At 40.8% G+C, this 220,031-nt stretch overlaps 15 protein-coding genes, 1 long non-coding RNA gene and 1 pseudogene across 23 annotated transcripts; 9 read left to right on the forward strand and 8 right to left on the reverse strand.

Annotated features, from left to right (window-relative positions):
• Positions 1-40,260: 40,260 nt before the first annotated feature.
• On the reverse strand, positions 40,261-42,313 carry LOC106928379 (rho-related GTP-binding protein RhoG-like). Its single transcript, XM_015004614.2, has 2 exons — positions 42,153-42,313; positions 40,261-41,812 (listed from the first exon to the last, which is right to left on the reverse strand). The coding sequence occupies exons 1-2, from the start codon at positions 42,196-42,198 to the stop codon at positions 41,214-41,216; spliced, it is 645 nt and encodes a 214-aa protein (XP_014860100.1). The 5' UTR covers positions 42,199-42,313; the 3' UTR covers positions 40,261-41,213.
• A 4,270-nt stretch (positions 42,314-46,583) lies between these two features.
• LOC106928391 (rho-related GTP-binding protein RhoG-like) lies at positions 46,584-50,449 on the reverse strand. The gene is made up of 2 exons (XM_015004639.2): positions 50,081-50,449; positions 46,584-49,468 (listed from the first exon to the last, which is right to left on the reverse strand). The coding sequence occupies exon 2, from the start codon at positions 49,437-49,439 to the stop codon at positions 48,864-48,866; it is 576 nt and encodes a 191-aa protein (XP_014860125.1). The 5' UTR covers positions 49,440-49,468; positions 50,081-50,449; the 3' UTR covers positions 46,584-48,863.
• A 1,396-nt stretch (positions 50,450-51,845) lies between these two features.
• fhdc2 (FH2 domain containing 2) lies at positions 51,846-62,186 on the reverse strand. The gene is made up of 12 exons (XM_015004617.2): positions 61,929-62,186; positions 60,312-60,866; positions 60,155-60,216; positions 57,648-57,750; positions 57,337-57,422; positions 57,041-57,141; positions 56,687-56,757; positions 56,428-56,535; positions 55,213-55,283; positions 54,670-54,787; positions 54,416-54,580; positions 51,846-54,323 (listed from the first exon to the last, which is right to left on the reverse strand). Exons 2-12 carry the CDS (start codon positions 60,756-60,758, stop codon positions 52,467-52,469), a joined length of 3,189 nt encoding a protein of 1,062 aa, XP_014860103.2. The 5' UTR covers positions 60,759-60,866; positions 61,929-62,186; the 3' UTR covers positions 51,846-52,466.
• A 21,435-nt stretch (positions 62,187-83,621) lies between these two features.
• Positions 83,622-97,519, forward strand: ogt.1 (O-linked N-acetylglucosamine (GlcNAc) transferase, tandem duplicate 1). Of its 5 annotated transcripts, none has more exons than XM_015004618.2 (22): positions 83,622-83,983; positions 86,432-86,612; positions 87,437-87,680; positions 87,982-88,050; positions 91,273-91,389; positions 91,542-91,621; positions 91,978-92,173; positions 92,264-92,404; positions 92,493-92,593; positions 92,725-92,878; positions 93,022-93,123; positions 93,239-93,436; positions 93,679-93,837; positions 93,966-94,055; positions 94,364-94,489; positions 94,633-94,803; positions 94,886-95,002; positions 95,107-95,280; positions 95,628-95,780; positions 95,878-96,130; positions 96,226-96,349; positions 96,433-97,519. In XM_015004618.2, exons 1-22 carry the CDS (start codon positions 83,947-83,949, stop codon positions 96,611-96,613), a joined length of 3,168 nt encoding a protein of 1,055 aa, XP_014860104.1. In that variant the 5' UTR covers positions 83,622-83,946; the 3' UTR covers positions 96,614-97,519. The 5 variants fall into 5 exon arrangements, with proteins under 5 accessions (XP_014860104.1, XP_014860106.1, XP_014860107.1 ...); XM_015004620.2 differs by having other exon boundaries at positions 93,239-93,418; XM_015004621.2 differs by having other exon boundaries at positions 86,462-86,612.
• Positions 97,520-98,536: 1,017 nt separating this feature from the next.
• gcna (germ cell nuclear acidic peptidase) lies at positions 98,537-103,299 on the forward strand. Its single transcript, XM_015004615.2, has 13 exons — positions 98,537-98,661; positions 98,906-99,006; positions 99,089-99,170; positions 99,256-99,328; positions 99,426-99,475; positions 99,564-99,630; positions 99,716-99,786; positions 100,105-100,512; positions 100,596-100,761; positions 100,852-100,996; positions 101,709-101,844; positions 101,957-102,161; positions 102,567-103,299. Exons 2-13 carry the CDS (start codon positions 98,920-98,922, stop codon positions 102,796-102,798), a joined length of 1,722 nt encoding a protein of 573 aa, XP_014860101.2. The 5' UTR covers positions 98,537-98,661; positions 98,906-98,919; the 3' UTR covers positions 102,799-103,299.
• A 235-nt stretch (positions 103,300-103,534) lies between these two features.
• Positions 103,535-105,789, reverse strand: cetn2 (centrin, EF-hand protein, 2). Its single transcript, XM_015004640.2, has 5 exons — positions 105,524-105,789; positions 105,196-105,360; positions 104,989-105,117; positions 104,413-104,550; positions 103,535-104,337 (listed from the first exon to the last, which is right to left on the reverse strand). Exons 1-5 carry the CDS (start codon positions 105,524-105,526, stop codon positions 104,248-104,250), a joined length of 525 nt encoding a protein of 174 aa, XP_014860126.1. The 5' UTR covers positions 105,527-105,789; the 3' UTR covers positions 103,535-104,247.
• Positions 105,790-106,618: 829 nt separating this feature from the next.
• LOC106928381 (uncharacterized) lies at positions 106,619-110,038 on the forward strand. Its single transcript, XM_088009762.1, has 4 exons — positions 106,619-107,132; positions 107,220-107,467; positions 107,576-108,365; positions 109,977-110,038. The coding sequence occupies exons 1-4, from the start codon at positions 106,619-106,621 to the stop codon at positions 110,036-110,038; spliced, it is 1,614 nt and encodes a 537-aa protein (XP_087865888.1).
• A 765-nt stretch (positions 110,039-110,803) lies between these two features.
• Positions 110,804-116,042, forward strand: nsdhl (NAD(P) dependent 3-beta-hydroxysteroid dehydrogenase NSDHL). The gene is made up of 7 exons (XM_015004641.2): positions 110,804-111,094; positions 111,180-111,341; positions 112,159-112,305; positions 112,392-112,520; positions 112,693-112,835; positions 115,042-115,144; positions 115,294-116,042. The coding sequence occupies exons 1-7, from the start codon at positions 111,074-111,076 to the stop codon at positions 115,624-115,626; spliced, it is 1,038 nt and encodes a 345-aa protein (XP_014860127.2). The 5' UTR covers positions 110,804-111,073; the 3' UTR covers positions 115,627-116,042.
• Positions 116,043-121,127: 5,085 nt separating this feature from the next.
• znf185 (zinc finger protein 185 with LIM domain) lies at positions 121,128-138,493 on the forward strand. 3 transcript variants are annotated; one of them, XM_088009678.1, is made up of 29 exons: positions 121,128-121,279; positions 122,224-122,275; positions 123,895-124,015; positions 124,111-124,218; positions 124,310-124,339; positions 125,032-125,088; positions 125,197-125,244; positions 125,340-125,411; positions 125,507-125,587; positions 125,728-125,790; positions 125,905-126,003; positions 126,634-126,699; positions 126,830-126,901; positions 127,185-127,259; positions 127,474-127,548; positions 128,120-128,185; positions 129,349-129,399; positions 129,508-129,552; positions 129,811-129,867; positions 131,551-131,598; positions 131,894-132,463; positions 133,464-133,523; positions 133,648-133,710; positions 134,001-134,108; positions 135,192-135,248; positions 135,326-135,397; positions 135,494-135,556; positions 136,863-136,968; positions 137,959-138,493. In XM_088009678.1, exons 2-29 carry the CDS (start codon positions 122,266-122,268, stop codon positions 138,055-138,057), a joined length of 2,442 nt encoding a protein of 813 aa, XP_087865804.1. In that variant the 5' UTR covers positions 121,128-121,279; positions 122,224-122,265; the 3' UTR covers positions 138,058-138,493. The 3 variants fall into 3 exon arrangements, with proteins under 3 accessions (XP_087865804.1, XP_087865805.1, XP_014860116.2); XM_088009679.1 differs by lacking the exon at positions 129,508-129,552; XM_015004630.2 differs by lacking the exons at positions 129,349-129,399; positions 129,508-129,552.
• pofut4 (protein O-fucosyltransferase 4) lies at positions 138,381-144,388 on the reverse strand. The gene is made up of 5 exons (XM_015004623.2): positions 144,186-144,388; positions 143,617-143,946; positions 141,871-142,251; positions 139,882-140,504; positions 138,381-139,741 (listed from the first exon to the last, which is right to left on the reverse strand). The coding sequence occupies exons 2-5, from the start codon at positions 143,944-143,946 to the stop codon at positions 139,591-139,593; spliced, it is 1,485 nt and encodes a 494-aa protein (XP_014860109.1). The 5' UTR covers positions 144,186-144,388; the 3' UTR covers positions 138,381-139,590.
• Positions 144,389-145,488: 1,100 nt separating this feature from the next.
• Positions 145,489-150,307, forward strand: rab9b (RAB9B, member RAS oncogene family). The gene is made up of 2 exons (XM_015004627.2): positions 145,489-145,596; positions 146,355-150,307. Exon 2 carries the CDS (start codon positions 146,402-146,404, stop codon positions 147,008-147,010), a length of 609 nt encoding a protein of 202 aa, XP_014860113.1. The 5' UTR covers positions 145,489-145,596; positions 146,355-146,401; the 3' UTR covers positions 147,011-150,307.
• A 261-nt stretch (positions 150,308-150,568) lies between these two features.
• Positions 150,569-158,202, reverse strand: plp1a (proteolipid protein 1a). Of its 2 annotated transcripts, none has more exons than XM_015004625.2 (7): positions 157,749-158,202; positions 155,698-155,884; positions 155,447-155,603; positions 155,099-155,267; positions 153,546-153,619; positions 153,394-153,459; positions 150,569-151,081 (listed from the first exon to the last, which is right to left on the reverse strand). In XM_015004625.2, exons 1-7 carry the CDS (start codon positions 157,750-157,752, stop codon positions 150,917-150,919), a joined length of 822 nt encoding a protein of 273 aa, XP_014860111.1. In that variant the 5' UTR covers positions 157,753-158,202; the 3' UTR covers positions 150,569-150,916. The 2 variants fall into 2 exon arrangements, with proteins under 2 accessions (XP_014860111.1, XP_014860112.1); XM_015004626.2 differs by lacking the exon at positions 150,569-151,081 and adding an exon at positions 151,222-153,043 and having other exon boundaries at positions 157,749-158,140.
• A 2,076-nt stretch (positions 158,203-160,278) lies between these two features.
• Positions 160,279-165,939, reverse strand: pcdh20l (protocadherin 20-like). The gene is made up of 2 exons (XM_014989848.2): positions 164,779-165,939; positions 160,279-164,329 (listed from the first exon to the last, which is right to left on the reverse strand). Exons 1-2 carry the CDS (start codon positions 164,824-164,826, stop codon positions 161,798-161,800), a joined length of 2,580 nt encoding a protein of 859 aa, XP_014845334.2. The 5' UTR covers positions 164,827-165,939; the 3' UTR covers positions 160,279-161,797.
• Positions 165,940-166,089: 150 nt separating this feature from the next.
• On the forward strand, positions 166,090-170,254 carry LOC106919472 (regulator of cell cycle RGCC). Its single transcript, XM_014989849.2, has 5 exons — positions 166,090-166,249; positions 166,922-167,077; positions 167,730-167,804; positions 168,968-169,030; positions 169,624-170,254. The coding sequence occupies exons 1-5, from the start codon at positions 166,228-166,230 to the stop codon at positions 169,629-169,631; spliced, it is 324 nt and encodes a 107-aa protein (XP_014845335.1). The 5' UTR covers positions 166,090-166,227; the 3' UTR covers positions 169,632-170,254.
• A 15,339-nt stretch (positions 170,255-185,593) lies between these two features.
• Positions 185,594-190,320, reverse strand: LOC148157113 (neuroligin-3 pseudogene; annotated as a pseudogene).
• Positions 190,321-197,855: 7,535 nt separating this feature from the next.
• Positions 197,856-204,864, forward strand: LOC148157114 (uncharacterized). Its single transcript, XM_088009763.1, has 15 exons — positions 197,856-197,933; positions 198,032-198,091; positions 198,173-198,208; positions 198,305-198,365; positions 198,449-198,555; positions 198,643-198,915; positions 199,020-199,113; positions 199,463-199,530; positions 199,611-199,856; positions 201,212-201,277; positions 201,365-201,499; positions 201,754-201,891; positions 202,340-204,306; positions 204,427-204,778; positions 204,850-204,864. Exons 1-15 carry the CDS (start codon positions 197,856-197,858, stop codon positions 204,862-204,864), a joined length of 3,696 nt encoding a protein of 1,231 aa, XP_087865889.1.
• A 5,356-nt stretch (positions 204,865-210,220) lies between these two features.
• Positions 210,221-211,034, forward strand: LOC148157115 (uncharacterized). The gene is made up of 3 exons (XR_015764489.1): positions 210,221-210,355; positions 210,472-210,580; positions 210,842-211,034. It is a non-coding gene; the product is annotated as an uncharacterized LOC148157115 (long non-coding RNA).
• Positions 211,035-220,031: the final 8,997 nt, after the last annotated feature.

The raw sequence follows: 220,031 nt of genomic DNA on the forward strand, positions 1-220,031 counted from the left end.
AGGAAACTCGCAGTTCTAACTATTACAGCTCAGTTTATAGAAGGAGGCGGTGGATCCTTGAATCTCCCACGCCTGAAGTTCGGTGGTGCCTTAATCCCTGACAAGATAAGAAACAGAGTGAAAGCGGCTTAATAGAAGCAACAGTTTTACCACCTCCAGCTGATGCAACGAACATGTCCCGATCAATAAATCAGCGGAGGAGAAGATTGTCTCCTGACATCGTTTGCGGCCAAGCATCGGATTACTCTTCTTTTTTTTGGGGGGGTGGGGCGGGAGAGGATGGGGATGCTCATGTTCAGCACTGTAGTTTTTTTTATTTTTTATTTTATTTTGTCTTCAAAAGTCTAATTACCTCTGCAGCTTTCGTCTGGTATGTTTTTCTTTTCATATTATGTTTGGGTTCCTCTTGAATTTAGATGCACCTTTGATGTTTCCCCTCCACGTCTCCGCTATAGCCTCCTCTCTCTCCAGAAATAATCACTGACGCATGAGACCATCCGATTGCTGTTTTTTTTGTTGTTGCTGGGATTCATATAAAAATATCCATGTATTATCTTGGCCTTGTAAGAAAAAAAAAAATCTGGTGAGCAACAAATAGCACACACAGCCTCCGCTACAATTACAACGTTTCCCATCTCGGTAGATTTTTTTTCTTTTTCTTTTTATGTTTCGCTCGTTTCATCCTCCCCCTCTGACTCATTTAAACCTAATAAAGTCAAACTTCTCTTTGTTCGTCATACTCCCATTGGATCTCCGCTGTGTCCCGCTTTAGGTTTAATGATCCTGTCTCGTCTTGGAGTTTCTATCTGCAGTGCGCCTTGTTTCCGATTCCTTTTTAGCCTTAAAATCAGAGTTAAGAAATCATCAGCTGTTTGCTGAGAATGAATTGTTTAGACAAAAAGAACTATTTTATTTCATTTTATTTTATTTTTTTCCAGGTGCACCGCTAACCACTAAAGATGCAACAGCTACACCATCCTGTTCTGAGCAGCGGGGGATTAGCAGTAGATTAGCGTTTGTCACAGCCTTAAAGACTGTATTAACAGCAGGCTACGCTTCTTAGAAGATAAACTGTTTCGACAGTTTACGCCACCGAGTCAGTCTTAACTAAAATATTTTACAACAACCCAAACATTCAGCTCCTCTCCAGCCGGCTGCAGACTAAATCTCTAAGGAGGGATTGGTCTTTTTGCCGTCATTAGAGAGTGTTGCGTTCATTAGCTTCTTCTTTATGGTATTTTCCATCAGCAGCTTGTAGTGCGGCAGATCTGTGGTGTCGTTACGCGCTGCATGTCGAGTCAGGGTCGTTCACATTCAAACGACCCCGTTCACGGTTTCAGATGATGCAATGTTCCTGCAGACAAAACGTGCATCCCAAAAGGAAAGTGTCTGATTTAAATTTGCGTTTTCTCAAATATAAGGCAACCCTTCCCCTCCCCCCCCCAAAAAACAGTTTCCTTTTTCCAATTCTCTTTCATCTTTTGTCTCTTTCTGGAACAACTTTCAGAAGAAGACAACTTATTACGAATGCTCAATGAGAATTTAATCTCTGAAGTCGATATGCTGAGCCCTGCAACAAAGAGAATCCCTTTCCTTTGAAATGAAGAGGTAAAGCAGTCTGGTGGGTTCAAGATGGGCAGGAAAACAGTCTTTGACAGAATATTCTAGCCAGTGAGATCAAACCAGGAATTGTAGCAACAATCATTAGCAACAGACAGAGGCGCTGAACACCAGGTGGGTTTCTCCTGTGACGTCTTGAAGTTGTAAGTGGATTGAAACTTGATGTTCTCTGAGGGCAGGCTTTGATTTTAGGCAAAGACTTTGATTGGTTCAGGATTTCCCTCGGTTAAAATGACGCCGTGTTATACACCAGCCTCGTTTTTGAGGAGATTTATCCAAATAAGGAGCAGGACTGAAAATGATATCCCTCATTTATTAGGGTACAATTTATTTTTCTGTCTCTGCCTCTATAATCTACGGCGCCTTACATTTGCATGAAGCAGCACCTTGCAGATTTCTTTGGAACGGACAGCAATACATTAACATCTCATTTCTTCCGGGCATGAGTTATCTTCAGCGCAGTCTGCTCTCTTGACAATTAAAGCAGAGGCTGACAGGGATCCGTGTAAAAAAAAAAAAAAAAAAAGAGTAATACTCAGAGGGTCGTGAGATATTTTAGTATTTCAGCTGTCAGGAAGAGTTTCACACTCAAAGTTTTTGTGCGATGAAATGTGGTTTCAAGGGAGATAAGAAAAGAGAGGCCTAATTATTGGACTTGAAATGGGGCTGGAAAGGAAAGATGAAGAGGTCCAAGACAGCAAATTGTTTATATTTTTATTCAGCAGGATTTTATTGAAGAGTTGTCCAGATTATTTGCCTGATTTATATACAAGGAGGTGATTTCTTTGACCTAAGAACAACAGGCTCCATGTCAAACGAACGTTGGCCTGGATCAATTGAAGTAATACGAAAAGTTTTTATGGCATTATGTCTAGAGCAGTGTTTCTCAACCCTGGTCCTCACTGCCCCCCTGTCCTGCATGTTTTAGGTGTTTCCCTTCTGCCACACACCTGAATTGTATCTCTGGGTGATTAACTGGCTTCTGCAGCACTTGAAGGTCATGCAATCATTTGAATCAGCTGTTCTGGAATAGAGGCACATCTAAAACATGCAGAGCAGGGGGGCGCTGAGGACCAGGGTTGAGAAACACTGGTCTAGAGCCAACAAACAAGATCAGTGCCAAATCCTGCAGACTCACACAGGATGACAAGCTGCCTCAGACAGAGCAGATTTAGTCTCCCATGAGGAGGTCCTTCAAGAGATAAGTGCTAAAACAGAGTTTTTCAGCCTAAAAGAGGAAATGCAAGGTCAAAAGTGAGCAAAAGTGCACAAATGGTAAAGCAAAATACTTCAGCAGAGAAGTGAATTATGTGCTTTAGCTTGACAAGACTATTGAGCAAAAAAAAGAAAAAAAATGTAAAAGTTAAAAAGAAATTCCTTCACCTGTCTTTGCTCCTCTTGTTTTAAGAGACTCCCCACTAAAGTCGAAAGTCTGCATGAAATCCCAGTTGGCAGCTCTGGGTATCCGAGTCTCCCACGGATCAATGCTGAGTCTCTCGCACGTCACCGAGGGTTTCTCAGGAAGCAGAACTTCAGCTGCTTGAGGTCAGGAATCGCTAATGACAACCCAATGGAGAAAACAAACAAACAAAAAAACAATTTCACTCACATTCACTTGCGTACTCTGCTCTGACCTCGTCCATTGTTTTTGTTTTTTTTTGCTTTCACAGAAAGAGCCATAAATAAGAAAATCATCCAATCATTTCTTTCAGTGACTTGTAAAAGAGTTTATAACCTTGAACTTTGTTTTTGAATTTGTAATGTTACGACAGAAGAGTCACATTTCAGTCCCATCAGGTTTTCTGCGTGGCTTGCAGCAGACTGGACTTTGGACTGCTGATGGTTTCCTTTCAACAAAAGTTTTCATCTTTGCTATTATTTCATAAAGACCAAATTTGTGGAGAGAGCCGCAGCAGCTGATTCTACCCTGTGGTGAGATGTGAAAAAGTTCAGAGAATCTGAATTATTTCGGCAACACGCTGCCAATACGTTTGTATCAAAAGAAAGAAACCCCACAAATTTGTTATTGCTTACTGTGGGGGTTTGTGTGGTGTTTGTCTGTGTGTGTGTGTGTGTGTAAGTATATTCAGGTCTAAGGAAAAAAAATTGAAAATCCAGACCATATTGCTCAGCAAGCGTTGCCGTGCTGTGCTGCTTTGGCAAGCGTGCTTCGGCACACAAATGTTTTTTTAAAACAACCACATGTAATTTATTGGAGAACAGGGATGGCTGGTCATGCAGGCGGCGAGTGGTACATGCTGTGTGTGTGTGTGTGTGTGTGTGTGTTGTGTGTGTGTGTGGGGGGGCAGTGAAGAGAAGAGTGCCAGAGGGAATGTGTCAGACTCCGTTCACAGCTTTTCCATTTCCATCATTAAAACCTGGAGCCTAATCCATGCAGCTCCTTTAATCTCTTAATTCTGTTCCCATTTTCTCTGCAGCCTGTGCTCTCCTGCTCCATTCTCTCTGCCTCGCTCTCGTTCTCTGTCACTAATTCAAAATCACATGTGTTTCTGGATGCGGCGCGCTTGTACTCTTTCGCCTCTCACGTACACAAACTCCACCTGTGGTTTTCACTTTGCTTGCACCTTAAATGCTTTACGTGCCTCTGCGTTATTCATGCTTCTTTTTTTCTTTTTTTTCTTTTTTTTTTTGCCTGTGTCCTTGATTGTTGTCAGCCGCTAAGCATGACTAATGGTATGTAAGAGGATATACAGCAGCCACGCCGCGGAGCTGAGCAGCGACATGATTTGGATGGGAGCATTAGATGACTCGATTACCAAGACTGACATAAAAGAGTGAATTTTTTAGCGAGGTGGCAAGACAGATGGCCTGACAGTCCGATACTGAGCCAGAGAGAGGTTGGCCCGCTACTTTCTCTGTGGAAAACATGACATGGCCTGTCTGAATGTGAGGCATGGTGCCGTGTTGCTGTGTGTGTGTGTGTGTGTGTGTGTGTTTTTATTTTACAGTGACTGCTGTGTGACTGGAACAGCCACCGATGCGCTGCACGGGAATTATAATTTACCAAATATAGAAGCACGTATCAAACAGGCTCAGCCTCCTGCAGGAGTGTAACTTATTCATAAGACATTGCAATAACTGCATAAGCGCACATTAGAGATGTAAAAGCCTACTTAGGACATCGTTTGAATTGATTAAGATTCACCCTGATCATTTCGACAGCTCAGAAGCTCATTAATGCGTTCCGAAGCTCACAGCTCTGCATCGCATCCGCTATAATTTCCTCCATTTTCCAAACCATTGGCTGTCGATTTCAGCTTGCCTTCAAATGCTTAGCTCACACGTCACTCTGAAGGTAGTCTGCACCCAACATGCAGATGGGCGAGGAGGAAGAAATGTTTGGTCTGTACTTTTCTCTAACTGGTTTCTCTTTCTTTCCCTGCTTTTCTGACCTACGGAATATTAATTAGGTGAAATCAGGCTGGAAAATAAAAACCCTAGGCAAATCAGAGCACAGTGTGTGACTCTAGGCAAAATTTTCTGCAAGTGGAGCTGGTTTCCGATGTCTCTTGGAATTAAAATGAAGCAGAGTGAAAAAGTGTACTTTGTACCTTAGTAAGAATATATCCGCCTGGCACGATGGTTCAAAAAAAGAAGGATTTGATAAAGATGTGCGCACAGACCACTCGTAAGATTGTAATGGCAAGTCAAAATGTTTTTCTATTTCAAAATGAACAACATTGATAACCTACATTTAAAGTTTGTCTGCCCATCTGTCCATCCTCTTCTTCATAATCTAGATTGCCGGAGTGCTGAATGTGGGAGTGAAACCCAGATATCGCTCTCCCCAGTGTCACTGCCCCTCTTTTTCCAGGGGTTTTCTAAAGAGTTCAGAAGGGATTTGGTTTTCCTCTAGCGAGTTCTGAGTCTTCCCTGGATCTGTTCCTGGTTGACCACGACAGGGAAACCTCAAAAATAGAAATGCCAAGTAGGACTCTGGATCTGATGTAAATGCCTGAACCTCCACAGTCAACTTCCTTTCAGGCCTGGCTCCATCCCAAGATTCCTCTGGATGATGCAGCTCTTCATCCTATCACTAAGGTGGTGGCTACCACATGGAAGCTAATTTCAGCCACTTTTTTTTTTTTGGCCACAATATTTCTGGACCATAGATGAGGGGCAGAAAACAGACTGATTGGTAGATTGAGAGTTTTGCTTTATGAGTCAGAACGGGACCCAATAATGCGAGCGAGGCCCCAACATGTTCATCCTTGTTAGCAAGACATTAAGACATGTGAACTTCTCCACTGGAGACAGAGGCTGGATCTCAAAGCAGAGGGAGCCAAGCACATTTTCCCAGATGAGAACATGTCAGCCCTGACACTGCCACACCAGACACTCTCCTCTCCATTACAATACCTTGAGATCCAATCCATGAACACCACAAACAGGTGGGAAGCAATGGAGAAGATGAACCTGAGCATACAACAGGCTGTTCTGGGAAATCCAGACACATGTATTGTTTTTGTCATAGAGGGAATAGCTGGTCCTTAAAAGCAGCCCCACATCACCCCTTCACAAAATCGTAAAAAGTCCCCACATCAACGAAATACATTCGCAATGGTTAAACCCAACTCCACTGACCTCCTGAGCAGCTCTGCAAGCATAAAGTTGAGAGCCACCATCCCACAATCAGGACAAAATCTGCTGCTGCTCTTGCATCTGAGATTCGGCGATTAGTCAGCGCCTCTTTTCCGACATCCTAGAGTAGACTTTCCCATGGAGGCTAAGAAGAGGCATCCCCCGGTAGATGGAAAACACTCATCAGTCCTCTTGCTAAAAGTATGACCAATTAATCTCATTGTAAACTGGAAAGCGTACAAGAGGAGGAGACAGTGTTTCTCAAAGATATCTTGCAGATGTGTGAAAATTCCCAAATAGACAATAGAAAACACACAAACAGATAAACCACTTAGAGGAAGTGCAGTAATGAAGGGCATAATTATGAAAGTGGTTTAGTGTTTTACCAGGTACAGGTAGATAGCGTTTCTGTAGCCGCTCTAAAACAAATCCTTGTGACGTTACCTGATCCCCTCACTGTCCTCTCCAGGGCCATTTTGTCTCCATCGTTGCAGTGGTCTTGAGGATGCTGATGGGGTGTTTGTTTCAGCTTCTTCAGAAAGTGCGGCCCGTTCAAGCAGGCCAGGCCATCAGAGATCTGCACTCTGACGAACTTCGTGCTGTTCCCTCTGCTGTGCGGCTGCCGATGCTGAGAACTACGCGTTCAGCTTGTGACGTCAAAGATCGTCGCCTTCATTTTGTCCAGATCGAGCTCGAGGTTTTCCCTGCACCGGATGTCTTGTTGTTTTGATCCCTTCTCATCGTTGACAAATTGTTCTCATGAATGAGCTCTTCCCAGCTCACGGCGACTAGAGAGAACGCTGACATTTAACACCAATTAACCTTTAATCCCACTTTGCCAGATTTCACCTTTCACGACATTTTAAAGACGGTTAAAAGCGCTGCCTTATCGGCAAGATAGACCCAACACAAGCAAACCTGTTATTTGTGAAGATGGTGGCAGACATTTCTGCAATAAGAAATTCAGATAAGTTTGTTCCAGTGTATATTTTTGCAGGGACCCTTGCTGTAGTAGAAACCTGCTTCTTTTCTGTTTCTGGTGTGATGTTCCTACTGTTCCTGTTACCCACTGTAATCGGTCTTACTCCACTTTGTTGCACATGCACTCCTTCAGTTTCCTTGTTGCCATTTAAGGCCACACCAGTCTTGAGTTTTTGCTGTTTCAACATTCAAGCAACTCTGAATGTTTTGATTTTCTTTTATCTCACATAAAACTAAACTTAATGTTATGCTAATCCTGCGCAGCTCCAAAGTAGGAAATATTGACTTCCCCAACAAAAAGCGATAGTCATGCATTTTTTATGCCGTCTTGCAGCGTGAGGCACAACTCTTTTAGAGGCAAACAATAGAATAGTAAAAAAGCGCGTGTCTATGTCTTCAAAAGCCAGAGAGGAAGTTGATTTAATAAGCTCACACTAATAATACTTTATTAAATATTTCACGATTTTTGTGTCTTAAGCTCTTTGACATCCTGCAGGGATTGTTGCTTCAGTCTTCATATTTCAAAGTGAAGGTTTCAGAATAACAAGTCCTTTACTAACTAAATATTTCACCACGCTCATCTGAGCATCCAAATGTCCCTTGTCACGTATTCAGCAAGAAGGAAGAGTCTATTAGGCGCGCGGGCAGTTGAGAAGGAGATCAAACGTAAAGACTGACTTGTTCAACACTCAGGCATTTCAAGTAGCAGATAGAGTCCACTAGTCAACGTCACTGTTAACAACAACTCTATGGAAACCTTTGAAAAGAAAACCCCCACAGAGGCGCGGAACTGCCGTCTTACATGCAGCAGAGGAGTTGTGGCGAACAGGATGCAGATAGTGGATTTCTTGGCTCCGTATACCCGCTGTGTCAGCCTGAGTCACCGCGCTCTGTTGGCATCGCGTACTGCTGAGGAGGCTCCTCAGCACACCGGGGCTGTACATCATCATCAGTCTCTGTTTTCTGTGTGTGCGTGTGTGTGTGTGTGTGTGTGGACGTGCAGGTTCGCTGCAAAATCTCCCAATAGGCCCCACTGACTGGGAGCAACAAACAAACACTGCGGCAACAACAGACCAGCTCAAATTCCCTGCTGTTACCAAATATACCAGGAGGATTGTTTTCTTCCATCTCTCCTATCCGAAGGCGCTGTGTACCACAATATACTGCAAGCAATTACCACTACTAAATAACATATCTTTTTTTAAAAATTATATATACAGTTATTTTTTTCCTTTTAATAATGAGGCTAACTATTTAATTCAGTCATTCCTTTTATTACGAATAGAATCTACCGGTGCCTTTTGTTTCTAATAACATTTTAGACCTTAATTAGCGGTCTGAGTGACTAACATTCTTGAATAACCTAAAAGCCAAACTAAACAATAACTTTAGTTGGATTTAAAACCCCACTTGTAGCGCTTTTCCATTTCTGCACAATCCCTTGATTTGTTTAACTTCCTTTTAGTTTTCATGTGTCCTTGTTGTTTTCTGTGACATAAACCACAACAGTTTGCTGATGAGTGTTAATAAGTATTTCAAGAGAGATCAAAAAAAGGCTTTTACTGAATCAAAGCAAAGCTGTAAGGTGTAATATTAAATATGTAAAGTTTTTTTTTAAGTGATGGAGTGTAAAAAGTGTTTTTTAGGGTTCAGGCGACGACACAGGTCAAAGCAGGTTCAGATACTGAACTTTACATTCATTCGCTTTTAGGTTTCAATTCATCAATTAGCTTAAATAGCTTAATGGTCAGTTTCACTAATAAATGTCTGTGAGCATAAGCTGTTGTTTTCCATGAGATTGGTATCCGGTTCCAAGCTTCCGGCCTGACAGCCGGATGAATGGACGCTACGTACGGTGTCACGTTTTCCACCTGAGATACTGAATGCATTTTCAGCGCGGCCGGAAATAAATGAGCTGTTTCTGAAAAGCCCAGACACCGACAGATGCCTTGTTGACTCAGGTTCAGACCAATTATAATTTGTATTTTGTGGCCTCTGGGCACCGTAACAACCAATCAAATGATTACATTGTTTGTTTGGTTTATTTGAATTTATGCGGAGTGAGTGTGAATCTTTCTGCTTTTCTTTGCTGGGGTTAATTTCATCTGCCCCTTTCGCATAAAACAAATGTCAGTCTGCTGTTACCGTTTGCTGAAGGTTTGCTCTACCTGTAGTTTGGCTCCTGGAAGCCCCTCGGATTTTTGATGCATTAAAACAGGAAAAGTTCTCCAAAATTCAAAGGCGGCACTTTTCTGCAGGATATATCTACGTTATACAGCCCCTGCAGTTAAAGGACTTCTAGTCATAGGATTAAAAGAAAACTAACAGGGCGGCTTTAAGAGCAGCTCGTCTGTTGAGTGTGTGTTTTTTTTTAAGCTTCAGCAGAAGGAGCAGTCGTCCCTCTCAGGTGGCTCGTGTTATTAAAGTGCCCGAGGAATAATTACCTCTAAATTAATTGGGTGGGAGGAACAATGCACTTTAGAGCGGACTCCTTTTGTGTGTTATCCATTATGTATAGGTCCGATGACGGCTTTGAAGTGATCATCACGCCGCTGTATTCCTCCGCCAGAGTCGTGTGAAGTCCTTATTATGGCCTTCGGGTGTATCCGTGTCTGCAGCACATCAAGGTGAGTGGAGGGAACGCTCTCGCCTGCGACCGCCTTCTATGGACAGGATTCAATTATAAAACACCTCCAACGGAACTCGCTGGAATTGCTGAGATTTAATCAGCCTGTCATGCTGACAAACTCTGACTGAATGCAAGCAATTAGCGGAAGAATTAATGAATTAGCGGAGGCCTGAAAGAGTGCAACGCTAATTGTGCTCACACGTTGTTCTCCAAGCTGTGCATTTGTTCTGATGTAAATGTTTTAAGTAAAGCGTATTCATGATCTGGCTTTCCAGCAGCAGAAAGACGTATGTGGATGTTCGTACTAGAGGTTTGACATTTTCATTTTCGTAGAAGAACATGAAGAAAACAAATAAGCAGAGGCAAGAATCCAATAGCTGGTTCTTTTCCTCATTAAAATAAAAAGAAATGAAGTGTGTGATTTAGATGTCTTCCCCTTTCCACCTGATATTTTTCTAAAAAAAAAAAAAAAAGAAGACACATCATCTTCTTCTTAACTCTTACCTGAGCCACGACCAAGGTCAAGAAGATCTTTCAGCTGATTCTTTAAATTCAGTCACTTATTCGGACATTAATCGGGTTTTCACTTAACGCATTAATAGCGTTTTCAATTGTGCAATGAGTCCGAGTTTGTACTCACAAAATAAAACAATTGCTTAAATACCATAAAAAATAAAAAAAAACTGCCATAACTGCTTTTATTTTAATTTGAACTTCTTTCTCTGATATTCCCTTCGCTTGTCGTCATGATCATGCTTGTTGCTTCTTCTTCCAAAACGGCACTTTCCGCACGTCTTGTTGACATCGCCTACATGAACGGAGCTATTCATCACTGCAATAAAAAAACATGTTTGTGTCCTTTTCTCTTAAATCACAAGAATCTACAAGCAAACACTGACATGTTTGTGTTTTTCTTTTTGTGGCAGCTTCGCTGTAAAGCACTTGTGTGGCTTCAGTCGGAGCGCTGCGCTTAGAGGACGGCAGGCAGCGGGATTCTCACTCTGTTCACTGAAGATAAGAAGTTAGATTTGTGCGTGAGTCTGACACCGTGGGACTCCTTCGTTCAGTCGTGATTACAAGATATCTCTGCTCTGTGTCGCTCGCACGATGGCGTCACCATTAATGATGAAACGTGTGTGAAAAAAACAAGGATCCAAATATGAAAATTCCTTCCCAGATAATTCGCAGGGCCTTCGTCCCAGTTACATACGTTATCTGTGCTAAATTTGTACTTTCCCGCTTGTTGATAAATGTCCCCCAGTAGGCCTCCTTCGACCTTAATTATGCAGTCATCATTTCTTTTTGCTTTATCCATTCAGTGTCGGAAAAATGTATTCAAAACGGGACAAACTTTCATCCTGAGATGCAATAGAGCTGCAATATCGCTGCGGCGAGTCTCCGGCTTCTGACGCCGGACGCTCCTCCGAACAAAGTCTTCGGAAGGCGGGCGGAGGACGTAGGCCTCCCCGTACCAGTTTAGCCTATTATGGCATGAATGTGACCTTGCACAAGCTATTGATCTGTATCTCCACTCATTCAAGTTTTCCAAAGACCCGTTGAGTGATGTCAGTCATTTCAATATCACACCTCTCTTGTGGTTTCTTTTTTTTTCTGTGCTGTTTTGGGGTCGAGCCCAGATAATTGGATTTTCCAACCACGGCCTGTGTGCAGAGTCAGAGAGAGAGAGAGGGTGGGTTGGGGGAAATTAAAATCTTCCGCATGGAGTAAATCAATGTTAAAACACTCGCTCTTACTCTCAAAAAAGTGCTACACGTGCACAGAAAAGCAATTAACCCACTGCAGGAATTGATTTAGTCCACTACAGCTTATCTCTTTTGGCATGGTTGAGATTTTTCACACCCACGGGGGGACAGATCAAAAATCTTTTTTTTTTTTGCCTTGTTTCAGAACCCAACGGCATTTTGGGATTAGCACAGATTTTTTTAAATCTTCACCAAGCAATTACCTGCTATGGTAATCAATGCCGGAGTGATGTCTTTAATAGTCTATATAGCATCGCCTCCTCAGCAGGCTGCGCAAATTGCAGCGATTCATCACCAGTGAGAGCCTCGCTGCTCTGCTGGAAATGCTGAATCAATTCTCATATACTGAACACACATACAAACCTTCCTTCCCATGATGCGACTCCAGTGGCAGCGGCTCTCTGTACTCTGGCAGAGGTTGCAAACACCTTGCCGCCTTTTCAAGCGGAGGCATTTCATCAGGGATGTTTGAGTCAGGATTTCGTAAGTTTGAAGCTGGAGTGGCTCTGTCATGAACTTGCCTGGTGAGGAGGTGCTTTACATTTAGAAACCTGTTCATAGCTGCAATCTAATACATGAGTGGGCGTGCAAAGAGCGGAATAAAAGCCTCCCTCTCTCTCTCTCTCTCTCTGATACATTGAAAATAAAGGATTTCTTGCTCCTGCACAGCTGGGCGCTGATAAACTAAGGGAAGACAGCTTCTGCTCCACTGAGCCGCAATGAACACATCTGCAGTTCTCCCTCGTCACTCCCCCACCCCCTCCCCGGCCTCTGTGGCGCGCACACCCTCGGATGGAGGAAATCGATAAGTGTTGTTTCTGTCTTCCGCGTGACACCTGCCAACTCCTGCAAAGCCGATGTCTCACATTCAGACGTTTTTTGACAAACACGCCGCAGCTGAGGACCGTTCAGTTCGGGGGGAGAAGGAGGAGCCGAGACAGGCAAAGTCAAAACAGGAAAGATGGCTGATCATCGACTCCTGACAAGATGGACACACGTGGGGCGCCCAGGCGGTGGTAATAATAGATGGACGCGTGACGCAGTCATCCACTCTGGCAGGCAGGGACGCTTACTCATGTGGTTGGAAAAATATCACCCAAGATGTGATGTCATCTGAGCTGCAGGGTTGGTGTAGTTATTAACAACAGTATTACAGCAGTAGAGTCATTTTGGACGTTTGTTTGTTTTTTGACTTCTTGTACTTGCTTCCGGTGGCGCAGCTTCCTGCCAGAGTTGATTTAATCAATGAAAGCCTGTCTCTTTCCACATGCAACTCTTTGTCAGAGTTGGTGCAGCAGCTAAAAGTTTATAAGTTATCCAGTAAACTCCATCTCTTGTGCAAAACCTAAAGTTAGGAGTAGAGTTGTGGCAAAAAGAACAACGTGTTGTGAATTAATGTAAGCCATGTCATGGTATTACATACTTAAGGTGTCCATATATCTGTCTGGGTTTTTGCCAGATACTGAACCTGTATGAAGCGCCTGCGTCAATGTTTAAGAAAGTTGATCTGCAGTGTTATAAGTCAGCCTCGTAGGAGGCAATAATGCACTTGTTATAGCAGGAGAGTAACTATATATTTAAAGGAGATTAAAAAAAAATGAAACAACTGAGTTAAATAAAGAAAATACTGATTTTTGTTCTAAATATCACCGTCTTTGTGGTCCCTAGATGATGAATTATCCAAAGCAGCGGATTCGTCTCAGCTGTATTTCTTTAAACAAACACGGGTCATCGCTGTTATTCTTCTTCTATTCATCATCTAACTAAAGCAAGAGCAATTTGTCAGAATATATTTTTAAAGGATTCAGCAGTTGTCCTTGATATTTCTATATAATTTGATACATGGAATCTATGAAAAGGATACATTTTTCACACGCCTGGCACTTTAAAAAGGAATCTGTAAGATTTATTTGGCAATTACGTATTTGACACCACAAATCCTCAAGCCATAAAAAGGAGAATATTTTGTCAAAATTACTTTCTGTAAAAAGTAATAAAAAAGTTTAAAAAAATCAGTAGCAGGAGAAAGAATCTGAATACATTGATTTAGTCCCAATGTGCTGAAGTCAGAAAGTCCTGCAAGCAAGCAAGCAGTACCTCAGCATTATTGATGTTTGTGTTATAAAGCCTGGATATTTACAAGTATTTAAATCTTATTTGCATTTAGAATGACCTTAGTTCATCCAAATACATTTCCCCATTTATCCAAAGGGACAGAAAATGTTTAACTGACTACACTTTAACAGACTACATAATGCGATGACGTTATTCACAAAATCTGACAATGAATTTTAATTGTCACATTAGGACAGATTTATTTTCTCACATCTCCATCCCCATTGGCTCCAGTCTGAAAGGGCTAACCTACAGCTCCTGTGATTGGTAGATTACATTTTTGATGTCTTTCTCTACACAGGAAGCTGTGCGATGAGCATCCTAATCTTGACTCTACTTCTTACACAAATGGAAACAATATCATCCTGTTTTTTTTTTAGCAGCACAGACAGATTGGCAGATAAACTCCAAATCCATGAGTAGCGGTGGCGTTTATCCGACATTTTCTTTGGTTCAATCCCCGAGAGTGAGGGATCAGCTGTGTCTGCATGTGCCGTCCAATTTTGTTTTTCTTTTTTTTTTAATAAGACAGATGTTGCTGACAAAAAAAAAAAAAAAAGCACTTACTGGGTGTGATGTCTCTATGTTCCCGTTCAAATTATCGAAATGCAGAAGTAATTACCAAGGGGCTTTTTTTTTTTTTGTGCCAAAACACGTGTTTAGGCATGAAGAGAGTCCTGCAGTTCTGTTCACATGAAAATGAATCTGAAATGATTAAATGCGTCTGCCTGAGAAAACCGTCTCCTCACTTCAGGGAAGCAAAGACGCCAAACAGAGCTCCTCAGGATGAATTTTTTAGAAGTTAAAAAATTACAAAGGCACTAAAGCAGAGCAATCAAAGCCCACTAAAAATACAGCAGCAGAAACAAAGAGCTGAGACTGTAGCAATGATTGCAGGAGGGGGAAAAAAGAACCACTGAAGAGACTTAAAAGAGACTTCGCAAAGACTTCAAGCAATCAAGTAAAATTAAAGTGACTGCTCGGATCAAAATGACTGAAGTGCCAGAGTCGAAGGGGTTTTAGAGTCTAAATGCATGGAGGAGGAAATTATTGACTAAATTACTGGGTCTGGTTTTTATGTGTCCACCTGATAGTGTAGAGATCTGTAATGATGCCCTGTTCTCTGAATGGATCAGCTCTGACACAGTTTATAGGCAGATAGCTATGGAGACGTGGATCATTTGAAAATACTAATGCTTATTGGTATAGAGCTGATTTAACTTGCAAGCTTACCGGAAAAAAAAAAACAAAAAAAAAAAACATTTTCCCCACTGTAAATAGAAAAATGCTGATCCGAACGAGACGGATGTCAATGAGAGCTGCAAGGAGGAAATGCATCCTGAGAAACCGAGCTCAATGGGACAAATCCCAGACACAACACAGAGAGGAGATGAGAATCGAGCGATTGTGGAGGAAGGCAGTAGCCGGACTGCAGAACAACCCAACCAGGTTGTTTTTATTTACTTAAATATCCAGAAAAACTGGAAAATTTTAAATAAAAAAAATGTGCAGAAACATTAAAATTGAATACTGTCTAAATTCAATAAACCAGTGTTGAGAAACCTTTCAGTCATGAGACAATTCACTGTGTCTGGGCAGAGGAAGGAGCATTTAACAATAGAAATGAATATGGCCTTCAGGGATGAACTCAGTCAGGTAAATGTTTTCATTCTTGTCCTGTCTTTCTGAAGGTGGACATCATTTATTTTCTCCTATTTCCACCCCACCCCATCACTCCTGTTTAGTTATGCAGTCAAGATCTTTCACCTTCAATTCTCAGTCAATCAGCCTATTTATTCTTTATAAATTGCAGGCTATTTCAGCTGCTCTGCTCTTTAGGATGTACTTATGCAACCTTTCTCACCCCATCTTCTCTTCTTTTGAATCAATCTCCTAACGTGGCCGACACCGGTCAAGGTTTCTGCTTTAATACTTCAGCTGTAAGATTTCAGAAGTCCTTCAATTCAACTTTTGTCAAGTTCAGTCCTCATTTGAAGCTCAAATCTTGCCATGTTTTCTGTTTTTGAATATGGATACGAGCACATAGACCAACCACGAAACCTTTAGCAGAATTAATATTAGAAGGGGCGGAGGGAGTTGTGTAAAATTATCTCTCTCTTTTTTTTTTTAGCTGTTCCATCAAAAACATACCCGAAGTGTTACTTTGTTGTTTTTCATGTGTGTTTGAGAAACCGCATAGTCGCTCCTGTGGCTTTGCTCCCACAAAGCGGCAAGAGCAATTATCAAACACCTGGTCAGATGAGCTCATCATAGGAACTATTTCTCAGTCCAATGTTCTTGAGAACTGTTGTAAATGACGAAATGAACAAACGCTATTATGGCTGATTCTGATGGCGGAGTGTCAGAGTAGGAAAACGGGCTCAATTTTAAGGCGTCAAACTGCGAAATCGCATTTCTTTTAAGTTATATTTGATATATGCAGTGTTTTTATAACAACTGAAGGTAACAATTATTTGACTGTGCTATAAAATGGCACTATGTGCCTGGGAGGTACACAATGCCTCCCCTTTGAAGAAGTTCACTGAGGAAAATGTGTTGTGGATTATTAACCCTTTCATGCATGAGTTATGATCTTTTGTGTCAGGATTTTTTTTCCAATTGTTTTTATTTTCTTAAGGCATCAAAAAAAGGTAGGAAAAAATATTTTGTAAAAAAATAAAATAAAAATCGGCCCTTCTCCACAATCTTCCTCAGGGTCCGGTCACCTCTTCTCGCTGTGCAGCGTTTTCTGCCACACTTTTTCCTTCCTACTGACTTCCCACTGAGGTGCCTTGATATAACACTCTGCAAACAGCCGATTCGTTCAGAAATTTCTTTCCGTTTCTCACCCTCTTGCTTGAGGATGTCAGTGATGGCCTTCTGGACAGCAGTCAGGTCAGCAATCTGACCCACGATTGCGGTTTTGAGTAATGAACCAGGCTGGGAGTTTTTAAAGGCCTCAGGAATCTTTTTCAGGTGTTTAGAGTTACTTTGTTGATTCAGATGATTATTTTTATTGCTCGTTCAGAGAACCTTTTCATAATATTCTAATTTTTTGAGACAGGGATTTTGGGTTTTCATGAGCTGTTTGCCAAAATCATCAAAATTAAAACAATAAAAGACCTGAAATATTTCAGTTGGTGTGCAATGAATCTAAAATATATGACAATTTAATTTTTATCATGACATTATGGAAAATAATGAACTTTATCACAATATTCTAATTTTATGACCAGCACCTGTATATATATATATTTTTTAGATGATCAATTGTAATTTTCTCCAAATACAAAGTTATTATTTGAAAAATACATCAGTAGTATTGCTCTTTAGGGGTTATCTGAGGTCACAATATTTTTTTTACCTGCAAGAGTCGTCTACAGTAGAAGGAGGGACCGGGTCAGTCGGCATGCTTTTTTGTCTGTCGGCCATATTGGATTTAACAAAAATAATTTCTTGCATTTGCAGCTGATGGCCAGTAGATGATGGTGTATTTTATGATGCATTAGTGTCCACTTGAGTGATCTGTGTGCATTTATAACATAAAAATCCACAAGAAGCACAAGAAAATGGCTTTTAGGCAGCTGTCCCCTGTAGTGACTGCTATGCATGACAGGGTTAAATGAGATTGATTGAGACTCGCCGTGGTTGGGCCAGGTAAGTGGTTGTGGATTTTCCAAAGGAACCATTCTGATTGGGGCCTTCGATCTGCACACGGTGATAAGAACAAGGTCAGACAGGCAGACAAGGTACCTTGAGTGGATTGTTCACAGAGGACCAGGGGAGGTTTGTGATAGACGCTAATAAGTGGGTTTAGGTCCCAAGGAAACAGAGCACAAATTATGAGCCATCCCCTCGAACAAATAGGGTCCATATTACGACACTAGCAGTGCCAGGTAGTTGGACAACCTGGCACTGCTTAGCAGGCCTCTCAGGCTGTTGCTTGATGAATCAGTCATTTACGGGCAGTGAGCAGCGCAGCCTGCTGCGGAGGAGACACAAAGACAAGAGGAGATAAAATGAAACACAAACCAAGTTCACCACAGGATATTCACAACTTTATATTAAATTACTTTGATTTTCATTTATCTTTCCTGCATATTTGTTAAATAAATCCTGTTACCACTGATTCTGGTTCTAATTACAATTCGGACCAGGTGATTCTTATGGGAAATCTTTAGGTTTTTGCCCATTTCTGATGGCTTGGCCTGGGCTTTCTTAGTATTAACAGTATAAGCCATTTTCAAGCTTTCTAAGGGATCCTGTTAACATTCAACCTGTATTTTCTGGGTACAAAAGGCACGTAAAATAGTTATACCAATAAATAAAGTGTACTGTTGTCTTAAGTCGTCGTATGAGGCTATAAATTCTCAATAATGACATTCAGAGGGATAGTACTGGTGCTTAGAAACCCTGGCATGCTACATCATTCTACTGCAAAATTTTATGTTTTTTTTATTCACAAACCTAATCGAAAACAGGCTGAAACAACAAGCAAAACCAGCGCGCCAACATTTGGCTGAACAGTGACTGGAAAGCAAAACACTCACAAATAAAATAAATATGAAATAAAAAATGACCCAGGGAGAATAAAGCTATTGAGTAATTTTTACTCTGGAATAATACCAGAGTTTCTTGGACAGGAGTTTTGCATTCATGTGCCTTCACCACATAGATTTCCATCCCAAAATTGGATTTTTGTTTTCTTTTTCTGTGTTTTCACACCTCGCTTCTTCTTCTCTTGCAAAACAACTCATTTCATGAGGATGAAAACCCAAAGCACAAACTGTCAGGGGAGAGCTGACTGGAAATGTAAATATCCAAGATGACATCAAGGCTCAACATCATTTTGTTCTCCCCAGAAACGTTTTGCAACGCCATACATTACTCCAGCTCCATAGAGTCAGAACATATTAACTTAAACAGAGTTAACGTGCTTGATCTGGATAAAATCGAGCATGTTATTGCTCACATTGATGTCTAAGGCATTCTTGGTGTTGTGTTGCTCCTGGAAGCTGCAGTTTGGCTCTATGTGAGCGTGTCTGTCAGTGCATTCAATGTACAGTCTGCAACTTTGTGGAAGTCTGAACAGTGACTTGCAAGAGTGGAAGAAAATACTAAAATTAGAAGTATTAGCTCTGCATATTTACTGCACATCGTCACAAATAAATAAATAAATGCTCTACACAGATTGTTTTGCGTGGATTCTGTGGAAGAACATTACCAGGTGGGACTATATTATGACCTCGGATCCAGTCCCTTTAAGGGTATCGGAGTAAGGCGCTCTGAAAGCCTTGTCTTGTTACATAAGCCCCAATAAAAGGAACCAGAGTTTGTGGTTGTAAGCTGACAAAATGCATAAAAGCTCAACAGGTATTTTTTACATGGTACCAAATGTCCATGAAGAACATTCAACCCTTATAGCTCTATAAAACTGACGTGAAGAAAACAAAACGTGAGGGCAGACTGTCAGATCGGACATGTACGAAGAGTTAAATTCTTGTTTTAGTTACAGTCCGGAGGCGTTTACACTGCCTGTCGACAATGACGCAAACAAAAAGTGAAAGCAGATATACAGAGCGAATGCACCTTTCCGCTGTTGACAGAGGACAAGGAGGGCCTTTTAGGCTGTTTAGCCTCTACATGAACACGCATACCAGCCTAATTTCTGAGGCGATAACATTTATTTAGCCGGAGCTGAGTGTTAGCAAAACATGTCAGGATGGGAACACGGCGCAATGCATTTTCCTGCAGATGGATGGGAGCATTATTCAGCACTCAGCGCTTCCCTGAGTAACGACATCTCGCATCTTCTGCCCCAGAGAAAATGAAACTTAATGAAACAATTTGCAATCATGTGGCATTCAAGTCGTTGGCAGCTGGCTCTCACAACTTTTGTTTCAGGCACAGCTCAATCTGTGTTCGGCGTAATCTCTTCCTTTGTGCCTGTGGGGATGTGTCGAGTCCTCAGACGTAAACTTGGAGCATGACAGGTCCTGTGCCGGATCAAAGCAGCCTTCACTGTCGTTCAGTAAAAGGAAGACAGAATGCGGACTGTCACATCTGGCTCACCGGCTGCCGCCGTTTCTGCAGAGCCTCACAATCACGCCGACATCTTTGTTATCTCTGTCATCACATTATCCCCCCTCCTTCTGTTCTCCTGCAACTCGTCCTGCCTTGTCTCCTGTCTTCGCTCCTGCACAATGAGCAAGAAGCGAATTGCCGATCGGAGAACATTAACGCCGGTAAATTCCACAGGAAGGCAAGAGGACGACTGTTTACATAGCGGAGCATGTCGGTTTATAATGAAATTGTCTTTGACTTGCCAAACAAAAGAAGGCCAGAGGTGGCCTGAGACTGAAGAGAATTGCTGTGGACTGAGTTATGAAGGTCCCATACAAAAAAAACAAAAAATAAAAAAAACAACAGCTCTGTTTGCTGAATTCAAAGAGAGACGGCACCCTGGAAGCACTGTGATTTGCTCTTCTGCAAAGCAAGTTAGCAGCAAGAAATACTAATGTGATGTGATAGCTCTACGATCTCGCTGGTGGCAGCAGATATTTTCCCTTGATGTCAACTGAAAATAAATCTCCTTCCCATTTTCTATCTACTGGCCTGACTCCGTGCTAGATAACTCCTTTTTAGAATCAGTGAAACATATAACATCACTTTAGGAAGAAGATGTATTGCTCCATTTCCTTGCTTCCACATACATAATGTAGACAAGATACGGGAATAGATGAACGCTATTTATATTCTAACTAAAATGTCTGGAAATGCTTTCTTCCAATGAATGCTGATGCAGGGTTTTCTACAGGTGTTTAGGTATGTGCAGCTCAAACCAGAAATGTACATACACTGTGGAAAAAGTAACTTAACTAGTTGTTTATTTATTATTACTGTTGGAGATTAAATCTAAGCATTTTGTGTTTTAGATAAAGATTACCAACAATTCCTCTTGAATTGTTGGTAAGCAAGAATATGTTCATTTCTTTTTTCAAATTAAGAATTTTATATACACAAAAACTACAATGTTGTTACAACATCTGGGAAAGCCCAGATGATGATGTCAGGATTTATGAAGTTTCTAATAAGATAATTTACAATGTTTATGTTGATTGGAGACGAAATGTTTTAAAGGAATTAGAGGCTGGTTAAACATGTTGGCCTAAATATGATGTAAATTCCCCATTAACCTAAAAGATGTTGCTCATGACATACAAAAACTCACATTTACTTAAAAAATTGTATAACTTTATTAGATTTTTAATTTTTTTTACCTACGGAGGTCGCTATATTTTCACATCCACAATGCAAGCTGGACCAATGACACGGGGATATTATAAAGGACTCAAGCCATAAGAACAAAGCATAAGAAGTCATCGTGGTGGAGGCTGATGTGGGCTGGATTGAGGCAAGCTTCCTTAAAGTGTTCATGTGCCGTTATATACAAGATATCTGCTGAAACAAACAAATCTACTGATCTATTGCTTGCTGAGCTAGAGCTAATACCATTAGGAAGAGTAGCGCTAATACCATTCAAAACAATTTGAATGATGATGATGAAAGATATTCTAATATATTTGAAAAAAAGTTTTGATCCCGTCAAAATTTTTTGACGGGATCAAAACTGTCAAAATGTCTAAATTTGATCCCGTCAAATTTTGATCCTGTTAAATAGCTAACTATTAGCTAACTTAAGAGAAATAGCTATTATGTCAGCTATTTCTACTTTAAGTTTGCTATTTCTAACTTAATTGCTTGAGTTATAAAGTGGAGCTCTTTACAGCATACTGTCGGATCGGCGTTTCCACGCAGCAGCAGCAGAAACAGCAGCTTTTTCAGTCGACTCTGCCCTTCATCCGTTTGGGCCGCCTCATTTTCATTTCACCACACGGAAATTATTCTAAGACTACTAATATTGTAACCCAAACATATCCAAACAATGTCATAAAATCCACTGTCACAGGGAGGAGGGGATGTTTGCAAGCAGTTAAAAAATATATTTCCTATAGCAGGCATCTCTTGACTTTACACTTTGCCGAGCCCAAGAGCTTTGGCTGCAGATGTTTGGTTTGTTTGACGCAGGTAGCCTCTGTTCCCCTGGGAGAATTGCCGGTAATGACTTAGCTGCAATAGAGTGTAGGTGTATGGGTGGGCTGGGATTAAAAGAGAAGGGAATAAAAGCAAGAGCGGGGAGCTAATCACCAAAGCCTAATTAGGCTTTTAAATTTATGCAGAAGTGGCCAGGTTTCTAGTCTTCAAGAGATTGCATTCAACGTGCGTGATTTCAAGGTAACTCCGGCAATGACAGTCTTATTCATTACTGTCAAATTACTGCTGCATCTGAGTTCTCAGAAGCAGGTGATGAATTTTAGCTGCAGAATAGGACTCCAGGCTCGAGGTTGTTTAATTACGGAAATTTGGAGAAATTTGTGCTGTTGCTTTTTGTCATAAAGAGGAAAGATGATGCATCATTTTACAGCGCACATGCTCTGTTGAATAAGAAGTCAAATAGTTTTTCCACAGATTTATGGGTTTTTTCCTGAGCTTCAGAGATGCTAACCGCATTACCTGAGAATAATATTAGAAGAGTAGTATAAAGAGTAGTATATCTCCTATATTTTATTATTTTGTTTTGCCTCATGCCAACATGAAACCATGATGTACTTAATCTGGATCAAATGAGATAGAGCAAGATAAAATAATGCATTGTTCAGTAGAAAACATGATACATGACATTCATAGCATTTATTTTGATTGAAAGTCTAGACTTTGACGAATATGTCATTTTGCTAGATGTTCACTTATGTTCTCTACTAAATCTTTTAGGTCTTGAGAAGACTTGTGCCTTTGTACTCACATGAAATTATATAGATGACTTTTTTTTTTTTTACCTATCATGTTATTTCTTAAGGCAAGTGGATGCACTTTATTTTATTAAGAGGTTTCACAGTAAATGGGAATTGATTACATGTATGCCACACTTCTCAGATATCAATTTGAATACAAAACCATGTATAATTGTCTTTATGTTAATCCATCACAGAAATCCCTCTAAATTACATCATAAATATGAAAAAAAAAAATGAAGGAAAGCTCAGTAACGAAGAATAAGTAGCATTTAAATTGTTAATATGACTGTATAATCCAGGTGCAAAGCAAGTATATTATTTCTAGCTGGCTGGAAGTTTTAGAGATTCTGGTTGGGATAATTTTATTCCATGGTGTCCTGGTTCAGGTATTAAATAGAAGTTATTTAATCAAACAGTACAGTTTTTTTTAAAGAACTTTAAGGTCAATCCAGGTAAAATAAAAAAAAAAAAGGTTTGGGTCACCAATAAATTGCAAACCATCGATTTAAGTCTTGGCTGTCTTTCAGGGAACGGTCACACACGAGAGGAAAGGAGATGTAACTGAGTGTGAGCATCAAAGTCCCTTAATGTCTCTGTTTCTGGTGCAAACTTTTCAGACTGCATGTTGTCTACACCATTTTTTGAAGCAGCTGCATTGGAAGTAATAAAACCCGTGCACACAAGAAGAGCGGGAAAGTTGCTTTCCAGTCATAATAAAATAGCTTAATAGATCCTAAATTGCTTTCTGCTACTTTTGCACATCTGTTATGATAAATAACTCTGCCAAAGGGAAAGTTATTTGCATGCAAAAGGAGCACTAGAACTTTTTCAAAGACCAACTAATGCTCAAATTAAAGGACTTAAATCACAGAGTAGCTGAATAGGAGATGGAAGATGGTGCAGATGTGCAGGAACAGCATAGAAAAGACCAAAAATGAGGAATTTCCTCCATTTATACTTTAATTTCTACTAACTAGTTGTTCAGACCAGGTGTGTCCAAAGTGTGACCTCTGACCACAATTCAAAGATAATACACATTTGACCCACATGTATGGCTATCTGATCCAGTTGGAGAACTTTTATTTTTAAAATAGGGCAAAATTATTATCTAAAAATTAAAATATTCTTACAATGCCAGATGCAACACATAATATTTGCCTTTTAGTAAACATTTCCCTTTCTTTCCTGTTAGCTTCATACTAAATAGGAGCTCATCTGTGCAGTAGCTTTTACTCAAAAACAGAATTTCCACTTAAGAAATTTATTAAACTTAGTTTAATAAATGAAGTTTATTAATAGTGTTTTCAAACTAAACGTTTTAGACTATTTTTAGCAAAAAAAAGTAGCAAAAGTAAAGGAAATGGATTATTCATCTCCTTTCTGCCTCAAAACACTTTTGCAATATTGGGTAAACGCAAAGACGTGGAGTAAAGTGACCCAACACTGCACTAAAAGAGCAAAGGAAGCCGCAACAAGAGTAAGGATGCAAATGGACTTTTTAAAAAAAAAATTTTTTAAATTAAAATAACTCAAATAGAGAAGATGAACATAACCTGAGATTCTTTGGGACAAATCTCAGACTGTCTTTGCAGAAAAGAGTCAGCAGTTGCTGTCATCACATTTGTGTAATCATTTATTTTATTTTTTGTGAAAAAAAAAAATATAACTTTCAGTGGCAACCGTATATTCATCCAGATTCTCTGTGCAGCGGAGGCCAACAGCAGACACGGAGCCAAAAGATGCTAAAGGTCAAAGAGAGTGTGTGTGCAATACAGACGAGAAAGGTAGAAAAGACAAGGCATCAAATCTGTTTCCACACCTCATCCCTGCTGCTACTGTGGTGGAGCCTGGTGCAGGCAGGGAGCGAGTGTAGCCGTGGATTAGCATGAACAATACAGTTGAGCAGAAGAACAAGCAAACAGCTTGAATTTTTTATTTTTTTGGTTCTCTCCGTCTTTTCTCTCCAATCAATGTGCAGGAAAGCATGGCCAACATAGCAGCACAGACGCTGTTCTTAAGCAACTTACGTTACAATAGCCAGGTTGGCTGCATTTAAGAATGCTTTCTTATTTTGTGGCCTTTCAGTGAAAAATTCAGACTTATTTTTGCTTTATAGCTAGTCAAAACTGACAAATGTGTGACTATAACTCTGCTTTATGCAAGCAAGGAGGGAATTGAGCAGATGTAAATAACGTTGTAAAAGGTTTCAGATTCTGCACGATGATGCAAATGACATGCTAATTAGTGCATCAGGTAAAAAAATAAATATTTTCAAGGACAACAAGTTTATAGTGGGACGGTGAATTTAGCTCGGCATGCTTAGATAGTGAACTGAAACACATGAATCGATTCATCTTGAACCAGCTTAAACTGAACTTAGAACTGGTTCCTAGTATCATCTGCATAAAAATCTCAACAAAAAGGTAACAAGGAGATTTCCGATGAATATTTGATCCTTTCTTTGCACACAGTAGAATCATTAAACTCTGCACATTACTGATGTGATTTATTTAGCAATAATCCTGTCCCTGCAAGGATTTTTAAGTTTTAAGATTGGCCTGTTTCACTCTACCCTGCTGGAGCGTGTCCCCACCGGCCACTTTTCCAGACCAGGTTTTTATGTGCCGGGCTTGGAATAGACTAGAGTGTCCCTCATGATGGTTCCCCCCCCAGAGGAACTTCACTGTCCGCCCAGCATCTGGCTGTATTACCTCCATCTGCTCCCTGTGTGCAAGCCTTAGCTGTGGTGAGATAGCAGCAGAGCCTTTTGGAGAAATAACTGTAGCTTATTTAGAAATCACAGCTCTCCCTGCTCTGCTGTCATTTCCACTCGTTGCTGTATCGAGGCACGGTGTGCCGCATTTCACATAAGCCTAATCTACAATGTTTACCATCTCATCTATCAGTTTGTGTTTATTTCTGTCACTCTTATACTATATTGTTCTATATTCGTCTACTGTGCATTGGCAAGTATTCATACCCACTGAAGATTGTAAGAATTTGGTCCCTTGAGAACCACAAAACATTAACCTATAGGTATTGGTAATATATTGGGCTTTTGTGTTATGTAGCAACGCAAAGTGTCACATCTATTCGAGCTGTGCACATGTTGGGAATACAATCTTTGTAAATTTTTTCTTTACATGTTGCTCAAGCTCAGTTGGACTGGATGGATGTAGGGAGAAATTGTCAAGTCTTGCCACAGATGCTCAGTTGACTGTAGATTTGTGATTAGGCCTTTTTGAACATGTGAACATGCTTAAGTCAGTTTATTTATTTATTTAATTATTTATTTATTTAATTATTTATTTATTTATTTATTTATTTAAATTTTTTTTTTTTTTTTACCTAAAAGTTACATTTTGGTCCCTAACCTGACCCCAGCACTTTCTTTGTTCCTTGGTTTCATGGTGCTGCTGTTTGTTCACTAATTGTTCTCTATCACACAGTTGTAATTACAGTGACATTAAATCACATATTTGTTTTATGTGACCTATGGAGATAACTTAAACTGTAGTTATTTAGGAGTATTAGAAAAAACTGAATTAAATACAAACACAAACGACACAATTTGTGTAAATTCAAGCCGAAACCAATTTTTCTTTTCCTTCAATTTTGTCATTAAGCATCACTCAATACAACCCCATTGAAATACATTAAAGTTGGTGGTTTTCATTTGCCGAAATGTAAATGTTTAAGGGGTTTGGCAAAGCACCGGCGTTATCGTCTCGTTCCTGTCGCCACGTCCCATACTCCCTCTCCCATCACCTCTAACGTGTCTCCCTTAAAACGCGTGTCATTTAGGAGGCTCCTCTCCCTTTCTCTGACTCTTGTCTTATTCAACTCTCTCATTTTTGATCATTAAATATCCTCTGAGCTCAGTTGCGCTCAGAAACACAAACCACAAACAGCTGCACACACACACACAGAAGCACATGCGACGGTGGGATCCGAAATCAATCCGCGCGTTCTGCTCCTTATCCTGTTATCAATAATTCAAGCCCAGCCGATGGAGGCCCCCACGCGGGGCGAAATGGTGCCGGCTTTGAACGAAAGGTCAGAGCTCACTGGGGCCTCCTGGGTGGCATTAATTAGCTCCTTCCTGGTGCCCCCTAAACAAACATCTCCACAGTAGAGCTACTCTCATTACCTTTCCCCCCTCACAGCGGGTCCTGAACACCCTGACATATATCCGCACAATAACACCGCTTGCCTGGGAAGCGCCCCTCCCTCCAGCCTGCTCCGTTCCGCCTCCCTTTACTCGAACCATCACCACATAGACACCCACACAACCTGACCTTGATGTCTCACTGAGCCCCCCTATCTACCGGCAATCTCTGCTTCTCTCCAACATGATGGCGTTTATGCCGTTCCTCATCATTGTCTCACTTCTCACGTCTGCCCTCCTGTTTGACCTCTAATGGGCTGATCTTGTTTTATTACTTGTGGAAACCCAACGCATTTCCCTCTAACCCTGGTTTCGGATCCAGCACCTTATTACAAGAGTGATGGCTCACTCACGCTCCCTATCAGGCTGTCCTGGGCGGTCTCCTCCTTCTTTATCTCGGCCATCCATCTCTCCAGCAAGGCAAGGAGGAAAGAAAAGGGCAGTAAAAAGTGGATGTTAAGGAAGACGAATGTATTAAAGGAGTGCTGAGGAGCGGGTTTTCAAACGAGACAAGTTTTGACCAACCTAATCCTGTTGAATGGGTTGCAGAATAGACTGTATCTTTGTTTTTATGTGGTTTGTGTCATAAAGTTGAGAGAGAAGTAACTCAAAGTCCAGGTCTGGATTGGCCAATAATTCACCAAACCATTGTCGGTTTGCTGAATAAGTCCAAAACAGGACTTTGCACGTCTCGCCAAATCTCAAAATACACAAAAAAGCAGATCTGACTTGAAACCAGCTCCACCAGTTAAATGGTGTCTCTGGGTGCATCATTTCTAGATGTGGATCTGCTTCAGTATACTGGTATTAAATACTTTACAACTTGAGGAGGCAGCTTAGCAAACGTATTTAGTCGTGTTGGATCATGGATGTAGCAGCTGCAGGAGTTTGCCAATTTGAGGTTTTGCTAATATTTATGTTTCAAATCTGCTTTGTTGTAATACCAGTACGGATGAAGATAAAGGGGGAAAGGCAACCTGCTGACTTTAACAAACTGATAGCTTCTTTTTTTTAATCTCAGAAATTGTTTTATGCTATTATGAAAATCCTGTTGTTGCTTTTTAATCTTTTAGAAAACAAACTTTATAACTGCAGATTAATTCAACAGAAATGTCACAACAAACAGAAATCAAATAAATTAACAGTATAAAGAAGATCCTTTGTTATTTTCCTACACAGTTTTGATACTCTGAGGAATCTGTGCACCACGACACTAGTTGGAAAAAGGAGTTGGCAAATTAGCACACAGCTCAAATGCAACTCTTTATCATTGCATGATTAAGTTTAAACGGATGAGATCTGTCTTGTGTAATTTGTAGAAGGTAATGTAATATTATTTATATAACAGCAACAAGGTAGTTCAAAGTGTTTAGAAGTGAATTAAAACATCTACATCCCTTCCTGATTTAGAAACACCAATCTGATTGAGATCAGTATCTTTTCGGGAGCTGGAGTGCTTATTTAGGAATCATTTCTTATCATCTCTGATTATTTCCGCACCCAGAGTGTTGTAGACTCAACAACACTCTAACACAGAAGCAGGTGCAAATTGCTCCTATCTGCAGAACTTGATGGAAATGTTTGTGTCTGTGTCTACTAAATGGACATAGAAATATGTGCAAAACAGCTGCAAAAAAAAAAAAATGTGGAAGAAACAAACAAACCAGTGAGGAAAGCCATGTAAAATTATGAGAATGTGTGCGCGCACAGTGTTTTGGGACTAAATGTTTATGTCAATAGGCTAACCCTGATTAGAATGCCGCTACTAATCTACCGACTTTCTCTGGACCCAAGCTAATTGGCTTTTGGGAAAGTCCTCAGTTTTGCTTTCACATAATGGAGGAATTAAGTTTCTGTTTGGTGCACGACCTCTAGATCCGTTACGTGGCGGCTTAATTTCCAGGAGTGCAGCAAATGCACAGTGTGAGCATCCTCACTCTTTTCAGCTCAGCCGTCTCACAAAAGAGCACTCCATCCACAAAACGTTTGCACAGAAGAGAAAGTGAGAACTTTACTCTGAGCAGTGCCCTTTCTAGTGAAAACAATGTAATTATCGGATTGCGACTCTAACAAGAGACGCAGAGAAGCGTTTAAGCAAAAATCACCAACGCCACAACTACTGGTCAGTAAAGTAAATCAAATGTAACTTAAGCATTTTTTTGTATGTTTTTTTTTCTTTTTTCCTTTTTGAAGTTGATAACAGTGTCTAGGATGTTTTAGTAGTAATCCATAACGTCCTGTTCCCAGGGGAGGAAATGTGACAACACCCAGTCCGTGTTGCTCACATATCCAGATGGGAAAAGCTGGAAAAAAATACCAATCCGTCGAGGTAAACGTGTGCTGGTCTTCGTCAAAATGGTTTCATGTCATTTTTGTTCCATATCTAAAGTAGGAGCATTAATTAAAATATCCAGATCAACTGACACTTGGACAAATAAGACTGGATAAGAACCCAAATTCACTTGCCGCCGCACATTTTTCATTTATGTTTTTGCTCTCAAAATAAATGAACTCAAATTACAGGTTGGGTTTTTTTTTTTTTTTTTTTTTTGCCCCCCAAAAAATTAATGTGACGTAATTCTGCAGAACTCTTACTCATGTGCACCCAAGGAAGTTGAGGGAATTTGTTTGATTTTTGATAACTTTGCAGAATGTCTCTTTTAGACTAAATGACTACATTAGACGTACCTGTTCTCCAGAGTTAAAAGGCTTAAGTGAAAAAGAGAGAAGAACAAAAATCTCCCTGTATTTTACGCAGCTCAATGCTAAAATTTGCCCCTGGTTCAAACATTTAGTCCAAATCCAACTAAACACGAAAGTAATAGGCAAATGATACGACACGCTTCTTCAATCATGACATTCCAGTTTATGCCGACATTTTGTCAACATTTCTCACTTGAAAGAGGCTTATGCTCAAGTGAGCATCTGTCACTAGAAAGACTGATATCCCCTACTCTATCCTCCCACTCCCGCCAGTATTAAATTTAACGGAATCACAAAAGAGATGATTCATCCTCCATGCATCACAAATGTCTGCATGAAAATTCCCCACCAACCCTGAAGCTGCACGGCTGGAATGGCAAATAAATGAATTCTGCTGATAAAATGACTATCAGATAGAGATGGGGAGCATTTTCTGCCGTAATGATGACGGTACAATAATTTAAACAATGAGATTACGTGTCAGCAACCGCTTAAAAGTCAGAGGATCCTTGAGAGCGATAACTTTCTTAGACTGTCGTCCTTCAGCCCCATGCGGTTTATCTTTATATCTAACCGCTGTGGCCACAAACACTGGCACGCACATAACTCCGCCGCAGATTACAAACACATAGTTTATCTCCGAGGCAGTCGGGCTGCAGAGTGCAGAGCACACATTTTGCCTTCAGGCATTCCTTCAGCTTGTCTTTGCGGCGAGATAAAGGATGAAGGGGTTGTCTTCCCTCCCTGCATGGTAAGCTTGATTTAACGGGGAAATGGAGAGAAGCCAACATACCCGTCCCTGCTATTGATTGAGAACCAGCAAGAGGACTGAATCGGATAGTTTTTCACTGGGATGTCCTCAAGGGGCCGGAGGCAAAGCTCCAGATTGGAATCTGCCATTTCTCCCACTCTGGAGGCCTCATGCATACTAAAGACCGCTCTCGTCCTCTTATAAAGCGCCGCGGGCAACTTGTGCAAAGCCTTTTTACACTTTTAATTTTGCCCTTCAGCTAGTTTGTGTCATTCCCTCTGACACATCAGACCTGAGCTTTTCAGTTAGTTTTTTTTTCTTTTCTTTTTTCATCCTTTGCCACCAGCTCTCTCCCTGTCGGTGTGCGTGAGTCAGTCCATCACCTCCACGGTGCCCTCGTATCGTTCTAAATCCACTGCCGAAAACAAAGGCCGGCGCTGGCTGAATTGGATATTAATTATGCTCCATCAGATTTGATTACCAGGGAGGTGCGGACGTTGCTGTCAGTGTGTTTGCGAGTGCGTTGCGTGTGTTTGCGCGGACGCCGCGCCGGCTGATGAATCACAAATCTATTTTGGTATCGAGGAGAATCACTGCGGAGAGTATAATTACAGACATCTCTGTTAGCGATGGGGAACACATGGAGATCACGACAGATGCTGCAGGTTAACTGGGACGCACTAATGGGAAAAAAATACAAATGCAGGAAGCACTTGTCTTTATAGCCGTGACATTAAAAAAAAAAAAAAAAAACATTCGGCAAGGCACATTTGGTAGAGGTCATATTACCGGTCCCTTACGGAGTCAAAATTGACTCAAAGAGACTTAATAGATTCTCCTCCTGATCTTCCCTTTGCTTTAGAGGCTGACACCCTGCTCAGCTCTGTAGGCATCACAGAGCTTGCTGGATGTTTTATTCAAAACCAATCTTATTCGTTTACTGCTGTGCTCTGCGCCAACTAGATAAAGTTGTCTTCTTTCTTCAGCTGTGAAATTAAAACTTGTGGGGGGGGGGGAGACAGTAAGCCCAGAGGGCGTCACTGCGATGCTGTGAGGGTGAAAATGTGGCTGACCCTCATGAACACGTGTGTGTGCCTGGTGACAACAGTCCAGGGGTCAGGGTGTATTTTCATGTGTGTGTGTGTGTGTTTTTTTATTTTTACTTTAGGGCTGCTTCTTGTTGACGCTGCGTGTTTGTGCATCTCTGAGTTCTGTTGATTGGCTGCGTGTCTCCACATTGACCTTCAGTAAGGGACTGAAGGTCAGGCGGGGGTCAAACACTCTCCAGAGTAGGCAGTATACTTTATTACTTCAATCATCGCCCACCACCAGAGCTCAAACTCCTGGCCGCTGAGCTGACGAGAGGCACATTAAGAAGAGACATTTTCCTCTTGTTAGCACAACCAGATATCCCATAGTCCAGCAAAGAGGATGAGGAGCTCTGTGAAGGGTGAGCTTTGCAAGCTGTTACATCAGAGGTAATGATATGTCTCGATCCCGTTGAAAAGAAGTCGGACACTGACGCTGAAATGTCAACATGTGAAGAAGCGCTGTCTCACGTCTTCTGTGCTTGTCTCTCCTCTTTCTCCCCCCTGTCAGTTTACGCTCCTCGGGACGCGGGTGGCGGCGTGTCAGCCTGCAGATTATCATGGCCTTTAATTGGGCTAATTTCCTGTTTCCATGGTCACAGAAAAGCTGTCCGTCTCGCTACATCAGATGTTATAAGAGCAAACCATTGATTTAAGCTCTGAGACATGCACGGTGTACACACACACACAGCTCCATGTGTGAGCAGAGAACTAAGAAAGCATTACAAATGCAAACAACTTCAGCTTATCTCAGTCAATTTTGTGCAAAGGAAGCAACGGCGGAAGAGATAAACATCAAGTCTGTGTATCAAATGATGGTAGTTTTTTTTTTTTTTTTTTTGGAAAAATACGGGGCATTTGTTTCCAGTTGAAGTCTTAATAATATGCTTGGATGGAGCTTTCTTTTGTATGGAGTGCTTTACCTGTCTCTACATGCAACACATAGTAATCAGAGGCATAAAAATAAACACGTAAATAGATTTGAGATAAATACAGCTGTTTGTGAATACATAACAAAGAAAAACAACTCTATGTGTCTACTTAGATAGCAGGTGAACCAGAATAACATTTTACCAGCAAATCAGTGGTAATGATTACGCACAAAAGCAAATACACACAACTTATTTCAAATAAAAGCTTTTTGTTCAAATTTGGTTTAACATTTCAACGTCCATACGATTTTGAGTTTCAAAAGGATTTTTACATCGTTATTCTTCTGGCAAAAAGAAGACGGCACTAAACATAATTTTACTCGATCTGAGAGATAAAAATCGGTGTCTTCTGGGTTTCTTTGAATATGAAACTTAGGCTTCAAGATAAGGACCCAGATGTAGTTTAACACTCGGGCAGTTTTATGGTTCGAATGGTTGTGCACAGTTGTAGTTCCTTTACAGTCACAATTACATTGTGCTTTTCAAGGTTTATTTAAACTGTTCTTTTTTTATGTTAATCACAAGACTCGTTGCTACTTTCATGCTCAGTATGAAGAATTGCTGCAAAGTCAGTGGAATAATGCTAGACGCTGGTGCAGGAGGAGTGAAACGCTGAAAGTCTGTGACTCGTTATCTGCTGTTTCTCTTTAGATAGAAAACTTTTCTAACCAATTTGTCTGGAAGAAATAAGGTAGCTGGATTCTGACGGCAATGGCCAAACACGCGAGGCGTGCAGGCCTTCCTTCAAAAGTTTTATGGCTCATCCGTATTCCCAGAAGATCTCAGAATGAAATGCTTGGTTCGGACGTGTCTGGAAAACCGTGCTCAGAGCCAGGCATAAATGCCTTCGTCTCTCTGAGGCTTTCAGAAAAAGAATCGCAGTCTTCTAAAAATATTTCATTACGCCCTTTTTTTTTTCTTGCCAGAATTCTTCCATCCTGAACGGATGTCGGAGTATGAAGTTTATGCTTTGCGGGCCAAGTATAACAGTTTCTGCACGAGTGACGTCGGTTGTTGTCCTAAAGACAAGCTCAGCTGCACATGTTGACCTCTCAGCGGCCCACAAAACAAGTCAAACATGCACTCATGTCTGATCTGCTCCCACTCTTTCTCACGTGGGACAAGGAGACACAGTTTGGACTCGCTGTGGCTCGACTTTGAGCTCCGTCAGAGTTCATCCTCATAAACTACAATAGATGAAAACAAAGAAATTGGACTGTGGATCTGAGGGAGCGCAGTTAAGTAGTAAAAAGAGTCAGCTCCTAACCACAAAAAAATAAAAAAATTGTTCCCCTCTCCTCTTGGGATCATTTTCCACCTGGTTAAGCTTCACAATCTACTTTGATATGAGCAGAACGGTAAAAATCTGCTCCTGGAAGATGAGGTGTCTAAGATCAAAGCAGACCCAGTGCTGCAGGAGAGCAGTAACGTTCTCAGTCAGCACTGGATGTTCTGTCCTGAAATGAAAAAAAAAAACCAAAAAAAAAAAAAACCCACACAATATAATGTAAAAGCCACAGCCAGTTATAGCAGATGTGTCAAAAAGAAGCGCCAGCTCGAGTCCAAACAGGTCCGATGTGTTGCTGAAGTAACCCTCCTGAGGTTTTGCAGTGCTTCAAATCTGTAATGTCTAGGTCAGCAACAAGCTGGACTGACCTTTCGTTCGCTGACAAGCACTGAAAAGGTCCCAGGCTCTTGCCAGCGGATAGTTGACACAGATGCTGACGATGGTGGTGGAAGGAAAATGAGACATAATTGTAAGAGGGGCACTTGTTTAGACCTAAAAGCATTTGGTTTAATGGTCCATTGTTATTCCAGTGTTATGACAGCTCAGACGGAGCATTAAAAGCGGCAGCCTGCTTTAGGCGACCTCAGCTAAAACACACGCTTGTCGATACCGCTCACTGTCATCTTACCGACGGCATGTTTCGCAACACTTATCCTTTCCTCTCACCTCGCCTCCCGTCTCCGTTGCAGTGGCGTGAGCCGCGTTGCCGAGGATTGTCAGGGTCGACTCTCTGCGGCGCCTCCAGCCCTCAAAAACGCGGTGAGAACATCAGACACCAGTGAATGACGGCTTGTGGCTTCAGAAGGACTGCGCATCAACAACGGGCGGCCGCAGAGCACGAGACAATCCGATATCAGCCCGAGTTTTCATTCTGCAGCTTGTTTTTTTTGTGCTCAAGCTGTTAGTTTTGCCATTCAAAGGCCCCAGTTTCCAAACCTCCGAGCTGCAAACCAACATAATTAATACTTCAGCACCAGTGTCTGTTCTTTTCTTCCCTCTGCTCTCAGCCCCTCTTATCTCTCTCAGAATAGCTCAACACTTAAAGGTTCACATTCGGGGCGTGCTTTTTGTTTTCAGGTGTGCGAGTAGCACTGGAGGAAAAATTAAATTAACGAATCTTTGAGTCTGAAGATTATGCAGTGGGAAGTTTATCCTCCGATTCAGATAAAAAACAAACAAAAAAAAAAACTAAAATTATTTAAAGGAAATGTAAGGATTTTTTTTATAATTCAACTCGCAGTGAGTCTGAACAAAGGTGGAGGACATTTGAATGTGAAGGTTACTAAATTGTTAGGGTGCCGTTATTACTGCCTCCATGCACTTCCTCAATATTTAGCCAGTTGGGGATTACAAAACTTAGCCAGAATAGTCCCAACATTTTTATGAGTGTTTTTTTTTGTTTTGTTCTTTCTTGAAATTCAGAAGTTAACACAAATTTCCTTAATATTTGGTAGAATTACCTTTAAAACTGTCAACTAGCCATATTATATGTTATATTGAAGGGATTCCAACTTTTCACCTCTGTTCACAAACTATCTCCAAGACATTGACTTTGTCGTCCTTAATCCCCTCTGCGACTAACTTTACAGTATGCTTAGCATCACTGTGTGGATGGAAACCATTTGTGACGAAGCTCTAGCCTCCTGGCTCACGTCTTTAGAGGTTACTTCAGTACTTACACGTAATGCTTCGTCTTCATGGCACCGTCTTCTCCGATGATGTTCTGAGACCTGCAAGCTTCTCCCTATTTTCTCCACATGTACTTGGATAAACAATTTTAGCTTCATCAGATCACAAGACACGTCTCCGTAACTAAAAGTTGTCGTCCCTGATTGCAATCGCTAACTGCAATCTCGCCTTTTGTGTTGCTCTGGGAATAATTGTCGTGTGAGTGGCGGCAAACGCCCATGTCTTACAGGACTAATTTCAATTTGGGTAATAACACATTCAGCGTTTTCACAAGGTCAAGCAAGCATCTCCACACGCTGTTTATACTTGCGACTGCTTAAACAGAAAAACAGCACATTCAGACTTCAGGACATCTTATTCAGGAGGAGCCAGACTTGTGGAGGTTTAAAATTGTCTTCCCGATTTCGTCCCTGATTTTTTCTATTTTTATTGTTCCTTCTTTTATTAAGATATTAACCAAAAAAAAAGCCAAGCGCAAGCATGCATCCATTCAGAACTGGGTTGCATGTAGGTAGGTAGGAATGAATGAAGGAGAGGAGGTTCAATACTTGGAGAGTGATTACTAGATCGATTAACTAACAGGCTGCAGCTGTGAGGGGAACTAAAAGGCAAGCTGAGGGAGCGAGGATGAGTTAAAACTAGCAGGTGATCAGGAAACATAAACTTAACTGTGACAAAGAATGGCTAAACCCAAGAAACAAACAAACACAGATTAACTGTACAACGATATTGCGGTTCTCATCTGCAAAGCAATAAGGAGGACACAAACCAGTGTCTTCCTTCGGTGAAAGAACAAGCAGTTTTTAGCAGAGGACAACATCTGTCACCTGTCTTCATGCAGAAGAAGCAAAGCAACTTATTTAAGACACGAGAGTCACGTCAGCAAAGTCTGCGTTCAGACTAAATGGTTTCCAACTTCTCCGCTAAGCAAACGGTAACTGCAGTCTCTATTCATTCTATTACCGCTTTGGAAATTCATTCAGAAATGCGCCACAGTATCAGCATGTAGGTATTGCCACTTTATCACCACTGATGGTCTGTCTGCCTCAATGCAGGGAAGTTATTTTGGAGATGTCCAAAAAAAAAAAAAAAAAAAAAAAAAAAAAAAAGCCACATTGGTCTCTTGCCTGTGCACTTCCTGCTGTAAATGACTCATCTTTTCGAAGGGGCGAATATTAGCAAGAAAGCAGTTTGTTACAGTGATTTCAACAGGTCAGCTCCGAGCTGCGCTCGGCTCAGTCGTCTCCTGCCCTCCCCAGTCCCATCATCACATCGCGGCCTTTATTCAATCAGCACAGTGAGCTGGTAGCCTCGAGTCAACTGTTACCTCCCATTCATCGTAAAAGTGTTAGAATTTCCACAAAAACACATAAAACACTCTCCCATCGCAATCACTTTTCCGGGAGCAAGAGAGACGACTGTAAGCTCGTGTGTCAGCTTTTAAGATGGTAGGCTCAGACAATGGAGGCATGATGCCTAACATTACAGTAACTGCAGCATCGTTGTATTGGCGTCTAAAGTTTTGTGTGGCTGCTACAGTCAGACATGTCTTCTGACAAAGAAGACTATCAACTGCAAAAACAAATCTCCTGAAAATGTCTTCTTATTTAAACTGATTGATATGATTTCTCCAACAGACTGATAGTGCACAAATATATACATGCCAAAGTATTTTCTGAGATTCAGTGTTTGTCCTTTAATTGTTTTAACTAACACTGAGTCCTATTCATTAGCTTGTCCAAGTTCTTTTCTTACGCTTTGTCCATTGAAGTATGGAGTAACATCCAAGTCCTTTCAGTTATTTGGGGTAAAGAGGTAAAGGCATCGAGCTGGCGCCTAAAACAAGAAATTATATTTTGTTTTTGACAAATGGCAGAGAATTTAGAGATAGGAGCTTTGATTGGTAATACACCCATCATTTACAACATTTACAGACTGACATAGCGTCTGTCTGTATTAGTCATCACCCATCACTGATCATACACACTTTGTGACATATTATCCCATTTTACAGAGAATATTTAAACAGATACAGCTCATGACTTCAGTATATTCATCAATGGAAAGGAACAGGTTTCATTCTAAGAAATTACCAAAGTAAATAGGACCCGATGTTTTCCTTAAATTTCACAGTAGCATAAATGCAGATTTTGTGGATTGTGGTGGTTTAGGTATTGCAATTGCCTTCGACTGGACTTTGACAATTTGCTCTTACTAACAACCATCTTCCATTGTTTTACCACATGGATAAAGATAGCCCTCCATGTTCTATCTGCAAGAAAGTGTTGCTTCCCAGTGGGGAAAAGGATGACTCCTGGACTCCTTGCAGTTTTTTTTCCCAGAGTCAGACTTTCCGTCCTTCAACCTACTGGTAGAATTTAAATTCAATCCAGGCCCCCCAGGCCTCGACTTCCCAGTCTTTCCTTCATCCTATTTACCGTCTTTCCATCACTGTCCTTGGATAACACTTTCTCCTTCACTTCAAGCCCTGATTTGTTACAAACACAGCCATCAGCCTTCTTTCCCCTCCGTGTTTCTTTACAGTCTTATTTTCCATCTCTCTGAGCTGGAACAGTTTGATTGGGATGCCGAACTTCGGCTTTCTCAGCCAAGCTCTGGCTCCGGGCTGCCTATTAGATTGGAGGTTTTTCATCTCGCAGTCAAGGAGAAGGCGAAGAAGACTCTCCGCAGCTCCTGTGCCGAGCGAGTGATGCCCGGCTCTTCTCGTTTTATCCAGAGCATCATCAAACCCACAGCGAGAGCAACGAGAAGGAGAGGGGAGAAAGAGCTGAGAGCAAGGTCCCAACGGAGGCCATCACTCCCACGCGCTCCAACGCAGATGATTCACAGAAAGGCTATCCAGCCTCCCCTCAGCTGCACATTTCTATGAATTTCACCTCCAGCTCTGGCATTCAAAGGCAGAGGCTGCAGTGCGACTGTGTGTGAAATCATCTAAACTTACATCACTGGAAGCGCACTGTAAACAGAAAACGAATTCTGTTTAGCGTCAGCCAAAAAGACGTGAGCGCGCGAGTGTGGAGTGCCATCTGTGTGGTTTATCAGTTTTGTGCTGGATTTTTCAAGCGGTAGAGTTTGGCAGGATGACTAAACTCTGATAATTTATGTGAAGTTTGTGATTGATTTGGCTTCATTTGTATCATGTCTCTAATTTATTTTGATTTGCGTGGCTGCTAAAACTGCAATGCTTTGCAGTCCTAACGCCTTTTCATCTAAACCAGCAGGAGCCTTTTGAGCAAATGTTGAACTACAGTACTTTGTTTTTTTTATTGTGTTAGAGAATACCTACTAATATTATCTCCCTATCTCCCTATATATATATATATATATATATATACATATATATATATAGTTTATGAAAAACTAAGCATTTACTTTTCATATTTTGGTTGCTGAGTCACCAGCTTATCTATCTTGTTCTGTGTTTGTTTAGTCCGGGGGTCTGCTACCTGCAGCTCTGGAGCCACAAGTAGCTTTTAATAACTTTGGCTGCAGATGAGAACAAAAACAAACCCCCAACTAATACTAGATTAAGAAAAAACAAATCCAGCTTTTATCAAATTTACAGCTCTTTCTTTGAATAATTTAATTGTACCAATCACATTCTTATATCTAATTATCTTGTCATTAGGTTGAAAACAATGTGCTTTTCTTTGCCAATACCAACATCCCATGAAAGGTTGGGTTTATTTCTATTTTTGGGGGGTTTTTACAGAAAAACCCAAAAATAGAAATAAAATGGAGGTTCTTTAAAAAATAAATTTCCTATAGTAAAAAGGAAATTTGACTTTTTTTTTAAATCAAACATTTTAAAAATGTCATTTATCAAAAGGTCATGTAACTCTTGTGGCTCTAAATGAGTTGCATGTAGCTGGACTGGGGGCAGAAATGGCTCTTTGAATGGTAAAGGTTGCAGACTCCTATTTTAGTCCAAATCACTGGTAAATGCATTTTGGTTAATAAGTGAAAAAGAAATAGGATTTGCTCATTTCTGCTGATTTCTTGGCTCCTTGCTACTTACCTGTGGAAGTGCAAACTCTTGGAGCTGTAACTATGTCTTAAAATCACATTAGGGTATAATCACAAGTGCCGCTACATTCTGGCTCCTTTAGCTGCTTTGAAACACCATTTCTGGAGGGAAACTAATGGCTGCAAAGCAAACAGCTCATTTTAATGCCAGCTCACTAAAAACTGGTCACATTGATGGACCTAAGAATGAGTGACCCTCCCTTCTTTAGCCCACTGCAGAGGACTCGGCCTTTCTCATCCTACTTAGTTGAGTCAGGCCAGAGTGGAGGTTTTTACAAAGTAATACTTGGCAGAGTTCGCTAAAACAATTTATTTTCCCACTAACACAGACAAACTCTGCAAGCTGTAAACACGCTGCCAGCGTTATCCTCATTCAGAGAGCGACTGTGGGAGGAAATACGTTCTGAATCTCGCTACAGCAACGTTGTAATGAGCCTTTGGGCTGAGCTCAACTCATCTGTCATTTGTCAAAGCCTCCACCCATAAAGGTCAAAGAAATATTTCTGAGTAAGCAAGGGAATGCTGACTTTTTAAGCGCCTCAAATGGATTCCACTTGTGGGTGTCTGCCTAGCTGAATAATGGCTCTTAGGAGGGTATAGACCATTGACTCGACCATTAAATGTATGGAGGTAGAAAAAAAATGTAAGGGGCTTTGAAAAATGGTTCTTGTGCAGGACAGTACGAGGCTGCGCCAGCAGGATGTTTCCATCTAGTGTTCACACGCTGTAACTGAGAATCACAAAAACACCAGACCGTAAACATTTCCCAAAGAACTTCGGAGCACTTCACTAGGGGGATTTCTTTTTGCCTTACATCAACAATGTGACTCAGTGTCGTCTTTCACCTTCGTATGACTTCATTGTTCCAGTATTTGCAAAGTGGCGTTGTGCAACTGCAGACCCCGGCAAAAGCATTCATATCCATTCAGCTTTTTCACATTTTCTCATCTTTCAAAAAGAAACCTAAATGGAGAGCAATAGTATTTTGGGATAAACTTGCAAAGCAGTGAAGTGAAATGAAAACATACGTTTACACAAATAAAAACATTTATTCTCTTTCTTTTTATCCAGCCCTTGTACTCTGATGCTGCTAAATACAATCCAGCTACCAACTTTACAGTCCAAACGTAGGATTACCGACACTGAATGCCACCATCAAAGATAATGGTGGCATTATCATACTGAAGGGACGCTCCGATTGGGCTTTAACAGAGAAGCTGGTCAGAGTTGACAGGAAAATGGATGATGTTAAATAAACAGAAAACCCAGAAGAAAACCTGTCAGAGACTGGAAAAGAACTGAGAGTACAAAAGATGAACAATGCCTCAAACCACACAGGCAGAGCTACAGTGGAATGGTTTTAGAGCAAAGCATGTTTGGGTGTGGGAATGACCCAGTTAAAGTCCAGACTAACGTTTGACTACAAATCCTGCGCAAGAATTGAAAATCACTGTCCATTCAACCCAACTGAGCTTGAGTTATTTTGCAGTGAAGAATGGGCAAACATTTTAGTCTCTCTTCCAAATCTCTTAGAAATATGCAAAACACTTCCCTGCTATGTTCATACATATGTAGGCTGAACCGTTGGACAAAAAAAAACAAAAACTTGCATCACGTAAAACTTCAATAAAACACTGAGGTCATTTGTTCTCAAAATCTGAACAAATTGAAAAGTATATCTTTGTCTCTTTCTAATTCAAATATATGGTATTGTAATTTGTTTATGAAGTAATACTTTAGTCTAAAATGCATACTGAAAATGTAAAACAACTTAAAAACAAAGCCAAGAGCAAATTAAAACATGACATGTGCTCTGATGCGTTTTTTTTTCTGTCCCTAGCTGCACCGCAAGCGATGAGTAAGGAACACAGGAGAAAGCCAAGTGAGGAAGACGCCAGATAACCTCCTTTGTTCCTCTGCGTGCCTTTGTGTCTGTTGATCTTCATTGCTCCGCTCCATTGTCCAAATCTGGGAACTCTTTACTACAGCAGCACACACTTTATGCAATTCTTTTTAGGGGCTGGAAACAACACCACCCTCGTAGCTTCCTCAAACACCTCCCTCATGTTTTCCTGCTGCAGAGCAGAACACTCCATGTACTTAACGGCCCCGATCTGCTCGGCCAGGACGTCCCCCTGCTGATGGGTGGTGGGCGCCAAACCCTGCTCCTTTAGATTCTTCACAGTTTCTTCATCGCCTCTCAGGTCCGACTTGGTGCCCAGCAGTAGGACTGGCACTTTGGGGCAAAGCTGAGACAGTTCGGGTTTCCACTTGAGCGTGACGTTGGCGTAAGAGGAAGGGCTGCCGATAGAGAAGCAGATTATGAAAACATCTGCCTTAGCATAGACGAGGGGACGCAGCTGCTCATATCCCTCACGGCCTGCCGTGTCCCACAGAGTGAGGGTCACTGCGTGCCCGTCGACGCTTATGTCGCCAGTGTAATTGTCAAACAGTGCAGAAAGGTATTTATTCTTAAAAACACTGGTCGAGTAAGTGACGAGGAGGAAGGTCTTACCCACTCCCCCATCACCCACCATCACACACTTGACGGTCTGCATTCTCCTTACTGGGACTGCAGCACCTAACAGAAAAAAGGTATAATGACAAACAATAAATAGCAGCACTTACCAGTCATAGCTCTACATATTTACTTAAGTTACTAACAAACTAACAGACTTAATATACAATCATTTAAAAGCTGGAATGCTATATGGAACTGTTTTGTGAAGAGTTAATTGACTATAAATCACACTTTCTACTGTTTACTTCTCAATAACACATTTAAAAGCTTATACCTAAAAGTTCCATATCTGACCCAACAACACTTAGACATTAGTGCCAAGCTGCTATCCTTCTCCAAAAAGTCTAAAATACAAACATTGCCATTAACAATAAAATGTAGAAGGACTTCTTTGACTTACCAGCTTTTGACTCTCGACCCTTCTCGCCTGATAATTCCAGCTTCATCAGGAGAGCTGCCCATTATGTGTTAGCAACGAGCAGGAAGTAATGCAAGAAGCTACTTGCAAGCGGTGTGCTAATCCCAGAATGTCCTTCACGACGCAACCGAGATGTGGTGAAATCACTTTTCTCAAAAGCAGTACTGCCCTATCAACGCTAGGGGCGTCAGTGTGCTCCTAAATCTCAAACAGAAAAACTCAAAAGATTTTCTACAAGTTGTTAAATTAAGTGGAAAATAATATTTCTCTTGACAACACACTTGTATATCCACATTAAAATGACTGTTAAATATGATTGTATTTAAATGTTTTTCAATGTAATTATGCTGCTTCTTATAAAACAGACAGATTTTTTCTTTTTTTTTTTTACATTTCTAAAGCTGCCAATATGCTGCTGTGTGTGGGATATTTACACACAAAATTCATCCTGCCTCGTATCAACCATGCGGGCAAGTGACGGTGGAACGGTGTATAGAAAATGTTCTTTCCACATTCTGGGCCCCCAACTAAGCATTGCAAAAACACTACAGCTTGTCTATAGTCACCATTCCTTTGTGACTATCAACCATGCTGTAAACATATTCTGATAGATGCCAAAAGCAGGGTAATGCACAAAGCTTAAATAACAGAAAACTATTTTCTTAAACACGACAATGAGCTCACTGTGCTCCACTGGCCTCCACAGTCATCAGATCCACAGACAATATAGCACCTTGTAGTTGAATGAGCGAGTCACTGCATGGACATGCAGACAACAAATCTGCTGCAGCTGCATGGTGTTGTTGTCATCTAAACATGGACCAAAGCCACGTCTCTGGCACCAGCATATGCCATAAAGGACCAATGCAGCTCTGAAAGCAAAACAGGGTCCAACTTGGCAAGACTTTTTCTCTTCACTGTTTTTAGACAGGCTCCCCAGGATGAACCTGAGTCTGCTACTTGTAAGATTTTTTATTTATTTATTTTTTTTAACAAGTAGGAGACACAGCCTGACTTCTGGCTGTGCAGGGAAGCCCTGGATGTGCTGCTTGACCCTCTTCTCTAGGAACAAAAACTGCAGAACAAAGGACTTTATGTGTTTTGTTCTCCGGCTGACAAAAAGCACATTTTGTCCCCTGGTGCTGGAGAATCTGTGAGAGAGACGCGTCTTCCCCGCAGGCCAATTTTCTTTTAAACCGTAGACAAAAGTATCGTTCGTGCGACGTTTCGCTGGGATAAAAACTTGGAGGACTGAAGAAGAGGACAGAGCAGAACTAAGTTCGGTAGAACCCTAATTCTCCTCTGCTTTAGGTCAAAGAGTAACGCTGTACAAAAGCCGAAACATGAAAAAGGATGTTAGACATGTTATACGTGTCAATATGCGCTCAAAGAAACAGAGCGATTGCTATAGACATGAAGCCATATCGTATATTTACTATTTTCCTGTCAAGTAGATATTACAACTTTAAACAAAAGTCTTATTTGTAAAGAGTTTCCGTTTCTTTGAGTGCATCGAAGGCCACAAGATTCAAAGTTAGAGCTAAGTGGAGGTAAAAACCTTGGCTGAGCAACATTCTCTAAGCTTTACTCTAACGTATAATTATTCACACAGACGCGTTCTGCGCTTATTCACAATCTCCTCCAGGGTTCTGCTGCGAAGCCTTGGATTTTAACACAAACATATTTTAATAATTCATCATAAAACTGAGGAGCTGCTCTACAAAAATGACCTCGCCTCCTGACGCTACACCATTAAAAACATTAGGCCTGCGTGTCGCACGAGAATCTGAAAGCTAATTTAAGATGGAGAGAAGTGAGACAAAAGCCAAGGCCAGAAGTAAGCCGTTGACTCACGCAGACGGCGGCAGTCTGCCCAGCACTGTTATTAAAGCCAATATCAAGTAATTAAAATAAGTTATGCGCACACACGCAGAAATTCTTGCTTATGTGGGACATTTTATGATTTATGTGATCCCAGTTAAGGGGGGGGGCTGATTGATGTCAAGCTGCTGCCAATGACAGCAACGCTCCAAGGTTCTGGGTGAGATGGGAGAGACGAGCGTCACTGTGTGAATCTGCAGAAACCAGAGCTTTTAGGATTAACACTTGAAAGTAAGTTCAAAGAGTGATTCCTTTGCATTATCACAAGTTGATGGGTTTTCGCTCCTTCAGGTCTAGCTCTTTATTTTCCTTTAAAAGCAAGAGGATATTGAATTATAGTGATCACAGGAGCAAACTTTTTTTTTTATTATTATTTCATTCAGACACTCACACAGATCCATCCTTTGGTTGGATATTCTCCCACAATCTGGATTTTAAGTGAATGACCAAAACTACGTTCCATATCTTCAGATAAAAAACAATTGACGTGTGAGCATCATCACAACATCCAAAGAAAGGATTGTTAAAGCATTGCCCTGAAGCACAAATGAAGAGTTCCTTCCCCTAAAGTAGAAACTCAGGGATTCACCGTGTCAATTAAAGTGGCAGAACAGGTTGTTACTCGGCACATTCAATGGGCAGAACAACAGATAGTAAGCGCACACAACTCTCCAGCAGCTGGCTGCTGTTTGACTATCAGTGTTGTGTTAATCCACTTGTACTCAGACGGCTAGTCTGAGTTTAGCTCTCTCAAAGCTACGGTTCTGTTCTTTGTGGTTTCAAGTTTCTGTAGCTCATATGACAGCGGTGCGGTTAGCTGAGTAAGGAAGGGAACTAGCATAAGTCTCATCCTGTATGGGGAAGGGGATGTTATGTTGTGTTCCATTCATGTTAGTATTGCTTTCTTATTTAGCAGATGTAGCGGAACGTCAAGGTTTGGTCTTTAAGTCCTGCTGACGTGACAGGTGGAAATGAACGAGAACTGCTGATCTTTTTAATGCCAGAAGAATTATTCCACTGGGACTCACGTACAATGAGTATGAAGCATAACTTGTTTGACAACTTCACACAGCAGAGAAAGTTGTTTTGTTTTGTGTGTGTTTTTTTTTTTTTAACAAATATTTGCATGGAAGCTTTCAAGCGGAAAACCTTTGACGCCGCCTAAAAATGAAATATTGTAATCTGTCTACCATTGTTTAATTTTTTACCATTTTGAAGAACATAAACCTCAACATAATGTATTGGACTTTGACGCGACTAACCAATACAAAACAGAACTCCTGAATGGAGAGTGTCTGTGAATAGATGTTTTTTTTTTTGTTCTTTTTTCCCATCTTGCCACAGTTTCTCTGTTGGATTTAGGTTTGAAATTTGGCCAGCCACTCTAACACACCAATATATTTTGATCTATTGTGTTTGTAGTTATGACCCTGCTGGGAGTTGAACCTCTGCCCCAATCTGAACCATTCCGTCGTAGCTCTGGCCCTAGCCTGTGACATGTTTGCTTTCAGGATTTCCGTTTTAAGCTCAGTTCATCTTCACATCAACTTTATCCCTGCCGAAGAAGAACATCCCCACAACATGACGCTGCTGCCACCCAGTTTTACTGTTGGAATGGTATTTAGGAGTTTAATGTAAGGGGGGCTGATTGTACAGGCACGCCACACTTTTCAGTTTTTACTCATGAAAGACTTTTGAAAATGTTGCTCTTTCGTCTTCATAATTAAGTGTTACGTGTGTTAATCTACTCCATAAAATCCCAATGAAACACTTTACTGTCTGTGGCTAAAAGGTGGAACTGTTTCAGGTGTTTCAATGGGAACTGCAGCTATGATGCTGCTCGGTAAAGCAGTAGACATTTCCACAATTCGTACTTTACCGACTTCTCTAAACGATGGATTTCCCACTAAAACAAGACGACACATTTTACAAGCCGCAAACATGCTGTCAGCGCTGCCTTCGCTTTGCAGCTTTCAGAGACAGACCGCAAGAGGAAATGCGTTCTGAATATTGCGACGGTGATGTTGTAATGAGTCCTTGACTGAGTTCAACACATCTGTCATCTGTCAGAGCCGCCACCCCCAAAAAGGTCAAAGAAACATTTCCATGTAAGCTGCGACAGGCGGACTCTTTAAGGCCCCTGATTTTTTTTTTCTCTATATGAGTGAATGTGTATAGTAGATAGAAATTTGCTTTAAAATGTGCATAAAAATCACACACACAAAAAATAAATTACTCAGTATTATCTTAACTTTAGCCCGAGACTGTTTCCATCTTATGTTCAGATGTGGTAACTGAAACCGTAAATATAACATGAACATGTATGCGCGCTATAGGAACATAATGTGGTTCAAACAGCTAAAAATATGGATAGCTGTGCGTCATTGTGACTAAGCCTTGCTCTGCGCCTCAGCAGGAGTAGCCTACTCTATTATTTCCTCACTGCTATCAGTCAGAGGAAAGTTAGCTGTTCTTGACAATAGGCAAGGAACAGAGAGAGGAAGGAGGATTCGGAAACAAAGAAAGCTGTGCTGGTTTTAGGCACCATTTTATTAGGCATAATTTAAAATCATCTCACTGTTAGTTCATTTATACAAATATGTTTTTGTTATTTATAAAACAATTACAGATCTCTACAAATCAAGTTCCCAGTGTAAAAGCGTAGTACCACGCACACGGCAGCATATTGCTCCAGGACACAGATACAGACAGCCCACAGGTGTATGTTCCACTTTAACAGCACTATCCGAGTAAATTGGGGACATGATTAAAGAAAAACAAAAACAAAAGGTTTTCCACAGATAGCAGTTTAAAATATTGTGCACACACACACACAGCCCTTGTCAGACGCTTATGGGAAATTTCATGCATCTTTTAGTAGATCTAAAAACGCATCAATGTTGTCGCACAAAACCTCATGCTTTTTATTGCTCTTCATTTATTCTAGACTCTGCACAAGCCACAATCTAGTAAAGTATTGAATACCCCAGATGGCAGTGTAAATAAAAATAAGCATAAGGGTTGCTATTATTGCTGCTAGCTGTAAGCACAAAGAGCTATAAAAAAAATACTTTAGAAAAATATATAAAAATATTCTAATGTGATGCAGCAACACAGACGCAGCTCTCGTTAACTACGAGCGCAAGTTGCACTTGCGCTTTGCCCTCACTGCACCATGCGAGGCAAGGATGTAAACCACAATCTGTTAAGAGTTGAGAACCCCGTTTCACAAATGCACACAAGTCTTGCTGTGCATGAAGACAGCTTAGCACCTGTCTTACCAAACAAAAAAAAAAAATGCTGCAAGGAAAGTCATTACTGGAAGGAACTGAGGCACAAAGATGCGTACAAAAATAAATCTGAGATTTTTGGGTTTGTGCCAAAACGTTTCTGGTAGTACTTTTAGCAGTAAAATGCGAGCCTTTGGGGCTAGACAAAGATTTAATGGTCTTTGGTTGAGATAAGGCACCCGATCAACATTGTACAGTGGGGTTACAAAGCTACAATTTAAGTTAAAAGTTAAACCATAAAATACAGGATAACATGAATATCGCCTGATGTGAACCAGTGAGACTTATTATGGCATTACATGTTGCAATGAGTGGATTACACAGTGGTCGTTCTCCGTTGACCCTAGACAATCGTGGTTGAAAAGGGAAGCATTATGGTGCTCTAGTTTATCATATGTGATTAAAAAAAAAAATAGCGCACAGACAATTTACTGATCAAATAAACATGAGCTATTACAAGAAAAAATATATTCAACTTTGGCAATAACTGCACATGTAAGTTAAAAACATTTCAGGATTAAGAAAAAAAAAATCATTTACAGAGTAAATTCACAACTAATACACTCTCCTGAACCTCACCTCATGAAAGAGGAACTCTTAAGTATGTTTCTAATGGCACTCAAAGTAAGCCTGAGAAATTCAGATGTAAGACAGAAGAAAGCTAAACTGCAGTCTGGCTTCCTGACTACGTTGACTAGAGGAATCCTGCACCAGAATGTAATCGTTTGGTAAAATTACGACATTCGCTCCTCTATTAGGAAAGCGGGCAGCTCTTAATGGGTCCAGCTTATCTGCAAAGAGCCATTAGCTCCGACTCGCAGGGAAGCAAGAGGGCACAGCAAGAGGCGGGAAGTGCAACTTGCTAGACAACTCCGACATACTAGAATGAGCCGAAGAGGAACTGCTGGGATTTGAACCATTAATATGTGCATTTGGCTAAGAGGCGACGGCATTTGTCCAGGAGTCATAACACCTTGTCTGGATTCAAGCCAACTGAAATTAAAAACACTTCAAGATTCAAGATCAGGTTGTTGACCTCAAACTTGGCAGTTCATTATACATCAATTGGCAACTCAAAGGATCTTGATGGCAACTGTGCTTGAGACTCAATGAGATGCAACTTAGGTGAGAATATGAGGTAGTCACTAGTTCTCCACCTGAACAAACACAAATCTGCTTCCTCCAGTCAAACAGGGAATGGTTGGTTGATTAGGAAGTTTTGGCTTGAGGCAACCATGATAATCATTTTTTTCTTTTTTAAACACAGAATCTATGAATCTAGAAGGTGTAAAAATTAAAAGGTGTAAATAAAAAGTTAAAATTATACGGTCTGTTGCCTTCATTTTGAAACAGTCACTTTGGGGATGCAGGCAACTTGGTGAGGTCCTCCAGGAGATGAGTAAGGAAAATTGACAGAGGTGGGTTGGAAGCAACTAGATGGCATCCTTTGTTCTACAGCCTCTCTTTTGCATCCATGGATCTCCATCATCCCTCTCCGTAGTCCAAATCTGGGAACCATTCATTACAACAGAAGGCACTTTTTGTGATTCTTCTTCGTGACTGGGTACAAAACCGCCCTCACGGCTTCCGCAAACACCTCCTTGACATTATCTTGCTGCAGCGCGGAGCACTCCATGTACTTGACCGCTCCGATCTGCTTGGCCAACGCGTTGCCCTGCTGGTTGGTGGTAGGGGCCAGACCCTGCTCCTTTAGCTTCTTCACAGTTTCGTTGTCGCCTCTTAGGTCTTTCTTGGTGCCCACCAGCAAGATGGGAACGTTGGGGCAATGGTGGGACACTTCCGGATGCCACTTGTGCCTGACGTTTGCGTGGGAGGAAGGGCTGCCGATGGAGAAGCAGATTATAAAAACGTTGGTCTGCGGATAGGAGAGAGTGCGCAGACGATCGTACTCCTCCTGGCCCGCCGTGTCCCACAGGTTGAGGCTGACATTGCGGCCATCCACACTCATCTGAGCGCTGTAATTGTCAAACACCGTGGGAATGTATTCTTCTGGGAAGGCATTGGTGGTATAAGAGATAAGTAGGCACGTTTTACCCACTGCCCCGTCACCCACCACCACACATTTAATGGTCTGCATCCTGCCAACGACCACTGGGGCTGCAGCACCTAGCAAAAGAAAAGAAAACACACACCTAAACATTTACAAATAACACTAAAAAGCTGCAATGTTGATAAATTTCTTCGTCAAAACATGATGATCTTACGGTGTCAAAGGAGGAACAAAACGACAAATTTACCAGTTTGAAAACTTGTGACAATACATCCCAGAAATAAGTAGTTTTACACAGAGCTTAGCAGCTGAGCTAACTGCAGCTACCGTTAGCTTTTTGGCGTAGCTTTAATTACCGCTAACCAGACAGATGTGCCTCATTTCTAGTTGTTTAATATCTAATGCAGTCGAGAAAACTGTACTTAATCAGTCGGTAATAAAGGAACCGGCAGCTACACGCACCTTTGTCTACTTCTTAATATTTTCATTTACAACACTAGGCGTTCCCCCTGTGACTAGAATCAAGCTAAGGAACTAGCTCGTTTGTTGCTAACGGACTAGCTAATTAGCAAACAAGCTCAGCATTAATTTCAAAACACTTTATAAAAGGCTGATTTCTGCGAACTTACTTGTCTAACAGTTACCCAAAAATATATTTTATTCTAATCTGTACCTCAAACGTAATCATTTGCTGTGAAAAGTGAAATATGGATAAGTTTGTGACTTACCGCCACTTAGCTTTCGATCTTTTCTTGCCTGGTATAGTCAATCACAGCCGCATCCGGGGAGTTGCCCATTACGTAAAATCGACGTAGGTAGCGTAGGCTGGTAAATGTAGTTTCACTTTCGTGATAGCCGTTTTCTTCCTCCAGATGGCGACGTTAGTCTTTTTTTTTTTTATTTATTTATTTATTTTTATTTATTTATTTGATCGATTTTCAAACTTGTTTTATCCAAGCTTTAGGGATTGTGAAATCCATAGAAATGCTTAAAATATTAAACATATAAATCTGAAACTTCAGTTTCCTGCACATATTCAGAATATTGTTTTTTTTTTATTTATGTAAGAAAATATAATTTATCAGTGAGTAAAATAATATAGAACAACTTTATTTACAAACGTTAAAACTACTCTTTTATGCTTGTTTGTATTTTGTGGGTTAAATTTGGTCAAATTACATCGACAAACTTTAGTCTATTTCATTAAGATTTTACATGATATAGCTACTAGCACAAATGATTGCTTAATTGCAAAAGGAGCATTATATGTGCCTTTTAACGTTCTTTTACAAATTAAAAACTGAAAGTGAAATTATCTCAGTATAAATGCAGTTTGTTTCATGATGGTTTCAGAAGTTTGTTAGAGAATATTAGTGCTCAGAGTTGATGGTAAGCTGGATTGAGTTAAATACATGGCAATATTGGAAGACAACTTGTTAAAGGCTGCAAAAGTATTGAAATGGAATGAAGGTTCATCTCTCAGCAGGATAACATCCCAAAAGATCTGTTTTCTGTTTTAGGTGTTTTGTCCTGGAAATGCTGGTGATGATGTCATCTCAAAGCACCGCAGCAGGTTAAAAGGCCAACTGCTGACCAACAAGTGCAGACTCCAGATCACAAAGAGGCACCGGTTTATTGCCTTTCCCAAGAAGTTTTGGCGTCACTGCAGGCTATAAAAAGAGAATTCCCACTGGGACCCTATGCCCACAGTCACCCTCCACCCCAGGCCTCGCACACCCCTCCAATTCTGCCAGGAGATTCCACAAGACAACTATAGCATTTCCATGGCAACAGTCACTAAAAGAATCGGGGGTGACTGTGTCAAGAGATGCAGCAAGAGGCAGTTTTAAACAAGACGGAGGGGACGGGGGGGAAATGAAGGTCACAAGAGGGGTTGTTATTGTGGATTAATGGAGAGTAAAAGTTTTCAATGCAAGCACAAACATAATGAGGCCTCGACATAGAATTAAACTTTTTCATATTTTGCCATTTTTCAACCAAAAAATATGTGATCAGGACTTTATAAGGAAACCATAAGAAGTCAAGTTTGCAAATCGTCATGAAGAATAAAGAGGATGGAGAAGACATATGGAAAAGGTGCTCCAATCAGATGAAAGCAAACTTGAACTTTTGGACTTAATTAAAATTATCATATTTGTGGGGAAAACTAACACTGGACATCAACTTGAACACACTGCGATCACTGAGAAAACACAGCGGAAATATCTTTTTCTCAGAATGCAACAAAGTCACAAACATTGAAAGACGGAGGGCACTACGCTCAAGACATTACTGGAAGACAATCTGTTAGGAGACTCAAAAAAGTTATCCAAAAACACGTTTGATTGCACCCAAAAGAGGTTCTACAACATTTGGAGTCCTCTATAACTCCATTTGTTAAATACATTGATACATCTGGTTGTATTGGGACAAAATGTGGAAAAAGCACTGTGCATATTATACAAGAGTCTTTCAAAAACTGAAGACACTTCATTTCACAACAATGTCTTTATTATTTCTTTGACTTTTTTTTTTACAAATACATATCTCAGAGTGAATAATTATACTCAATAAAGTTATAGATTTTTATATAAAATAAAAATACAGTAACCATCTCTTTAGGCCTCTTTTCAGTTTTGTAAAGTGCAGCTTTTTCTTGAGGCCAGTTGGCAACAAAATTAACTGTTCAATATAGTACCAGGTTCAAGTTCAAAACACTGATTACTCAGGCATAGGCCACAGTGTGCATAACATTTGGATTACTTTCTTGAAAACTGCTTTTCTACCCCAGAATATCAATTAAAACAACATCCTAAAGTGAAATGTTCCTCTAAGTCTTAAGGCTGTTCTACAGGAAGAGGTCTTCTATTGCTGTCCTATTGCCTGCAAAGGACATAAACAGGTGTCAAAAGAGGTAGATTGTAGAAAATGCACTACCCTGCTAATGTGTAAAAGACAAGATATAAAGTATTTCAAAAGCTCTCGGTGGCAAATCAAACATATAAACCAGACACTCAGACAAAAGATTTTACTTAAGATTAATTCAAATCAACTCAATGTTTAGTTAGAACTGAAAAATACCTAGAAATTCATACAGACATGGAAAATTTCACATCATCTCCACAAGGGCTGAGCTGTAGCAGCCCGGGGCATTTTGAGACCAGGTATCCGGGAAGCAGCTGGGGTTTTAGGGTTAGCAGGTGAGTTGGCGGCACAGGTTGTTGTCTTGGCTGATTTACTGCGGGCAGCTGAAATGACAGCTGTGCGTATGTTCTTGGCAGTGGCCGAGGACGGGCTGCTAGCCGTCCGCGACTGCGATGGCAGTTGACACTCAGAGTTCGGAGCAACACGTTTGGACACACGGGTGGGAGCTCCTCTGATAAAGGTAGACTGAGTGCTGCCACAGACCTTCTCTTGTGGAGTTCTGTCTGAAGACCTCCGAGTCAAAGCGGACTTCTCCGTAATCTGTGACTCGTTTGTGATTCTCTCCCGTGTGCTTGTACTTCGCTTTGCTTCCGCCTGAGCTGTAGTTGGTCGAACAGAAGATGACGAGCGGACTGAAGCGCTGCGGGGAATGGACGGACGTGCAGGAAGCGGTAGGTTAGCGGGTGCTGGAGCTCCGTTGGAAGGCTCGGTTTTGGAGTGCACTCGGGGTAAACCTGAGCTGTTGGAAGGGAGTGTCCTTGACACAAACCCCCTCTTTGTCCCAATACCACTACGCATCAGGGTCTTCACAGTTCTAGCATCTTCTTTTGATGCAATAGACACTGGAGCAATCCCCTCGTGCAAGTTGACATCCCTCTCCTTCCTCCACTTTGAGCAAAGACTTGGTGAAGGTCGTGGAAGTGGAGAGGTTGGGGGAGTTAGTGTCTCATATGACCGCAGACCTTTAACCAGAGTATGGCACTCCAGTGTTTCACCGACACGTGGGAATGACCTGGCAGTCTCTTTAACTGCAGTTGGCAAATCAGAGGCCTCCTCTGGCTGTGAATGACCAAACTCTGGCAGACTGGAGGGCATCCAGTCCTCCTTCACTGCGGTTAAAACCCCTTCAGTTAAACTTGCATCGGGTACAGATGTGGCACTTATTTTAACTGTTGGACTGTACTTTGTCTGTGGCTGGAATGATACTTCCTCTGCGGATGATTGTAATTTGGTCCCAGTCTTTGTATTTCTGTCAGAAAGTGTTCCACAGCCGTTATTGGACTCATGAACTGAAGAGCTTCCAGATTTACTCTGAGTGGAACAATTACTATTGGACGGCCTACGTCTGTAAGCAGAGGTCTGGCTTTTCACACGTTGGGCTGATGTATTGGTACTTACAGCAACAGACTCTATGCTAGAACTGTTCAAAGTCATGTTTTCAGGAGAAAAGTCTGCCTTTTCTTTGTGTCCTGTTGTTTTCAGTTGGTCATGTGGAGAGTAAGTAATGCTCTCAGGCCCATACTGTTTCATAGTGAAGCTTTTTCCATGTTGAGAAGAACTAAATACTGCAACATGAGAGTCTTTTACTGCTTCCATTCTCTGTTTCGACGTTCTGATCCCTCTTTTCAGAACAGACTCTTGGTCAAAGGGGGAACATCCGCCATCGGTCTCTGGTGAACTGCAAAGTATAGCACTGGTTTCGTGGTCCGAGGAACTGTTTGAGTGATAACCAGTGGATGTCGGACTACTGCCCAAGACCGGAAAGCTCTTGAGAATAGACGAACTGCTGAAATGGGTGTCATTTTGCATGTGGTGCATGAATCTACGAGAATCAGCGGTTCTAAGACTACGGCGATTCCAGGTGTAGTTCAGGTTCTTCTCTAAAAGTCTCTCCAGTTCATCCTGGTTTTCTTGACAGTGAGGCTCTCTGGCAAGACTCAGCCCAAGGTCCAGCCCTGTACAAACGGCAAGAGACCGACGCTTCTCCACAATCTCTCGTTGACGTTCTAGACGTTTCTGCTCCTTGAGGTCCCGTTCCTCATTTTCCTGTTTAGAAATGGAAGAAAAATGAATATCGGTCATCATAAGGTGATCAACGGAGCAGTTAGGTTTTTTTGTGACCTTCCAAGGCATCTCACCTGAACGGCTCTTTGGAACCGATGGCAAAACAAATGGAAAACCTTGCACGCCTCCTCTAGCTTGAAAGTGCTGTCATCTTCACAGAAAAACTCCATCAATGCTTGACTCGACATCCTCATACCCTCTACCTCGTCATCGGCCTCTTTCAGTCGCTCGTCAGCCCTCTGAACACAGACGACACACATTTTCAGACACAGATTGTCATTCGTATTGATCTTCATTTCAAACCAGATGTCAAACCAGTGACGTATACCTCCAGAAAGGATTGTGTCTGTTGCTTAATCTCTGTCTCAATCTCTACATTTGTCTTCAGTTCAGCCACTCTGCTTTTTAACTTTGCCAGGTCATCTAGCACAGCTTCTTCACACAACCTGCAGAGATAAACAATAAGCACTGTTGTAACTCTTGTATGTCTAAAAAAAAAGAAAAAAAAAGACTGCATGTCTAAAATGGAAATAAAAGAGATAAAACTGAGTAAAAACAAATGTGTGTGCAAAATCCAAAGTGGAAATGCAGACATGGCTTCAAACCTTTATTAGATAAATACACGGTTTTGAAAAGCTCATTAGCTCAGATGTTGGCTCGGAGTAGCAGATTTGTCTTAACCCACTTTCACTCTAGCAACTAACTGCAGCTGCAGAGCGAGGGAGTGATTAAAGAATGCAGTGGATTGCAATGTTTTAGCAGACTACAAGGAGATATTGTTGTTTCTGAGTGGCCTTTGTTATGTTCCCTCAGAACTAATCACCGCAGAATCCAGGATTCAACAGAATCCAAGGTTTGGGAAGAGACTGACCTGGAGGCAGAGCCAACGTGGCCTAGTTGGCTGGGAAAAGAAAGTAAACTCTGGTCTTTTTTCACAGCTTCCTGTGGAGACGAAAACAATTGATTATCTTCTCCATTGTCTGAAAGGATACAATACGCAAGTTGCAAAAAAGATGACAATGAATGCACTCTGTGGAGCTTTTGGTTTCAAGAGAACAATTTGGCATTGTTTTGTACTTTGCTGCCTGAAATAATTTCTTCTTACAAGAGCTCTTCAACCTTTTTATTATATTTAGTTTTTCAAATGTGAAAAAGTGAAAAGTGTAGGCCCAATGACCTGCAGGAGGCATCAATGTTTCAAGCATGTAGAGTACAAATGATGACAAGTTGTTAGTCTCGACTGTTTCATTGTGATTTTCAACAAACGACAGTCAGATAGAAACTGGCCCTCAACAAACCTATGGAAACATTTTTTTATTTTATTTTATTTTTTAGAATGGAGCAAAAGTCCTGAGGTTGGGATTCAAAACTCACATCATGTCACTGAAAATGTTTCTTCCAGTAAATCCACCCCCCCAAACTGAACGAGCCTAATTTATAAAAGCCAATTCAAACAACAGCTAATGTCAACAGGTTTGAGTAAGGACCACTATCGCTGACCTCTGACCTGCATTTTCGCAGGAATTGTACACATTTGTTTCAGGAAGATCTATAAACACCAGCTGGATACATTAAAAGACCAAAGGATGTTTATAAACAAAGTTGCAAACTGTGTTTACAAATTCAAGTTAAAGCAGTCAGTGACTATCAAAGCAGGTATTATGTGCCATTGTACTCTTATGACTATATTAAAACAAAAAACAAAACAAAAAACAAGATGATGACAGACAAAGACCTCATGGTAATCCGGGAAGATGTACACCCTGTCCAGGTGCACCTTTGACAGGCTATTAGTCCAGCACAGAGCTACTGTCAACACTAAGTCATACAGGACAGGCAACCATGTACAAATGCGCTCACAAGTAAGTGCAACTTAGACTGGTCAGCACACCAGCACGTGCTTTTGTAAGCTTGAATTTTACTGGGAGAAAACCTCTACATATGTTGGGAGAACATGCAAACTCCTCCCTGAAGTACCCTGGTCTGTATTCAAATTGCTGTTTTCAGGCAACAGTGCTACCAACTCTACCTACTGGTGAAACAAGCATCTCCCCTCCCAACTTTATCATACAATTCAGAACATTACCATAGCAACGAAATGCAGCAAATTCATCCCTGGCTTGTTGGCTTTGGTGTCTGCCAATTTGAGAAGTGATGAAATTCGAAAACCAGCCGCATTCCCCGAATATCCACCCTGAAAAGAAACGCAGACAACTTTAAACAATGGATGAAAACCTCGAATGCAAACCGCAATCAATCAACAGCCGAAGCACAAGCCGAAAATAGCTGATATCGCATTTTCAGAACCATTCAATAACTCAACGACTGACTGGCTGGCTACTCACAGCATTCATGTAGTTCCCCGCTTTCAGCACCAGACGGAGGATGGAGTGCAATTCGGGACAGCTCAGCAGTTCTAGGAGTGTAAATAAAATCAATATTGTGCCTCAGGGCTTAAGCAATGACAATTAATGTGTATCCAGCTGACATCAAGGCCATGAAACAAGTCAGCAACTTTTATGCCCCCCAAAAATAGCAGTGCATGCAGATTTCTAGTTAGCCTGAATGCTAAATAGCTTATCTCACTTCCACTGTGGCGCCTGACAACCACTCAAGTCTAAACACAAGAATTTTAGCAGGCCTATACAGTCCCAAGTCTTAATGGTGGTGGAGTACACAACTCCCTGCTGTTACTTTACCTCTTGCCGCCTCCCTCAGACATCTGGCTGCCACACACAGAGAGGTCAGAGCGGGGTCGAACTCTTGTTGTAGGATCATGGCATCCAGACGGAGCCGAAAACTGGTGAAAGAAAGACGAGTAAGACGGATCAATCAGCAAGAAGGGTTGACTGATGAGACAAAAAGGCACTCGAGATCATTCTTCTGTTCAACAAACATGACAGGGTTGAGTAAAGAAGGCTGGGGCAGAGTGAAAAAGCAACAAAAATGTTTTGGGATGGCTGTACATCTGTGTGTTTTGTTGGGGGGGGTGTACCTGGGAACTTCCACTAAAAGCAACATGAAAAGATCAGGCTCTCCGAGACAGCTCTGTTCTCCACAGAACCTCCTAAGGCGACATTCCTGAAAGAAAGAAAGAAAAAAGATATATGCTTGTTAAGATTCAGGTCCAATACATTTCAGCAGGATCCTTGTCTGGAAACAGACCACATCATACAAACTGGTGTAATGGCAAACTTTTGATCATCCTAACTAATGCCAGATGAGTGAAGGGGAGCAGGGTGGGGGACGGTGAAGAGGAAGCAGACTGTCAGTCGTTGTATTTGCACGCTAGATTAAACCCTTTACCTCCTCGCTGTCAGGAAGCAGCTTGGAGAGCTCTGCGAGCTTCTCTGCTCCGTAACGATCTCCAACACCGTGCCTGATATCTTCAATGATCTCCTTAGCCGGCCTGTGAAAAGAAATGCACCAGCTCATTTCGCATTGCCAGCTTAAGACAAACAGAAACCTGGACGTGTGCTGCATATGACGAAAAGTCTGACGCAGCAATAATAAAAGAAAGTGCCAAGAAGACAAACAAAAGGCAGACATGCTCAGGAGACAACCGAGGACTTTGGTGTGTCATGAGGAGGGACTGAAACCGAGACAGCCGTTTAACCTCTGCCTTGCTTTCTCGGAATGAGACCAGGATTTACTATTCCAGTAATTTTTCATTATTTTCCCCGTCCTGCTACATCCCCCCCACCAATGATCACACTACAGAGAGTAATTCTCATCAACCAGTTCATCTTATCCTCATCTAAAACTGTCAAAGAATCAATTTCTGTGGAGGAACGTTCTTTCTGAATTGCTAATCTGCTGGAAACAAAACCCAGAATGCAATGACGTACATAAAACCCAAAAACTAAATGATATTTAAATCTCTATAAGACAAAGAAAACACCAAACCAGATTTTGTTTAAACTGCAATTGGGCTAACAAAACTTTTACTGTGTCACTCTTTGTGACAGGCGCCAAACAAGACAAATACTTGAGTCTTTTCACAAAATAGGGCTTTTTCATGCAAGTCCCAACAAATCTAGTTTAGAAAATAAAGCATCCCCAGTTGAGAATCTCATGGTGGCATGGCAGCATTGAAACTTGGCACTTTCCATGACTCTGTGAGCAAGCATTGCATAATTGTCAACACAATAGTTCAGGGAGCCCTAGAGGTTAGTGTATTTAAGCTCACCTAAATGGTTATGAAACAACTCCTTCCATCATAATAGGTGCAGCTCTAAACCACACAAAGAAGGTTTTAGGGGATAGCTGATGAAGACAACCCACTGGTGGATTCTCAGTCATCATGGGGGGGCAGATTTGAGATGAGCCATTCTTTACGGGCATCAGCAGGTGTCACCTCGGTCTCTTAAAGAGCTACTTACTCATAGGCCTCCTTAAAACTCCAGCTGCTTAGGGTGCTCAATCCCTGGCAATACACCAGACATCCCCTTCACTGATGGGGTTTTACACCTCTAACACCCGTTAACGCCTGACATATGGCTGCTTTCCGCAGTTCAAGTCAAGTACTAATCCCTTGGGTCCATTTGGAAACATTGGTATTCCCTCTTTTTCTGAACCCACTTTTAGTTTAGGTTAATTTGGACAAATGCAGGGGGGAAAGCCTTAGTGTAAAAGCTAAGATGCAAGGCACTTTCTTTACGTATGTTTGTGTAAGCATACGTAAGGTTCACAAAATACTTTTTCTGCATTAGCTTCTTCTGTGCACATATTGAAATATACCAGGTCAAACAAATGTCTAAGTCAGACAAAGATTAGCAGTCAAGTAGTCTGATGGTTCTTTGGTGCCTGAAAACCTGGACAACTTCTTGATATCCAGAGACAAGTTGGTGATCTTAAGCTTGAGTGCAGCGGGGTTATGTCACAGTACATTGATCCAAAGTACACAACGGTTCCACTGCCGAGTGGCACAAAAATAAAAAATAAAAAAATAAAAAAAGCATCCAAAAGACAGGATTTGGAATGGCCTAGTCAAAATCCAGACTTAAACCCAGTTGAGATGCTGCGACATGATTGTAAACAGGCTTGCAAACTGTTTAAATAACACAATTCTGCAAAGAACAGTGGCCCAAAATTTCTTCCCAGCATTGCATAAGGCTCACTGACCGCAACCACAAACACTCGGTAGCCGTCGTTACCGCCAAAGGTGGAACAAGTTTATGAATTATTTTTTCACACTGGTGCAAGTTGGTTTAGGCTTCTTTCAGTTTTTAATAAACACGTATTTCAAAATTTCATTTTACGTTTATTCTGGTTGCCTATCATATTAAAATAGATATTATGAGCTGAAACATTTAAGTCTGACAAAAAAGAAAAAAAAAATTTGTAGTACTGCAAAAACATTTTCCTCAACTTAAAGTCCAGTTCCAGTGATCAATAAGTCAAAACCTGCATAATATATCAGATGCATTAATACTATTACTATATAGAAGTTCCCACAGAACTTTCTGGACTGCAATTAAGATTATAATTTAAGAAACAGCGTCTGTGCCTGTAATATAGTTACAGCGACGCCTGTTTGATTGCAGCATAAAATGTTCATTAAGTTATTAAGAAATCATAGCTACATTGATTTTTTTATGCTGAAGCAGAAGAAGCAAATTTTAACAAAACCTTGTTGCTGAGACGGATGCAATAAATCTCACTATATCAGGTGTATGTTTGCTATCAACCCCATTAACACAACTGTCATGCACCACTGATAAAGTTCCAGTGACATAGAAAGAAAGCAGCAGTAAATCTTCAGCTTTGATCAGTTATAAACTTCAAATCTATAAAGGAGTTACGAATCTTACATTTTGAATTGCCGCAGAAATATTCCTATGTTCATGCTGCGCTTGGAATCCAGTAGGAAAATCTGTAAAGAAGCATAGAACACACATATACCCACTTAAGACCAAGAACACCAAGCAAAAATTGCCAAAAGGTCTGTTGCCATTTAAACGGTCTGACCTCTCCCAGGCTATCCTGTGGGGATCTGCACCGCAGCAGCGCCGAACGTCGCCTCAGCGTCACGGTTCTGTCCCTTGGCGTGCTGTCCTTCTGCCCAAACAACTCGTCCAGAGAATGGAGGTCAATCGGAAACTCGTCCTCGTCGGGGGCCGCGCCACTCCACACGCTCTTCCTGCCTTCCACCTTCTCTTTGGGGATACGCTCCCAGTTCAGCTTCCTCAGCCGACTCTGACGTACAGTATCTGCCCGGCTAAAAGGTGAGGAGGATGCAGACGGTGGTGGGGGAGGAGGTGGTGGAGGAGGAGGAGGAGGAGGAGGAGGTGGTCCTTGAGGGGCAGCCAGCACCTGACGTGACTCCATGGCTGTCGCTACCACGGCATCGGCAGTGGGCTTAGTTCCATGAAGGGCATGAGATTCCTTGACGGCCACAGTCAGGTTGATGTGCATAGAGGCTGTCTGGTAGTTAGAGGATGGGGTTACCACAGGTGAGCAGGCTTTGCGGCCTTGCTCAAGAGAAAGTCGTTTTGCTCTCGGTCCAAGTTCAATCCATAAAGTCTAGGACACAAAAACAGATTCAAAACTGGAATTATAAATCAAGAAATCAAGACCAGCTGAAATGCTGACGACTTGCATGAAATGTGGGTTCATTTATTATTATTTTTTCAACCTGCTTCTCGTGCAAAAGACTCCCCTGGTCTAAAAATCCAGCCGGTGACTCAACTTTCACTGGAAATATCAAAGTATTTTTACAAGAAAGTACAAGGAAGGCAAGATGAGCTCTTCCCATATGTGGGTTGTTTGAACAGCTTGTCTCATCCTGTTCAGATTCACCTCATTGCATGTGCACACACACACACACACACACACACACACACAGATCTTCCTTTCTAATTATAAAACAACGAAACACCAAAGGCAAGCAAAGATGCAAAGCTAATCAAACAAACAAATGAAGGGTCAGCAGCACCACCACAGAGCAACACTTTTCTTACAAACATCTGAAAGACATACACACTCTCGCACATCCAAGTTCTAGACTGGAACAGTGACACGTTTTTGTGTGTGTGTGTGTGTGTGTGCTTCCAGTAAAAATCGGATTAATTATGCATCTTTTGTCTCGGCGTTTGACATACAATCTCTTCATCTCTTGAGATATCTGCCATGAGTCATAGCTTTCAGAAAACTGCAGGCCAATCTGATGGCCAACCTGTTTCATGGAGATCCGCATGAGCACGCTGCAAAAGCCACAGCCAGTAATCTCAGTCATGATCGATTCATGAGATCTGTATCTAGACACCATTTAATGGGACCTGCATCCTCATAGCTGAAGAATATCACGCGAGAAAATTCGTGTATTACTTTACATGTGCTTTTTTTTTTCCTTAATGCGTTGCAGGGGATAGAAAAAGAGTAAAACAGTCTAAAATAGTTTAAAATAAACTTTTTACATGTTGCCATTTGTTGTAAAGTAGTATTCCACGAAATATTGCTTATTCCAGCACAATGTAAGATACCCAACAATATCTCAGCTTAGTTTTAAGTAAAAATAAAAATCACATTGTTTTGCTCATTTTCGTTTCTGCTTCAGAGCCAAGTCAGGTTGTTTGTTTGACTTACCTGATGGCCACAGAAGTGAGTCTAAAAGCCGACATAAAAACCCACGACCACCGATATCGGCTCCATTCACTTACGCTCACTTTGTCTGTAAATTCCTTTATTCCTAAAAAACAAAACAAAAAAAAGCTTATTGCGTCCCGCTCGCTGCAATCTCTCGTCCTCCTCAACTTGTAGGGAAACTTCCACACTGCTCCATCGCGAGCGCGCAGGCGCGCACCCCCACATTCATATGCGCTTTTCTCCCGCATCCTCCCATTTTTCCCATGGGCGGACTGACGGTTGTCAGGTGGTATAAGGTCAGTCTTCAGCGTCTCGATATCCACGGGAATGTGTGGGATATCTATAATGCAACGCGTGACTTTCTAAGTAATATTCAGCCAAGTACTGTGGCTACGACTTCTAAAACAATATACTTTTTTTTTTATATATAGTAATAAGAAAACATTTCCATGTTTTAAAGTCTAATGTAGTTTGCAACGCGTGTCAGTCCAAAAATAAGACTACATGGAAATGATAGTCTTATCATTTCTGCCTTGGGAAAAGATTCATACCCTTAAACCTTTTTTCACATTGTGTCAAGCTGACACCATTTTTTTTAAATCAAAATTTAAATGAAGTTTTAGCTAACAAAAGTAAAAAAAAAAAAAAATGAATTATGAAGTTTGAAATTTTTACAGCAATAAATCTGAAACGTGCTGTGCATTTCTGTTCGGCTTTTACTCTGACAAACTGTGTCAGGAGGAGTCACATAATTTGTATTTATAGTAAATGTATACATAAATTTCAGCTTTTTTTGAAGGCTTGAAAGATTTATCAGAGATTAGTGTGTAGACTAAGAAGTGGAGATGTTTATAGCAGGTTTCCTGCAATAAAGGGCAATGCGTGTTATCTTGTATCCTTTTTGTGTCACCTGTTGCTTTGAGTTTTGAGTTCATATAGTATACTACATAAATAAAGTTATTTGAATTGAATCAAATAAGATCTCAATAAGACTGAGGGTTGTAAAAAGCCTCCATAGGTATGATTTTTTAATTATTTTTTTGCAAGTCACTGTAAAGCATCCCTAATGTCAAGAATTGTACAGACAACATGATATGTCTCTGTTTCAGGTTTATCATCAAATCGGTGAAATGTATTTGGTACAGAGGACCTTGATTGTACCTAGAGGGGTATGCTATTGAGAAACTGAGAGAAGGAGCAGATCGGTATCAGACATGGGAAATGATGTCTGCATCTCCTCCCTGAAGCAAGAATGACATATGCATGAAAGCTAAGAGGCTAGAAGTCCCTTTAGGGTGCTGAAACGTCCCAGTTGATGAGTTACAGACCCACGACACCGACCTTTCATCTAAGGTGATGGAGCGCTCCTGGCCCACGCCACCTAGCTCTCTGCAGCTCCGGCTCAGGTAGCCGCTTTCACAGGCCGCGCTGACAGACCCTCTTCATCACGTGTGGGCCTGCAGTAATTAGCAGGTTATGACCCCAAATATCTGGCTTTTATTGTGCTTGAGCCGAGGGGTATGTTATGGTGCGCCCTGCCAGAATAAACGTCTCTCAGGAAATTTTATTTTCTGTCCAGCCGCTCTCTCCTCAGAGTACGGTACACCTCTTAGAATACGAGGAAATGCCTCTGATGAGAGACAGCAGCTTTATAGTCCACAAAGGGCCTGAACAACCTGACACAATTACACCTATTATGCCAGCATTTATGTAGCGAGGACATTGCAACAGTGATTAATGAACAGCAGGGACTTAACTTGGCTTCCCTCAGTGGTCTCAATAAAATGGGTTGGACTGGAAACACACAAACAGTCTTCCAGCTGGACGAAATAGAGAACATCGGTGCTTGTGTGTCTCTCTTGGCTCATCGTTTTATGAATGAAGGTGCTCATTTGTAACATTTGCAAGTATTTATCCAAGACGGGAACAAGAGCTCTGAGATTCTTCTCTTATGTGCGGCCTTTCTTTGATGTCTAAACCTGCTATACTTCATTTCCTAATGGAGACATAAGGCGTAAACACGAGACCGCAGTGCCAACTACCCTTTAGCTCAGCTCTTAGATCAGTGGGGCTGCTGCAGCCACGGCGGCCAGCTTTAGCCCTTCATCGTCTCCCCTCCTTAATCTCACTTTGAAGTCCTGGAAGAGTTGCTTAAAGGTGAACGCTATTAGCTCCCACATCCCCTACTTTAAGCACATGCTGGAGATATACTGGTTTTTTACAGTACTCTAAAACAATCCCAGAAATCAAAATACACCAAAAAATAACGTGTTTTGCATATTCTGTTTTGACACAGTGATCAGATTCTCTGCAGTGACCTCTGCCGAAATCGGTTTTTACGCCGCACAAATGAATCCGGATGTGGCTAGATCAATGGAATAGATTTATTTTATTATTTTTTTCCAGATGCACCATTCACTGTATAGTTTGTGAAAGAGGCAGTAAAATTGTCCCATGTGGAAGTATTGATGCTATGAGTGAGGGGTTTTAGTGTTGATCTGCCTCTGGTTTGCCTCCTGGGTCTAGGCCACTTCCATGCTTGAGTGAAATAGGTCAGAGTGACTGTTGCTCTGTGGGGGTACTAAACACATTCATGTGTGTAGTTGTGCAAGAGGAAAGCTGTGTCCACACACATACACACACACACACACACACACACACACACACGCACACACACACACACACACACACACACACACACACACACACCTGGATCTTATTCCAGACTGCGGGGACAGCAGGTCTGGAGTGGCATTCCTAATCCAACCCAGCTTTCTCAGATCTTTCTTGGTCTTCCAGCTGCACTCAGATCATGTGCAATTGTCCTGAATGACCCAACAAAGATCTCTGCCTCTGGTTCAGAGGACCCGATAAGTAGTGACAATAAGAGACAGGCAGGATATGTGCACAAGCAACCATATGTGAACACACATTGGTTAGTTTCTGACTTTTTGGGGGGTACCCTATTCTGTACTGTACAGAAAACTATTTAAGGCTGCAGACAAAAAGCCTTATTCAGGTCTGCATCTTGTTCTGTTGTCTTAGACTGAGCCAGGCTGATGCTTTCATGAGTGTGTGTGCACATCATATTATGTTTTAGGTACATTAAATGGCCCCGGGATAGACAGAAAGGATGTATGTGGTTTGTGTTGATGTGGCTTTGCATAATTTGTTGTATTGCTGGGATTAAACTCTGCAGGGAGGAGGAAAGGCTGAGGTGCTTGTGGTCAGTTGTCCGTGGGGGGGAAGGGTTGACCTCACTAGTCTTCGCACATCTGGCCACTGGAGCCATTTCCGACTCCAATTAGGATTTCCTGAGACTCAATAAAGCGGATTATTGGCCCACAAAAACAGCTTGGCGTACTCACCCACCCATCCATTGTCTTCAACAAATTCAGCTGCTGCACTCATCGGACTGAACAGAGCTACAGCTGTGCCGTTTCTTTCATCTAAGATCTAAACATTTTGTGTTGTGCCTTTCTAAAGTTTTCTTAGCTCTTGGACTTGTTTACATCCTGTCACTTTATAACTACAAACTGCCTTAAATTTTGTTGAGATTTTAGGTCATAGACCCACACAAAGTAGAAACGCATTGTAAAGTGGAAGGAAGATCATTTGTGGGTTTTGAAGTATTTTACTGGAAGAAATATGAAATCATCTGCATTTCTATTCAAGTCCTGCCACATAATTTAAATTTGATTTAGGTCAGGACTTTAGGTGGTACAATGTACATGAATATGCTTTAATCTAAACCATCCTGTTGTAGTTCCGGTTGTATGTTTAGCGTCTTTGTCCTGCAGGAAGATGAACCCTTAGCCTAGTCTTACGTATTTTGCATCTACTAAACAGGATGTCTTCTAAGATTTTCCTGTATTAACTCTTTATTCGAGCGACTTCCCTGACAAGTTTCTTCCTCCCCCTCTTCTATGACGGTCAAGCACAACTAAGGATTGTCCTCTCACGTAAGAAGTGGATCCTTACAGCTCCCTCATTATCACTGTGACCCTCTCGGCTTTGTCACCGATTATGCTCTCCCAGCTTTGTCTGTTCAGATGGACAGTCATTTGTCTTTTTGCTATGTGATACATCGTCTATTTCCAGATGGTGGATTGAGCAGTTCTCCATAAAATGTTCAAAGCCTTTGGTATTGTTTCATACCTCAACTTTGCTCTAAACTTTTCCACAACTTTATTACTTATTTGCTTTGTACGTCCCTTGTTCTTTGCCGTGCTGAATGTCCAGTAATTTACTGAAAAACCAGCTGTACTTACAATTACCATTAATAACACTCACATGGACATCGGAGAGCAACATTAAAAGGGGGAGGAATACAGCATATCCCACTTGTCAGATTTTTCTTTGTGAAACCTTCTTTTAAAGATGTGTATAATTTTCTTTCCATTTACCAGTTATGCACAAAACACGTTCAAGTTTGCAGCTCTAATCTAACAAAATGGGAAAAAATTAGAAAGAAATTAATATTTTATACGTAGCACTCTATGATTGATTTTTAAGAGCATTCTCGTGATAATACAAATACATTTCAGGAAACATAAAGTGATTTTCTCCCTTAATCCCTGAAACAGCACAGTCTTTATGACAACATGATGTTGAGCACAAAGCATTAGCACAGAGTTCAGGGAAGCTGGGATGCACTGATAGGGGGTCTGAGCAGCTCCTTGTGTGGCTAGAGGGATCACACAGTTAATATTCAAAGGGCCGAGCTTGTTGTAAAGAAGCAACTAAATAGAGATTGACAAAGCGCATCGGTCAAACAAAGGCTTCTCCCTAGGTAGGCTGTGTGTGTATAGCAAGAAACGTAGTAAACGAATGGACTTCGCTGTGTTGGTCATGTGTAAAGTCTATAGAAAGTTATTAAAGCAGGGGACCCACTGCAACAAACTCAACTACACATTTTGAAACGAGACTTAAATTTATTCTTAAACACTGACCAAAAACTGTTGTAAACGCTTAAAGCATTTCTATTTGACCCAGTTTCCAATGAGACTTTCCAATCATATGACCTGGAGGAACTGTGTTCGCTGGATTCCTCCAGTGGGCTCCATATGAGTTCTGACTACGTGGTCGACGTGTTTTAGGTTGAGTAACGCAGAATCCCTCCTGCATCAACCAAAACTCACCAAGCGCATAAACACACACAGACAGTCACTTCAACCATCCAAACCTAATTATTCCAGGCCTGCTTCCCTGTGCCAGTGAGTGATGTCACCCACCGAGAGACAGTGGGATTGTTGGCTCGGCGCCTGAGGGTGGCCACGCTGACAGGGAGGAGAGCAGAAACAAAAAGAGGAGGAAGTTAGAAGAAGATTAGCGGTTGAGGGGTTTGCAAGGAAGGAAAATGTGGGGAGACCGCCACCATGTTTTGTCCTGCCCCTCATGTTGGGATTGCAGAGATTAACCTGCTCTGCTCCTGAACCCACAGAGCCCAGTCTCTGCACTACATTTCCTCCATCTCCCGTAGACTTTCAAACAAACATTTAAGGCTGAAAAGGAAACGCAGAAGGGACCATGAGAGCAAGGTCCCAAGGGGTCCCCGTCTAGGATTAACCTAGCTGTTGTTCTCATCCCATCAATTTCACTTGAATTCACTTTGCTGAAGCTTATTCATTCTCACCAGCTTGTTGCATAACAATGCCCAGTGCCTTGTCCTGCAGCACCGGAGCTGTTGGTAAAACAAGGCACCCTTGGGCCCCAGAACCCCTGAGCCAAGGCCCAATTTCTTGTGCTGTGGATGGGAACCTGTTGACGCCGTAGCTATGGCGCGACTGACTGGACATTTGGGGCAGACGTCACAGCTGCTAACTAATGAATGCTGCAAAACTTTTTAATAGCTTGAAAACAATGTTCAGGAGGATGGGAAATATGCTCACTTTCTCTCTTGTGAATGGAAAAAACGCATACCACGACCTTTTCTTTCCAAAATGACATTGCTCGGGTAACAATATGAAATGGTTTCTTGTACTCACAGAATGTGGGAGTCGGGTTCTTCTGGTAAAAAAAAAAAAAAAAAAAAAAGCTACATGTGCAGTTTGTACAGTGCCTTGCAAAAGTGTGGTAATAATACAATCGCAAAATTCTTTTTGCTTTATTTTGATATGACTGATGCAAAGCAGTGCAAAACGGTGATTTTTATTGTCTGCGAATAAAAGTCTGAGCAGTGGGATGTGCATGTGCATTTGTCCTCAGCTCACCCTGAGTTTGTGAAACCATTTCTCTAACGTGAGAAACACTTGAGGTTTGTTGTGGCTCGTTTCAGCAGTCTTATCTGGAAGAGAAGGCAGGGCGTGGGAGGGCGGTAAAGATGAGCTATAAAAACTATTTAAAAAAGTAACAAAATCATTACAGTTTTGGTCTCATCATGAATATGCTTTAATCTAAGCAATTTTTATTGTCACTCAAACTGTAGCGCATCCTGAGGGTTTATTTTAACAAGAGCAGATTCCCCCTAACGTGGTTGTACATTTTGTTGCCCAATGCAATTGTACCCTATTATTTTCTTTCTTTCAGTAGCTGGTTCTTCTTTTCTTTTTTTTTTACTTAAGCTACTTATTTTGAGCATTAAGAATAACATTGAACTTAAACTTTTAAGAGGTGTCCTGCCAGCCATCACAAACTAGAGAGGTTTGCCTGACCTATTTTTATAGAATGACCTGAGACATTTGAGCTTAGTCACTCATACCTCATAACTCAGTATTTTTTTGAACAATGGTTTTAGATTTTTATATTGGCCAGGGCTGTGCTCCGTTCTGGTGCCTGCCACACTGCTTGGAGTAATGCCGACTCCATATCTTTTCTTTTTCAGTTAGTCAAAAAAAAATAAAAAATAGGCTACTACCAACCCCAGTTGTGCTGCAAGGATGACCTCAAAGCAGCAAACAGGGTGCAGCCGAACGAAGCACAAATGACTTAATGCGAATCAGATAAATAGGAAGCCAGCATGGACTTTTTCTTTCTCCTCCCTGGAAATCATGTGCAAGCCCTCTCTCCCTTCCTTCCTCTCCCCCTGACACACGGAGATCTGGCACGTTTGGCAGAGGGAGAAAAGAGAACAAACAAAGAGATGAGTGACCAACATGGAGATGTGAAGACCAGCTGAGTTATTCGATAAAAAAAAAAAAAAAAAAAAAACAGTAAAATGGAGAAGCAGGCTGTTGCCAGGCTGTGCTGTGAGAAAGGGAGAGTAGTGCAGCTGAACTGCTTTGAAAAGAGCTAGCCCTCTGTTTACTTACACTCGTATGCCGCTTTAGAAGCACTGCGATTACCGCCAATTGCTCGCTGTGACCTTTTATCACTCTTTCTGAGCCTTTATTAACCACTCGGCTTCTTAAAAGGATCTAAAGGAATTAAGAATTGGAAGTAGCACTGAGAGCAGGTTGTAAGAAAAACACTTTATGTAAAGGTATTTCTTGGTAGTGATGTCACCACTTTCTGCAATGATCTGTTCCGTCTGAATCACATACTAAATATTATGTTTCCATGCCTGACCTACAACCTCACAAAAGAAAAAATAAATAGATATATATATTAGTTGTTTTGATTACATCTATACAGGTAGAACCAGTCTGTATGTCGCACAGACTTTTCTGCGTGGAGTGTAACCTGGTAACCTGGTTACTCGGGTAACGTGGTTACTACCAGGTTACCAGGTTGCATTATACAAAGCCATGTATGTGGGACATAAGGTGATAATGTGTGCAGAGAGTAATTTGGTTTTGAGTATCTGAGAGCTGAACTAAGATAAATGCTGGACAAAAATCAGCTATTCCAGATGTGACCAGTGACCATTCAAATGTTTGATGACATATAACAATCAGCTGAAATAGATATTTCAACATGAAGAATGTAAAAAAAATATGCTAAAATAGATTTTGCTATTCATAAAAAGAAAAATTATTTTCTACATTGTGTACATTCAAATGTAGTTTCTATTATGTTTTTTTGAATTGTAAATATGGTCTGTAGTGGTGTAGCACGTCTACACAAGAAATAATCAATCCCTCTCAGAAAATTTTTTTTCAAAAAAGAGGTACATTCCTCTTCATGCGTCCCTCCCAGTCACCTCTGATTCTGTGTTGTGAAAACTACAGAGGAAATGGTCTCTGAGGATCATCATGGCCTGGTCCAGGACAGAAACCAGAAAGAAAGAGAACAAGATATAGGCATATAAAGAGAGACCTCAAAAACAAAGTCAACTAGAAGATAAAATGGTTTTCAGTTAAATGGTTTTGGACCATGAAGCTCAAAATCTCAGAGGCCGCTTGTTTGACTCAGAGGAAATCAGTGACTGGAGTAATCTACATTCTTCTGAATAGAGGAGAACTGCTGCTCTCACACTTAAAGGTTTTCAGGATCACAAAGGGCGGTGTACACTCACATCCATCCTCCAGATCGTGGAAACCCCTCTGCCCCCGTGCTGTGGTGCATTCTGGCACACTCACTGGTGGTAATTGTGTGCCTTGCTGCCTCTGGGCGTGTCTGAATACGGAGCAGGGGTGTGAGAGGAAGTCGGTGGCGAACAGAGGTGTTGAACCCTGTCATCCTGTTGTTAGTGGTCACACCTGTCTGTCGTTCACGGAGAGCGCCGAGAGTCAACAGTACGTGCTAAGTTTGTGCATTGTGAAATTTAACAGAGGGGAACCAGTTAATTATACCACAGCCATAACATGGCATGAATAGCCACAACCAAATAACAGTCTGCAGTACACCCACTTGTATTCAGTTGCAGTCTTCTGTAAATTGTGATAGCAAAAACGTGTTTTTAACATCTCTCTTGCTCAACAAGAACATGCGCTACGGCGTGTACTTAATTCTAAACGGTCCACCGACTCTGACTTGAGCAAAAAGGAGGAAGGTGAGAAGCTGAGCAGGGAGGGAGGTGATGTCTGGAGAATCTAGATGTTTTCTCACTGGCGTAAATTCAGAGCCAACTTTGCTTTATTTGCTCGTGTTTGTTTTGTCTTGCTTGTGTAACGACCTCAGCTCCGCCTTCATTCAGTCATTATTCCCTTCCTTGTCGTACAGAAGACCCCACAGTGAGTTTTGTGCATCTCAGTCGTCTCCGGGCGAATCGCAGGGAAGTCACATATTAGCCTGGGCGATTGTAATGCATGGCTCTCGTTCTGGCATACACAGAGCACGCCTGATTACATCCATTGGACACATTGACAATGTGGCCATCATAGTAGTTAAGAGTGGCACATGAGAGGTGGGAGGATCCAGGGCCACGGATCTGGGCACAGAGCTGCTCATTCATATGTAGGCCCTTTGAATCGTGACTGACATGGAGGTTTTCTTTGAAGTTCTTTTCTGGTGAGTCCTGCGATGCAAAACTGGTCTAATATGCTGAAATGGATCTGTTGTGTCGCTGAACCGCACGGCTACACACACCTCTCATCCAGTGAATCGCAATGGGTTAATACCTTCAACTTTTTTTTTTTCATTTTGCCATGTTAAAAACACATTTTATTTATTTTTTTACAACATTTGTCTAATTGATCAAGACAGATTATGGAAGGGAAGATGCATGAGCTTCAAAAGTTTAGACATCTAAAAAGTTTTGCAATCATTTGCAAAACCTTTGCTGTGAAAGCTCCATAGTTTTCACAGTATATATTTTGGTTAACAAATACTACTTAAGGTATAATTTAATAACTTAAATAAATACCACATTAAAGTTTTACCAAATATATATTTTTTTAAAAATCACTGAAATTACAGCTCTGCATATTAAGAGTGACATTCTTTCTTGCAAAGTAGCTCAATGAATAGGAATGAAAGAATGTTTGGTGACAATATTTGCAGACATTCTTTTATCTAGTTTGCCTAAACTAGAATAAAATCTAGTTTAGGCAATAAAATACAGAAAAGTTCTAACTTGAGGAAACGTGAAAGAGCTCCAGGAATAGAACACCAAAACAATTTTTACTGATTGAAGTGGGATGACTTTGACTGATTAACTAAATGACATGCTTGTGTGCCGCCAGGTGCTTGATAGGATTGTAAAAACATGGGAGGGACACAGATGGCGCAGCCAGGTCTCCAGTGGCCATAATAACACAGTACTCTCATAAAAATAACAGGTAGGGTGCTTATTATAGCGGAAAATACTGATACAGCCTACTCAAAGAGCCATGTTGCTGTTTTGTCAGAATAGATTTAACATAAATGAAAACGAAAACTGCCTTCGGTGTGGGGGGAAAGACTAAACGTTTTGTTTTGTATGCTTCGAAAAGACATTAGCGAAACTGTGAATGGTGATAAATCCACAAGCACACATCGAGTATTCCGTGTCCTCGCCCCATTTCCCCAGCTGCACAGGGCAGGACTTTGCAGAGTAATCCTAATTACGAGTTTGTTGGTTTTAGGATTATGAATCACACAATGGGCAATTTGCTCAACGGCAAGAAAGCAGAAGACGAAGAAAAAAGAAACATAACAAACAGGTCTCCACAACCTGCATATCAGCCTGCATGTCCAAATTGCTGGTTATGTCACTCAGTTTTTTCTTTCTTGGCCTCATTTAATAACATTAGAAACTATGTAAGGGTATTTGCTTTACAAAGACTAGAGGTGTCATATTACATGCTGGTTGATTAAAGCCAAAGATACTTTTAGTATATTAGACTACAATATGTGACAAAGTTTGAAGATTGAATGCTTAAATATATGTTTTCTTTTTTTTTTTTATTGTTTGTCCAATATCTCACAATAAAAACTTTTTTTTTCTTCCCTCTGCATCCAGTAAATTAGTAAATTCCTCTCTGCTGCCAGTTTCTCAGCCCGAATGTCCTTGCACCACTGTTCATCTGCACAGCCAAAGATGAAAGTCGCTGAACCAGAGTCAAAGCAAACATGACAGCAGCCACATTCGCCATTGTCTCAGATAAAAGTGTCTTTCCATCTCGTTTTGGCCTGAAAATTGCTACACTTCAAAGTGACAAAGCATTCAGATCAAAATGTTTGCTATCAGACTTTTCCACACAGCTGTTGATATGTTGCTTTCCCATTTGCAGCTACTGCAACTGCCAACATCTTTCAGACCTGCTTAAGAGGTTTTTTTTTTTGTTGCTTTTTTTTTCCCCTCCCGAAGTATTTTCAGCAGAAAACAAATGGCCCTTATCTGGAAAACAACATGCTCTCTTGTGTTTGAGTCAGTGCTTCAATCTGAGCCAATATCCATTTCCTATTGTTGATGTGCTTCCCCTCTTAATTGTGCCTGAATTCACTTCTCCTGCTTGTATGGGCTTTCACACGCTCTCACAACAACCTGGGGATGCAACCAGAAAATAGATCATAAAAATTAGTCTGCATAATTCCCTGTGTGGACAAACTGAGTCACACATAGTACGTCTGGTTCCTTTGTTTCTCAACCTGTGGTACTTAGGGTATTTTAACTAGTCTGCTATCGAACGTTTCAATTACTTACGAGGTAAATGCATACGAGCTAACTGTGATGTACAGTTTACGTGCAACAGCAGTCGTGTTGCACTGATCTTTAATTTTGCCTGCAAACATTTCGAGCAGATAACATTCGGGTGACCCAAACCAAAGCAATCAATTTTACTGTGCTAACTAATATAAGCTAACTCATTTTATTCTTTTGCCGATTTTGCTCAAATGAAAGAAACTCTTCACACAAGTTTTCATTTTTGCATTTCACCTAAATACTTGTTTTCTGTCCTGATGGCAAATGAAACCATGCCGCTAACAGAAGTCGTGGGCTTTTCATAACACAGGTTTGTCAATGCAACCACATTGCAACAAATAACCTATAACAAATAACCTAGGTTATTTGTTCTAGGTTATTTGCTAGAACAAATAACCTGAGGCTTGTCACCACTTCAGACTACAATCAAATGCTAACTTTACCTTTCTGTTACAACTTGAGGATCCATGCTTGTTGTTCTTTATATCTGAAACCATAGCTAGCAGTGAAAATGTTGACTCTGGCCGACGACTCCGGGCCAGTGAAGTCGATTGACTGTAAATAATCAACAAGGATGGTCAGTTTGTGAACATCGTTCATGTAAGAAAGACAAAAATTTAATCCCAGTGAAATTCCATACAAGGAATGAAAATGGTTAAGATGATGATTGAGCAAGATATTGAGGTCGAGAAGTCAACTACTCTGGTTTCACGAACCGAGGACATAGTATATATATATATATACTTTCTTGCTCTGTAACCCCTTTATCTTGAACACAGCTGTTGAACCAACTTAATAGTGCAAAAACATTGAGAAAATTGGGGGGCGGGGGGGGAAGAGAAAAAAATTTTAATCTCAACTGCTTCACTGTATCTTATGTTGGGAATTTCTCTGCACTGTGTAACAGAAATGATCTGACCCCTGACTCAGTTTTATATTCTTTTAATGATTTCACTTTTTATTACTGTCAGCAAGACACGGGTTCTCGCTATTCCTGTAATTGTTTCACAAAAGATAAGAACTCAAGACAAAGGGATGGGATCATCTAAATCTTGGCAGCTTCCTAATAAATCAAGGCACATTTATTTGAACTTTGCAGAAAAAGAGAAAGTACTTTAGCAGAAGTCAGGGAGTTGTGGCTAAACACAGTGTGCCTTGTTTGCTGGCTTTAAACAACAGAAGCTTTGCAAGAGCTTTTACTTCTTAACTCTCATTTTGCACTGGCAAGATTATTCCTTTAATGTTAAGGAAAAGTACAGGAATATTTGCCAACTCTTTACACTAAATGTCAATATCATTGCGTTAACAAGAGAAGACATTAATATCTAATAAATAAACAGAAGACTTTAGATTACCATTCTGACTTGTATTTGTTTAAGACTGCAGGCTGTGTGTTTAACTCTGAGTACTATTTGCAGAACAGACTGTGATCAGCTTTAAGCAAAGGTCTCTCACAACAACACCATTTTTTACTGCTAATATGAAGGTTAGTGGATGAAGTCTGTGACACATTGCAGAAAATGGGCAGCACACCTGTAGCATTGGCCTTTTCTGACCTTCATCATTATGGTCTTGCTGCTTGTACGGTCGCATGTGTTTGCATTGTGCACACAGGAGAGAAATTGTTGTCAGAAAAGGTTTGATTGCACTTTGTGGCAAGAGTTGTGGAAGTAGCGGTTGGCAATCTGCAGCTACGCCTTTTCCTCCAGACTCCCTCCCTGTTCCCTCCGCAGCCGCCTCAGTCCAACCCTTTTCCGACTCGTGCTGTGTACACACAGATAAATAGAAGGGTTCTTTTTTGCACGATCATAAAATACAACCATGACTTTCTTTATTTTAATTTTTTTTAAGCTATAGATAAATACAAAACAGCTTGTTAGGGAGCACTGCTAACCTGAGAAGATCAAATTTTGAACAATGGTGGGCAAGAGTGACAATATTTACAAAATGCTGTCAAAAACTGATCCATCAGACACAGGCGAATAAACGTCTGTGTATGTCCAGGTTTCCGCAACATTTCTACAACTGAGCAGTGTCGTATAAACAGGATATGTAGAGCGGAAAAGCATGTGGTGGGAAAAGACAGGGACATTCAGGGGTCTGGAGGTACAGCTGCAGCTGTGTGAATAAATAATTGTTTGAGAGGAACTGAAGAACCACCACAGCAGATAAGTGGGGATCTAACATGGAAGATGACTGTTGTGAGCTACGGCTGGGAGCAACAAGCGAAGATCAGGAATGAGATATGAAGTAGCTCTCTGAAATGATTTTCTATGCTGCTTACTTATTGCTTTTATGGTACCCATCTTCTCGTGCTTGGTCCGATCCTTTATTGTGGCACGTTACATAACTTGGACCGGTGTCAATACGTCAGAGAAAGAAAAGTTATTCACTTTGTAAGACTAAAATAAGTTGAACCTGGCTTACGGTATTGATTGTCCACACCCTTAATGCACAAAAGTTGCAACGGTGATACTTTAAAATCAGGCTCTCTCTTAAAGCTGCTTACGTGAAATTTGCGAGTGGAGCCGATTTAGTTTTCAACAGTGGTGTATTGTGCTCAGAAAGGAACGATTTCTTCCCGCTTCTGATGACCTTATTTCAGAACAAAGTGTTTCCCCCATCCATGACTGACTCACAAGGTACAGCTGATTACGCAAGAAGAGGGTTTAGTAATGGATGATCCATTTTTTGGGGATAAAAGGTTCTGCTAAGTGGAATGACTTCTGCGTGAGAACGGAGCACAACAAGTCCTGTTTACTCCAGGCTGCAGGCTTCACGTCAATTACGCTGTAACTGTCACTGATGAGGAAAAGCATTTGAGAGCTGCAGAAAACAAAACAACAACAACAACAACAACAACAACAACAAAAACACAGTGATGCTGAAAGAGGTGATAACTTGCCAGGTGAATGACCAGCACCATTAGTTAAAAACAAAGAAGATCCACAGCAAAGTGTTGTGTGATTTAATAGAATAATCAGAGTTTGTTGGGACTTCGGTCTCCCAGTTTGTGGTTACAGTGCCTGTATTATTTCATCTGGCTCTAGCAGGTGTACAGCTTCGACAGAACCTAAATAAACAGAGGAATATGCCAAGACAAGGGCTTTGATTTCAGTGGAAAGGACAGCAAGCATAATTATAGAGATTTTCTAGTTTTATGCAATTGTAGTGACCACAAACACCTGACCATTCGCGTGTCTTTATCTGTCTCCTCTAATTACCTTGAAAATGTCCTTGCTTATCTTAAAGTTATCCAAACCAGCTCTTATGGTGGTTCTGAGTCTTTCAAGTATCGGTGTTAATAGGACCCTGAAGACTTATGCTATAAAAAAAGGTGTTGCCTGAAAGTTTGAGAATCTATCAAAAATATCTCTTATATGAATTATTTCTTTTATAAATTATCTCATGGTTGATTATTTTGTAAGCTGTTTCTTGGATTTTTAAAATATCAACATCATTTCTTTAAAAAAAGTCTGAAATGTAAGTGCAAGTTTATTATTTAGAATGACTTTATGTTTTGACCCTTGAAAGGGAAGAAGATCCAGGCCAAGAGACAACGATTGTACCAATAACCTCAGCAAACGGATCACCTGCTGAATAGTTGGAGGTGTTAAGAAAAAAAGCGAAACAAATTTTGGCAGCAGTGTACCGCGCTGCGTTGCTGCCAAAACGTGTCTCTGTCTTTTTTTTTTTTTTTTTCTCAACACCTCCACCCATTCAGGATCACTTCGTGATTTTCTTTGGAACATTTTATTGTTAACATCCAATTTAGTTCTGGAACGATCAAAAATAAAACAACAAATTGAATCTGAACCCAGTGCCGGTCACTCCTTATGAACCCCTCGGCCAGACGTAGCGGCAGCTGGCGGGCTGAGGTTCCTCTGTCAGCAACATGAACCGAAGTCTGGTTCTGTTCTGTGAGCGAGCCAGCAGCCAGTTCTGGACCTTCAACAGAGACACGCTCTTTCTGCTTCATCTCCTGAGACGGTTCTGATGTGAGAAGCAGACAGACATGAAGGCTGTTGCTTGTTTGAATTTCTATCATTTCTCCTCAAATTAACCTTGCAAATAATAACTCATATCCAGAAGATTTTCTCCTCGTTGCAGTAAGCAGAGATACGGGTACATCTCGGCAAAGTGGAGTAGGCATTTTGATGTCACGCTTGTCAGATCTTTTAAATAACATTCAAAGCAAGGAATTATTATTATGTTAACATTCATATATTAAAATTGTTTGTTACTGGATGTAATATCCTTGTGTATTCATGAGGCGGAAAGCATAAAAATTAAGAGAAAGAAACTCTTGAAAACTTCGATCTGTGTGTAGGTTATGTAATCTGTCTCACTTATCAAATTGAGTTACAAAAGTTAAATAATCTTTTCAATACTTTTCTAGTTTCCTGAGATGTGTCATCTGTTGTCTATTTTGTGTCTTTAGCTTCATTTGATCCTTAGCTATTTGCAATTAATCAGACTGGCGAAACAATTATCAGGATTTTCTCTTAAATGTTTACCCGAATTTAACTGGCCAATGAAATGGCAGCATTTTTCAATAATATTATATTAGACTATAAAATGTATGCACGTTATTATGAATAAAAAAATATGCTATGAAAACATCCTTCGTCAGCCCTTTGATGTTTCATTTTGGATTAAAACAATAAGGATTTTTTTTAAATAAATACCTAAAATAGGTTACTCTAAATTATCACAAGAAACAAACAATTTAACAGGTATGTGAATGCAGTAGAAACAGAATGGAAAAAAACTGTCCATGTAAAGAATTACAGATTTAAACATTTTATTTGCTGCCATTCTAAAACTGCACAAGAGATGAAAATGAGAAACCACTGCATGAATCAAGACATGAATCAAGCAACCACTGGAGAAAGACTTCAGGCAGTGGTGTAACTTAAAGCACAGACTGACAGTGCCAGTTATGAAAGACGTATTGAGGTCCTGTGCACCATCACTCAACTCCCTATGGAGAGAAAGTGTCAGGATGAGAAGCCTGTGGTGTGAAATAGGTATAGGGGTCAAAGTCAGATCGACAGTGTGTAATGAATGCAGAGATTTATGAAAACACCAGGCAGGTTCTGACACCTTCCCTGCAACAAAAGCCCTGATGTGCACCTTCTGTGCTCTCTGACACTGCAGGCCACACACAAACTAAGCAGGGTCAAAGTGCAAATTCACCCTACCTGGCACCTATCGAAATGGAGGGATTTGCAGCTTAGGTTAAAGAATATGTCCATGAGGTCATTAGTCATGCACTTCACCAGTCCTAACTGACTGGTGTCAAGAAGCTAGTCACCATTGAATGAAAAGTCATAAGAAGACTCATTCGGAGGTTGCAGCAAGACTCTTAGTGAACCCAGCAAGCATGCTGAAGAAGGTCAGGTGAAAAAAAAAAAAAAAATTCTGATTTTGGCATGCATGTGGGGCAACACTAACAATGGTCATCCTCCTGAATGTACTGTGGTGGTGGCATCTCCATACTGAAGGAACTGCTTTCTTCAGCAGGGACAGGGAAGCAGCTCAGAGTTGAGCTCCTTCCCTGGAAGATGGGATGTGGCTAAATACAAAGAAAGCCCATCATGGGCTTAGACTAGGGCAAAGGATCAGCTTCCAGAGCTACAACCAAATTAAAGCATATTTTTTAGAAAACGATGATCTCTTTCCTTCCGCTTCAAAATTATGCACTATTTTGAGAATGGTTTTTGTGTAAAATTACCGTAAAATACATTGAAGTTTATGGTTGATATGACAAAATGTGAAAAAGCTCAACGAGTATACTTGTACAAGCACTTTGTACGGTACTTCACTGTAAACTAGTGACCCAGTGCTTAACTTGGGAGAACACAGCAGGCAGGAGTGCAATTTTATGCATACTTGTTATGTTCAGACACAACCTTTTACCACAACATGCATGGCTGTAAAACATCAGTCTGCAGAAATGTCTTAAATAAAGGGCAGGGGCATGAATCAAACATTTACTACCTGATGATTAACCTGTTTGGCAGCTAGAAGCCTAATTTTTGCCTGACACAGCAGTCAGGGTAGCACTATTAGATTACTTGAAGGATAGCTCTGGAAAAAAGAAAGAAGGGTCTACTCTGCCTTGAAGTATGTTAGTGTGTCAGCCGCAGATATTAAACTATAAAAGTTGAGGAAATGCCTTTGTTCTGTCGTTTCTTTGTCTGCTTTACTCAGAGGGAAAACTCATAATGATAAATATGTCTGCTGCTGCAGGGCCATCTGGCAAAGCAATAATGCCTCAAACCCAAAAACTATCATAGTAATCTGCTTTTCCTATATTGGTTTATTAATAATGCCTTTCAGCTTAAAAAAAAAAATCGTAAGTGCAGTATCGAATGTAGTTCATAATAAGTTTGCTCTTGCAGTGCTTTGCGTAAGTAATTAAGTCCCTATACTATTTCACTTTTTGCCACATTTGATTGCAAACTTTAATGTAAAGTGTTTTACTGAAATTTTGTAAGATAGACCAAAGATCAAGATCCATAATTGTGAGGTGAACGGAAAAAAATAAATTGCTCTCCTTGTGTTTTACAAGTAAAAATCCACAACGTGCAGCATGCATTTTTCTTCATTCCACCTAAGTCAGTATTTTTCCTTCACTGGTTTCTGCTTATTTACAGTGGGGGAAACTCTTCGCACGTTTTCACCAGTTTTGCAAATGTACAGAAGAAATAGCTCAACTCAGTCAAACCTGCAACAGGGATTCTGTAAATAACAATTTCCAAGTCTTGCAAGAGATTCTCCATGGATTAAGGTTTGGACTTTGATTGAAGTCACTCCACTGTGGCGATGGCTGGATGTTTAAGGAACATACACACAGGAGAAATGTTTCAGATTTGTAAATGTCAAAATCATTCCCCCTCTGCCATGGGTTAGTCTATTGCATAAAATAAATTGTAGTTTGTGTTTTTAATGTAATTAAATGGGAAACAGGTTCAAGTGGGCATGAGAATTTTTGCCAGGCATTGTATTGGGCTGCTTAAAAATGCTGTGTGATGTGCGTTTTGGCTTCCTGGAAAATACATTTAGAAAACGGTTCCATGTAGTCTACATTTTAAGGGAAAACAAAACAAAAACATGTTTTGCCAAGTCTTCCAGCAGGGTTGGAGCACCTGATATAGGAACCTCCAATAACACAGTTGGAAAATGAAGAGGACTCGTTCATCAGAAAGTCTGAAATGTAGCTGCTTTATGAGGTTGCTGCAACTTGTTGCTGCAACAGGATGGCATTTAGGATCTGAATTGAACTGTTCTAAACGGCTACAAATAATGTGGGTCAGTAGCATGCACTGAATCTTATAAAAATAAATGGGTTGTGGTAATTAAGGCCAAGCACTCATTTGCTCAGATAATATTCTTTCCCATTAATATCACAGCAAAACAACACCACATTTCTCCAAGCTTTTTTTTTTTTTTAGCTTTTAATAGAGACCCATCTAAATACACCAGTGAGTGAATTAACCTCCCACTCTCACGTGTCTCCTAAAATAGCTTGAGTGAAAAGAAGGTCTGTTGTGTTGGTCTGTCACAGACCCTTTTGGGCACCAAGAAGATGTGTCCCCCTTCCACAGCCTTCCCACTGGCTGAAGCATGCACAAAGACAAAGCATGTCAGATGCGATTGCCATAGACACACAGTGGCCATGACATCATTCTGCACACAAGTGACCCCCCGGCTCTGTGAAGAGAGAGGGGACGAGTGCAACGTGTGGAAGAGTACACAAACCCAGCACCCTCTGCATGCTTTGAGCACACAGAAGAAAACCAACATGAGCAGTGATGTCAACTGGTTTCCCATAGAGAGGTGCTGGGAAAGATTGGGCAAGCAGCAGCTTCTTCTTCTTTTTTTTTGTTTTTTTTGACACATTTAAAATCACTTTAGAGACTACATAATTAAATATCCTGTATTATGCATGAGGAAAGAAGAAGATCACATTTTATCATGGAGGTTTGAGCTGATGCAACACGAAAGCAAGATGGAAAAATATGTTGTTCCTTTGGTGTGAAATGAGCAACAGAATACAAACTAAAAGGCAAATATTTGATTTATAATTTCACCCACAGCAAGAAACTTGTAATACAACTTTAAACCTGTCCAAGCTGAGTTTGTATGGGACGCATGTGATTGTGCTTGGCCTTCCGTATGCTGCCCCCTGTTGGTCATTCTAAAATCTAAAACAATGTTACATGGCTATCATGGACCATTACTGTTAGGCCATAACATTGTGTCCTTTGACAGGTGAAATAAATAACATTATAGCTTTATCATGGCGCCTGATATATTAACCCCAGAAAGAAGCAGTGAAGATGGATGAACAAACATTTAATAAAAGGGGAAAAAAAAACTTCATACAACTAACTTGTAAATCAGTTATTCTTATGTGTATAAACAGAACAGAAGTGCACTGGTTGCTTCATTTAAAAGTGGAAATATATGTATGTACTCAGATCAACTGAAATGAAAATTAAAATATCAATGCAAATGAACCCCTCGGGCTATTATGTAACCTGTTTCAGCAAAACAAATAAAACACCACACATTGGAGACAACTTCCCACAAGGGTTCAGTTACTTCCTCGATGCTTGTAGATTTCTAGATTTCTAATGTGGAGCAGTAAGTTCACCTACACATACTCAGAAACATGGAGTCAAAAAGCTCTGCATGACTTCCTGCTTTGTTTGCATAATACCTCACCTGCTTTTTATATTTGCATAAATATCATCTTTCGGGAATTCAGATCATGTGACACTTTTTTCTGAACTTCCCAAATTGCACGTGTCAAATTCAACACTCTTTCATATCTAATGTCTCTTTGAGAAAATTTTTATTTTTACTTTTATTTTATAAAGCTCTTTTAAAGGGATTTTTTAATACAATGATCTCAAAAGTTGTTTTCTTGTATATGTGCAGGTATTTTTTCTATATTTGCTCATAAGGCACTTTTCTGGATTCTAGTGTGTCGCTTTGTAAGCTGTGAGGCAGCCTGTGTAAGGTAAAATATCAACTGCAGTCAGTATTTAGCCAGAAATTAACAGCACATCCAGTCCTTCTATAGTAGTGGCCTATATCACACTTATTGGGTAAAATCAATATTGTTAACATCAATTAAAGTCAAGTACTGATTTTAGGTTGGTAAGAAATTGCAATTATCCATCCATCCATCCATCCATCCATCCATCCATCCATCCATCCATCCATCCATCCATCCATCCATCCATCCATCCATTTTCTTACACCCTTGTCCATAGTGGGGTCGGAAGGGCTGCTGGTGCCTGTCTCCAGCAAGACATTTCGGGCGAGAGGCGGGGTGAAACGTTGACTATTTCAATTTTCCTGAAATTTAAGTAATTTACCTGAAATTTGAACCATTTATCAGCCTATATGATTTTAAAAACTTCAAAAGTTGTAATTGTCAAAAACAAACTGTGTTATCACACCGTCTCAAGGTACAGTTTTTGTTGTTGTTTCTGTAACCTAAGATGTATTTGTTGCACATTAGGGTAAGCTAAGTTACAATTGGGTAACTTGGCAATGCACTGCATTTCAGCCATTTGTTAAGGCTGAAATGCAGTGCATGGTATAAAAATGTAGGATAGTTGGACAAGAGTGGAACTAGGCCTATGTAAGTGAAATTAGTGTGATGCAACGGCATAGCACAGAAAATGAATTGGGATGTAGGCTACAGGATGTGGTAATGTTAAAGACTAGGATGTTGAAGTAAAAAGATACAGAGGAAAGGAAAGATTCACCACCTGATAGAGGCCAAGAACAAAATAGAGCAAAATATGATATATGAATGTGGGAGGTTTGCTTTAAGGATTATTTCAACTCACAGAAAATTTTTTAAATTGTTTTTATTGATTGTTTGATTTTTATGTGCTCTCTTTTACCTGCTTTTCTTTTCTTTTTTTTGCCTAAGCGCCATGTTGCAAATTGTACTCCGGTGCTCTCCACAGCATTCGTCGTGCTTCGTCTCACTGCACCAATATGTTCTTCCGCGAGATAGCTTCACAGTCGCACTATTCTTCATTTTCTGAAGTTATTACTCACACCAGAAGACATCAATTATTTTTTTTAATTCAAATAACATTTTCTTGCATAAATGTCCAGGTTACTATAATTCATGCAACGTTTCCTGCAATTGCGATTTTGAGATCTATTTTGTCTCAAAAAACAAGTTCCACCCATTTCGCCATTTTATGTTCAATAGCTGCTTTGTTGAGAAGAAGCCAGGGGCTTTCAAGCGTTTAGCATCATCATATTGAATTACACCGAGAATTTAGATAATACAAATCAGTTATTGTCTTACAATATAGTAATAGTAATTACTGCAGTTCTTTTATTTGAAATTAATCTATGAGAAGTGGGATGTTAGGAAGGTTTGGGAAGGCAACCTTACCCAACTAGTCAGGCAACGTGCTTTCTTGTCGTTGACTAGGAAAAAAACGACAAGTCAAAAAATTTCTCTGAAGCTGTTATTTATAAGAAGGCAAATTGACGACCAACGTGCAATCCCCGAAGACCGAGGAGATGGCGAGTTCAGTGGGAAATGTGGCCGACAGCACAGGTTGGTTGTTTCACATTGGGCTAACAGCTGCTAGCTTTACTGTTTAAGATGACTTACAACCGTCAAAGCGTGCTTAACTTGGGAAAATATAAACTATTAAAGTCGATTGGATGCTTCTTAAACTGTGTTTTAGCTACGGCGGTATTTTAATTATTTCTTAACCCTATATTTTATGGATTTATGACAAAGGAGGCCCATTGCCATATTAGCATCTTTTAGCAGCGTTTGTAACGCATTTTATTTTCTGCGCTTAACAAATATGAATCTTAACAGTGATACATGTTTATTATTTACAAAAGTCGCCTTTAAAACATTTTTTTTTGCTCGAATGTTGAAATGGAGTAAATTTAAGGACGTGATATTTTTCTGTATGTCAAAAACTGCTTCCTAAATTTAGCATTGGGGATATTTTATCGAGAGTCCGGGATCTGCTGCTGAGTTTTGCTGATAAAGCTAGCCGACAAAAGGCAGCACTAAATGCTGCACCCATCAACCCATGTTTTTAAAACCAAAAGTTATATTTTGAAGTTAAGCCATCATTGAAGAATTTGCATCATTTTTGTTAACTCTGATATTGTGTTTGTACAGAGTTATTAAAGCTGCCTTGGTTACGTATGAAACTATTACATAATTGTCGCGAGAGGATGCAGCCATGGTATCGTTCATTTTTAATAGGTTTGTTGAGCAAGACTTGTTTATGGTTCTGCTCCTCCCTGCTAAGCCAGTTTGCATTTCACGTAGGTATTATGCGAGTAATGTACCATGTTAAACGAGTCGTAATTATGTAATCGTCTTAGAAATACCTGCTCCTGGATATTAACTTAGCCACCAATGACCATGTTTGGACATTTGAATGAAAACTGCCTAGTTTCTGTATATCTTTTTAACATTTTTGCATAAAATCAGAAACTCTTATTTAATGGAAAGTGAGATGAGGTTGGATAGTTATCTAATTTCTTATTTTTTGTAACACACCTCAGCCTCTATCAAAGAACCTGCAGCACATTTTTATCTTGTGTGTGTTCAGTTAGAATTTAAGACTACCAAATCCTAATTGCAAATGCTCAAGAGTTTCATTCTGACAACTAACTCCTCATGTAGTTGCACTATGACTGTCATGGTATGAACTTTAGTGTGCTTAAGAAAATTTGGCCACACCTTGCCAAAGAAACTTGATTTACTACAATCTCTAAGCACCTTCAAATGTGGGAAAACATTTGCAGGAAAATTTTCAAGCCACAGTTGTTTTGATTTATTTTTGACAATCAATTCAAGTTGATGATATTTTGAAAATCTTAAAGGCACTTTGTTCTATGAGAATTTCAATAAATTTGATGTGTGTAGGTTAGTTATAAAAATCACTCTTTTTTTATGTAGCCTGTGTTTAACTGCCAGAGCTTGGAGATAAATTTAGCAGTATCATGTTTAAGTGACAACTTTTCTCATTACATCAGATTAAAACAATTCATTATTAAAGCTAATTTATCTTCTCTTTTAAATAAGGGTATAATGGTAAAAAAAAAGCAATACCTCTTGTTGATTTTTAGATGCTTCTTTTTAGAGAAACCGAGTGAGGAGAGTTTGTAAAAATATTTGGTTGCAGTTGTTTAGTACAGGATAAAAAGGAAGCTCAAGACATGGTAAAGTTGTTTCAGTGCCAAATCAGAAATTAGCTAGAAGCAACTTTTTCAGGAAATCCTTAAAATAGAAAATGAGTATTTTTTTTTTTTATTTGTCACTTTCTGGATAAACTACCAATTTTCTTGACTCCATGTGCTGTAAACACAAAGCAGAGAGAGATTAACACTTTTTAAATACTTATTTTATTGCTAGTCATATCCTTATCCTTTCATTCAACAATATTGTTGGACATTTTATATTTTCTTAAAATTTTGCAAAGATATTTTGCAGTGGAAGCTATGAATATTTGTAAAATTGAATGGAGATATATTTTCCCTGCACATTATCCTTTCCCCCGTATTTGTTTCATCTCACACATTTTCATGTTTTTTTTTTCCTGTTAAATACTTTTCCATGTTTTATTCAGTAAAAAACCTGCTTTATTTTGGTAATTACCAACATCTCGGTCCTGACAAAACAGTACTGCTAAATTGATGTCGTCTCATTCAAAGGTTTATTAACCTACTGTGTTGACATTCATTAAATGCGTCGCATGTATACGAACGCTCAATTACAGCCTCGCATTGCATCTCATTAAATTATCAGGTGTGAATTTTTGTGATCCAATACGACATTGATGCTTTTCAAATCTTTACTTTGTTACTGTTTTACTTAACGTTGATTTTTATCAGTTCCTTCAGTTGAATACATTTTCTATTTTATAATGAAAACATTCTCATTCTTTTGTTTTCATTTGTCTGATTTCATTCCTTCCATCACCTCTAACGTGTTGTTTTCCCCCCTCCTTGGCTTGTGTTGGTGCTCCAGAACCAACAAAACGTATGCTTTCCTTCCAAGGGTTGGCTGAACTGGCGCACCGGGAGTACCAGTCAGGAGATTTTGAGGCAGCTGAGCGCCACTGCATGCAACTATGGAGGCAGGAGCCTGATAACACAGGCGTGTTGTTGCTTCTGTCCTCCATCCACTTCCAGTGCCGAAGACTTGACAGGTATCACTTACCTAGCGCCTTGGCGCACACTGAACATGCGGTGTGGTGGTAGCTGACGACAGTGGGGCTTCTTGGTTTGTTGTACACTGGGAAAAAAAAACAACTCTGAAAATACTGAGTTGCTCTGTTTAATTAGGTTTCATACTTTTCCATTTTGGTTGTATATGACGCTCTAACAGTGTCAAGTGCTTTTCACACTTTTTAAACTAAGACCTTCATCAGAATGTATTGATGGCAAGATAAAAGGTACACACAGTTTACAGCACTACTTTTTGTTGTTGTTGTTATTTTGCCTCCATAAAGACAGAAACAGTGGGAGTTTGTTAGTGCAATAAGCGTCACAATGTTGTGATTATGCTCCGTCGTGTCAGTAAAAAGTTATTTCATCTGCACACTTTCATTGGCATCTCATTAAATGAATATGTTGGATAGGTTTCTGATTTTTCTTAGTTGAAATTTCAGTCAGTTCAGGTCTACATTGCTTGAAAATGGAGTTACTGGTCAGAGGCTGTCGATGCAGATTAAACTAAGTCAGAGTTCTACCCCCTAACAAATCCCAGTTCTCTTTCCATTTCCTTGTTTTTCCTTTCCTGTTCTTCAAACTAATTTGCTGATCTTGTCACAACTTTAAAAAAAAGGGGAGTGAAAGCAGCTTCAATTATCTCACTTCTGTGTTTCAATATAACAAACTGTCAGTGTTGGGCTTCTAAGGGCTTGGTTGTACCGCTTTAAGACACGTGTCTTCTTCCTGCCTCTTGTTCACTGCTGTTTCTGCCCAAAGCCGCTGGAATGTAACCGTCTGCCCATTTTGTTTTGCTCCCAAGGTCTGCTCACTTCAGCACCTTGGCCATCAAACAGAACCCGATGCTTGCAGAGGCCTACTCCAACCTCGGGAATGTGTACAAGGAGCGCGGGCAGCTGCAGGAAGCCATAGAGCACTATCGCCACGCGCTGAGGCTGAAGCCAGATTTCATTGATGGCTACATCAACCTGGCAGCAGCCCTGGTGGCTGCAGGAGACATGGAGGGGGCGGTGCAGGCTTATGTGTCCGCATTACAGTACAACCCGGTAAATAAAAGCAACATTTCTGTCGCTTTAGAACAGGGGTGTCCAAAGTTGGTCCTCGAGGGCCGACATCCTGCATGTTTTAGTTCTCTCCCTAGTGGTAGTAACAACCTTTTCAGCATGTCAATGTTCTGCTTAGGTCTTCTAATGAGCCATCATTTGATGCAGGTGTGCTAAACCAGGGAGAGAACTAAAAAATGCAGGATGCCGGCCCTCGAGGACCGACTTTGAACATCCCTCCTTTAGAATGTAATCACTGATTTTTAGCCGAGTTCTAAAAACTGAAATCTGTCCGCCTCCCCAGGATCTCTACTGCGTGCGTAGTGACCTTGGTAATTTGCTGAAGGCTCTCGGGCGTTTGGAAGAGGCTAAGGTATGTTGCAATGGGTTGGCTCCGACATATCTGTGTTGTTCTTTTTGTTTTAGATTATATTGCTTTTCGTTTCTGTTTGAAGTGTACACTAAGACCACATAGTTGCTCTTCATATTACCCTTTTACACATTTTAAATCGCATACAAATTCCCTTTGAGTAATGCCTCCAGCTAAGGCAGAAAACTGTCACAGTGAGCTTCTCAACCAGTCTTGGCAAAGTCCTTTAGTAAATATTGGACTGGAACCAGTAAGCATCCATATGAGGCAATCAGGTTTTAACGACAGGACTAAAGAAATCCTGATGATTCCCTCTAGACAGCCTCATTTTGTTTTCCAGTAACTTTCACACATCTGTCCATACAATATTATTTTAGTCCCACTACCCTTTGCTGTACACTGACCTTTTAGCTAAGGTCAGCCCCCTGCCCTTTCAGGAAGAAAGGCTGGAGTTTTTAAATTCACCCAACGCATCCAACCTCGGCCGGGCATTTTCATGTAGTCCTGACTGGAGGGAAAATGCTGGCTCGGTCTTGGAAGTAAACATGAACTGATGAGAAGCTAGGTTATCTTTTTGAAGTGCAAAAGATAAGATGGTTTATAACCCAATTGCTATACTCCTATTTTGTATGTAAACTACTGAATGATTGTATCTTTTCATGTTGCTTTGCTGTCAGTTCAGTCGCTGTCAGTGTGGGGGGGGGGGTTTCTCCCCCCTAGAGTCACCATGTAACTTTGTCTCATGAAAAATTGTTCATTCTAGGGGGTGGCAACCTTGGTGGGGGTTCAAATGTGGAGGCACGGAGTTGTCCTGCCGGTTACAGGCCATCTTATTTCGTGCTAGAGGGGGGTAACGGAGTGGGGAGGAGCACCGGGGAGTCATAACCTCCTCCGCTCTGTCGCTCCGCCCCCCGCGCGCTCGCTAAGGTTTGGTGGGGTGTACGCGCTCCGAGCTGTCTTCCTGACCAATCGGCTTCATCTAGTCTGCACTCCAGCACAGTCGCATTCATTTATTGGTGTGTGCGCAAATCGGTTATTATAGATCATAGCTGACGATTAAAATGTCATACAGATGGTTATCTGTTTGGATAACCATCTGCAGGTCTCCAGTTAAAATGGCGGCTGTAGCGTCAAGCAGACAGCTCATTATCTGTACTCCACCACCTGCGTCAGATGCTTGGTTAGAAAGACAGAAACGTGCGCAGCAACTGCGATGACCTCTTTATTTCAGAACTGTGGAGACTTCTAGATACAAGTAATTAATCCACAGACCTTTTTTTCTCCACCCATTGGCCAGGATTCAGGAAAGCAGGCCAGGATAAAGAAATTAAAATATTTCATGAAAATGCTAGAAAGTAAAAGACAAGCAGTAAATAATTTTTCTTTCCTCTTTTTAAAAATATGTAATAATATTCCCAAAGAAATGGGATCAGTTCATTTGGGAAAGATCAAGCCAGTAGCTGCCCTCCTGTAAGTTGACGTAAAAGCTAATTTGAAAGCTAACTGGGAAGTCTGACCATATGTCGCTGATTAACTGTTCACATGAAAGCCTTTCTTCCCTCTCACTTACCCTGTTAGCACTCCTTTTTGTTTCCTTTGAAATGCTACATTCATTGCATGACTGAAAACTAGGAATAGCATTATGCTTTTTTTTTTTTTCTGTTGTGTTTTTGGTGTTTTATTTCCATATTTTAAAAGAATGTATTGTTTGGAACCTTTTACTAACGATCTTGTTTTCTGATTTTGTCTCTTTTGGTTTTTTCCACAACTGATACTGTTATTTAGAAGGTTTCAGGTGGGTGACACTATTCCTGCGTAGGTGCCTGGCGGAAAGGAACACTAGGGCAGCCTCAGTCCTCTCCTCTTCTTCCAGCCAGCTGCGACCGCCACTCTGACAAAGTCCAAAAATATGGTAACGGGTTTGTAAATGCCAACAAAAGAAAAACCACCTCTCTCCATGCTTGAGCTCCTCTGTCTTGTGGCTTCCTTTGAAGAGCAAAAAGAAACAAAAGTAACATAATTTACAGTAAGCATTTCTTAAAATAAGCTCTACTAATTACCCATTTATACACTATATAAAAAGAAAACTTGGATATGGAAGCTATAATCGTGTTTTTTATTTAAAAAAAGAAAGCAAGTAAGAACCCTCTAACTCTTACATATTGGTTATTTTTCCTGTTTTATTTTGTTTTTTCCTTCTTTATTTGGAGTTTCAGCGTTCTGATGATGCAGATAGTTGCGCCGTGAGTCTGCAGTAGCGCAGGGGCTGCGCAGCGTTACCCTTCAAGCAACCAAAATGGCGGAACGCGCACGCATGCTCACCCTTATCCCCTTCATTCCCTTTGGCCTGTTGGTTGTGGACCTCTCCCCACTCAAACCAGCCTCGCCCCCGAGTGCACCCAAATTTTCAATCATATTTGGCTCAGTGAGATAGATAAAATATTTCTAATAATCTTTTTCCGGGTTTATTTCTTCTCCTTTTTTAACACTCTCTTTCTGATATTCTTGAGCCTTAAAACATTTTGCCCCTAGTTTATTTCTGAGTCCACATTTGGCCCTCTTCTTTAACCTGGCCAACCTTCCGGGTGCCAAGCGTGGGCTAGTCTGGTGTTGCAGTTCCTCTGCAGGGGTTGGTGGTCTGCAGCTGTCCCACCTGGCCAAAAAGCAAGCGCAGCAGCAGCGAAGTAACACCTTTGCCAGGCGCAAGGTCATTGCAAGCAGCGAGAAATGGTGCATTGTGGTTGTGGCAGTAGAGCCACGCGGCGCGCTGGCGAATGTTGCGCATGCTTTACAGGGACCATCACCTGCACCAACTGGCCAGCATCCACGGTTGTGAGGTTTATGCCAACATGCATACTAGGTTATTTTCTCATTCCATCTATTGGATGTAATACTGTATTGTGCAATTCCTGGTACAAATAATTAATATGCCACTATATTTTGAAAATGTGGTCATAACTGCAGGATGAGGGCCTACGTGTAGGTGTTGGTTGGATCCGCGCAGCGTAGGAAAAAGCAATGCAGCTTTGCGCGGCAGACTTTTGCGCCAGCGTGCCCATGCTGCAGACTCACTTTTTGCCATCATGGAGAACGGACACTAATTTTCTTTTCTCTGCCCCTTTTGTTTTTTCTTACTTTTTTTCTCAATCTATTTTATTTTACAATCCCTCCCCTGCTCTACCTTTTGTCCTCTTTCCTGTGGTTTTCATTGTAAATCCACTGAAGGCTTGCTACCTGAAAGCCATTGAGACTCAGCCCAACTTTGCAGTGGCTTGGAGCAACTTGGGTTGCGTGTTCAATGCCCAAGGAGAAATATGGCTCGCCATTCATCATTTTGAAAAGGTAACTATAATTTATTGTATTAAGGTGTCCAGACAGCCTTTTAAAAGGATTTTTTTTTTTTTGTAGAAAATGCAAAACCAATCTGACATTTTGTCGGAATTTATGCATATTTTTTTATATATTGTTTAAGCGCATTTCTTTTCTAATTTTAGGCAGTGACTCTGGACCCAAACTTCCTTGACGCGTACATCAATTTGGGCAATGTTCTGAAAGAAGCCCGCATCTTTGACAGGTGAATTTAAAAGATCACACAAATCTGGTCTTGCTTTCTAAAAACAAAACTTTCTCTAAAACTTTAGGCTCTAAACTGACAACCATTCACATTTTTTTTTAAGTGAAAATCCTAATCCACCAAAACATCAATGTTTTTGAATTGTTTACACAGCAGCGCTGGAATTTCTGCTATCTTAGAGGTATTTTCAAAGACTTAAGGGATATGAACTGGTACTATTAAAAACCCGACCAGAAGTCTCCAACCTGTTTAACAGTACAAGGCCTATTTGGATCATTTTTGTCAGCACTTAACATATAGATGTAACGTAGACTGTTGCAGAGCAGATGTTTTAATGATAACCTGTGTGGTTTCAGAGCTGTGGCTGCCTACCTGAGAGCCCTGAGCCTGAGCCCTAACCATGCCGTCGTCCATGGCAACCTGGCCTGTGTCTACTATGAGCAGGGCCTCATTGACCTTGCTATTGACACCTACCGCCGCGCTATTGAATTGCAGCCCCACTTTCCCGATGCCTACTGCAATTTGGCCAATGCCCTGAAGGAGAAAGGAAATGTAATTTGCCCTTCATGGTTTGCACTTCAAACTGTTTTTGCTCCTGCTTGCACCAGTCAGCAATTGTTAAATACGTCCTGTCATGATCAGGTTTCTGAAGCTGAGGAGTGCTACAACACAGCATTGCGTCTGTGTCCAACTCACGCCGACTCCCTTAACAACTTGGCCAACATAAAGCGTGAGCAGGGCAACATCGAAGAAGCTGTTCAGCTTTACAGAAAAGCCTTGGAAGTAAGTGTTTTTTGTTGTGAACTTTTTCGATAGGAAAGTGAACGCCATCACCTAATGGTGTTTTTCTTTTCCCATATTTGTCCTTCAGGTGTTCCCAGAGTTTGCTGCAGCTCATTCTAACCTGGCCAGTGTCCTGCAGCAGCAGGGCAAACTCCAGGAGGCCCTCATGCATTACAAGGAGGCTATAAGGTTTGTATTTACAATAAACTACAGGCATATTCAGAGACACCATTTTCTGTTGCTGTGGCAAAAGATGTATATTCCCATATTTTATGCAACTTATCAGTCAACACCTGTACTAAACGCTGCTTTACTTTTAGGATCAGCCCCACATTTGCTGACGCCTATTCCAACATGGGCAACACGCTGAAGGAAATGCAGGATGTCCAGGGAGCGCTGCAGTGCTATACTCGAGCCATCCAGATCAACCCTGCCTTTGCTGATGCTCACAGCAATTTGGCCTCTATCCACAAGGTGGGGCTGTTTTCTGGTTTCAGTGTTAGATGTTGCAGTTTGATGCCTGTACAATTGTTTTCAAACACAAAAACAACTATACATAAAGAATTCAAATTAAACCCCACCTTGCTTTTAAACGAACCTATTAATGCGTTAATTAGGATTCTGGAAACATCCCAGAAGCCATTGCATCTTATCGAACAGCCCTAAAACTCAAGCCAGACTTCCCTGACGCTTATTGCAACTTGGCTCATTGCCTGCAGGTTTGTATAATCTTGTTTATTTTACAATCTAGTTAAATATAGCATTGACAACTTTAAATGTAAATTTCTCTTGCTTCTCTGTTTTTATTTTTATTTTCTTTCCTCACATTCTCAGATTGTGTGCGACTGGACTGATTACGACGAGCGCATGAAAAAGCTCGTTAGCATCGTGGCTGACCAGCTGGAAAAGAACCGCTTGCCCTCTGTGCACCCCCACCACAGCATGCTGTATCCTCTGTCTCACGGCTTCCGCAAAGCCATAGCCGAGCGCCATGGAAACCTTTGTCTGGACAAGGTACTCGCAATGATCAAAGCAAGTAACGTTTAAATTATATTTTTGGGTGGTGGTGATGGATGGGCCGGTATGTTGGGGAGGTAAGAAATCAGCGAGGGTTAATCTAAATAGAAAAAAAAGCAGAAGGGGCTGGTGGTGAATTGGTTGCTTGCTGTGGCGGATTCTATTTTTGTCATTGATTCTCAGGAAATGCGACTCGTTCTTTGTAACGTTTTCTCCTCTGCTCTGTTGGTGTGTTCACACTTTTTCTTACTCTACAGATTAATGCACTCCACAAACCTGCCTTCGAGCATCCTAAAGATCTGAAGAGCAGCGGCGGTCGCCTGCGCATCGGTTATGTCAGCTCCGACTTCGGCAACCATCCGACCTCTCATCTGATGCAGTCCATCCCTGGAATGCACAATCCTGAAAAGTTTGAGGTACAATCTTTTTTTTGTTTTGTTTCAGGATTCTTCATCATACTTAACCTTATCATATGTTCAGCACCTATGTCTATCAATTTACTACAAAACCTAGATTCTAAAATGTTTGTTTTCCGTTTCCAAAGGTTTTCTGCTACGCTCTTAGCCCTGATGATGGTACCAACTTCCGTGTGAAAGTGGTTGCAGAAGCTCATCATTTCACAGACCTCTCTCAGGTAACCTTTCTGAGCTGGAGAATACTTTAAGGTTTTAATCAAGATAAATGTGGGACAAAAAAGGAACTCTATTCCCTGTTCCATTATCTAAAAGGTTGCATTGATCTGTCCATCAGTCTTTCAGTCATCTATTTTCTTTCTATCTATCCTATCATCATCCTGATTCATTATTCCATCTGTGTTTGCTCATCATTCAGTCTGTCTTTGGATTATGCAAGTTTCATATCGACTGTCTCACCTAGGTAGAAAAGCTTGAAACAAGTTGATTGTAAAACATATTTGCACATATAATTGTCCTTTGTTTTCAGATTCCTTGCAATGGAAAGGCAGCTGATCGTATTCATCAGGATGGAATCCATATTCTGGTCAACATGAATGGATACACCAAGGGAGCGCGGAATGAGCTGTTTGCCCTTCGCCCCGCCCCAGTTCAGGTGAGCTTCTGTCAGATATTCATGTAGTGGGGGGGAAAATAAGGAACATAATTCCCCAGCTTTCCTTATGTTAGTTATTTTTGGCCTTGGAGAAAAAAAAAAAAAAAAAAAAGCTCAAACAGCTGTTTCTGCACATTGAACAGGCGATGTGGCTCGGTTACCCCGGAACCAGCGGCGCTCCGTTCATGGACTACATCATCACCGACAAGGAGACGTCTCCTGTTGAAGTAGCTGAACAGTACTCTGAAAAACTGGCCTACATGCCCAACACCTTCTTCATTGGAGATCATGCCAACATGTTCCCTCACCTCAAGGTTTGTGAAGCACCCCATTGCTGCCACCGCTCTTATTGTTCTGTCATAGAGAAACCATCTAAACAATTCATCAACTCTGCAGAAAAAGGCAGTCATCGATTTCAAATCGAACGGACACATCTTTGACAACCGGATTGTCCTTAACGGCATCGATCTGAAGGCTTTCTTGGACAGTCTGCCGGATGTCAAAGTGATAAAGGTGCGTTTAAAAAAAAAAAAAAAAAAAAAGGACGTTGCAAAATGAATTCACAGTGTTAATTATTGTGTTAAAGATTTGAAGTTAAAACTTTCCTTTGTGATCAGATGAAGTGCGACAACAACCAGGAGCAGGCTGCAGGGGACACAAACGGAGCCCTGTCCATGCCTGTGATTCCCATGAACACTGCAGCAGAGGCCATCATCAACATGATCAACCAAGGCCAAATCCAGGTCACCATCAATAACTTCACAGTCAGCAACGGCCTGGCCACCACACAGGTACGCCTGCTGGGCACAAATCAAAAAGTATTGTTAAGATTTAGGCATTATGGTATATTAGTGCTTCAGCTCTTACTCGACAGTAATTGCTTAATTTAACAGTCGTAGGGAAATGGTTTCTTTTTTACAGGTCAGTTTTTAAATGTTTATTTTAATCAGTATCTCAGTGAATGTCTCAAAATATATTTTAGTTCTATAAACGCCATCCTTGGTACCAGAGACGCAACACTAGGTTTAGTTTGTCTCGGATAAAATCTAAAACGAGGTTTTTCCTTGACGCTTTGAGCCTTGTTGAACAAGCTGGAGACAAAAGCAGTGAAGCAACACCGTTTTGCTTCAAATTGTAGATCAATAATAAAGCCGCAACTGGGGAGGAGGTGCTGCGGACCATCGTGGTAACGACCCGTTCCCAGTACGGTCTCCCTGAGGACTCTATCGTCTACTGTAACTTCAACCAGCTCTACAAGATCGATCCTCCTACTCTTCAGATGTGGGCCAACGTGAGTTGAATCGTTGTCGTTTTTAACAGCTCTCTGTTTCCTCTTGGCTTTCTAAAAAAGCCCACATTCATGTCGTCAACCTCCCTCGTTGCTGCAGATCCTGAAGCGCGTGCCCAACAGCGTGCTGTGGCTTCTTCGCTTCCCCGCTGTTGGCGAGCCAAACATCCAGCAGTACGCTCAGAACATGGGTCTGCCAGCGTCTCGCATCATCTTCTCCCCCGTGGCTCCCAAGGAGGAGCATGTGAGGAGAGGCCAGCTGGCAGACGTGTGCCTCGACACGCCTCTGTGCAACGGGCACACCACCGGCATGGACGTTCTCTGGGCTGGAACCCCCATGGTAACTATGCCAGGTGAGGAAAGCTCATTTATTACAAGAATGACTTCATTCTTGCCTTAGATAAAGGCTTTGTTTCTGAAATATGTTTTTAATCAAACTTTCTTGCAGGTGAGACTCTTGCGTCTCGCGTGGCTGCCTCACAGTTGAACTGTCTGGGCTGTCCAGAGCTGATTGCTCAAACTCGTCAGGAATACGAGGACGTAGCGGTCAAACTGGGATCTGACATGGAGTAGTACGTAGATGGCTTTTCTGAACACCTTTTTAATGGGGGCGTTCTGTTATATCTAACTTGTTTTATATTCTTCTGTCCTGCAGCCTAAAGATGGTCAGAGCGCGTGTTTGGAAACACCGAATCTGCAGTCCCCTGTTCAACACCAAGCAGTACACAATAGACCTGGAAAGGCTCTATCTGCAAATGTGGGAACATTACAGCAACGGCAGCAAGCCAGACCACTTGGTCAAACACCAAACAGTGGAGACCAGTGAGACCGCCTGAACTGGAAACTATTTTCACCCTGATCAGCAGCATAGTTTGAACGGTCAGGTTTCACTCAAGCTCCCTGCCCTTCAGTGACCGTTTCCATATTTGTCATTTACTCTAAATGGGGGACTCTTACTTTGAAGGAGCCCACACACACACACGTTCACACACGGACTCCCATTATGTTGTCATCGAGTCACATCTGCTGAGCCAGATCTGCAGCCTGAGATATTTTCAGGCAGTTTGTCTGAGACTCTTATATTGACACACTTGATGTACTTTGTGAGCATGAGAAGGTTGTGAATACCTTTAATTCCCTTCAGTACTTTTGGAACAGTGGATTTTCCTTTGAGTCCTGTCGTTGTGCGTACAGGACTAATCGCAGCTTGTGGAGAGAATGCACAGCCATCTTTAATTGTTCTGTTTAGACATGGATTAAGAGTGTTGTACGTTTTAAAACAGCGTTGTTGCTCCATTTAAATTGTGGGTCTTATCGTCTTTATCAAGCAATGAATGGGACATAAATTGCATCCGTTTTTTTTTGTGTGTGTGTGTGCGTGTGTGTATGCTGTTCTTAAATGGCTGCGACAAGTAAATGTGCAAGTTTTGAAACACTTCCTCGCACACAAAATGCCAACTTTTAATAATTTTGTCAAAAGATTTGTTCAGTAGGTGTTGTCCTATTTGATGTCAAACTGAGTTTGTCCTAATTGGACAAAAATGAGTTTGGAAAGCACCTGATCATCTGTTAAAGCATAAAAATGATATCTTGATAGATTTAGTTGGGTTTTTTTAACACAAGCCAGGATTTGGATTGGTAAGTATGTTCTAAACAGTTTTTGTTTTGTATTGTTTAACTGTATGCTGTCGGTGAAGCTGCAAGTCTCTACATATAATAAAATATAGGGATTGAAACCAAAATGTTTTGTTCTGTTCTTGGTCCATACCAATAAGGGTTAGATCAGCAGGCACACAATAAATTCATACAAGAACTCTAATGTGTTTTTCCAAACACTACAGGGTAAATTTGGGTGCGTAAAAATTATCCTATGACTGAAGACAAATACAGTGCATTGTTTAAATATACATTTGTTACAAAGTCGACTTATGGAAGCTTAGGACCTTCAGTGTTTGGATCAAAATGCTTCATATCTTCTAGAAGTCTGCTGTGGAGAATGTGGTCTCTTCTGCCATCGTCTGTTGTGGTAGCTGCATGAAAGCCAGGGACTTGAAAGGGTAAGCAACTCAATGAAGAAGGCTGCTTCCGTTCTGCAATCTACTGTAGAACATCTGTAAGATTATTGTGAAAAGAATTATTTTTTTCATAAAAAGCAAGAAAATGACGTATAACCCTGGTTATCCTCTTGAGACTTGTGCAACGGTGTCTCGAGTAAGAGATTTCCTCACTGTAACCCTGACTAAGAGATGTTGCATCAGCATCTACAGTAATTCTTTGAGAAAATCATGAGTTGCAACTCCCTTACTGGTGAATAAAGCAGTTTTGAAATTGAATGTAAAAAAACAAAAAAGATACAGGACCACGTGTAGGGGAAAAAGTCGCCCTCAGTTCACCATGCCCATGGTGGAAACATGGTGGTGGCAGAATCATGCTGAGGCAATGTTATTTAGTGGAGACGGAGAACATGGGTGGAGCCATTTCTTGTGTGTTATAGATATTTTAAGCCAGAAACAATTTTTGTTCTCTACTTGGCCATTTTGCTCGCACACACACAACATGCTGTTAAGAAATATTACATTTCTTCACCAATATGGATTAAATCACAGTTTACATAATATGTTGACTAAATAACATATGTTATTTAGTCAACAAAACAAAGTAACATAAAATCTTTACGTCAATGGTTAAATGAAGCTGAACAGTATCTTACGTTTTGCGGATGTAGACGTGATGACGTATTGTTTCAGACTTACTCTGATTGGTCAAGCGTCTTCCTGACGTCTGACGCAATGTTTTCGCACGATTTGAATTTACGAAACGTTTTATTGCTAACCTGTTTCCGTCTCCATTTAATAACAGACGTGTCTGCGGTGTCTCAATCATAGTGAGTTGCTTTGAATGAATTCTACATTTCGGTGAATAATACCTTTCCTGCTAGCTTTAGCATTATGACTGTTTAGTTATTGCTATGTTGCTAATGGAAATGCTAGTATTTTCTTCCCCCGAAATGTGTAGCTGCAGCGCCTTTAGGCTACAGATGATAAACGATGGGTTTTAATTGAAACTGTTTTCTTAATATTTGGTTGTGTGCTATAAGTTCTTTATTGACATCGGCTCTGTTTTTTAAGGAGAGGGAAAGGAAATGAACGATGATCTCTGCAAGTCGTTTGACAGAGTTGCTAGAAAGATGGGCTGGCTGGAAGAGGGACTGGACTCAACCCAACAAAAGGTTACCCTTTAAACATGGCCATCACGACCCCACATGGCCTTAAGCAGTGTATTTGATGAGTACTTGTGGGTTTTGTTTGTAGTTGATGAGCATGATCGGCAAGACGCGTAATGGTGGGACAAGTGGAGCTCCTAGCGAGTCCAGTGATGAAGAGTTTGACAATTGTGAGTGGTTTCTGTTTACATCCTTTTAATGATGCGAGTCCTGTTTTCTGTAAAATGTCAACTATTTTTATTATTATTATTTTAGTTCTTGTGAAAAACTTTACACCCAAAACAAAAATTAAGCCACAGAAGCCAATCAGTGCTGCAAAGACACCCAGGTATGGCAAACACGGCAAGAAACATTTTATGTTTTTTGGGTTGTTGTTTTTTTTTTTGTTACAGTATGGAAAGATTAAACTATTTTTGGTATTTTAGCTCAAATGTTCCTGTGGTGAGCTCAGGTGATGAAGACGACTTTGAGACATGTAAGTTCGTTGCTACTTTTGTTTAAATGTACATCAGGCAGTTGTGGAACCGTGTCTTTGTCTCATGTTTCTCTTGCTGACACTGAAGTTTTGCAGCAAGTGAAAACCCCCGCTGCCAAAGCCAGGACAAGATCTGAAAGCGGCAGTGAAGAGAGGTCAGTTTCTGACTTTATTTTTATCGAAACATGGCTTTGAAATGAAACGAGACAAATCTTTACCCGTCCTGCCTTTTTCCAACAGCCTGAAAAACTTCATAGTGAACGATTTCTCGTCTGATGAAGATTTTCTTGAAACTAAGTCATCCTTAAAAGGTAATGTTTTTTAAATTGTTTTAGTTAAGATTTTACCTGCTACTACGGCATTCTTTTGAAATCTGAAGTTCAGTTTTGGTCACATCTGCCCAGAGAGTCAGTTTGCTGTGGCCTCTGCACAGATTCCAGCTAAACAAGACGACTTATGGATTTAAAATAATTTCCTTTTTGTCTGGTTTGATTATTTGCAACATATTCTTACATTTTGATCTTGTTGTAATCTCTTTTGCTTTGTTTGTTTTTGGCAAGTTGAGTGAACTGATGAAATGAGATTGAGCAGCATTTGCAAGTTAGCTATATACGCTTTCCATTTTGCAGTTCCTCAGAAGATCAAAACTCCAGCAGGGCAGCGTCCATTCAGAAGACCTCTCGCGCAGTTGAACTCGCCGGTGTTTGTTAGCGACAGCGGGGACGACGATGACGAAAACATTATCATGAGGAGCACTTGGAAGACTCGTCACTCAAAGCCCAAACCTCTGCAAAGAGTTGAAAAGAGTGAAAACAAGCAGGAAGAGAATCGTTCACCTTTGCTGCCCAGTTTATCGGACTTCCTCCGTCCTCCCAGTAACGCTTCGGCATTAACAACTTCGCCCAAGCGGACTTTTTCAGCACCTTGCAGGCTGGAGGAGTCGAGCGATTCTGAGGAGGAGTTTGCATCCCTGTTGGACAGGCTGAAAAAGAAAAACAATCTCACCAGCACCACATTCAGCCCAAAGACCAGTAAAGGTAAAATCTTTTTTAAACTTTTGCATGCCTAATATCTGTTTCCTTAATTTCATTTTATTCATTTATTTTTTTTTTTACTTTAGAATCTGAAACAAAGCTTGTGGTCTCAGCTCCTGCTGTGAAACCATTCGCAACACCAAGCTCGAAACCGATGAAGGAGAAACCTCAAGACGTAAAAACCCATGGAAAATCCTCCATTTTGAAGCCTAAAGTCAGTCAGACGGACCCCAGGCCCGCTGCTGTGAGCAGGTACGTCTGCCTTCGCCGACAAGCGAGCCTACATGTCGCCTACTTTAAATGTCGTGTGTAGAGAGTTTTATCTGGACTTGTTCTTTCCAGGATTGCGGTGTGCAAGACCCCCGGCTGCTTCTTAGAGTCACTCACAGTTCCCGGCTCCATATACGGATCCATTTTCAGGAAGAATAAGGAAGAACTCACAAGCAAGCTGTACCGGCTTTACAATACCAGCGTGTTTGACAACCAGGTGATCTGAATCCAAACTTTTCTCTTGCTTCATTTTACATTCAGATGGAAGACACTTCGGTGTTTAAGTGGATGCGAATGCACACTTTAATCATTTATTTAGTTAACAAGTATTTTTGTTAAATAAATGCACGCATGCTCATTTCAGCAGGAGTACATTATTACAATATTATAAGGAATAGCCTCTTTTGGCTTTGTCCACGTTGGGATAATTGTGTGCATCAGAGGTGATGCTGTTTGCTGAAGTGTTACATTTTGGTGGACATTAGGGCTTCATGACATCAGAAAAATATTCCATGTTCATTTTATTCACGATAGAAATACAGTGACTTGGAAAAAATTAACAAATACTTAAGTCTGTGGCGTTAATGTCAGTGTTCTTGGTTTGACTCATCTGCAGTCAGATCCTAGTTATTGAGTATAATGGTAATGTTTCCATTAGCTGTGGCACCCTTAGCCTGTGCTGTTTCGCTATACCATCGGTTCTCACCAGCTTATTAGGATAAGCTATTAAAAACGAGAGATAAACTATGTGTAACTGTTTTAGAAATGTTTATTCCTTGAGTACTACATCCTGTTAAACTAATCTGAGAGTAAAAAAGTGGAAGAAGATGTTGAATACCATACTTTGAACATTGCTGTTCATGATTTCCAGTGTTAACTTTATCGTATATCGGTGGCTGTTTTTTTTGTTGTTGTTGTTTTTGTTTCAGCTCCCAACCAACATGTCTGTAACCTGGAATAAGAAGATGCGGAAAACAGCGGGCTACTGCGTCACAGGACAGGAAAAAGGCGGAGGAAACCGCTACGCTCGCATCGAGCTGTCCGACAAAGTCTGCGACTCTGCAGGTGAAACTCCCCTAAAAGGCAAACGCTTCTGGTAGTGGTGTCTGACGACGAGTGAACGTGTGTTGCCTCTTGGGCCGGTACCTGAATTCAGCGGTTTTTCCACCCGTCTCAGATCGCCTCAGGGACACGCTGATCCACGAGATGTGCCACGCTGCCACGTGGCTGATAAACGGCGTGAGGGACGGTCACGGAAACCTATGGAGGCTGTACGCACGCAAGTCCACGCTCATGCATCCTGAGCTGCCCGTGGTGACGCGCTGCCACAGTTACGACATCAAGTACAAGTTCCAGTATCAGTGCAAGCGCTGCCAGAATACGTAAGTCTGAATGCTGGTCAGGCTTTTCCCGACCAACGCCGATTTCCCGTCTACTCTGACGTCTGACCTGCCATTTTCGATTGTGACTGATTCAGACTTTTTTCCTCAAACATTGAGGCAACATTAGGTAAAAATTTATTCTGAAGTTACTTTGACAGAGCTGTTTACTTTTGAATCCGGCATAAAAAGAAAAAGAGTAGTGAGAGTTTCTTACTTTTGATGCATTTTAAGGAATAGAAATTTTCAGTGTTTGACCAGACGATCAAAGAAATTTGGCCGATTTGTTCAAGATTGATCGGAGCAGCTCTAATCACCACCACTTAAGCAATTTTCGTTTTTAATTGGTTTAAACCGTTCACCACATATTCTCGTCAGCTATCTTTTTTTCCCCCTGATTCTTCGCAGGATCGGCCGCCACTCCAAGTCTCTGGACACGCAGAGGTTTGTGTGCGCGCTCTGCACGGGTCAGCTGGTCTTACTGACGCCTTCGAAGCCACGCGCTCCCACGCCTTTCGCCACATTTGTCAAAGAGAATTATGGGAGCGCGAGGCAGGAGCTGGCGGGGCAGAGCCACGCGGAAGTGATGCGGAAACTGAGCACCGACTTTGCCTCGAAGACCAAACTCGGTGAAAGCTGAATGAGCGGACTCACTGAAAACGCTTTACCTCATTCGGTGTTCTTACCTTTTCGGGCCACTGTGATGCTTTTCTTTTTTTTTTTTTCTTGTCGTTGGTTGCTGTAACTGGAACGTTTTCTGTCCACTATATATTTTTTGTATTCAAGTTGATAGAACTATCTCATGTCTTATCCTCTCTCTAGAATATGCTGGATGATTTTTTTTTTTGGCCAGTAATTTAACAATAAAAATTTGATACATTTTATTTTAGTTTTTTTTTTTTTTTAGTTTTTCTTGCCACTTCTTCTGCAGTAGATCAGGCAGGAAAGAGACGGAGAGAGACAATGGCAGGAGACATGCAGCAAAGGCCTCAGGGTCAGGAGTCCAACTCTGGTCGGCTGAGTTGAGGACTAAAAGAATGCCAAGACCCACAGTTGGCTATGAAAGTAAACTTGGTGATGTTTACTGTACTGATTTTTTTTTTCTGAATTATTTATGTTGTCAATATAAGTAAGTAATGAGTACTTACACGAGTAATGTTTTTACTCTCATGGAAATGAGTGTAGCTGAAAGATATTGGTCTGTTTTTTATTACTGTGACTTTATCAGGCAAATATTTACAGGTAGGATATATTATGTTTGCTCACATGCAGCCCTGCTGTTCTTGACTGTCTAATGTAACCTAACCGAGCTGATCAAATATGGATAAATCCAGCTTGCAATAATGAAATGCAAAAGAAAAAAAACAAAAAAGACGGACTGCTTCACCATATTTATTTAAAGTTTTTTTTTAAATGCTACTCTGCTACGTATTCACGCTTCAATTCACAATATGCAAAGCACTCGACAATTCGGAGGAGCAAATGTCCACAGCAGAATCAAATATATAGGAAACGTACAATATTCAGCGCTCTGGGGATCCGTGGGACGAGTGAGGAAGGTGTGTGGATCTGTGGAGCATCTTCCCTGATTGTGGTGGTGGCGCCTTTATCAGGCGCAGGCACAAATCCACAGGGAGTGCAGGGCTGAGACGGCACTCCCCGTTTGTCCAAGTCAAGTTCTCCGCATTTCACTAAAATTGGCATGAAAAGGGCAAAAACAAAGAGCCCGGCAGAACTTGATCCACAAAGTCGTCTGGCAAATAAAGCACTGGAATGTACTTGTCACCGTTTTTAGCAGGCACTAAAAAGTTTCAAAGTGAATTTGGCATCGATGTGAATCTATGTTCAATGTTTAGTTCTATGACTTTAAAATCAAATACGATTGGTAATTTGGCTTTTCACCCGACCTGTCGTCTTCCAGTCCTACGTTTACTCCACTGTAACATATCTATCACCGTGCAGTTTGATACGTTTTAGGTGAAAATTGTGGCACAACACAACAGTTAAAAGTTTTCTACATGACTCTATGAGCAGCATTACACACAACGCGCTGTCCAGGCGTGACTCTGCATCGCCAGCCCCTCTGCCTTCAGTACAGGCAGGTTTTCTTCATGATGCGCAAGAACTCCTGCTCGTTTACTTCTCCGTCCCCGTCCCTGTCCGCTTCATCTATCATTTCCTGCGCAAACAGGAAACGCAGAGGTAAATAAAACGATGTTTTATCGTGGGTGTTTTGTCGTGCCACGTGGCTCACCTGCAGCTCCTCGTCTGTCAGGTTTTCTCCGAGCTCTTTGGCCACTCTCTTCAGGTTCTTAAAGGAGATCTTGCCTGTTTCGTCGTCGTCAAATAGCCGGAACGCTTTGAGGATCTCCTCTTTGGAGTCTTTCTCAGCCTGAAAATTAAGAGAGGAATATTATTAGGAATTATCTACTGGAAAAGCACACCGAACTGGAAGGATCGAGGTCTCTAAACAGAAGTACTCCGTTGTAGTCTCCCCACTTATTATCCAAAGAGGACTCTGTGCGGAGTACCTTGCAAAACTATTCACATAGATTAGCTTACCCCCCATTTTGTCACATTATGACTACAAAGTTTCACTGGTTTAGATCAGTGTATTCAGCGTTAGAATGGACCAGTCAAAGTCCAAGCCTAAATCCAAGGGAGAATAGAAAGTGCACTGAAGCTGCCCGATCTGACTGAGCTTGTAGTTTTTTTTAAAAAACGGCCAAAGCTGTTAAAGACAAAGAGTGGTTATAATGTAACAAAAATATGAAACAGATGTATAAATACAGCTGCTAGGCACTGTAAAGCACACTATGTGCTTTCCTACCATTTTCTGTGTCATGATTGCCAGAAAGTCAGCGAAGGAGATCTTCCCCGTCCCATCTTTATCCACTTCTGCAATCATCTTCTTGATCTCCTCCTTCTTTGGTTCGAACCCCAGAGCTCTCATTGCAACCTGGCTCAGAATCAGAAAGACGCACTGGAGTAAAAAAAAACATTTTTACTTGTGTTTATGCTCAGAAAGACCTTTTACCTTGAGCTCCTTCACATCGATGTATCCAGAGCCATCGGTGTCAAACAGCTCAAAGGCCTCCCTGATCTCCTGCTTCTGCTCCTCAGTCAGCTCTGGCTTGGGAGTTGTCTTCTTGCGAGGAGGGGGCACTGGACCCTGTAGGGATGGCCTCTTGGCACTGGTTGCCTGTTTGGATTTCACAAGAGGAAAATAAAATGAAAAAGCTTTTCTTTTTTTTTCTTTATGTGTGTTTTTCACAAAACCAACCCCAAAGCTCATATTCAGAAATTGTAGTTAAAAGAAAAACGCATGAAGCCTGCCCCTCCAATAAAACCCTGATGTCACTTACCATTTATTCCTGTGTATTTTGAGTTTACTAGAGGAAATGAGTGTTTTTCTTCTCCGCCTGCAAGGCCTCTGTATCATGTAGGAGGGAGGAGATGAGTGGATCGCATGAAAGCTTAGCCTGACACCTCCGGTTTTATTTTACACAAATATCAGCCATAATGTGGAGGGGAATCGCGTTTCTAGCTAATAACCTGCGCTCCAGCAGCTGTCACGAACTGGACAATTTTAACCCACTGTTCGCCAGCCGACGCGCGGACTGGTCTGTGGCCACAGACTGAGAACCACGGTGAGGATGCTGAGCGGAGCACTCGGTGCAAGGAATCAAACGCACCGGTCGGGAAAAGAGCTGATTGGTTGTTGAAAATCACAGGGTACACAGGATTACAAAATGATTGTAAAGCAAAAATAAAACAAAATAAATCATAAGCTCGATATGTGGTGATCCAGCAGTATAAATATCTTTGCATCATATGCGAACACCCGTTTATCACATTTTAAATGGCGCAGTTTTGCCTCATTACTTACCCCCAGTGGCAATTTTATAAAGCTGCACCCAGATCTCCGTGTGTGATGCTGTAGTGGAGTCTGCATTGAGACAGCATAAGCGGAGGCCTTGTTAGGATCCTGAAACATTGGGGGCTGAAACTCGCAAGGGCTATTATGTCACTATTTTTTAGTTAAAAAAAATATCTTTATTTACTTGAAAATTTGCCACATCAAAAACAAATAGAAATCTTTTATATGCATGTGATATATATGTTCTGTAATAAGTATGAGTTATGTTGGCCATATTTATAAATAAATATATTATAAATAAATAAATAAAACATGGAAACCCTTTAACATTTGCTCCTTGAAAACAGACGTTATACCTTTGCTGAGCTGACACAGATATGGATGGAATCTGTTCGGTTATGACATCACATTGGTTTCTGACCCAATAGGTCTGTCACACATAAATAAATTCCTTCTGGCACGTTCCTCGTGAGAGACAGTTGTATTTATCTGCGAAAGCAAGGTAGTTTAAGCTAGATACTTTGTGATTTTTCTCAACAATCCTAGTGTGCTTCACGAACCCCTGCAAACCCAGGAAGTCATGAACCGTTCCATCAATTCAGATGATCGACCAGTCCCGGTTATTCCCATGGACATGATCGTGCCTATGATCGAAGAATTTTTTTGGTCCATTTCTCTGGATCAGACGCTGGATTTGGCTGTAGGTAAACCTGATAGCGAAACCAAATCCGGTTTAAAGGAGCTGCTGTTAGACCTGGCGGAGGAATGTACCACCTTCATTCTCCACAACATCCGAAATGGACGAATCAGATCTCAGGATGTGGACACCGTCGTTGGCGATGTCCTGCTAACGACATTTGCAGACATCCTTCAGATTAGGGAGAAAGTTCATCCCAAGACCTTCGACCTTTTCAATGAGCCATTCATTAAATATGTCAAAGAAAAGGTGAGATCTACGATCTGTTACACGCAAGATCAAGCAGCTGCCTTTGTCCTCCAAATCTCTGAGACAGACGGAGTGGACCGAATCCTACCGCACGCACTCAGATTAATAGAGGAATTGCTAGTGTGGAGCTGTAAAGAACATCGGCAGAGAGAACGAAAAGCTGCTGAAGCCCAGCATAATGCCCACAACAAGCAACAGAGGGTAGCTGTTATCTCTGAGGCTGATCATTTCCAAGCTGTGGAGAAAAACACCATCAAAACCCCACAGAACAGAGGGACCCAAAGAGATAGAGTGCTTCATACCGTCCACGATGGGAATTACACGCACTTCAAAGTGAACCTGTTACCGGTCATCGTAGAGACACCGGACACTGAGGAGGCAACAAAGATGATAGAAGAGAGAGATCCTGTTCCTGAAAATCAGGACTCAGACCTGAAGATTGTGGATGAATTCATCTTGGAGGATCTTTCAAAGATCACTAAGGTAAATGATTTCGTCTCCATGGAGACAAATTAAAATTTTAAGATGGTGGATAGATTTGTGAATTGGGAGATTTCAGAACTGACAAAAGCAAATAATCGTATCTCTTAGGAAAAGGAGTCAGATCTGAAAATTGTGGATGACTTCATCTCTGAGGAGTTGTCAGAGGTCAGAGAAGTGAAAAAGGCCATCTCTGAACAACAGCGTTTAGAGATCCCTGGTGTTTCATTGGATGCACTTCAACCAATGGAAAACTGTGGATTTAGATATCACGTCGCTCCACTACCCTTTGAACAACATAAGAACAAAGATGCCGGAGTCGCAGTTAAGAAGTTCTGTAAAAAATATAGCGAAGGGCAATACAAAAGAGTTGCACCAGCACAGAAACATGAAGAAATACCAGGTCCTTCAGTGGACGACTTCATCCCAGACAAATCAAACCTGTCAACAGGGCTACGATTTGTTAATGAGGAGCAGCAACCAGAGATGACCACAGAGGTTGTTGAGGCACTGTCACTGGGCTCAGGCAAGGAGAAGCACGAGTCATCCATCTTGCTGCTTGCTAATGCAGTTGTTATGCAGGCCGTAACACAATCACAGGTAGACTGCAACTACAAAGACTTCCAAGCCATCACCAATAGGCTGTCTGAGAAAATCTATGCCGAGCTCATGGGACAAGAGTTGAATAATATCCAACGTAGCCTGAACAAACTCAGCGATGACATATTGAGAGGAGTCTCTAAAAGGATGTGCTGTGCAAAAACCGACGTTCTTTCACTGTTGGTTTTAAATGACTCAGTCGTAGACGAGGCATTCATTTCCATCTGCAAAGAGAAAATATTGAAACCAGCCAAGAAGCTAGGCGTCTTCAAACGTTTCTGGGCCTCCGTAGAAAAGGCTCTTTTCAGCCTCTAATAAACAGATTCTGTTTATTGGAGAACCTGTTTACTATATAAAAAAACTTATTTCTTATTGAAGAATAAGAAGTGAGGTTTCTTATTTGTAGACATGGTTTTCTACAAGACCTTCAAAAAATGTTATGAGGAGCATAGATAATAAAATTAGCAAAGAAATCAAACACATTTAAAAGTTTATTGGTCCTAGTAAGTAAGTTTTCCAAAAGTCTAATAAAAAATGTTATGAGATGCATATATATTGAAATTTATATGTTAGGTTCGTTACTGAAACAGTTAACAGACCTAACATATTGAAGTTTCTTGGCCTTTGTAGGCAAGGCTTTCCACACAAGCACTTTAAAGAGTTATGAGAGGCACTGTAAATGGTGTGGGAAAATATGTATGGGGATTTTCTCCCCCACACAAAAAAGTTGCAACCTGCATCGTTTTCTGTCCTGAGATCCGAGATAGGCGATAGACTGGTGACCTCACCACAGGGTACCCCACCTCTTCCAGATGGGGAAGAAGTACCCCACCTGCTGAAGTACCTCCAGGTGATATTTACACAACCTGCTGATTGTGTAATACTGATTGCACAATCAGCAGGTGCAGAAATGGAGGATTGGATGGATGGTTAATCATCTTTCTGAGATCATCAAGGGAAACACTGATGAAAAAAAAAAGCTTATGATTGGCTGTTGAGTGCCTATAGATTGGAAGGAAAACCAAAGTCGTGTCGCCTCCTTCCTATATCCTCAACATACCACATACCAAGTTGTGCTTCTTTTCATTTTTTTTCATTATTATTTCTATTATTATTTCCATTAAACCTCAGTTCAAGTCTGTCTGAGGTTCTTAAAAATTATATACCCTTTTCTGTGGTTGAGTTGGAAGTTTTTATTGGTTGGATACTAAAAAAATCTGATGACCTATGTGATGTACTGGTGACCTGTGGAGGGTGACATCACCTCTGACCCAGTGACAGTGACCACTGGACATAGCCTCCAGTCCCATGTGATCCTCTTGGGATCAAATGTCACATCCACAGAGTTGTGCTCAGGATGTCTCGTGTGTGCCTCTCCTGCCTCATTCCACAGACACTAGCAGGTGTTTTCTCACAGCTGAAGTTCATTAATGTTATCGGGAGAAGCTTTCAGAAGAGTGGACTCCCTGAGGCAGACACCAGATTGTTCTGCTCACATCAGAGGTACGCAGCTTCTCTTCTCTGCGTCTAACGTTTATGGATTTCTTTGCTGTCTCTGCTCAACAGAAATCAGTTTCGATGTTGATACTCAGTTCTTGGACTCCAGTGAACTGCTTCTCTGTTCCTGTTGTCTGGAGAAATCTCCAGAATCTCCTGACCTCTTCTCTGGCTGCCCTGATCTTACAAGCTCTCCTTTCTCACCTGCCTGGCTGCCTTCTAACTCGTTACTGATCCACAACTCCAGCTTGGTCTCCCCCATAATGCAGACCTGGATTCTTGTTGCAAACCAAGGAGACTCATCACATCTGGTGATTGACTAAGTGCATAAAGCCTGGAAGGAAATCTGAATCCCGTCTTTTCCTTCCTATATCCCCCAGCATAAATCTGCACACCAAGCTGTGCAGATTTATTATTAATAAACCTTTCAAACTGTCCTTTGGTGTCTGTGATTCTCCTTCATTCAGTAAAACTTAATTCAATAAAATAAAGTTTAATTCATTTTATTGAACGAGTAAAATGAAAAAAACTCATTTACTCATGAAATACATTGGTTCTGAGGCAGAACCAATGTATTTCAGCTTTTTATTTGCATCTTTCAGCCTCTCAATAAATTTCTCTTGTGACGCCAGCTATGAGGGCAATGAGTCTCTTTTACGCACATTTATAATAGTAATATTATATAATTCTAATAATATTATAAGCATAGTAGTGTTATTATGCTTATTTTTATAAGCATAATAATAAATTCTTATCATTTAGGTCACTGAAACCAGCCCGAACTTGCACCAGACAATAAGATCTATTTATTGTTAAAGTTCATTATCAATGATCTGCATGTAGGAAAGATGCAACTGTTTCCTCATTCATTCACCTCCTGCAGCCTGAAGAAGTGACAGGCTGATTTATCTCCAGCAGCTCAGTAGAAGCTCCTCCCTGTATTTGCAGGATTTGAAGGGAACATCTTTTGTCAAAGGTAACAATGAAATGATAAAACAGACAGAAATCTGTAAAAACGCACAAAAACAGGACTTAGCAAGCCTTTATTGTATAAATTATATGTCCTCTTGTTTTAATAGAATACCAACAAAGCTTGAATGAACTCTAGGTTTTGTGGTGAAACGTCATGCCGTAAACACTGAGGGGTGGCTTCCGAGATAAGGGGCGGAACTAAGCTTATCACGGTTCTCCATTGGCTAAAATTGTGGCGTTCTTTGACGTATCGCAAACCTTATTGGCTGTTTGTGAACGTCACCTTTGCGTTTGACGATGTCTTGACCAATCACACAGAGGCTATCTCAGCTGATTGAAACTGTTCATATTAGTTCATTGTTGAGTTTTGTGGAATAGTTGTAGAAGTTGCACACCGTGTTCAGTGGTCTACGTGTCTGTACCGCTGTTTAGAAAATAAAGGAGAAGCATCCTTCCTGAAGCTAACTTCTCCTCACTGCGGTAAAAAAAAAAAAAAAAAAGTATTTTTTTTCTCCACCTGTGTGCCAGTTTTACCTCACTATGGCCACACGTGTTCGACCGGTGAGTTGCAGATAATCTGTTTTAAAGTTTTTATTCGTGGTGGCAGCTGTGTTTGGGCAATAATCGCTGTGATTGTCTGCCGCAGGTCAGTAAGCGGTGTGCAGTGATCGGGGGGTCTGGTTTTCTAGGTAGACACCTGGTGGAGAAGCTCCTGGACAGGGGCTATTCGGTGTCTGTGTTTGACATCCGGCAGAGCTACGAGCTTCCAGGCGTCACCTTTCACCAGGGAGACCTCTGCGATAAGCAGGTCAGACTTCCTCTGTCACTATTTGCTCCTTCCTCCAATGGGATTCACAGATGGAAGCAGAAAATGATTTAACAGTTTGAGACTGGTCTAGGGAAGCAGTTAGCAATGTCTTCATCTGGTCGTTTCCCAACCCTGGTCCTCAAGGCTCACTGTCCTACACGTTTTAGAGGTTTCCCTGCTTCAATGTGCCCAATTCAACCGAGTGCAGTTCAGCAAACGCCTGTTAATCAGTCATCGATTGAAATCAGCTGGACTGAATCAAGGGAATACCTAAAACATGCAGGGCAGTGTGCCTCGAGGACCAGGACCCTTTTCTACATTTTCTCACGCCACAATGCGTTTTATTTTAGTTTTTATTTTTGTTTTTTTGGAGTGAAAGTGTAGCATGACGTCAAATGTGAGAAAAATAAAACATGTTTTTCAAAATGTGCACTGATAAAAATCTTGAAAGTGTGGCAGGTTCTTCCCCTTGGGCTGTGTATTTCTGCAGCCCCTCTACCAGCAGGTTCATGTTTGTCTGATAATGATCCACTTGTCCAGCCTGATGGCTTTTTGTCGGCCATTTCCAGACAGGTTTGCAGTTGTGCCACTACACTTCCCATTGTAAATTGAAGGATTAAACCAGGAGATGTTCAAATCTTGGAAAAATATTTTCTAATCCAATCCCACTTTAAACTGCTCCACAAATCATCCACTGCTTAGCATTACTCTTTGTTTTTCTTGTCCCCTACTCCACATCTCCAGCACAGATAAAATTGATAGAGACTTTTAAAAAGCTAGCAGTCAGCAGCTGTCCCTGTGCTTTTCTCGTCTCCAGGCTCTGCTTTCTGCTCTGAAGGACGTGTCTCTGGTTTTCCACTGTGCGTCCCCAGCTCCTTCCAGTGACGACCGGCTGCTTTTTGAGAGGGTCAACATTCGGGGCACTCAGACGGTTATTCAGGCCTGCCTTGACGCCGGAGTACAGGTGCTGCTGGTTTTTCTTTCTTGTTGGCTTTGGAAATATTTTCTTTTAAGAACTGGGATTAAATGCTTAAGTGGTCATGTTGACAGAAACTGGTCTTGACGAGCAGTGCCAGTGTGGTGTTTGAGGGCACAGACGTCAAGAATGGAAAAGAGGATCTGCCGTACGCCAAGAAGCCCATCGACTACTACACTCAGACCAAGATTGAACAGGAGAAGGTAAGAGGCATTGAAAATGACTTCTTATCTAAGCAAACATCTCTTCCCTCTAGAAATCAAACAAAACACTTAAGGAATACATAATAACTCTATTTACAGACTTTTCCTGGTAATATTGCAGTGCAATCCTCTTTGCCGAACCTCCAAATTTGACCTATTTGGTGTGTTTTAGTTGGTTCTGGAGGCGTGCAACAAGCCAAAGGGTTTCCTCACGGTTGCTATTCGGCCTCACGGCATCTTTGGCCCTCGGGATCCGCAGCTGGTCCCCACCCTGGTGGACGCAGCTCGCCGGGGGAAGATGAAGTTCATCATCGGGTGAGCGATCATTTTGTTCCTTGAAGGCATTAACTATTCAAGCCACTTCTTTTAACTCAAACCATGGATCAGTATTTTTTATTTTTATTTTTTTTTACAAATAATCAAGCTACATAGAACCTTGTTTAATTAATTTAAATATTTAAGATACAAATATGACATCAGGCTAATTACAAAAGAACTATTTTTAATTGAAATATCTGGGCTTGGTAAAAAAAAGGTTTAATAACTGCTTTAAAGTTGTTTTTTTTTAAATGTACTTTTTATTTTACATATGAGCCTCATCAGAATGTATGTTCTAATTTGTTAAATATCACTGTGTTTATTTTAAGTTTATTAAGTCCCCTGTTTTAGAATTTAGTTCAATTTGTGCCAGAGACGCACTGAGAAATTGACTGATGACTGAAATTTATGGGCCCTCCCTGGTCTCCAATTAATCAAACACATATTCATTCAGTCTTTCTCTGATCACTTACTGCATCACTAGTGGCAACAACACTCTCAGGAGTGGATGCTCTGCTGTTGCTGAGGGGATATTTTCTTAATTTGAGAGGTTTAAACATGAGGTTAGAGCAGAGGTTCCCAAACTGTGGGGCGCGCCCCCTAGGGGGGGCGCCGTGTCATTGCAGGGGGGGCGCGGGAAGCCGTCTGGATGAAAAAAAAACATGAACACTGTATGCGCTGGGTTTTTACCTTAGAATGGCCGGCTCTCTGTTATTCCTATGTCAATTTGATACAGTAGAGGCTTCCACACTTCCCATATTTGTGTCCTCTGTCACTTTCATCAGCAGTTAAAACTGTTTAATCCGTTGTTAACATGTTGTAACCTGTTTTTCCAAGCCGCCTTTAAACGCAACATGAGCGCTACGACGCTTGTGCTGGGTTTCCACCTGTGAAGGAGACCTGCTGCTGCTGCTGCTGGGCGGAGCTACGTAGGTTTGTGTTAGAATCACGGCAGCAAACCAGCAAAACGCAAAGAACTTTTCACAGTTTTTCCTCCAAACTAACCGACTGAGTTGAGTAAAGCTGTTGGATGCAGATAATGTTAGCTAAAAGATGACTAGCTAGCTAATATCAATACAGAACCTTAAGCTTAACAAGTACCTTGTAGGCCAGCCATTTGTAATCCATAGGGGGGGCGCAGAAAATGTTTGGAAACCACTGGGGGGGCGCAGAAGAAAAAGTTTGGGAACCACTGGGTTAGAGGAAGCACAGAAACTATAGATGGTTGTTAAAGAAAGGACTGAATTTTCTGCAGAGGAACATTGGCTGTTCATTACAGCTGCTGCAACAGAGCGAGAGATTTCTATTGGTTGTTGTTCGTTAAAAATCCCTCCACATGACTGCTGGTTTACACTTGCAGTGGGTAGGTCGGTCTGACCTATATTTAGGTCAAACTGAGAAAAAAAGTGGACTGATGTGGGGCTTACTTCAGTAGATATCTGGAGGTATGAGCAGAGTACAGAAAAGTTGATCTTATTCTTTTGAACTCTTGACCTCTGTCTGTCATGGACCAAGCTGGATTTAAACATGACTGCATTATTTCTTGAAAATCTCAAAATTAAGGTAAGTATCTACATCCTCCTGAGAAAACAGAGACTTTTATGAGCAACAATAACTGTGCTCATTATTCTAATGACTCCTATAAAATGCACAAGCCTGTCTGAAATGTCACCTGCAAATGTTTATGTCCCTGCTTTAAAATGTTAATGAAATCCTATTTTACGGTGCATAATTTCTCGCACACGGTGTAAGAGATCTAAGTATAAGGTTATAAGGATCATTCGCAGTCAAAAAGGTCAAACATTTTAAACAGGTAATTTTAATTCTTACAGTCCGATAAGAATCAGCAGCTGCTCAAAGCTTTACAAAAACCAGAGATCAGAAACTGGATAGAAATCTCAGATCAGTTCATCTTTAGCCCTTATATTTTAGTAAAATGAATTTCACATAAATGTGTTTATAAATTTTGTTTGACAAACTTTATAGCCATAAATTTGCTTTAAGGCATTTATGCTGATTTGCGGTCTAGTAGGAATTTTAATAAGGTTTATAAACAAACAAACAAGTGATGACCCACCCTCTCGGCGCCCCCTGCTGCTTGCTAACATAGTGTAGTGTGCTGAGGGACTTTGAACTTTAACCTCTGCTCTTTCTTTGTGTGTTTATTGACCATTTTAATGTTTTTTTTTTTTTTCTCAATCAGTGATGGAACCAATCTTGTAGATTTCACCTATGTGGAGAATGTTGTTCATGGCCACATCCTTGCTGCTGAGCACCTGAGAGCAGATTCACCTATCTGTGGAAAAGTGAGTGAGACTTCAATAATATATATATATATATATATATATATATATAACATCTCTGATGTCCTTCAACTTCCCTCTTTAGTTTCATTGTTTTCATTGGCTCTCCACTGATCTTTCTTTACCTCTGTACCCTCCTCCCTCTCCTGCAGCCGTATCACATCACCAATGACGAGCCAATCCGCTTCTGGGACTTCATGTCTGAGGTTCTGGTGGGCTTGGGATACCCGGCCCCACGCTTCCACCTCCCATACACACTTGTGTACGGACTTGCCCTGCTTCTCTTGCTGCTCACCTGGATCTTGCGTCCCGTTATGTCTTTCAAACCCACCTTTACACCCATGAGAGTGGCTTTGGCCGGGACCTATCACTACTACAGCTGTGAGCACGCCAAAGAACACCTGGGCTATAAGCCGGTGGTCAGTCTGAAGGAGGGGATTGCACGCACGGTGGCAAGCTACCCTCATCTTAGACGTGGAGCTTGATGGTCTGAATGAAGACGCAGAAACCAGCACGACGCACTGAAAGAACTGTTCAAATCACAGATCGTCTCTGGAGGCTTTTGAAAGCTTTTCTTGCTCTGCCCTGTTTTCACCAGCAGATGGCAGCAAATGGCTCCTGTACTCTTAGAGTTGTTGCATTCTGCTATCACACTTTTCCATCAGAAAAAGCTAAACTCATGACGTAATTTTTCCTTCGATTAATTATTTATCATACTGTGCATGTTAATGTGCGAATTATTAGACTCATTGTGTTAATCAAAATGGACAAAAGGAGCTGAATGATTGTGCATTTGAATGACTAAATGCCGTTTGCGACGTGAAAGTGATTTTTGGTTTGTAAGCCAAACTCAACATGCTATATTTTCACTATTTCTGAAAAATATAAAGGACGTTTGCTATATTGTCCCTTGTCATCTATGTTTTTGAGGGTACTGCCCAATTACTTGAATTTTACTAGAAAGAAATTGAATGTCTCACACTCTGCCTGTGTAATTACTTGAAGGCATATTTTCTTACAGATGGAAGATGGATGTATTCACATTCCTCAAATTAAATTCTTCATTAGAGGGACATCAAGCAGATTTTACAGTGCTTGGCAACCCATTCTCTCATGTTTTGATAAATGTTGCCTATAAAGTAAATTTCATCCAGTGTCCTGTTGGATTCCATTTTGAAGCTGCACATAACCACACTTTTTTTTTTTTTTTAATTAAATGTTTGCAAAATTATGTAGCCAAATAAATAGGACATGATGTCTTATAAAAAACTGACTAAAAATGGATAAATCTTCAGAACTGGGAGGTTAACTTTTGCTTTTCTTATTTTCTTTATGCATTGATCAAATTAATCAAAGAGACAGTTTTCAAATTGATGAATAAATAACCGTAATGTCTTACAGAGGCTTTATTTCAGTTTATAGTTCCTTCTGAGTTACCCTGATTTCATCCTTGGAGACCAATCTGCTCTTCCACGTTAAAATAACTCAGCTGAGCTCAATAAAGCAGCTTCAGTCCTGGACCTACTCCCTCCTGACCTGACCTCAGACCAGTAGATAAATATAGATGGATGGAAAATTGTGTGGAAACATTGACCGCTCGCTGCAGAATGTCGGCAAATGTTTTTGCTCCCATATGTCTTTTAAGTTTGTTTTTGGATCCTTCTTCTGAATCAATGCAGTGAGAATATTTATTAGTATATTTTTCAGTACTGCTCAGATTTATGCCACCCTTTCATCCCTTGAAGTCAGACTCGTGTAGGAAAGAGACATTACCGGTTTTTCACACAGCTATTAGTAGGCTTAATAACATTGGAAATCATATATCTGGGGAATTCAAAACATTAACTCAGACCAGCTGCTTTTGGCGTTCCACTGTCACCTGATTCGTCTTGAACCATTCCTGTAAAAAGACTTGCGGAGGCTTCTTCTTAAACTACCCACAGCTGAAGTCCAGCTATCTGTCTTTTCCTCGGCACACATCAGTACAATGTGCCCAGTGACTTGTCATGTCCCCAGTGGATGCTCATTAATTCATGTGACGCACTGCAGCGCCCCCGGTGTGCGTTCCTGATAAGTGTTCCTGGAATTATAACGATAAACCCGAATCAATAGTGTTTGCAAAAATAGATATAATTTGCTATTTGTTCTCTGCAAGGCATAGCAAAGGCAACATTTACATAAGTGCTCCCATTATATTTTAAAATATTACTGATCATACCCATCTCTATGTAATCTTTGAATAGCAGAGTTGCATCACCTTGTTTATTTTAAAGTGTAGTAAATGCTTCTTATGTATTAACAGAGAAATGCCATATTCAGCATTTGTGCTTTTTAGACCTCAGTCATTTATTATTATAGTAGCATAACAATAAAAATTCTGCATTGGATTCCACAAAATATGAGATTTGATGATATCCATCTTGCCCAGTTGTAGTTTATGTTGTTGGACAGTTAGGATTCATGGATTTCAAGCGAGGCAAATATAACCAAAGATGATGCAGCTACTGCAATACCAAAAACTTTTCTTTAATCACCTTTTACAGATTATGTTGCTTGTATGTATAACCAACACCTGTACTTCATCTTTACATTTTTTTCTCTCGTATTAATCCAGTTTATCAGACATTTTGATGTGGTATAAAGCTAGAAGCAGCAGCTTTTGATCCACCTCTGTGTAAACCCTAAAGTAGCTCCCGTGTCTTTTTCACAGTTTACCTCATAGAACAAGACTTCATCGAGAATCTATGGACATATTTGTAGAAAAGCTGATAAAAAAAAAAAGCATTCCTCTTGTGGAGTTATCTAATTCAAATATTGTGCTATCTAACTTAAAGGTCACAAGTGCAGTCGGATGGAACCGGGAAATGAATATCTCACCGTTCAAACATCTGCGGCTCGATATTGGAGACTTTAAAGTTATTCTAAAAATTTAGGGGGGGGGAAAAAAAAGAACCCTTTCCATTACGTTGAAGAATAGCTTTCTGGGTGATTTTAGGATTGAAGAAATGGAAACAAGAATAAGATTACCTGGTAAAATGCCTGGATTACAAAATGTATCTTAAACTGATATCTTTCTTTAGTTACGGCAGAAAAATCTCATGTTGGAAAATTTTCAATAAAACATGTCTTCATTTCTTTCATAAGAAAGAAATCAGATTGATTAAGTGAAGCATTTTTGTGATGCAAACTTGACTCTTTAAATGTAATCAGGCCATTTCTTTGAGCTATTATACAAAATGGTAGAGACTAGACAACTTTATAATGTCAAACAACTAAAGTATGTTGTTCTTCCCAAGTCAGAAAAGGGTTGCCAGAAAAATCCCTTTTCTAAATGAGTCCATGGCTCCAGTCAAAGCAATAAGTTTAAAACGGCACGAGCTGTTATAAATAAGTCTCGAAATGTTTAGATTGTCGCCATCCACAGTAAGGAGAATTAAATGTAATTTTGGAGCATCAAAGAGTGGTGTCTGGGTGTCTCCATGACAACCACTAGGCTGTATGTGTTGGAAGTATGACAAGGAAGAGCTTTTTCTGCCCCAAGATCACCAACATGGATGAGTGGCGTTTGTTAAATACTACTGAAACTTCAACTGGACGGGTGATTTTGTTAGATGACTCAGTGCCACACCTTGGAGAATTAGCCGTCGAACAGACAGGGTTGGTGTGAATTGTCTGGTTCAGAATATTAGAGGTGTGTGTTTTTGAAATGCATCATACATCACAAGGTGTTGCTCACCCAAAGTATGGAGAAGTTTCAGTATGGTGGAGAATCTGAACGAGTTCTAATATTTTTCATCAGGACAGTGACTAAGATATAGAGTCAAATCAAAACAGAAGTGATTCAGCAGACATAAACCAACCTTTTTCCATGGCTATATTTGTCTGCCAAGATGAAATATTATAGAATACTTGAAGACAAGTGTATAACACAATACCCGGGACTCAAAGCTCAAGAGATGGTACCCAAAGGGGAATAATCAAAGCTCCATATCTGTAAGCACCAACCTTGTGAAATGTTAAAGAAGATCAATTATGGTTCTGTTGAACAAGTTATTTACAAAGGAGCTTTTTATGGAAGAAGTGACTTTGTTTAAAAAAAATGGACAGTTGTTTTTTCCGCCCCCACTAAGAATAATTAAACTTTTCTCCATGAACTTATTCTGCTATGACATCTTTACCAAGGGTGAAACGGCTCAAAGAGGCTCCTGTGTATCCTGTATTTCATCATTCTGGGAGTGGAAAAAGAGGAATGGCTACATTCAGACTGAACAGGAACCTCATAGAAATGTGAATGTTTTTAAGGGTTAGGAGAGCAAACCATTAAAATTGCTGACAGATGAAGTAACACTGATAATTATGCAGATACAAGTTCAGCTGCTTTTTAATTTGAATTCTGACCCGCAGCATTGCTGCTGCTGCTGTGTCACTCCAGGACAATGAACCAGGCCGCGCCACAAAAATGAAAAATCATAGTCAAATAAGAATAAAAAACAATGCAAATTGCGTTAAAGCTCCACAAGAAGAACTGATCGTGTCGAGTCAATGTCGATTTTGACCACAGATTTATGCGCACAAAACTCAACAAACCCTTGAGTTCCAAAAGGAAACAACAAATACAGTCCACTCTCAGACTTCCTCCACTAGGACGTGCTTTCACTTGAAAGACAAAGTGACAGAAAACCATTTAAGGAATTTAACTGAACACAATAGATGGTGGGGTAATGAAAACGCACAGCAGTTGCGTCTGTATACTCTTGACTTTTTGATCGTTGCGAAGGCATGAAGCCTGAAAACGACCCATTCACAAGTGGCGGGGGATCCTCGTTGTGACTTGGAAAGCCGAGTCACACGCTCCGCTTACTACACAGGTTTCCGCTCACCTCAGCCGCGGCATTGTTGCAATTCCAATTGTTGGTGTGGTGAAACGGAGGTGAGGGTTAAGTTCAGATACTTTGCATTCTCATTTTAATTTTGTGCCAGCAGCACCCTAATGATTCATTTGTGAAGTCAGAGCTGCAGGCCAAGGCCGTCCGACTGGTTTGGCGTTATAAGGAAAGAAGGAGGATAATCCACGTAGATACTCTAACCAGGGTGAAACCTTGGCTCTCGGATAAAATGTCCTCTTCCCGCCCCGTTTCTGTGACACGTTGTGAAATCCGCGAAGAGCTCCGCTCCGATTTGAGAAGGGTTTTTGTTTTGTTTTGTGAAAATATGATCCTAATGGGGATACTGTTTATCTTGGCCGCTTACTGGCGGGGATTTTACTGATTTTCATGCTGCGGCTGTTTTCATCTGCTGAAGAAACTGCATGACATTTGCAGAAAACGTGAACTCATTTTTCTTTTGCCTTTCTCTTAAACAAACATCAACTCAGTCAGTCAGTCGGTCCGAGTAAACAGTCTGTTTACAATACGCTCTGTGGCCCACTATCAAAGCCTGACCTTTACAATCCCAGAGCAAAATGCCAAAAAAAAACAACAACAAAAAACAAACAAAAAACCTTAAAGGCTTGTGTTTTAAATATAAAACAGGGGTTCGAGATGTTACAGAAGATGTCACCATAAATCAAGTCTTAATGTTTTTTTGTTTTTTTTCTCGGCTCAGCTCTTCGCGCTGTTCTTGATTCTGTTTTAATGATGTGTGTTTGCTCCCCGGCTTTTCCTGCCCACTGAGCGTGACACGAGCATTCCCCACAGGAGACGCGGCTGCCACCCGCCTCATTCACGCGTGCCACGCTCTGCACCTTGTCCTCATCCTCCTCTTGCTCACGATGAAGACCCGATCATCATCATGATCATCATCATCATCATCCACCTGCGCGACAGGTACATGCTTGCTGACTTTCTAGAACGAAAGCACAGATGTGGTAAACAAAGAAAATCAGTTCTTAGCAACCTCTACCACACACACACACACACACGCACGCGCGCGCACACACGGATGCACGCTCGCACACGCGCTGCTCCACCCCCCACATCCACCTTCCTCGACTGGCTGGGCTTGTTGGAGCTCACGCCCGTACCTGTTTGCTAGTTTTCTGAGACACCTGTCAGGGACGAAAGACTTTTTCTTCTTCTGCTCTCTTCGGCCACACTCAGCTGTGTGAAGAGAGGCCTGTTGGATATCAGGGTTGAACAGGTATGCACTCTCACTGTGAACTATCTGGCTTGTCTATAACGTTATTTAACAGATAATCTTAACTTTTTTTTTTTTTTGTCATCAGAAGGTTGGGAATGTTTGCCTGGTTACACTGATGATTATCACTGTTTGCCCACTTATTTTATTTTTTTTTTACATGTCAGCTCAGTTGACTCTCATCTTTAGCGCTTTCCTTTAAAAGCTGCTGTGTTTCATTAATGATTTATCGTGTGTGTGTGTGTGTGTGTGTGTGTGTGTGTGTGTGTGTGTGTGTGTGTGTGTGTGTGTGTGTGTGTGCGTGTGTGTGTGTGTGTACTGCCAGGATAAAAATCCTTTCTCCATTTAGAGTCACTTTTTATTCAGGACAACATCCCTCGGATACATTTATCTGAGGGATGTTGCTCTGGAAGGGCTAAATTAAAATCCTCAGGCGTTTTAGCTGTTAATATTTGCATTCCCATTTTTGAAAATTCACCCCCCCCCTCTTCTCAGTTTTGCATAAACTGTGGCCTGCTTCGAGATAAGGAAACAGTCACTGAACTGTGTTTTTTTGTTTTTTGTAATAATACCCAAGGAATTTGACCTCAGAGCAACCTTTTTTTTCCTGATCCTTAATAAATTGTGGGATCGACTAATTTTGAAATAAGCAACCTTGATCCATCTTTACTAAAATGAGACGTTACTCCGAGCTGCTGATGTAAGGAGACGGTTATTTGTGTGTTTCAATTCTTATGTGGGCAATCCTGCCACATTTCTCTTGAAATGTGGCAGGACAGGATGACCTGCATGCTTGAAGGATGAGAATGAGGAATTCCTGACAGCCTTTTGGGGAGGGGACATACCATAGGAACAACCATTTCAAAATATGCTAATTCTAAGATAACGAGCCGTTTGCTGATCACACACTTTCTCTTCGTGAGGTTTCTTACTGATGTATTTTTCAGGTTGCCTGTAGGGGAAAGCGCCGAGATCCCACCAGAAGAAACATGTCAAGCGGTGAGAAGACTAATTAATGTGATCTAATTATGATACATGTACTTCCTTCAATAATAGCTGATGTTATCGCCCCTCTGTACTGAGCTGTTATGATTTAGCATATTAAGACTTCGTGTACACCGTAAAGTAATATGAGGGCTACAGCCTTCACTTGTCCCTAAAGGTTTAAAGAGCCTACAGTTTATGGACTTTCATGAACATGAATGCAGTTTGAGAATCAATAAATTGACACAAAGTGTTAATAGGTTTAATATATTAATTGCTCATTAAGTCATCACCCGTAGTCACATTTTGGCTGAATTCCCATTTTCTCTTTCACTGCTTCCTTTTCTTAGTAAGCAGCTTCCCTTGCAGTTGTCCATTTTACACCAGAAAGTAGCACACATTGTTATTTACTTTACAGCTTTTAAATGATAACCATTTTATCATGCTGAAAAACACCAAACTTTTCAAAAACAACAGTTATTAAGGCCATACATTTTCAGAACAAAAGAAAAAGCTATTTTTTTTAAAATTGCTAATCTTGTAACCCTTTATTTGAAATGTAAACTTGAAACCTTACCACTTCAACTTCCATCTATGTCAAAATGAGATGTCTGGCACTCTATGATGGGATAATTGTAACGGTGGGCCAAGCTGAAAAGGACAGTGGTGGAAATCCAACATATAACTTTGTTTAAACCCTTCTGTTGTGTCATTTGTCTTTTATAAACCATTTCCTGGAAAAAGGGCCCTATTTTGATTGGACAGTTAAAGAAAATGGCAAACTAGGAATGATTAACAACATAATTATGGAAGCAAAGCGGTGATATATTGGCCTCAATATATGTCTAATGCATTTTGGAAATTGGAGCTTGGATCTGGGAATGTAGTCACCCCTGACCTGAGTGTGGTCTCATTACTTGTTGGGATTTGTCAATTGTTGCACTAACCAAAACTAGAAATACAAGGTAAGAATATTCTGTTTCACTCTATTTTATGTGATCAAGCACTAAACTAACATATTCACAATAAGATCATTTGTTTTATTTTTATTTGTGCCACTATTTTAATGAGACGCAAACTGTGAAAAGTGCTGAAAAATAGTTTTCTGAAACTTTAATATTTTCTGTGCGTGGCAGCCATATTAGCTGATGCATTTATTTTTCGAGTCACAATTTGGACTAATAAGCAGATTATTAGTAAAATTGTATATAAAGCCAAACTCTTTGCAGCACTTCTCTAATATAGGGTGCTTTAAAGATTTGTTTTGTTACCTCTCTTGCCACCCTCCTTTCTGTCCATGGTAGCAAGATATATGTGAATCCTTCGAGTTTATCAACAATCATTTACTTAAGGAAACCTGAATGCTCTCTTGTCTTTCCCATTTTGAATTGTTTTCAAAATCTGCTAAATTCAAACTACTGCTTAAGATCCCTTAGTAGAATTAAACAGACTCATTTACTTTTGGAACTTAGGTTTACACTTATAACGAGTTTTAGTGTTTAGAAATTGCTTTTCTAATTAACCTCGTTTATCTCACGTTCATAAGCGCACCGCTTTCAAAGTGTAACAACAAAAACGCACCCTGCAATGCGTGGCTTAACTCGCGTTTTCGCGCGCTCCTGTTTGCATCCCAGAGGGAGACCGAGCAGCTGTGCTTCGCACCACCACAGTACGAACAAAGCTGAGGGGAGACGGCAGCTGGCTGCAGCGCCGAGATGAACCTCAGGCTGAAACTCAGGAGGAGGAAATGCCATGGTAAAGCGCGCGTCTTCAGAGAGTCCCCGTCCATCTCATCAGCTGCCCAGTCACTCGAAGAGACACAACTAAAATTCTCTGTGCAATCTGTGCAGGTTGGCAGAAGTCAGAGCCAGGCGTTTGAACGGAGCTCCCATTGAGACGAGCCCAGTTTCCTCGCCAGTAAAAGCCACGCCGCCACCAGTAAAGTCTGACACTGAGAGGTAGAACTGTATTTAGAATAAAGGTGCAGGTTTACTTTAAAAATGTTAACTTTTATTTATTTTTTTACCAAATCCCCATCTTGATTTTCAGCAAACCAGCAACACAAGGATACCTGATCAGGTAGGAGAGACACTCACTCTGATCCATTTCTTAAAGAAAACAAAAAAAAGGGTCAAAAATTAAATCAGACCTATTTTTTTTTTATCTTAATCAAAAGCAGACTCAAGACATGAGAATACAATTGAAAATGTTGCTTATTTTAGTTGAATAATTGAAAACAATGTATCTCATACGGATTCATTACTTAAAACTAATTTAAAAAGAACAGAGGAGAAATGTCATGGTACACACAGTTGTTGGAGCAGGTCACAAGAGGTCACTGCTGAAGAAACTAATTAAATGAATGGAAAGTTGAATGGAGGGAAAACATGTGGTAGAAAAAAAAGGTCCAGGTTACAGACTACAAGCACTAGATTTCTTAAATTAAGAAAATCCTAAACTAAAATCTTCAGACGTACCTTAGATGAGCTGAGGGTGAAAGAGGACTTAAAGTGTCCTCTTTTAAATTAGGTTTTCTATTTTTATTGGAATTCAAAGTCCCAGAGTCTGGAGGAAGAGTGGTTGAGGTATCAGACTCCAAGTTGGTGGAGGCCCACTGTTTTATTACAAACGCAGTCCATTTGTACTGTACAGTACTTGTACACGCATTTACCTTCAAATATTTGTTTGTAGTAATAATTTAATGCAACTGTATTAATGTGGGGATGCTGAAAAATAATGCTAATAACATTCTTTGTTTCTTTTGCCTTCAGGGGTGTTTTTACTAAACTAGAAAAGCCTGCTTCAACTCCATCATCTAATGGCACAAGGTAAAAGCATCTTCCCTTTAAAAACAGCAGGTTTAATTGCACAGTGAGATCTAAAAACCACATTTCTGCATGTAAATTATTATTATTATTATTCATTTTTTTTCACAGCACAACAAAAACATTCACTAAAAAGCCTTCAGAGACCTACAAGAGGATGTAAGTGTACGAATAAGACTCCCAGGTAATTGCTTGCGCCTCGCTGAGAATGTTGTGTTTTTCACGCGGTGTGTGTTTGTGCTTCTGCTCCGCAGAGCCCCTCACATTGTGAGGAACACTTCAGAGAACCCCGAGGGCCAGCTCAGCTTAGAGGAGCAGGAGAGACGGTGAGACTGCGCTCCCGCCGAGAAGCCATGTGCCCAGAAAAAACAATAAAAAAACTAAACATTCTGAGTAAATATCACATCGTCTTACTGTGCAGGACGGAGGCCGCCCTTCATGTTATGAAGACAAAAGCAGCCAACAAACGATCCTATGTTTTGTCTGCTGCTAAGCTGTACGAGTACGTATCATTTAGGTCATGTCTCTAATGGGCGTAATGAACTTTAACCTGATTCTGGAAGTGGTTATGTCTCCAATCCATCCCAATCTGCTTTGTGGAAATCTTATTTACTCTAAGCGTTTGTTTCTAAAATCTTTCAGGACTAAAGATACACAGCCTGACACTTCTTTGGCCACCAGCGGTCCTTCATTTATGGCTAAAAGGTTCGAGTTTCTTCATATTGTGTTTGGTTCTGGAGCCAGAAAGAAACGAAGCTTGTTCTCAAATTTCTACATTTTACTATTTACGCTTCTCTCTGTGTGTATGTACGCACGCAGGGTGGAGATTTTTGATGATGCCGACAGCGCGGCGGAACCGTCCCCTGCTGTTCCTCCCACATCTGCTGCCTCTGCTCCTGCACCCAAACCGCAGTCAGCGTGAGTCTCGTTTCGTGTTTCGTGTTTACCGACGACCTTAAATAAGGCGAAACTGTTGGCTGGTAAACATAAAATGTTGAAAAATCTGCCTCCTTATCCAAATGAGTGTGATGACACAAACCTTAGCAAGACCCATTTTATTTAAGTTATTTAAGGTCCAAGTTTCTGGTTGCAGACTATAAGGGAAGCCCACACTTTTACGTTAAACTTTTTGCAGAAAAAACATAAACTTTTGTTGACCTGGCAAGAAAAAAAAAAGAAGAAAGAAAACCCTTCCCTTTCTTTCTTTATTCCTTAGCTGAGCTCAGTAGTTAATCTCTTCAGCCCAAAGTGGTCTTCAGTTCTGAACCCCCGTTCTCAGAACTAAATGTGATTGTCTCAGCATCTCATGCATTAGCTGGAAAAGTAGAGAAACGTCTAATTGTGATCATTTTCTTTTTAGTATTAACATATCAAGTGCATAAAAAAACATATCCAAAATTTGTCCTTTTCTTATTACTGTTGTCATTATTGCAATCACATCTACTGCGCTTGATGTGATTTCAAGTTTGTGTTTGCCTCATTCTTTAACAGTTTTGAATGGGAATGAGCCCGCATTTCATCTATTTCCTCATGTTTCTACATTCACAGCTCCAGTACTGACACAATCGCTGCCTTGTCCAACACCCTCATTTCTTTGGACACAAACCCTAGCAGGTATTTACTGAAAAACATTACGAAAGCAAGACCCTCTCAGTTTAACATCGTTGCCCAAAGGCCTCCAACACCACACTATTTGATCGTGAGTTTTTTTTTTGTTTTGTTTTGTTTTTTTTTTCCCTTGCAGCGCTGAGAACAACAAGCAAGAGCTGGCAGAGGAAGAAGGAGGCCCGGTGGACAGTCCCACCCCAGAGGACAGGTAAACAAAATCAGTAACCGCCTCACTTGTGCCGTAGCGTGGCTGGCAGGAACACAAATGCATTCTGATTTCCACTGTGTTCACTTCACAGCAATTTACAGAACACACGTCTCCATTTTTGGTGACTTAAACATGAGACACGACTAGTGTCCTAAATTACATTTGATTAAACGCAGTACAAACATATTTAAGAAAGAGATGTTTCTGGGCTTTCTTGCCAAACCAGGTGCTTTAATAACACTCTGATCTGTTTTTTTCTTTTTCTGTCTCTTCCTCACTGCAGTGTTGAACAGGAGCCAGATACAGCGCCCAGAGATGGCGAACCAATAACAGGCGATCTCCTGGGTTTCAGTGATGGGTTCGTTAAAAAAAAATAAAAAAATAAAATAAAATTCTTTCTCATTTTGCAATTAAGAAGAATTTTTGAATGTTATCCATAAGGTGGCACTGTTGGACCTCATATAAAGTCTCTCATCTGTCTCAAGTTGCCTGTATGAGCTTTAAACACCCCCCCAATCTGAAATCCCTAAGCCCCTCTTTGTTCATCAACTTCTTGCTTTCTGCTTCTGCAGTCCAGAAGAACCAGCGGAGCCTGTTCCATCCAGCCCGGGACGCTGGAGTCAGGATCTACTCACTGGACTTGGCGGGTACATGAAAAAGGCTCTTTATCCCCTCAAACTGCTAATCCGGACTCATTTGAAGAATTAGTCCCTCCTCGGTTATAAATCTGTAGTTGCTTTGTTAGCAGCTAGCAAAGCATCACCTTAACTCACCTCGATGAAGTTCTAAAACTCTTCCCCACTTTTTACTTTTCTGTGCAATGCGTGCCTGGTGAGTCCAGTCCTGCACAGACATCTGACACCCTGAATCTCGTGGCTCCGTGTCATTATAGCGAACACAGAGCCATGCAGGGTGAGAAGAGCCCGATGTGACAGCTCACGCTTCCCATCTTTGCCCTCCTCTTGTGTCAGTAGTTTCTTTTTATTATACCGCAGACAAAGGAGACAAGCCACCCTGATTTATGAGATTCATTTTTATCACAAACCCGAAGTTTTAATCCACTGCTCCGCGGCAGCACCAAACAGCCTCCGATTCCTGAATGAAACGACTTTGAAACTTTAAAAGCCTTCGTTTTTATCTGCACGTCTGCGTCTGGAAATAGAAAAGAGCGCGCCGCGCTGATTAGTATTTCTGCTTTTGTTTTTGTCTTTCCACCAGCCTCAGCGTGCAGCAGCAGGAGGAGGAGGAGAAGCAGACGGATGAGACAGCCGTGGAAACACAAAGGTAGCAGGAGATGACAGGCTGCTCTTAAACAATTATCTATCTGTGCAGAGCCGCTCCCTCGAAGAAGCACGGTATGCGACGCAATGATTTATACCGACTCTGTCTGCAGCGTTGGCCCCGCAGTCACAACACTGTAACGACCAAAGCTGTGGTTATTCCTGACAAAGAGCGCTCATGGAGAGGAGAAGAAAGGAAAAACATATTCAGACAGTCTCCATGCTTGTTAAATAGTTCAGTGGATTTCAAGCTTTCCTAATGGAGTAACACTGTAAATAGTGTATGAGAGCAGCAACAGTAACCTTTACTTGCCCTGTGTTTTTGTTCCCATCATGCCATTCATTCCTCTCTGTCTTTCTGTCGTCCCATTATCAAGCCGAGAGAACAATTTTGTTCACCCCTTGAATTTTTCTTAATTCATCAGAAATTGATGTGATAGATAAACACAAAGTGGAGCATAAGATAAAATCATTAGCCTCCTTTAGCCTAGCACTCCTAAATATTGTCCGGGGCAACTACCCGCCTTCAGGAGCAACTTAGCTCAAGTGAGATTTTCTTTAGGCAGTATCATGCTGTGGGGATACGTTACTTCAGAAGGAACACAGACAGTCAATCAAATCTGGAAAAAAGGAGCTATTTGGCAAAAACATTTGGTAAAAAAAAAATTTCTACATCTGTAAAGGTGGTAGAAATTTTATTCTACAAAGTATTAAATCAGAGGATAATGAACACAAATGCACGCCACACTTTTCAGATTTTTCACATAAAATATATGTGAAAAAAAAATCATATATAGGTATAGTTTTAGTGTACGACATACAATGTCAACATAATATATTGCAGCTGTTTGCTGTTGGAAAATGACAGAAATGCAGATGTTTACTGAATATTTATACAAGACAGTATACCAGAACACTTAGTGAAAATTATCTCGGTTTCTCACATTAGTAGTAGTATAAATTTGAAGGTAGCATTTCCGTTTGGCAAAGACACCCCTGATTCTGATTCCGATTGAATTCGGCGCTGCGTCCGCTCTCTGTTCCTGTTTGCCATTCAAACTGCATTGAATCTTTCCATTACGAGTCAATGTGATCAGAATTCCTCCGACACCCGACAGGGCCGTGCTGAACAATTGAGAGTGAAATCAGTGTGAAATTGTTTTTCAGCTCGGCTGATCCGTTTGATCCAAATCCGATAGGGACTGCATCCCATAACAGGTAATCATATTGGTTTGGCGCTGCGACTGTCTTCCAGCCAGCCAGATAGCATCTCGGCATGCATAATGCAGCAGCTTCTGATTATGAGCCACTTTCCTCCCATCGCAGCCCCCCTGACCTGTTTGAGCCCTCCGCTGATGTTTTCATCAACAGGTACAGGAAAGATTTTCCAAATCCCTCCCTCTTTCTCCTCCTCTAACCTCGGCTCGTTGCTCTGACGCTATCATGTTGCCTCCTCACGACGTCTTCTTCTTTGCTACGCCCGCTGCTCCTAATGTAATCGTCGTTATTCACAATTGGCACCAATCACTCTGGAAGCGCTGCACATGCAGTATGTTCACCACGGCTTCCGCCGTTAATGTGCTCCATTAGCAGTGGTGACCCTGGTCTGTTTTACACTTTGTCTTTCAGTTCGGCAACAACAGAGGAGACGATGGAAAGTCCAAGACCAAAAGAGCCCGATTGCATGTAAATGATCAATTTAGTTATTTATTACTTCTGTTTGGCACTTTTCTTTTTAACTTTCGGCTTGAATTATCTGTCAATTTTGGACCAGTAAAAGCACGAAGCACGTTTGAAGACTTCAGCTTTGGCTGTCCTGTACTCTGATGGATTGTTTTTATTCAATTAACTCTTCATGTCTATCTGCTGTTCCCTTCACAACATTGTGTCAGTGATAACGTCCAATTTAGTCAGCAGATTATAGCATTAACACAAAGGAAATAATCTATTTTTTTAACCTATTATTAAAAGTTTAAGCTTCACCTGCAGCTCTGTAATAAATAATCAATAACTCAATTTATTTTAATATAGAGGACTTGACCAATATGCACTTATTATTCCATTTGTGTAGTTTTGCCTTCTCTCTTTATTGTTTTCTGTAGATTTGTGTGTTGCGTGAGCAGTAACAACACAACGATGCCAAAAAGTTCACGACCTTGTAATATGTTTGCGGTCGAGCGACAGAAGAGGAGAGGAACAGACATTTAGCTCCACGATCTGATCTAACGCACTGATTGTGAAATATTTTAACACACGTCCCAGTCTAAAATTTATTTTTTTTGAGCATCGCCATCTTGAAACACACACACACATGCACACACGCACACTCACAAAGTAGAACAAAAACATCCTCTTTAATTGACGCTGCATACTTAAAACTTGAGACTTAATTGGATGTGGCCTGTTAAATCAGAAGTCAACATTTCCAAGTTTGAAGTTGGCTTAAACATCCAGTAATGCTTTTTATTCTCTATACATTTTTTCACACAGGAAGATCATTACTTCCTACCTCCAACGCCTGTTATCCCCAGTTCAAACGTTCTGATGGTTTAGAGCTTGATCAAGTATTGTTTGTTGGACTTGTTTTGAGATGGTTGAAGTCTTGGTGCCTTTCAGAGTGGTGCTGCCTTTATTCTCATTGACCAAATAATCTTAATTTATATATTTCTTAAAAACACTCAGAAAGGTACTACACCTACAATAATAGTAATTGTGTACATCCTTACAACAGAACATGAGCAATTCTGAACTATCCCTTTATAGCTTCATCTATCTAACATTAGTAAAAATATTTCTTTTACAAAAAAAAATCAAGCTCCTTCATCTTTCCCCACTTCTACTGTTGTTATCTGCAGAAATACACCATTCCCAGTAAAAAACGCAATGGATCTGAATCACGAGGAGTGTCTTAGCACTGCCAATCAACCTTGTGTATGTGCTGCTCAGTGTGGTGGAGAAAGAATTTACTGGGAGAAAACAGAGGAGCTTGACTTTTTCCACAGATTATCCGTCTCACACTATACTTTCAAAACAAAACAAATATATATATATATATATATATATATATATATATATATATATATATATATATTTTTTTTTTTTTTTTTTTTTTTTTTTTTTTTTGATAAAAGTTGTAAGATGGGTCTGATGCCATTTCATGCCCAGGTTCTGACTCTAGGTGTAAATGCGGAGCAGTGGGAGAAGCCACCAGCACTTGCTCTCCATTCACTGTCATCCGGTTTTGTTATATCACCAATTCTCTAAATGTTCTGCTTCTGAAACTTTCTGATGCAAAGACACTTGCTCCACTGTTCTGTGTTCAATACCATCCAAAAAATCTTTCAGCATGTGTCTCTTTCCTGTTTTCAGTATGGCAGTAGAACTACCTGAACTCTCAGCTCCCTACATACCAAAACCGTAAGTAGATGCTTTATAAAGAACTTCAGTTGCACATTGACTAATTTTTTCCCCTTTAACCTTGTTTATATTACATTTTTTTCTTCTTTTTTTATGATTTACTCTCTGAGTTGGAAGTTATTGGGCATAGGTGATGATGAAAATACGTCAAATATTTTATTTATTACTACATTCCCTTCATAGCTGTGACAAAGAGGTCCAGTAACTCTGCTCTGCTTTTTTATAAATGTACAGAGTGAATATACCATCGACTCATGATACTTTTACATCCTCGTTTGTGTTCTCCTACTTCCAGGATGCCAATTGGAGTTGAAGAAGTCATCTATAAGATGACTCCAATACAATACGAGCCTACATACAAAATGGAGGAAGACGTGCCTATTGTGGTGGAGAAACAACTCCACCACTACTTTCTCGAAGAGGAAAAAGTAGAAGAGGAGGATGAGGGGAACAAAGCAGAAGAGGAAGAAGAGAATGATGATGAGGAGGAGGAGGGCAAAGCAGATGAGGAAGAGGAGAATGAGGAGGACAAAGTAGAAGAGGAAGAAGAGAATGAGGAGGACAAAGTAGAAGAGGAAGAAGAGAATGAGGAGGACAAAGTACAAGAGGAAGAAGAGAATGAGAAGGAGGAGAAAGTAGAAGAGGAAGAGAAGAATGAGGAGGAGAATGAGGAGGAGGAGGACAAAGTACAAGAGGAAGAAAAGAATGAGGAGGAGAAAGTAGAAAAGGAGGAGGAGGAGGAGGAGAAGGTAGAAGAGGAAGAGGAGGATGAGGGGAAAGTAGAAGAGGATGAGGAGGAAGATCAGAAAGTAGAAGCGGAAGACGAGTCTGAGGAAGAAAAGGATGAGGAGAAAGACGAAGAAAGGTATGTTTACTTAGACTGAAATAAGAAAGTACACATTAAAGCCCCGTTTTGAAGCGGTGTCTCAAAATTCAATGTGTCGATCACTGAACCCTAAATCACACCTGGAGGCAAAGCAAAGTTTCTTCATGTTTCCAAACAGTGAAAACAGACAGAGATCTGCTTCATCATCGCCTTATAAAACCGACAGATTTCATCCTCGCTGAATTATGTCCACACTTACTGACAGCTGTGGCTGATGATAAAAGTTTGATATGTTTTTTTTTACTCACTTTCCAGGGAGATCAGTTAGTCTATGATCTTATTAGTGTCGAACGTCATAATGAAAGAGTGCTTTCACCGGATGTTTATCTTATCTTCTTTGGAGCTTTGTGTCTTTTATTTCTCTCTAAATTCTTAGCATGTGATGCTGCATGCAGGCCTGATTACCTAATATGTTAGGTAATCAAGTTAAGGAATACAAATTGAATCAAAGATCTGAATTTAGCTGCAGTGACTTGCAAATGTACTTGTTTAACTTGATCTTTCTTTTTTTTTTTTGTTATATTATGACCACAAATTATTGAAATTTTATGTGGTAGGTAGACCCACACAAAGTACCCCATAACTTTGTGGCAAACTCATACATAGTTTTGGAAATTCCTGACAAATAAAAATCTGGAACATGTGCTTTGCATCCAGCTGTATTTTTCCCCCATTTTACTCTGCCGACCCCAAATAAAATCCAGCGTAATTCATTTCAATTAGGTGTAAACTAATAATTCACACTGCATCATTTTTGTAATTTCATCTTAGTATAGCTACACCTGTTCAGTTAAAGCCTCAGATGTTACTTTAAGAAGACTGATGAACAAACAACTTTATGACAACAAAGAGTAAATTGAGGGTAGAATTTTGCATAAGTGAGCCACAGCTGCAGTACAAGGGCGTACACCACAGCGCATTCATGCCCACGTATAAATAAGACCTAAGACTTATTTTTAATATTCAGTATTTTCTCCAGCTCTCAGGGTTCCTGGAATACCACATGGGAAATCCCTCATGAGGCAAGCACAGTGGAGAGGTGAACACACGTTTTTTTTTTTGCATGCAGCGCACGCTCCGCTATTCTTCATTTAGCCTCCCCTTTGATCTGTGTCCATTACCAGCTAAAAGCCTTTCAATGTCTGTCTGTCTCCCCCTCTCAGCCAAGAAACCGAGACAGAGGACAAGGCTGGAGATCAGCAGACGGTGATCATGTTTGAGAGAAAGTAAGTTGTCGCTTTATTAAGAGCTCCAGGTGCACATTGGCTCCTTTTATCCCCGTAACCTCGTTTCCTTTCGCCGCGGTGGAGGAGCTGGGCTTTTCCAGCGTTTACTCTCTGAGGTGGAAGTTATTGGGCACTGATGCTGATGGAAATAGGTCAGATATTTGTTACTACCTTCCCCTCAGAGCCGTTGCAAACATGTCCAGCCTCCAGCAACTCTGCTTTTTAATAAACGTTAAAGTGTGAATATGCCATCCGCTCATGTTACCGTTGCATGCTTGTTTGTGCCCCAGGTCCACTGAGAATGACTCCCCTTGGGATAAATGGACAACCCCCACTGTTTATACCATCTCCACTGCGATGGGAGATGGCGATGAAGAGGAAGTAAAGGAGGAAGAACGGTATTTTTTGTTGTTGTTTTATTCAGCTTTATTTTTGCCCCAATCCAGAGCAATCAATTCCCATCAGAGATAATCTTAGCTGAGTGCATCATTTTCATTATTTTATATTAGTACAGATAGGCGCAGTTGTGCTGTTAAAGCCCCATTAGTTATTTAGAGAACATCGATGAGCAAACGGCGTCATGACAACCAGGTAACACAGCAGACAAGTCGAGGATAATGCTTCAATCATGCTAAACACTGAACATGCTGCATTTTGTTGTTCCGTACTGCTGACTGGGTTGTTAAAATGTTCAGACCTTAATCTAACTGAGAACCACAATCAAATCTTGGACATATCTGTTGACAGAAGCTCTTCATCCTGTCTCACTCGATGAAGAACGTCAGTCTCCAGACGTGAATGGCTGGTAGACATTCCCACAACAAAGGAATTACACATATTTCAAGTTTTATCTACAACTTGATAAAGTTTTGTATTTTTTTGTAAAAATGCATGTTGTTTTCACCTGCATTTTACCTCCCTTTAACAGCTACACCCTATATTCCACACAAATATCCCACTCAGGTTTGGGGTTGCATTATGACAAAATGTGACGAAGTTCAAGGACTATGAATTTTCCTGGCACTGTGGTCTATTTAAGACTCCTGCTTGTGTTCTCCTACTTCCATTGATTATGGTAACACAGCTGTTTAAGCTAAATTGATTTGCGCTAAATCCCTGTGGGAACGCAGATCCTGAACACTTTACTCAGACACGGACCTGCAAGTCCTGTTTCAACAGATCTATCAGCTCTATTTCTGACATTCTACAATCAGAGCGGCATTCCCGTTGCCTTTCGGCCTGCCCTCATTTGGCTCCCTCCCTCTAATTATCAGGGTACCACGTGTCGGATTGGCGACATACATTGGAGTCGTCATTCTGTCAAATCTGAGCCCAATGAATGACTGTCATTAACAGGCAGTAGTGAAAAAAAAAAAAAAAAAAGGTGAAGGACCCCGTCATATGATGGGTCCCATAACCCTTCACGCTCCTGTCATCTGTGAGTAAAAGATGACACGAATGTCTGTGCTCTCCGTCTGCAGGCCAGCCGTGGTAGAGGAAGAGCGACGGGTCCCAACACCAGAACCGGAAAGCAAAAAGTGAGCATCTCTCCAGAGAGGAAGCTTAACTAGAAGTTAGAATTTGCACCCACATTAAGTTACTTCCTGCTTTTTAGGCCTTTTGTGTATGTGAAGGAGTATGTCGACGCAAGTGATTCTTTGCTCAATCTCAGGGACCCACTGAATGGGTAAGGCCAGTTATTTGTTGATTTGTTGACGCAGTCATATAAAGACATTAACCAATGTTGCTTGGATGATGGAACATTTTTGTTCTTTTCCTGTAGGTCGGACGATTTTACATCAAGCTCCATCAGTTACTCGTACAGCAGCCCCTCCAGCTACACCAGGTAATACCCCGGCACATAAACCTTTTTCATGCACCGAGACTTGAGAGTGTAGAGGGGATCTATACACACATCCCTGTTAAAATTGAACATAAACCATCAGAAATCATTTCCAAACTTTTTCCACCTCTAACGTGACATTTTGTCTGCTCAATTCAAATGAGATTAACCTGACATAAAGTTCACCAGGCCTAGTAAGTTTATCCTGACATTTACTTATTTGCCTCCTTTAGATAAGGCAATAGATTGCAGAAAGTGCAATAAAATTCCACAGCATTTTATATATATATATATATATATATATAGTATTGGACAAAACTGTGTCAGATTTGTCTCGGAAGTAGAAGTTAAAAATAATGTCTTTCTTTTTGCAAGTCCGTAAAGAGAAGGAAATGCTATTTGTTTTGGTGTTAACTAGTATTATCAACACACAGCAACAGCATGTTTGTCTCCATGTGACGCACTCAAAATCACTCAAAAAAATTTAAATGCCCACATGCAGATATTTTACAGAATTGTGTGCAGCGCTTGCTAGTTACAAAGTGCTAATAAATATTTAATACCCGTCTCTCAAAGCATTTCATATGCAGTCAATTAATTGACTTTTAGTAGTTTAGTTGAATCAAAACTCTAACAAAGTATTAGTTTAATGCTGTGCACACTTCCACACTTTGTGGCATTGGAGCTATTTTATTACTTACATTATCCCCCTAACAGCTTTGCTTGGTTTTAAGTTGAACTGTACAGGATTAATGTCAGGTTTATGGTGGAAATTATCCATCACGGTCTCATCTTTTTGTAAGAATGCCTTTGCTTTTCACAGGGGTTGTCTACATTTGTGAGATTCGCTGTATGCTGAGTTTTTGTGAGAATTTTACATATTTACCTGAGTGCATTTATTTCACACTTCAGTTGCTGTACTTCTCCTTCTGTACCTCAATATGCCACTAGCAACTCTACAACTCTCTTTTTTAAGTCCTCCAAGCTGCTTGTTTTCACCTTTGAGCATGTTTACTTTTCTTTACACGAGGCCACTCTGGCTGATCTTGTTCAAACAGAGCGTCGTGTTAGTTAAAATCAACCTCTCGGTAACCAGTACAACACTTAATCCACGCAACCGAGACAAAATCCAGTTTAAGCTAAAGGTCCGTCTCCTCCTGCCTGTTTATTTTCCCACTTCTGACGCAACCAGACGTGGAAGCCATCTCGTTCAGCTAATTGGGGGACAGAATGGGGACATCAAAGGATTATTTACACGTATTAAAGGAGATCAGCCTAAATTGTTCTAATCGCTGTTGTTTCCCTCCAGGCTCACCCCGTCGTCCACCTGCACGTACTGCGGAAAGCAGGTGGGCAACGATGCCAAGATCAGCATCGAGCACCTCAATATTAACTGCCACCCTGACTGCTTCAAGGTAAATGGCCTCCATTTGTTTTTTTTTATAGCGCTCTCTGGACCTATTGGCACTCCCAGTTAATATGTGTAAAATCGTTGATATTAATTCATCTTTTATTGCAGTAGTTTGGAAAATATATAAAAATCCAACCTTTAGTTTGAGCAGATGCGTTAGGTCACGTTATTGGCAACTCATAACAACTCCTATAAAATAAGTGTAACTCTGCTTTTCTGACTTGATCTATGCATCCATAAATTGTAATGAGCAACGACGACTTCCTGTTTCCCTGAGGTACCATCGTGCAGAGTTTCATTTCTATTAGCTGTTGCCCACCAGGGTGCAGCAAAGAGTGGCACCTTGAGGCCTCCAGGTCTCCATAGCAACCACTAGATACTATCTACAAGCAAACCGGTTGCCGGAAAGACACGTTTACCTTCCCACCATTACAATTAAAAACAGGCAGAGTTTGCTAATCTCTTCTGGGACATTAAATGGAGTGTATATTTTGGTTTTAAGAAACTAAGACACTGAGCTTTTCAGCAACAAATATTCAAGTTGAGTCTAGGCTGAAAAAGCACCTCCTACCCACTGTAAAGCATGGTGGAGGATCTGTGGTGCTGTGGGTTTGTTTCTCTTGCAAAGGTCCAACTAACATTGCTAGAGTTCAAAGTATCATGAACTCTAACCCTTTTAAAAACCATCTTTCAGTCATCTTTCAACATGCAAAAAGTTGCATTTTTCAAACAATGTCAGTGTGGCATTAAAGATGAATTCATCTGAAGGTGTTGCGCAACACGAATTGCATTTTCGACGAATGTTTTCATTCCGATAAAATGGTTTCTTTGAATATTTTTTATGCTGCATTCCAACACATGAAAGTCTTCAACTGGTTTTCAAGGCTCCAGTGCTTTCATTCACTGCTAAAGATTTATTAAACGGTATGAAGAGGTAATTTTCCTTGGAACTAAGATTATGCTCTTTTTTTTTTTCTTTTCTTTTTGTTCACAGTGTGATGTGTGCAGTAGGCCTATGGGAGACCTTCTCCACAGTATGTTCCTGCACAACAAAAAGGTCCACTGCGAGAGCTGTTATGCCACCGTTATTTAATCCTCGGAGCTTTTCATCACCTCCTTATCCTTGTCCCCCACCTCATTCATGTTCATTTGCATAATAAGTTAGAACTGCTCTGAAGTTTGCACTGATTTCTTTCTTAACTTTGCTGGAACACATTTTAAAGTGATAAAAAAAAAGAAACTTGAATTGTCAGTATGATAACGTCACATGTTGAATGGTCTATTTTTTGGGGGGGGCGGGGATGAAATATGTTTGTGTGTCAGTTACAATGAAGGATGTGTTTTATATATTTTTTATGTAAAGATTCACAATATCAGGTGGGCTTGGACAATGTAATTCGATAACAAGAGGCTCGCTACGTTTAAAAACCTTTTTTTTCTTATTTTACTCATCTCGATACAAAATGGTGTGTTGAAATGTACAATGCGTTGCTAACAAAATAAAATTATTTACAAAGTCCTGGTATAAACGTCTTACAAAAAGTAGTGTGCTTGAAAACACACTTACAGAATGAGAATTATTGCACAAAGAGGAGTTTAGTGTGTTGCGACAACAAGGTCCGGGTAATAATATAAAGTATTTATCACAAAAATTCAGAGTAGATTTGCTTTCAGAGAACGGCCGCTAGTGCAGAGGTTTCCGCCTGCAAAGTTGCATTTCTCAAAATCGCCTCTTCCCTCGCACTGTCACTTCAAGTAGCTGTTTGCATAAATGTGACTGGCTAATAGCCATTGGCCACATGCAGATTAACTTTAAAGAAGCACAAGCAGTCCACTGGCTGCTGCCTTGATGGTCTTCACACACAGTTAGGCAGATCTCCTTGGGTGAGCAGGACAGGTCCCCTTGGCTCAGCTCCAGTCCAGGAAAAAAAAAAAAAGAAAAAAAGAGGGGGAGCTTTCCAGGAGCATTTGACTCTCTGCACCAGCTGCACAGAGAGCATTTCCTACATGTCCTTCTAAAGCATCCGCTTTGCCCAAGTGTCACATTGAATAGACAATTAAAACCTGTTGTAATGTACTGTATATAAAAACCCACCTTGAAAAAGTATTTCTAACCCTTTACATTTCTCCAGTCATATTCTGTGACATTCTAACCGTGTACGTCAGTGAATCGTACAATCACTGATCGTAGGTGCTATACGTTCAATATGAGCTCGGATTAATTGCAAAAATCATGCAAAATCTGTGTCTAGATGTGCAAAGCTTCAAATGACTTGAAGCTGATTGAGATGATTCTAGTATTCATTTCAGGGGACTGGATGCTTGTCTATTTGTAAACCATGCATCATTTTCCATCCATTTAAAGAAACAAAACATAACTTCACATGAAATCCTGATAATACACATTCAGGTTTTGGTTGTAATGTCACAAAATGTGAACCGTATCCCAACCCGCTCCAGGGGTTGGGATACTTTTGTAAGACGCCATAATCCACAAATAGAACGGTGTTCTGGCTTGGTTGTGTAACCGCGAGTCAATCCGTCATTTAAACAGAGGGGACTCGTAATGTGGGCCCCCCCTGCAGAGCTGGACGGGCGCCACGCTCTGTTTGTTTCCGAGCCTGTCTCAGTGTTTCCCTCTGGCTCTGCTCACAGCTATGTTTTGGATGTGCTTCCACAGCAGAGAGGGGTCCGACTCGTTGTGTCTTATCAGGGACTCCAGCCCCTCGGCCTGGTCGAGGCTCTGCCAGTAATCCTGCGGCCATATTTGCAACCATCTGCAGACAGATATGCAAACAGATTAGGCTAATTTCAGAGGCCGGCTCAATTAGACAATAAAAACGATTTCTCTCCCCTCGGCTTGACAGAGCAGGCGGTATTCCCACCTGGCACAGTCAGCGATTTAACCCCAACTCACCCGTCATCTGCTGGCAGGTCTTTGATGTCTCCGTACCCCGGACTGGGCAGTGGGCAGCCCATGTGGGAGTTGCTGGCCATTTTACGCTGAGGAGGTTGGGTTTTTTGGGGGGCTTTCCTATATGCCCTCTCGGCAGCCAATCGGGCATTCTCCTGGTCACAAACATAACATTCAAATCCATTTAAGTAGTTAGGCTTGCTCATGTCGTTAACTCCCCACTCACGGGAGTCCAAGCCCTCCAGCAAGCGAGTGTTGGTAATCCTTCTGGGGTCCTTGAACTCTAAATATCTAACGTATTCATCATCGTTCTCATCCAGACGCTTGAGAAAGTCAGCGAGAGCTTTGGGAGAGGGAAAGCTATCTATAATTACGACAGAGTGGTCATTGGGCATCCAGTCAGCCACCACCGGGGAGCCGCGATAGACGGGCACGCAGCCCTGATGGAGGGGCCGCCACAGCTTCTCCGTCATGTAATCTGGACACACGCCATTCTCCAGTGCCAGGTGGAACTTGTAGCGGGCAACGAAATTCATGAATCCGGGTTCCTCGCCAGTAGCGGTGGCCGTGTCCTCCAGGTGTTCCGGTAGGGGCCTGTTGTTCAAGCATTTCCCATAGGAGTCCACCTAAAGACGGGAAGGAGAGAAGGATGGAAGCGAGAGATGAGAAGAAGCAGCCAGGACACATTTATCATGGCAAAATAATAGCAAACCTTTCCGAGCTCAGGCTCTATTTATGGAACTTGTGAAAACCCTACAGAAAGGGAAGAAGAGGATGGGTGGATTTTACAGAATAGGCAAAGGAAGAAATAGGAATATTTTCCAAATCGACTCGTTTTTCTTTTTTTTTTTTCAGCCCTATGTAGAGCTGGGAAACCCTAATCGACTTCCACACTTCTGAACTGCATAGGAACTCTTTCTTTTGACTTAAATTACTCATGACACAATACAAATGGGATCATGAGACTGACCTTTGCTAATTGACTTTTAACATTCCACTTTAAACATGTTACTTAGATTATCTGATTTAACAGAACCTGTCTTTTTTAAAGAGAGTCTTACAAGAGGCAGAGGACATTCGTCACTCTCCAAATCATCCACTTAATGGTGAATTTAAGCTCCTACCGTCTGGGAAGAGATTCAGGAAGCCCAAATCAAGAACCGCCAGAACCACCAAAAACTCTTTTGTTAGCCAGGCCATTGTTCTGATCAGTTTTAAATGTGATTGGGTCAGACCTAGTCATTCAGCCTGTGTTATTGACATTTGTACTGATATTTCAAAGATTTGTTTTTCACTACTTTGTTATGTTGTTGTGCGATTGTGTTCGCGTTTGAATTTTTTTTCCCCACCTTGCTCCAGAGACAATTTCCCTGGAGGGAAAAATGAAATGGTTCCGATACTGAGCATGTGTTTTTTTTTTGTTTTTTTTTTGTTTTTAAGCCAGCAGACACAGATGAACATATATTTTTCATCTAACTGCAGAGAATATCAAGTCTGGACTTGATATTCTCTGCATATCGAGTTCCTCACTGCTCACTGCACTTGCAGGAGCCGTGAGGAAAAATCTGCTTGGCAACAACGAGAGTTAATGAGATTTTTGACTCAAAAAGGTTGTGCTGACCTATAAACTGCTTTCAGACAATATAGTACACCTTTCTGTTCCCAGATGGAGCTTTAATGGTGCATTAAGGGCTAATGAAACCAAAACTAATTTCCAAAACTAATTTCAGGTGCAGTTTAATAACAACTAAACAAAAACCCTTAAGTCTTCTTAATAGAAACGCACGTCAACATAGAACATTTGCAAATGATTCCTGAGCATCTACATGGCTCATCAACGTGCAATTAATCAATAGAAGACAGTATCTGTATATTTTTGTAATCAATGATGCTGCAACAACGGTGCTATTCTCTCATATGTCTGAATTTACCCCCAAAGATCTTGTTCATTATAATTAAAGCAGAAACGAAAGCTCCTGCCAAGCACTGTACCTCGATGTACTTCATGAGTTCGCGAACGTATCGGTCTCTGTCTGATGGCACGTCACAGTGAGACTGCATGTAAAGAACAGGAGCCAAGCCCTCCCTCCTGAGGCGGTTCTTCTCCTCCAGAGACACAGCCACAGGCTCCAGCAGGTACTCCAGGGAGGGCAGCCACTGCAGGGTCAGGGGGTAGTCTGACTCCCTGCGAAATGTGGCTGTGTAATTAAACAGCCGGATTCCGGGTCCGTGCGAGAGGACGTAGTTGTTCATCGGTGACTCCTCGTGGAAAAGTGCCCAGGTCTGGTGGCGCAGGCGAGGGAGTGGAGCCTCGTATGCCCTGAAGTCCGTTCCGTAAAAGATGATGGATGCCGTCCTCTTGTACAGCTGGACCTTTTCGAGAACGAGAACAGGTCGAGATGAAACAGGGTAACAATAATTAATATAAATGTACGGATACACGCAGTGCCTTGCAGACGTGTTGTACTCTTGAACTTCTGCTAATGTTTAAGATGCTAAAACCCAAATTTCAATGTGTTTTACTGATATTTTACGACTTAGACCAGGGCCGTCAAATTCACTTTCATTTTGGCCGTATCAAGATCGCAAAAGTCCTCAAAGGGCCGGTTATAGCAGAATGTATTGGTAAATTTACTACAATATATAGAATATATGTATAAATAACTTTCTTTGTATTTTAAAATCAAGTAATAAAAGCATGTTTCACATTGATGTAATTAAGAGAAACTACTGCTTTGAGAAAACTGCTTTGATTTGATTGATAAAATAGTATTTCAGCACATAGCTGTTATTTATGAATCCCACTATAGCTTGGAGGGCCATGTAAAAACGTATTGTGGGCAGGATTTGAATTGTCACACGTGACCTAGACCAATAGAAAAAAGCTACAGTTTTTAAAGTAGAAGAACATTTTGCATAATTTTCCAAAGTCTGTACAAATAGAAGTCCATAAATTGTCCCAAGCATTTTCATTCAGCAGCTACCTCACACTGAATTTACAGCCGCAAATGTTTTGGGATATGCCATTACTGGGTTTATATTTCGGGAGACTACGATCTCAAACTGTGTCAGACTGAATGGAGAGAGTCTATGAACATCAATTTTTATGGCTTACTTTAATGATTGGCTATCATACAACCATTCCTGTCATTTAATTAAGACAGCCATGTTTTGGTAGGTGTTTTGTGCTGCTGTACTCTTTTCCTCTCCAGGAGAGGGACTGAACACCTTATCGAGATAATGAAAGCTTTGGATATTGTTTTATAACCCATATATGCTTTGAACGTCTCCACAGCTTAATCCCTGACCTGTCTGCTCTTCATGACGCTGCCGTTCTCTAACAAAACCTCTGAGGCATTTACAGAACAGCTGCATTTAGACTGATATTGAATCACACACAAATGGACTGTATTTACGCATGAGGTGACAACATCTAAAAGAAAAATGGTGGGAGTGGATTTAAATTAAACAGATCAGCGTAAAGGGGGGTAAACACATAGGCACGCCACACTTTTCAGATTCTATTAAAAAGGAAAAAGGGAGAGAAAGGTCAGTTTTGATCTATTTGTGTTAATCTATCACATACTGCTTATAAAATACTTTGAAGTTTAGTGTTCCAACGTGACAACGAGTGATAAAGTAGGAGGAGTATTAACACTAATGCAAAACACTGTATTTTCCTGCTATTCAAGCCCAGACTTCCAGGAAAAACTTTAGTTGTAGGTCTCTCTTGTATACCTTGCGATTGCTCGTCACCAAGCAGGAGGACGTGGCGCAGTCGATGCGTTCAGTGTCACCGGGGAAATGTGGGAAAAGTCCCCCGCTCCACCACAGGAGAATGGGCAGCTCCCTTTTGCTGCGACGGTCACTGTTCCCTGGTCCTCTGTATGAGGCGACGGAGGCAAACTCCATGTCCGACAAAGCGCTCTGTGGCTGAAAGGCTCCTCGGTCCGACACGTCCAGGCGCAGCTGGTCTCCAGAGAGGGAGGCGAAGGAGACCCACACCCAGCAGAGGACAGCGAGCAGCCCCAGACCCACGCAGGGTAGCAGCCTCCTCCTACCTGCCATCTGCGGAACGGGTAAAACAAATAATAAAAAATAAAGGTTCCCCTACCTCCAAGTTCACTATCATGATGTGTTATGAACTCTGCCAAACAAAGTGAACATCTATGGGACTAAACCTCCCAGTTATCCAGATATATCGAAGCAATAATGCCATTTTTCACCTGTATCACTATGAAATACACAAAATGCATACTAAATGTCTAAGAAATAAAATATGTATTTGTATTAAGAGTAAAACTTACCTCTGATGAACGCTTCTAACGGTTTATTCGCCTACATCAGTAACAACAGACTCTTCCTCGTCGCAATAAATGTTACCCTCCTCTGGCGCCACCTACAGCCAAGCAAAATCAAAGCAGCAGCAAACGCAGAATCAGTCGAGTTTGTTGAGGGTTTTTTTTTTTTGTTGATAATCTCATCTTGCCTTTCATGTCATGGTGAAATTCTGTAAATTAGGCAAATGTGATAATATGATTGAGTTCAGTTATTACAGTTACACTGTAATAACTGAAGTTATTAGTTTTAAACAAACAAGTTGCAGGTACTATATCGCCCCAAAAATATTTTGAATTTAAAAAAAAATAGTAAAACAAAGATAGACAAAGAAAAAAGTGACTTTTAGCAGCTTGCTGCTCAGATATGGTATCCCACATACCTTAAATGAAGTGAGAGGTTAACTGATATAGATCAACATAAACCCATTTAGCCAATCTCAACTTTCTTGCCTTGGATTGTTCCTAACCAATGTTTCAATGTGTAGCCCATTTCAGACAACGTTATTAAACCACAACAGAACATGCAATTATTCATCTTTTAGATCAAAGTCATGTCAACTTTACTATCTGTCTATATTTACTTCTCAGGTCTTCATTTAAACTTTAGCTAACATATGATTAGTAAAATTATCTGACTTGGTGTCATTAAGTCATGTATGGACATGTCACCAAAGAGCCTTCATTTGTTTTCTTTGGAATGCAGCCTGTCAAGCCTCCTTGTTCTCCTGACATTTTAGCGGGCTTGACTTAGTTTCAGTTGACTGAAAAAAATGCTGCAGAAAACAGTTTAGACTTTGTAGTCTGCGCATGTTTGCACAGGTTTCACTGAAACATTCCTGGTTACTTCGACTGGACAAGCATTTAGCTCAAAGTCAAGTGTCTTCAGTGTTTATCGTTTAAAAGTCTATGCACAATGTTTCAATTACAGCTTTATTCACAAATTCCAATGGTGTGAAGGTTTCTCAGGAAACACTTTGCAGTGTCAGGGCCATTTGCATCCTAGAGGCAGAAAGAACATTGGATCCAAGTCAGAATGTCAACACATTGAGGTTAATTCACAGAAAAGACATTTTATGTCATAGACTTGTCTAATATTATATACATTTAATAATATAACTAAATGGTTAATTTTATATTATATTATATTATATTATATTATATTATATTATATTATATTATATTATATTATATTATATTATACACAAAAATATTGCTTGAGAAAATAAATAAACAAATAAACAAACTTTTTCAGGTGCTTTTGCGGGCTCTAGGACCCAGGTTCCTGCGGCTCTTTAACGCCACTGGGCACGTCACGACACGTCTCGGTCAGATGCAGGGGAACCGGGCAGACCTCGCAGTGTTATTGACCAAAAATAAGGTGAGTGATAAATTGTATGTGTGGTTGGCGCATTCATCTAGGGAAACGAATCACAGAAGGGATACATTTTAAGTTTTTTTTTCTTCTTTTCTTCCACATAGTTGTAAGTTGGTTACACAGTGAGGCTAACGGTTAGCTTGACCAGCAGCAGAATGTCAACAAGCTGTCAGACTAGCCGCTTAGCTTCTGAACCGCTACTCTTCATTTCATTGTCAGGAGGCTGAGGAGGATTTTAGTGTCAGCTGCTCGTTTCGGTTCCTTATTAACTTCTGCTTTCTGAACAAGTGAGTTCAGGAAGAGTTTGTTGGGTTTGTTTTTTTGTTTTTTTATTGTTGCCTTCACTCAAAGTGGACAAGCTTGAACATGTCAAACTTGATGTTTGTTTTGAGGTTGCAAAGCACGCTATCGCTCAGATTGTCGCTTCTTTTAATGTGACGCTGCTGTTTATTCCCCCCCCCCCCTTTCTGAGCACACGAAAGCATGATAATAGTCTCAAGCCGATGTCCGCACAGTTGTAATCTGATCCATGCACTTTAGCTGTGCATGCGTATTTAATGATTTGTGAGGACGGTAAGGTTTTGTAATGCACATTTGCTGCCATCTTAAATTACACGAAATTCATTTATTTGTGATGGGCTTTTTGTGGCTTCTCAATTATTATCCAAGACTAATTTGAATGTATTCCTTAATTGCTTATCGCTTCTTGCTCTTCTTTCTCTGTCTTGGTTACGTTGACACTGACCTTCCATCCATTGCAGTGGCCTGAAACCCACCAGAGAGGCCTAACCGGGTGGGAGGAAACACGATGAGTAGGAACAACGTGCTTCTGAAAGTGATCCTGCTGGGAGATGGCGGAGTCGGGAAGTCCTCTTTGATGAACCGCTACGTCACAGACCGCTTTGACTCGCAGTCGTTTCACACCATTGGCGTGGAGTTCCTTAACCGAGACTTGGAGGTGGACGGGCGCCCGGTCACCCTTCAGATCTGGGACACGGCGGGTCAGGAGCGCTTCAAGTCGCTTCGCACCCCGTTCTACCGGGGCGCAGACTGCTGCCTGCTCACGTTCGCTGTCAACGACTTGCAGAGCTTCCTAAATCTCAGCTGCTGGAAGAAGGAGTTCATGTTCTACTCTGACGTCAAAGAGCCGGAGAGCTTCCCTTTTGTGGTGCTGGGCAACAAGGTCGACATGGAGCGGAGGGAGGTCGGGGAGGACGAAGCACGGGCCTGGTGCGAGGAGAACGGCTGCTGCCCTTACTTTGAGACCAGCGCTAAAGACGACACTAACGTCACGGCTGCGTTCGAAGCAGCTGTCCGGGTGGTTCTAGCTGCTGAGGACCAGATCGGTCACGCACTACTCGGCAGCACGATTGATCTTCACGGCAACCGTAAAACCTCTCGCGGCTCATGCTGCTGATGGTTCATGGGGTACTAAGCTGTTTCTCGCTGAAACTTGCCTGTTTGTTCTGACAACAGGTGTACTGTAGGCTTAAGGTACAGCATCCAGTAAGGACACTATGCAGGAGATGCAGCTTGTGTGAGGAAGCTGGTGTCGGGGATTTCAGCTGCCGTCTTGTGAGCTGAATTGTTGCTCTTATGAAGGTACAGGCATTCTGCGACAGGCGCGCTCGTCTTTTCTGCTTTCAGTGCTATCTCACAAGATATTGCATCCTTCTCTGTTTATATGCGAGGGTGGTATCAAATAATGGAATGAAGCATTGTCTTTTATCGTATACTGGAAGACAAAGTGTGTCATTTTTCTCATAAATACGCAGAAATACTATGCTTTCTGATCTCAAAGTGATTAGGCGTGGGTTATTGGTATGAAGATAAAAATGAAAGTAATGATTTCAATAACCATGAAAATCCCTCCATCGCAACACTCGTATGGTTTAAAATTATTTTTAAAGAGATACAAAAGAAAGTCCTGGAGTTTTCTCTGCCTGCGTTGGGCATACAGTAAAGCAGAGTTGCCCCTCCTCCACTTGTTTTTTTTTTTCCTCCTACTCACTGAAAGTAGACCAATTTAGTAGTTTGAAAATATTTCTAGCTGACCTTCACCTTTATTAAAGTGGTGCTGTTTTAAAATGACTGTTTTAAGAATTATCTGATAAGACGTGTAACGAGCCATTACATCATAGTATTCATTTTAACTTGCATAAGCAAACTATGAAAATCTCAAACTACATAGAGTCCCTTGACTATCTGAGCTGCTTGTATTGATTAGGTTTGGGCCAGTATGAAGGTATATCAAGTTTTTAAAAAAAGTGATATCTTTAAAACAAATATCTTTGGTCATACCGTTTCTAAGGTCTAAAGTTATTATACTGTGATAAAGTGACGATGTAGCTAAAATTTTCTTTGGCTGCCCCGCCTCCATTGTATATAAATGCGCACTGCTGGTCAGCTTGCTGAAAGAAATTGGGTTTTATTTTTTCATACTCAAAGAAAAGCCCAATCCGGCCTAAAAAGACGGTCAAGGTGTCAAAAAAAAAAACAAAACGGCATCCTTCGCCCTTGCTTGGGTGTTTACTGCTGCATTTGGAAGCTAGAAGCTTACTAGTGAACTTTTGTGACTAAAATATGCAACACATGATCAAATCTTTGCGTGAACAGAGGTAAGCTGTTGTTTCTACTGGAGACTACAGACAAAATTTCATATCAGTCCATACCTAATGGTGATATACTAAAAAGTATTAACTATGGTACTATGCTGTCGAGTTATAAGCAAAAGTACACACAGACCATTTGAGTACTACAGTTTAGACAAATGCTGACTGAGCTTCAATTTGTGGTACGATAAACTACAAACGTTGGCACTCTAAAAAAGAAAGGCTACAAGGTGCATTCAGTAGAAAGGGAATGTTGATCGTCAGGTTTACGGTTTTGCCCGTGAGCATCAGTTACGTGGTAGTCTTTTGTTTGCTTCTGCACTACGTTGAGGCTGGGTGTAATTGAGAATTTAATGTCTCAGCTGCGACAGTTTACCAGGCAACGAATGCCTGTTGAGCAAAATAATTAAAAAGTCGTTCTGCCTCTGGCGTTTTTTTATTTCTACCCAATAGTCGCAATGGGCTTCAGTGTTTGATCAGGGACAGTCGAAGAAACTTTTCCTTGCTAGGTTGAGTGGCTCTAATTATAAACGGCCTCCCTGTAATCCTGCGTCGGCCTCAACATTCCAGTCTTCTAACTTTGCCTCACCTGAGGGTCTCCTGAGCATCACTGATAAATGATGAACATCTCATTACTTCCGGTGTGTATATTCTACATCACCTCTTCATTCTTACGGCATTTGGCAAAAACATACTAAGCACTTGGGAAAGTTGTTTACATCCGTCATTGTATTCACATACCTGACACTGACCACAGGTACATTTCACTTTGTTTTTATTGGTGGTGGCCAGAAGGCTCTGTTTTTTTTTTTTTTTTCCATGTATGGTATTGGATAATGTTACAGCTAATACTAATTTAAACTGAACTGTCATTATGTATGTGTAGTACTTAATTTTTTCTTTTTTTTCAGATAAAATGTATTATCTTTTTAACTAAAAGGTCCTATATTCTCGCATCTTTTTGTTGCATTTTGTTTGTCACAGCCTGAGATGCATCGTTTACCTACCAAGATCAAAAGTTGAAACATTTGTCTTTTTGAACTAATGGTAATTGCAAGAATTCACTGTGAAAGTGAACTGAGTAAGGTACTGTTACATTAATCAAACTATAAGCTGACAATGTGGAGTTTGTTTGTGTTGGGTCATCTCACCTCTTTGCTACTTTTTACTGCTGTAGTTTTTCAGTTTTTAATACATTGATGTTCCTGATATGAAAAAGGGAAGTCTGCCACATGACCTAAAACCCCTGCCTCCGTTCATATCCGTCCTCTAGATGTCCCGTACTTACATTGCCAGCCTTTGACTTATGCTGTAAGGAAATGTGGTTTTGAGACTAAAATCTACCCACAACTTCTTGTTCACTCATTTTATTTTGATCGGATATCTCTTGTGTTTCGTAAATTACGCAACAGGATTACAAAATGAGGTTAGAACTACAATCAGCGTAAATGGTTCATATTAAATATGGAAGATTTAAACATTTTTTGCAATTACCTCCATCTCCTAAAAATGGATCACTACCTATAGAAATGAAATGGGACGACATGGGTAAGTTTTAAAAAGGCAACTCTTTGGTGCAAATTAGCAAAGGGGTAAGATGACCCAGTGTTGCATTGTTTTACAGAAACTGTGAGCTGAAGATGTAATTTAAAGACTACACCAACTCTTAAAACGAGGGCTAATACCTGTCGGTTATTCTTGTGATTTAACTTCTATTTTCTTACACTGCTGCTTGAGTTTTATCTAGTTTTCATAGTGAAGTCTGTCGTGTCTTTTTTAACCTGAAATCAACATTGTTAGTAAAATCAGTGTTGGCCAAGAGCACACTTCCTATGTTCTGATAATTTTTCCCATGTTTCTGTAATATTTATGAATGTAATCTTTCCATGTTTTTTAATTTTAAATTTTTTAAATGTAAAAGAATATTGTTTTACTTTGTGTGCTCAACTGATGAGTGCAGCTTGATCTGTGCAGAACAATAGTTTCATTTTGATTATGTGCTGATCTGCAATAGCTGCCCTTCCTCTACTTTGCACTAGTAATAGTAACGCTGAAGAATTCATCTCCAGTGCTTGGCTTCAAATAAAGTGTGCGTCATACCAGATGGTGATTCTGTTTGCATTTTTACACCTGGAAGACTACTCGTTTCCTTCTTGCCATCTGCAGTCGCATAAAAATCCAACACATTGTTATTGCTGCATAGGTTGTCTCTAAATATGTTATAGCATCAGGGTGACATTTTACCTGCCCTCTCTCTTATTTGACTTTCATGGCATCGTCCAGTGTGTCCTAAACAACCAAAAGCAAGTGTTGTCCTTGGAAACCGCCAACTGTGATCCTCTTCATTAAAATGGAAATCAAACATGCATTGCATTTTTATTTTCCCCCTTCAGTAAAAGGACATTAAGCATGCACTGCACACTGAAATCAGATCTGGGCACAGACAAATCCAATCAGCTTTTCAAAAATTTGATAATGAAAATCAACTAGAACCACTAAATACAAAGATTATGCCCAGATTAACAAAAAAACAATAACACCTAACATATGTATTCCAATTTACAACTTAAGATTGAGTGAATAGTGTCTCGTATCCTAGAGAAAACAAAGCAATTCAATCTACGCAACAACCGCTATTAAACTGAAACGATATACAATGCAGACCTATCCGATTAATTGCGACGGCTGTAAGGAGCAGAACTTCAGCGCCGTCAGGAGATGTCAAATGTGTCGGCAGAGTACGGAGAGGACGGCGTCCCCCCTCTGTCCCTCTGCGTCCTTCTATAAAGGTCATAGCCTCTTCGCTCCTCTTTGGCCCTGTGCTTCAGCGTCTTCACATGCACTTGGTACACAGCCAAGTGGAGGCAACAGTGCACCTGTGGACACAACGAGGAAGTACAAAACATTTGTACAAAACACCCTGACCCCTGATTCTGGCCAGGAGCCAGGGATGGAGAACGAGTAAAACAGGCACAGAGACTTCACAGGCTCAAAATGAAAGTTATTAAAGGCAGTGTGCTCAATTGTTCCATTTATTTTCAAACAGTACATTACCAACACGCACAAAAGGAAAGAAAAATGTATATCTACTAGGCAGCTTTATATCCTACAAATAAAACTCAGCTAAGGAAGGTTTCATCAATAAAAATAACCAGTAGAAAGATTTTTTTTTTTTTTTTTTAGTGTCAGTCAGAAATTGCATACAATCATCACTCATGAATGCCTTCAATCCAGGCTGTTAATGATTCATATGAATCTTTGTTAGGGTGGATTGATGATGCAGTAGAAGACTTAAAAAAAAAACGGAACTGGGTACAAGGGTAGAATTTAATGTAGATTTGTTTCTAATTCACCAACGTTTAAATTGATGTATACAAGCTTAGATATATACATGCACACCACTAATATTTAGACAAATTTGCTAAACAAGAAGCCAATTTTTTTTTTCCCCAATTCAGTTTTATTTGTATAGTGCCAATTCACAATCTTCAAGGCACTTTATAAAAAGGTAAATTCAGTCCAATCAGAAATTTAAACTCAAGTACCATCGACAAGGTTTTGCATATTTTTGTTGGGTATCGACTGCTCTTTACTGTAGTGTTGGAGGCAATTTCAGGCTTCCTCTCAAAAACCTACGTCTTAAACATCATGCTTAAGTTTTCTAAAGGGTAGAGTTCCAGGTCTTTCAATAAAGAAAGACTCATATGTATTCTGCATAGTCATTCCACCCTGGAAGAAAAACAGTTCAAATAATTGAAAACCTAAGTTTCGGCATGCTGCCGATGAGTGTATGTAGACATCTGACCACACTGTACATGTATTAGTAAATTCAGCTAGAATTAGTTAAATTGTGTTATACAATAACTACAACATAATCCCTAACGAATTAAGCAAAGCAGTTCCTTTGCCATTAAAGTACCTCAGTAACATAAAAAAAGCAGGAAACACCTTTTTTTAATCCGATATTGAGAGGTTACTTTATAATTCAGCGCCTACAGCTTTTGTCGTCTCACAGTGAGAAGCATTTACCGATCTAACAAATAACTGAATCTATAATTCCTTCACTCTGAATCCACCGTTTTCCATTGTGTGAGGTGAGCCTGCAGCGCAGTACAGATGTGTTCCGCATGCGGCGGCAGAGGAGCTGCATTGAGGCTTTGCAGAGGTCTAGCCCTCTCTTTGTCCAGAGAGCAGTCTCCTTTGACACGTAATACAACCCCTCTGGCAGAGTCTCGCAGTGCAGGTGGCCCCTAGAAGAGACTTCTTATTGGCTAGATTTTCAAACTGGCACAACTCCATTGTTGCTGCTTTTTCTCTGGCCCGTGAGAAAAGTCCTGAGGTCAGCATGAGACTGCAAATGCGTGTTTGTCTGCCCCCATAGCAACCAGATGTGAGGCGTGGTGGCCATAGTAACCTTTAATCCTTTGCTCTACTCAGCAGCTGTATGCTGCCATGTGCTTGTTGTCCTATAGCCTACGTTTTAGTTCATTAGTACTGTGTTATGATTTGACTGTAATTAGTTGCATAAATGAACATTGAAATGATGTGACAAGAAAAATCATATTTACTGCAAGTCATAGCAGCAATTAAAACAAAAAAAAAAAAAGTCTTATAAAAAGTAGGGGAAAAAGTGTTTTATAAAGTCCAAGATCGTAGGCAGTTCTGTGCAGGTGAAGTGAAAGGACAGATGTTGAAGTCCCCTTTTAGTCCTCTTGTAGAAGTCAGAGTGGTGACAGAGTGGACAGGAAGCTGGGTGCCTAACACCTTGGACCTATGCCCTTCCTCCCAAGATAGCGCAGAACCGCAAAGTTATAGGTGCTCGACACAGTATAGGTCAGCTACAGAAAGACAAGGAGAAAGGAGGAGATGAAAAGACCCACAAAAACCTGGATATCTACAAACATAAAAACAAAACATGACTGTGCTAATAGCTTTAGCTTGATATAACAGCCTCTAATGGAGCATGAAAGTATAATGGCTGCATGGCTGGCTGGAACGCCACCAGGACATTACAGCATTATTATGCTGCCTGTGTCAGCTGACAAAGAGGAACAGAGAGCAATAGTACAAGAGTCATCAGTCATGGAGGCCTGAAATGCCTCGCTGCCTACACTTTGACCGGCACCGTGTCACATGAGCCACAAAATGGTCGTTGTACCCCGAACCGGCCCTCAGCTTCCGCACTCACCAGAGCCAAGAGAGTGATGCCCGCACCAGCGAAGGCAGCAACATACAGGTTATAGGTCATCTGATACTGATAGGAGAAGATCAGAATGATTATTTCCACTTCCTGTCAGGCCAGTGATAAAATGCGTCAGGCACCAGAGCCTTAGTTCTTACCTCTCTGGTTTTGCAAATATTGGACAGGGTCATACCACAAGCTTTTCCCGGTACTGCATTCCACGGCAAGAGCCCTGAGGGGAAAAAACAACTTAGCTCTAATCTAATTTCATGAATACAAGCTTAACTTTTAATGCGTTATTGTACTGTTCTCATCGTCTAATACACTTTAAAACCTCATAACTCTTTTGGAAGACAACATTTTGACAAACAGCTGGATATTATTTTAGTAATTTCTTTTAGCTCCAGACTAGTGCACAGTTGATGAGACGGGATCCTCTTGAGACAAACCAGGAGGGACTGATGATAAAAAAAAAAAAAAAAAAAAAAAAAAAAAAAGATATGGCAAAGAAAATCAGTGCTGATTTTTATCATAACAAAGCCACAAACCACTCAGTGGAGCATTGTGTTGTAAATGTGTTTTTAGCTAGGGCTCTAAAACAATGAACTTGTTGGCCTGTGAGCACTTTAGAGAGGCATTTAGAATCCCTAGAGCATGAATAAATGTTTGCACATGATTTTTGCATCTCAGTTGCTAAAAAGGATTCCTTGGAAATGCTGCACAAACAAATGCGGCATACATAATACTGTAGACTCCTGCCATGTCATCATCAAAAATATTTATGACTTTGGTTATTTGGAAGGCAACCACAAAAAAAAAATTATATATATACATACACACATACTGTATATATGTAGGCTAATGTTATTTAACACAAACATTGAGAAGAGTTGGTTAAGCATCAGAAACGCATCAAAACAAAACAGGAGGGAACAAAATTTCCAGAGATAACAAAACCTGAAGCCATCAACATGGATTCAGAAACAAGTGTTTGTGCTCAGTTATGCTGATCTATATACATATGTTTGAATTACTCATTTGCATCTGGGAATGAGATCAAACAGAATTTAACTCGGCTCTAGTTCCAAGCCAAAAACCATGGATACTTGCAAACAAGCTCTGTGAATAGGCTAGCTACTATTAGCAATACAAGACAATGGCTAGTGAAGAAATTGAGCAATAGTATTTCTCAGGATTTCATACTTCTTAACAGTCCAACAATGTCTTCATTCATTGACAGTGTATCTTAGCTATAGTCAAGTTATGGCAGACGTAGGACGGCTGAATTTTTAGATTGGGGATGATGAGAAACCAGCAAATTTTACATCTTGAATTTCAGCTTTATGCAAGTTCTCCATCTTTTCTTGTTTAGAAATGTTGACTTCTAAAATTAAAAGCAATGGCAAAGCATATCCCCCGCCCCCCATTTGTTTTTAATCTTAAAAATATGTAACCCTGTCATGTTATTGAAAAACAAATTTTCTGGTATACTTCAAAATGACTATATCATCCACTGAACATTACTAATATAGTATCATGCTTTCAATGGCCTAATAAGAGCCTAATCAAATGATAGCTTGCACAGGGCGTGGTTCCCTGGTATTTTCATTTGGAGGTTGGTGACGGGCAGGATAATGAATAATAAAAATAATAATAAGAAAAATCTATAAATTCAGTTTCAGTATAAGTTCCCAAAACATTGAGACGGTACCGTATTGCCTTGCATCAACGCAGAGCTGGTTTATACTCGCTGGGGTCTCGGTCAGAACATCAATGGTGCTGCAAGTTGCATCCATGTTGTAGAAGAAGTAGACCGGCAAGGCGGAGAAGGCAAACACCAGTAGCCACAGCACAGCAAGAAGGTACGTCATCACTATGAACTGTAGAGGGACATCATGCATTAAGAAGTAGTTCACAAAATAATGTGTAATGGCTATTTTGAGTCTGCTAAAAATATTCCCATGAACCTAAAGATTTTTAACACCCACACTAGGTCATTTGTGTATCCCTAACCAATCTCCCCGCTCCCTTTTACTAGTCCAACTCGGGGCCGGCTCACCGAGGAGCTGAGGCAGCGACCACACATGGTGCTCCTGAACTCTCCAAAGGTTTGTTTGGCAGCGCTTGTGGTGTAGAACCCCTCAGCCAGGAGAGCAATGCAGTAGAGGAAGAAAAAGGAGGCCAAACCATAGATGACATACTGGAAATACTGAATACTGAAAGAAAAAAAAGGACAGGCAATGAGAAGGCCTATATGTAAAAACTATACAGCAAAAAACTAGAGACTAAATCTTTCGAGAAGAGGCTTACATATAGGCTAGAGTGATATAGTCCTGAAGGTTACGGGCAAAATACGTTTCGATGAGTCTCTCCGTTTCTGTGAGTGCCTGGTGACCGCAACCGCAGAACAGGGCAATGCCGGAGAAGCAGAGCAGAGTGGCGACAAGGGAGCAGTATGGCACCCCGCCCAAACAGCGCATGCAGCAGTCATAACAACCTATTAGTTAAGAAGACAAGCCCATTTAATCAGCATACATTTACAGCTTTTTAAAAGACAAAAAAAAAAAGTGAACAAAACTGGACTGGGAGTAAAAATGATTAGAGACAGATGTTACACAATCACAGCTCTAGTTGCTACCTTATTGGGTTGTTTACCAAACTAGAGTTGGTAAGCAACAAGCAGCTGTTAAATCATCAAGTGAAATATACAGTGGAAAAAGTTGTGGAAGGTAGAAGCAACTGACTTCCACAACTTATGAATTAATATTTTTGGCAGCATTTATGCAGTCTGAAGAAAACTAAAGTGAGAGAACTTGTCTATTAGCTGCTGGTGTCCACATTTTAATACAAGATATTTATAAAGATTAATTTTTTTAATTTTAAATCAAAAGAACTACCTCACAACCATTGCACAAACTTAAAGACAACTTAAAATATTGCTAAAATCAAATCTTTTACAGATGAATATGATTTAATGTCTTTGGTTTAAAATGATATTTTGTTATGAATTTTACATTTTTGAGTAAATCCTTATGGTATTGTGATATTTCTCAGTTAAGGTTTTGGCATAGTGGGAGCTCTTGTTACGTGACAATATTCACCAATAGTTACTTTTTAGTGAACATTTGCACACAACGCTTTGACTTCGATTAAGTTGCAGCATGAGTTCAGTAACAGCGAGTGTGGCGTCCCCTTATGTGCTGCTCAGATGGCAGCCAAGGGCCAAAGATACAAGGGGAATCCATCTGCTTGGACCCCACCACACACCCCGACTCCATTCACAACCCTGCAATGAAGAGTGTGAGAAAAGGAGGAGGACAAGGGACTGGAGACACAGCAAGGCAGGGATGGAGAGAGGCTGCTTTTGTGACTGCGGAGACAACAGTCTTTGTCCCACAGCATTGTGGGGGCACAAGGGCCACCAATGTCAAGCAAACAAAGGCCAGAGGCACCTCTTTGCCTTAAACACACACATCCACACACTCAGACTTCCCTCTGAGAAAACACAGAGAAGTTGGGGGCTGGGAGGAAATGATAGAAACTGGAGTGTTGCCAGGGCTGGAGGAGGATGGAAATCTGAACAAACAATGCGAGTTGTGTACATGTGTGGCTTTGCACACAGATGGGCACAATGGGAGCAGGCAGACTGTGGTTGGTACCATTACAGTAAACAAAGATGGAAGAAGGGGCAAAGAGATAACTCTTTAATTGAATATATTTACACCGGCTCTGCTGACTGCCGGGGTGAGAGATCTAGGCCCACAAACGGTGACCTTTGTCATTCAGACATAATAAAACAGAGTAAAAGAAAAAAAAAATTATCACGTCAAGATGTTTAAGGGATATCATCTCTAAAGTCCGCATGTAAATCACGCAGAAGTTCAAACTTCACTCCACAACTCAACCCGGGTGATTTCAGTCGCACCTTGATTTCAATTAGCCAATCAAGAGAGGAGGAGCGGGCAGTAATTCGGCTCGCCTCAGTTCTGCGGATCTGGATGAAAACGCTGGACCGAAAAACTCTGTGTATTTTCGTTCGATAATGTAAAGCTGTGGCCAGTCCTCCATACTAGAAATTGAGAAGGATTGCAATCGAAAGTAGATGCGACAAGGCTCCCTTTAAAGTAGCCCCTGCCATCTCAAGCATGAAATAAATCTCATAATATCAGCGGCGCATCAGGCTGTGATAGCTGCCCTCCAAACTGACAGAAAAAAAAAAGACCTTAATAACTTCTGACGCTCCCTCACAAGTCCCCTCTCACATCTACGTGCGATCACACGCAATCAAACCGAGATTTGATTTAAAACAAAACTGAATCTGCTAAGAAAAGGAAGAGTCCGCTGGGTTGGAAGTTTCTTACCCATGTCTGGAAGGAAGCGTTCAGGACTTGTTGACTACGCCGCAGCTGGTCCGCTGATGATGTGCGCCTCTCTCGCCCTCGGCCCCCGTATATCAATCTCTCAACTCGCGTCCTGTCCCCCCACCCTCCTCACCACCTCCAAGACAATGGACAGAGCCAACGATGACTGCAAGTGCAATCTTAAAGAAACAATGTCGCTTTTCAATGAACTTCAGGGCGAGGGATAATGAAGAGGTCAGGGCTCTTATACTTGCAGATATCAAGTAAGGTCATTGTTGATGCCGATTTGCATGAAGGGAGCAACGCGCATCTTATGCAAATCCCGAGGTGGGCGGGGGTTTTGTTCCGAAGGGAAATATTTTATTCCCCCCACACAATTAGTCATCAAAATTCAGGGGATTATTACAAAAATGCTGGCCAAGATAATTTACAATACTGTGACTTTCAAAGACAAAGTTTTATGGCGTTGAGCCGATTATTCTTGGACCTTTTGTGCCATATTTTTTCTTTCCACTCAACTTTCCATTAATGTGTACATCCATCAGCTTTGTGTACATCGTCTAAAGGAACAACCTTCTTCTTACCTTTCCTGCTTGAAAATGGTCAAGGCCATGACATAACATTTAGGCATGAAAAAAAAAGTCTTATTAAGTTACTTTTTTTTCAGAAACTGAATTTTGGGTTTTCCTTAACTATAAGGCATAACAATCAACATTCACAAAATAAACCCTTGAAATAGCTATGCATATTGTGTAAGGTTAGAGTTATTTATATAAATTAGCTTTTTTTTATGGCACATCTATTTACCGAAATGAACTTATTCTCCAGGTCAGTTCCAATCTAATGATAAATGAATCACAAACAACCATTACAAGATCTGGGTGCTGCAGATCATGTAAATAGAGAATAGCACCCTGCCCAGTCATTTCTAAATAATTTGTAAAGCGTGTTTTATTGAGCAAAAAAACAAAAACCAAAACAAAAACAAAAGAAAAATGAAGCATTCAGACAATACAGGCTCACTTAAAATTACAGAAAATAACACAGAACTTATTCACATAAATAAGATGGTCATGGTTTTGTTGATTATGTATTCTTGGTAAATGAAACATGAAATAAAACTTTCCTGTGGAAGAGTCAGGTGAAGCTCTGCAGACTGAGTGAAACTGTCAGATCCTATCATAACACCATCTGTGAGATACAGTCTGAAACATAAAACCTGCGTATGTTATTACTGCTGGTGAGGTGGATTTGTGTTTTGTTGTTGCCTTCCTAAATGTTCTGTTATGTTCTGGAATGTTCACAAACAGGAGATATGGATAGCCGGAAAGCTACATGTCGGGACAATTGAGACGCAATGAGGGGTCGCCTCACTGATCTCACATAAAATAGAAAAACAACAACAAACAAACAAAAAATAACTGGAATTTTATTCACACAAGAGTTGTATGACACGATCACAAAATCAGTTTACAACTGAAATGCAGTTTACAACTAATCCGCAGGGCATTTGAGTGAACTGCTGCTCGCAGCCTGCAATTAAATGTTCGTCTTCATGAAAGATAAACTGAAAGGTGAGTGAAAGAAGATTGAGCATGGAGCAGGGCAGCGGGGACACATCACTGTTTTCAGGCAATATGACAGCCTCGACGTTAGAGACTGGTTTTCTGACTCATTCTCTCCCGATGTAGTCCATGGACTAATAGGTCAAATTTCACAAAGGAGAACAAGAATTGGCGTCTTCTCCATCCACTAGATGGCAGACTTTCACCTGCCAACTGCATTTTTTAAAGCTGCATTTTTAATTTCATACAACAAAAATACATAGATATATTTTTAGGTAGGTATTTTTTCTTAAATCATATAAAATAGAATTATGTAAAAACACTTTGTAAGCATATATCTTTATAAAACAACAACAACAAAACTTTATCTTGTGTTCCTCAATTTCTCTTGTAAAAAGGCTATTTTAATTTAATTCTTAATTTGGTTTTGGAGCTCCTTATTTGATCCCAGTTAATGTAGTTATCTCCACAGTGTGGGCCTTACACTCTAAAAAGTGTTTTTGGCTGTAGTTCATCTTATGGACTTATTTACATTAATTTAACTTAATTCTTTTGCTTTTGCTATGACAACTTACTTTTTTGTGTTCATTTAACTCAAAACTTACAAATCTTTAACCTGAAGGAACTTTTCACTTTGACTTTACTTAAAACAATTGAGTTCAACGCCAGTTTTGTATCCTAAGTCTGACCAACTCAATTTATTATGATCATCCAACTCAATTCACTAAGTTCTTCCAACTCAATTTGCTAAGTTTTTATAACTTAATTCATAAGGGGGTTTAACATGACAAATTTAAGTCATTCTTACTCAAATCATTTATTTTGTTCTAATAAACATTTAAAATCTCTTTGATTTAATTCTACAGAAAGTCAACTCAAACTTTTAAGAAGTTCCAAACTAAATTTAAATAATCTTTTTACAGTGTCATCTAAATACACAAATCTTTTCCTTAAATAACCTTTTTCACTTTGACTTTACTTGAAATAATTCAGTGTCCCATGTCTGACACAATGACTCAAGCTTACGGGGACACATTCCCAGTAAGCGACTGTGGCTCTGTGGATAGAGCAGTCGCCTTGTAATCGGAAGGTTGACGGTTCGACTCCAGCTTCCTCCTGCTGTATGTTAATGTGTCCCCTGGGTACTTAATCTCAAGTTGCCAACCAATCTGAGCATTAAATAAATGTGTTAATATGTGCTTTCAGTGGTCAAAAGTGCTATTTAAGTTTATTTACCATTTTTGAAGTAAACTAAATGATTTGAGTAAGACTGACTTAACAAATTGAGTTGGGTGATTATAATATATTGAATTGGTTAAACTTAATAAATTTAGTTGGATAAACTTAATTGAATTGCTTGTTACCTACAGAAGCAATTCAATTAAGTTGGTTCAACTTTTTTCTTTTTAGAGTGTATTAGATTGTTTATTTTTGAAGCAGCTAGCCCAGACATCCTCAGAGATGCAGCTCATGTTATACAAGCCTTGTTCTCCACTAACCAGGCTGTTGTACATTGTGTTTTACAGGCTCCGTCTCCTTGCTTTCCTCCTTCCCACCTCACACAGGCCTATGCACTCAACAACGCACTGCACTGTACAGATTTAAAAAAAGTTAAAACAGTTTCCCCTCCCTCTTTGTTGCAACTGTTTGCTCCCAGATTTGCACACACGTCGCACCCTGGCTCATTCATATTTAATGCAGCACTTAACCTGCTTTAGATCTAATTTGTTCCTCCAAATCTATCCGAATGTGATGCCAGCTGCTGTTTGCAAATACGTCTTTGAGTAGAGTGCGACTTCCCTCTGAGAGCCAGGTATTAAAACAGCACACCTGGTTGGGAGCTGGGCGCAGTACGGTGAGTTTTCTGCCTTTTGGGCGCGATCCAACCCCGTGGGTAAGAACCGGCGTTATCAGGTAACAACTGCAAGGTGGAGAGTTGAGATGTTTGTGTGCCTCTTCACTCCTGGAGCTAGTCAAGGGTTACTCCTTTATACACTTTCATCACTTCACCTCTGAAGGAACATTAAACCCTTCTGCGGATCCTAAAGTGTCTAAATGCGTTAGAATCCCCATCACTCAAAGTCAGGAAGCTGAGACAGACTCAACCAGCTTGTCAATGATTTCTTGGGAAATGTTTGACTTTGTAAATCTACATTATATCTCACCGGCTGTGATATGTGTTATCACTGGGTGGCTTTGCCTGGTACATCATCCATGACTAGTTTTGTCTATAATGTTAAGAGTTTTCAAGGAAAAACGCTCCTCTTATCAGTTCTCTCTCTGGTCACAGTGTGCGGAGTCTTTCTCAGAAACTTGCTGGACTATTCTTTTACTTCTGAATATAGAGTAATTGCAGAAGCATGTAGGGATTTTTTTTTGTGAAGTGCATAAAGCCCAAGACAAATACTCTCAAAATGTTTAATTCTCTGGCTGTTTTCATCCTTGAAAGTGTGAGTGAGATTACTTTCTGCTTGCTTCAAGCTGCTATTCATCAGAATAATATTTGTCTTTGATCCTGAGTGGAATCTCATTCTCTTCCGTATGTCCCGTCTTTTTCTTTGGAGGGCATTTTCTGTGTTTTAGAAACAAACAAGCTGTTGTAAAAAACAAAACTACAGTTACTACCGCCATGCAGAGCACAAGATAAAAGTATATTGCTTGAACTGATCTGGCAGTCTCCACCTCACAGATTGGAGACATAGAAGCACTTTCAACCCAATCTGATCTCCCAGTCCATGTAGGTGCCCTATCTAGATGGCACTGATCTGTGCTCTTATTAACCAACAGGTTAATCCAGACAGTGGTGTAAAGTGGAGTTGGTTTCCCGTTGTCTCTTACTACAATGAACAGATTATGCATTCCCATATCTTCCTGTAAGAGCTCTTGTCTTAAGCTAATGTTCCCTGATTTTGAGTCTACCTGGAAGGGGCTGTTCTGCTGAACTGACTTTGGTGCAACAACAGAATATGTGATTTCTGAGTTTACACCAGAGTCTTCATCGATGGCGTAGACCTTTGTTACATTTGTACCCACTGGAGTACCTGGAGAGACCACCAAACATGAATAATTGCTGCTGGGAAGGATCACTTTTGGGTTGTTGTCATTAATGTCCTCTATAAAGATAGTCACCCTGGCACTGGAGGTTAATGCCACTGGACGGCCGTTGTCGCTGACCGCCAGGTAAAGTTCATGACAATCCGTCACCTCCCGGTCCAAGTTGGTGGTGGTGTGCAGCATCCTTTGTATGCTGTCCACAGCAAAAGATGTGTTACCCGGCACAATTTGCAATTCTGTTTTCCCATTCTCTCCTTCATCTGGATCTTCCACTTCTATCATCCCCACCTGAGCAAACGGCGGTGCATTCTCAGGGATGAAAAAGATGAAGTGAGGAGTAGAGAAAACAGGTGCATTGTCATTCCGGTCCACAACATGAATGATTACAGAGGCCTGGGACTCCAGGGGAGGAACCCCACTATCTCGAGCAAACACAGTGAGTTTGTGCACACTTTTCTGTTCTCTATCCAGAGGAACCAATGCAGATAGTTGACCTGTCACTGAGTCAACTTTAAAGATGGCAGATGTGCGTTTATCTAACCTGTATGTCACCCTGCCGTTGAGTCCACTGTCTGCATCGGTAGCGGATACCTGCAGGAGTGTTAATGCAGGCTCGTTGTTTTCCTCCACTTCCAGCTGGTAGCCAGTCTGGGAGAAATGTGGGGCATTATCATTGACATCCTCCACCATCACCCTGATTTCTCGCTGAGGCGGAGCGATCACAGACCTTTCAGATGAACTCCCTTGCACTACCACAGAAATGTGATATTCACTTTTCATCTCATAGTCTAGGGGCTTTGATGTGGAAAGCAGATATTTGCCGCTCTGTGGGCTCAAAAAGAAAGGCACGTCACCCTCAATGGCAAGAGATGAGTCCTTAAAGCTGCTGTCACCCTCAAGCTCTAAAACAGCTAAGGGAGTGGGGGGTTGGCTCTCTGGTATCACAACAGTCTGGTTGTGATGCTTAGCTATGAACCCGATCTTGATTGTTAGACCTTGGGTAGCCTTGGGGAGGAGGGATACTGTTACCTGAGTCTCTGCTGGTGGGCAGTGAAGGCCGCTGGCTAACACTTTTAACACCAGGTCCTCAGAGCTGTCTATTTCAAGGTCTTGTGTTAGCCTGACGTGACCACTGTGGCTGCTGAGGGTTAAGAGTTTCTTAGCCCTTTCAGAGACCTTAGGACTGAGGGAATAAACAATGGCAGCATTTGGGCCTAAATCTGGGTCTGTAGCAATTACCTGAGTAACAACTGTGTCCTTCTTAGAGTCCCCTGAGATTGTGGCACTGAGTGGGCTGTTAGGACTAAAGCTCGGACAGTTGTCATTAACATCTGTCACTGTGACAAATATAGGGACTGATACACTCAGAGGCTGTTCTCCACAGTCAGTAGCCACCAGCTGCAATTGATACAGGTCCAGAGTCTCTCTGTCCAGAGCCTTTTGTACGACCAGCATGATCAGTTGTCCTTCTTCTTCAACCTTTAAAGTAAAAACTCCTCCAGAGCCTTTGAGTTTGTATTTCAGCTGTCCATTTGGTCCACTATCTCTGTCCCGAGCCTGGTCGTCCAGCATGAGACTGGTCCCTTCAGGGACATCCTCAGAAATATCCAGGGATATTTTGCTATTTTCAAAATACGGTGCATTGTCGTTGATGTCCTCGATGATCACAGAAAACTGCTCCAGCTCCCTAGAGGGCCCAACAATTACAGATTGCAAAATAATGCATTCATCATCTTTTGTCTCCTCAGAGCAGAGGTGCTCACGGTCCATCTTTTTCTCAGTAATGTAGAAATTCCCAGTGCTTTTGTTCATCCACAGGTACTCCTCGGTCAGGAGCTGATAAGGAGGTGCAAAGTGTTCACTTAGTGATCCAACCAGAGTATGAGGCTCCAGTTCCTCCTTGATAGAGAACTGGACGGAGCCACAAATGATCTGCTTGGTATGAAGCATGATCAGCAACTTCTGAGTGAAAGAAAAAGAAATTAAGTGTCATTTATTTTTATTTCTCACCCTAATTTCCTTTCGTTGAACCTGGAAACATTCCAAGAGACATTTACTCAGGTGGTAACGAAAGCTTTACAACTTCATGGGTGAATAAGCTCTTGAACGACACACCGAAAAGCACAATGATGTCATTGTTTAGTTTACTCTAATCAATTATCCTCACAAGCAAATGGCACAAAAGCAGAGAGCAAATGCCAAAGTTTGATTTGATATAAAGTAATTGGAGTAATTACATAAGTATTCATAAAATCCATGCTCCGGAGACATTCCTGATATGCTTACTTCCACACAAAATCCAGAGATTCTAGTGTTTCCTTTTTAAGAATAAGATCCAATCTGCCGTCCACACAGAAACACTGAGGCAGTAATAAGAACCCAGCAGAACTGATAATCTTTGATTCACTGACCTGCAGAAGTCCAGCCCAGTTCATATTATCAGGAGTCCCATGGCCCATTGCCCTCGCACATGCTACCCAAGTCGCCCGGTAGCAAGTGATCACCGAGCACAGTGGCAGCAATCTAAACCTGCACAGCTGAAGGCATAATTTGTTGATGCTCCTCCTACAACACACTCCCCGTCTGTACGGCTAACTGACAGATCGAATGCAGAGACACAACAGGTTTACTTGCATGACCTGAAATTGTTTTATTTTGTTTTATATTTTTTCCACTCCAGGGCGATGACTGACGATGGTTCTGAACAAACACGGTGCTTAACTACATGGAAATGATTCACTTTTAAATAGTTTCTGTCCCCCACTTGCCTTTCTGCCTCACAGTAAACACTTAATAAGGTTTTAACGGCCTTTTAATTATTTTCTTCTCCAGTTTTTCTGTGTGAGTCTGCTTCTGGCTGAGACTAATTCCTAATCTTGATTTAAAACTCTTTACATCTGAAAATGACTGGTAATGTTTAATACTGCAACATGTATTGATAAGCAATTTTGGAAAAAGTATAATTTTAAGATGGCAATAATGTTGTTCTATTTCTCTCTCTCTCTCTCTCTCTCTCTCTCTCTCTCTCTCTCTCTCTATCTATCTATCTATCTATCTATCTATCTATCTATCTATCTATCTATCTATCTATCTATCTATCTATCTATCTATCTATCTATCTATCTATCTATCTATCTATCTATGGCAACTGTTTTGCATGACTAATTTGACCTAATACTATGCCAGGATGTTAGTTTGGAAAAAGTATGAGATAAACAGCTGAAGACTACTTTCGCTCTGGCCTAATGTGAGCTTAAATGATTTAATCTTATCCGCCACTGGAAAATATGAGAGGTAATGAAACTGCATAATATTGCCCTCAGACTTCCTTTGTAAGGCTCGGGGGGCCTCTGTTGACAGAGCAGGGTACTACAGCAGACTGAGACAACTTCTGATATTTGTTAAAATTCACACTGGTAAGTTTTTGTTTTCCGTTTTTTTTTTTTTTTTTTTTTTCAGAAACTCGGTCACAAAAACACAATCTATATTTTAAAACTGATGCCACCGATACTCTCCACAGATCCCTCCGCGTTAAGTTTATCTGGTAATTAACAGACGAGCTCATTAAGTTTTCAGCGCACGTGCAGCTATAATATTTCTCTTCCACAATGAAAGCATGTCCGGTATGTCTGTTACGTAACGGATTCTTCCTGTCGTTGTCATTCAACTTTCCGCCCACTTTTCCACTTACAGTAAAGTTCTGACTTTTCCCCCCCCTTGCTACTTTATTGGTTCGTCACGTCCTCTAAATGCTGGGCGCCAGTAGAGGGCTGTGAAATAAAACTACATTTTCCTGACAGCTTCAGACTCCAGACTGAGCGGAGAGACGCAGCAGCTTGTGGCGAACTTCACTTTCTGTCATGTCCTCAGATATTACAGGCGGTGAGTCCAATGATACTTTAAAAACAATACGTTTAATTGGTAATTTGTGTTTTAACGATATCCAATTCTGTATTTATCTTTCACTCTTTATCTAAAATCTTTATTGAAGACATGAAGCGTTAGCGTCACAGTCAATTAATTTAAATATTAAATTAAAAAGGAATAACTGAAATGGGAATGGCAAAGCATATTAACGCCATAAAAGTTAGAAGATATAGGGAACAGCTCTTTCAAATAGATATATCCTTGGTGTATGAATTGTTGATGCTGTTTATTCTGCCATTATACTTCTCTATAATTGACTTAGAAATAATGTTTGCATACTGCAATGACTCATTCGCAGAAAGGTTTGGTTTGGGATCTTACGTAAAAAAAGAGATGAATATTTCAGTGTCCCTCAGACAGCTGAAATATCTGCACTGGTGTTTTTTTTTTTTTTTTGCATTAGTGTACAACCAGGACAAAGACATTTCTTACAGTTTTTGTTTAAGCTTAATTTTGTACTTGGAGTATATTTGCACACTGTTCATTTTAAACTAATTTAAACTTTCTTAAAAATTCAGCTCAGAATCTTATTTCAACTCCTTGTGTCAGCTGCTCCCAGTCGGTCTTGGAGTTTCCTTTTCTGCAGAGTCTGGGATTGCGTTCCAACTGCTGTCAAATTTTCCACAGACTTGGAGCTGGAGCTGGGCGACGTGCTGCAGGAGTTCCAGGATGTTGTGGAGGAGCTGAAGGCCCCCTCCGAAAGCAAACATCATTCTTACCAGCGCGTCCTGCATGACGCCAAGAGCCGCATCGAAGACAATGGGGTGGAAGACTCTGACTACAGTAAGTTAAAAAAAAAAATTAAATGGCACTGATGCTAATTGTGCTAACACAATTCCACTGAATTTGGGAAAAGCTATGCGAGAGAATACGCAGAATATGCGGAACACGAAAGATATTTCTGTACAATATTTGCTGTTATGTAACAGTCTGTTGTCTCTGGGGGTATCACTTGGCGATCTTTAATAGCCCAAACAACTACGGCTTGACACGTCTAATTTGCATGAAATTATTGGTACAAGAGGAGACATACCCGGCCCTCTTCCAGAAAAGTGGCTGTTTGCCTAATGACAAACTGGAATGAACTCCAATTATGGATAGTGCATCTTCTGTAATCGTTCTTTTTTCCTCTCCATTGTTGCTCATTTGTCGGCGGTTATGAGATGAAAGCGGCGATGTTTTCCTCTGCTCCCATGCGTCGTCATTATTGAAAGTGTGCTGGCCCCCGTAACGTTTCAAAAGGCGCGCTTGCTTTCAAGTGTTCCAGCTGACACATGGGAGTCACTGGCAAACAGGCATTTACCTTCACTTTTGAACATGCTATTATCATTATGTGTAACTCCTGCACTGTCATTGCTACTGATCATTTGCATGGAAATGCCCTTAGTGCTTATTATCTCTATTCTACTCTTCCGTCCTCCTCTCGCCCTCCCAGGCAGCGGAGCGTCTATGGGAAACAGTTTGAATACGAGCGAGGAGGAGCTCCACCATGCCGGCACGACGCTGAAAGGTACTGCAGGCCTCCTTGTCGCCCCATCTCCATTCAGATTCAGCCATTGTTCTCACGGTGATCGCCATTATGTTTTGCTACTGATCGCTGCAACAAGAACAACGCATGCTCCTCACATTAGGCTCCGAGCTGTTTTGTTTTGAAACAACAAAGGCCCCCCTGCTGTGACTGTGGCTCCTCAGCACCATACTTTGAAACTCTCCTGCAGGGAGTCTGTCTCAGGTGTTTGTGTCTGTGTGTGTAAATGAACGACTCCCTGTGTATTCCATTGCAAATACACTCACGTGGTGATGAATCTAAATTGATAAAAAAAAAAAAAAAAAAAAAAAATAAACAATAACTCTCAGACACACACACAAAGTTGACCAAGAGGGTATAATTTGCTCATCTTCATGGTTTTATGCACTCTACCTGAGTCCTGAGGGGGTCTATCAAGCTGTTGAGGCTTTGAGACACTGGGAAGTGGAAGTTCATGCATGAACGGTGCCCTGGGCAAACCCCTCCCTCTGCTGGTCCTCACAGAACCAAACAATCACCCACTCCCACATCAAACCCTGATTTACCTGAATTATGCTGGTTTTCAGGAAAAAAGATAGATAGATAGATAGATAGATAGATAGATAGATAGATAGATAGATAGATAGATAGATAGATAGATAGATAGATAGATAGATAGATAGATAGATAGATAGAACTTCATGGTGGCAGCATTATGCCACCATGGGGATGTTTTGCAGTTAAATATGTTGGATTTTCAGCTAAAGATTGTAAAATTTCAAGTCAAACAGTCTTACATCATCAAACTCCCCCTTTAGCACCAGCTTCAGTGTCATCTGCCACCATGGTAATATTTACTTATAGTGCACACTCCTAAAGATAAGTCTTGCTAATTTTGCTTCATAGCTTTACCCCCAGGCCTTGCTGCCCTGGGCAAAAGATCTTAATGGTCCATAAAAAGTAGCATATGCACTCATGACCACGTCAATTTGCACAAAATATGAAGAGGATATCTTTGCTTTGGATTCATTTTTCACTTTGGGAGCGTTGGGCCAAAGGAAATGCCGTAAATCTGACACATATTTCCTGACAGAAATGTTCCACTGCTGCCTTTTCCCTCTGTAGTTCCTTGAATTTTTCTTTTTTTTTTTTTTTTCTATCTGCAGCCAAGCTGGGAGACACAGATGAGCTGGAGAGTTTTATCAACATGTTGGACCAGGAACTCGCGGGTATGTGTTTTACTCAATCTCGTCTCTTTGCTTTTTACGTTCAAGCTGAAAAACCAGCAGGCTGCCGTGTGGCTGTGAAGGTGAAGCCACTGACCGGGTTGCATGTTTTGCTACACATTGAAAGAAGGAGAGCTCAGCAGTAGCCCAGCTTGGTTCCCTTCGTCTGTTATCCCCTCCCCCCTTCTGTTTATCTCTGAGCACCTTTTATATTTAAATGCCATGTCTGGGGACTGAGGTAGACTATCTGCTTGCGCTTTTGTGTTAATGGCATACTTGACTACATAAGCATCATGATCCTCCTATCAGCTCTAAAGGAATAGTGCATTAGGGGCCCATGAGTGTGTATATTGCCCCTTGCAAGCACACGGGTAAGAAAGAACAAAAACATACATCTGCTGCTGCCGATGATCTCGACACAGGAGAAAATGAATGTTGCAAATTAATTGCAACTCCTGCCGTATCTTCACAAGCCTAACCTATTAGTCAGTGAGTGTTTGCGGCTCTGCATTGATGTATGCCTGTATGCTACTCTTTTTATAAACCGTGCGTTGTTGTCTCTCTCTCTCTCCTCCCTCCCTCTCCCCACTCTACAGAGATGTGAACAGAGATACGGGAAGGGCGAGTCACCAAAGAAGAAGAAAGTGAGATCCACGCCAGAGCAGATATGATGGGGCGAACGCTTCTCTCTCTCTCTCTCTCTCGCCTCTTCAGGGACAGGAGACGGGGGGAAAAAGGTTGCCTTCAGAAATTAAAAGGGCACTCGCTTCAATTTTGAAATGCAAGAGCACCCTCAGACGCCCCCCGGCAATCCCGCGTCCGGCCAGCACCGCCACGTCCCCGCAGCATCGGGTCCAAGATGTGTGACATATTCCCCCAAAATAGACAAAGCTTCCATCTGTCTGACATGAAAAATGCTGCCCAGAGTATAGAGAGAATGTTAAAATTCTCATAAGTGCCATGCCAGTAAAAGGCCTTAAATCTTCATTTCCATTTATTTTTAAAAAGCCAGAGCTTTCTCTGGTTTAAAATTACAGATTGCACTTTAGCTTAAAAGCCTATTTGAAATCCAGTGAGTTCAGATCTGCTGTGCGCGTCAGGCTATACTTGTGTGTCAAGATTTAAAGTGTACAGTTTTTGTGAATATCGTTTTTGTTTTTTGTTTTTTTTTACATATACATTATTGTAACATAAATGTGTTTAGAAATAAAGCTACATTTTGATGGAGCTTTTTTTTCGTGTCGTCTGTTTTCCGATTTGAAGCTACGAGCTGAGAAAAATAGTGAGTGAAGTCGTAAGTCATCATAACTTCAGTTCTTGCCTTTCAGACAAGCGAAATGACTGTTGCTGCCTGGTGTCACTACGTTTCCTCCCCCCTCACCCCATGGCTTCATGTTTGCTTTTCTGGTTTCCTGTAACCTTGTTCTGATTGTGCTGCGAGTTTCGCTTCTGCTGTAACTCCGGAAAACCACAAATGTAGCTCAGACAGGCTACGTTTGACCCCATGTGAGGAGAGCATGCATCGTGAGAAACTACGTTCGTTTTCAATAGCTTTCTGTAATTTGATGTGAGAACTTTTTCTTTTGTGCTTTTGTGCTGGTGCACTTACGTTTCAAATAATTTAACAAAATATATCCTACACAAATAGCGTGAATAAATACAAAGAGAAGTTTTCAGATAGTTTAACTTATTAAAATAAAAAATATTCATTTTGACACTGCCTAGGACTTTTTTGTTTCTTAATTCTCAGGCAGTTCTTTGTGGGTTTTCTTGTATATTTGTTGTTTTGTAGATAATCTCAAGCACCCTCCATTAAATAACCTAGTATAACCTTATATTATCGTGTGCACCACCTGTGTGTTTCAAAGTTGGTATGACGTTTTCCTTGAATGTCATTTATGGCTTATTTATCGATTAAAGTTTAGTTTTAGACTCAGATGTCCAATGAGAAGGAATCTGGAAGTCTTTGTCTTCTTTGTGGTAAACTTCAGTCTCACTTCCTATTTTTTTTTTCTCATAGAGCAATGGTTTTCTAGTTGCAAGTCCTCAATAAAAGGAACATTTTTGCAGTCTCTTTCTGACTGCGCAGGCAAGCACTTTCATATCTACAGTAGCCAGTTCCTGCTGGAGGCCCTGTGATGACATTTTAGGGTTTTTAGATACTTGTGTCACCTTGAAGTCAGTTTTCAGGGTGAAACTGCTTGGACGGCCAGACTGGGGCCCGATGGTAGTTGTTCTGAGTGCCCTCTGAACATGTGCTGCAGCTTCAAATTCTTTGAAAACTTCTTTAAAAATACTTACCAGAATTATAAACGGATGCAATCTTCTTTCTGAAGACTTCTGATGGCTAAATGTTTAAAGGTTTAAAAAACGGTCAAGCTAATTTACAAATGCTGTTCTGATGACAAACACCTGATGTGACACATCTGTGCTTCAATTTAGACATTTTAAGTGGCAGTAGATGGTGGCGGATCCTAATTTCTTTCTAACCAGAAATTACTCTTACAATACATTTTTACTGAAGCAATAAAAAAAAAAAAGGATTTTTCTTAAATTCAGCATTGTTAAAAACCATATAAAATATCCATTTGACAAAATAAGCTTGGAGAAAGGGTACGTCTCTGCCCACAGTCAGCTGAAAGTCTGGCTTGACAAGGAGTCTGTGGTTGTGGCTGTGCTTATATTCTGCTGTCATTTCACTTAAGCATACCGCGGGCACAGAGAGTGACATCTGCGTGCAGGTGTTTCCTGCAGTTGTCAAAGAAACCCAAAGGAGTGCAATGGATGCTGCGGTTGTAAAGTGTGATTTTTCACTCGTTACTTGGAGTCTCATAATGCAGGATATCCGCGGAGTGTTCCAGCTGTTGGAGGCAAAATTATTTTTAGCCTGTTGAGGGATTGCCACATCTGCTCAGACGATGGCTGAACGACGAACTAAGTCATTAATTTAAAATATCTGGTAAGATGTCTTGTTGTAATTACATAGAATCTGCTTTTGGGGCTAATAAGAAGGAAGGGATGGGCTTTGTGTTGTTTGGAAATGAAGACAGTCAATCATGAGAAATGAAATTAAGGGATATGAATGCTTTTATAAAACACTAAATCCCCACACATCTAAACTGACATGATCTTAAGCACAGCTGGAGACACAGTACAGTGGACAGACTGGATATGTATACCGACTTTATGACTGAATGTCGGGGTACAAAGGCGTCCCATGTCTTCATGTCTTATTAAAGAACAATTGGTTCCTCAGATTCAGTTTTGAAATCCAGTCCTCTTTTTAGCCCCACTGACCCCGACGAGCACAGGGACACATAGCTGCAGTAGAGCAAAAAAAAAGAAAAAAAAAGAAAAAGATGATATGATGTTCCTGTAAAGGCAAAAGAGAAGAATGGGAACAGAAAGACAGCAAAAGGGAAAATGAGAGTTTTTCCGACAAAAGGGGGCACAGAGGCAGCGTGGAGTAACCTGCCTCCACTTTGTTGTCTGTTCCAGTTATTGTAAAAAAGGAGAGTGACTGATTGAGGCCACAGCTGCTCAGGATTGTAACAAAGTTGGCATGATAGAACTTCCCTGACAAAAGAGTAGCACATCCTGTTTTCAGACTCACGCGGAGGAACTGCGACGATGCAGGAAATGTGTCGGCGGAGTACAGGTGAAACAAAAAGACATTTGCCACTTTCCACTTTTCTTCATCTTTTAGATGTAGCTCTGAATGTTGAGGCCTAGCGAAAGCATTCATACCCGTGAACTTTTTCACACTTGTGGTACAATCACCAACTCTGTTTGTGTTTACACTTCACTAGATTTCATGTGGTAGACCAACACGAACACAAGTGTGAAGTAGAAGGAACATGATATTTGGCTCTGATGGTGAGGTTTGTAGTTGTATTCAGCCTCATTTATTAGATTCATTACTGTACAGCCACACGTCTTAAGAAGTCCTCTAAACAGAATATTAAGGCAGCTTGTGCATAATTTAATCTCTGTATAAACCTACTGGTGACCTGCCCAGGGTAAACCCCGCCTCTCGCCCAAAACGTTCACTGGAGATAGGCACCAGCAACCCTCCCAACCCCACTAGGGACAAGGGTGGAAGAAAATGAATGGATGTACAAACCTATTCTGAGGAGGCCTCACAGGTTTATTAGTGAAAATTGGCGTCAAAAACAGCATCGTGAAGACCAAGGAACACAGCGGACAGGTCAAAGGTAACAGATTATTAAACCTACGCTTTGAAAGCTACACTGACGACAATGATCTATTATCGTTGCCCAACCCCATCTCTCTTTTACCACATCCCTGGGCAACCGTTCACGTGGCCCATATCAAAAACCACCACTGCTACAACAACATGGTTAATCGTCCAAACTGGGAGGCCAGGCAAGGAGAGGACTAATCAGTGAACTAAGCAAGAGACTCACAGCAGAGTCGTTTTTTGGATGATTACTTTTTATTTCCTTCTGAGTAAAAAAAAAAATATGTTGAACCAGTGCTACTTTTACTCAAGCACAGATTCTAGCTACTCTGCGAACCTTTTGACGATTAACAGTTTAAAACAAGCACTTCCTTTTTGAACATATACGATACTTCTGCTTTCAGTTTACTGTCCTATGTCGTTTTATAGTTTCATGTTAAAGTTTGTAGTGTAATTATATCTGCACTTCTGCTTTATGTGTTTTACATCTAACTGCATTCAGTGGCATGTTGTAGTAATGTTTTCCATAAAAAGAGTCAGGAAAGCAGGTCAGCTGACACAAGCAGGATAAACAAGAAGAGTGGGGCGTGAAGGTTCACCTTCTGGCAAGAACTAAATAAAAATGTACAAGAGAGTGATTTAGAACAAAGCAAATGAATCTGTTTGAATTGCTCTGTAAAATCCCAGACCCAAAGAAACATCTGTAAAGATTTGAACATTTATTTTCATATATTCTCTCCATCCAATCTAAATTGGCCCAAAAGCATTACCATTGGAGACATTGCATCCAACATTTTTTTTGTTGTTGTTGTTGCATGTTCATTTGCAGAAATGGTTGAAAATCATTTGGCTCTTTCTATATTCTTCACAGGTGTGCACCAACCCCACGAAAACATATTAAAGTTGGTTGTTTTTAACACGACAAAACGTGGAAACCCGTGTGGCGCACAAACAGACCAGAGGAGCTCTCTGCTTGGTCCAGCTGGGACGCTGCTGCAGCGCTAATCCACTGCCGTTTCATCGTACTTGGAAAGTAACAAGCGGCTAATTATGTTGCATGATTTTTTTTTTTTTATTAGATTGCTCTTTCATGAGATCAGATGTAATATATCAGTTTGTCTTGGGGGAACACCTCCCCATTGTTTATCCGCTCATTACTATGAAACGGGTGTTTGATTGACAGCGCGCCAAAGTGAGAGGTCAGTGTGTCAGCCCGTCATTGTTCAGACGGCAGACAGACTGAGTAATGAATGTTCAGAGTCCTCTAGCTGGTGAATTAAAACGAATTGTTGCTATGATGAGACGGTAAATGGTCCTGAGAGATGAAGACATAATAAATATTGCGCCCTCTCTATAGCCCCTCACCTATAGGCTCAGATAGCCTGGTAATAAATGTCACGCGGACTTTTAGGATCTCCAAATGCAACGCGGGTTTATTTTAATCTAAATAGGAGGATAATGAAGATGTAATTGAGTATGGCAAAAAGGAGACACTTGTTATTATCAGACAATGAGTAAATGAAGCGGCGATATGGCCTGTGCGGCGAAGCTATCATGGGCGAGATGAGAGCAGCATGCGGAGCACGTAGCCTTCTGTCATCTGCTTGATGAGAGAGTCGAGCAACGCCTCTCCCCTGTGAGTTTCACAACTGGTCCAGGCTAACAACGCACTCCCGAGGAATTAGTTTGCTAAATCGCCCAGCACACACACACACACACACACACACACACGCACACACACACATGCTGCCAAGACAAGCCGACACACACGAAATGAATGGTCGGACTCAGACTAGTTGTTACATAACTGCGTCTGAATCAAGGACTGAGATCACCACTTTGTTATTCCATGCGAGCTCCCAGGAAGAAGAAAGAGCAGGGTGAACTGTTTACTACTGCGCATAACATAGTTACAAGGAAATGTTTGGGTCCTAGCGGGGGAACTATAAAAAGATAAATGAAACCAATGTCAGAATTAGAGGGAGGACATTTTTACAGACAAAAAAAAAAAAAAAAAAGAAACAAGTATTTAAGGACCAGTGTCAGTTGCATGTTTTGCAACAATAAAACAAAGTAAAAGCTGCAACATGGAAAGAACTACTTCATTTAGCCCTTGGTGAAATACGGATGTGTCCGACTGGATTCAGGAATGTCGGTTTGACAACAACAACTTTGGGTTACGGATTCAGTTCAGCACATTACGTGGAAGCTTTGCTCAATCTACTGACAGAAAATGGCACAACTCTGAACTGACAGAGAGATGACCAGCCACTTTATTCTTACAGTAAAACACGGTGATGGCAGCATGTTGATGAGGGATGATTTCCTCCAACAGTGATATTTGAGACTGACACTGGTTTTTAGATCGTCAAAGAGTTTAAATTAAGATTTTGCCTGTTTTTATTAATTTCAGGACTATTTTTTTTTGTCAAAGATTAAATGCTGAAGATAGCTAGCTGGCTTGTGCAAACTACTGAACGGTTAAAATGATACATTTTCCTTAAGTAGAAGCAAACTCACTCTTTAGTGTGCATTAAAAAAAAAAAACAAATCCACCGAAACCATCCACTTACTATGCAACATATTTCTCAATAATAATCTAACACATAACTGAGTTAAAGTGTCTTAAACTGTAAAAGTACAAGTTATTTACATTCTACCATTACACACAGTTAGGTATACTGTGTAATAAAGTATAAATCGACAGCTCCATATATGCCATACAGTATTCCAGAGCTCTTGCGTAGGAGTATCTTTACATCTTTTTTCATTTTTCAGGGCAGAAAATTATGAAACTACTCACATTTGTAGCGCCTGTCGCAGTGTTGATTTGTTTTTGCATGTGACATCCGTGTGCAGATGTTTCCTGCAGTTGTCAAGGGAACACACACTAAAGGGCGCTGCGAACGCTTCCCACTTATAGCACGAATTTTCCCTCACGACTCGAATCCAGCCGTGTAATTTTGCTGATGTATTCACTATTATTTTTAACACGCTGGAAAAAAAACAAAAAAAAAAAAAAACAGCCATGCCTATGTTTAGAATCAGACTAAATGAGGAACAAACTACTTCAGTAATCAATTTGAAACATTTAAAGGCGCAATTTTGCAAATTGCACAGGCTACCGGTTTCGGGCTAAAGGAAAAACAAACAAGCTGTTTGCTCAAGGCCTCCTTTACGTTTCCCCCCCACAACTGTACATTGTTTTGTATGCAGAGAGAAGAGAAAAGTCTTGGAAAATGTTCAGATAACCCTCAAACACCGTGAAACCCTTTTAAAGCGATTAATGTTGTTGTAATCTGTGGTAGGACAACTACTTTTTTGGCCGTGAAAAACAATCTCACAGTTTGTCCTTAATCTCTCAGACATCTAACTTTAGTCTCTGAATCTTTCATGAATATATTCATATGTCAGACAGAGTTATGGCACTAGTGTGTAAACAGCAAGGAAGAACAATACTATTACAGACTAAATGTTACACCTGTGCTATCTTACCTTCAAAAAAAACAAACAATAATTATAATAACACAGTTGTTAATTTGCTTTCTCTGTATGGCTTCAAGCTGATTGGGTGAAATTTGGGCAATCAGTATCCAGCTCACTTTGTCACAGGGAGTTGCTCAGGATCCAACTACCAATCATCTGTTAAAAAAAAAAATCTTTGCTGCAGAGAGAGGATTTTTACTCTTTCCCAATTATTTTTACTAACTTGGGTTTTTACTTGGCTGGAAGAAGAAAACAAGAAACCACAAACAGAACAAGGAAAACAGGCATAATTTATGTCTGTAATTGTGCTTATTTTGTTTTGAAGTGAAACCAAGATCTAAAATGTGAACGAAAAACAAAAATTCTGCTAGAAACAATAATGATACTTCATTTGCAACATACACCGCCCCTTCTTGTCTGGGCGATTGCCAGAATGAGGACGCTGAATTTCCGGAGAAAATGAAACCTTGTGATGGAATTATTTGTCATTTGTTCTATATCCCTTTTCATTGAAGTGCATTTCACAACAGACACTGAGCCAACATCAGACATACGGCATGTTGGTTACACTATTGTAAATTACAGCTTTGTGTGCAGTTTCCTTAAGCACAGGGCTAGTCATACAAAGCTAATACGAAGTTGTATGAGGCGTTTAATCAACATTTAATTTGTGGCAATAACTGCACTGCCATAAGATATGATAGAAAAGTAGTCACACAATAATGTCCTTACATAACTGTAGCAGCATAAAGTAACAGCAGGATAAAAAAAAAAGCATGAATTTTGCAAGCAGAAAAAAACAAAAATAAAAGTCAAGGACCCATCATGACCGTATGTTTGGTGATCATTCTTGGTAGTTGTGGAAGACGACGCAGCAAGATATACTGTAGGTATCTGAAAACATGGTCATTCGAGTCCACACTTCTTTATTCGTTATGAGCTGCTTCCATACATTTTTCATCGCAGAGTCGTCCTGAAATGAGAGCTGTGCTTTCACAACAACTTTCGGCAGCTGAATGAAACACTCCTAAACACGGCAAAAGAACAGCTGTGAGTAAAAGCATTGATACAGAAAAACTGTTCTACTTTGAGGATTTCAGGCACAATAAGCATCGCACCTTTCTAGCGGTAAGGCACAATGTCATAAACCAGGATTCTCTTGTAAGACATTTTTAATCTCAGTGGGATTTTTCTGGTGAAATAAAGGTAAAAAGTTGAGTTTTTCACAAACACCTAAATCAACCTTTGAATATTATTTTTCATGGCCAGAAACGTCTCTGCTGCTATTACGAGTAAGTTTAAGTCTTTGATTTCGCCTAGAGAGTTTCTGTAACAATGACAAAACGTAATTTTGTCAACAAAAACAAGCCTTTCTCTCTACTAAAAGTCTCTATATATATCAATTTCTGTTCAAGAAATGTCCCCAGTGGCCGTTAGCGCAGGAGGAACTCCCTGTTTCAGAGGAACTCCCTGTTTCAGAGGAACACATTTTTATCGTTTGTTTGGATTTTTCTTGCTTCGCTTACGTAAATCCAAATCCCAACATATAGTCAAGTAATTTCCTGTTATTTTCTCTGGCCGCTGTCCTATTGTACGCAAGAGGAAACCAGCACAATTATTTTCAAAGGACTTCATTCCCAAGGAATGTGAGTCATCCAGTCTTCTGGACTTTAAATGAGCCATTACATCATTTCTGACTGGGGTATTACTCGACTCCGCTTCGTCCTTCCTCTTTCAGCTCAGTTTACTTGGAAGTCATAACTAAAACTGAAGCAAAGAAGAGAAAAATATGCCTACGAACTTCAACATAGCAGTTTTATTTGTTTATTTTGAAAATGGGGGAAAAGCATAAGGCGTTATCCCTAATTTATACATCAAATGAAGAAACAGAAAGGCGGGTTAAAGGCTCTGAGACGTGGATATGTGAATGGAAGTGACAGTGAGCATAGTTTTAGCAAATGCCACGAGCTACCCAGAGGGCCAGAGACAGAAAGTGTTGAAAAGAAGCAAGCTGGGAAGCTGTCAGTCACACAGGGGGGTCTCGGGGCATCTTTACAGCTGTGAAAATGCTCGGAGCATGTAAGAATCACGGGAGAGAGGTTGGAAACAGCCGTTGTGTCGTCGCTGTGATTAATGTGTTTTAATATGTTAAAGCTTTCTTTTCTATATGGATTAATTTATGCACGTCCCATTCTGGATTCTTTGTAATGTAATGTGATGTTTGGGCCTGTTTTTTTTGTTTGTTTTTTTTCGCCGAGTCAGGACCTGGATCACTTGTTTTTATTTTTGCAAAAGTGAATTCTAGCTACTTTAACCCACAAAAAAAGTGTTAAAAGAGAACACCTGGCTTTCATTTGGTGACCTTATATAAGGACATTTGGGCTACAGCAAAAAAAAAAAAAAAAAATCCAGAAGGTTTTGCTGTGGCCTAGTTAAAGCCCAGACTCAAATAATTGAGATGCTATAGCATGCTGTTCAAAAACCCTCCTGAATTGAAACAATTCTGCACATAATATTAGACCCTGTTCCCCGTCACATGTTACGTTTAGCTTGTTAATGTTGGTTTGGATAGCTTTCTTGAGAATGGCAACAGGAAACTGCATTTTGTGTTGACTTTAGCTCTCATTGTCTGATTTGAAAGTTAGCTTAATGATCTGAAAATATGTGCAGCCAACACATGCAGTCTTCTAAAGAGAAGGAATGGCTCAGATATTAAAAACTTTTTGCATTTATATTAGGCCAACTGCCTGTTATAAACCGAGCCGTATCTGGCTCTGGGAAAGAGAATGTACCATAAATATATCACGCAACTTAGAATGTTTAAAATTAGCTAAGCAGGGTTAACATTTAGATCTTCACTGGAAAAACGTTGGCTTATTGCCTCTGAGGGTAAAAGAGGCTTAACTTCAAAGGCCGTTTTCCATTCTTTATGAGAAAAAAAGTACCTTTTTTTTTTTTAAATAAACGAAGCTCCGATATTTAAGTTAAATCCTTGACGTATTTGATCTGAAAGATGTGTGAAATGCCTGGTAGCTTGGATTAGCACACCAGACCATATTGGTGTCACTGAAAGTATTTGTAATGCAATCTTAAAGATAAAAAACAAACAAAAAAACAATTTTTTTTGACATCCTCTGTGGTCTCTAAAGGAGCCGCATGCGCTACCAGGTTCTGACACCAAAGGTCCACTGACGCAACCCTCCTACGTCGTCGGCCACACACATCTGAGAGAGGCATTAGTGGACTGCCATCTGATGGTGAACTCCAGCTGATGCAACTGAAAGATAGTGATGGAGCGACTTTGCAAAAAGAAATACCCACGGTCAGACCACGTGTCGCTGTGAACGAAAAACGGAATTTCATCCTGGAGATTTTGACTATGAAATGTCTTTTCCCCATCCTGCTCCCAGAATTGGAACAGACGGTAAGAAAAATCGGCCATCAAGCTGCATTTCATGCTGCCCGCTTATTCCACGTGCGAGACCGGAGATAAAACACGTTTTGTTGCCTGCTGTCTTTACTACCCTAACGCACCGGCAGCATGCAGGCTTTAGTCTCAGCAGCCTCAGTGGAATCTTGAGGCCATCTATCTTATAGAGGGCAGATCATTATGTAGTCGACAAGCAGCGTTAGGCCCAGGGCAGGTGGGAATGCTTGTATGAGATGAACTATGGTGACTACTCCTGTTTATTGGACTTCTGTAAAAGCCAAACTGGCCTCTTTTTACTGCTCAACTGCACAATACATTTGGTCCTTTTTCCATTTTTGCAATGCCGCCTCAGTTTGTTGCACCCAAAGCTGCATTTAAACACCAAGTCATGAAAGGTTTTTTTGCTTTACTTTCATGGAGTATCTATATTTTATCTGTTTAAAGACCACAAGGAAATACAAAGATTTAACCCTTCCGGCAAATTCTAATGTACTCCAGTGTCCAAAAACCTGCGAAAAGCTAAATCTTTTAGAGAGCCTCTGTGATAGGACAGATGTGACCCATTAAAAAATATATATATCACCAATTGCACTTCACTGGTGTCTTTTTTTAAAAGTCAGTTTAATCGCAATGGGATTTCATTGCATTTGGCCTTAAGAAAAGTAGTTTCAGGTAGTAAAAAAAAACAACAAAAAAAAAACACAGAATTTCCATTTAAAATGTGGGAAATTGTTGATGTAATAAAAACAATAGCACACATAAAATTACACTAGCCCCTACAAGGATTTAACTTATTAATTTCAAATACTCTGAAACCAACATTTCATCATTTAGAAACACTTTCAGGAAAGCAGGTGTTTAGGCCTAGCTCTGGGAAAAGGGGTACGCACTTATTCACTTTCATTCAAGCATCTACAGCAGATTGTTTCTGAGGATAGTGGTGAAAATTTGCACTAAATAACAGGACTGCATGAAAAACATACAGAACTCTGCAGTTCTGTATGTTTTAAGGCCTTCTCGCGACGAAAGCTCACTTATGACAGTTCAAAAGCCGGCATTGGCGATGGCACAGGGTGCCTTAGTGAACGCAGAACGAGAAGCTTGCGCATCTGTGGAGGCACAATTAATCCTAAATGATATATTCAGGTTTTAGAGCAGCATATGCTGCCATCCAGATTAAGTGTTTTTCAGGGAAGACCTTATTCGTTTCAGCAGGACAAGGAAAAATGAAGGTGTGTTTGTTTTGCAACAGCCCTGAAAGAATCCAGATGCTAAACTCGTTGACCTGAAGGTTATGTTTATTTCCTCCATATGTACGCAGATTGCAGCGACGTCCAAAAATGTTTGGTAAAATGCTTGCATTTGAATAAAAAGTGGAATATGCTATTAACCTCACACAACTATTAATACGCTTGAACCATTTCACATTTTGTCACTTTATAACCTCAATGAGTTTTGTGGGGATGTTTTTACGGTTGACCAACAGAAAGTCCAGCTTCGTCCAGCACGGTGTTGCCATCACCATATTCTCGCCATTCCTTTGGCGTTTTCTGCCAAAGGTTTGGAAGAATTACAGGCCTAGAACTGGTTTTAGATGTTTATTATAAGTCTAAATGCACACTTGTGTTAGCTGTGACTGAGTAAATATGGATAAAAACAAGAAATCAGCCCCAGTCTGTCTCAGATTCACAACTCTTTCATCACCAGTCCTGTGATTTCCTATCTGACAGGATAACAAGCAATGTGTGTCCTGTCTTTGTGTTCTCAGTTCTTGCTGGACAACTCATATTTTACTTTTCTATAAGTGCATTAGAGCAATGCCTAAATGAGGTCTACCTATAGCTCCAAAGTTCAAATTAGTGCTATTTCTCACTGGGCAGGGAACTACACTTTAAACGAACAAGCTATCGTTTAGTGACTTGCTTTTTAATGATGGCTGTTTATTAACCTCTTAGTCCACAGAGACATGTTAACTCAAGATAATGAAACCAAATTAGAGAGAAGTTTGCATTTAGGGAACTAAGAAAGTTTAAATTAAAGGCACATGCTCCTGTTTAACTGAGACAGAAACAGATCTGGAAATAAAAAAAAAAAAAAAACAAGCTGAATTTTCTACAGGGAAGATTTAAATAAGAAAAAACAGAAAACGAAGGCGAATGAGACACAAAAGGAAAGCGATGGAGGCAAGGGAGAGAAAAGGTGAGAGGAAATATACTTAACAACACGTTCTCTGCAGTGACAATAAAATTCTCGATAACTTCACACATACACGCAGCAAGAAACCCGCAGCCACACCTGCAGCTCTTCTCCCAGCGGGTGCCACCGTGTAATTTGGCACATCCATTTCCTGGAAGGCGTTTGTCTTCGCCGCTGTCGGGGCAGTCACAAACCCCGTCGGGGTATTCCGAGCTCATCCGTGAATGATGTCACTTCGTGGACGCACAACTCAATGAACCGCAAACAGATCTCGACTGCTCTGAAATGAGTCCTGCTCGTTTTCCACCCCTGTCGGTGGGTCGTGTCACCTGACGTTTGGGCTGATTTACTTCAACGTCCCGGTGTCGGTAAAGGACGAGTGGGACCTCGTCTCGTCTCGCTGGAGTTTTCGTAGCGTTTTCCCCCAGTGGTTTTGTGTAATAACGAGGCTCTTCTTAGGGAAATGTATCCAAAACTTTTCCCCAGATGCCATCGTGTGTACCCCTGCCAGCACTCTGTTACATTTGCCCTGCTTTAAAGCTAAATTGGAAATATCATGGCAACCTTGTTTTTTTTTTTTTTTTTGAAAATTCTCTCTAACATCCACTGCCCAATTTTAACCGCATTCACTGTTTTGTTCCACATTTTATCATAACTTACTCTCAAAAATCAATAATTTCATTGAGATTTCACATGATATGCTATGCTAGCAGAAAGTTAACAGTAAGGGAACCGAAAACAGAATTTTCAAAATTGCTTGAGAATCAAAATCTACAAAATGTGGCATATGTTTTCACTTGGTCAAAAATAAAATGGGATATGAACGATAAAAAAAAAAAAGCAATTTGCTCTATTAGCCTCTTAGGATACATAGTAAACAAAAGCAGAAGATTTTGCACATACAGCATCTGGAAAAAATTTATCACTTAAAATAATCAGTTTCTTTCATTTTACTTTTTATAGATATGTTTGAATAAAATGAATATTGTTTTTTTATTCTATGAGCTGCTGACATGTCTGAAATTCCAAGCAAAAACTTGGTATTTATTTGGAAAAACTGAGAAATGATCAAAATAACAAAAAAAAGATGCAGTGCTTTCAGACCTCAAAAAACGCAAAGAAAACAAGTTCACATTCATTTAGAAACAACAATGCTAATGTTTTAACACAGGAAGAGTTCAGAAATCAATATTTGGTGGAATAACCGTCGGGTTTTCAGTGCATTGGGCTCTTTTTTTTTTTTTTTCTAGAGCTGTAACATGGTACTTAACACCGGCAAGCTCTGCTGGTGCTTTTTTCCCCCATTGGGACAGAGACGCTGCTCAAATTTAGTGGAAAACGGGACCATGGTCCTAAACAGAAAGTCAGAGCAACATTGTTAAGATCAAAGCATGTTAACATGTTCAATCTAATTTATAATCGGTAGCAGTAATTCAGTGGTAAAGTGGTATGAACATTTTGCAAGGTGATGCCTGTGTGTGCTCGAATCAGTGGAAGTCAACCTACTCCACTTTATTCCACATTCCGTGTCGTAAAATGTTCATTCATAAAAATGAGCACGGAAATAAAAGCTGACAGGAGGCACGATGCACGGTGCCCTGACTGCAAAGATTTCTGGAGCTTTCACCCAGAGTTAGTCAGTCTCATCAGCAGATTGTCTGCACCTATCACATAATCAATCAGTAATGACTGGGATTATAAATGGCAGCTTGTTAGCGATTCACAAATCCTTAAAGCACGGCGCTAAAAAGCAGCATATATTTGGTGCTTTGTTTATGGCCACCTTTTCATGGAACACCAGTTAAAAGCTAAAGTTAATAAAACCTGAAATGTACTGAAGTGTTTGATGGAACTGGAGAAACTGGTGCTTTAATGAGTTTCTTTCCTGGATCATTTCATCAAAAAAAAAAAAAAAGAAAACGAAATGAAAAACTGATCCATCATAATATTTCCAAACAATAATCTAAAGATATAAACTGTGTGTTGTTGAAAAAAGATTCTTGCATCTTTAATTTGTCGTGCCTGTAATAAATTTTAAGAGCCTGAGACCATAAATGTGCGTATAAAAACAGGCAGTTAGTCTATAAATGTAGGGTGACCTGCAATGCCCTCTACAGGTTTTGGCAATGATGTGACCTATTTAAAAGATGAATATATTTTCTGATGGAAGCAAGCATAGTGTCACACTAATCCATTTACAGTGGCCATATGTTCAAGATGCCCTTGCCGTCTTCTTTCCTTTTTCTCTTTGTCTTATCAACTTATATTTTTTTTCTACACGTGAATTTCTGGGTTGGGTACCTTGGCAGATGAAAGCTGCCAAGTTGGCACGTGCGACTAAATCATTCGTAATAAATGTATATGTGCTGCATTTCAATAAAACACAACATTGTTGAATGCTGAGGTATTGAAAAGTCTTTATTTTATTTAAACTGTTTGGGTTGAAATCTATGGCAGGATTGTTGTAATTAGATTGCTTGTATACTTCATGGAGATTTTCGTAAATGATCCTGTACATAAAAGTAGATTTTCTCGCTTTGTACGACGGCGCAAAAATCAGGAAGTGAACTTCATATAAGGCAAAACGAGCAAAACTGCGATGACTCATATCAATATCCAAACGATTTTCCTCAAATAGACCCCCCCGCTTTTCTTTCTTCCTCTCTGCTACCGGCAACATCACTGATGAGCTGACCAGACTGCACTTCTCGCTCTGCTGCGTTCCCAATCATTAAATACCAAGGGGAGCCGTAATGGCCTACTTCATAAATATGTTGAGTTCCACGGTACCAAAACTCCAAAGTTGATCTAGCATTACTGGTCGGGTAGCATTAGCGCACTTCGTAGAGAATCGGGGCTGCACGGCGACACCAAATGAAAATTGTCAGTTTTGTTCGTAGAATCAATAACTCCAGTTTTCCCCACCAGATTAACATATAATAGGATGCCGTGTGAGCGCATCAAGGCAATCTTTTCACAATCTCCCTCTGCTGCAGCACTACTTTGCGTGAATTACAGTAAAAATCTGGAGTCATGCACACAGATAGGCCCCAAGCTGTTAGCCTGTGTTTTTAGTTGCCAAGGCTTCAGCAAGAAAAAGGGAGAGAGGGGGAGAAGGAGCAGCAGAGAGGAAGAAGGGAGGCAAAAAGGAAGTCCTTTCAGGGGGTGGGGGGAGAAGCCTTGCAGTTTGCCACAAGGATCGCTCCTTAACTCATTAAAAATGGGAAATAATAAGTCACAAAAAGAAAGGAAGTATGATCAAGAAAGGAAAAAGTTTAGTGAAACTTTATATTCTTCATTTTTTTACAGTTTAATTTGGCACATGGCACAATCAGCATGTATGCATCTGGTATACATAAATAAATATTAAATATTTTATACATAAATATACATATAGAGCTCTTACAAAGACACCTTGAATGTTTTTGGGCGTGGCATGTTTCAAATGGCAACAACTTTACATGGGAGTTCTTTACGCCGGGCCGTTTCCGTCTGAACTGTCATTTTAGTCGTTTCGTAAACGGGGAAGAGGGGGGAGGCGATATCTCCATAGAAGCCCTATACATATATGTATGTATGCCCATATTTATATATATATTCAAAGAAATACAAGTGTGCACTGATGCAGGTTTAGTCAGTGCAAACAGGCCTCTGTCTGCCGCTGAAGAGGAACTCTTACAAAGTCGATGGAATCATGTCTGTTAGTTCAGTTGATTCTTTAGCAATTTTTTTTTCTCTCTTAGACATAAAATAATATATTTATTTTGTATTCATTAAGCAAAAAAATTAGACATATAGAACTTTTAAAACAACAAAAGTGCTATGTTGCGAAGACAGACACCCAGAGATGCAGCAGAAAACTCTACTGGTGTTGAACCAAAATCGGCAACGTGAGAAAGTACTCGTTTCCTACACTTCCCAAAATCCCCCCGCTCCCTCCCCACACCTACAGTAAGATGCAAAACAAACAGAACGGTAAAATAAAACTGGTGCACGAACACACACTCTGTCTCTCTCTCTCTCACATACACGCACGTATACAAACACACACACACCCCCTAAGAACTCTTGCATTTGCAAGTTACAACATCGTTTCTCTTTCTTTATCACAACCTGATGATCACTCTTACACGCTGCAAATACAAAATCCTTTTCACATGCATTTCAAACACACACCACACACAGCAGCATTTGCACGTGCACCACCTTGTGACCATAAAATTAGATAGCTCAACAGATAAAATTGGCTGTAAAAGATGCACTTTTTTTTTCTTCTTTAAAACAATCACAGTAACGTAGTATTCATCTCCGCCTTCTCATGTCTTGGCAAGAAACAGTCTCACACAAATCATTTCTAGTTTAAAAAAAAAAAAAAAGGATAACACTGTCTGTGTGGCTGTTGTGTTGGTATGCACCAGAGAAGTAAACAAAAAAATAACCACAACAACAATGGAAAAAAAAAGAAAAAAAAAAAAGAGTCGCCCAAAATGGGTTTTAAAATCTCTACATCTGCATATCCTCTAGATTCCCATCCCGGATTCAGAGTCTCTCATCTCTGAGTCTTATCTTGCTTTTGTAACACGACTCCGCGCTGAATTGTCTCAGGGAGGAGAAATAATGACAGAAAGAAAGAGCTCAGTAAGGCATTGAAACGTAAAAAGAAAACAAAGAAGCAATTAAAAATATTCGCAAATATTGATGCGGAGGCCGTCATTCTAGATGTCTCCCGCAGGAGGAAGGGATGGGGAAATAAAAAGCACTTCTCTTTGATTTTTTTTCGTTTGTTCTTCTGAATTCAAGAAAAAAAGTGTTGATATCTCCTCAGTCTGCTTAAAAAGGCTTTTAAAATGATTAATTTTAGAAAAAAAAAAGAACACTGCAGAAAGACCATCTCCTCCTCTTTCTGGAGAAGGAAAGCAGTTTGATTTTGGCAGCTCTGCACAACTTGACATCCACAGAGAGCTCTCGGCTGCTCTCGTCATAGTAAAAGTCTAGTTAAATCTCTGCACGTTTTAATCCCACTCCTGCCCTTCCCCGCCCCCACGCAGCCCTTCCCCTGCCTGTGATATTTATAAAACACAATCCTCTCCTCAGTTCGTTCATCCTCCTGCTCCTCCTCCGCCAACCCGCCACCACTTCCTTCTCTCCCGCCTGCGCCGGCCGCCCCCCGCCTGGCCTCCTCCTTAAAGCTATACGCGGGTGGTAGAGTGGGAGTGCGGCAGGCCGGTGGAGTTGAAGCCAGTTGTGAAGGTGTTGTACGGGTGGAGGTTGGGCATGCCCACCAGGGAGTTGGGAATCATGGTGATGGTGTTGGGCGTCATGAGCGGGATGTCGTCTGGGGAGCGGCGCAGCGTGAGCGTGTAGTCGGGCAACGAGGCCAGGCGCAGCGCCCCTTCGTTGCTGTTCCCCGCCTCGCACTCGTGGTGCGTCTGGTTCATCTGCAAGGACATGATCTCCTCCTCGGGCGCGTGGTGACCGATGTCGTTGGCGGTGGTCTGGCGCTGCGGGCTGGGCTGCCCGTGGCCGGAGTCCTGCCGCCGCTTGTCCTTGCGGTAATAGAGGGCCGCGAAAGCCAGGACGTTGAGGAACAGCAGCGAGGCTCCCACCGCGATGGTGACGCTGAGCTCCGTGGAGTAGTCCCTCGGGTTGTCAACCACAAGAGGTCCCGTCTCCTCGTCCTCGCTCCAAGAGTCCTTATCCTCGCTGTTGTAGGCGGGCGACATGGGGGGGCGCTTGGTATTGAAGGGCCAGTTCTTCCCGTTGGGCCTCTTGGTGGACACGCTTTTCGGTGTGGTCTCCGGCGGTGGCACTTTGGTGGTGGTAGAGGTGTAGTGGAACAGTTCATGGAGGTTGTAGAGATGGGGCACTAAGTGTTTCCAGAAGGCCACTTTGGTGGCCCGGTAGTGGTCACGCACGCGCGGCTTCAGGCCGATGTGCAGATAGAGCTGGTCCTGGGGATTGTACTTGGACCAGGCCACCTCTTCGAAGCGGTTAGCCTTGGTGTGGATGAACTTGGTGTCTTGGGGAACTGGTTTGTTGGGGTCCCTGGAGACAAGAAAGAGATGAAGCACACAGAAAAATGAGATTCTGACAGTGGATTTAATTCGTAATGATATTCAGGGCTAGAGGGACGAAATGCAAACAATCATTCTTAAAACGTATCACTGTGAGTCAGAGCCTATATTTTGACAAATCTGCCATAATTGTGGCAACAAGTGGAGAACCTTCTAAACCAAAAAGCGAAAACCCCGCTTTCTAACCAAATGCAGTTAAAATCTCGTCCAGGTGTTTTTGCTGCAGGAGGAACTGACACCAATATCATCTCCAAACCTTCTCCCCTCCTCTCTCCCTTTCCTTTCAGCTACCTCTTTGCAGACCTATTATGCCTGCATGTCTCATCTCCCATCTCTTTTTCCTCCCAGATGTTGATCTTATTTCAATTCTGAGGCAGCCCAGCCTTTAAAAGCAGGCCAGAGGCTTTTAAAAGTAAATGCATATGAATAAGTCAGCAGGCTTTAGGGCGCGCGTCAGGAGGCATTTTGTTGTGGATAATCCAATGCTGGTGGAGCCTCTCTGCTAATTGCTCACGGAAGGCATTGCAGTGTATACTGGCATCCAGTGCACTGATGTAAGGTAGACCATATTAATCAAGACACTAAAGGGAAGTGTGCAGTCATGCTTGTGTGCGTGTGTGTGTGTGTGTGTGTGGATAGTTCTAGAGGAGGATGCAGTACTTCATTTGATCCACAGGGTTCACTGTTCCGCCTCTCACTTTTCAACATGTTGCGTCAAACGGCAAACTACTTCAATTACAGTGAAGCTATTGATTTATCGACTGAATTAACATATAGCAAACTCCAACAATCACACAGCTCTTTGTTGGCGTACAATGTCAGGATTGGGACCTCGGCGCTGCTGTATATTGCTTTTGCTGTGGATTAAATTGCTTTCCGTGGAGGAGCGTGAATCATAGCTGAATGGCCTTGAAAAACACAATTCCTGGCTGCTTGAGGAATGAAAAGCAAGAATCTGCTCCCCTTTTTTTTTTTTTTTTTTAAATGTTATGAAATATTCCTTAGTGGGTTGGAGTGCAACGTTGATGGTAACCAAAGTTAAAATTTAGTTAGGGATTTTGGGATATGGTTACTTTGTTCCTCTTTTTTTTTTATGTGGATCAGGTTGGAAAAACCTCCAAACACAGCTAAGAGAATTAAAAGACAAGCCCGAAGAATTCACCCTCCGTCCTCTCCTCCTCCTGTTTGTTTCCCTGCTGTCAATTTTTATTTTTCAGGTCAGTGCTTCTGGGAGAGGGAGAGAGAGAGAAAGAGAGAGAGAGGCAAAGCAAATTGAGATGGCTGGAGCTGGATTCCTGGACCTGGGCTGGTGTCAGCAGAGCAGCCCGTAAATAACCTCTTTTATTAGGACCGTAATGATCCCCAATGAATATTGACAGCCAGACTATGATGACTTTGTAGCTGAATATCAGTAATTAAGTTTCAAAGGAGCGTGCGGTGGAGGTAAGGTCATATTGATCTCCCTAAGCGCAACATGCCAGGGAACAGGATGTCAATGGAGCAGCTTGAGATGAGGTTGTCTGCAGCCTGAGCGCCTCATGAATTCTTACATCAGCGTCGCTTCCCTCCCCCTCCTACTCGCACACAAATACGACAGCGGTAATGGAGGTCAGAGCTGCCGCCATTGATGGGATTTTATGTACTTTCCATAACGTGGCAAACCCGTTTTCGCCCAGAGAGTTAAATTAGCTGGTTTGTTAAATAAAATATGAAAATTTCTTGCAAAAGGTACTTGGAGAGATTTCGCAATACAATCATTGAATGCGGGCAGCGAGCGTCTAGTGGTGCAGTGGAGTTAAAAAAGCTCTCTGGTGGCTGGCTGACTGGTTCACTGCAAGTGAAGATGAATAATTTAGGCAACACAAAGAAATCAATGTGGCATCTTTAGTTAATTTGATTTGCCGCATTAGAGAACAACTGGCTGCCTTATCTAATTACACACACATATGCTTGGGTAATTGTTGCAATGTCAATAGTAAACAGGGTACATTCCTTTAAATGCTTTCTCCAATTGCTGCTCAATGTGGGGGGTTTGAGGTCCTGTCTGAATTTTGGGCTTTACGACTGACTGCTTTGAGACCGCTGCGGTTACCCGGCTCTGTCTGGATGTGGGCTTACAGCGATGTAGTCAGATTTGTTCGCATTTTACACAAACATTAGGTCTGAAGTTCCTTAATACAGAGAGAGAGAGAGAGAGAGAAGAGATGATTATATACAAAAACCCCTCAACAGAATTTTGTCACTTTATAGCAATAAATGTATGTTTTTATTTTTATTATTTTTGATAGACCAACACATAGCTGTGAATAAATGCAATTTGCAAGTAAACGATACATGATTTAGAATTTTTAACAAATAAAAATCAAAGTGTGGATTGCATTTACAGTGAACTCTCTTTATTCTGACACCTCACATCCAGTGCAACCACATCGCAGTTGGTTAGAAAGAAAGGGAGAACTGCAAACCTCCCAAAACACGGCCGTTTATCTGAACTAGTAGGCCAGGCAAGCTGATCAGAGAAGCAGCCAAATGACTTATGGTGACACTGGAGGAGCTGCAAACATCCACAGCTTATGTGGGAGAATCTTTTGTTAGGACAACTACGAGTCAATCAGTTTACAGTTTGCAAAATGGAAAAGAGAAGCTGAGGCAAAAGTCACGTCTTAAAACAAAGTCATAAGAAATCTAGTTTGCAGTTTGCCACAGACCATGCAGGGGACACAACGAACACGTGGAAGAAGATGTTATGGCCAACTTGGAGCAAATCCTGTTTCTGCCTACATGCAAAACTCTGTGTATGGTGGAAACTAACACAGCAAATCATTGTAAAACACGTCATCCCCACTGAGAATCATGGGCAGGAGAAAGTCATGAAATATGGTGAGAGGTTTTGGGAAGATGGATGGAGCTAAATATAGAGCAACACTGGTAGAAAGACTGCCAGAGTCTTTACACTGGAGTGGATATTCACCTTCCACCAGGAAAACCTAAACATACTTCCAATGGAATAGTTTTGGGTTAAAGCATATTTATGTGTTAAAATGGCCCGGTTAGTTTACAGTTAGTTATCAGTAAGCAATATGTAACTTAGACATATTTAAAAAAAAAAAAAAAAAAAACCTGCAATTGTATTTGCAGTAAAAGGTGCAAAGAAGTGACTCAGGAGTCAATTCTTTGCACAGACAAACAGAACATTTTCCAGATTTAGATTTGTAAAAATGTTAAAGCGTGTTGGTTTATCACCTTAAATCTCTATGAAATCCTTAGTTGTAAAGTCACAAAACGTGAAAAGGTTCCATGGCATGAAAACGTCTGCAGCTTCTCATAGACTCTGTTCCACCATAACGAGGTAACCGACAGCCTAATATTGTGCAAGTCTTCAATTTATCTCTGAGCTGACTTGGGTATCGCCTGCTGTGGGATGCATTGTGACATCTTGACACAAGGCAGATGTTAGCAGATGCTTTCACTGATGAGGTTTACGTCACAGATTCTTCTTCTAGTCCCATGAGTTTTTTTTTTTTAGAGATTTTTTTATTTTATTTTTTAAATTCACAGCCAAATTAATTTAATGTGATTAGGGAAATAGTGTGTACAAAAGTGCCAACTAAGTTTTTAATTAGCATGTAAGGACGCAACACTTTATATCATACCTGTTATATAATGCAGAGCACTAGCCTTTTTTGTGGTCACTTTTTCAGTAATGTGGTTTCATCTAAAACAGATGCAATAAATGATGACAAAAAATCTATAGAGGCAGGTGCAATTAATAATAAATACGAAAAAAAATTAAATCAAATACTAACCGTTTTGTCAAAAGGCTAAATTTCTAGATTTAATAAGAGAAGAGAATTACAAATCCGGGCTCTTATTTTGAACCACAGGCATAAAAAGTGATTTGAAAATATCTCAAAATGGTAAAAACGTCCTGAATCACACCGGGTTTGGTTCATTCATCTCATCAGCACGAATCGCTTCACCAGGACCATGCGGTCGTCACATCTCTTAGCTTCCAAACCCAACAGTAAACATGAGATAAAACTCTTAAAAAAAAAACAAACAAACAAACAAAAAAAACAAAAACGTCAGTGCACATGGTGTTAAGCTCCGGAGAAAACAATTGCTTTGACTGCGACATGAAGCGATGTCTGCGGTCCTGTTGGGCTTTGAGAGCTTCCTGGCATTAGCTGACAGCATGCTTCTGGTTAGACCTCCCGCCTAATCTGGATGCTCAGCTGGACTCTCTGGCAGAGGACAGGGATTATTACACCCATAAAAGCAAGCGATTTAATAGCCTCTTAGACTTCCTGTCATGTGTTCATATGGCGATGGGTGCTGCTAAACCTCAAACCCCGCTTTCCCTTCAAACATTGCTGACCTGCTGACCCCTGTCCGACCTTGGCCTGCCATGTCTGTGTAAGTCCCACCATGTGTTTGCATCTGTGATTGACGGGGCCGTTTTTCAATGCGTGCGCCTGCCGGTGTGTGTTTGCGCCGTTGTCTCGCCACGCAATGATATATTGACCTCTTCAAAAGTCCAGAACTTGAACTCAGGACGTCGGGTTTCAGTTTTACACACCAGCTGCTGATGAATTGCAGCTCTCCAAGCTGATATGAGAAAAAAAAAAAAAAAACGTTTTGTAGTGTAAGGATTAAACCGCTTTTCTATAAGATGCCACACCTCATGGATGACAGACACGACTCTTGGCTTTACCTACAGAGGACGTGGCGGATGGGACTTGAGCTCATTACCTATTCTAAGCCCTATCTGCAAGCACTGATGTAAAAGGTAGATAAGGGGGAAGAATGAATATCATTTTCTTTCTTTTTTCATTTCCCATGTACCTCCTTCCCCTTTTCATCCTGATGTAATTTGAAGCGCTTCAATGATCATAGACCTAGCCATCACCAAATCTGAAAAGACACGTTTAGGTGCCCTGAGGCTGAAGACGAGAATCTATTTTCACTGCACTCAAGGTCTGTGAATCCGGAGCGGCGTATAGCTTCTTTATATAAAACAAGACACACACATTAACTCGGCGGCACTGATTTTGATAAGATGCAAAACATGGAAACATTTTGTGTTGCTGTTGTTGTTATTGGGGCATGCCATTAGCAATGCATAAGGAGAGCAGTGACTGACCTGCGAAGCAGGTCAGTCACTGCCTCCATGCATTGCATGGCAGGCACCTATTGTTCTTCACCTAATAGAATGTCTCTTTATTTATATATATCTTTATTTTTCTTCCATTACCGTTAATGCGGCTCGTACCGCTGCGTGCCCACCCACAAAAGTGGTATCAAATCGTGCGGCTCGATGCCGAGAAGGGAGCTATTATTTTTATTGGGGATCGGAGTTACGATGGCGACGTAAAAAGCGAAAAACGAGCGAAATTTCCAACTGCCGAAACGCAGAGTGTAACTGACACCAACTGCCGCTTTTTTAGAGTGAGAAACAGGGTGGAATTTTGACCCCAAAATAATTTTGAAATCGCTCTCATGGGTGCAAAAATTGCTCTATTGGTATGAAAGTCGGTCATGACATTGATACGAATGCCTGCTCCGGTAAAATGTTTTCAAAATTTCCCTAGGGCTTACGGTTTTCGGTCTAGGTGCTTCAGAGCAAAGTTTTGGGACAGGATAACTGACGCTCCTCCCCAGTGTTTTACATACATTTCTGAAAAATCTCTGAGCTCAGCGCACAACATTTTCCTCTCAACACTGCAATTACTGTGAATGAGCTACAGATATGAATCGCGGTACTAAATGAGACGACAAATAGCCCTCTCATTTGCTTCAAACGGTTTTTGGATCGGCCTTACGGATCCTGAACGGGAAGCAGTTGTTCGGACTGCTTTTTTCATTAAAACTGACTGGGTGTCTCATAAAGATAGATAAGTCTGACACACACAGGGCACTTTCATCACTATAGCAACAGAATGCAGAGAGGGAGAACTGCTGGGGTTTGGACTACAAAGACTCTGTAGTCCTAAGAATGGCGGAACACTTTAATACAGAGGGCAGAGCAGAAGGTCAGAACTACAACATGGTGGAACACTCAATTATTACAGAGGAGGCCTCAGCTGGCAGTTAGAACTACTTCCTGTTTTGGGCATTATACAGCTAGATTAACCAAACCACTGTTACACATTGGATTAGTGTGGTTATGAAAATTAAGTTTACTGAAAGTTTCAAAATAAAACTCTGAAAATTGCACTCACAAAAGTGAGTGCAATAAAATAATATAAATCTTATTTTATGTTTTTTTTCTCAGGATAGTGAACTGCATCAGACGACAAACAGCCCTCTCATATGCTTCAAACAGTTTTTGTTCTAACTGTACAGCCTTGCGAAGCAAGGCTGTACGTTTATATCAAACTTTCTTAAAATAAGCATTTTAGCAATGTTTTCCTCTCAGGTTAGTGGACAGCCTTGCGCTGTACATTGACATCAAACTTTGTTAAAATAAGCATTTTAGCAATTCTTTCACTCTTGTTAATGTACAGCCTTGCGAAGCAAGGCTGTACATTTATATCAAACTTTCTTAAAATAAGCATTTTAGCAATTCTTTCACTCAGGTTAATTGACAGCCTGTACATTTATATCAAACTTTCTTAAAATAAGCATTTTAGCAATTCTTTCACTCAGGTTAATTGACAGCCTTGCGAAGCAAGGCTGTACATTTATATCAAACTTTCTTAAAATAAGCATTTTAGCAATGTTTTCCTCTCAGGTTAGTGGACAGCCTTGCGAAGCAAGGCTGTACATTGACATCAAACTTTGTTAAAATAAGCATTTTAGCAATTCTTTCACTCTTGTTAATTGACAGCCTTGCGAACCAAGGCTGTACATTTATATCAAACTTTCTTAAAATAAGCATTTTAGCAATGTTTTCCTCTCAGGTTAGTGGACAGCCTTGCGAAGCAAGGCTGTACATTGACATCAAACTTTGTTAAAATAAGCATTTTAGCAATTCTTTCACTCAGGTTAATTGACAGCCTTGCGAAGCAAGGCTGTACGTTTATATGAAACTTTCTTAAAATAAGCATTTTAGCAATTCTTTCACTCAGGTTAATTGACAGCCTTGCGAAGCAAGGCTGTACGTTTATATGAAACTTTCTTAAAATAAGCATTTTAGCAATTCTTTCACTCAGGTTAATTGACAGCCTGTACATTTATATCAAACTTTCTTAAAATAAGCATTTTAGCAATTCTTTCACTCAGGTTAATTGACAGCCTTGCGAAGCAAGGCTGTACATTTATATCAAACTTTCTTAAAATAAGCATTTTAGCAATGTTTTCCTCTCAGGTTAGTGGACAGCCTTGCGAAGCAAGGCTGTACATTGACATCAAACTTTGTTAAAATAAGCATTTTAGCAATTCTTTCACTCTTGTTAATTGACAGCCTTGCGAAGCAAGGCTGTACATTTATATCAAACTTTCTTAAAATAAGCATTTTAGCAATGTTTTCCTCTCAGGTTAGTGGACAGCCTTGCGAAGCAAGGCTGTACGTTTACATCAAACTTTCTTAAAATAAGCATTTTAGCAATTTTTTCCTCTCAGGTTAGCGGTTTGTTTTTCTTGGATATTTAACATTTGTTGTTTTGCGAAGCTGACCGGTGTTCTGTCAGAGAACGCCATGCGTTGTCAGATCGTCATATGCGTATGACAAACTGATGGCTATATCTGTCGGATCATCATACTTTGTGAGATCGTCATACACAGAGGACAAATTGACGGTCATTTCTGTCAGACAATTGTATGCAATGATCACAATATTTTATATCTAATCATCTTTATTAAACCATCGTGTTAAATCGTCATACAGCTGCTTATGTAATGACACTTTATTAGCAACTGTATGACTTCTTATTATCAGTTTTCCTGTCTGACTGACATACACTTTGTTTTTAGCGAGTATGACTTTTCATTGGGTCTTGTTTTCTCTTCTTGCGTATGACGAGCTGACGGCTCCTCTCAATATCGCGGAGCTCTTGCAGAATGCGCATGCGTGCTTACTACATGTATGCTATTCTGACATTTATGGCTATCTGACAGAACACCCGGTCAGCAGACCAGTAAGTCATACTCGTTGGAAAATGTCAATCTCTGATTGGCTGACATGTAACATCTTGTATCTAGGCATGTGACGTAAGGTGGTAAAACTGCCAGCCAGCTGTGTTGACAGGCTCCTTATGTTTAAAAAAAACTATTTTGTTGCATTTTTTAAAATTGTTGTTTTGCTAAGCTGACTGGTCAGCTGAAGGACACGTCATAAACGCTGGAAAATGTCAATCTCTGATTGGCTGACACGAATTCCCAAGCCGCTGAAGCTTCTGGAACTTTCTGGAACTCTCTGCTTCCGAGTCTGTGTCGGTCAAGGTAAGATGTGTTTATGCTTTCTCCATAAAATATAGTATTTTAATTTTTAATTTGATTAGAATATTATTGTAACTGCTTACAGTTGTTAGATTTAATGTGTTCTTTGAGAAAGGTGGTGAATTTTAAAAGTTTAACTATTGTGGAACATTTCGTTGAGGCTCTGATAGCGTACGTGCTAGCTTGATGGGACAGGATTTTTCTGGATTAATACGGGAAGGTAAATGTTTTTACACCCACAAGACGCTAAAGAATAAAATGATGTGGTGTTTTTAATTATCATGTAATTTTGTTCGTATCTTTATATGTGATATATAGTCATATACCGGCATTGTGTGAGATATTTTTCCACTTGGGAGGGTGCGGTTTTTATTTTTGCTTGTGTTAGAAGCACAGCAGTGGGCAGATCCATATGACTTCATACTAATGCGAGTTCACACGGATACGATTTGAGCGTGTAGGGTGTCTGGTTTACATTGAAAGTTTATGTAGATGCGCGTCATGAAGTATGATGACGTGTTTCGCGTCATGACGTGTTTCACCAAGCTAACCATATTCAGTCGAAGCCTTTCGGGTGTTTTTGACGCGCATCACCTTAGGTGTGTAGGCTGAGCGCACTCATGTGGTATGTAGATGATAGCTTTATTAAACTAAATTTATTCTAGTACTGGATTTAGAAGTAGCACGTCAGAACAATTTGAACTTCATCATTGTATTGAAGAAAAAATGTGTCTTTTTAGTTATTTGTATAAGCTTTTTTAAATTGAAATGTATTTTTCTTCTCATTACAGCTTTTCTCTTGTGCGAGACTGTGCGATTTGGAGGTTTTCCACTGCTACTTGCTGCAAAGCTCATCTTTACATCACTACATCCTTTTATTTATCCATCAATACATATTCAGACAAGTTTAATCACATTTTAACATTCACACTTTCACTAACACACATAGACCTAGTGGTACAAACACTGTTTAATTTTATATACATTACTTTATTTGATTTTTATTTGTAAATAACCACCTGTCCCCCCCAGTTGTCTTCTTTTTTACTGTGGTGTTACAGGATGCCACGCAGAGGACGACGCTCGGAGGCGGCGAAGGTGCGATGGAGGAAGCTGGAGAGTGTGCCGGACGTCGCCAAGGTATATAAATTATACATTGCAGTAATTATTTTTTCTTACAGTAGTTCTTCATGTAGTTTTGACTTTAAGCATTATTATAATTGTTTCTGTGTTTACAGCTGGGGACACCACCGCTCACGTCCCGGGCTTGGAGCCCCACTCAGTCTCCGCCGAAGAAGGTATAGCTGTCATTTTACATTTTACGAACTTATTGTTGGATGATAAGTCATTTGCTTTACTCATTCCATTTATGTCTTTAGACGCCGCGACTGCTGGAGGGTGGCCCGCCCGACCAGGTAAGTTCATGACAAGTTCAGGATAATTTGTTTACAATAACCTAATCCAGTTATGTTTGTGGTTGATCTAATCATTAAAAAAAATATGTTTTGTAGATGTCGCCTGCCGTGGTGCGCCAGGAGGAGCCCCGTGCGCCATCGACCTCTCCTGGGTCACGTATGTGGATAAAATTTGTGTTTTGTTGTTAAATTTTCAGAGGCATGAAAGCATAGTCTTGAAAATTTCACATCTCTAAACAGGCCGTGGGACGGGGCGTCGCCATCGGGTGGAGACGTGGCCAGCTTCCCGGGTGACCAGACGTAGCTGCAAGTTGGTTCTGCCTACTGCCGAGGCTCTGGAGAAGAAGGTAAATTTTTTTGTCAATCTCATACGCAAATTTTGGTTTGGATGATGAAATCAAATATAAACTTTAATGTTTGCTGTTATTTTTCAGTTTGCTCTTTTGGTTGGTGATTCTCATCTGCGTGCTATTGTGGATGGGTATTCTACCATGCCAAAGGGTGACTTCTCCTTAGGGTTGCTTGCATCCCCTGGAGCCTCTGCGGAAGAGTTGCGGCTTGAAGTCCAGAATACACTTCTGCCTCGGCCCCCCGAGGTGATCTGTCTTCTGGCTCCAAGCAACAACTTGACCGCCAGCAGGACCTTCGTGGAGGCCGGACGGGACTTCGACCGTTTGTTGGCTACCGTCTGCACACTCTCTGCTAATGTAAGTATAATATCCACTGCATTTATTCACGATCAAATATATCTGAAAAAAAAAAAAAATGCTGTATGTTAATTTGGTTCATTTATTTGGATTGAAATTTACAGGTGGTTGTTGTGGACTTTCCACCACGCCTTGTCGTGGAGGAAAGTGTGCAACAGCTGCTGCGGCAGGAGTATCGCCGTGTGGCTGCTCAGAGAAGTAAGTGACGTGCACAATTTGCGTTTATACTAAAACTTCAGCAAACTAACATTGTATGGGACTATTGTAATCCATTTTTTTTTAAAGTTTTTATATATTTTTGGAGAGGTCAGGTGGATATGACCTTTTGTGCTGCATTATCAATACTGAAATTAGAATAGTAAAACATTTGGTGTAATTGGATAAACTTTCTAGATATGTTTTCAGTTCACTCCAGTTAAGGTTGATTTTGATACACAGATGTGTGAAAAACTGACTTATTTTTTCTGTTGTATATACTTTGTCACAAATTACTACTTTGTTAGTGTGACTGACATTAAGAATAACATTATGTTATTTTTCTGTCTAGATGTTCGGTACCTGCCTGTTACTGAACATTTCCCGTTGAGCAGCCTGCACTTGTGGAGCAGGGATGGCGTAAGTTAAATTGATTTTTGTAATTTTAAAAATATTATTTAGGTGTACTGTATTTTATAAAATGTGTTTAACTGTTATAGGTTCACCTGAGCGACCATCCTGGGATGGAGGTCCTTGCTCAGTTGCTTCAGGCGGCGGTCTGCTCGCAACTTGAGTTAAGCGCACCGAAATCTCCAGCTCCCGTGACGTTGGCTCCTCCCCCTCCTGGGACGGCTTCCCCCCCCCCGGTGAGACGTCCCCTGCCCCGGCTGGTTGTGGTTGGCGAGGTGGCTGCTCCGCGTCGTTCGGACCCCTTCGACTGGACTGTGGTTCGTGGTGGCCGGAAGGTACTTGATACATTCTTAGTTGATTTAAGCAAAATTTTTCATGTTTAACTCTTTAAAAGTCCATGAGTGTGTATATTTGTCTTTTTAACATGTCTGTTTTGTGTCCACCTCCCCGAGACTTCATTTCAACTTTTTTAAAAGTACAGATTATAAACTACATCCCATTTTTTTATTGTGTTGAAGCCAAGTAAAACTGGAGTTTTCTTAACTAATTAAGTTATCTTTTTCAGAAGATTACGTAAATGTTAAAAACTGTCTGTTTTGAGAATGTGAAAGTGAATTAGCTTACAAATGTAAAATATGAAATGCAACATGATATTTGTTATTTGAAATCTCACATCTTCAAACAATAATTGTGGGCTGTATTTTGTTGCCAAGAAATGGGGAAAAGTTGTGGAAGTAACTCTGAGAAGAGCAACTATGATAAGCGGGACCAGAGTAGCGGCAAAAGCAGTGAGATAGTGATATTGATTGGTGTGACAGAAATCTGTCACACACACTTCATAATTAATATGTTGTTTTTAGAATAGAATATGCTTTATTGATGCCCAAGGGAAAATTGCTTACTTGCTGAACAGGTAGTTCGTTCAAGGTGCAAATGTTAGTTAATACAAATGAAATGATAAGCAATATGAAATTTATGGAAACTGTGAAACTGTAAGCAGTGACTACATATAAAATAAACAAAATAACAAGAATGCATTTATATATTAAGAGTCCAGAAAAAACTTGGAGTAAATGCACTGACAATCTATTCATTGTAAGTAAAGAATTATGTAGCTAATAAATGTGCAGCAGGCAGGTTTGCTCTTTTTTAACTGGAAGACAAAGAAGGAAACTTCCTGCAAGAATCTGAGGCACAGTGAAGATTGAGATGACGATGATGGCGTTTTTATTAGAAATTTTGAGAATCGGAGGCATAAAGGGTAAGATGAGGTTATGGTAGGGTCAGAGCCAGCTACTCAGAAATCCAAGCAGAGGAATGGCGGCACTGCGCAGCTGTAAGGAGTCGATCACCATGGTAGAGACAGTCCTCCTGCAGCTGGTAAGCAACTTCAAGCCATGGTGAACTCCAGGAGTTAAGGTAGAAAACCTTTGTGAGTTAGTGAGTGAAAAAATAAAAATTTTTCCAACCTGAATTTGATGTAACTCATGTATTTGCAATCATCCATTAAAAAAAAGTTCAATTTTATACAGTTAAGATTGTGCTTGAGAAAATGTCACATAAAGGATAAATATGATTTCTGTTGAGGAAATTCAAAAGTAAAATCAAAGTTTCTTAAAAGTAACTATAAATATATACCCTGGACCCAGAGGGTTTGCTGCCACTGAAAATGATTTTTCAATGTTTACAGACATCGCATGAGGTCCAGGGTGGTGATGGCTGTCCACACGCCACTGGGAGGATGGTTGACCATCAGGTACGCTTTTCTTCACCTCAAAGCAAAACTTGTTGTGTCCTCAATGTACAAATGAATCTATTTTAAGCTATTTCTTTTATTTTATAGGGAGACCTGTTGGACTCTTCCATCCCCCCGAATCCTGTGTGGTTCAGCCCAGCGTTGCTGGAGGAGATGGACCGGATCGTTCCTGCGTCTGGCCATGACGCTCCGCTACCTGCATGTTCTCCGAAGGGGAAGAAGGTATTTTGTTATATTTTTTTTTAAATAACTATTTGATTTTGATGTGCCACAATTGGTTTTAAAGATTATATGTATATATATTTATTTTTTATTAGAAGGTGAGTCCGAGGCGTCGTCCAGTTTCTGATCCCTCCAAGCTGAGTCCGGTGGAGCAGCAGGTATGACACTGTTTCAGAAAATATATGACAGACTTTAAGATAATGAAATGTATGAGTCCACTTTGCACCAAGTTGAGGGCTTCTGTTGATTTACAGATGGAGGGAGCGCCGAGAGAGACCACCAGGCCAGCTCGTCGCCAGGCACGGAGACCGGTCCCCCCGATGGACGTCGAGGCCCCCGCCGAGTCCTCTTCCGTGCCACTGGAGGACCAGGTCCGGGATGGGAGCTGCCAGGTAACTCCTTCCTATCATCTCAGTCACAAGAAATGAGTGGAAGAGTGCAACCTGTTTTGTACAATGTTGGCATGTATGGTTCTGTGTATAATGAAGGTGCCAAAGATCCTGTCACTCACATGAACACAAAAGCTACAAATGGCTGTGCAGAGTGAGTTTATATATTTAAAGAATGTGTATTCTCCAGTTTTTGACTTTGTGATTGTACTGCTTTATTATTTCTGTGTTCTTATTTTTATTAAATTGAATATGATTAAAAAAAAAAATTGAACTTAGTTTCCATTATGTTTATCAAAATTTTCTTTTGCTTAATATATTTATCATCAGAATAATTGATTACTCAATTAACAAATAATTGTCTACAACAGGCCTAATTGGTAGTAGGTAGTAATCAGGGGAATATTTATACAAATGCTAAAATTATAATTTTCTATTTTAAATGTTACAGGCTTCTGCGCTGGAACCCGGGATCAGCGGTCCACCTGTCCTGTTGGTGAGTGCTACACATTCCCAGGCCGACAGGAGGTATGGTCCATTTTCCCGTAATCACCAGTGTACATGCATGGCACTCACATTTTTAGCTTACCACAACGAGGGGTTGCAGTTTGACACAGTGTTGCTTGACAGAGTGATTGAAAAAGGAGACCAACTTTATGTCGGTGTTAAACAGCAACTGATTAGTGATGGAACATTTCATGACAATCACTTGACGTTTGAAGAGATGCCTGACCATGTCCTGACAGACAGGAACATCTATGCAGTACACACCACTGGTTTGAGGGTAGGCCATGTTTTTGCTCAGAGCGGGAGCCCACAAGGATCTCGACAATTGGGTTTGCCTCTTGCCCTGCAACTGGAATGTCTGTCGGAAAATGTCACCCATGCTTTTCTCTTGGTGACTCCAGAGTGCATTGCAGTTTTCAGGGACAGAAGCGGTCGGTTTGGAGTTTTTGATTCCCACTCAAGAAATTCAGCAGGCCTGCCGCACCCCAGTGGAACTGCAGTTATGATGACTTTCTGCAATCTGTCTGACATGGTCAACCATCTACTGAAGCTCTTTCAAAACCGCGGCCCCAATGCCACCTATGAGTTTGTGCCAGTAGGTTTTGTCAGAGACAATGACAACAGTCCTCAGAACCTGACTTTTCAGAACATTTCACCTGTAGCCACACAAGTAAGTCCAACTGCTTTGAATCCAGAGAGCACCTCTGATGAAGAGGAAATGCCTCCGTGGCTTAGGGAAATTGCAAACATATTAGAGGAGACAGCTCCAACCATTCCAAATGTGTCAAAAGCACCAAAAGCCAAGAGAAGAAAGATTAGGAACAGGGTTAAAGCACAGCAGGGACAGCATGTAGAAACAAAAATAAAACAAAGTTTATATGGAAAAGACAGATATGTAAAATCTCCAACATTTAGGACCAAAAAACTGCAGGCCTTCAAAAAAACTTACATTCTTAAACAGGCAGAGAGAAAGGATCGGCTCAACAAAAGATACAAATTAGATGCAACATTCTGCATGACCCGAAAAAATTATGTACATTTAAGATACAACTACATCCCTAGCTACAGAGCCAAGCATAAACAATACATGCGTGAGTACATTTGGCAACGATTCAAAAATGATCCTGTCTTCAGAAGCCGGAAAAAAACAGCTATGAGTGAGCGTATAAAGCAACGATTCAGAAATGATCCTGATTTCAGAAGCCGACAAAAAAAAATTATGAGTGAGCGTATAAGGCAACGATTCAGAAATGATCCCGATTTCAGAAGCCGACAAAAAAAAATTATGAGTGAGCGTATAAGGCAGCGATTCAGAAATGATCCTGATTTCAGAAGCCGACACAAAAAAATTATGATTGACTATATGAAGGTAAAGTATCATAGTGAGCCTGGTTATCGGGTCAAACATAATAAAAAATGTGTTGCTGACAGAAGGGTTAGACTATCAAGAAAACAACTTTCCAAAAATTTCACACTGCAGCATGCTTTGCGAATCAGAAGAAAGTACAAAAGAAATGTAGGCTTCCACCACAAAACTCCACTGCCTCTGATGACAGAAGAAATGAAAGCCGCCATACAAAGATTTCGTCAAAATATTCAAAATGCGCCCACGTATGTTTGCACCGTGTGTCACAGAGCTCTTTTCCCCAATCAAGTGAAGCATTGTAAAAGGGATAAATATTCCAAGAATATGCGTGTAGTAGCTGAATGTCTGACAGGTACATATGTTCACGTGTGTGGATCTGCTTGCTCAACCCCATGTTCTGTACCCAAAGAGCGGATGGGGGAATGGATCTGCTACACATGTGACAGCCATCTCAGCAGGGGAAAGATGCCATCGATTGCTGCTGCCAATAACCTTCATTTAGCTCCTGTTCCCACTGAACTTGCGGAGTTGAATGTACTTGAAAGGCAATTAATTGCAAAAATTCTACCTTTTGCAAAAATTGTTTCTTTGCCCAAGGGACAGCAAAGGGCAATACATGGAGCAGTTGTCTGTGTTCCATCTGACATGGAAACCGTTGTAAACAGTCTTCCGAGGCCCCGTGAGGAAGCCCAGCTTTTACAGGTGAAGCTGAAGAGGAAAACAAAGTACAAAGGTTACCAATACTTTTACACAGTCAACATGAAAAATGTTTTAGCTGGACTGAGAAAGCTTAAAGAGAGTCATCCGGATTACAAAGACGTAAGTATAGATGAAGGTGCCACATTTGAGGATTTCCAAGAGGACCAGCCAGATGAGGACTTGGATACGAAAGCAGAGGAGACTGAAATGGATGCAGCAGCAGACCAGCAACCTGATCACATAGGGGCAGAGCATCAGGCACTTCGACCTGGTCTGATCTTGGACACTTGCATGCAGCCTCCTGACATAGCACAGGAAGTACTGTCTTATGGAGAGGGAATTTTTAGCATTGCGCCAGCCCAGGGGAACAAGCCCATCTCCTTTTTCAGTGTTCCAAGGCTTGAAGCTAAAGCGTATCCTGTACATTTCCCCACAGGAATAAACACGTTAGATGAATCCCGCCGTGTTGCGCTTTCTCCAAGTATGTATTTCAATGTACGTCTGTTCTCAATAGATAGTCGTTTTGCAAAAGACCAGAGTTACCTTTTCTTTGCTCAGTTTGTCACAGAGACTCATATTGCCAATGATAGTATGTCTATTCAGACAAGGAAAGGGAAACCAAGCACCAAAGGCGGAAAAAATATTTCCAGCAAAATGCTACAGGACAAAGAGGAGTTGGAAAAACTGATCCAGAGTAAAGAGGCCACTCGTTTCATGCAACCTTTAAGAGGAACTCCTGCTTATTGGGAGAAAGGATTACGCGATTTGCACGCCATGGTGAGGCAACTTGGAAAGCCCACTTTCTTTTGCACCTTCTCTGCTGCTGAAATGAGATGGCCAGAAGTCATTGAAGCAATCAAAGGTCAACATGGAGAGCAGGTAAGTTTTTCTGATCTTGACTGGAATGCAAAGTGTGACATTCTTAGGAGCAACCCTGTCACTGTCATGCGAATGTTTGAAAAGAGAGTGGACGCACTGTTTAGAGACCTCATTCTTTCCCCTGCACATCCCATTGGAGAAGTTGAGGATTACTTTTATCGCGTGGAATTTCAGGCAAGGGGTTCACCCCATATACATGCTGTGATATGGATTAAGGACACACCTGAAATGGAAGACCCCTCATGTTGCGATGAAGTGATAAAGTTCATAGATCGTTACATATCCTGTCAGTTGCCTGATGAGACCAGAGATCCCGAGCTCCACAAAATTGTAACAGAGGTTCAAATGCACAGCAAAAAGCACTCAAAATCATGCAAAAAAGGTAATGTTGAATGCCGATTTGGATTCCCCAAATTACCAATGGAACGCACCAGAATCACGGTCCCTGTATTTGATTTTGATCTGGAAAATGATGACGAAAAAGCAAAGCTAGAAAAGCAAAAAGGTAGGAGAAAGTCCAAAAAATCCAAATCAAGATTTGTCTCAAACCTACAAAGAGAGGCTAAAAAGAAACTGAAACCAATTAGGGATTTACTGAAGGATGAGAAATCGTCTTTCAGGGATTTGGAAGAGTTACTCCAGGCTTGTAACATGTCCAAAGCTGAGTACAATGGCCATGTTGACGCTCTCACTTCTGGAATGGTGGTAATGATGAAACGTGATCCTAAAGACAGCTGGGTGAATGCGTACAACCCTGATCTCCTGCGGGCATGGAACGCCAACATGGACATTCAGTATGTGCTTGATGAGTATAGCTGCATTGAGTACATGATGTCTTACATAGCCAAGCCAGAGCACGAAATGGCGCAGTTCCTCAAATCTGTTGTCGATGATTTAAAAACGACCAATGTCAACCAACGCGATGAGATGAAAAAGATTATGCAGGCTTATTCAAAACATAGAGAGGTTAGTGCTCAAGAATCGGTTGCGCGCACTTGTAGCCTACCTCTCAAAAAGTCCTCGCGCAGTGTCCTTTTTCTTCAAACAGATGAAGACGGTATGAAAATGAGCCTTCCAATGAGCAAACTCGTGAACATGTCCCCAGATGAAGAGGATGTTTGGATGACAGGATTGCCAGAAAAATATCTCAACCGACCGCAAACGTTGGAATTTGAACACATGTGCCTGGCAGAATTTGCGTCAGAATACAGGGTTCTATATGGTAGACAAATTGAAGGGCCAAACGCAATTCCCCTCCTTAATGATGCAGGATACATCCAGAAAAGAACTATGGGAAAACCTGCAGTCATTAGATTTACTCGTTTCTCTGAGAAAAAAACCCCTGAAAAATTTTACAGACGACTTCTGAAATTGTATTTTCCACACAGAAGAGATGAGGACCTTAGAAACGAAGAACACACAACCTACGAAGCCTTTTACAAAAATGGTTCCCGAGGTAGGTATCAGGTTAAACGGTATGTGGATTTCAACCGCAAAAGGTATGAAGGGCAAGGTAAGAAAATAGACAAGATTATGGAAGAACTGAAAAAGCAAGGCCCGGTTCGTAACGCTTGGAACACTTTTGCACCCGAGGTTGAGTTGGACCGTTTGGAATGCGCTGCTGAAAGACCACCAATGGAAGAAGAAGAAGAACAACAAGACCCTATTCCAGATTACGAAATTGATGTCAACAGTGGAGACATGCCAAAAATTGAAGCTCCTAAATTGAGCCCTGATTTCATCAGACAAATGTACAGGAGTTTAAATGAAACTCAAGCGTCTGTCTTTTACGCCATTCGCGATTGGTGCCTGAAGCGCGTCTGGGGTGACGACCCAGAACCATTCTTTTATTTCTTGACAGGAGGAGCTGGCTGTGGTAAATCTCATGTCATCAAATGCGTTTACCAGGAGGCAACCAAGCTCTTGCGCCAGCTTCCTAGACTTCTTGATATTGGTGACATGTCCAAGCCCACTGTGCTCCTCACAGCTTTTACTGGTACTGCAGCGTACAACATATCGGGGAAGACTTTACATTCCATCTTGAAACTGCCCAAGAGTTTAAAACCACCGTACAAGGGACTTGGAAATTCATTGGATGAAGTGCGGGCAGTTCTTTCTAATGTGGAAATCTTAATCATTGATGAAATCTCCATGGTCTCCAAAGACCTACTTGCATATGTTCACTGGAGATTTCAACAAATCAAGGGGAACAACAGGTTCATGGGTGGGGTCTCTGTTCTGGCTGTGGGGGACTTCTTCCAATTGCCCCCCCTTGGAAGAGCAAAACCTCTTTGTGTCGCGGAGGATGGCATGCTTGATTTCTGGAATGAGAATTTCCAGATGATCAGCCTGACAGAAATCATGCGGCAGAAAGACGACAGAGCATTTGCAGAACTCCTGAACCGGATTAGAGTTAAAGGTAAAGCGGATTTGCTCAGTGAGGATGACAGGTCTCTTTTGATCCAAGCTGTTACTGACCCCAAAGAGTGTCCAATGGATGTCCTGCACATTTTTGCAACAAATAAACAGGTGGACAACCATAATGCAGCAGTTGTGGCCTCTTTCGGTGCAGTAACAGTTGACATTCAGGCAGAGGACTACAAAAGAGTTACAAAGACAGGAAACATGATTAACCTGGGCTGTTGCATAGCGGGCAACAAACGAGATTTGTCTAACAGCATACAGGCTGGTTTGGGGTTTAGAGTAATGATTATAAGGAACTTGGATGTAGAGGATGGTCTTGTCAATGGGACATTTGGCACCATTGCTGATATTGTCACCAGTACCAATGATGGAAAGACTAGTGTAAAGTTAATTGGACTCAAATTGGATAATCCCACAGCTGGACGCACAAAAAAGATTCAAGGTAAACCAGACGGCTTTGTTTACATTGAGAGATTTGAGGAACAGTCTAGTGTAAAAGGAGTGGTACGACGGCAATTTCCAATAAAGTTGGCCTTTGGATGTACAGCACACAAAGTGCAAGGGATGACCATGAAGTCTGCGGTAGTCTCCTTGAAACGTATTTTTGAACCTGGAATGGCATATGTGGCCCTCAGTCGCACAACTTCCCTGGAAGGACTTAAAATCATTGATTTCGATGAACGTAAGATCTATGCTGATGAAAACATCAGAGTGGCTTTGGAATCAATGAGACCAGCATCGTTCTTGCACACCAGACCACTCTTGCATTTTCAGTCGGGTCATCAGGGTGCAACATTAACAATTGTCCACCACAATGTCGAAGGTCTTGTCTGTCACTCTGAGGACATGAAACAACATCATGAACTTATGTTGGCAGATATCTTATGCCTAACGGAGACTCATTTATTTGGATCTTCTGTTCCAGCTTCTTGCCAAATGGAGGGCTATTGTTTCTTTTCACGGAACAGACATGTCTCCTACTCAAACAGAGTCGACATTGCTTCCAAAGAGGGTGGGGGAGTAGCGACTTACTGCCGGAGTCTTCTCCAACCGCAGGAACGAAGATTCTTTAACGAGGTTACAGATCTTGAATTCAACGTTGTCAAAGTGGACTCCCCAATCACAGCCCTCATCGCGACCGTTTACAGGCCACCAAGTTATGATCTTGGAACATTTTTAAGAAATCTTCAAAACCTCTTGGATGGCCTGAATTCAATGGATATTAAGCCCACTGTTATATTAGGAGACTTCAATGAGGACCTTATTCCTCCTGGGAAAAAATCCATCAATGAGTTGTTTAGAGCAAAAGGCTTTATGCAACTTATCACTGATCCAACCACAGAAAAACGTACTCTTCTTGATCACCTTTACATCTCCCATCCAGAATGCTGTGTCCAGTCGGGTGTCTTGCAGGCTTACTACAGTTACCACAATCCTATATATTGTGTGTTGGCTTTAGTATAAGCTGCAAATGTAAAAATGCATTGGGGTGAACAAGTATTTAACCCTGGTGCGATCATAACACTCCGTTTGTCCTACGGGTCAAAAATGACCCGCTCTAACAAAAGCCCTAAAATAAACCAACTTACTTGAATTTGAAATCCCAAATCTACTTTGCATGATGAAACAATCGACAACCAAAAGTATTACACTTTTTCTTTTGTATCTCACTCATCATAATGGGTATTTGTTTTGGTCTTTCATATTGCATTCTGTGGAAATATATTTGTGGTTGTAATGTAACAATATGGAATAGTTCAAGGGGTATAATTATTTTGTGTGGACTGTACATCTTAACCCTGAATTCATAGCATGGGATTCTTTTTGGAGAAAGCAGTGTGGATTGTTTTTCTTTATCATTGTTGCAGTGGGTTTGATATATATTCATTCATTGTGCACATTTGTGAATTATAGTGTATGCTTGTGGATTTTGTTGTAGGCATCCAAATATTCTTGTACACTTTGAATCTTTTCAGTACTTATTTAGTTCCATAGAAAGGAGGCTTCATAAATAGGTTTTGGACGTGCACATGAAAGTTTGTTTGAGCTTTGAGAATACGAAAGTGGCTGATCTTGAAACACTTATCGGTTCTCTGTCAGAGGAGTTGCTGCAAATATTGCACCAGGAAGAAGTAGATAAAACAATCAGCTACTACATGTATATTCTGTTCTATTTTGAAATTAAAATAGTTTAAAATAGGTCTTCAATGTGGCCCAGACTTTTCCTTATTTTTCTAATCCAGTTAGAGTAACTGTTGCCCTTCTGTCAATTTTTTGCGAAACTCCTTTTTTATTCACCATTTGCATTATTTAATTATAGCTCTCCTTTTTTCATCGCTCCCCAATCACACTGCACTTTTTACTGCTACAGCCTCCTAGTGGTTACCTTCACTTCACTAGCAGAACAAAAATTAAACGCACATTTGTCCTGTTAGAGTCCCTTAACATGGTGAGAATTTGTCTGGTTTTGGTGGATTTAACCCTTTTTTCTCCCAGTTTTAGTCTGTTTTAGCAGGTTGTTTTGCAGGTAGTTCCAAGCAAAAAGATCCTTCGAGGCTGCCCAAGAAGAGAGAGAGGAAACGAGACCTGGAGGTGCGGCCCATGAAATGTAGCAAATGTATCTAAATTGTAGCAACCTTAAAAGTAGTTACTTTTTTCGTCGTTGTTGATACTAGCTGTCTATTGATGGAATGACTGTGTATTTTTAGTCCAGGACACCCTCCCCTACCTCATGGACTTGGACCCTCACCCAATCTGAGGAGAAGATGAAGTTCTTGTTTCTTTAGATGTCCCAGGTGGTGCAATATGACCAGATAAGTACATAACTAATTAAGGCTAATTTATTTGCAGATTTTGTTTATTTTAACTTGAGATTGATTATGTTGTATATCTAGGTTTGATAGGAGGAATCCAGTGGATATGCTCTTTTTTTCTTGGGTGACGTTGGTTAATCATTCTGAAACCTTTGTTTAAACAAAGTTTAATTTTTACTTTATTCATTCATAAATCAAATAGATGTTTAAAAATGTCATGTATATTAATTCGTTTTTTGTCTTTTTTTTTTTTTTTACTACAGAGTCTGTGATGTGTCACTCCAGATTGGATGCCGAAGAACTACTTGGCCAAATAAAAGAGCTTTGGAGAAGACCTATAGGAGTTTTTTTATATATAGTTTCAAATAGTTCTTCATGTATGTATATCTTTAAAATAGTTTCATTTGTACTGTAGAAATTGCAATATGTAAAATTAGATTGGATGTCTGAAAATAGAAGTTAGTAAAATCAAGTAGCTTAAAAAGAGGCATAAAGCAATTGTTTATAGTTTCAAATATTTTTCATATATCTATATGTTTGTAATAGTTTCATATTTATAACAAGTGGATCATCATGGCAGAAGCCATAATGTTTCGCTTGTGAAAGTAAAACTGTTGGGCCTCACCTTGACACTCAGAAAAAAACCCTGAGTGCCACAGGGCCGGACAGGACACATGTAAAACGAAAAAAAGCAAAATATTTTTTATTGCAGAGGCATCAAATTTTCAATTAAATTTGTTGTATTCTTTAAATGTTGTAATTTTTGTTCATTGTAATCTTTACATGTAAAAAGTTTGTAGAAATCTTTAACAAAAGTTCAATATATATATATTTAAACTGTGATCTGTTTGTGTGTTTTTTTTATGAAGTCCATTGACTTACCTTTATAAGTGACCATATTCACTGATGTATACATTTAAAAACAATTTTTTTGATTTCAAAAAGAAATTAAATAATACTGTTTCATATTATTGAACTAATATTATATGAATAATTAAATATTATATTCATATTATATAATTTTATATATTACATATATGATTGTAAATTAATTTTTAGTAATATTTAATAACATAGGCTTCAAATGGTTTTCAGAAAAAGTGATTGGTTTAGAGAGATAGAATTTTGTCTACCCCTGTGTCTGACTTGCATGACATCTGCAGTGTTCTACCATGGTGGAACACTCAATTATTACAGATGGCTGAGCTGGCATTTACAACTACTTGCTGAACGGAGTAAGTCAATGACGGACAATATGCTAGTGATGCCCCACACTAACATTAGTATTGTGGCATATTTTTGTTTATGCATTAATTTTAACACACTGAATGGTACAAGTACAGCTTAGTCCACATGCTTCTGACTCGCCACAGGTTATTGATTACATTGCAGCTTTCTTTAGCATTAATGCTAATTTTTTGCATCAGAACGCTGGATTAAAAACCGACGGGCACACTTTGGCATGCCCCTTAAAATTTCTGCGGAATTTTCTAGTTGTTGTTACTCTTGTGTGACAAATTTAGCCCCTGCGGCTTGTTTACCTACTTACCAGGTAAGACAAAGGAAGAGGCTAATTTTAATTTACATTCCACCACGCGCTTGTGAAGCGCCTTTTTATTCCTGCACTCTGCATGCATTTCGGAGAAGTGCAACCGACCCGATCCTTGTCTGAGCGCAGCGTCAGGGAACGGCTTCAGTACCTAGCAGGTGAATCATCAGCCTGTGCTCTTTTCCCCTTCATGCGGCTGCACAGGGCTGAGTGATGCGTGGTTCACATTTAATGGCAGCCTTCAGTTCAGCAGGGTAAGTGATGCGGGGTGAGGCGCTGTGACTTTGGCTTATGTGGAAGTGTTAGAGGACACCGCTCTTTTATTGCGGACCCTATCGATTTGTTTGATCAGCTGTGTACAGACATAGAAAGCACCCCTACTTGCACAGTTTGTCTCTTTTTAATCTCCTGTTTTTTTTTTTATTTTTTAAAACAAAACTATATTTATCCAAATTATTGCACTAAGATCCGCTTCCTGTTTGTCTCCCATCCCTGCCAACCTTCTCTTATTACATTCAGCACACAGCGTGGACTTCGATCAATAGCATGCCGGCGCCTTAACAAGCCACACCACTTCCTTACCTTCTGTAATGCAAATCAGGATATTGGCTACAAATCTCCCATCAAGTGAGTGCGTATTTAATGGAGTAGGTAGGTGGCTGCTGGGGGTTGGGGTGGGGGCTGTGCTATTCTCAATGCAATGCCTTCACATGCTGTTGGTACAAGTTGGCCACAAAGAATGAGTGAAAAGAATGGGGGATGATCCGGTGAAAGGAGGAAAGGAAGGAAGGAGGTCAGTGACGAGTGATATAACTTTTGGAGCAAAGAAAAATGCCTGTAGCCTTCTGTGAATGAGGTCAGACGGGAGATGCAACTGATGTTTGAGCATTGCTTATCCTACGAAGAGAGTGTGCTCAATAGAAAACAAATCTGGCCCTTATAGAAAGCAATTTTTTAAGCCATTTTTTTTATTTCAAATGAAAGCCACGAGAAGTCCAATTCAAATTTGGTACAGGGTATGTAGAGGGTATAGAAAACTTGCATAAGGTCCTCTGGTCAATTGAGATCAAAATGAACCTTTCTGGACTTAATAAAAAGTGCTACACAATGCCACTGTGAAACATGGTAGTAGCAGAAGCATACTGTGGGAATGCTACTCTTCAGCAGGGAATTTGAGGAACTTAATTTAAGAAAATGCCGGCTCCAAAACACTTGAAACAGGAGCAAAGTTTCTTTTTACAGGAGGACATCAACACTAGCCAGCCAGACCTACAATAAAATGGTTTGGAGGCATAATGCCTGAGACAACTGATGACTAAGAAGAATGACGGATAACCTGGAGAAAGAAGGAGAATGAATGAAGGAGGTTATGATGAGTAATAGAACTTCTGAACTTTAGGACTAAGTGCGCACAGGTCCAACGTCGGCTACAAGAGAGACTATTTTTCTGATGATTAGTGAATGCGCGACCCTATCGGAATCAACACAGAAACGATCACATGGCCAAAGAAAGAAGAGTCGGCAGGTGGAACCATTATGTGATCCTGACATGGAATTTTGCAGAGGTGAGCCTCTCTCAGTTCTGGTGCTGCACTGAGATGAGTGAGCATCCTTTTCTCCTACTGAAGTAGCAAAACACCTCCAAACACTATTTATCGCCTGACCCTGTAAGTGTGTCCTTTCAGCACTGGTTCAGCTGCAACAAAACACAGGAGCAGACTGTACAGGACCTCAGAGGGGCTTTGTCTACTGTAACTCCCAATACTTTGAGGACCTTATCAGGAGCAAAAAACATGCTCATTTCTCCCATCACGCCCTTCCCAGATGGTTGTGATGGTTGTGTCACACCTGCAGCTACATTTAAGGCTGCTTAAGTATTTTCAAAGCAATATTTTTAAGTATTTTAGCTCGAGAAACTAGAAGAAAATAAAATGTTGTAAGCTTCAATGCAGATAAACGCTTCAGGAGATCAGTTCATTTTAAAATTTCTGCAGCGCTGTCGGATACATCTAAGTAATTCAAGTATTTAGGAAGTATTTACTTTTTAGTTTATGTATTCTGTATGAAACAGGGGACGGGGTTTTATGTAAGATGTTGTTCCTGATTGCTCTGATTTGTACTCTTGAAAGAGTACAAGTCCTACAGGAAAGTGTGCTCCATTGACAAGTTGGAAGAAAACAAATCAGGGTAGCATTAAAGAAAGCCATACGATTTCAAACAGTGAAAGAAGGTATCCTCATCGTATGATACAGAAGTGAACCCATCTGGCCTTCGTAACTAACCGACACGCCATAGCCATGACGAAGCATGGCGGTGTTATCATCATGCTGTGGGAATGTTTTCCTTAAGCAGACACAAGCTGGTCAGAGTTGATGGGAAGATGAATGGAGCTAAACCTCCACAAGTGCAGAGAGAGAGACTGAGGAATAATCCAGAGGAAGGTAGAGAAGGAGGAAGCAATGGATCAGAGTTTTTAGGGCAAAGGCAAAATACCTGTGACTGCTTGCGAGTGAGCTTAGATGCGAGTCGCAGCCGATGTGCAAACACTGCTAATCCTAAAAGAAAAGTATGTTTGATTGATAAGTGGGATGAAAACAAAGGGAAAATGAACTTGCGGCATTGTAAATCATAGTGTAGGCTGTTCACACACACTGTTAGTACTTTTGTTCAGTTGGCAGTCGTTGTCACTAAACCAATCAATACTGCATATTTTATTCCATGTTGCGAATGTAATACATGACCAGATTTCTTTTGTGTGGGATAATGAGAGAGAGAGGGACGGCGGAGCAGAAAAGGAGACGAAGAAGGAAACTGAAAACATGACAGCGCTCTGCTCTTTAACTACCTAGCGAAGCCCTCTGCACAGTATGTGGCACAGCTCACATGGAAAGCAGAGAAAATGAGCACCAGTAGACCAATGTAAAAAAAAAAAAAAAGGAGAAGATAGACCAACACATTTACAACACTAATGATATCTAATGATCGATGGCTGCTGGCTTTTTCATCAGTGGTTTCTTTCCAAAGTGTTCAGATGGTGTTTTTTTTTTTTGCACTAATTTGGTTGCGCTTGTGTTTGAAAAGTAAAAAAACTGAAAAAAAAAAAAAATTTGAAAAGAAAATGACACATTCGTCAGGAAAAGTTTCCCTATCAATAAAGTAAGCCCAGCTGTGCGCTTCTGTACTAAAACAAAAGAAAAAAAGAAAATGCTCCGGTCAGGACGAGTAACTTGAAGCCGAATAAATCCACCTAACCCTCAGGAAAGGACAGTCTAACAGTTTAAACGTTTACGTGCCCTCGCTAAGAAGATTTGACAGTGTGCACTCTATGTGTGCTTTTATGCTTCACTGACACAGAGAGGGGGGAAAAAAGGCACGGGGAAGGGATTTGCCCTGTAAAAATGACACATGAAAGCCAGGGACAGGAAGAGCTTTGGGGGGCGGGAGATTCGCTGCTATGATACACTCTGTTGACATGCAGCCCAAATGTCTCAACATCGTGTTGCACATGTTCCTACAGCTGATTTAGAGGCAGGGACAGGAAGTACAATCTGGGTCAGTTCACTGCAAACATCTGGAAGGGCAGACAGGGATACTTTACAGATATAGGCAAGATGGTTGCTGGGCCAGGCGAAAGGAGCCAAGGGGAATTCAGCTGGGTCTTAATTAAAAGTATGTCCTCCAGAGCCAAACTGGGTTGGGTGGTGTTGGAGCAGAGATCTGTATCCCTCAGTGTGGTCTAAATGAGGGGAATAAACTTCAAAAATGTTAGGAAGAGGTCTCACGCCCCAGTGTAAAAGTCGAAGGTAGATCCCACTCCATGAGATATGGGAATATTAAAGCAGAGGGTTTTTAATGCTGGCATCTAATCCTAGACTCTTTACCATCTGAGTGCCTAATAGTGGTTTGCATTTTTTCCTCTTTGGAATGACACCAAGATGACACATCGTGGGTTATATTTGTGCCGTAACATACATAGACTGAGTCTAAAAAAGGTGAGTTTATCTTGCTTTGTTCGAAGGAAATCCATACAAATTAAATTAGATTTGTAGTTTAAAAAAAAAAAAAATGATAGGACTCATTGAAGAATGGTGGGTGCTTGAAATGTCTAAAATCTGGATACATTTTTTCTGATATAGCATTTTTAACTGGATGGGCAGTAGCCTCGATGTAGCCCTGCACTGTCTTCTGCTAATTGGAGATTGGTCGCCGAGATAAATGCTTCAGGAGTTAAACCCGGACATCCCGCTTACAGACATTCTCATGACCCCATGACCTGGAAAACCTCCAAAGACAGGCGCCCAGGAGACAACCTGACCCAATTTAACCAAAAATCACCTAATCTGACTCCCTTCAATGACAGGGAATAGCGGCTCTAGTTTAATAACTCCTTATCCTGCCTCAAAGTCTGAGCTCAGCACCCGGTGGAGATAACTCATTTCAGCTGCTTTGTGTCCACAACCTCATTCTTTTGGGAATGATCCAAATCTCAAGAGCGTAGGTGAGGGTCAAAATGTAGATGGAGCAGTAAAGCGAAGCTCTGGCACATTGACATTACTGGAGGTGACCCGATTCACATTACGCTAGATGAGAGCCGTGGCATCGGTTTTAGAGGAGCTTTCTCTCATTCTTACTACTTTGCACTCGGCTGTTAGCCGCTCCGATGCAAGCTGATGGTTATGGCCTAAAAACACCCACAGAACCACATTATCCACGCATTTCGTCGAAGCAAAGATGAGACCCAGAGGTTCTCAATCAAGTGGCTGACTCACTCCGAACTTGAGTAGGGCAACAAAACTGGATCTGGCCCAGGACTGAACACCATCCTCCATCTGGCCCAGGCAGCAATTTATCATCCGCATCTTATGACCACAGGTTGAGGTTCAATGGAGTGGTAAACCAATAGCTTGGTTTTATTGCTTGGTTCTTCCTGCAGCACAACAAATGCAGGCAGTGCACGCATCAATACATACAAGGCTCCAATCAACTTATCCATCTCCCGCTCCACCCTAGCATCACTTGTAAGCAAGACACCATGGTACTTGACCTTTGACCTCACACCTGGAGTGAGCAGTCCAGCTTTCTTTAATTGAAGACCATGGTCCAGGCCCTCTGAGTCAGCAAGATCGAAGTTTAAAACTGTTATTATTTAGATTAATCAAAAAGTTTCTTAGAACTAAAAAAAAAAAAATACAGTTTCAAAAGAACATAAATTCTTTTTATTCTCAATTTGTATCTACAAAGATGTATGCGATGTGAAATGATGACTGCCAGGCATCTTTGATTTGATGGACCTTAGTCGTCCCTTCAGACGAGAAAAGCAGCCAGTATCAGTCCATATCGATGCAAGTCTTTGCAGCTCCAGCTTCTTGCTGCAAGATGACTGAATGTAAATGCCCTCTAATTGGACAGCAGACGATATAGAGACAGATAAAACACAGAACAAGATTTCAGTCAGCATCCCATTCAGGATGGGATCAATACCTATCTGGTAACAGGGATTGTCAAATTAAATTTAAGTTGTTAGAAATGATTACTAGTAGTCAGATGAAATGGCTCGGCTCCGTGATGGGTGGGGGTGAAATTAGGCGTGGTGGGGAGTGAGTCACCCAAGGCATGGGCGATCGACGCCACTAAGGCCGAAGGGATCAATACAGCACAGAGCTTTGATATTCCTTCATGATAGGTCTTTGTGTTTTTTTTTTTTTTTTTGGTGGGGGGGGGCTACATCACGCTAGAGCAAAGATAAAAACCTATTCCAAACACACACACACACACGCACACACGCGCACACACGCGCACACACACGCACACACACGCACACACACACACACACACACATATATATATCCAGTCACACACCACATAAACTGAGGTGTACAGAAGGCCACTAACTATTCAGGCAAACTCAACCAAAGCACTCAGCCAAGCACGTACAGCAAAACACAGACTCAGCAGGAACTTTTAATCTTCTTCAGCTTCAATATGTCTCATGTCTTCAGACTGAGACCCAGGACGTCTGGGCAAAATCACCTCTGAACGACCCTCCCCTCCCTCTCTCTGTTAAAAAAAAACAACAAAAAACAAAAACTAAACAAATCCTTTTCTGTGCCATGCTATCTATTCAGAGCTGCGTTTCCTCAGCTGCCTCTTTTCTTCAGCAATGACAATTTTGTAACATGGCTGAGATGGGATTTCTATCTGTTACTTTCTATTAATAGCTGAAGTAGTTTGTAATTGTGTCATCACTGGTTTTACTAATTTCTAGGAGCAGCTGCCAGAATGCAGCAATCTGTGGCAAATTGTTAGTGCTGTTTGAAGAAAGTCATCCAATTCCTGTCCAATCTCATGAGAAAATCAATTCTCTGTTATCTGCCAGTTTGAGCTTTTGTTGGGGCCCTTGGTGATTATTTAGTCCTTATGATGCTTTTGGTGAAAAGCATCATAATCTGGATACCAAAAATAAACAGGTTTTGTGAAATAACGCTGTTTAACATCCTAACTGTTACTGCTGCCAATTAAAAATATTTCAATGAGCTGCAAGCAACTGGCAAGCAAACAACTCAGATTTTAAGGAGATGGTTCATCTTGTTTCTCATTAAAGAGCAATTAAAGCCCTAAAAGAGGTTTAATTATGCACAACTGTTAGCCGTTGTCTACCCTGTATCCTTTCTCTACATGACAAAAAAATGCATAAAAGTCGCAGTAGCCTCTCAATCAGCTAATAAAAAAATTAAAAAAATAAAAAAAAACAGGCCAAAGTTACATTGGAGATTCCCAAACTGGATCACATTTATCAGTTTTCTTCCAAAATACAACAATTACAGAACAATTAAAGATGCTGATTTTATCCAGAATCAATTTTCCATCTCCCTGGGTGTAATTCATTAGTATATACATATTTTTCAATTAAACCCACACTGAGCAAGAACAGCATGACTTACAGGTACGAAATAGCTTCATTATAATTACATGGGAAAATAAGAGCTGCATTACGAGCTAAAGGGCTCAGATTACTCCCAGTGAAATCCTAAAATAAGATGCTAATGTTGCTTCTAGGGAAAATATTTTTTCTACTTTGCTTTTGTTTGCATTATCTGTTATTATCATTGTTTGTCAATTATCAAACTAGAAATGGCAGCGATTTTCATCAGATCTGCTCCACATAGAATGTCCCATGAATGTTGTTTTTACATAAAACTACTTAGATATCTAAACATAAGTACATATACATTTAGAATAACAAAATTAAACTTACTGATAAATATGAGTGCAATGGTAAATGCATTTGAACGAAAGATTTGTTGTACGGGTCTTTGGGTTTGGGAGAAGGCTTGTACTAAATATCGCATAAGACCCATTGACATGCAAAAACATCGATGTGCAGAACTAAACAATCCACAAGCAGCTTAGAAAAGGTAGCTAATTAAGGAAAACCACAGCAAAAAGAGTAGAGACAAAAAAAAAACACCATCTAAAAGTAAGCTTCTGTTAGGATATTGCAAGTAATATTGCGACCTCCACCAGATAATTGACACATATTCATTCTGCGTATCTCCAGAAACATTGTTGTGGAAAATGCTTTTTTATGAACCTGTGAGCCGACATCATGTTTGCACTGGATGGTAACCTATTAAAGAAATCGAAAATTATTTACACAAGTAATCAAGTCAGGAGGCGATGCACCACTAATGCTTGTTTATGTTTATGCTTTTGCATGTGGTAGGCTCTTTTATCCAAAGCCACGTACAAATGAGGATATAAAAATGCAATGAACATTAAAGGTAAACTACTTAGAATGAAACCCACTAGTCAGGTTCTGTCAGTGGTGACAGCATAGAAATAGAGTGGAGGCGTAGAAGAAAATTTATGGGGCGTTCAGGGAAGGTGCTATACGTAGGATGTTCTT

The sequence above is a fragment of the Poecilia mexicana genome, unplaced genomic scaffold (assembly GCF_051168715.1).
Source record: "Poecilia mexicana isolate PSO_F unplaced genomic scaffold, ASM5116871v1 scaffold_10, whole genome shotgun sequence".
NCBI lineage: Eukaryota > Metazoa > Chordata > Actinopteri > Cyprinodontiformes > Poeciliidae > Poecilia > Poecilia mexicana.

Excerpts from the sequence above, each read along its gene's own strand:
- LOC106928379 (XM_015004614.2), bottom strand. The coding sequence starts at position 42,198 with ATGAAGCTGGAATTATCAGGCGAGAAGGGTCGAGAGTCAAAAGCTG. Across the intron at positions 41,813-42,152 it reads GGGTCGAGAGTCAAAAGCTG|GTGCTGCAGTCCCAGTAAGG; the intron begins GTAAGTCAAAGA and ends TTTTTCTGTTAG.
- LOC106928391 (XM_015004639.2), bottom strand. The coding sequence starts at position 49,439 with ATGCAGACCATTAAATGTGTGGTGGTGGGTGACGGGGCAGTGGGTAAA.
- fhdc2 (XM_015004617.2), bottom strand. The coding sequence starts at position 60,758 with ATGCACATCAACCTGACTGTGGCCGTCAAGGAATCTCATGCCCTTCAT. Across the intron at positions 60,217-60,311 it reads CACAGGATAGCCTGGGAGAG|ATTTTCCTACTGGATTCCAA; the intron begins GTCAGACCGTTT and ends GCTTCTTTACAG. Across the intron at positions 56,758-57,040 it reads TCTGAGGGAGGCGGCAAGAG|AACTGCTGAGCTGTCCCGAA; the intron begins GTAAAGTAACAG and ends TTACACTCCTAG.
- ogt.1 (XM_015004618.2), top strand. The coding sequence starts at position 83,947 with ATGGCGAGTTCAGTGGGAAATGTGGCCGACAGCACAG. Across the intron at positions 91,622-91,977 it reads GAAGCCCGCATCTTTGACAG|AGCTGTGGCTGCCTACCTGA; the intron begins GTGAATTTAAAA and ends GTGTGGTTTCAG. Across the intron at positions 92,405-92,492 it reads TTTACAGAAAAGCCTTGGAA|GTGTTCCCAGAGTTTGCTGC; the intron begins GTAAGTGTTTTT and ends TTTGTCCTTCAG.
- gcna (XM_015004615.2), top strand. The coding sequence starts at position 98,920 with ATGAACGATGATCTCTGCAAGTCGTTTGACAGAGTTGCTAGAAAGATG. Across the intron at positions 100,762-100,851 it reads AGGCCCGCTGCTGTGAGCAG|GATTGCGGTGTGCAAGACCC; the intron begins GTACGTCTGCCT and ends TGTTCTTTCCAG. Across the intron at positions 100,997-101,708 it reads CCAGCGTGTTTGACAACCAG|CTCCCAACCAACATGTCTGT; the intron begins GTGATCTGAATC and ends TTTTTGTTTCAG.
- cetn2 (XM_015004640.2), bottom strand. Across the intron at positions 105,118-105,195 it reads TCGATGTGAAGGAGCTCAAG|GTTGCAATGAGAGCTCTGGG; the intron begins GTAAAAGGTCTT and ends ATTCTGAGCCAG. Across the intron at positions 104,551-104,988 it reads CAATCATGACACAGAAAATG|GCTGAGAAAGACTCCAAAGA; the intron begins GTAGGAAAGCAC and ends CTTAATTTTCAG.
- LOC106928381 (XM_088009762.1), top strand. The coding sequence starts at position 106,619 with ATGAACCGTTCCATCAATTCAGATGATCGACCAGTCCCGGTTATTCCC. Across the intron at positions 107,468-107,575 it reads ATCTTTCAAAGATCACTAAG|GAAAAGGAGTCAGATCTGAA; the intron begins GTAAATGATTTC and ends CGTATCTCTTAG. Across the intron at positions 108,366-109,976 it reads GGCCTCCGTAGAAAAGGCTC|TTAATAAACCTTTCAAACTG; the intron begins TTTTCAGCCTCT and ends GCAGATTTATTA.
- nsdhl (XM_015004641.2), top strand. The coding sequence starts at position 111,074 with ATGGCCACACGTGTTCGACCG. Across the intron at positions 111,342-112,158 it reads GAGACCTCTGCGATAAGCAG|GCTCTGCTTTCTGCTCTGAA; the intron begins GTCAGACTTCCT and ends TCTCGTCTCCAG. Across the intron at positions 112,306-112,391 it reads GCCTTGACGCCGGAGTACAG|AAACTGGTCTTGACGAGCAG; the intron begins GTGCTGCTGGTT and ends TCATGTTGACAG.
- znf185 (XM_088009678.1), top strand. Across the intron at positions 128,186-129,348 it reads ACAGCCGTGGAAACACAAAG|CTCGGCTGATCCGTTTGATC; the intron begins GTAGCAGGAGAT and ends ATTGTTTTTCAG. Across the intron at positions 133,711-134,000 it reads GTGATCATGTTTGAGAGAAA|GTCCACTGAGAATGACTCCC; the intron begins GTAAGTTGTCGC and ends TTTGTGCCCCAG.
- pofut4 (XM_015004623.2), bottom strand. The coding sequence starts at position 143,946 with ATGGCAGGTAGGAGGAGGCTGCTACCCTGCGTGGGTCTGGGGCTGCTC. Across the intron at positions 142,252-143,616 it reads TGGTGACGAGCAATCGCAAG|GTCCAGCTGTACAAGAGGAC; the intron begins GTATACAAGAGA and ends GTTCTCGAAAAG. Across the intron at positions 140,505-141,870 it reads AACTCATGAAGTACATCGAG|GTGGACTCCTATGGGAAATG; the intron begins GTACAGTGCTTG and ends TCCCGTCTTTAG.
- rab9b (XM_015004627.2), top strand. The coding sequence starts at position 146,402 with ATGAGTAGGAACAACGTGCTTCTGAAAGTGATCCTGCTGGGAGATGGC.
- plp1a (XM_015004625.2), bottom strand. Across the intron at positions 153,620-155,098 it reads CGTTGATGCAAGGCAATACG|GGCTCTTGCCGTGGAATGCA; the intron begins GTACCGTCTCAA and ends TTTTCCCCTCAG. Across the intron at positions 153,460-153,545 it reads ATATTTGCAAAACCAGAGAG|TATCAGATGACCTATAACCT; the intron begins GTAAGAACTAAG and ends TTCTCCTATCAG.
- pcdh20l (XM_014989848.2), bottom strand. The coding sequence starts at position 164,826 with ATGGGCCATGGGACTCCTGATAATATGAACTGGGCTGGACTTCTGCAG. Across the intron at positions 164,330-164,778 it reads ACTGGGCTGGACTTCTGCAG|AAGTTGCTGATCATGCTTCA; the intron begins GTCAGTGAATCA and ends TCTTTCACTCAG.
- LOC106919472 (XM_014989849.2), top strand. The coding sequence starts at position 166,228 with ATGTCCTCAGATATTACAGGCG. Across the intron at positions 166,250-166,921 it reads GTCCTCAGATATTACAGGCG|ACTTGGAGCTGGAGCTGGGC; the intron begins GTGAGTCCAATG and ends AATTTTCCACAG. Across the intron at positions 167,805-168,967 it reads TGCCGGCACGACGCTGAAAG|CCAAGCTGGGAGACACAGAT; the intron begins GTACTGCAGGCC and ends TTCTATCTGCAG.
- LOC148157114 (XM_088009763.1), top strand. The coding sequence starts at position 197,856 with ATGCCACGCAGAGGACGACGCTCGGAGGCGGCGAAGGTGCGATGGAGG. Across the intron at positions 199,857-201,211 it reads TGGTTCGTGGTGGCCGGAAG|ACATCGCATGAGGTCCAGGG; the intron begins GTACTTGATACA and ends CAATGTTTACAG. Across the intron at positions 201,892-202,339 it reads TCCGGGATGGGAGCTGCCAG|GCTTCTGCGCTGGAACCCGG; the intron begins GTAACTCCTTCC and ends TAAATGTTACAG.